General features: G+C 38.5%; 2 protein-coding genes and 1 long non-coding RNA gene across 4 annotated transcripts; 1 reads left to right on the plus strand and 2 right to left on the minus strand.

The window, feature by feature from the left end:
* Nucleotides 1-58,713: 58,713 nt before the first annotated feature.
* On the minus strand, nt 58,714-61,367 carry LOC108640445. The gene is made up of 3 exons (XR_001921180.1): nt 61,229-61,367; nt 59,542-59,657; nt 58,714-58,814 (listed from the first exon to the last, which is right to left on the minus strand). It is a non-coding gene; the product is annotated as an uncharacterized LOC108640445 (long non-coding RNA).
* Nucleotides 61,368-116,412: 55,045 nt separating this feature from the next.
* Nucleotides 116,413-241,531, plus strand: EXOC2 (exocyst complex component 2). 2 transcript variants are annotated; one of them, XM_008927525.4, is made up of 28 exons: nt 116,413-116,585; nt 129,399-129,554; nt 134,049-134,225; nt 135,632-135,758; nt 144,613-144,726; nt 149,178-149,302; nt 159,923-160,003; nt 163,849-163,994; nt 164,092-164,173; nt 164,677-164,779; nt 167,790-167,908; nt 179,457-179,582; nt 183,096-183,220; nt 186,448-186,516; nt 186,785-186,942; nt 190,058-190,179; nt 193,737-193,798; nt 196,438-196,518; nt 197,443-197,502; nt 198,350-198,411; nt 199,078-199,144; nt 201,205-201,321; nt 204,086-204,227; nt 229,678-229,733; nt 232,833-232,955; nt 235,206-235,267; nt 237,082-237,141; nt 239,365-241,531. In XM_008927525.4, the coding sequence occupies exons 2-28, from the start codon at nt 129,437-129,439 to the stop codon at nt 239,456-239,458; spliced, it is 2,778 nt and encodes a 925-aa protein (XP_008925773.1). In that variant the 5' UTR covers nt 116,413-116,585; nt 129,399-129,436; the 3' UTR covers nt 239,459-241,531. The 2 variants fall into 2 exon arrangements, with proteins under 2 accessions (XP_008925773.1, XP_017932369.1); XM_018076880.3 differs by lacking the exon at nt 116,413-116,585 and adding an exon at nt 126,489-126,612.
* A 27,946-nt stretch (nt 241,532-269,477) lies between these two features.
* IRF4 (interferon regulatory factor 4) lies at nt 269,478-282,315 on the minus strand. Its single transcript, XM_018076859.2, has 8 exons — nt 282,081-282,315; nt 281,385-281,571; nt 280,540-280,628; nt 279,837-279,978; nt 277,975-278,082; nt 276,340-276,693; nt 272,340-272,452; nt 269,478-270,376 (listed from the first exon to the last, which is right to left on the minus strand). Exons 1-8 carry the CDS (start codon nt 282,282-282,284, stop codon nt 270,233-270,235), a joined length of 1,341 nt encoding a protein of 446 aa, XP_017932348.1. The 5' UTR covers nt 282,285-282,315; the 3' UTR covers nt 269,478-270,232.
* Nucleotides 282,316-283,112: the final 797 nt, after the last annotated feature.

Below are 283,112 nucleotides of genomic sequence, written 5' to 3' on the forward strand. Positions count from 1 at the left end.
TCTAAGAAATCTGCCTGACTTGTATATTTATGTTGTACTTTTAGCGTAAAACATGTTCTCAGATCTCTAGGACTTTCAACACACAATCTCAAGAGTAGGGCTTCTTAACTCTCAGCCCTTGCAAGGCACAGTGGTGTCAACCAAGTGCACATTATATCCATGGTGGATATGGGATGCACAAGGTGAATACAAAACCAACATTGACCCTGGCTATATATAGGCTTTTCTACTATGTGATCTTTCATCAAATACAGATGGTTTCCTACTCCTGCTGTTAAAGGGATAAAAACTCATGGATATCAGCATATATGGTAGAGCCAGCATAAAGCACACTGGAAAAGGGAAAGTCTGTGTCTGATTTCCATTTTTATGAGAATCTCTGTTCTGTGCTAACAAAAGGCACCATAAACATGGTGCACGAAACTCCAAATATTTGGGTTTAGTAAAAGAGCACAAGAAGCAGCAGCCAGCACAGGGTTATCTAAAAATCATGAAAGATGTGGACAGTGGGAGAAGCTTGCTTTAACACTACTAAAGGAGCTTTTTCAAATGCAGAAAAAAACACCCAACACAAGTGTTCAGAAAAGCCTACAAATAGGTAGTAGAAAGAAATAAAAAACCCAAGAATGGCAGATTAATATTTATCACTCCTCATGCAACCAAGTGTGTTAGTGACTCAGCACCTTTAAGGGGTCACCATTTATTTAAGGACCCATAATTTTAGGTACACATAATTCTAAAGTTCCTGTGTCTGTATTGACGGGAATGCATGCGAGATGCTGGTCTCTAGGAGATGAAGATAAAAACAGATTAAAGTTCCCAACTCTGAGCAGCAGAAGTGGCCCAGGGATGTGTTTTTAGCTCCTGTAGAGGATTAGAATTCCATCACCTGATTCAGGTAATGATAAAATATCCCAATATTTTAGGATATCCAAGAAAACGGCCTTGGGCTTTTTATGCTATATATTCATTAACATGATCTAAAACTCTCAAAAAGTTTAACCTAAACTCCTGGATCAAAGACGCTTTTGCAAACTGCTGTTTCATTGCGCTCAGTGATCCTGAAGACTGACTTCGTGTCTGCCTGGGCAAGCCTTTGCATTGCTAGCTTCAGCCCATCAGACTACTAAATTTCTTAGCAATGGTGGTCCCAAATTATCCCAGATAGTTGGAAAGCATTCAAAAGCAATGGTAACTGTCTAATTATAGTGAATTCCTGATCTGGAGTTTTTGCTAAGGACATCACTTTGTAGTCAACTGTCATGAGGGCATCTGGTTTGTGTAATTTAATAGTTTTGACCATGCCTTTTATAAAAAAATTATTCTGAATAGCCACCAACAAAAAATAATTAATTGATTGAGATTAGGTAATTTATAGTAATTAGTACTAGAGTTCTCAGTTGAGTTCTCAGTCTTCAGAACAATATCCTGCTGATGAATATTCTTTGGGTACTGCCCAAGCACATTTTAAAGCAATTTTGAAACTCCAGGGTTCATAAATAACCAGAATTGTTAATTTTTTGAAGAAAAAAATCATGGTAGAGAGCATGGAAAGGAAAGAACAAACAAAAAGGAAGTGTCTATCTAAGAATTCAGGTGAAAAAAGAGTACATATTAGGCAGAAGACTAGGAAGGAGCAAGAGACTGAAGAGGAATTAAGGGACATAAGAGAAAGGACTGCAGGAAAAAAGGCTGAAATGGAAAATTAATAAGAAAAAAAAGTTCTTCTGTAGTTTGACTTTTGAGAAAACCTTTTTGATGCTGACCATCAGTTAGATTTTTTTGACACATTAATTTTCTGAGCAAAGTGTTTTATTGCGTGTGCAGTCCTAGTAGCAATTGTCTCTGGCATGCTTAGCTCACCTTTCCTTTGTACTTTGGTTGGAATTATTAGCTACCAGTATGCCACTAAAGGAAAGTTCAGCACTGATCAGTAATAAAATCTAACTTGCACTTATATAGAGGAAGGACTAGATAGGCTCATCCACAGCAGCTTCTCTCTGTTACTCTGAATAGATTTACCCTAACAAATATATCTTCTTTTCATATGAACAGTAGTCAAGAAACAGTAACCCTAGTAACTTTTTCTAGCTCAGTGTTTTTTTCCAGTTTACAAAAGTCCCCAACATGTTGAAACACAGAAGAGGTGACTGTACAACAGAGCCCAAGGCTAACCTTTGTATGCAAGTGTTAGCTTAATCATGGAGAGAAAGATTAGGAGAGGAAAAAAATGTAATTGAATGTGTTTTATTCAGTAATTTCATTTTGTTTTTAGAAGAAGGTTTCAGGCAAAAAGATAATGACAGCAATTTATTAAATTTATCCAATGAAATATTTCGGATTGTATTAGTAGACTGAAGTGGTGTTTACATGTGTAGTTTTATGTATAGTTTCCTATGGAGACAAGCTCATTAGGTGAAGATTGCATGTCTCTAGTTACTCTCCACCTAGATGCAGTCTACTGAGATGGGTATTGCAAAAGCACAGGACTTGCATAATTGATAATGTGGGCTGGAATTTCTTCAACAAACTGCCTCTTCTTTGGGGATGACAAACTCTGACACAGCTTGTCAGAGCCTCTTCTCTTGGGGACAGACAAGCTCTGGTTTGTCAAAACCAAAGTAACGTGTGTGAAATCTTCAGATTTGATTTCTTCTTCAAAAAATGTTTCAGAAAATTTCTAATCTTGTCAAAAAGATACTTTAGAATATTCTCAGGAAAAAATGTAATTGTGAATTTAAATTTATCTGTCCCCTACCTAAACCAACCACAAAGCAAAAAATGAAACTGAAATGAGGAAATGCAAATATTTTGAACTGGGGGCAGTGACTTTTTGTGCCCTTTTTTTTTTCCCTTTCCCCTTTGGCTTACCAATTCAGAAAGTTGTTGAGGTTTTTTGTTTCCCAAATTATGAAACAGGATAAATTTTCTTAACTTTCATGATCTTTTAAGAAAACAAAAATGTTTTTTCTGGACTCTAGCAGTCAGGACATGAAACTTGTTTTCCATATGTAGCAATGCAATGTATGTAAAATATGCATGTCTTTCACAACGTAGCCCATTCTGGCATGTGGCCAAAGTGTAGATATCTATCAGAGATGAGCTTGAGAAGAAATAGATGAGGAAATTTTATGCAGTCTCACATTTTCTCTTAGTTTATGTAGGGGTGTTTTCTTTTTATATTTAGTTATTCCTGTATTAACTGAAGGTAGTTACTCATTAGTGGATGGAAAGGAATAATCCTGTTCCCATAAAGGGTTGCACTGCTCTAACCTGTACAGCTATTCAAGGACTTGGCAAACTGGGGCTATCTATGTTTAGATGAACCCCATAAAATTTCTACATTTGCATAGCCAAATACACATGCCAACTGTACTTGCACAATGCCTCACTGCTGTATGCACAGGTAACCTGCAGCAGCAAATGCTCTAGTAAACGGTTTGCTCATGCAACAGCCACTTAGAGACTCTTGAATATTGAAGTTCAGGGTTAGAGCTGGTCCATGAAAGTCTACTGAAGTGCATGTGAAGCCTAGTAAGCAGTTTGCAAGGAACCAGACTGAAGCCCTACGTAGTCTCCCTGGAGTGCAGTGCCCTGGTGGATTGCTGCAGCAGCTCTTTGGAACCTGTACTAAGACCATTCCTTACAATGTACAGTTAAAAATCCAGGATGTTTCCAATTAACTTTGATCTCTGGAAGAACAGGCTGTTGAACGTATGTTATTTCAAGCTGGAATTGCAAATGCAAATTACTGTGAAGACAATAAATGGTTTTGAAGTAGATTGACCAGAAAGTTCATGTTCATATTGCAGAGGTGGCACACATGGTCATTCATGCTGACAGCTCAATGCCATTCTGCATACATGAATATAAAGGGAGGCGATGTCCTTCTCAGCATTCTATTTTTGTGTCCAGAGACACCCAAATATGCATCCTATCACACCTCTACAAGTGCCCTCTACTTGTTTCTTTGGGGTGGAAATCATAGAATGGTTTGAGTTGGAAGGGACCGTAAAGATCGTCTAGTTCCAACCCCTCTGCCACAGATAGGAACACCTTTCACTGGACCAGGTTGCTCAAAGTCCCATCCAGCCAGTCCTGGAACCCTTCCAGGGATGAGACATCCACAGCTTCTGTGGGCAACCTGTTCCAGTGTCTCACCACCCTCATAGTAGAGAATTTCTTCCTATTATCTAATCTAAACCTACACTCTTTCAGTGTAAAGCCATTCCCCTTGTAAAAATCTAGGTGCATAGGCCAGAAGAAAGGTGCAGATGATGGGATGCTCCAAGCAAATCCCCTGGCTCACAGTGTAGGTGCAGACTCAACTAAATCTCATTACCATAGAAATACTTGTCACCTGCTAAGTGGAGATTCTTCTGCTTTGGACCACTAAATATTATTCTTACTATTATTCCAGTTCTGAAGGCTCTTATAGCCTCTCCAATTTCCTTTGTGTCATTGAGTTCTCTCAGTTTTCCCTTTCAGCACTGTATACTGCAATATACCCTTCTACCAGTTCCTTATCTTCCTTATAATTCTGCTAATCCACATCTTCTTTAGTTTAAAACAGCAAGCTCCTGTATGCCACTATATCAGATATCTTGCAAGACTTGACATAAATCTACCACAATTCCAAAGTGAAGAAATCAGTTCTGAGAGAAAGATTAAAACTCGTGGCCCTGTTTTTATCAAGCCAAGCTGTATTTTATGCTATTTTCTGTCTGCTTCCATGTGTTTTCATGCAACAGCAGTCAGACTTACAGGTCTGTAGTGGCTACTGAATTACACCTTTCACCTTTTTTTTTTTTTTTGCTGTACTCCACTCATATGGTTGTGCTTTCACAGAATCACAGAATATGCTGAGTTGGAAGGGACCCAAAAGAATCATTGAGTCCAGCTCTTGGCCCTGCACAGGACCATCCCCAAGAGTCACAGTATATGCCTGAGGGTATCATCCAAACACTTGAACTCTGTCAGGCTTGGTGCCATGACCACTTCCCTGGGGAGCCTGTTCTAGTGCCCAAACACCCTCTACGTGAAGAATCTTTTTCTAATATCCAACCCAAACCTCCCCTGACATAACTTCATCCCATTCCCTTGGTCTTGTCACTGCACACCACAGAGAAAAGATCAGTGCCTGCCCCTCCTCTTCCCCTCACTAGAAAGTTGTAGACTGCAGTGAGGTTTCCCCTCAGTTTCCTCTTCTCCAGGCTGAAAAGACCAAGTTTCTCATACAGCTTGCCCTCAAGGCCCTTCACCAATTTTATTCCCAACATAGATACACAATATGGTAGAGATATTTAAAAGAGGGAAAATCAGTAATAGCTTAAATCCTCAAGGAGTTCTCTATGTAAACTTTCAGAGTATTCAGGAGGAGTTTGTTGTACAAATCCTTTCAGGATCAAGTTTGACATAAGTAGTCTATCAAGCTAGCAACTGCACTGACATGATTTTCAGTGCAATAATAATTCTTTACACAAGTAAAATGGGATGCCACAACACACGGCCACCAGGTCCAGTTGCAAGAAGTCAGCATCCACCCCTTTGAAAATATCAGAAATGCCTGCTAATAGTTAACCAGTATGCATAATTAAAAGCTCTACTGAATGCTTGGCAAAACAGTGGCCGTTCCTCACAAAAAGCTATAAATAGAAGGAATACTGAAAAAAAACCCCAACCCAAAACTACCCAGAGAGTCTTTTCAAATGCCTAATTTTTGTAGGAAGCTTTATTTATTTGAAACAGTAGGATACCAAAGATACCTTATAAAGCTGATTAAACTTCACCATGGGTCATACACCCAGCTGAAGGGTTTTGTTTTTTTCCTCCCAGATCAGTTCATGTGAATATTACCTTGCAATTACAACCCTGGGAATGATCTAGCAATACCTGGGAGCCAAAGATCCCTGCAGCAAGAGTGGAAACAGTAATATCCTCTTCAAGCAGACTTGAGGATCGTTTGGTGAGATGCCAGTTCTCTGGTGGAAAGTACCCACATTTTTCTGGATTAACCTGCATCTCCAACCTCTTCTCTCTTCCTAGCCTCTAGCTCAGCAAACCACTTTCTCCCCAGTCCTCCCTCCACAACATCACCTGTGCCAACACAATTTCTGAGCCTCCTGGGGGAGTGTTTTGGCTGCACTCTCAGGGTCTCAGTGCTTAGCCATGGAGAAAGCAGCTCAGGAGCAACTTTTGGGGAGTGACTGCCATGTTCAGTACTAGCAGGGCACCTTGAGTTCTGCACTGAAGGGGAAAATTGCCTTATGCATGGGAGCAGCACAGAGTCAGTGCCGTGCTCCCAACCCTCCAATGCTGTGATTGCTGACCATTCAAACCCATTCCTGATAGACCAGGTGGCAAGGGACCCATGAAAGTGTTTGATTTCACCTTGTAGAAACCAATGAGACTTCTTCCTTATAACATACTCTTTCATGCCCTCCTGAATACTGTTGAGGACACTGTAGGACAGATTCCTAGAAAAGAGTGGATGCAATTCATGACCTAGCAGAGAAAATAATATTACACGTATTGTTGGCACTAGCCTGGAAAGACATTAGAGAGAGAGGACTCACCGAACAAGACAGTGAGAGCACTGGAAGCTACAAAAGTCTGAAAGAAAAATGGCAAGCACCATTTCTGCTTGAAAACTTGTGATTTTGCTTGCAAACAAAGGGGTGGATGCTGACTTCCTGCAACTGGACCTGGTGGCCATGAGTGTGTTGTGGCATCCCATTTTACTTGCTTTTCCTTAGGGGAATGAGACAGAAATCAAAGCCAAATAAAACAACACTGACGTTGCTTGAACAAACTTGGATCCAGAGAGAGCATGTGGGTTTTGGGTTGTCAGTCTAAGCATGGGCCAAGTGATCTTTTTCTAAACTTTATTGACTTCTTTTTACATGAAAAAATGTATCAAATACAACTATTCCTGTAATATAAAAAATTAATTGAAATACATGACTTATTTTAAGCATGGAGACAGATAACATTCAAGAGAATAAGCCCATAAAGTTCATATTTGCTCCTCTCTGCATCTTCTCTAGACATCTGAATGATATTTTCTGCTCTGTATAATCCCTGAAGTAGCTGTGCTCTGCACTTCTCCTCCCCAGGTTATGTGACTGTAGTGAGCTCTTTTTGTTTGCAAAGACTGCGCAAGCTGATTAGAGAGGTAGGTGTGTGCCCTGTAAGACACCAACAGGGATCTGATCCTTATAGTTCTGTGCAAACCAATACATAACTTCGGGCATTTTGTAGCAAAATACATTTTGTAGTATACGTTGCATTTATGGTCACTTAGCATCTCTTGCTTTACTTAGGGGTATATTCTACTGAGTTCTCGTGTTACTGTATTTATTTGCAGAAACTGTTAACCGTTGCCATTAATACCCTCTGAAAATAATTTGCAGATTTGCCAATTAGGTGGTGAACTTCAGTTTTGTGTTCTGTGTATGAAATACATCATTATAAGGTGCTTTCTTGAAATGTCTTCTCTGAAACATTTCAAACCATGTTTAATCTTGCTCAGAGGTCCAACACTGTAATTTCAAGTTCAGCTTGCAGTTTATAACTCTGCAATCCTTTTTTTGAAGAGCTGCTAACCAATTATTCTCCATCCTATGACTTAAGAGTTGCATATTTGTGCCAAAGCCATAATACTTTGTTCTTCTCTCTGCTAAACAGAATGCTGTTTTTGCAGAGCATTTCTCCAATTTTCCTACAGGCATGCATATTAATAAGAATAAAGTTGTGCCCCTAAATCAGCCTTAACCAAGTCACTTAACAAAGGTCAGACTTGTTTAAAATGTAGTCACAGGAGTCCAAAGAAATGAATAGATGTAGATGGTAAAGAGGAGAGCTGTAATACAAAAGCTAAAATTATGAAGCTGTGAAAACATTAACCCTTGAAATAATGTATACATTATTGTTCTACAAGCAAATATAAAAAAGTGTATTATTTTGCCAATAAACACAATATTAAGTCCTTTTTTGCTAATGATCTGAATAGCCAGAATTAAATAATTTTGAAAATTAAGTGGTTTTTCAAAACAATCAGCATGTATATTTTTATAGAGATGCATACACATATACATTTTCTTTAAGAGTTATGGACCTTTATTCCTCATAAACCTTTATTCAGGTTTGTTCCATAATTTCTATTCCTCACTGTATATGTGTGTAAAAATATACAATCAGTAGTTGGAAAAATATTCAAAGTCCCATTGGGTCCCACAATCATGTCACTTCTCATTACAGAAAGTAACAGTGTATGTGTTTAAAAGTGCTAATGTGATCACCAGAGTGACTATTACAAATCAACCTAATTCAGCTTTTCTTTTTTCAGCATAAAATCTGGGTGTTTATCATATGCATGCCAGTTAAAATCAGTACAGATAATTTCAGTTGTAGGAATTCTTCAGGCACAGGCTCAAGGAAGCTTTGTACATTTTCTTTGCATGTATTTTCTTCTACAATAGACCAGCTACAAAATAATACAATGCACAGAGAATACAAACAGTAATGAGGAATATTAGATTAACTCGGCATGCTAATGAAATCCTTGAGGAAATTCCTCATTTTCCTCTCCCCTATTAATTTTTCAAGTACATCTTCTCATAAACTACCCTGATTGCTTGACTACTGAGATACTATTAATTTCTTCTCTTTCCACAAGAATCCAAGATTTTAAGGGTAGATACAGATAATATTTTTCTGTATGCATGAAACAAGGCATAAAACTGCACAATGTGATTTTTGCTCAGACCCAGACTGACTATTTGAACTGTATCATCTTTTCAGAGAGTAAGTCAGCCCCAGCTGTAATCTGCAAGTGATGGCAAGTCTACTACATCTATGTGCAAGCTGACCTAGAGGTTAGATTCTGATACAAATATCTTCATCCTGAGTTTCAAAATGTAAACTGTCATTGTGCATTTATTTTCCACAGCCTTCTATGTGAAAAAGGTGTTTGCTACTGAAAAACCCAAGTTTTCTTTAAGAGCTTGCTTCAATTTTAGCATTGTCAAACCATTTCCACACTTTCATAACTCCTCAGAATAATATGGTTATTACTTGTGTATAGAATCCATTCATTTGCTTCATTTTAAAGGAAAGAATAAAAGTATTAAAATACTGAGTGATCTTTCCTGCCCCACACAGCCCAGTGTAAATTATCAGTCATGGTTCTGACACCAAATTGTATTCCTATTCTCACGTAGAATCCCCTCTGGATTAAAGTCGTTATTACTTAATTTTGAAGCTCTGAATGCAAGCTCCCTATCAGAGAATATTGTCTTCTAATAGCATCTGAGGTGAGCTCAAGTTATACTCTATGCTGTGATCCTTACTCTGCAAGCCACTGATACGTTTGTGTATTGCAAGATAACTACAATATTCATCTATGTTTGTGAAGGTAAGTCAAAGCAGAGGCTTTAGTAAGAGGCTTTAAAGTAGAAAGTGTTATTAATTAGTTATTAGATTAATAAATTAACTGAGTAGGAAGAATTCTTTAATTCTGCATTGAACTTTTCTTTTAAAATACAGTATGGTTTCCCTACAGCAAAACCATAAGAAAAAAAAAATCAAAATAAATACATGTTAATTACACTCCTGGACCTGCTTACATGTCAAAACTATTTTTTCAGTATTGCTTCATTGTTGAGGGTTAGTGTACTTCACTAGCAAGTGGCAGAACATGTCCTAAGTAGGGATTTTCCATTGCATGCCACAATTACAGACAATTGACATTTGATTATAATAACCAGCAGACTTTCATGAAATAAATGACACCTGAGTAAGCTTCATAACCTTTTGCCTCGCCCTACCCTGGAATGTATCTGTGCTGTGTGAAGGCTAGGAACAGTTGTGGTGATTGCAAACAGAATTATTTGAAGCTGGGAGAACTTGGACGTTTGCTGAGATAGGTTGCATTAGCTAGCTTATACACCATTTGTAATGGCTTTTAGAACTATTTACTTGTGTGTGGTTCTGAGTATGCAAAATGGTGATCTGGTTATAGACTTGCATCCAAAAGTTTCTCTGTTTCCTGAGTCTGATTCAACCACGTCCAGTGTTATACTAGCTCTCTGCTTATGTCAGTGAACACGAAGTGGAGGTGACGCTACCAAATCAAAATCATTTTGTACAGAAGCACAGGAATTGTGCTACTTGTTTTGGTGCCTGTGGTTTGAGCAGCAGCAAGCAAAGCTGTTTGCCTATGCAAACTCATCACTTCGTTATGTAACTGTCTCTTGTAAATTTGCTTGCTTCATGACCACATCCAGCTAAACTACTGAGAGCTCACAAACAGTGTGCCAAGAGAGTTTGGGTTGCAGGTGTCTCTGGCTATGAGTAGTAAGGTGTAAAATTGCAGTGCAGGAAAGATCCATAAAGGTACAGCTTTCAGCAAGCGTGGTGGACTGTATTCCTGTAGACTGAGAGTTTCTGCTTGAAACACCCATCAGCAAACACACTTCTGTCACCTACACGGTGAGTAATGTGAAAGAAAAGTTTTCTTCATTCAAAGAGCAAAAATTAATTACTGAGAAAACAGATCTGTACAATCTTGATGCTGGCTGGAGTGGGACATGCTGCTATCGCGCTATGTATTGAGACTTGTCACCTACATGGTTGCCTCTCAGTACCCTTAAAACTATTCTACCTGTCCATCCTCCTTCACATTCATCCACTCAACTCCTGGATCTTACTTCAGAATCAGAGGCACATCTGGAGTCAAGAAACCATCCTTTAACACTTCTTGTTCTTCTTCCATTCTGCTGGGGAGGAACAAACCCTGACAACTGCAGCAGCCCACTTGACTGATGCATATCTGGATCACGGAGAAAGCATGGGCAGTGTCTGTTAGATGCTTCAGATACTTAATTGTTGCATAGTGTTGAGAACACTTTTACACTGTAACAGGATGATATTTAATATGTTCCTAACAATATCATTGTTTTCAGCCCATTCTCAGTTTTGCTATTTTTTAGCAAAGGTTATTATTGTTCATCTTAAACATAGCAACTAACTTAACAGTTCTGACATCTGAACTTTAGAGAACCCTTAAGAACTCTTAATTGCTTAGCTTAAAAAAAAGTCAAGGCCCAGCACAGAACAGATGTATAGTAATAAACTTATCTCATAATGTCAAATGATTAAACAGTGGATTCTTTTTTACATTTAAATATACAAGACTTTCCATTAAGGGACTTTGTTGACTCTGATAACAGTTTCACAACCATTAAGTTTATTTCTACAGCTATTTGTTAAAAGCCAATAGGGAAAATAATAGAAACTAATTGAAAAGCAAAGCAAACAGAGCAGAGCCTAGAATGTTTCAGTTAATAAGCAATAGAGATTGTATTGATTTCATTTTATAAACAACATTAATCCTCAATAACAATTAAAGTGTAGACAGGTTGCTTGTTTAAGTTATCAGATAAGATGGCCTACTCAGGTATATATCTTGGGTAGTAATTTGAAAAGGATATGAGGATTCAAGAATCTATTGATCTATCCATCATGAGCCTGTGTCATGAGAAATGTCCTTGGCAAGGTGCAGTAGTTCTTAAAACGTCATAGACTGGCAGTGCAAAATTCCTACTGCTGGAAAACTTTGCAAGCCTGAATGAAAATGGTAGAGTTTCAAAACTAGCTTTATGTATTTTCCCAAAATTATAGGGATGACTGAAGTGAGGTGTCACATCTTGTCTGCTCCTAGTTCAAAGACCATGGAAGTGAGTGCTTGTAGCCTTAAAGCAGAATCTGCATCAAGGCTGTGAGAAGCTTTGGTCCTGGGTATCCTCTGCTGGCAGAAAACTGCAAAAGCTGTTCCTGAGACACTTCTGCTCCCAAACCAGGAGCAGAATATAATCCCCCTTCTAGATGGTGGCTTAGAACTCTAAGGAAGGCTGGAAAATAATGATGTGAGTGCAAATCTCTAAAAATACAAAGGAAAGCTTTTGGCGTTTTACACAAAGGATAGCAATGCAATATTCACAGCTCAGGTGTTGACAGGTATTTATTTGCAGTTGCTCTATGACTGTGTGCTAAGTGGTGACTGAATGCTTCTCGAGGTATGTTGGTGTAGCTGCCTCTGGAGATGCTCCTTTTGTTTACCCAATGGTGTAACAGCAGCTGGGAAGAGCAGCAGGGCAGACCCCAGTGTGGCCAGGCTGCCCTCTTTTATTGTAATGGGAAGTCCAGAGATGTAGCTGGACTGCTAACCTGTGCCAAAGACCACACTATCCCATTATGAGTGCTTGTCAGTTCCTATGCAAGCCCGCTGAAACTGGCTGGGCAGATGTGTTGCGTTGTCCTATTACCTTCAGCTGTAGTGCAGACATGAACATGGAGCTGTGCTACTGCAGGTTGATCTGGCTTTGGCTAAGGGCCTCCAGCACAGAGTAGCTGACTTGGTTCTTGTCCTGTGCTTAAGCTGCTTGTGGGTTCATGAATAAGCTGCTCTCTTCATCTCATGGTGTGCAGGACCTGATCCAGTGGCTTGCTATCAAAATGCCTAATTGGTCACAGTCTGCACACAGCTTCATGTGGAAAGGTCACTTAACCTTTGTTAAACCACGTATGTTTAATGCAGGGACCCATGGTACAAAAGTGGATGTTTGGGCTCAGGTTCCTTTTCTGCCACAGGGAACACTGAAATTGTATCTCGTTCTACTGGCAGTGGTACTAGAAGTTGCTCAAAGCCTCATCTAACCTGGCCTGGAACACTTCCAGGGATGGGGCATACACAGCTCTTCTCTGGGTGACTTGTTGCAGTGTCTCATCACCCTCACAGCTTTTCTTCTGCTTAAATTGGGCTGATTTTTAGGGACTAGTTCAACATCCCTTAGATTAAAAGTGAAGGAAATTAAAAGGAAGAAAGAGGAAATTGAATGTGATTCTATGATCTCATGTTAACAACTCACATGGGAGAGAGGATACTTTGATGTCAGTTCCTGTTGTATTAAACACACTGCACAAAAGTGTGAAATAGGCAGTAGAATAAGAACTGACACACTGCTTTCCTCAATCTAGCTGAATGTCCAAGAGCCTACACACTATCTCTGGTGAAGATAATGTCTGCTTGTTCCAAGTAGGGTGGAATAGCTTCCACAGGAAGGAACATTGATCCCAAACTGTCTAATGGGCTCTTCAGGGAATTAATTCAAATTCTTTTATGGTGAGGAGAATGAGTCCATTCCTCTGTGGATATGGGTGAAGTCTCTGGTTCTGAGCCAGGTGGACAAAGCAGGAGTAACCTCCTCTAGCTGTACATTTTGAAAAACAGTGTGCTAATACCTCCAACTGTACCGGAGTCTTTGTGATCAAGCTTATGACTCTGGAGAAGTAAAAGTGAATAGTGCCATGCTAGAAGCTTGTACTTTAACATTCTTTGTTCAAGATAAAATGCATTGCATTATATACAAATCACATTTTAAAATGGAGCAGTATGACAAAGATGTTAAACAGCACCAGTCCCAATGCCAGCCCCTGAGGAACACCACTCATCACTGGTCTCCACTTGGACCAGTGAGCCATTGAAAACAGCTCTTTGAGTGCGACCATCCAACAATTCCTTATCCACTGAGTGGTCCACCTGTCTAATCCATGTCTCTCCAGTTTGGAGACAAGAATATCATGTGGGACAATGTCAAATGCTTTGCACAAGTCCAGGTAGATGATGTCGTCACTCTTCCCTTATCCACCAGCGCTGTAACCCCATTTTAGAAGGCCACCAAATTTGTCAGGCATGATCTGCTCTTAGCAAAACCGTGCTGACTGTCACCAACCACCTCCTTATTTTCTTTGTGCCTTAGCATGGTTTCCAGGTGGATCTGCTCCATGATCTTGCCAGGCACAGAGGTGAGACTGACTGGCCTGCAGTTCCCTGGGTCTTTCTTTTTTCTCTTTCAAAAAGTGATGGTAATATTTTCCATTTTCCAATCAGTGGGAACGTCCCTGGACTGCCAAGTTCTCAAATATGATGGGTAGTGGCTTAGCCACTTCCTTGGCCAGTTCCCTCAGGAACTGTGGATGTGTCTTGACACAAGTCCCATGGACTTATGCACCTTAAGGTTTCTTAGATGGCATCAAACCTTATCTTCTACAGTGAGTATTTTTTCATTCTCCCAGTCCCTGCTTTTGCCTTCTGCAACTTGGGCAGTGTGACTGTATCACTTGCTGGTGAAGACCAAGGTCTTTCCCATATCCTGGGTAACTAGGTCTTCCGTCTTCTTCTGGAGAGGGACCAGATTTTCCCGAGTCTTTCTTTTATCACTGATTTACCTATGGGAGCTTTTCTTGATGACCTTTGATGTCCCTGGACAGATTTGATTTTATCAGAGCTTTAGATTTCCTAACATGATCCTGGACAATTTCTCCGTATTCCTCCCAAGCTACCTCTCCTGCTCTGTAGGACCCTACCTGTTCCACTCTCTGTAGGTGGAAGCATATATATGACTAATTAAATAAAAATATATATCATAATAATAAAAGAAAATTAAAATATCAGAAGAAGAATAGATATGATTAATTAAAGCAATACAGATAGTTGGAAATAAGCGATGATTGAGAGATAAACTAAAAAAATTGAGATAAATGGAAGCATTTATTCCAAGTACATTTCTGTTTATGATATAATTTCTTGGTTTTAGCAGAGGAGACTAGAAAAGATGGCAACAAAAAGGAACTAACAAAACTGCCTGTCTTAGGGGAGAAGCTTGCAGTTGCCTCAGGTAGAAATTTCCTGTTAACTTTTGTAGTCCTTGGAGAGTAGCCGACTGTCATCAATTCCTGGTCAATATTTGAGTAATGCTCTTTGGCAAGTCACACCATTTGCTATTTGCTCGATCAATGTATAATAGCCCAATGACTCAATATTATAAAACTCAATGACCTGTGAAACTTCAACATTTACATTTCTGTTAAAATCTCAAATAGTTCTTTATTAGTGGGAACTCAAGCTAAAATGCCAAACAGATAAGCATGATGACAATTATTAGCTAATTTCTTAGTCATACTGAGACAAATTCTAGTGCTTTTACTAAAACTGAATACTATGAAATGAATGAAACTACTCATTTGGAAAGACAAAACTCATCACACACTTGAGGGATTAGGAGATGCAGAGGTCTGAATCTGTCTTGGGCAACCCATCTGAATGTTTTTGGTTTATTTGTCCTGCTTACTATGGCATGTTGCAGTTGTACCCAAATGGGCATAAAATATTTACTGACTTGTCATGGGAGTTCAGTGTTTCACAGGAACTCTCTGCATGAACCACAATTAGTTATCTATTTGTCAGTGTCTGTGCAGCTTAGCAGGTTTTACAGTGGTAAATATATTATGAGATGAAATCCTGACCCCATTGAAAACAAAGTGAAACTCCCAAGGGACCATATCCCAGTCCTGGTGGGGAACCTTCCATTTACAGCCTCCTGAATTCTGCAGTTACAACCCGTTTCCCATATTCTCAGTGGCTCCTGATTGCACAGGAACAGATCAGAGGCAGAGAGGACTGAGGCTTTTGCTGCTAGGCTGGGTGCTCACGCAGACACCTCGTCTCCATGCAGGAGTGCCAGCCTCTGCAAACACGTTTCTGCTGACTGGGCACTCCCATTATGTTCCCGTGCAAAGTCAAACCTCAAAACTTAAACTGCTGCTGTAGATGACTTACACTGTTTAAGGCTATGTGTTCAACTGTCCTGAAAGCATTAAAAACACTGAAGTGGGCCATGAGGTCTAAAAAACCTATTAGGATCTTGGTCCAGTTAACAGCTCCAGTTAACGGTAGTGAATGGTGTCAGCACTTTAGTCCATTTCAGTGCCAGATCAAATGCGTAAAGTTAAACTAGTTACTGCCAAACAGAGTTTGTAGACACCAGAGAACAGGTGCAACAGAGATGCAAGCAAATATCTGCCTCTCATCTGTTGTAATTCACAACCTCGAAGCTCAGAGACAGGTGTCGTGATATTGTGAATGTCCTGCATCAAACATGGGTGCTGATTGGACCCACTGGCTTGAGTTAGAAAGTTCAGATACATTAATACGTTAGTGTATCAGAGTTACATCCTAGAGTGGTAATTCTGTGTTAATAAAGTAGCTATAGGTGCATTTGGATATTGCCACAGACTGAGATGCTTCTTTTTTTCCTTCTTTCGTTTCCACTTTCCTTCAAGTACAGTGGATTGAGGAATCATCAGCAAGCTAGCTCACAGACATGTTTACCAGAACAACCATTTCAACAAACATTAATTTTTCCTATTAAGAAACTGGCCATCAACCTGTCAAGATTGGATTCAGTTGTGAAGTGAAATTAATAATAAGAAAAAAGAAGCTCTTAATAATAATCTTACCTAATTAACAGTGGGGGCTGGCATAAGAAACATTCTGCTGACCTTTGAGACACAGCACCTGGAAGATTTAAAGAAAGAGAAAGCTAGCAGAAAATGTGAGAGAGAAATGAGAGAAGCACTCTGCTGGCCACACCTGAGTCTCCAGGGCAGGTCAATGGAGCACATGTAGGTACCCAAGTAAGCAGTGCCCACAGCACGTAACGTCCAGGTCAGTGAGCCTCGAATATTGCTCCCACACATTGCTCCCCAAACCTTTGTGGAACGGGTTGATATAGGCAAGGCTTTTCAAATAACACACTAGAGTAAAATACTATCTGGCTGCAGAAAGGAGAAGAAAGATAAGATTTACAACTCTCGCAGTATCTCTGAAGAGCTTTTTGGACAATTTCAGCTGATTCTGACCATATTGGCCATGGTATGGCACCTCTATTCCAGCAGCTCTGTGTGTCCCTCCCTTTGCACAATGGGATCTGTTTACCTTACACTGTATAAACGCTCTGTCAACATATGTGTATATGTAAGTGCAGGTTGTTACACGCACTTACTACTTGAAGCAACTAAGAGCAACTGTTGGGTCACTATTTGCATGAGGAATGTGTGTGGGTTTATCATTATGTAAAAGGTATCAGACACACCTGCTAGAACAAATGAAACATTTCTAGAAAAAACAAACCTGCCTTCTACTGTAGTGAGTATCTGCAGTGTGTTCTCTTGCGTATTACGCCATTTCACCACGTTTGGAACGTCAGTACTGGCTTGGGAAAGTTTGTGCTACCCCATTTCGTGCAGCTCCTGTAACAAATGCTAGGGAAACAAATTAAATCTGAAGCAATGTGAACACAGGCTAATGAGGGAAGCAGGAAAACTAAGGTTATGTCAACATAGTGCAATATTGCACAGAGCCAAAATATTAATATTCCTAAGCAGCACTGTACAGTTGGATGTAGCAACATGAGGTAACTTCTTAAACTACATCCATACCACAGGTGTTTGCTTGTCAGAGCTTGGTGACAATGAAGCTTGGCATTGTCACAGCAGTTCTATCTCACATGGATTTTGCACTGGGTTTGTCCTGCCACATCTTTCTTTCAGATGTTTCAGTGGCTCATGCTTGTTTTTGATGGGAAGTGGCATGTTCAGGCTGCCTGTGAAACCAAGCTCTCTTGTCCAGGGGATGCAAGTGCCCCTGGCTCCCTGCTCCCTCTGAGGACAGCCCTCAGAAGGAGTCCTGCTGAGATCTGGAGCTGCGTCATGCTGCACTGAAGAACGTACCATGCTCTCATTTGCCCTTTTCATATGCGTGAAAGGGTTTTACCCCCATTCTAGGAGAAAAAACATGCTTTGGAGGCTAAAGTTCAGTTAATCCTGCCTACCAAGTATTTATTCTGCTTGCTCTGTAGTAAATGCAGTCTCACCCACAGACTGTGAGGCTGTTGAGCCTTTCACAAAAGCTCTGTTAATTGTGTTATGTTAAATAAAAAAATTGGAACTATCGATCATATATGCATAAAAAGAATGAACAGGGTACTCCACTTGAAAAAGCCAAGCCGTACATCAGGCAAACCACAAATATTGTTAATTATACTAATTATTTGAAGTACACGGACAGGCAACTACATTGACATTGAAATAAGAGTGACTATGAAATAAAAGAATCTGTGAAGCAGTGAATGCCTGTTTAGAGTAAGATGCAATAAGTAGCAATGTGTTCAATATATTAATACAAGAAGTATAAAGAGAGTTCATTACTGCTCAGTGTGTGTTGTTGAGCACTACATTTGCTGTGCATGGATGAAGGAAGGTCTAATAATGAACATAAACATAGTAGGTCGTTTACTCGCAGTGTTTCTCATTGCAAATATAAGAATTAGCTCTGTGTAGCTTTTGTGCATACAGGTCTGAGATCTGTTTTCAGTGTTGTGAGAGAAATACACCCACATAGTCCTGAACCTGTCACAATAATCTCATATTTCTCAGTCAGTGCACTAATGATGTGCCACGTTGTCTTGGTTTATTCATCACTTGCACTACCTAAGCACACTTTGGCTTGTTTTAGTTTTGGTTCCCTGTGTCCCTGGCCCCCCATCTTAAACTGGATTAGTGCTCAGACCTTTGGTGGAGCGAGAAAGACTCGAGTATAGTTTCTCTTTGAACACAGTCATCATTGTAGACATAGTTAATCTGTGCTGTCAAACAACAAGGAGAGTGAAGTAAGTGCCTTTATTCTTCATGTCAGGCTGATAAAAAGCAACAGAAAGGAAAGGTGATGCTACCAAGGTAAAGGAAAGAGTAATGTGCATGCTTACTGTGTGTATATATCCCCTTGCACCTGCACACAAACCATGACATATATTTAGTGAAATCCTGCTTCAGTTTTCCCGGTACATGAATGAATGAATAGACAGGGAAGCAAATAAGCCAAATTAATCTTACAAGTCACTCCATTAAGGGCACCAATTTTGCATTTTTTTTTTTTTGGCCAGTGGGATGATCTCTGAAATAAATTTGTGCTTCTCTTTTATTTATAAAAACCAAGGCCAGGTCTTCCACCTGCTTCAAAGCGTGTCAGTAAACCTGAGGAACTGAATCTTTGCATACCCAAAGTTCTGTATGTTTTATATCATCAAATCTGGCACCCTCCATCACCGCCAACGTGTATCCACATATGAAAAATATTAGTTGAATATCAGTCCTCTTGTCTGACAGTTAGTGTCTTCTGCTCAGGAACTGATTGAAAATACTAATGAAAAATGGAGACAATAGGAAAAATAAACAAGCATGAGAAGAGATATGCAATGCTACAAAAAAACCCCCAAAATTAAAGAGATGAACATAAGGAGAGCTATTCAAGTGATGCTGACAAATCAAGTTCTTCTCATCCCCTGTATATATTACAAAAAGAGGCTACATGATAAAATTAAAAGTATACACTTAAAACCCACAGAATATGTCTTGTTTGCTTACTATGCTTTGGTGGCCTGGCAGATACCTCTTCTACACTAGCACCTAGCTAGGAAAGCAAATTAACTGTTCTTTTGTCTAGTTTCTCGCTCCTCATAACAGGAGATAAAAGGAGCAGGTGCAAACAGCTTAGATAGTCACTGGTGGTGTTCGTGCAGTGTGTTCAGCCACGAGTTCCTACCCATGATGTTGCATTCTCCAGAAATACCACTGATGATGAATAGTATTGCGGAATGTGCAGTGAAGTCTGAAAGAATCACCTTTGATTTGCTAGCCTGTTTAATGTTGACTACATTCAGCCTACATTTCTCTGTAGAAAGAAAGAAAAGTGGGTGGAAAGGCAGAGAAAGGGAATCTTCCCTTCTTCTCCTCTTGGTACAATTGTTTGCATTTTCTGGGAAATGATACAAATAATGAAAAGTAGCTGAGTTCTTTCTTGCTGTCACTCAATAGCATTAAATCCTTTAGGCTTTCAAACAGCCAGGACAACTCCATTATAGTGTTTGTATTTCATTTCTCTAACTTGGATTTTTATGTACAGAGTTCTCAATGGTTAAATGTGTCTCATCATCCATTATCTTAAAATTAAACATATAATCACTGCAGGTTCCCTCTGCACTTAGGAAGGTAGTAATGGGGCTAGGAAGTGCTAATGTAGTAATATCCTCTCTTCAGATTACAAATAGCTTTTTATCTTTGATTATAAATGAATTAAAGGATTATACTGGTGCATCTTTGTGGATGTATAACTAATTTGATGATGGGTTGTTATATTTTTAACTTCTCTGCTTTTCCTATGTATTTTACACTACTTACCACTGGTTCCTCCTTAACAAATATGAGACACTTTCCATTTGGCCATTTTGTTTTCAGCATAATTCGTCTAATTTACTAACAATACGTTAGCTGTAGTTTCTTGTCTATGTATTTTAGTGACCAACTAATGTGGTCAACTTCTCCCATCACATCACTTGATAGAAGGATTTCTTTCTTTGACTCTTCCCATCTTCTCTCCAAATGATACCCTCCTACTATCTCTTGATGGAAACTTCTGTGTCACCACCCGAGGAAATGGAAAATCCCAAGACACGTGTGTGCACACACTCAAGTACTAGAAGTACCTTCTCAAAAAATGCTCTCAGGGACCTATTCCTAATGCAGATCACACAGGCTGAAATCATCCTCTCTTTTAGGCCTAATTACATCCCTTATATAAGTGGAGCCAGCTGGGGTTTTTTCCAGCTTCTTCAATTCCTACAAGGTTACTCTAGCTCGGTGACTATCAGGTTACTGTTGCTAAGGAGTTTACAGCCGTACTCAGAGAGGATAATCTACTATCGAGCATCTCATCTGCATCATCACACATAAATAAACTTGGTTTCTTCAGGACTGCTTTTTTTTTTTCTCACCTTCCGTATCTGACATGCTGCCCTTGAAAGGAGAAAATTACTGGAAGTTACCCAGGATAAGTTCTCAAGAAATTCTCTAATAGCTTAGCTTCAGCAGTGATGGGAGGGATAGAGGTGAGGGACCTTTTCTTCTGGCTGTGAGCCATCACCTGTGTAAAAAACATTCTCGTGGTGTAGGGTATTTAGAGGAAGGAAAGGCATCTCATATTCCAGTTCTTTATTATGCCAGTCATGTTGGAGGACTTCTTTTGAGCTGTGGTAGGAAACCTCTCTTTTTCTATTCAACAGAAAGTGTTTAGACAATTTGAAGAACTCTTGTCTCCCTTCCTCTATTTGAGCTCAAGTCTTCAATTAGGTGTAATTGAAAAAGGTAGAGTAAATGGCAGGTGCCTGCCTCTTTGGAAGGTGTAATTATGACTAGCTTGCAGACTTGGAATTTTGATGACTGAATAAATAAATAAGACAGATGTGTTTGTGTACACACTGACTGCAGTATTGACAGGATGACACAGGGACATTTGTAGCTCTGTAGTCTCTAGAATGAGGGGAAGTGCTTCCACCAACAATTATTTAGAAAATGAGCATTTTCTCTCTCTTTAGGTCTGTCGATTAGGTGAATACCAATAGTGCCTATGAAAGATAATGACATTTGGAGTTGGGACTTACTTATTCATTGATTTGTGCTAGCTGGAGGATTCCCATTCAACATATTCAATATGAGTTCTTATTTTATTTCTACTTCCACTTTATCTTCTTTATGGTCTGAGCATTCTACAGATATTACCTTGAATCTGAATATAAATTGGAATATGTTGCTAAGTAATCCTGTCTCCTAAATTCAAAGGTATTCCACAAAAAATAAATCTGTGCAAAGGACTTCCATCTCCTTTAAAAGCATAGCAATTTTGCTGTGTGGCATTTGTATAAAACATAAAAATAATAATAAAAAAAAGGCCAGGACAAGTATTGTTTGGAATGGAGCAATAGAATATTTGAGTAACCAAGCTCTTCACAAGGTCTTCATGCTTCCTCTGCCATGGCTTGCAGGTGGTGATACTGGGGCAAACAAGGTTTTGCTAACAAACCAGTTGAGAACAAGATGTTATCTATAGCTTAATAAAATATTGGTGCTTCTAAGACATTAGCTATCTTCTCGTCATATATTGTTAACCTGCCTATCATTATTGTATCTGATATCAAAAACTGTTCTCAAAACATTGTTTGGTCAGCAGTCTTCTGGTTTTTTTCATTGTCTTCTGTGTTACAGATTAATGTACTCATGTATTACGTCGTTGTATTCTTTGCACGTAATCACAGCACAGTCACTGTTGAAAATGACTCACCATTTTTGAATTTGCAGAGGCTCTAAGAGAAAACTGTTGTGTATATTCTTAACACATATCTTGAGCTCAGTTCAAGAATAGTGTGTTACTTTAAGATGATTTCTTTTACAGTGTTTTACATAGACTTCAGAAATGGTTTGACTTTTCTAGACCTACTCTGATGCCATGTGGAAGGGGTTCTGCTTTGCTGTGTATTACAATTTTCTTTTCTTCCACTGATATGTAAACTTAAAGAGACGGTATGTTAATTAAAATAGCATGATGATTATAGAAGTTTTGATGGTATATGTAGGGCTGAGGGATCTCAACATAGCGACTGATAACTTTAAGAGTATCTACCTTTCAGTTGGTACTTTTCCTCTGTTGTAAATACAATTTCTCATAAACAGTATGTGAAAAAGTCTATCCAAAGGGTTGTTAGGATTGCCTAAGGAAACAGCTTTTCTCATCTATTTATCCTGCAAAAAAATTCAATTGCCAGGGATATGCTTTTACTGCTCCCTAGGGAAAAAGAAAAAGGAAAAGAAAAGAGAAGAGAAGAGAAGAGAAGAGAAGAGAAGAGAAGAGAAGAGAAGAGAAGAGAAGAGAAGAGAAGAGAAGAGAAGAGAAGAGAAGAGAAGAGAGAGAAGAGAAGAGAAGAGAAGAGAAGAGAAGAGAAGAGAAGAGAAGAGAAGAGAAGAGAAGAGAAGAGAAGAGAAAAGAAAAGAAAAGAAAAGAAAAGAAAAGAAAAGAAAAGAAAAGAAAAGAAAAGAAAAGAAAAGAAAAGAAAAGAAAAGAAAAGAAAAGAAAAGAAAAGAAAGAAAACTGAGTGTAAAATACCTAAGTGAATAAGAGAAAGGGACAGAAACAACTTTAAACAGAGTGTCTCTTCTTATGTTAGACTATTATGGGTTTCTTTAGATTGTGGGTTTCTTTAATTCAGCTATTCCTGATTAGGTCACATTTCTTTTATGTTGCCCCCCTTTATTCTGCTCACTGAAATTGTTTATTTCTGTAGCTGAATATCCATGATGTCGTGTACTCTGGTCCTTCAAATTGAAAATAGTTTCATACTTCTCTTTCCTTCAGTCGAAACAAAAGCTCTCATCTGTGAGACATCTGGGTTCTAATCTCTGTACCCACTAGTGTGGGCTATTTCGTTATGTTTTATAGACCTGCAAAGTCTCATCTGCCTTTACACGCTTGCACAATGTGCATTGTTTGCCCCCAGAAAGCTATTTTGACATATGTCCTGGTCTACCACAGATCTGGTATGATTCCTCAAATTACTTCCTTATACCCTCTGCCATTTTTATACCAAATGTAGAAAGTGCTAAAGTGTATCAATATCACGAGGTTTATTGTTGTGGAATTAGCTCACTTATGCCTCTGTTGCTTTGGTCTTGCTCCTCATATGTATTCTTCTGTCTGTGTTCATTTTAATAAGAGCTTGCTGCTGCATTCTCAATGAATATTATGCAGATCATTGCTGTGGGAGCTTGGTTCAGCTCTTTAGATGATAAAGTAACCACCCATTCAATGTGTTGTGGAATAATAATCCAGGAGATGGGAACATGTGCTTACAGTTTCTGGTACTAATTCTTGATTACAGCCCTCCTCCTACTGAAAGCACTATAGCTAATATACAGCATTAATTTTTTCATAGGAAATGAGGAATGGGTGCATTTAATGAAAATAAATTAATTTACTGGCTAAGGTTATCTTCCTAATTTAACTGGTGCGAAGTAACCCTGGAAAGTTTGTTGCCAGAGGAGCTTTTCCTTATGATATGACTACAGTAGCAAAGTGGCATTTTTATTTGTATCATTTACTTTTTCTCCTGTTTCCTTTCATAAATTAAAAGAAAGCAACTCTCTCAATTTGCAAATAAAGCTGCCTCTGTATCACAAAGGCAATATCACAGTTCTCTTTGTCATTGGTTGTACCCGTTCACAACCCTTGTTGTTACCAGGATGTCAGCTAATCTTGTCATATAACACTGGTCTGAATCAAGAAAAATTATGATGTGGAGATAAAAAGGACTGCAAGGAAGGAGGAAAAGGATATGGTTTCCACAAGCTCTTATTCAATTCACCTATTTAATTTTAAAATTGTTTTTCCTAAGATTAAAAAAAAAAAAAGGTCAACATTGATATTTTTTTTTCACCCCATTTGGTTTGGTTAAGGTGAGGGGAAAAAAAGAAAATAGTTGGAAAGTAAAATTATAAATATTATTTAAAATATAAAGAATTGCGATAAAACAGGCAATGCACATTAATCTATACTGTGGAAGTTACATATGTACACTGTTGTAGGATCTACCCATCTTATACAATTTGTAGAGCTGTGGATGGAGAGGGGAAGCTGCAGGGGAGAGTTCATATGAGAAAGAAAGGAGACAGAAACAAGGTCTCATGCCATGATAGTGCATTGCAGCTGTTGTTCTGATCTGAGAGTCAGAAGTGACTCACTTTCATGAACAATTCTGTATTTTTATGAAATATTTTGAAGAAAAATATTCTTATGTCAAAATATGTTTCAAAAACTAAAGAAAATAAAAGTCACTCTTTGAGTAGCAAGGAAACTTGCGTCTTCTGGGGTTTAAACAGCTGTGAAGAACCAGGCATACGAGCCACAGCTTAAGAAAGGGAGCAAAACTTCAGTTAAAAGATTGCAGTTGGCCTAAAAAAGATATTCTTCTGATCCTTATATGTGGCATGTCTGTTTGCTTTTTAAGTCCATTTTGGGCTGATGTTGTGAACTGTTGTGGATGAGTGGAATGCATGTGTACTACTTGCTTCCCCAATAGATCTGGTCTGTTGCATTCATAACATACATCTGTTCATAGATTCTGTACCCAGAGGTCCAGTTCCTGCCAGCAAAACCCTCTACTAGAGTGTTCATTTCAAATACACATCAAATGCATAAAAATTATTTAAAAGTTAGAAGCATATATACAGAAACTAGTAGTACCTCATCCAGAAGAAGTAAGGAAGTATTAAATAATGAGAAGTCATTATACAGTACATTGGAATGAGGAGTATTTTGAATTTTGCAACATGCACTGCAGTGAATAAGTATGTTTACAAGCTGAATGTGGCTGATATGACATATATGATCATCAGTTTGAATACAATTTGGAACTTTGCCAGTTACACTTTTGATGAAACACTTGATTCTGATGATGTTCTTATGCTGTACAAATATATCTCCTATGATATGATATAAACTATTCATTGCTATAGCTCACATTCCAAGAATGTGTCTCATATTCCAATAATTACTTTAAATCATCATGAGAGTTCTATGTTTCCTTTGGAAGTTGGTGTTCGAGTAGTAATTTTCTCACATGTAATTAAAAAAATATTCTCCTGAAATATTTTTGTCTGTATGGTGCTAGAATTTCTGAAAAAACTTTGCATTTTCAGTGGGAAAAGTATATTAATCTTCCAATTTAAAAAAAAAAAAAAAAGAAGAAAACAAGTGACAGAAATGTTTCAATGAAATTATCAGTGAGAGGGGAAAAAAGTGGGTGGTCACCTCCCCCAAAATACTGAACTGATGTGTCTGTAGCAGATGTATACAAGCAGCATGCCACTAGTCACATTCAGGCACCAAATCACTGGTTTTGTACACAGACTTTTCATGTTTCTGGGCTATTTCTCACTTCACCAGTTAACTGTACCCACTGCTGTATAGTGCTCTGAGTTAATATAATGAGGAGTTGTTTCTTTAAGCAAAATTATTAAATATCTGAAAGTATCATTGATCTCCGATGTAGAGAACATCTTTTATGTCCTTTGATTCCCAGTGATTTTCTGCTTCTAGTACTTCTGGCATACGCATCCGAGCCTTTAAGGGTTATTTGCCCCTGTAAGGATCCTTTTCTGTTTCATGTGATCTGTTGAGTACACACACATATGCTTCAGCTAGTATTAATTCCATAGAATAGGAAAATCACTCTTTGGATGTCTAATAAAGCTGTTCCACCCCGTACCCAATTTCTATATTAAGATATTTTCTAGGGTTGTTGTTCTCTAAGATACTTTGCTGTGTTGCTACTCCAGTTCTTGAAAATCTCTGTCAAGGTGCTTTCTCTCTCTCACAAAGGGCAACACCTGGCACCTCATTGGCAACCAACATGAAGTACTATTTTTCTTTCAATATAGTTTCCCATCTCAGTGTTTCCTCTCAACCTCACAGAAGTCTCAACTGTGGTATTTTCATTGTGCACTCCATTTTATTTCTGGGTTTGTTTTTTATTTTGTTTTACTTTATTTCCTGGAGTATTTTAACAAGTTCCTATGAGTTTTCTCTGCTTCAACCATTGGCATAGCAGAGCACTGCCTTGACAATGTGTCCACAGTCATTTCCTGTTCCAAGTACTGCCGTATCTCATATTATATCGCTGTGCATAACTCTTGCCAAGAAAAAAAGAGTCTCAAATTGATTTTTCACAGAAAAACACAGATATATTTATTTGGTTTGCTACTACAAATATTCTTTCCCTAGGTTGTGACCGGGTGAATTCCAGGCCCATTGAGGCCAATGGAAATCTGTCACTTGGCTTCAGTGGAGACAGGATTTCCACCCAAATTTTTGCATGTTTGGAGAATTAGAACTGACAGTGATTGTTGACAAAAACCCTGGAACAACACAGCACTGTAAAAAAGTAATAATAACAAGATTCCGTCACTTCTGCTACTATCAAATCATGATGTTTTCAGCACTGTGTGAAAGCCATTACAACAACTAAGCCTTATGTTTTTCCTTGGCTTTTTTTTAAATCATTACCTGTTGTTATTTGTGTGATGATAGGATCAGGGAGACCTACCCACAGATAAGAACCTCAGTGTTATATAAAGAGAGAAAGAAAACATAGCCTCCTTCAGGCTTGCCAAATAAGTGCTTAGCAAGGGATGAGGGAACATGGGAAAACACTACAGTTACACTGATCATTATTGTTCATTAGGCTGTGCAGCAGTGCCCTGGGAGCCTCTTCTCAGGTTTTTCTAGATGTGATGGCAGAGGAGAGCTTTAGGAGGCATTTCGAAGAATATAGAGAAGCTCTGTACAGCAATGACAGATATTTCTTTCAAAACATGAAGACAAGAGAAAGATGTGTGAAACACCTAGAAATCTGGTAGGGGAGGCTGGGATTATGAGCTGCTGCCTTTGAGAAGAACAGAGGTGAGAGAAAAGTAAGGCTAGGCAGTGCAGGTAAGCATCTGTGAAGCAGTAAGGGCAGCAACAGCAGGACCAGAGAGGCTGGATAACCTTTCCTCAGGAGAGGAAGCTGTCTCAATTCACCTTTCCTTTCTATTATTGTCCTCAATGTGGCTTCTTAACACTTCTCTCTGCTGTTTCTAGTGTTGACTGTATTCACAATCCAAATCACATAAATATCTGGATGCTTTTCTCCCACCATCAGCAAGTACTTTTGGAATTGGATGCAGCCCAGCTGGAAATAAGATGAGGACAGATTTTCTTGAAAGATTTCTCCTACAGACAGCTTTTGCCTGGGTTGGAGACGTTTCAAAAGAAGTAATTTTTTATTGTATTTCAGCATTTCTTCATCCAGTTAAAGCCAGGAAGTGCAGGGATAATAATTTTAAAAGAGAAAGAGACTGAAACCTAATTCCTAAACTACAGTAACTGACACAATGGATAGGAATGAGGTAAGTAGATTTTTTATTTGAAAAAGTGTAATGGGGGTTTCAGACAATCTATAACATGAATGAAGACTCAAGCAGGCCACTGCTTTGCAACCCATGGCTCATCTTCATTTAATATACATGGCTCCAAAACAGATCCCTGCCCCCAAGTATTTTTAAACTTTAAGGCTGTTTGGAATCTGCATCTGTGTTATATTTACCATATAATGGTAAATATATTGACTTCAGCTCATCTGAAGTCAATTCTAACTAAGAGTACATCAGAATTTGGAGGCACAGAAATACCCTAGAAGGCCGACACAGGAGAGCATCTTCTTGGTGAAACCAGGGCTCAGAGACTACCTGAACTTAGATACAGTTATGCTGCCCTCAGCCACCATGCATATAGTCTAGCCTCTGCCTTTATAACTGCTGAGTGGAACCTGTAGTTCAGTGTAGGTGTCTGAAACATGGATTTTAATCTTGGGGCTTGTACCCCTCTCTGTTTGACTGTCATGAGGTGGATGTCTCTTTCTTTTTCATTTCAAGCTCACTTTCTTCACTTGAATTATGGTACTACATGTCTCTGCTCCTTCAGATTTTGACTTCCTGCCATACTTTTTCTAATCCCTTCCTCTATAAGCACTTCGGTAATGAAAACACTTTATTGGACCCTATATTTTTCTGACAGTGGTGGGAATAGGAGATAAATATTGTTCTTGTGTGTGAACTCGGGTGAGTGTTATCGTGTGTGTTCTTTTGACTGCTAAACCGTATTTCCTGCTGGCTTTGTTACCCACAGCAGTATGTAACTTTCCTTCCTTTGACCAATTCAACTCTTAAAAAAAGGAATCCATTCAGAAAGCAGTTATGGGTTCACAATTTCTAAATTTTCTACTTTCCTTCTTTATCCTTACCTTACTAGTAGATTCTTTAACTTTATGAGAATAAGCAATTACTTATTTGTGCGATCCCACAGATGCTCAACACGCATCTTCAGTTTCCCAATACGAATATTCACGCTCTTTCTGACCACAGCATATTAAGAGTTAAAAAGTGGTGGTTCTGTGCTTCTGCAGCAGCTTGCTTGATATTACCATGGCTAGAACTGGACCAAGAAGAGCTTTTCTGTCCCACAGGTTGGGTTTTAAACCATGGCTTTCATCCCAGTTGCAATCAGTTGGAAATCTTTCCCTTGGCCTGTGGACTTACTTTTCCACTATAACTAACAGGTAGCTAGGAAGATTTTTTCAAGCAAAAGTAACTTTGAACTGAAACTCGTACCTTTATTTAAATACAAACAAAATATTTTTTTGCTCTGGAAACATTTTTGTTAATATTTTCTAAATTATAAAATTTATCTAAACTGCTGGTTTCCTGAAAAAACAAAGCAACAAACTGACCAACAAATGATTTATCTTTGACAAATCAGTGTTTTCTGACTGGGAAAACTGTATGAAGAAATTCCCAAGTGGCTACTTTACAAGCCTATCAGTTTAGAATAGTGACACATTAGAGAGCTGTTTAAAAACCTTTAATTTCACTTCTCAGTCAGTAGTAATACAGGTTTTATTTAAAGCCTGATTCAAAACTTATTGTAGTCAGCCACTCTGCATTTAGTGGACCTCACACCTGAAAAAAACAGTCATTGACAGCTATTAGTAGCTTCATGTGGCATCTCTATGGAGCTCACTGAACTTTCTCAGTTTTCCAAATGTTGAACCTGAAGCATACAAAAGATGGATAGACTTGCTCAAGGACATGCTGTGTGTCAGTAGTGAGATTCTGAACAGTAGCAGCATCTCATCTCTAGACTTTGGCTTTCAGAGTGTAAGACAGAAAATACAGACCAGGACAGTAGTAATTCTCTTAATGTTCAAAGTTTTCATTCATTTATGATTTTTTTTTTTTTGCAACAGTGAGTGCAAATTTAGAAGTGCAAATGGATTAAAAATTCCTGTGCAATGTTTACTACTGCTGCAGTTAGTGGGGAACAACGCAGTTGGACGGTAAAGGACAACTTTGGAGGGAGTAGCATGGCCTTAGGGATCACCCACTGCTCTGAAAGCATTTATAAAAGAACTACTTATTCCCATATGCATTTTCAGCTGGCTGTGCCTGATGTTGACAACAGCTTCAGAGTCATAACCCAGACTCAGAGACTCTGTCTGAGTAGCTTAAGCCTTTAAAGCACAGTTCTCAGTACCATAATTTCTTTTCAATGGAGAAATAGCACTTAAAACTCCAGCAACCCAATAGCTGTAACACAAACTAAAGGCTGTTACACTCTCTCTGTGGGGTCACATCCTGAGCGGTTGTTCCAGCAAGAACATATTTTATGGTCTGAATTTTATCTAGACAAGGCTTTTAAAATTAGATTGGCTCCTACCAAATTTAGTTTGTTATCCTAGACTTTCCTTGAAGGCTGAAATGCATATGCCTGCACTATCAGCCTCACTTAAATTTGCCTTGCCGATCATATGTTTGGTAGGTGGGAAAAAATAAATATAGTGTTTTTTTCAAAATGCTTATCAGACCATTTCGGGCGCAGTAAAGAGTTTACAGTCACTTTGAAGTTAATAAGGTTCCTATCAGTAAAGATATTGATCCCTAATTAACCCTAATTTCAATCCAATGCCTTAAAATTACAGCTGTCTTCCTTCACTGATAGAACTCCTGATGTCTCAAGCCATCAGTTGTCAGTTATGACTGTATTTTCCTGCCAGAACTTGAACTGAAGACTTCCTTGAAAAATTTAAATGTTGTGCTTTTGGAGATACAAACAGTTCAGGGACATATTTAATTCTTCCAGTGCTTCAACTTTTTACATTCTCCCTGCTCCATCAGACCAATGAGCCACAAATTTCCCAATATGTATTTTGTTATCCTAAGCAGTATTTTTATGTCTCCTTTGTCTGTCAGAGGCAGAACTCAACTGAAGCCTCCCTTGATATGTTGCCTCTTTTCACCATAGATGCTGCCCCCCTCCCCCCACCCCTTATACAAACTCTTGTTATTGTCAGTCTAACACCTCTGTGTTTTTTCCAAGGTTTCCTCAAGGCTCAAATCATGTTCTTCCACTGGTTTTCCCATAGTCAAAAAATGCTGCCTCTGTTTGAACTTCATGTCTATTGTAGGTCTAGGCAATCTATACTCTTGCGTGTTCTGATCTCATTCTTGTGTACTGAAATTAACCCAAATGTAGCTTAAGGAAATCCTGTCCTATGAAGTGCTGTATAGCCCCAGACTTGTTGGGCAGGATCATGGTAAGCACTAGCTGGCATAGTGCCACAAGTTACAGGGGCCATCTCTTCCTGAGTTCCAACTTATATGGCCTTACTGCCTTTTACCCCCACTCTTTTGTCATCTATCAGTTTTCTCAGGTAGGTCCATGGGGTTCTCTTAGTTGGGTAAATCTGAGCACATTTTCAAGGTCTGTTTATGTGTCTTCCAGTGTTCTGCCCCAGGATACCCATGAGCCAGGTTCAGTTGCAGACAGGCATTATTTTTTTTTCTTCTATTTGTATTCTCTGTTCAAGAATTGCTGTCTCTCAGATCTCATTTTTCTGCTGGAGTATAACAGGCTTAATATTTTTGCAATGTGATTTTGCTTCTTGATATTTAGATTAATTGAAGACTCTAAAAACCTACCAGCCACTTCAGAACCCACCATTGTCAGAAAGAGATTCTGATTACTTTTTTCCTCTCAGACTCAAACAAGTTTTTATACCTTTTCCTCTTGAGCATAATCTCAGAGAGACTCAGCCCTGGCAGAGCCTCTGGGTGTGCCTTTTTCCTACCAGCAAACTGTCTTCTCTCTTTCATCTATGTAGCACTCAAAGTCCTGTGAACATAGGGTGCTTAAATTGGGACATGGAAGAGATGAGCCCTTTATTCTCTGTCTGGTTCCATCTGGCTGCTTGTAACAGGATTTTGACAGATGCCTAAAGAGACCCTCTTGGAAAACTAAAAGCACAAAGACAAAAGCCCTGGTAGGAACAGGAATGATTTAAGCGCCACTCACTGGAGGAACAGAAATCAGTCCAACCATTGATGGAGTAGAAGTAATTTGGAGATGTCACAAAAACCCCACAGTGGTGAGCCAGGAAGATGTACAGTTAGGTAGGATGTATGGTATTTCGGTTATGACGAAGGCACACTTTAAGAAAATGTATTTAACTGTCTCACTCCCATGACTGCTTCCAGTCCATGTGGGGGACACTCTGTAAGAGGCATCCTTTGAAATTTACTGCAGAAGCCTAAGGCACAGAAGAACAGGAAGGACTGACTTGTTACAGTCCATGGACAGCCCAGTATTTATGTGACCCAGCACTGTGTTGTCTTTGTTGCATCTTTGAGACTCTTTAATCCAATCCACAAAACCCTCACCCTGTAAATCGTGTATCCTGCATAATCCTGAGGCACTGAGTTTTTCTTTGCCTCTTTCCACCTTTGCACTTCTGTTGCTGTGGCTGTTTAACAACAACATGCGAGTTGCTGCTTTGCGTCCCTGCTCCTGAATTTTGGACATGGCTGGCTGCAGCCAGGAGTGCATTATGGAAGAGGCGGAAGGCAGACAAGCAAAAGAGGGCAAAAAAGCACCATAGCTCAGCCCATTGTGTGTGAAAGGGAGATCTAATACACCTAAAGGGACAACCTCTTTTGAACAATCTCTGGGGTAAGAGCAGCAATATGCTAACCATCAGATAAGAGATGCAGCAGTCGGATACCTGCTCCTCCACCAGTGTCAGCCTCCCAGAAGTCACGTGACATCTCCTACTGGAATTTTTGCACATTTGCCCAAAAGAAACTGAAGATGATATGCACAAACTCTGTTGATTACCACAATTAATATAGCCATGACAGCAAACAAAACCTGCTAACAGGCGGGTTGTATTCACAGTCTCCCTGGTTTGGAAGACCAAGAGACTGTGACGATAAGGGCTTGGGGAAAGCAGCTTTAAGGAGTTACTCTTTATGTAACACATCACACAGTTGTTCATTTCTTCACATGCATACACTTCGACATTAACTTCATTGTCATGTGCACACCTGCCTTGCAGGTGTCTTACCCATGTCTAATTTCTAATACCAAAACAGCTCTGGGATTTAGTTCAACACATCACAGTGTAACAGCCAATCATGTCCCTCCTGGAATGGAAAAAGCGAATTGCTACACAAATTCTCCTCTCATTCATTTGCTCTATGCATAGTGCAAAAATCCTACCATTTACATCTCCTGGGGCAGATACTTTTATTTTACTTCATTGATGTGTTTCTAAAAGCCCAGTGTTGAGAACACTATGGCAGGGACAATATTCATGAGGTTCAGGCATGCCCACTGTCTCCCAGAATTTCATGTTGTTCCAGATCTGGAAAGGAATGGGGTGTGACAAGTAGAAAGGCCAGATCTCAAAGAAATAGTAAGTGACAAAAGCCCAAGAATGAACATTTGGGAAAATGATTCATCGATAAGTGTATAAATGCTCTAGGTTTTATTCCTTAGTTTATATAACTATTTCTACGCCATCTGTTAAGTGGTTTGTAATTGGCCAATAAAAATCAGCAGAATGAATATGTTAACCGCCTGCATGAGTCTGGAATATGGGCAGCTTTGGAACCCGAGTAAGAAGTGGATGTAGGTTTCCACAGGATGTTACATTTATTGTGCCACCAGCCTTCCTTGCCTGCAGAGCAAAACACAAACTTTCAATCAAGTTAATGAAGAAATGGCATGATTAAAAGCCTGCTTACTTGTTTTTATTTTTTTTTTTTTGTTACTGAACTTCATTCCTGCTTCTCTTTTAATCTGTTAATTTGATCTGTGTTTTGGTGGAGGATGCACCATACGTGCTCTTCTGACTGTAGGCACCTCATAGGCACTCCAGCTAGCACATGGCAGTCATCTGAATAGGATGTTTAAGACTGAGAGCAGAGTGCTGTGGGGCATGAACAAAGCTTTTCCCTGAGGTTGATGAAAGGCCCACCCTTGGCTTCTGCTGGAACGCTGTAATTCTTCTGGAAAGAAGAGCAAAGAAGATCAAAGGCAAAATAGTGCCAAAGAACAAAACTTGAGAAAGATTCCTCACCCTGCCTAATTATCACATCACACTTTGAGTCAATATGCAAGGTGCTGGTGCCAGGTGTGGAAAAGTCAATTAATAACTTTAAACTAAGCCCAGCATCAGACTCCTGATGAAAAGCTGCGAAGAGCTATGTACAGGTAATAGACCCACTATTTTCATCCCTTGATGAGCTAGTGGTGAAGCATGTATGGTGGAAAATGCCTTTGAGAGACTTTGAGAAACGTGATAAAGTCTAGATAAATTTTAAAAGGTCACTGTTGTTCCTAAAAAGGTAGGGATTGCATTACAAGAGGACAGGGTAAGTACTGCTCATATCATCCAGGCTGGAGTGCTACACTGTAAGTGCTGCAAGAGGAGCAGAAAGGAGTTTGCTTTCTGCTATCCTTGGGTGAACTTTCCAAAGAGAATGTGTTACTTTACCAACACTCCAAAAAGGATTTCAGTTGTGTGCAATAGTCTGATGCTGGTATTCAGCTGGGTTCAAAATTTCAGCTCTGAGCCTATGCTAGGGTTGTGTCCACCAAAAGAGGGCACTTTCTTGGCACTGGATGACTGACTCGAAGAGGAAGGCTATGGCTGAGGAAAGGCTAGGAATGAGGTGTCTTCATTTTGGTGCCTGTCCTTGAAACAAGATGTCTATTGCATCTTTTTAGCATGTGAGTAACCTGTTCCACATACCTTGTAATACCTCCTTGTACCAAACATCAAGCATTTACCATCAATGGCAGGCTTGGTAGACAGAAAGGTGTTCCTCAGTACCTGATGTGTGGTTTGTGGAAAGCAGAATTTCATGACCCATTTTACCACAGATTAAGGACAAAAAAATGCCCAAGTATGTTTTATACATACATTGAGAATAAATATATGGTATTTCTGAAGTTGTTTCTAAGGCACCTTGTTTCAATTTGAGATTTTGCTATAAAATAAACCTTCTTAAAAGCTGCATGTCATTATGTTCTGACTTAAAATTAAAGGAACATTGTAAGTCCTTTTATTTTGCTAATATTCCAAAAATAAATATTTTTACTTATAAAGCTTTTAGGAAAATTCATTCCTGTTTACAGTCCCAGCACATGCACCATGCTGGTTCCAATTCTGTCAGCCAAGCAGCTGTCCTGCCATTAACACTCTTTAGCAGCTGTGTTCTTTCTACTACCTGGGGTCCTGTTAAAAAGCGTTTACAGAGTTTCGTGTGGACAGGTGTCCCTGCAAAAGCCACACCGCCTGCAAAGGAATGCAGTAAGAACAACCTCTCTTCCAGTGCCCTTAGATATTATAGATATTTTATTTCAGTAATAAAAAAGCTAATTATTAAGGTGCTCCACCCACCTACCACTTAGAAAATTAAAACAGGAAGTTGTAGAAGTTGTACCCTTGCAGAAGCGTCCCCTGGCACATCTGCTTCACTTTGTTTCTACAGCACTTTCAAAAATAAACTAGAAAGGTTCTAATGGATGAACTAATCCAGCAATGATATTGTATCTCCCCGGCAGCTGCCTTTTTGTGTAGGCTAATGCAACTGAAGTGTCTTCTTTCGCACTTTAGGTATTTTGAAGACAGACACCACTGAACAGTCAGTCTCAACTATGGAGTCATAAACAGTCCTTTTGTTGGTCAGAGGAGTACATCTAATTCTTTGTCCTATCTAAACACGAAAATATTTTGAGTTACGTTAAAATAAATTCAGTTGCAGGACTGCACCTGACTATAGTCTTGAGAAAAATAACTCAGGTTATACCTCAGCAGTAACTATGAACTAAATGTCAACATTCATAAATGTATTAGTCAGGCCAGCTCACCAAATTTTCAAATGTGTGGGATTTCCAGAAGCAGCATAAAAAGAAGGTACCTGCCAACATTTCCATTCATCAATGATCTAAATTAAGTACCTCAACAAGAGTCATCCCAGTTACAGGCACTGCAGAAATGAGCTTGTTTGCTCACAGTCAGTGTGGCTTGCTAGTGTGCTATTTGCAAGTTCTCCTTTGATACTGGGAAATGGAGTTGTGGGGTTTTTTGTTTGTTACTTAGTATTACTGTAAATCTTGAAAAGCCCACTTACTTCTGCAAGGGTTCTTTGAGAGTCTGAAGGACATGACTAAATCCGTGTTGTAACACCTCTGTTAATGCTTAAGTGCATTATGCATTATGACTTGTATGCTTTGTGGTTGGTGGCTGTCATTGTGAGTGGTCTGGCAGAGGCTACCAGATATGGGCAAACTGGCAGAAAGCCTTCCAGTCAGGATTGGCTACCTGTAATGAGCTAATAATGTTTTCCAATGTCTGAGATAAGAAACACTCTCTGAGGAAAGGTTTTGACCCTACATGGTCCAAGTGCCTTGTGGAAGTCCTTAGGCTAGGCAGGGATCTCTCATGAATAGGAGGGTGATCCATTGTACCTGACAAACAGGAGGACAGATGTGCACATGTTGCCAGAGCCTTTCTGTAGAGGTGGCTGTAGGGCATATTGGTGACATGTCTGCACAAAGCATTGACCTGGAGGCACCTGGGTGAGCTCCCAGCCTGCTGATGTAGACCCCTCTGACCCCAGATGCAGTATGGTTGCACTAGCAGGGCTTGCTCTCAGACTCATCAGCTCTGCTTTGTAGAGCAGTTGTGTGGGAAACAGAAACAGGCCTCTGTCTTGGACCTGAGAGAGGTAAGATCTAGACAAATACAGATGACATTGCTGGAAAAAGTCCCTGGTTTCTGGTCTGTTAGATAAGGGATCAGTAGCAACTTGGTGTTGTCTGGCTAGTCCCCCCCCATATTTTCAACTTTTAGTATTTGAAAAAATCATAATTAACTATATATCTAATTGTCTAGCCCTCTCTGCTGGAAAAAAAAGAAACCAGTGGAGAAGGACAACTTTGGCAATCATCCAGGAATGGAAACTCCCTTCTTATCTGCAGAAGACCACAGGACCACAGAAATCTTGGTTGAAAGCAGCTTCTGGATTTCAGATCTCCACTCTAACTTCACCACCAAAATCCTAAGCTTTACATTATGGTTTAAGAAGATACTATTGTATTTGTGCTGTACAATTTCTTAGCTTCTAGTTTTCTACCTGACAATACCTCTGAGGACTATCTGCTGGTCAGGCCTGTCCTTTTTCTGTCTGCTTTACAGTTTTTCTGTTTGGCTACCTGTTTTTACGCATCTTCCTGGTACATCTGGAGTTGGTACATAGCAAAGCCAATCTGCTGTTTACTGATGGTGGCTACAACAAATGGAACACAGAAATTCAGGGAGAAAGGCAAATATCATCACTTTACTTGCTTACCGAGGTATCTGCAATTGGAAAAGGACACGTGCTGGCATAGCACAAAGCCCCTTGGACTAGTTTCTTCTCCTTCAACTTTACTTTCAGGGTTAAAAATTTTCAATTAAAGAAAAATAAACAAAAGTGCCCAGCATTGCTCTCACAGGCATGACCAAAGGGGTTTAACCAGTAAAGGAAACAGGGCCGAGAGATTATCTCCAACTTCTTTCCTATTAAAACAATTCGTTTCATATATTGCCACAATGCAGCAACTTTATCTGAACTTCCTTTCAACCTCTATAAACATGTCCTTAAAATAAATGCTGTGAATTATAGTCTCTATGTGACATTGGGTAACACTTTTTGAGTAGAAGAAGTAGAACTTGCTTCAAAATGAAGCATTGTATTATCAAATGAAAGAGAACTTAGCTGGAAAATATGCCCAGTGTATAAACCAGCTGTAACCTTAATGTCATTTTTTTTCTGTCTTTTAGTGAGCTTTGTTGCCTAAAACTGTGGTTTGGAACTAACAGTTTCTCTGGGGTAAAGGCTCCATTGAAATAGTTTGAAAAAGTCTATTCAGTAAAACAGGTAAGAAAAACCATATTTTTTTTAATCCATGGTATACTAAAGTGAACTGTAAAATCTGTTAGGGAGTATCCCTTTTTGATACTCAATCTTATTCTTTGGAAGGTGCAATATTTTTTCAGAGTGACAAAAAAAAAGATGGCTTGAGAGACAAAGTGCCTGTTTTAGGCACCCACGCAAAGGAGTGACAAGAATTGGTGCTGTCATTCAGAAAGGACAGCACTGTTTTGTTAGCGCTGGGATTGTCTGCAGGACAGCTCTGTGGGAGACTGTGAAAGAAGTTATAGAAGAGGAAGTTTCATACATGCATGACCCCAAAATTAACAGAGCAAAATAAAATTGTGTATCTAGCCGTTTTATTGCATTAACATTTAGACGTCTTAAGTTTGGAGTCTTATTTGGTTTCTGCTACTATAATGTGAGCATGGGTATACCTGCTGCACTAGCTGGAGAAAAATATCCTGGGGAAATGGTAGGTACAACAGAAGATTTAAGATTTGGGATCAAGGGAAATACTGGCAGGCTTCAGGCCTCTTCCATGGCTTTTGCTCTCCATCGCACGTCTTACTGCCCCCACCTGGCTTCCCTTCCTTTCAAAACTGTTTCAGCACACTCCAGGCAGATTTGGCTGCATGGGGGTAAGCAGGGGTTTAATAGATTTTAAAATTGTTGCCTCAAGGTCTGCAGTCCAATTTCTTGTACCATAAATGGGTATCAACAAATCAATGAAGGTGAGAAAGCACTTTGGCACGTTTCAGGTTGGGAACGAGGGACAGGCCTCCGCCTCTTCCCCCAGCCATGTAGATGTCTGCAGGAAGGCTGTGCTTCTGCACAGTCACTTGTGTTTCCAAACACTGAGGGCTTTTGGGTGCCCTCACTTGACATGCCATTAGACAGCAAATTTCAGGAAGTGGAGTAAGAGCCACTGCTCTTAAAAGACGTTCACAAGGAGGTCTCACACCAAAGGCTCAGAACGGCAAGGAACAACCCTCAGCGTGTGAAAGTCATCCATGTACAGGGATGTAAGGGTACACATAGAAGGATCAGCAAGATTGGCCAAACCCTGTGCCAACAACAAGTTCATCTTATTTCAAAATGAGGACTAGATTGGAGGGGGGACCCAACACCTCCCACCCCCTCCCCCTTCTCTACCTGTGTGTTCTTTTCTTTCCCAAGGGGATTTTATTTCTTCCTTCCCCTGGCACGGCTCTGTGGCAGTTTTACTCTGCCAACAGCAGCAGGCAGCAAATGCATTGTACACCTTGAAACAATTTCTTTTGTGAGACACACTGTGGAACAAATCTGAGCAGCTCAGTTGCTGTCAGTACAAAGGAGCTGGGATTCTGCATACTGCAGGATCTGCCTAAATCCCATTGAGCTAAGCAGGAGATGGTTAAATATCTTCTTAGGATTTGGGGGAAAGCTGTGAAAGACACACAAGAGAATGAAGTCCTAAGGAGTGGGAATTTGGTGGTGAATTCTGAACTCCTGTGTTTTTGTAGTTAAAAAAAGAAATCACTGGAAAACACTGAGGTAAAAGTTGTTGTGGGGTTTTGTTTGTTTGTTTTTTTGTTTTGTTTTTTTTTTTTTGGTTGGTTGGTTTGGGGTTTTATTCTTTTTTCTTTCAATTGTACTCATTTTGAATACATCCAGGTTTAGGACGGGTAACTTCTGCCCCAGGAAAGCCAGGTGTTCAGAGGAATAATTAGATCTTCAGAATCAGTTAGGAAAGCTCAGATGGCTGCTCTGGATTGTCACCCCTCACTCAAAGGACAATTTAGTTGGTGACAGCAGTCTGGACCAACTACAAGACCTGAATTTTTCTGTGCAGTGAAGTTTGCATTTGGACATGAACAAACATGAAGGAAACAAGTTGAAGTAACTCACAGGTTTTGCCTTTGTTATTGCACAGGGCTTCGGCATGCAGTTACAGTTGGTAGAGAGGAGGAAGAGGCTATTGGCATGATGCAAATCCTACAAATAATAGGAAAACTTACAGGACAAAGGACATGAACTGAAGCATGAAAATTCAAATCTAGAATTCTTGAATATAAGCTGAGTAGAACAAGGTAGGAGTGATGTCATCTTCGACAGCCACCTAAATGTCTTCCATACAATATTTAAGTGTTAAAAGTGCTGTCAAGATATTTGTCCCAAATTCCCTATAGAAGGAAACATTGTGATTATGCAACACCACAGCCTTGCCTTTCAAAAGCATTGAAACAGTGTTGTTACTGTGCTATTACACAGCTGCCTTTTCTGTCTCCCCATCATAACCGATCTCCTAACCTGCCAGGCATTCCCCCTGGAAAATGATGGCACCTTCATGCTGGTGCTTACCTGGAGAGGCTTATTCTAATTTTTTGCTTATCTCCCAGAGTAGGGTGATCAGACATGCCATTTGAAAGATGTATTGGGGTTTCTAAGCCTCATGAAATAAAGCAGAGGTTAACCCAGGCAACCATCAGGCTGTAGTTGAAAATTGGCCTGCCTTCAGAGGATAAAAGAGCAGTGGGAGGGTCTCTTTAGGCAAACACAGCTATCTAGTGAATTGTTAAAAAAAAACCTTGATCTTCAGGATGCAGAAAGAAGGAGCTTTCTGATCTTGGAGAAGGTTGGTAAACAGGAGGTTGACAGCCAAACGTTGGTGCCCCCCACATAGAGGGAATGGGGACTGTGTAGTGTGGATGTGTTCCAGTTGGAGGAGAACATTGCTATGAGGAGATGCTCTTGGGTCAGGTGAAGACAGAGGGATTCTTGCAAACCAGATAGGTAAGTCAGCTCCTCAGAGCTGGATTTCAAATAAAACCGGGGCTGGTTCATTATTGTGGGGTGGAACCAGGAATTTCCATGGCTTTGATCAAAATCCTACAAAAGTAATGGTTGTGGAGATGGCTTGCTTTGAAGTTTTGAATTTGAATTTTGAAAGAATCCAGAATGCAAACTAGAATAGGCTGAAATTTGTTTCAATAAAAACATTTTGTGAAATAAATAAATAAAAAACCAATCTATGAATTCTCATAGAAACATGTTTCAAAGTTGACAGAAAATGTACATCGTGTTTGAAATCATCTTGATTAAAAGATGGTAGCATTCATAAAATGAAACAGTGATAATATTTTTACTAAAGAGTAGATTGAATTTTATGCAGTATGTTTGCCCTCTTTTTTTAACTTCAGCAGAAAGAATATAATACAGACTCTCTTGTGTCCCTGATAATACAGTGGTGTAAGGAGCAACATTAATAATTTTCTTCCTATTTTCCAACTTGCAAAAATAATGAAAAAGATAAATAAGATCTCATTTATTCCCTGAACCTTCCTTTGGGAAAATCTTTCAACCTTCCATTTTTTTCTTCCTTAAAAATTCCTATGAGCAAAAATTCTAACTTGATATTCATCTCTAGTACAAATGAAACATAAAATCACTTTGTACAAATACTGGTGATCAGAGACTGCTGACCTCAGCCCTGCTCTGTTCCTTCTAGGTATTACTGTAACTGTGGTTATTGAGGAGGTAGGAGAAATATTTTAGTGGAACTCCAGATGTGGGTTGTGTCTGTGTATGTGTGTACATGCAAACATACATATATATATATATATATATACACATATATATATACACATATATATATACACATATATATATATGTACTATATACTAGATATATGTGTGTGTGTGTATACACATACATATATAAAGTACATGGGTTTGTATTTTTGAGATTATTGGGAACTCATATCAAGACACTGACATTTGATTGCATCCTGTGAGAAGAATGGTTTATACATAGCTGAAGAACAGAGTCACTATTTAGGCTGTAAAATATTCTGTTTTGCACCACTTTCATCTTGATAGACATTAATGTAACTTTCTTTTGCCAAGCTGAAGATAAACTGTTTGTCTTGCAGTCTCATTCCAAAATAGAGAAATTACTTAAATGCCTCACCCGTAAAAGGAACAGTATGTGATGAAATGGAATATGCCTGAACTTATATTTAATTTTGCTGACAAATGTCTTTTGAGTGACTGGCTGTTCTTCAGCTTCTTTTCCAGTCCTTTATTTTTACGAGGTTTTTTTAAAAATACTGATCTTTCCACAAAGTGGTGACACAATGTCATCTCAAGATTCGAATTGGTCAGAACATGTTTGATGAAATATATTTAAACTAAAATATGCTGCCTCTTGGTCGCCAAAACATTTTGCAGAGGTGCTGGTGTTGATGAATGAGGAGTTTTCTGTATCCCAGGTTGAGGTCTCTGGTTATGTATGTTCTGAAAACCTGATTGAAAACTTGATCTCTCTAATTCAGAAATAGATGTTTCAACACAATTCCACACCCTTCCATTTGAAAAGTTTTTGTTTTCATTTCAGGACCATATGAAAAAATTGGAAAGCCTGCACAGTTTTGGAATGGACTTATTCCACTGTCACCAGCCAGCTCTGCTTGACACCTTCTCTCCCACAAATGACTGAGCCAGATTTCCAGAAAAGGATGCAGGTCTACAGCTGTAGTTTTTTTCCTCAGAAGTCACCTGTCATCTCACTGTAGCTTGAGCTTCCACAGACTTTTATTTTTTTCCACTGAGTCAGTCTATGGGCTGTCAGAGCAGACCACAAGCACACACGTAGAGCTGTGACTTGACTGGTTGGCTCGGGGTTGCTGCTGCAGCCATTCTTGTTGGTTTCAGCAGTGTGGCCACTGCGGGCATATTTTTTAAACAAACAAACAAACAGTTTATAAATCTTTGACTTCACATTCCTGCACAAGGGTAACTTAATTGAAACCCACACCTGGTTGAACAAGCTTAGGCTGTACCAAAGAAAGCCTCTGTACCTGTTTCATTTGAAACCTATGGAGGGAAGATAGTTCGTTAAGTCTGTGGTTTATAGAAATGTCTCTGATGTGGAGTTAAACTTTTTATGTTTTGAACTCTTGTTTTGTTAAATGAGTGCAATGTTAGTTGTACAGCCTGAATTTTAATGACCTGTTTCTTGATTTAAAAGATGGAGCTACATCTTCAGTCTTTGAGTCCATGGTTAGAGATTAGGCAGGTAAGTTAAAAGCCTGACTAACTTCCCTATTTAGATTTTGGTTCTTGCAGTATATGCTGAACTTTACAAGTCATGTTTTCACACACTGAACTCTCAGGCCATTTCCCAACATACCTTGACTTTAGTGTAAAACCTGAAATATCTTATCAGAAATATTTTTTCTTTGGATTCCCTGGAAGTCCTGGATTTGACCTGCAGAAAAATACTTCTTTTTTCTTTTTTTCCCCCCCATATTAAGGCATCCTTTGAAATTGTGAGTAGTTTTGAAAAGTGTCTCTCCTGTTAGTCAAAATAGTACCAGCAAATGCTATGTTCTTTTTTGAAAAGCAGTAGACACTTCTATCAAACTTTTCTTCCACAGAGGACCTTGTGTCGCCATTCTCAAAAATACACAAGGGGTGAATTCTTCAAGAGGTCATAACCTGCCAGCCATATCAGGAATCAAATGTAAATACTGCTTGAGAAGGTGGCCTTTGGAGAATGAAGCATTGGTGCCTGTCTGACAGGCTGTGGGCTCCTGATCCCTCAGACCATTTGTGAAAATGGGACTTAGGGTGACTGAAGCACCATAGGAAAATGAGCTGCAGAATTTGGGAGGTTCCTTTCATAGACCTTTGGAAGGTGCATCCTTGGGGATGGTTTGACAGTGTTAGCTGTAAAATTGAGTTTGGCAAACTGTGCTTTAGCTATTTTAAACTACCTAATACGCATGCTCCACAGCTGGTGGGCAGGAATCAAAGAGGAACTTATAGGGGATGTCACTGAGATGAATGCGGTACATTAAGGGGAAAACATCCAACTCCACCTTCTCAAAGTAGGAATTTATCATTGTGCCTAACTGTTACAGTGGGTGGTCTCTGTACTACTAATATGATGTAGCTGCTAGAAAGGTATTTCCATCCCTCCTAATTTTGTAGTGTTTACTTACCCTTGCTGTGACACTGCTATTGACACTGAAGCTGTAATTATAACCAATAATTCAGTAATCCTGATGATATATTGCAACAAATTGACCAACAATTACAAAGGAAACGGTATTGTGGCAGTCACTGGGGACTGCCTGGCATAAGGCAACTTTAATTAGAGATGACTAATACCTTATCCAGCCTCCAGGGTGCAGAGGATGTTGAGTGCTAAATGCTAACATTTCTATGAATTTACATGATGTTAGGAAATGTCAGTTTGCTAATTGTTCAAATAAAGGAATTTCCTTTTGCAAAAATAGACTAGTTTATTGAAGAATCATTTCAGCTGCTGTTACTTTAGCTGAAATCAGCCGCATCCTGAGTTGCCAAGATCAATCAGTTCTGAAAGGAGAAGAGGAAGTGCTTGCAGAAATGCCTGGCTCCTCTACAGGCACTAAGTTGAAATGTCTTCTTCCTGTATTCAGAAAATATTTTAAAATTCAAAATATGTATGTAGCAATTAAAGTTAGTTATAAAAAAAAACCTATGTACGTGAACTGGAGAGGAAAACTACCACTCTCCATTTCAACCTCTGGAAGAATGATTTTTCTGGTTTTGATAAAATGTGTGGCATGTGTCACTGTTTTTTTTCAATATAATAGTGAGAGACAACATGACAAGCTCTTGAGATTCATAGGATCTTTAAACTGCAAATTAGCAAAAGACATTCTGTATAGTCTGTGCCCAACCTCAAAGTATATATACATTTGCTTTAGAAAATGTGCAGTTTCCACAAGTGGAAATCACAGTTTGCAACAAACACCATAGGAAAAATCATCAGATCCCTACCTGTCTGTTATGTGAAGGGCTGCCATTCTAGGTATCACTGTGCTTTCCTCCACAGCAGCCCTGATACACACAATACCATAATCCCTTTCTTCCTTTTAAATTGCTTTCCCATACACAGCTCTACTGCAAAACCAGCCCCTCTGTAGTGGCTTCAGGGCAGTGGAAGAAATGCATTCAATTACATACACAAATATAACCAAGAAAAGTTAAAATGGGTTCAACTTCTCTGATACCTTTCTTATCTTGCTTGTTTTCTAAGCTTTGGAACAGGAGCCTTGTTTAAACATAAGTTAGCATAACACCCTAATTTTAAATATGGACCTGTAGGCAGCAGTATAACATAAGTGTTAATGCAATAACTTTGACTGCAGACCTTAGCTGAACCGTAGAGCCGTGGTGGTTCTGCAGTACAAATACAGTCACTCAGGGGTGATCCTTTGCTTGGATAAAATGCTTCCTTTCAAAAGTAATGATAGTGTTTGAATTAATTAAGTTATAACTGAAGTTTTTCCATGATGCTATCTTAAAACAATAACCTAGCAGTGGTACCCACAGTCTAATCAAAATCAGGCTTTGTGGTTTGAGGTGATACACAAACACTTCTGTAGACCTGAGGTAAAAAATGTGGAGCATTTCTAAGGGAATTAAGAACCTCAAATCACCTTCTAAAGTAATCTTGCTCCTTAGGAACAGCTTTGCCAAAGTCTTTATGCATTGCTCCTTTCAACAGTAGCAAAGGGTAAATGATAAATAGAGAGCTGCAAATCATAGGTACAGATTTCAGCAAGCCTGACGTACCAGTGCACGTCTGCAGCTATTCACACCTATGTACTTTTAGAAACCTGAGCTTAGATACCTCCCTCATTTTTAAAAATGAGAATTAATACCACAAAGCCCAAGCACGAACAGAGAAATGTGAGCCAGAGTACCTTTAGAAAACAATTTTCAAAGGTGTATTTTTCCCTCAGGTTGTAAATAAGCTGCCTGGGAGAGTTTATTGTATGAGATTAGTTACAGAAGTAACTTGATTCTAACAGGCATCTGTGTGTCTGGTTAGCTGGCATGTTGTTTAGAAAAGCAGTAGTTAGGTTCCTAAGCCACTGTTGAAAATTATCTTTAGAGTTGCCCTGAAGCACCTGTACTCTACCTGGGAAAGGAATGCACAAAGGAACAGAGCTGCTAAAAGCAAATACTTATAACAAAATGGATCTTTTTATGTTAAAAGCAATAGTACTTGTGTAGTGTGCCTTCAAAATGTTAGAAGCATCTCTGTCTGAAGCAGTCCTGTGAAGTGAACAGAAAGCAGAAGGAAAGCTCCTTAAAGGCTCAGTCTCACTTTGAGCTTTCACTGGTAGAAGTTGGTTTTGACCGGTGTCTTGTATAAATTAATTTAATGTCACTTGTGCTGAAAAGACATGTTGTCTCTTCATCTTATTGCTCACATACACTTTTCTTTGTGTACCAGAGAGACAAGAAAGCATCCATTAAATCACAGAATTTAAAAAAAGAGGCAGAAAGGACTCCCTCCTGCCACCACTCTTCAGCCACAGGAGTTTCTGTAGGTGCTGTCTTGCTTCTCCCTCTCAGCTTCCCAGCACTGTCCTACAGTTCAGACCATCCCTAGCACAACTGGGTTGAGGGGAGATTTAATTATGCTGGCGGAATTGGGAAGAGGGCTTGAGCATGGTTACGGTGTAAGATATAATTGAGAGATTTTTTTTACTGTGTCTGAACCAAGCTTGAGTTAATCCTGAAGGTAATTTGAGATCAAAAGCACAGAGACTGTTTGAAATCTTATCTGAATCAGACTGCCAGATCATTTAAGGCAAATGTTAAGTAAGATCACTTCAATTTCCCCAATCAGTCAATCTTAGTAACTGAGATTGCACTATTCAGTTCAGGGCCTGAACTACTACTGTTAGGATCGGGGACTAAATGGAGTAAATTAACTGGCATGTATTTCTTAATGCTGTAGCTGGGCATCTGGTCCATATCTGGACCACACCATGGTACAGCTGTACACTGGGTTGACAAGTCTGGGGCTATTGTCTCCAACATCCAAAGGGCTCAGAGTCGGGGTTTGATTTTTGACCCACTGTCAGTTTGGACACAAAAAAAAATTCTCAGCTTTCTCAGGGTGTTGCCTTTCTGAATAGACTTATACCATTAGATAGAAAAATACCATAACACTCTGTGTGATAGTTGAGGGGCAATAGGGGATGATCACTGCAATATGAGATAACTATTTAAAAAGTTTTAACTGAACCTACAGTACGCTCAAGTTCTGGCTGAAATCCTGAAAAATCACCTCATTTAAAAATGTATATGAGGAGATTGGCTTTGTTTCATCTGCAGTGGTTTGTGTTAGGAGGTAGATAGTTCAATATCAGTTTATATGCACAGAATTTTGAAGAGCTTTAACCTAGCACATTTTTTAATGTTTTGGGGTTTGTTTGTTTTCATGATTGGCTTTGGCTTGTGGTTTCCATGGTTTAGAGTTCTGGTTGGGCAACTGGAACTCAAAACTGGAACTGTAGAGCCAAGTTTCTGGCCTCTGCTTTCTGGTGCCTGCCCCAAGTAATGGCCCTGGGTACATCCCTACCTCTCTTCCCAGATTTTAAAATGGCTATCAAAGTGCTTGTCTGTCTTAAAATACAAGTTGAAGCCTCTGACTAACTACAGAAGTAAAAAGGGCTTTTACTTCTCCCCCTGGTGTTAAGTTGTTTAGGACATGTAACTCTTATGTACATATTTCTTTTGGTTATTCCCTCTCTTTCTTGGATTAGGAAGAAAGTATAAAGTTGTTTCAGAAAAAAATGTTCATTTCAGAAAAAAAATTTGGTCACTCTGAGTTACGAATTTTCAGCTCTCAAAAATACAAACGCGTGGTTCATCCTGAAACCAGGTATAGGTATCTTCTTTCTCCTTCCTATAAATGCAGCTATTTCTGTCCTTGCAGGGAGGATTATATATGCATTTTAAAAGAGAATGTGGGTCCAGCTCTGAGAGTTTCTTTGTGTGGCTCTGTGGAGGTACCTCAGCCCTTTCTGCAGAGCCTGCTTTTGCAGGAGCCCTAAGCAGGCTGGTGGGTTTATAATGTACCCAATTGGAGGCTCAAAGTAAGGCCACCAGATTCCTCAGGTGGAGTCTGAATGCAGATATAAAGGGCTGAGGCCCCAGTCCACCAATCACCTTGCTTGTAAAAGAGGCTGGAGGAATCAATAACATGTAATTTACAGCACAGCAGTAATAGTGCAATTTTATAGTGGCTTTCAGTTATAGCCTTAAAATTGATTTCTTTACCTTCTATGTATTAAATATGCATAACACTTGCTGGGAGCAAGCCAAATGATGCGCATTAGATCCCAGGACATCAGACAAGGTCCAGTGTAATGTTGCCACCCATTTTTTTTGGGTGCCTATGGTATATGGTAAAGCTAAATGGCTCAAATATGCTTATTTCTCTTTCCACATATACTTCACAAGTTGACAAGGCATAGCTGTTAATATTATTAGCAAATTGTTATTTATAAAAAAAGAAGGCAGATTCTATGGTAAACATAATAAACATCTGATGGTGATTTGAGAAGAGATTGGTATTTGAAGTCATTGCGATAGGTCAATAACGCTTCTCCTAAAACTACCTACAAAATCCCCTCCCTCTTCTGCCCCAAGGCCTAAAAAGAAATCTTTCCTTTTCCCTTTGATACCCTGACACTTTTTCTCCGGAGAGCTTTAGTAGGAAACAGTGCTTAAGATTCCAGGGAAAAGTTCTTATCTATTGCCTCAAACTAGAGCTTTTACCTGCTTAACACCTGTAGTTTGATTGATAACACTTTACAAGATGTGATAAAGACACTTAATGCCATTAGCAATATTCACACACTAATCTTTGCTCAGAGTTACAGGTTCAGTCATTACTCATAGCAGTTTCTATTTTCAACTGCAAGCCAATTTATCGTGGTGTACAAACTTCGCTTAGGACACACAGTCCCAGTATGAATATGACCAAGCACATTCTTGTTTCATGATTAGATCTGTATGAAAATCAGGAGGCAGTGCCTCCAGTTGCTTTATATTGTGAAGTGGCTGTGGACAAACCTGTTGCTGTGACAACATGAGAGAGTAGTTGGGAGATTTAAGCCCAGGCTCAGCATGAAAAAAAATCTTATTTCTATCTATGAGACTCTTCTCAGATCTGATGTACAGCCTGGTGAGATCCTACACGTCTACACACCAACCTTCAGACACTTTTGGGATATGACAGATATTTTAGTAATAGCACAATCCTGTACTTTGTTCTGCGGTTTTCTTAGTTCATAGCCCCAAATTTTGGAATGCCATAGTGGCTCAGAGATCCTGGTTTTTCCCTCATCTAGCTTCTTGTGTGGTTACTGTTTGTTTTCACAAAATGAGTGTATGCTGCTCTGTAGCGTTCTAAATTAGTTCTCCTAGATGCCAGGTAAAATGTCAGATATTCAAACTAATAAAAAAAAACCAAAGAAAAAAAAAAAAGAAAATCAGACAGATGGATCATCTTAATGTCCTCTGGGGCTGTACAGTCATACCAGTGGGAAAAGAAAATTTCAGCATGGTGGGTCTGGGAGAGAGGGATAGGTCAACCCTATAGGACATCCAGAAGTTGAGTGCTATTACTTGGACTACTGGTGTTTAAGGACAGTCCTGCCAGATGCGACTTAATAGCATTTTACAAGTACCAACCTATGAAACTAGGTAAGGAAGGATCAGTTTCAGGTCCTCTGAGTGTGCCAGGCTTGTCTTTATTTTGATCTCCTTCCAAAGCAGCACTGCTGTCTCTACCTCCATAGTGTCAAATCCCACCCTCAGAAAAATCTTTTCAACCACACTGGGTGTCTGTGGATGGAAACATCACTCTGATCAGCTTCTGGGTCAAGTTATTAACGAAACAAGTGTTCCTACTCATTCCAGGTGAAATGGCATGTTCCAGCAGGCTGGAGCTCTGTCCATGGAAGCAGGCAGAGGTCTCCTTCCCATCACTCTTTTACATCACAGTTTCTCCAGTGGGACACAAGGACAGACAATGTTTGTAAAGCTCTTCCTCACCACTCGTTATGTAAGGAAGTGTTTCAAATTTTTTTTTTGGTGTGCGATATTTTTAAATAATAACATCAATGATCTTCGTAAATGACAGAAAGTGATGCCTTAAATACCTGTTCAAAAAGCAACTGTATTATGATCTCCTCAGCAGGACAGTTGTGCTTTTTAATTGTTCACTTCCATTGCAGAGAGTTGCTAATTAAAGATGCCATGTAGGCCCACACAGGAAGGAAAGAATTTCACAAAATATCCTGTTTCCCACCCGTCGGATGGGAATAGAGGGGGGGAGAGAGAATGAATCAAAGGATGAGCAGAAGAATATAAAGTTAAAGCTGCAATAGTGACAATAAGGGTTTGTTCTTTTCCACAGGAGTCTGTCCCAAGAAAGGATTCCTGATGGGACATTTCCTGTTCACATTGCTGTCTTTCTCATGAGAATCCACTCTCAGACCCTATGCCTCCTTGTGGACTCTGACACATGATGGTATCCAACTGGACCCTGACTGAGCAAAATAAGGAAAAGTCAATGACATGAGACAGTACTGGTGGTGATGGAGTCTGAGGCATAATCCACAGCCAATACTCATGTTACAAGAACTGCAACAAGAACAAAAAATACCTATGTGATTGCTTGTGATACTCCAAATAAAAATAAGACAACAGATCTCAAGAATGCAAAGACACTTCAAGAGATTTACTCCATTTTGGTTAATGCATGTTAAATTATACCTATGGGGTCTTGTTCCTATGAAAAGATTTATTGAGAAGTGTTAAGCATATCTCACACTTATCAAGAATGCTTAGGAATAATCAAGATATACTGAATATTCTGTGTAGTTGCCCTCGGAAAACTGTTCCGCCAGTGGCGCTTTTGGTTTAAACTCCTACTGCTATCCACCTTGAGTGAAGAACCCTCTATAAGAGGGTTTGAGAAAGGAATATGTGCTAAGTAGATATGGTAAGGATGCTGTCCAGCTGTGTGGTGGCATGCTGTGCCTATGTACTAGGACCTCTTATTGAGAAACTGGAAGCTTTGGAAACCTGAGATCTGCTGAATCCTGCCATTACTGATTCACACATTCTGGGCTTTGAAATCTCTGCCTTTAACTTGGTAACTCTCATAGATTTACAGAAACCTATTCAGACAACACTTGACCTTATGGAAAATATTCACGATTACTTTTTTTAAACTGTTGGTTAGGCTTTGATAAAAGGAAGGCAAAACCCCCAAACCAAACTTATCAACCAGGTGCCTCACTCCAAGTTTCAGAAGTTCAGTAGACACCAAGACTTGGAAGACATAATTTTGGCATAAAACCATTATGGAAAGCGTGTGAGGCAGAAATAAGAGAGAAATTTGATAGGTCTGACATTGTTAATGTTTTACATTAAACACAAAAAGATATCTCCAAAATCTAAGAAAGATAGATTTCCTTACTCAACAGGACTCAATTAGTCCTAGAGAAATAATCTATTAACCACTGAGAAAATTAAAAAAAAAAATACTTTTTCCCCTCAAGCAAAAGGACCATTTTTTGAAAGTACCTTTTATTCCTGGTAAGATGGCAGAAACTTTAAAGGGAATTGATAAGAGAAGGGCAATGCTATCCTTTAGACTAAGGAGTCTGGTGCTCTTGTCCAGTGATGGCAATGTCTGCCTGGCTGTGTGCGGTCACTGAAATCTGTTAGTGGCGCATCAATAATAAATACAAAGCCAGAGTCCTGTTCTGACAGGGAGCACAGTCTGTGTTGCTCTGGAGAAAGCCTGAGAGACAATCTTGGAATGTTTCTTGTGAAATTAAATGGTATGTTTGAATTCCTGCTTCCGTTAAACTGATACTTTATTCCTCTACATTTCATGAAGGGGCTTATGTATTACTAATCTTAGTTGATCCTATTATGGGATAATTAATGCAGATGGTGGAAAACTGTGAGAGGCTGGATTTTCAAAAACATCATCACATACTGGGGTTTCCAGTTTTGTCCCTAATGACCTTGTCCAGAAAGCTGTGGCATTCACAGGTGTGAAGACTTGGTCATGCACTTTTACAACAAGTGTGCATTTGCTTCTTTTTTAGGCCGCTAGTGGTCCATTTGGAAGAACTTAGTAATGGTTAGAGAATACAAATTTTCTTCGGAATACAAAAATGAAAATAATCAAAGGCAATGTAGAACATAAACTTTTACAATATTCTGTGGATCTGAGGTGATTCAACATACTCATTGCACAAGGCAGCAACACAGTTTAGCTAGTTTAAATACATTTAAATGATCTCTATTGCATCTTAAAGAACAATCACAGGAATACTAACAGTTTGGCTGAAAATCAATAGAGCTAGCTCAGTAATTCTTCTTCTAGAATTACTCTCCTACCACTGTTGTTCAGGAATAACAGTAGAAGAGCTGTCCTGTGATAACACTCCTTGGAGACAAACCTGCCAGTGGACAGATGAATATTATCATCGGATAAAACTAAGGGAATATCATACAGTTCCTTATCATATCTGTGAATTGTTCATCAAGATTATCTCAGAATGGAAGAGAAGTTGTGAGAAGTGAGACCAAGCATTACTAAAGGGAAGTCCAAGGGATTCTGTGCTTCACAGAGACAGCAGAAAAAATTCACACTTATGCTCTTGTATTTGATAATTTTCAGTTCCAAATCCTACTTGGGAAATCTGGTTTAATTTTTGGTAGGGTTTTTTTTTTCCCTTTCCTCTTGACCAGTGGTTACTTTTTACCTGAAATCACTGTTTATATCATTCAGTAGTTTATCACCAAGAACACCTGTGTGGAAAGTAAAGGTGATAAGGAAATTTTCAATATATCACTGTTTTCTATTAGCAAGGTGTGAGCACATATAGAAGTCGCTATCTGTCTCCTATTTAAGTAAGATAAGGGAATTACAAAATGGGGTGTGTTCTACCAATGGTTAATATGTAAAATTCCACCTGAAGAGATAAACACTAGGAAACTGTAAATTAAATATGGACACAATGTCTCAAAAATGTTCACTAGGGAATTTTATCATGTATTTTTGTTCTAGACCAAATCTTGTATTATTTTCTTCTTTCTATAAAACTTGTTAATGGCCATACCACAGTGAGGTATTCAGTTACATCCCCCCTGGGAATTATGTTTGGGCAGCTTCTGGTTTTTATACTGGATTAGCGCTTGCAAGGATGTATGGTAGGATACAAATTTAGAGAGAGTCCTAAGTATAATAGAGTGGTTTTGGCCAAACCTTGAGGGATTGTACTGAGTTAATGTGAGGCTTCATCTTCATAACTTCAGTGTAAGTAGAGTGGAAAGGGGACTTGCCCTTTGAAAATACTCGTTTGAAAACATCCTGAGCTGAGGATGACACAACCAAGGGAAAGGATGGAGTTTTAAATAAAATTCATACTATTTACTTCAGCATATGGTCTCATCTGCATCTTAATTCAGGCAGAGACATCTCTCAATAATCAGATCGTAAAAACCTGTCATGTATTTTCAAAACTTTTTCTTTCCCTCACAGATAAAAAGTGCCTAAATAGCACTGAATTCAGTAGTCTAAACTCTTTTGTGCATCTGTGCATTCCCTTCTTATTTCTGGGTTCCCTGATAGAATACCAATGCTACTATGCTTCTCACTTCTTTTAGACTGAAAGCTTCTAAACTACTCTTGCCCTGTGCATATTACTGTGATAATGTTAGATTGATCTGCTTCACCCAAACTGATGTATATGGGTGCCTGTAGTCTACCCTTCACACACAGCTGAAAAGTATAGAAACACTGTTGTCTAGCCTGAGGCATTCTCCTACCTCCATATTTAGTATGTAAATATGTAGTCTGGCTTTTCGATCTGTTGAATGCCTAGAGCATCTTACCTCTCTTTGAAGAGTTGGTTTTGCTTATCTTATTTTCTCGAAACTTCTCAAAAAATCTGCTTTTCTTCTGCATGCAAGACAAGAATTCTTAATGGCGTGATGCAGCATGCTAGTCCATCCCTAGCTGGGCTAGGAAAACCTTGCCAGTCTTGATCTGCATTAGTCAAGATTTATCACTTTAACTATGCTTCTTGACAGATACTATACAGAAATAGTGTTTCCTGTGACATAAGATAACCAAGGGACTTTTGTCTAGCTCAGAGATCTTGACTGCTTCACTGATCAGCCCTATGCTGAAAAACCCCTGTCATCCTGCTGCATTTTAGGGTTCTTCTCACAGCTCCCTTTGTAAGTTACTGTCTTCTGGTAGAAAAACACACAAGTCTCCCTGGGTGAGCTTAGCTTTCCCTGCCCATGTCAGGCAGCCTACATTACTAGCAGCTGGTTTGCTGTATGAAAGGACTTAAGTGTTGCTTCCATTGAACTGAAAAGAGTGGACTTGGCGAGCTCATTGGCTTAATGAGGTCTGCAAACTGTCTTTGAATCCAAGACTCCCATGATGGTAATTGTTAGCACTTTTCAACATGGCAGTCTTTATATGGGGTAAAATTTTCAAAAGTGCTTAAGTGAAGGTCAATAAGACCTAGCTATTAAAATAAATAAATAAATAAACCCCAGACCCATAATTAACAGATGTTTGTGGTCCTGCAATAAGTGAAACTATTTTAACAGCACTTTGGTAGAAACCAAATGCTGAAATAACCCTTTGGTTAAAAGGCAGCATAACTGTGTAGCCTGATGGGAAGGGCTCCCTCACTGAGAATAAGCAGCCCCTGGGTTTAGGGAATGGCTTACTATACAGACAAACCAAAACAGGACCAAAAGGAGGGTGTTTGGAAGAGCTTTCACTTGCAGGGCTGTACCTTAGGGGAGCACCTTGTCTGCAGCAGGATAACCTGCTACTTTGGAGGCATCTGGTTCAGGCAGGGACACCTCACCTCATTTTCCTGTGAGTTGCTCCCATGCCTGGGGCAGCACAAAACAGGCAACATGGAGGAAAGCTGCACAGCAGGCAAGCTGCATGTAAAGTCACAGCCTAGTTGTCCCCCTTAAGCTGAGGGATGGTGAGTGGCATCTCCAGGGAAGGGAGATAGCCATTTCAAAGACCTCAGGAAACAAAAAAAATTTATCTTTTGCCTATTGGCTACTGAATAAGAAGGGGGAGAACACCCCTTCTTGCTTTAGGAAATCTAGCCTTTTAATTTCCTTTGCTTTTACTATATGTGTCCAAAAACGAAGTGTTTCATTTTGGGGGTCAGAAGGAGCTTTTCAATGCACATAAGGTTTCCTCTTTTTTTGTTTCATGGAAAAAAAAATTAAGAGGAGGAAAGAGAGGAGAGTTCCACCAGTTTAACGCAAGCTTCCAAAAGATTTTGAATTCAGCAATCACAGTGAAAATAAATGCTATTATTCATGCAGCCCTACTCACTTTGCACACAGAAGCAGTGAAATGATACACAACTACAGGTATTTCATTTTAAGGCATTAATTTACAAGTGAAGTAGCAAGATTAAGCATGGGTGTATATTTTGTATTCAGGACCTGGGTTTGTAGGCACATATGATGGGCATAGATGATGGAAACTGAGCATAAATCCCACTTAGATTTGAGTTCTCCCCTCCGATAATGCCAGCAGCTTGTGCAGTATATCTGATTGCTACTTGCTTTAATAGTAATAACCTGGAGTAGGTTGGAATGAAAGCTTTTCATAATAAACCTCAACTCTACTGAGCTGACTAACTTTGACCCGAGTATTAGACTGTTTTCTACTGCAGGCTGCAGAGGTATGGTGTAAAACGAGAGAAGCATTTGCCTCTAGGTTGAGCAAATGAAACCTAACTTATGGCAACAAGAACTTTGGAGGCTAACTGGCTATCTCATATATCCTTCTATATGTAAATGAAAATCATATGTAAAATATTATTAATAAAACAACTGTCACCTTTGGTTATTTTGAGCCTGGACTCTGCCAAATGCAAATACAATAAAAAATTTTAGAGAGAAAACTGGGTAAGCCAGTCCAAAATCTGGTTTTGGTTTTTTTTTAATAGAGATGCCAAGACTGTTTGATCAGCATGGGAGAGCAATTTGTTGACTCACAAGCCTAGCTCTCTCTGATTACTGCTTACATAGCACTTTGGAAAGGTTGGCCAAATACCTTCAAGTCAAGTACCTTGTTATTATGAACATGAGTGCCAGTAACAAAGAAAAAATACCCTATATGTCACTGAATAATAAATCATGGAGGCAAATAAATGGCTTTTCTAAGAAATGCTCTATTTACATTTTGTCACGTGACATGGCTTTGCTTATGCTCACGGTCGTGATAACACTTAAAAGAATTCTTCCTTTTCAGTGCAGCATCTTGGCATCAATCATCTTAGTGCAACTGCATATTCTGGGATCTGTTTGCAATCAGGCAAATGAAGCAATGAGGGAGATTTAGCGGTAAGACCAATTTTTAGTTTAAGTGATGAAGCTGTATAGGTAAACATAGCTGGCCTTATTCAACAGTCATAAACTACCTCCCTCACACAAGCCTTTGGCATAATTACTCATGCAGAACAGGTATTCATCCTTTCTAAGCACCACATAAATGAGGCCATGGTAAAGTTATGTAAAGGAAATATGTATCCAATCTGATAAGAAGTCCCTAATAATTGTTGGTATTTTCCATAATATTAGTTTAGGGCTAGAGCCACAAAAAAAGGTTTAGGCATGTAAGCTGCCTCATAGGCATTTGCAGCCAATATTTAGATCCTCAAAACCCCTGTTCAGCTACTGCCTAACCCTGGAGGCGTCTGAAGTCTGCAAGTGCCTATGTTCCTGCCAGTAAAATTCCTGAGGTGCCCAAAGGTCTGCTCCTGGGCATGCCTGGGACTGCCTCTGCTTTCCCTTTCTTCTTTTTTTTTTTTCCCTTCCCTTCCTGAGCTCAGTAGGTAGATACCCAGCTCATGCTTAAGCCCTGATGGCATCCACAAATGACAGCTTTCACAAATGTCCTTTGAGAAGCCTCAGTCATTGGAAATAAAGATTTAACCTCAGTCTAACCCCTCTGTGGTGGCAGGATACCCAGCGTCAGGTCCTTCTTCTGCCAGATAGGGGACATACCCCCTTATTGCTGTACTCCAAGCAGAAGGCAAGGATGGTTATCTAGTCTAGGACATCATGAGGGTTTCCCCCGATGAGGCTGATGCTCTTTCGCAGGATGTAGACCTGTCTCTCCTAGCTGTGTGAGGGACATCCCTGGAGCTCTGCCCCAGCTGGCAAGTGTCCCTTTGCCCTGCTGTCCAGCCAGCTGTGCTGTTTCCCTGCCCCAGGTTAACACCCTGGGGTGCCAGGCACAGTGCCACCTTCAGCAGGGAGGGCCTGGGAGCACTGCAGCTTTGCTTGCCTCTGGCCTGGTGATTCAGTCATTTGGCAGGAGGCTCAGACTGTGCATCCATGGATAGCCAAAACATCATGATGCTTCCCTGCTGCCAAATGTGGAGGCCCTTTCTCCCTCACCCCATGGTCACGAGCCCCGCCCTCTCTTGTGGCAGTTCTGGCATCACTGCCCTCTGTTGAGGCAGTTCAACTTCCTAAAATGCCAGAAAGATTCCACCACCATCCCCCCCACCACCACCCCCGACACCCTTGGCAGGTATAGCTTTTTGCAGGTTTAGTGAATTATGTCATCCTATGAAGGGATCCAGCCACCCCCAGAGCTGTCTGGGAGAAAGCATTGTGAGCAGCCCTGCTGGTGGTGATGAGCTGTTACCAGCTCCAGCAAAGACTTTCTTCACGCATCCCAGAAAACTAACTAGGAAGCCTAACTCTTTTTCTTTCTTTTTCACAGAAATTCAGCGGCTGATCTGCAAAATCAGCCTTTGGCCATCTTGCACAGGAGATGACAGTCACAAGAAGTGGCTAATGTAGGTACCCTACACCAAAGGAAAGTGCAGGCCAACATGAAGCAGCTACTTTCTTGCCTATAAGAATACTTTTTCTAGTGTCTCTTTAAGTGTCTTCAGGTGAATCATATGAAAGCAGGTGTGGAAATGTGCTTCAGAGTAATATGAATCATGTGAATGGGATGGTGGCATTTACCCCTTCCTGCTTTTCATTCTGTCAAATGAAACCTTGAAGATCAAGAATATAGTGAATGCCAAATGTAGCAGGTAAGAGACCCAGCAGAAGGAAAGTTGGATAACAAGTCAGAACATAGCTGGGGCTGGGAGGGAGAAGCAAGAATCTATGGCCCTCCTGATGCTTCCTGGATTTAATACCCTGCTGCTTCATGGTAAGTGGCCACCTCCACTTCTTTAGTTAAAAAAAGCTAGACAATCTCACAGAAGTTTTATTTGTGTCCTTCCTATAGGGATTTTAGGTAGGAGAGCTTAGTATGGACCTTAGCTAGCCTGGTCAGGTATAGCTGGGCACCAGCATTTAACATTCCCAGATGGAGTGCAAATGTCTTGCTGACTTAGGCATGGAGCTGTGATTTACCTTTCTCAAATTACCAGGACTCTTTGGAGGCAATTTGTTGTGCATAGGTAGGTGGCTGCATAATTTCAAACCTGTTACTGATCCATCTTTTATTCTGGTGAAAAAACAGCAGGAGAAATATTTTCTGTGGCCATCCAGATATGGAAGAATTGTGTACACACACATACTTGCCTGTATAGTTTCTAGTTCTCAGATGTATTCCTTGACTATGGTTGAATCCACATCTTTCCAACAGATAACCTATGCTACATACTTGATACTAGGCTATGTTTGGACCAGAGGGTGATCACCAGAACAAGCTCCCAAGGGAAATGGTCACAGAACCAAGCCTGCCAGAGTTCAAGAAGCATTTGGACAATGCTCTCAGGCACATGGTGTGATTTTTGGGTGTCCTTTGCAGGGCCAGGAGCTGGACTTCCATGATCCACAGGTGTCCCTTCCAACTCAGGATATTCTACGATTCTAAGCAGCTGAGGCAATTGGCTGGCATGGCTGATAAGGTTAAAGTTAGAGAGTAGTGCTAAATGCACATGATGCAAGTTTAAGAAGGACAGGATTTGCACTTCACACCTGCTGGTGGTTCATTTGTTTAATGCTAGCTCAACTATGTGATGTGTCTGATTTGGCCTCAAAAATAAATATTTAATTTCTCTGACTTTTCAATCTGTGGTCACTTCACATAAGTATCATGTGTCTTAATAGATCTGCTACAGAATGGAAGAATAATGCACCCAGCTCCTTTTCTATCTCATGTATGCTTACCTTAAGATTTTCTGACAATGTTAGGTGCTGTACAGCCTCTTCTATGTATCTGTGAGTTCTTACAGCTTCAAAGACAGTCCTAAACACCTGAGGGGTTCTTCCTGGTGATACAGAATTGTAAAGTGTCATTAACAAGCAGTGTGTTATGTCCAATGAGAAAACAAGGAAAATGTTTTGCTGCTCCTTCCAACTTCTACCATATGGTGGACTTAAAATGCCTGGGTTGCTTTTGCTTTGCTTTCTCCATATCTCACCCAATTTCAAGCATGGCATAAGCCATGTTTTTTCTCAATCAAAGAATTAACTGCAGGGTAAATAAATAGTGTTGGCAGCTTCTGTGTCTTACAACAGCTTGAATTTGAGACATGTATTATAGGAGGTCTCTGGTGTTCCTGCTTTCTCCCCTGCTCTCAGTTCCGCTACTTGGTCTGTGAGAAAATGTGTTCTCCTGGTAGTGCCATATTAGAAAGGAGGGGTGAGTGTTTCCTGTCTAGTGGAGCTATCATCAAGTTTCAGTCCAAATAAAGCTGAAAGGGTCTGCAGATTGGGAGGCTTTTCTGGTGAGATTTGCTCTGTACATTTGTTTTTATAGTACTATAGTTGCCAATCAAAGAAGCTAGCAAGTCACTGCTTAATCCAATGCAGACTAAACAGCAAGGGGACTGGCTATGGGAATTTGCTTACAAAGAGATTTCCTGTTCTGTTTGGAGGTCAGTCCCAATAAAAATAAGATAGTAGAGGGATTTACTTGGTCCCTCAGCATATAAGTGTAGAAGTGATAATCCCAGATTAGTATGTGAAGAACACGGGCAGGAATCTGCAACATACCCACAGAGAGACTTTTTCTCTGTTGCATTAAGGGGGAAAGCCTTTCAAACTCACAATCTATGCCTTAGTTTTGTCTTGGTTGTCTTAGTTTTCAGACCATGACAAGGCTGTAGATCCTAGAAAGACAAATCATGTCAGGTTATTCTTTTGCAATCATACTGGCAAGTTTCTCTGGTAGCAACGAGCTAAACTGTTAGCATGTTTTACAACCTCATTTTCTTCTAGTTGTCTTGAATTTTTGTGTAAATGAGGTAGTCACTCAAACAAAAATCCAACCTCTAGGCATAATTTTAGAGATTAGTTAGAATATCAAATTGCTTCATCTGATGCAATCACACTTTTCCAATTGGGAAGAATAGAGAAGGTTTTCATTTGTTTTGCCTTGGGGAACTCCAGAATGTGTTTTATGGAATCACACCACTATATTATTATAATAGAAGCTGATGTTAAGAGTCACAAACATAGGGCACTCCTGAGCATCAGTGGCCAGTGCATGAAGAAGCACAACCTGGGAACCTTCTCCATGAGGCAGGGACAGTCTGTTCCTTCCATTATCCTCTGAAGAAGTAGAAATGAAGCTGCTTTTCCAAAGGGGTTTCAATGAACATCCTCTTCCTTCCTATAGTTCATAATACAAGTTCTGCAAGAACAGCTTCAAGGATGGTCAGATTACATAAATCAGTTTTACTTGAAAAGTCCTCTCATTAACGAGTCTCAATTTGCATGCAAGTAAGCTGGTGCACTGGGAGGGGCTGTTGCTATTGAACAGTTAATGAGTGATACAGTTGTTTGGCTTATTACTCACTCACAAGCCTTCTCATTCCCTCTGAGGAAGGGAGTGCAGATGAGCTTTCCCACTGCCCACTCCCTGTTGTGAGTATGCGTAGCCCGGGCAGCAACAGCATGGGAGAGATCGAAATAAAGGGCTGGACCAAGGGGAGAGCTGCAGTTCTTGGTGAATGGATATGTTAGTACCCAGAGTTACTCCTGGTTAGGAGTTAACATAGAGGAAGGAATTCACAACAGTAAAGTCATAAGGGCCATAATTACAGCCACTGCCCTATCATTTCCCCTTTTACCCCCTCCTTTTATTTAGAACCAAATGTGCCAGCAAGCAGTTTTATATTGCTAGAGTTCAGCTGACCCTACGTCACAGGTGAACCATTCCTTTTAAATGTGCTACAGGCATGAGCATGACTCCTGCTATTCCAGTCTGTTTCTGGCTGCTCTCTGTCCTTTGTGTTATGAAGCCCCATGAATTTTTCTTGTTTTCAGTAGTGTTTGTTTGGCCCTGTTCCTCTGCATATCCCTCTCCTAGCAGATTATCTATATTCATTCTTAACATATATCCTAGAAATTTTCTCCTACCTTTCTGGATAACTTTTGGTTGTGAAGCTAACAGATTCATCCTGACATTTGCCAGGGTTTTGTTCCCTTGTATGTCTATTTGCTTTCAGAAGTATACAGACACCTGTTTTTAACTCTCATGCATTTCCAGTCTTCACATCCATGTATCAACATGGAAATGCTAATGAAGTTGAAAATCTATAGTTTAGTTCTTAAGATACAGACTTTTCAGCAAATCTAGCTTACTGTGGTAAATGCATTTTTGCCTGTTGGGACACTAAAATTCCTTTCATATTTTGAGATCCTTTCCATATTTCAAGATTCATCTATTTTGACTTACATGGTCTGGAGTTGAGATTGTGAGGATTCTCTTTTTGGGGTGAGGTGTATGGAGTTTATGGCAGATCATTTCTTTTCCAAATATGTGTTTGATTCTTTTTTGCAACCCTGGACAAAATCTTTGTGTGTACTTGCATGTACATCCAGCTGTTGAGCACATGACCTATATTTTATTGCACTCACTATTTCTGTGAATCTCCTGGTGTAATGTCAAGTCATGAGATACTTGTGTTGCACTCATCTGCAATTTGTCTTCATAGTGACATTGATGGCAAAGCCAAACAAGCAACAAGAGAAGGCATCCTAGACAATGGGGTCTGTGCTGCATTTCTTTAATTGGTAAATTAAACTTGATATAAAACTTTGCTCATATCAATTATCTTTGCCTGTATACATTGACTTGGTCAGTAACATCTATTTGTTTTACTAAATCTTCCATTTCTTTATTTGGATATGAAATATAGTGCTTCACAGTTCTGGGTGTTAATTGTCTAAATCAATCTCTTCTTATGACGTTGGACTGTTTGGCACCTGTTGAAAGCATACTGCAGATTTCATAGTCTTAGGCATCCTCACTTTGGGTTTCCTCATATGAGAACAATTATAGTTTTAGTCAAATACAAAATGCTGTCATGTGGAAAGAGCTGTGATATCAATATTGACTGCTGGTGGCGAATCTAACTCTACTAACTCAGATTTGTTAGTGTTTTCTATTTGAAATTACTGCATTTATGCTTTGTGCACTACCTTTTTCCTATTAGTTTCTTCAGTGCTTCCTGAGTTGTTCAGTACTTTTTTTTGAAGTTAGAGCTTCAACTTTGCCATATGTCAGCTAGGGCAGTTTCTCAGTTCCTCTATAAACTTAGATCCTGGAAAGCTGCATCGAATTTCCGTCTGCAGCACAGGTTGGCTAATCTGGTTGGTAGCAATTCTGCTCAGGGAATTCCACACTCTCTGGTAGATACTGTTGTTTGGCAATGTTTTTCTTCCAATTATGACACAAGGCATCAGCCCCAGTTCCACCAGCCTTCATAAATTCTGAAAGGGATCGAATAAAGGTCTTATACACCTTTGACTTTCTCAGTGACTTTCTGTAGGTGGATACAGAATGTGGATGTGAACTTGTCAATTTGTTGGTTTCATGATAAAAATGTTGCTTTGGGGAACTGTGTTCGATAGTTATCTTGGCACAACTGATTACCAATTTGCTGTTGGTAGTTTCTTTGCTTTGGAAATTATAAGCAATACTGTTTATTTGGAAGACAACCAACTATGACTCCCAAAATATGTATTCCTCACTGCTCCTAGCTTGGTCACTAGCCTCCTAAGACAGATTATCTTTTTACATCTCCCTGCCCCCATGAGTCCTGGTGGGGCTTCCAGGGAAGGCTGTGGACTGTCTGAGGATGCTGAGCCTCCACCTAGAACACCTTGAAGCCCAAGAGAAGGTAAAAATCCTGATTTCAACCCAGAGACATGGCTTGGACCTCCACCTAACCCTGAGCTGAGGAACAGAGGCACCACCACATCCGCTTTTTCCACAGGTGGGGAAGGCAAACACAAAGAGTTTGCGAGGCACCTGCCCCACCCATAAGGGTGAGGGAAGGTTTCTGAGGGGGTATGTGAGGGTCACTCTGGCTCCTAGCAGAGGTCAGTCCTAGCCAATTCTTTGAAGAAAAAGCTGGCAGAGGTGCACAACCCCTCCCCAGGTACAGTGCTGTCTCCCTAAGTGCCATGCACCTTGCTACCCAGCACCAGTGTTCTTTGCTCTAGCCCTCTTTCTTTCCTCTTCTCCTGTATGAAAGTGTGCACATTAAATGGGCTACCTTTGTTTATTTCACCCTCACTACACAGTTGAACTTTGTCTTAAGTAAAATACAGTTCTATGCAAACTAACAATAAAACTGCAACCTCTGTACTCAATTTTTCCCTAAATGGCACAGTCTCTAGGTATTTACAGAATTCATGGTGGTTTATTCCATAAAGAATGTTTTTACTTTCAATATTTTGTGTGCTTGAAGTAGCAAAATATTTCATGTGATATTTGGAAGCAACAGTAGCTATGCAGTCTTTTTTAAAAAAACCTCTTTTGACAATCTCCATAAGCTTTCTAATATATTTACTTTGAAATTATTTTGGATTCACTACATGTTTCCTACAAGTTAAAGCTGATACAAATCACGTGTTGTATTAAGTACTTGATCTTCTCCCAAAAAATTCAGTTACTTTTTTCTTAATGACCTGTCCAAACAATGAATTAGTTTCTTCATTATCTGTATAACAAATACCAGCCACAACATTTTTTTTCTTTTGAAGTGCTTCCTTAAAAAAAGCTTACATCTCACTCAGAGGAAACTTTTTAAACTAGTAAACATCTGCATGTATCTAGGGAGTTTTTAAAGATTGTATTATTATCACTATTGTAAATTTAGTAATATGCAGAACCAGAAACCTCACTAAAACTCTGAAATTAAGGAAATATTAAAACCAGCACATTCAGCTACATGTAATTTTTCATAATTCCCTGAAATACATTATTTTAAAAAGTGTTTAAAATTATGACCATGGCTGCTAAAGAATGTTAGTGAATGCCCATATCAAAAGTTTCATTCTTCTGATCAGAATTTTAGTTACACAGGAAAATAGTGAATGTGAATTCTCTGATTATTTTCAGTCTTCCAAAGTGGGAAGACTCCATAATAGCACAATGTATGTTTTAAATATTACCTGTTGTCTGAGTATTAAATAAATGTGCCACAGCATCAGTCTCATAATGCCATAAGATGTCTGTTGACAAAGGAATATTTTGTGATGTATTGTGATGATGATGCAAATGAGAAATAGGAGTTAACGAGGTATGGATGTTATCCCAGAACAAAATAGGATGCTAAAGGGCAACAGATTTTGGAACAGCTATCCTGTGACACACAGTAGTGAAACGACAGTGGGTTTTTTTCTGGTTTAGGTCAAGACAGTTTCAAAAGTTTCCTACTGTATTGTCAGAATATATTCTGACACTTCCCTCTTGATGGACTTTGTATGTGGGTAATCCCTGATCATGCCAAAATGTTCTGAGACCTGCATTATCTTCCACATGGGAAGGGACAGTGAAAAAATTGTCTCTCAAATTTTAAAAGGGCGCAGTTAAAGGTATATAAAATAACAAGAGTTAGAAAAAATTTAAATCTAGTGCTCCTGTTTGGTCATTCACAACATGAGCATTAAAGAACAATTCACAGGCAAGAAAGGCAAGAAGTTTGAACTGCTAGAAGACTTTGCATTGTTCTTATAAATAAAATACAGAAATTATATTTTGAAAATACAGCCCTAATAGAGATAATCTTACCATTGAACTGTGAGACAGAGCAGTTAGTGTGCTCAGAGCTGGTCACACCACTTAAAAGCAAAATATATGGGTTGGGTAAGTTATGAGTCAGACATTATTTGTTGAGCTGCTTGGATGGTGGAAAAGGGCTTTGGCAACAATGTCTTTGAAGAAAGCCACTTGATCATTATGGATAAACGTGCTGGAGGGAGGGGCTGTTCCACCAGTAGGTAGAACTGGGGAGAAGGGGATGTGTGAGGCTCACCTCAACAGCCCCTCATCAACTGGGGCAGTCTGGGATGGGAAACAGGCTAAAGGACAGCATATCCCACTAGTTGCTGTGTCTGTATGCCTCCACCAGCTTGTAACTTGGCAGGATATGCCCAAACTGCATCAAGGGGCAACACAAGCATTCATGGTCCCAGAAACCCTCACCAAACATGGCACTGAGACTGCCCAAAGAGGCCAGTCTGGCTCATGACGTAGGTTGTAGGCTGTTAGAAAGTTTCTCTAAGAAATTACAGATCATTGAGGTAGAAAGAGGGAACAGTTCTGCCTGCAGCAGCTTGTTCTGACTTCATAAGTCTTCAGATCCTCTTTCTTCCCACTCAGCAATCAGAATTGAAGAGGTGTGTCTGCATACCCCTAACAGGCTGTATTGTGATGGAATTTCCCAGAAGGTGTATTTTGCAACATTTATGACTTTACTTTTTCCATGGGAGGAGCTCAGGGAGTCCAGAATTTGGAGTCCCAGAAAATTTGAAGGTCAAGCCACTCCAGGCAGACAAGAAGGAAGGTAGGCAGGAGGTGCTACCTAGTCCCCATTCAGGAGGAAATTATGTTGTGCCTCTTTTCACCTCCCTTCAGTTTAGGGGGGATAAAACTGTTGAATGATACCTTAGACTTGTCAAAAAAACCCCAAAACAAAACAAAACAAAAAAAATGGACAGAACAAACTTATTTATAAATGACTAGAATAAAAGATATTTCTGAACTAATATAAAAGCTATAATAGTAGCCAAATACATACTTTTTACCAATTTATTTGCAAACCACAATGAAGTGTATCACGTCTGTTTTAAAGGTTATATTTTTTCAATATAATAGTTCTTATTCATTTTTATGCTGAAAAGATATATTATGAATGGAACAAAGGACTACTACCATTATATTTTAACAGCACTAAGTGTAATTCACCTCTGACTTATTTTAAGAAGTTTCTGCCTTTCTATTTCCTTACAGGTGTTATTCATTGTAAGGAATTACACCTAATTTTAGGGAATAACTGTGTATTTAACCACAACATACAGAAATTTTTTGTGAAATTCTTCCTTTGTTTACAGTGGCATAACTCCTACTAACCTCAGTTAACGTGAAAAAAATCAAGACTTATTTTAGAACTCATATCTGGATTTAGCATCTAAGTTTAGTTTGGTGAAAATCCTAACTTTTTTTTATTTTAAGAATTTATTTTGAACCTACTGCTTTTGATTGGAGCAATGAGTTTAAACACCTTTCAAAACTGTGAACCAGTGTGATATGCTTTAAGTCATACAGTTAGAATTAACCCTGAGGGTGGCCCTGGGTCATTTCCCCATTTTGGTCTCTCCCCACCTGAGCTCTCAAACTTTCTGCCTAAAGTTTAAATACTAATTGGTGACTATGCAGGTATTTTCATGCTAATGAGGTATAACAACAAAGTAAATGGCTTTTTTTTGCGAGACACTACTGGCTCACCTGGTATTCAAAAAAGAAATAAAGTCTGAAAGTAACAAGATAGAGATATATACATATAAAATAGGATAACAGAAAGTGCACCTTCTCTCCCCCTTCCTCAACAGATAAAAGGCTGCTCCATATATGAACACAAAAGCTGAGAGCATCCTAACTACAGCATTTGTGGAAAGCAAATTACAATCTGTTTAATTTTATCCCTGATAACAAATACCATTTTAATGTTGAAACTGCTAGCACTTCCTTTTTTATCATATTATTCTTTACCTCATGAAACACTCTCACCCCCTTCTCCAATCTCTGTAGGAAGGATTATCACCTGCATTTACAGGTAGAGAAATTGTGACAGAAGCCATGCCAGAGCAGGGCAGGAAAATGCTAGGAAAGTGTCCTAGCTGGGCAGCCCCTTTCCTTCTTCTCACCCCAGAGCACATGGCCTCCTTTATACACAATTAGTTGTGTCTTCCTTAGAGATGGGCTGTAATCATAAAAAGGTGGCTGAAAAAGCCAAGTTTGCATTCTATAAATGGTTTCTTGACCTTTATCACAACTCACAGTTCTTGTGGGTGTGGTAAAACTCCTTTAATCATTTGGCCTTTGTTTCTGTTGCTAAACAAAATTGATCCAGGGAGTGTGTTTGAGCATCTGTGCTGTCTAACTTTGAGTACATTGCCTGGTTGTTTTGACCTGCGCTGAGTGGTGCTCTCTAAGGCAAGACCTAGTCCTGGCACAGGGAAAGCAGGGAGCAGAAATCACTTTCAATATGGAATAGAGATAGTACTGGAACAAATTCAGATGCCTCTTGCCAAGACAGACCTTTGAGGTTCAGTAGACTTTGCACTCTCCAACATGTGTGTCCTCATAAAACATTGCATCAGACTCACATGATGAAAATACCATTCTGGTCGGCTTGCACTTTATTTAAGGAATACTGGACTGAAAAAAACACACTAAAATTGTACCTATGTCTTCAGGTCACCATTGCACGGTGTAAAGGATGAAGGTTAGGGTGGTAGAAAGGACCAAGGCTACTGTAGATGTAGTCAGACCAGCCTCCAGGCCAGGAATACTCCCTGGACTTGATTTATTTAGCAGTCTTTACTAGCACTAGAATCCAGAACAAATAAATTTTTCCTACTCTAAAGTTTTACTTTTAATTTACTGTTTGCTAATCCTTATCTGGTTTTTTTTAGACTTTTAAAATCCCTCTGCATCATTCCAGCAGACCTTTGTAGAAATCCGGGGGGAAATGAACCAGAGTTAATGTAAAACAACAATTAATTTCTCTTTCTTTTCAACCATGCAATATAATTTTTGTCAGTTTATTTATTAAATTATTACAATACTTTATTCAATATTAAATAGTTAATATTTTTCAAATATTGAAGTAATAACAGTCAATGTCTTCTGAGCTGGGATGATAAAATATTCAAAGTATTTTTAAATTTTTCTCTCTTTTTTTTCTGGTATTGCCAAAGTGTCTTTAAGATCTCAGTTCAAAAATATATTCACACTTCAGGAAAGCCTATAACAATTTCACTCTGTTAACATGTAATTTAGGAATATCAATCTTTTTTCATCATTCAGGTAAAGTAAAGCTGTCATGCCATTGATTTATAGGTTCCAATGAATGCATGTCATCTTACAGAAAACTAGGAGTGTTGCAGATCTGAGGTTTCCTCCTATTACTCAGAATGCATCTTGAGAAAAGCTGTTTCTGTGCTTATGGAATAGCTGCTGTTTCCAAGATCAGAGATGTTCATCTTCACCTTCTACCAAAAAGCAGAATTGCATCCAGCATGTAAATCTACCAGCATCTTAGTCTGGTAGTATATTCATAAATACTGAAAAGCACATGCACAGGCTTGGTACTTATTGGAACCAATGAGTTACTCATGTGCATCTGAGGGTAATTGAGATGCTTTTCTGCAAGTTTGTTATTGGGGATTAAACTGTGTCTTCCACTCCACTGCTATATCAGAAATACAGGTTTGAATATTCCATCTTTTCATGCCCCCAATATGTGGTTAATGAAGCTTTAGAGTGAGCTGCAGATAAATGCTGAGGACCTCATAGACCTAGACCCAAAGAAATGCTAAAAGCTGCCTGAACCAGCTGATTCGGGTTATACTTTGAGGTTTGGCATTCTCATAAAGGATGTTTCATGAAAAGAAAGAAACTGGAAAGAAATTGGAGATGTTTGGGAAGCCTAAAATATACTTAATTCTACTGCAACAATTTATAAGGAAGTAAGTGAAAGTCTGGTTCATACCACCAAAGATTCCAATTCCCCAGAATTCAGTCTTTAAATTCATTTGAAATCATGGGAAGTCAGTTACATTTGAGACAAACCTGACTGAGCTGAATCTGTGCATAAATCTCATTTGGTTTTATTACTTCTAGTTGTTTGAGTTTGAAGGATTTTTTTAAATTTCTTTTGTCATTTCTATTAATTACTGTTTAAAAAAAACCCAAACAAACCCCACACATCAGTTCAAAAAAGCACAACAGAAGATCTTTTTACTCTAAATTGATTCCATGCTGATGTCCTTGATATAGCGGAACATGTTTAAGTCAAGATTGCTAAATTACATTAAGGATTGAAATAACTCTGTAATTCTACAACACAGTTTAACAACTGTGAAATATATGAATCAAAAAGATTTTATTTTTCTGTCAGAAAATGTGCAGGACAATTAATTTCTTTCATGGACAGAGAGCAATTTTGTAATGAGAAGTGAAATGGCAAACTATTTCTCATTTTGTTTTTTTTTTCTTTTAAATATGAACATTAAAGAAGAGCAGGTAGAAAACATCTTCTACATGTTCCAAAAAATCTTACCACGTCATCTGGCACAGTAGGTGTGTTCTTTGTTGATGGACTTTTTGAATGGGTCAATACCAAATATTATAAAGGTGGCACGTTGAAAAAAGAAAAGAAAGAGTGTTAAGGCTCTTTACAATCTGTAATTCAGAAGTTCTTTCCTTTGTAGCTTTATTTCAAGACAAACATAAATATTTTTATAACAGTGCAATTACTCACTGCGCAGTCTTACACTCTCTATTTCTACCGCAAGTTATTATATTTCCTACAAAAATTGTGGAGTGAAATCCTAGGGTTGGTGTTTTGCAGGAAAGCACTTCGGTTGATCATAGTGTTGCCTTCTGGCCATGTTATCAAAGGCTTGAAAAGTTTCAGCTCGACAAACACAACCTAGGACATTTCTCTAAGATGGCCTTTTTGTAAATGGCAAATTTATTTACATGTAGGGAAGGTGCTAGGTTAGATTGGGGGCCATTTTCTGATTTCAGCGTTTTCGTCTGCTATGATAGACTTCTACATTAAGCCCAGATGTTATGTAGTAGATTTAATACAAATAAAATAAATGTTTCAACTTGCCCAGTATTGGATTCCCTTAGCTCTGTGCAGATGCCTTGGCATAAGGAGCAAAACCCATTTTGTGAAACGTGGTCAAAATGAATGGGATTTTCAGAGGGTAAAATTATGTTTAGCTTTATTCTAGTGAGTCTGAAGCCATCAGACTCCCATCAGCTTCAGTGGAAGCAGAATAATTAGGTCAACAGAGAGGGTTTCTGAGGGACTAACCTTAAGGCAGTAGCTGTATTCTGTAACAGGCCTAACCTTTCTACCTTTGGTGAGAACTGGCAGTTGCCTCTCAGCTGCTTATTTTGTGGGATGTTCTGTGGTACTTCAAAACAGAAAGTGCTATACCAAGTCCATTGCTTTGCTTATGTTGTTTTTTAAAAAGAACCTGTGGAATAATGTGAACAAAGCTTTTCCTGAAACCATTGCCCAATTATATGGTTTGTTATACTCCATGCCCTCATTCATCTTGGTGCCTGCATCGTCCTGTTGTTGTGTGTCTGGACCCCTTGAAAGTGTTTGAAAACAGTAAAAAAAGCAATATTTGTTTGTGTTGCCTTCAAACATAACCCCAGTCAATGGAGGGGATAGGTGAGCACCAAGGCGAGCTGCTTGATTGATATGTATATTCAGTTTCCTATGAAGGAGTGTGGGTTATTAAGCCTGTGCTGGAATTCAAACATCATGAGGTTCTAGTGCGAACATCACTCCTGAATAGCAGGAGTGCTATACCCCCATTTAAGAGAATTCTTCATTCCCAGAAAGCAAAGCAAAAGTACATATACTACCTTCCATCCTCATCAATAAAGTTCTCAAAATTAGGGCTACATCTGAATAAAACTATTCCTCAGTGTTTGTGTTAGGTTCACTCCACACAAGTAGGGCAGCTCCTTTCACTCCCTCAGTAGAGGTTAGCGTTTTGAAAGCCGAAGGCTATTAGGAGTTCTGGTTATATGCAACTGGTTTGTGTGATGTCTACTTGTACAGTACATGGCTACAGAGTGAGCCAACTGCACCTTGCCCAGAATGTTTTCCAAGCGCACATTATGGAGGCCAAAGCAGTTTTGCGTTAAAAAGAGAAAGCTAATCTACTTTATAGAGCCCATTATACACCATAATTTAAAGCTGCTCTCAATTCAGATTCTAACAATTTGAAAACTTGACAAATGTTGTGTAGAAACCATCTGAGGGGCTGAAATGCGTCAAGGTCTAGAGTCACAACTTGGAAAACTTGTTACCCTTTTTTTACAATTCTAATATATTTGAATGTCTCTGAAGGGGACTATTTTAAATTTCTTTTTCTTGCTACTCAAGCTTTCCTTGAAACTTATGAGTCAGAAGAGTAATTCTGAAGAGTCTGGAAATGTAATCATAAGATCTGGAAGAATAGCCACATAAAACATGTTGCTAGCTTAAATGAGACATGAGACAGAAATTTTCAATGTGCCAGTTTGATAAAAATGTTGAAATAATGAATGGAAACTATTACTGGTTTTTAAACAATAACTATTTTTAATTTTTATTAGAGCCTATGTCTCTCTAGTTGCAGCTACCAACGAGGATGCATTGAAGGTCTACCAGGTCCAAGGCTGCGCAGGTGCTATATGCATCCTATGTGGTAGTCTGTAGTCTAACTTTAGCATTTAAGACATCTGCTTTAAGACAGCTGCTGACTGTCTAAATATTCATGGCATATATCTTAGTCAGTACTCTAGTGATATTTACCTGTTTCCTGTTTAAGGTACTAACCTTATCATTGTTAGGGTTATGCTTGTTTTAATTTCAGCTCTCAAATAATAAAGACTCAGGCTACTTGAATTAATACAAACTGTCTTGGGTAAAGTTTAAATAAAAACCTGACTTTTTTTCCTACCATCACACAGTCTTTATTTGTTTATTTACTTTTACATAGACCCCTATTTTGTTTAAGTTAATACAAAATCAAATTGTTGCAGGGCAGACAACTTGCTGCCCCATTCTTGTGCTGCAGAACTCCCTGCAGTGGCACATGCAAGCTCGGGTTTTCCATTTTAACAGCAGCTGGGCCGACAACTACATTGTATGGTGTGAACTTCGCTCTGGCTGACTACACCTGAACAGGGCAGAGGCTCTTTTCTTCTGCCTCTTCCCTTCTCCACAGCAAATCTGTGCTTGTTAGTTGTTGATATAAGCGGTCGCATGCTGTGCCATAATGTCCCACGTGTAAAAAAGCATTGGAAATGCCACCAGAGCATAGTTCTCTCCTGTTGCTGTTAATAATGCTACTCATCTATTTATCAGCGTTGCAGATAGCTATTCAAAGCGCAAAATCAGAGGAGAAGAGGGCATTTTGCTATTGTTTAAGTTTGTCTGGGTTCATATGGTTCCAGTGGTCTTTGCAACATCATTCAGGAACTGAGACTGGGACACTACGTATGGTACTGTACCCACCTTGGAGACGTGGGCTCCACCTTCTGGGAGCTCAACTTGGGCATCCACCACCGAAGTACTGTGAGATGCACTTGGCATTAGACACCTCCAATTCCCAGCAAAGCACTTCAGCATGTGGTGAGGTACTTGGGTGAACAGGGAAGGAATATGAAGATTTTAGATGGGGTTATGGACTTTTTTGAAAAGTTGTTGTTTTCTATATACTTTGTCTGTTCAGTTGGAGCCTGAGAGACTTTTAGAGCTGCTGAGCACTCCTTGCAGAAAAATTCAATAAGAGCAGCAAACACAGAATGCTTTAAAAATCAGACCTTTTCAAGAAAACAGAAAAAAAGAGTTGGTATTTATGGAAGCTTCTGTCTTTAATGTATAAAACAGAAACAGAAACTGGGAATAAGAAATCTAGCAAACTCCACTCCTGGCGTAACAACATAGTATCTCTCATTTCAATCAGGCACAAAAAAGCACGAGAGGATACAAATTTCCTTAAAGCTGACCTAGGAGAGCAAGTGACTTATCACCATATTCAGGGAAAGTGAATTTGAAGGAGCTTCCATGAGCTGAGTCATCCTTTGGACTTAGGGCCTGCTGAGCTCAGGGAAAGTCTTACTGACTCTCACCAGGTCAAATTCTCCTCCTAGTAATGTTAATGGGAGTTTTGCCTTGATGTAACTGGAAGTAGGTTCAGACACAGACTTATCACCTATAGGAGAAATCCCCCCTGCACATATACATCATACTATAAATACAATATAAATATTAGTGAGTGGTTTAATTTCAGTATATGTTTCCCAGCTCTCAAACAACAGTCTCATAATAAAAAATCTTAATAAGAGACATATGTTTTTGTAAATATATAAATAACATGCTTAAGTTATTCTTCAGTTGTGTTGTAAGATTTGTCCTTTCTAGCACCCTGACTTTCCAGGAATGTTTCTCAATTAATTGAAAAGAAGGGTGGGGTACAGTCCCAAAAACCTTTTGTCCCCCATATCCCAGTGTTTTCCAGCATTTTAGTGGCAATCATGGGCCCCAGATGTTGAGCTGTACTGGGTATATTTCCCCAACAAGAACATCTGGCTGCCTGACAGAGCCTGGCAGAGACTTAACTGACAGCTGTTAAGTCCCTTGGAGTTGCTTCATGCTCCAGTAGCAGCATGGCTTTCCTGTCTGGCTGAATGACCATGCTCACATGGATGCTGCATACCTTTGATCCTCATAGTTTAGCTCTTGGTCATTTTCTGGTTGGCTGTAGAACCGCAGATCTCTTATTGGGAATCTTGGGCAGCAATTATAATGCAAGAAACACGCCAGTAACTACATATATGCTGGAGTGTCTCCTCTGTTAGAGACCCATGCATCAGCCCTACTGATGGTGTCTTTAAACACTGCCAAATTCCTTTCCTAACATCCAGATTGTCTAGACAGAGAGGCACAACTCCTTAACCCAGCCCTGGGTAGCCACAGAGGCAGGGTCTCTTTGTTGGGATGATGGGAAGCAAAGGTCAGTCTGAAACAGGACTTGTCTCAGAACACAGCTAGGAGCACTGACAGCAGCACAGGAAGGGAGGGAAGCAAGGCAGCAGCTTTTTTTGAAAATATACACGCACACGTGTATGTATCTTTATATTTGTGTATGCATGCATTGCTATCATCTAACTGTGCACTTCTCTGGCCTCCTGAAAGCTTCGGGTCAGCTGAGCTGTTGCCTTGAGCAAAAAAGAAAGTGGAACTGGCTGAAATTTTCCACTTCAGACCTCAACTGGATTTTTTTATCTTTGAAAGTTTCAGAGGTGTGTTTTGTCACACAGCAACTTCTCTTTCCTCACCATCTCCTTTTTGCAACAAGCTGTAACAAGAGGGGAATAGTACAGGGAACAGGAGCAGTTCTGGATGTAGAAGAAAGAGTTAACATAGCTGAGATCTGAGAGGGAAGGTGTAAGGGAGTTGGAAGCACAGCAACGTGGATAAGAGCCAACGGAGTTCTCCAGTAGAAGAAAAATCTCATAATTTTTGCCAGTAACGACTGACGTGTCTTGTACTGTGTTTGAGAATAGAGGCACATACCAGGCAGCAGATAGGACGTGCTCTACCCTCGCAGTACTGCTGTGACCAAGCAGTTAAAATAAGAAAAACAAACTTTCTTCTTCAACTGTTCAGCTGCCTCTGAACCCTGTTACAAACCCTGTGCACAGCAGCCTTGTTGAAATCTTACTCTGACACAAGTTTCTACTCTGGCTCCAGTCCTTCAAAATACAAAGTCTGCTTAATTTTATTTGAAAAGTTCCTCAATTTTGAGCAATTTCTTATGCAAACGATTCCCAATAAAATCTTGAAACTTCCCATGAAACATATCCTTCTAAAAGTATTCTGGTCATGTCCCTTGCCTTTGATGGAAATAGGCTATGTCTGTATAAAAAATAGCAGTCTGATTGGGAACATATTTGAGTCGACCCACTTTCTGGTATTAATCGGCACAACTCCATTGAACTGGCTTAGCCTCTTCTAGGAAAATACAACCTAGAACTTGGTTCCTCAACATTGCTACTAGAATCAAAGATTTATAGCAATGCTCCAAGGATATTAGAGAAGTTGAGTAGTGTTTCAAAGTCTTGCCTGCTAGAACGTGAGATGCCCACATTTTCTGCAGGAGTCAAGAAACATGGAGGAGTCAAGAACCTTCTTCTGGAAATTTGGAAGAAGTTATTCACTGCCTTTACTTCAATACATGTGTAGCACATAAACATCCACACACATACATATATGCCACATGGTGAATGGCTGTTGGAAAAAGTCTGAATTTGCAAATATTACAGTGACCTGAATGTAACTTTTACGAGTGATGTCGACCCACTCTTTAATCTACTTAGTGTTGTTAGCTTCATATTTATGCCCAGTCTTGGCAGGTCAGTGCCTGATTCATCTAACCCTATCTTTACTTTGGCAATTGCTACGTTGATAGGATTATGGCTATGAATTTTTTCCAATCTTCTGTGTGTTGAGAAATTCTGGATATGGCATGGTGTGACTTAAGCTTAGATCACAACCGTCGATCCTGGGGAAGAGGCAGAAACCTTTCTAAAGTACAGCCATTTTATGAGCACTTACAAAGACAGAACTTAATAGTCTGGAGGTCACCTTTTGTTGTCTCCAACAGTGAAGTAAATAGCTCTACAACAACTACATGACTGGTTTTCTAGTTGAGACAGAATAAAGCTATAACTGCATTTTAGATAGATATGATATTACTTCATCCTGTACAAACAAGCTGTATAGTGGAGCAATGTTCTATTCAGAATAAGTAGTCATTATAACTGAGAACAGGAAAAAAAGTTAAATGTGGAAAAGTTCATTGTATTGCAAATGTCTTATAATATTTACAGTGCTGTTGTATTTTAAAAGAAGAACAGTTTGTATCACAGCAGGAGGGAATATATAAATGTTCTAAATTATGGTAAAATGAGCAGGTGAATTGTTTTTTCCAAATGCAAGCAATTCTAGAGCTGGTTAGAAAATCAGAAAAAAAAATATTTTTTGGTTGCACTTGATCTATTTTTTCAATTTGCTTGATTATAATAGGCATTATTTGTATCATTTTCTTACTTCTTCTCATAAAAAATTGTCAGGAAAGGAATCCCTCCTCAAAAACAATTATTTATTTAAGCAAAAAAGTATATGTGGGAGTATGTTTAATAGCTTATATTTTTTTTCCATGAAAAATAAAAAGAGCTTAATATTAATTAAAATAGTCTGATTATTAAGATGCACTAATTATTATGACAGACACTGGCCCTGGTTCAGGAAAGTGTTTAAATACATTCTGGTTTATTTTTTTCAGTCTCAGGGACTTTCCTAGGTTCTAGTGTACATGCATAAGCATTCTTCCCAATTTTAGGTCCTCTCCTTGAATTAATGTTGGCAAGCTCTTGTCTCCATATGCAAAGAAACCCAAGGTTTTAATGCGGTTTCAGTTACCATACACAATTCCTTATTCTGATTCTGCAACTCCTCACTCATGGAATAAAAGACCGAGATATTTTCCTATTATGCAAAGTTGCACGTTTAACTCACTGTTGTTTTAACCCCCCTGGAAGCTTGAGACTGAAGTCTGTTTCCTTGCTGCTGCAGAAGCTTTTCTTTTCTATTGTGTGTGTGTCCTGGGTTGTTATTGTAGGGTTGTGATCTTGGGGTGTTTGGCTAGCTGTGTTTCTTTTCTAGTTTTAGTTCAGTAAAGCATTTGATCTGAAACAAAGTGAGCTATATGTGAACTGAATTTTAAAAAAGTGCAAATTTGGCACCTGGTACCACTATATCCATAATTTCTGGATAACTTTTTTGACCCACTATATCCATAGTTTCTGGATAAATTTTTGGAAATAGAGTCACATTCCCCATACAATCAATTTGCTGGCTGGTGGGATTGTTTTGCCCAAAGGAGCAGCCTGAAATACCTCTCCCGCGGGAGTATGGAGATTAAAAAGTAAACCTCGCCGTGCTCTCCGTATCAGGTTGCAGTCACGCTGAGCACAAACTGGATACACTCAACTCCTTAAATGCTGCATAAACACGGAGGGAATAAAAAGGACGCGTCAATGCTCCGTGCGCGTAACAGCCTGAGAGATAACCTGTCGGAAACGTTTACCAGATTTTCAGGTCTGACGGATGGTTTATCCCAGCCATTCCCGAGCGGGGCAGCCGCACGGCGCCCCTCACCCTCACCTACAATTTGGGGAGGTCTCGGCTGACCCCTGGTGGCTGCCGGGCCGCCCCCCGCCCCTCCTGCCCTCCACTCACTCCCTGCGTCTGCTCTGGGGATCGATTTCCACTTTCCCTCTCCATCCTCTGAAGCAAAATATTAGATCTCAGGCTCCCCTTTCACGAAAGCCGACTTAGAATCCTTGCGCAGCTTTTAGTTGTCTTGATGGATTTTTTTTAATTTTTTTTTTGGGAAGGGACGGTGTTATATTTTACAAGAAGTTTCTACATATGCAAAGAAAAAATATTTACAGTTTAAAAGAAACTAGTGTCTCCAAACTGCTGCAGAGAAGGTAGCAACATAATGACATGTCCGCTCTTAAGAATTCCTTTTCCCTAAACTCTATCATCACCTTCTTTCAGGTTTTCTGTGAAAAACGAGAGCAAATATGCATATTTTTTTGCCTTTCAGCACACCTAACCTTTTTGACTATCCAAAACAAAAGCTTTTCGGATTTCCAACAGGTATTGAGTTTATTTTTGTAAGAACACAAAAGAAACTCTGTCACTGTAAATTTTTCAAAAGAAACTGATTTTTGAGAAGTTGAAATCACTGCAAGTTCCTTGAATCAGACAGACACTTAGTGCCCAGAAAAAGGAGGAGGCAGAGCAGCAGTTTAAAGGAAGGAAGAAGAAATAAGAAAAGAAGAGCGGAAATGTTGAAAGAAGTGAGATTATTAAAACACCTTGATACCAAGAGTTATACTACAGATGTATTCTTAGCAATCCTAAAGAAAGGATCTTATTCTGTCTTTTTGGAGGGTGAATGAGGGGAGTTTGGAGGGGTTTTTTCTCATGAGTAAGTCAGGAATGAATGGCATTACTCTGGGTGTTATATAGAGTTGATATTATACAAGTGCTTCCAGATCCAGTCATGCTTTGATACATGGGAGTTGAACACATCTTATGTATGTATAACACTTGGTTTTAGTCTCACATACACTAACTTCAGTTAGTGCCATCTGACTTACATGATGTATGTATAAATGAAAGAAAAATTAATTAGGTTTTCGTTTGGTTTTGATTTTAATATAGAAAATCTGTAGAACTAAACTGAAGCCAGTGGAATAATGGTGGACTTGCATTTATGTGTCCTGCAAAAAGCATCTCCCCATTTATTTATTTTTTTTAATTTCCATTCAGGATTGTGAAGATACATACAGTACATGTAAGGAAGCCTTTCTCATTCGAATTAGCAGCACCAATTTGTTATGTCGCAGTCTCCTTCTGCTTTTTAAGGGACTTGGTAAAAAGGAAATCCCACAATCTTGTCACAAATATAAATATAAGTAATATTCCTACTGGATTCATGATCAAAGACCAGTGCAGTTGTATTCTCACAGTCTCATTTCTCCTTTCAATGTATTCCAAGCTCTTTTCCTTTTTTTTTTTCCCATCTGAAAGTGTTGTATATTTTTCATGAGACCTTTCTGACCAATTCCCACTAAATCAGAAGGGTGAACATATCTGGCTATGTTACAGCCTTCTCCTAGTGGGCCATTTGCAAATTTTTTGCATTTTTCATATGAAACTTCCAGCTATGTTAAAACTGCAGTGCCAAAGTTACCCAATATCCATGCTGTTTCCACATTGCTACAGTTGCTTGTCTGACAGAGAAGCCATTACAGCAAAGCAGCAATGGGCTGAAGAGTGATCCAGAGCCATGCTTTCCCAGCCCATGTAAGCCCAAATCAGGTTTCCACCCCTTTACTGATGCCCCTGGAAAGCTTAAAGCATATGGTATATGTTCCTGTTCTTGCGTGCTCTCCCATTCCCTGGCCAAGATGCTCTTTGTCTATACTCTGCAAGTACCAATGTCAGGTACAGCGGGATAGTAGACTCTAGAGTGAGACTACCAGCCTTTGAAAGAAGGAGAATCTGGATTGTGTATATATACCCACAGAGCTCTAAAACTGTCCAAAAAAAAGCAGTCAAAGCACAAAGCAGAGTTAGGGGTTTTGATGCAGTTGTTTTGCCTTTTCAGTCATTCTTTGTGCCATCTCACCAGCTGTCTTCATACCATGTGCCTCTGCAGTAATGAAGTCAACCTGAAGTGTTACCTAGATGTAATCCAGAATTCGGCACGAAACTGTTTAAATTACTAAATTAGGAAAGCCTTTATATTGGCTGTTATACTATTATTTATTTTTTTTTACTATTTGCTTAAGAGATGGAGGCAGAGTTTCTGTCCCTGCAAGTTGTGGATCTTCATTGTCTTCTTGTGGTATAATTCGCGCTGAATAAGGATGAAACTGAGACCCTTTGGGTTTACCTCTGCCAGGTCTCCAAGATGGTGAGTTTAAGCTTGGTCCCTGTAAACTGAGTAGGCTCTTATTTCAGACATCACTTGTGGAACACCGCACTCACATTGCAGAGATATAAAGAATATCTTTGGGCACTAAAAATTCTAGTTTTATGGCCTCTTCCTGTCTTTTGAATTTTGAAGAATTATAATCTTGATTTGTGTTGCTATGAATTGATTTTTCTTTATAAGGTGAGCTAAAATCTACAAGTACTGCCTGTCATTAGGCTGTAGACTGAATGATACAGCTGTAAATACCCTGCCATTTCACACCTTAAACAAGTTCAAAGCTGCATTAGCAGTATAGTTGAGTGGTAGATGATGTGGCTGCACACAAGATGACCTTCAGATCCTTGTTAGATTTTACCAGAAATCAGATCTGATGAAGCTATGGAGTGACGAACAGAACAAAAGATGACACAGTTCTCTCTGCTCTTTGTTTTAACCAAGTCTTCAAATAGCTCAACTGTTTTTTCTTCTTTGCTCTTGTAAGCAGCAAAAGTGTTTTGGATCTTTTAAAAAAAATCTAATTCAGCCATTATTAGGTGAGAATCCATGTGGTAGAGTATGAAGAAGGTCAGCCTTGGCTGACTGATTACCTCCTGGCCTTAAATTTGTGTGCTGCTAGTGATCCCTGATGGTGTGTTAATGAATAAAGTTAATAGAATTTTTAATAAAAGATACAACCAGTGGATCCAAATCCACCACTATTTTAAAATATGAAATAGATACTTACCTTATAAAGCTAGAAAGTGTTTCCTTGGTAGCCATGGCAATTTACAGGTGTTAAATTAGCCACTGCTGCCTAGTTTCCTGATGCAACAGAATTATTTTGAGACTTACTATGAAAAAATTAATAAAACCCTGCACTGTAAAGAGAATAAAGTTCAAATAAGAATAGAGAGTGCAAAGTTATGTCTGTATTCCTATGAAATTTCATAAAATGATATTTTACACTGCGTAATACAACCTGCTGCTTCAAGTGAAATGAGGAACCTTAGTTGGATGTTTTCATTAAATGCAAAGTATTTGTAGATACTGGTGGCAATTAGGTGTTTCAAATGCAGTCATCAGTTTGGAACTGAACATATAAAATGGCATTTTAATAAAAAATACAGTCACCTTGGTACCTGAATCTACCCTTATTGTATTGTATGGCAGACACTCTATGCATTAGACTGCAGTCACAGGTTAACAAGAAGGGAAATTTCAAGGCATAGAATTAGGGAAACAGGGAAGTTTTTCCATTATTGAATGAATGCAATAAAGACAGAGCAAAATTTACAAGGAAAAATTTAATAAAATATTGACTATAAAGGCTACAACATTCTATGTCTGCTCCACAGCTTATATCCAAAACTGCGTGTTCAAAAGTCCATGCAAATTGGACTTAATTTACTTTGCTTCTTTTTCCTTCTTCAGGAATATGAAGTGAGCACAATAATTTTCCTTTATTTTATCTATAAATGGTTTCCTGTATAGGAGCTTATTAAAAAGGAGGCAAGGTTAGGCTGTCCAGGATGTTAGAATGATTATGTCTTGGCAGCACCAGAAGAGGCTGAGTCCAAGGACCTGATTGTTTGTTAGCGTCTCGCCAACACCATGGGTTCCCCTAATCAGGCCAAGAAACATATGGACAGTGACAAGTGGACCCTTTTCCAGCTTTATTTTTGTCGTTGCTGCCAACTGACAGGTTTTGGTGTGAAATTAATCTTTGGCTGTGTAGAGAGCAATTGGAATCGCCATACACAGCTCTGGCAGGGATCCCCAATCTTCTGTATAAAAAAAAGTTACTTTCACTGCAAATATTTCTATTGTGAAACAAAAGAAGAAAAAGGAACGTTTCTAAGGGAGGCCATGCCTTCTGTCTTTTTTCCCAGGAAGAGCTCCTAAGATGCAGAGGACATAAAGGGCTGCTCTACAGACAGTTTTTAAGAACATAAAGATCCAATCCACAGACACAAGTTAAATTAGTTTTATATCACATCTCTCAGACCCATAATAAATTTAGCCAGATATAGTTTACTGGTTCCTATGGTATTATTTTCCTATTACATTGCATGACTCTTATCAGCGTGACTTGGACTGGAACTGGTTGTGGAGAACCAAGTTTGCCAGCTCCTATCTGAGCACTGAAACACTCTTCAATGTGCAGCTGTCGTGGAGTCTTGACTTCAGACACTCTTAGCAGGGAATACGTCAGCACAAATAACCTGTCAATTACACTCCTGTAGACACTTAAACCCCAAATGTCTGTAAACAGCAAATATGTATACACTTCTTGAGCACCTGAGAGAATACATGTAAAGAGCAAAAAGATCCATCCAAATTGTTCCAGAGAGGTCTGGACAATATTCTTATTGAAGATTCACCCTGGCCTACAAATTTTCCCATGATCACAGTTTTCTGGAGAACTGGCATATCGAGGGGACATGCACCTAGTTCATACCATCACAGGAAGAAACTTGCCAACTCAAGAGGGATAATATGTTAGGGGTGGTGACAGCACTTTGTCTTCCATGGGCAGAGGTTTCAATGTCTTATTCCACAGTAAGGAAGTTAAAGGAATTTTTTGACCCAAGGGAGATGCTCTGTATGAAGTGTTTTGTACAGTTTTGCTTCTGCAGTTTATGGATGAATGGGGGAACTATGGCAAGGAGAAAGTATATTACTTAAGTGTAGAATGGTCCGACTGCTTCTGAACCTTATCTGCTGTTTCCCTGCATCCTCGTTATCCTACAACACATGGTGGTCCACAGTGAGTTTGCCTGTATCCTCAGCCACTAGACAAAGTGACTTTTATTTACTTTAAAACCTGTGGTGTTGGTGTGCCAGCATTGTCAGTGAGTCAGGCAGTGATTAAACACAGAAGTATTTTTCCCTACATTTATGAAACATAAAGATATTTGTTTTGATTCCATCACTGTCACCTCATTAGGCACCAGGAAAGTTAGGTTATACATTGAATCAGTTTTGCACTTGGTTTTGTTTACTTTTCATAAATTAACATGGTAATTTCACTGTAATAAAATTCTTCGTTTACACAAAGATATCAAAAGGTATCGTCCATTATTCTCCTTAATGTTACAGCTTTAGAATGTGCCATGAAAAGCTCTGTTTATATTGCAGCTGGATGAAGCACTTACCACAGAATGTCACATCCCAGATATGCTCTGCTGCTCTGCAGCAAAGAAACGCCAAATAATGAAGGGGGGGGGAATAACCTCACACAACCCTCACTCCCCCAAAAAAATCATCTCCTCCATTAAAATGTCTCTCATCTCACTGAAGTACTTATCCTAAACTCTTTCCATTTACATTCCTATTTCTTAACCTGCCTAACAGGTAGAAATGAGGTACACTCCTACAGGCATGAGAAGGCTGAGTCCTACTACCTGTAGTGGTCACAAGGGCCATTCACAGTCATTAGAGCAAGAACCATCCACAGTGAAGGCAGCACAGAATGTGGACAGACTGTGCACTTTTATCATTGCAAATAACTGATTCTTTACCATCAAAGGCATAAAATGCCCTTCAGTCCCACTGTGCCTTAGCAGATTTTGGATTCTGAGTGCCCTTCCCTACTGATCCAAAGTGCTTTTGTTCCCTGAAGAGAAAACGTTTTGTACTGCCTCTAATTTCTGATGCTGCTTGTTTGGTAACATGTTATTTCTTTCTGCTATGTAGATAGTACTGGAATTGCAGGCTATAAACAAAATTATCTAGCTTACTCACTTCCCACATGTGGAAGTGAGGTATTGGGAGGAAAACAAAACTTAGCTTAAGCTTCTGTTTCTTCTTTTCTCTCGCTTTCTTCTTTTAAGACTGTTTATGTTTGCATGACCTGCAGGGCAACTGGAAGTGCACTAGCTGATCTAGCAAGACACAAAACCTCCACGATTATATGTGCTGTATTTCTGCCTCCTCTGAACTTTTTGGTGAAAAAAGAAAAGCAGTCAGAGAAAGGAAGGGATTTGATGGGTTAAAAAATCACTACTGTGCTTTATATCAGATAACATTCTGGCCTGTATTTGCACCAGTGTCAGCTGGTTTCATTGAATGGAGAACACACAGCAGATGAGATCTGGCCATGCTTCGCCACGGTGTACAACAAAAGCACCCGTAAGAGATTTTCTTCTGTGTGGTGAGCCCATCATGATTTTTAGTCAAGTGTTCCTTACTGGGTATTAAATAGGACTTTCAACATTGATACTTTAAAAAATAGGAGGCATATTTTGAAAGTACATTTTTACGGACAGTTCATGATGTCTTTTGAGAAGTTTTATGAGCATGTATGGAACATATACTGTTAGGAATATGTTAAAAATCTTGCAGCTTTAATTTTTAGGATTAAAGAAATAAGCATTTAGAAATAGGCTAATAATTAAACCTTTCATCTAAACGATACAAAAATCTTGTATCTTTTGGATGACATGACAGCAAAGAGTAATTTTTATTAAATTTAATATTATCACCCATTCAAGATAATGGGCAGTTCATCAACTGTGTTCTGGAAATCAGCAACTTCTAGAAAGATTTATCACACTGTTTTCAACATGTGGTTTGTAGAGCACTGGATGTACATCAATTACATGCTGACAGTCTTCTCCCAACACACAGGATTGTAGTGGCTGTAATGCAGGATGGATCTAATGGTAGATAGAAGGGGGTACAGTAGGTGTGGTGGGCTGACCTAACTCCTGCAGAGGAGGTTATCATTGCAACCACTGCAGCCCTGGTCACAGTGCAGGCAAGGGCTTGAACTGCAAAAGGGAAGGGTAATCGCCGCAAACACATCCAAGATCTTCAGCCAAGGAAAAACACAGAGCAAGAAGTATTGGGATACTAGGGAGTAACTGTACCCAGGGAAAACTCTCAGCACAGGAAAGGGGTTAGTGGTTTGGCAACATCCCTTTGTGGAAGGAGCCTTCCTACTCCATGGGTCGTGTCCCCAGGCTGGCCAGAGGCACATTAGCAGGTGGCTGGGGCTTTCCTCCTCCACCCAGATGGTCCCTTGATGCTCTCCGACTTCCTGAGAGACTCCTCTTGCCATGAGGGTTTTTTGTTGGACTTGATCCCATATCCACACAGTTTATGGAAAGATTCCTACTCAGGTCAACTGCTTTGCTTTGAGTCATTGCACGGAGGCACTCTTGAATTTCGGGAGTTCAGAGTGGGGTCCTGAGCCTCTGTGTGTGTGTCAAGAGAGGCAAGGAGGACAGTGACAGGCACAGCAATGCCTGTGAAGGGCCAGAGTTGCTTGAAGTCGTTCTTTACCTTCCCCCTCCTGCATTTTACATATTTTTATGGAAAACACATTTGTAATGTATTCGATTGCATCTATGCAGTGGAGAATTAGATTGGCATGAAGGTAAACAACTGGCAAATTATTCATAACTCAAAATTTCCCCCATGTCTCTTTGTTCCAAAACTTCAGAAATTAGAGACTGCTCACCAGATGTTAAAGAAGAAATTACTAATTTAACTGCTAAACTGCTAAAAGGCTCACTCTGGTAATATTTTCTTGCAGAAAATGTCTGTGTCTTGTTAAATGTTTATTGAATACTGTAATTATATTACATTTGCTGTTAAACGATATTGACATTTTTGAATAAGAGTGGGTTTTTTGTGCATGTGTGTTTTTTGGTCTTTTTTTAATCCAGGCAGGATCTATAACATGAACATCTGGTTGCAACCTAATGTGTGGCATTGAAACAAAAAAAACTTCCCCACCCTCAAAGAAAAAAGCATTCTGCCAATGTTTTTCTCCATGTATTATTTTTTCAAAGTAGCTCCGGCTTTTGTAGCACCAGCTATGATTAAGTACCAGGACTTTCTCACTATCAGCAAATGTTTAAAAGCAAGTAACCAGCAAAGCTTTAGCAAGTTGATGGTTGGTGAAATAAGGATATATTTAGCAATGAAACAGCTGTTTCTTGAGCAATAACCCAGCTGTTTGGCTTTGAGAATACCTGTTAGAGTTATTAATCATATTAAAAAGTAGAAAAAACCCTGTACTGGAATGTATGAAACAGACGTTTTAAAGTCCTTTTTTTTTTTTTTTTAAAGGTGGCTTTGTCAGTATAAGGAGTGTAAGGGAAAAAAATTGGGAGTGGAGTTTGGAATATTTTAGAAGTATACGGGTATTAAAATAGATGCACTTAATATTCCTGCCAGCTGCCAATCAAGTTTCTTATCATCATTTAGAGGACTATGCTCTTGTAAAACTCTTGCAAAATGCTTTCTATCATAGTATTTTCTCTATTCATTCCCTCCTCTAACTACTTCTGTCAAATTACTGGGAATGGTTCAGCTGTGATGTTGGCTAACTCTACCACTCAGCGTACATTTAATTTTTCCCATTTCCTACTGGGTAATGGAAGACAGAAATTTGGCTCCCTTTGGCCTTTGGACCTATCCATAACTTAAAGAATGTGATTTCTACTGGAGGCTAGAGTAAGAAATACGTATAAAATTCTACCATCTAACGGGAATGTTAAAGACAGACTTTCTTCCATAGGGTTCCCCTGTAATGCAGTAGATTTAATCAAGAGAACCAGTAAGTTACAGTATGCTTGGGCTGAACAGATGTGAGACACAACTCAAGTATTTAAATTGAAACTTGTGCTATTCATAAAGGTGTTACTGGCTGGGAACATCTTCAAAAGTAAAAGTTCCCTTCTATGTAGATAGGACCCTGTCCTGGCTGCTGTATATGCATAAAAAGTAATTCTGGTGGCTCCATTGTTATTCCAGGTGGTTCTACACTGCACAGCTGGAACTACTGCAAGAAAGGCCTATGTATGTACAAAGCACATGCTCTTTGGACAGTGCATTAATTCACTACAAAGTGGACAGATACATTTCTTTTGGCTAGGTTTTTGGATTTTCTGACTTAGGATATTTGAGTTTTCTTTTGCTATATGTCTCTTTAAAGAATAAGTAAATAGAATAAAACTCATATATTTTAAACATCTCAGACATGAGCTACTTTTTTCAGCTGGAACTGAATGTAGAAACATTTTTGAAGCAGAATGCGATATTTCAACCTGTTAAAATGACACATTTTATCTAGAGGAATCTGGATGGGAGAAAAAAGACAATATTTTTAAATTATACTTTTTTATTTATATCATCACTTTTTATAAAACCACCCATGCGAACAGAAATGTATCTGTCAGCAATGAAAATAGCTCAGACTTCCATCAAAGAATCAATTCATGCATTGAAGGCTACATGGACTATCATAGCTAAAATCTGCTCCGATTTATCGTGGTTTACATTTTTTGTATTAGAGTAATCTGCCTGTTGTACTGGAGAACGACTTGAGGGTCTGGCACCATTTCCTCCCAGACTCATGTGATACGGGATGAATGTGCGCCCTTTTGGCCTGGGGCTGGATATATTCCCTTCCTTCACTGGGTATACCTTTCTCCCTGCAATCCTGTGACTTTGCCAGACTTGAGAAGGTTCTGAAAAGGAGGCAATTAATTAGGCGAGCACATCATGAACCCTTTTATGGCACCCCCAGCACTAACCTGCTAATGGCACCACGACATCCAGAAAATAAATCACTTCAGCAGCTAAGCAAATGATAAAAATGTATTTGGACTCAGTAAATATTACGTCAAGTTATCATATCCACATACGTGCAAACACCTCTCAGAAAAACAAATCAGCACTAATACCAAGATAATTTTACATATCAATGAAATCATTCCTAGCTTGCAAAAGGTATTTTTGTTTTCAGATTCTCCATTTCCCCCAGAACACCACCATGACGTAGCTTGCATATGTATTTTCACTGCAGTGGTTTCTTGCACTCGCATTGCAGGTGACCAAATGCCCACATTAATTTCAGGTATGTGGATGGGCGAAGATTTAAGCCTGATTCTTAAGTTCCAGATGTCAAAGAGTTGTCATTTATTCTGTAGTGATATCTACAAACTGTCACCACTTAAAGCTAGCATAAAAGACCCAGAGAAAAGGATTCCAAAGAAAAGACAGCATCCAGTGAAGACTGAAGTTTGTCTCAATAGCTCACTGTGTTGCTCCAAAAATCCCCTTTCAGGGTTGCATGTTTTCATCTGAACCTGTGGGCTCCTGTGGCAGAGAAGTGAATGGGGCAGATGAGCTTTCCCAGCAGTTATCAGATGCCCTGGCAGGCTCAGTGTGAGTCTCCTGCTGGCTTCTGGAAAAGGCATCAGCCTCAGAAATAGCAAAATTTTTCTTGAGGTACCACGAATAGCAACAGGCCTGACATGTTGGTTGGTTGCAGATTTTTTTTCTCTCTTAAGGGAAAATTAAATGCTGTGTATAATTTACCACTGTATAGTGTGTTTCCACAACTTTAAACAGGGCATGGGAAGATAAATGGCTTGGAAAGATGCCATGCCTTTCTCTGCAGGTAAGTGTCCATCAGCACTGATGCCGCACAATGTTTTTCCTGGGTTGATAGTGGAATGTAAAATGTAGTTTGTAAACTGAAATTTGTGATGTTGGGGACTTACTTGGGAGGTTTTGACAGGTACCTAGGATTGAATCATCTTCATAATAAAAATAGTTTCTGAGCTACTGCAAACCTTTGTGGTTTATTCACCAGGGAATTAGACTACTAAGTTCCTAGAGACTTTCATCTCATGCCTTCAGTTGGGCAAAAGAGAGGTGTGAAGGGGCAGGCCTGAAGAATAATCATGCTGACTGGATGCTCAGCGGTGATATGTCAGTTAGTAAGCTACGAAGCACACCACAAAACACTGCTGCCTTAGGTTTCTATCCTCTGCATTTCATATAACTGATAGGAACACTGCTGTCTGTGAAAGGTTTAATTGGATTGAAACTGGCCTGGGAGTTATTGGGAAAGAGGGAAGAAGGTCTGACCAGACAGATAGCTCGTCCCAGAAGTTTCATTTCTTTAGGATGTATCACTGAAAATACTGCTCTAATTTTGGTGACGTATGGCAAGCACATATGTGTTAGGTATAACTTATACAAATCCATAATTTCTTGATGGATTTTTATCTTGAAAAGATCCCAGGTAAATTATCTTCATATAAGTTGTATTATAATAGTATTATAATATTATCATTGTTAAACATAACAACTACTGTATTATAATTGCATTTATATCTTATAAGTTATAATTATATTCATAGATACACACATATGTGCACACTATAGATTTTACAGAAAGACAAGCAGAAAACTCTTGCTAATATTATCTATCTAAAAAGGTTTAAAGAAAAACAAAGGAAAAAAAGAGGTTAATTGCCTAAATGAGAAAAAAAATTGTTGTTTGTTGTTTCTGAGGGGGCAAACTCCCTGGGGCAAATGTAGATGTCCGGTTTTTTGTGGAGATGATATGGTGTGAACTTTTAAAAAAATTCTTAAGAACTTTTTAACCAGGTCAATTGTTGCTGACCGGCTATCCTATGAGCCAAAGTATTAAGACATTTGCCAGGATGTGAAACAAATCTGACCAACAGCCTTCCCAAGTTCCTAAAGGAGTCCTTCCCAAGGGCTGTTCACTCTTTCCCATCCACTGTGTGGAAAACCACAGGCATATATTTCCATTTCAATGCGTCTGTTTGCTTCTCATGGGATGGACCCCAGAACCAGAGGGGAGTGTCTGTTCCTATCTCCTGTCCTGAAGCTGGATACTCTGCAATTGTCTGCAATTGTGACAAACGCTAAAACAATGTTAAAAGATATTGTTATAATGAATATTTTCATAATCTGTAAAATGTCATCTTTTCTGAAGGTAGGCATTCCAGAAAATTAGCACTATATTAATCCATGAGAAAATTTTGATATTATTAAGTTCTCTGTAGTTTTAGCCCTTTGTTGTCCATGTATTTCCAGGTTGGCATGTCATTTTGCAGAACTTTATATATTCGTGCAGTGATTTCTAATGCACAGCATTTGCTACTACCTTCTTTTTCACTGGTACTGGCCCATTGAGAGCACTGTTTCTATTGCCTGCCTGGATTAGTGTCCTTGTGAAATACTTGCGATCACATCTCTGTTAATCACACTATAATGGGACCAGAATAGTTTCCAAAAGGTGTGCATTTATTTTTAAAAGACTGTACTTTAGCAGCATTTATTAAATCTCTGCATCCTCATCCAAATTCTAACAATATTTTAATAGTGTTCCTATTTATTTATTTATTTCTACAGAGCAAGGATACAAAGTCAGGCTTGAGGACACAAAGCTTTGTTTTATATATAGTTACTAAGTGCAGCTGAATCCAAGGGAAAATATACTAGAAAGCAGAAGGAGCCAACTGTTAGGAGCTTTTTGTGCTTGGATAGTTTTTATTCAGATATGTTTTTCTTTTCATGAAGAATTCAAACATGCTTGCTTGAGCAATGCCATCTGCAGGCTTTACAAAGACAGTGATTTTGTTCTTTCAGGTCTCGTCTCTTCAAAGACTTAAATCTACCCTGAATGACACACTTTGAGTTTGGTCTCATTGATTTAAACAGTGCTACTTACCAGTCAAGGTGGAAAGCAGTGAGGTTGCAGTGAAAAGCCAGTTTGCCATCCTTTGCCAACAAATGCATTACACAAATACAATGTGCCATACAAATGTGCACTGACCACCAAGATGTCTGTCTGCCTCCTACCTACCCATTGCTGGTGTAAAAGTCCTGTCAATAGAAGCCTGTCATGCATGACATTCAGAGAAGAGAAAAAAAAAAAGAGTCCTGTTCCCTAGTCTCTGGGGACAGCAATTCCCAAACTTCTTCAGAATCAGGAATCATAAATGGGGACTCCTCTTGGACAGCGCAGATGACAGACAGGTTTCATGCCTCTTTCTCCCAGTAAGCTTGTGCAAGGATTGTAACTTCGTAGTTCAGCTCTTTCCACAGTTTATCTTGATGCAGTTGAGGATGTTTCATTCTTTTTACCTGAAGAGTGATTGCATGTTCTAAATCTTGTCTATTTTTTCAATTATTTTAGTTCCAATGAAAGACAGTACTTCTCTCCACACATCTGGCCTTGGTTAGACCCTTAGACCATCATAGCTAAAACATTACTTATAAAAAATAATGCATCTAAAAATAACATGTCCTTTTAAAAAAAATAAAAATTATCAAGTGTAAGTGAAATGTCAACATTTTTATAATCTATGAGTACCATGAGCAAAAGCAGGATGTAGAAATGCTGGTGGTCTGATCCCTAATTGATTTAAAAGGCAATAAAGATAGACTGTTTCTTTTAAGACGCTGCAGTCACTTTCTTTTCCTAACTCATAATCTCCACTCTGCTCTACTCAGCACTAATCTCTCATTGCACTGATAGTTCTGCATGGGTCTAACTCCTTGAAGAAGCCCTTATAAGGCTTTGTATCTCCCAAACAGCTTTCTCTTAGTACCTGCTTGTTTTTGGAAGAGACTTTTTTTCATGTTGTGCAATCAAAACCAATTCCTCCTCTTAGCACTCTCAGCCATTACGTCTGTGAGCTGAAAGGCATGCATGACGTATTATTAACTGTGTTAACATTGTAGGCTTAGAAGGAGCAAATGATACACAGTCCTTGAAGTCAACAGAAGGACCACCGGAAGTCCAATGTTTATCCATTTTCAGTTGTTTCATACGCACTGGGACAGAGGCAAGTTTGCATCTGAAATGAAATGCAGTACACAGAATAGGTATAAACCAGTCATGTAATGACAAAATGTGCGTGGAAACAACTCTTCCAGCGACCAAAGCTAACCATGGAAGAATGTCCTGCTAAAAGTCCACATGTAAAATGTTTGGAATAAGGGTAGCTGTCTCCAGCACTGTAACATTTGCTGGAAAGGCAAAAGCAATTCAGTGTTTCTTGTCCATGGTGGAAGTAACTAGATGTTGGTAGAGCTTTAGGATGTTTCTCTGAGGAACATGAGAGCTTCCATGAGAGCTCTAAGACAAGAAATTTTTTGAAGGTATTGAAATAAGGTCAGTAAAGAAATTGATCTCTGAAACTGTCTCTGGTTTGGATGCAGCAGGTGTAAACAAAACCTACAAGAGTAAATGAGATGTCTCTTGCTTGGGCTAGGTTTATACTGTAATTGAATGCAGGAAAAATCCCTCACTCTGCACCATTTGCAGCAAATGAATTCAAACAGGACAGAATTTTGTCCAGGAAGAACTCTCTTGTAACTTTATTACTCCATACCTATATACAGACTCTCTACCAACCCTGGGTCTGAGCTGTCCAGCCAGGCAGATGTTTCTTTATCTCCCCACATACCACACACCCTCATGTGACTGCTTCCAGCCACAGAGAACAATCATGCTTCAAGCGGCTTTCCAGCTTGACCTCGTGATTCTTTTCACACACACACTAATCTTAGCTCTGGTTAGCTCAGGACCACAATATTTTTGCTTTAGTATTTTCTTCTTCTTATCATCCAGGTGGCTGATGTTGTCCATCCAGCCGCTCCTACAAGTGAAGTACTGACAAATAATGTAAGGATAGAATTTAAAAAAAAAAATCTGTCTTTCTTGATTTAGGAACTTCAGGCATGAGCACTAAATCTGACCTAACATTAGCCCTGCCCCTGAAGGTTTAAATCATTCTGTGATTCTAAATATGATCTTTTTACACCAAAGTGTCTTTTGCTGGTGAATTATAAAAATTTCCATCATGAGGGATATCTAAATAATGAGGGATTGCTTTTGTTCAGCAGTCTATAGGGTGGTGGCCTGTGGACTGGTTTAATCAAAATTTATTTTGCTATTTTGTTGTGTGTGCTCCCTATTGCAGTGTTTTTTTAAGTCTTGCAACCAAGCCAATTTCTTTCTGCAGCTTTGCATCTCCTTTTTTTCTCTTGTTCCTTTTACTACGTATTTTATATGCATACACAAAATGAGCATCCTTTACAATTCTTTATTACTAACATTATCTACACATAGTCAGCTCTTCACCACTATAGTCATTAGAAAGCTAATACTAAGCCTCATTTCTTTCTTTCAAGGCTTGGAAGGACATATAAATCATTGCCATGGGAGCTTGTAAAGACAATATTAAGCCAGCATTAGCCTGATGTAAATATTTCATGACTGAGCTATTAGCCCTCAAACCATTATGCTTACTGCTTATTTTCTAGTATTGCAAAGCTATTTTCACTAAAATATATGGAAAGCTATAGAGTGCCTTTAACCTGATATTGTAATGCCTTCAGGCTCTTACGTGGGAGAGTGGTCTCATGGTTACAGCATGGGGCAAGAAGACCTTTCTTCATTCCCCACCCTCAGACAGACTTTCTGCAGGACTTCAGACAAGTCATGAGAGCAGGTGGAGCTGAATGAACAGTGGAAAAAGTTGATTAGAGTTCAGTATGCACAAACCTGCAAGGTCACAACTGAGTGAGGCAAAATTTTCCCTGCCTGGGCCACATACTCTTCTTGCCTTAAAGTATTGGGATATACTTTGTTGCTTCTAAATATTATTTTTAACTATTTCATAGTTATATCACTATAGTAAATGAATGTTTTCTAGATTGCACTGTGTAGGGAGCTTTCTATGAACTTCTGTAGATAACTGCATGTGCCTTTTCCTCGTCTTCCTACCCCCTCCCTTCTTCTATTCAGGTTATCCAGGAAGCTCTCAAGAATCAAATCAAATTAGTAATTCACCATTGACAAAATGAGCTGTATTGTTATCAGATATTAACATAATTATTCATTGCTATTGCTCACATAAATATTTACATGGTCTTTTTTCTGCAATGCTTTTATAAATCTCCAAATGAGGTTGATTCCTTCTGCTGAGAGATTTAATTGCTCATATGTGTTTTCCATGGAATGATGAAAGCCAGCTAGAATTACTGCTGAGTGAACTACAGCAATCCAGGATTATGATCAATGGAAGTAGTGAATGACCAGTGACTGATGTAAGCAAAACATTACAGAGTATGAAGCACCTATAATTAGAGGGACATGATATTTCAATTGAAATTTGACATGTCCCATGTCAAACATGGGACAAATACGATACTTGTCTTTTACTCCTGAAAGCTTTTGAGCGAGAAATTAGTTAATTACAAAATGGCGCGTGGTTCTTACACAGCGAGCTAACTCACCCATTGCGTGACTTCAGCAGAACAGGTCTCACGTACATCAGGACTGAATTAAGCAAGTGAGAGCTAAAACATTGGGAAACGTTCCTTTGGAGCTTGAGCTGACCCTGGATACACAAAGTGCTGCCATCCCATTACAAAATTTTAGTCTTTTATTTCATCTTCTCATATCTGCTAGGCTCCTGTCTGAAATACCTCAGGAAACATTACTCTGGGATCAGGTTGTTGCCGGGAAATTCCTTATCTGACTACTTTAATTTGAATCGATAGCTCATTTTTTTATTTGTTTGCCCCATAGAATATATGGCTCCCAGACTACAGGGTGTTATGTCAGGCTATGTCAGGAGGCAGCTGGAAAGCTTACCTCTAAGGATACTACTTAGAGAGCTGGTGATTGTACTTAAAAGGATGCGACCCATATACAGGAAATCATGGAGATAAAGTAACCCTGTTTTTCTAGTAAAACTCATTTCTAGTGAAATCTAAGAGTTTCTGAGGCATAACTCAAAGCTGAGTGTGGTCAAGAAGAGGTTAAAACAGAACATCATTTCTGGAGGAGAAACCAAGCATGTCAAAGTAGTTCGCTTTAATTAGAGGAGATGGAAAGTGGACAGAATATTGGTTTTTGAAGGCAAGACATAGGGGGTGCAGATCTTTACCTCCTGTACAAAGAAGTATGTATAATCAGAGTACTGGTGGCATACAGTGGACCTTAGGTGCAACTCAGTCCTCATTTCCTGAGATTCTTTTGACACCACTGAAGTCTATTAAAGACAATCCTCTCTGGCAGTATTTCAAGAGAGAAGGGATATTATGAAATGCAGCAAGAGAAGAGAAAAATAAATGATCATCAGTAATGTCCTTTTAACATTGTGTGTGTAGAGGGGGAGCATGAGCATGTGCACAAATTTAAGTAACCTGGATTTAAACTGATTTTTAAATTAAATGCTGTCAGATGCACAAAATTAATAGAAAAAAAATGTTTCTATTCTGCATTGCCCACATTTGCATAAACTTGGCTGGTAACAACTGTAAGTAAAGAAATATATGTGAAAAACAATGCATATTGTTGCTGCTTCTTTAGGAGAAATAACTGGTAACCAGTTGTGGTGTTTCATACAGGGTTTGTTACATCTCTTTTTCTTTGCCTCTCTAAAGGGAAATAGATCAGGGCCAACACACTGTATATATTAGCAAGTTAACATACAGGGCTATACTTGCACTTTATTGTAAATGTTTTTGGTACTTCTTCTAAGTCTGTATTTACCTTGGGTATTTTCTTAGTTCACACATGTGAAATAACAGCTGGGACTTGCCAAAATATAGCAGTCAAGTGCTGTACATGTAGTAGCTTTAAAACTAACACAGGTGTCCTAGATCCCTTATGCAGAATAAACAGAAGCACACGATCAAGAGTGTGTCTAACTTTTCTCTTCTGGAAATGACGTGTCTTGAAATACTTGATCTGACCATTGCTCTGGTCTCTCAAGAAGGAAGCATCACATGGGTGAAATGCTTTTGATTTCTACAAACAAATACACTGTCTTTTTTTTTTTTAGTATAAATTAGTATCATTTCTTGACTGTATCTATTTCCACCTTTTTTCCTTTTTTTTTCTAAAGGAAAGGCAAGTACATTTAATGAGCTCAGTTCATTCCTGGGTCACACCAAGAGCAGAAGGACAAGACCTCCACTGCTGGAAAGACCACCCAGAGAGCTGGAAGCTGCACTTGCCCAGGAGGGTGGTAAGACAAGAAGGTCCCAGCAGTTTTCTTCCAGAGCCCAAGCCATGAGCACCAGCAGCCTCACCAGTAGAAGCTCAGGGGCCCTGGCCACGCAGAAGGTGCCTGTTTCTTTTCATTGTGAGTACACCTCATTTCCTTTGTGCTGGCAAGACTGCCTGTGAACAAAACAATACCACTGTGAGCTGCTCAGTTTTTTCATACTGGCTTTTTCTTTTGTTTTTGTTTCCATGATTTTCCATTGCACTCCTCTTTCTATATCTGAAAGAGAAATAAAATAGAATATAGCAATGGAAGCTCCTATACACAGAGGAGGAACTCGCCATGGGAGTGCCCAGCTATAGCTAACTGAGATTGCATAAATATTCAAGAATCTCACTGATAATGCACAGCAGTAATGGAGATTAGGGACAAAATTCAAGCAATTCTGTTCTCGGATCAGTTTTGGCCTCACAAAGATGATATACATAAATGTCATATGCCTGTGAGGACACCAGTGCCATCTTGTTGCCTGCATAACTGATTGGAAGTAGATAAACAAGCCTAGGCACATACAAGAAAGAATAGCAGCATGTTACTTCTCCCAAAGCGGTACTGCTTTGCAAAGATGACATTCAGAGTAGCATCCAAAGTACTGTAAGTGAAGACATTGACTTGACAAGTTCACTCAAGAGGAAGTTGCATTTTGCATAGTAATTCCATTGACCTACACTTTCTCATGGAAGTATGTGATTTATGCTGTCTGTAAGGATAGAAATTAAGCAGTCAGAAAAGAACCATCAATTCTCTGGAATTGGTGTACTCAGTTTAATAACCTGTGAAACTGGACAGAGGCTTCCAATACTAAAAATATAATTAATTTTGACAAATGCATTTGCATTATTAGTTCTAGTATGCAAGATCCTATGGAAATATCTGGGGCTTTGCTGTCATAAAAGTAAAAGCTAGAAATTTATTTCTAATTACACCATGAAAATGTTTTCCATAAAGAGGATAAAAGAATTACCTTCAAAAGAGTTATTTGTGTAAATGTCCAATGCCAAAAGACTTGTTTTCACTGCAGGGCTAATCCAAACTAAACTTCAGATGTCATCCATACCTACACTGGGTCTCTGTGCTTGAAAGGCTGTCTGCTTTTTCCAGCAGTATCAGTTGATCTGATGAAAGATATTGCTTCTCCTCAGAGCTTACCTTGCTGTTTTTGTAGATATCATAAATCTTACCGAACCGAGTGTTTCGTCCTGACCTTTATGTAGAGGTAAAAGTGTCTTGGATTCAGAACTAGATTCCTACATACTTTTCTTGTAGATAATGTGATACATTAGGTTTTCCACATTGTGCCTGGCCAGGACAGGATTATCATGGCATTAATTGATTGCAGGAGGATCAAGTAAGTGGATTAGAGCTGCTTCACAACCAGGAAAGTTGATGATCCTGAAGGTAAACTCCCTCACTTGGGGACATGAGATGAAGAAAGAAAGATTTAATGAACTGCTCTGAGAAATAGGAAAAACCAGTTTATGTCCTTGTTTCACAGTATATTACAGTTATCTCTTGGGATAACTATATTTTAATACAATGCCAACTTTCTTTTTAATGTGATCCTTGAAACTTCTTTTAAGGCACCTAAAATGTCATGGCTTTTTCCTTCATCAATCAAAACATATTTTTTTTTAACCGCAGGATGTTTGTTCAGTGGAGCTCGCTGTTTTTCTTTCATTGATTTTCTTTTTAACATGTAGTTGTTGAAAACTTAATTTTGAGTTTAATCAGCTTTGTTCAAGATGCATTGCTGTTCCAAGTAGAATTTCTGGTATGTTTTCTGCAGTCCAGTGTAAGGGATGTAAGGCATGATGGATGGTGTTTGTAATGAAAAGCTGAATGAATACAGGAATTCCCGAAGCTGCTCTCTTGTTCTGAAAAGAGAAATCCATTTCTTTATTACTTCATGATAAGGAATTTACAGCAATGAGGTGTTGGAAAAAAATTGCATCTGAAAAATAAATTCTTCTTCAGATTTAGTAGTAAGATGAGTTTTGTGGGTTTCGTCCTTTATATAAAATCTTGTGAATATAAAAACATTGAAAATGTTAGGGGAGTGAGTGTGTTCCCATTTTGATTTTATAGTCATTTATTAACCTTTTCATGTAAAATTGGCACTTCTTCCCCTGGAAAATTATGCTCCTATCTGTATTAGTGTTGCTTACCCAATGTTACTGGCAAGTTCTGGTTATTCCTACTTTTTGTTCCTGCCTAGGAAGGCCCACAGAGTCCTCTAATGCCTGACAGATTAATTTACTACCTTAGAAAACTGCATATAGTAATCCAAATGCATGGTGCTAAGTTTTCAGCAAGGTAAGAATGTATTATTGCCAACAGTTAATTACCCAAAATTCAGCAATTTGGGGCTTTTCTATTATTCTCAGATGGGAAAAAAAATTACCAGCTTGTCCTACATCAGGGTCCAGGGAAATGTGTTCTATGGGCAGAAGGGTTCTGTGTTGTGACAAACAGTATCTTTCAACACCACATCCATTTGCATGATTAATTTAAATACTGCAGTTGTCTGCCCAGTGACTTAATTAGCATGGTATGAAATTAGCATGAAAACTGCAAGTCCCTGCTGTAAAACAACTCAAAAATATGATCTCTTCTGCAAGCCCATTATAATGTAGCCTAAATTCTCAGCCAGTGTGAACCTGCATAGCCCCCCATTCCAGATGTGGCTTTGCACCAACTCAGAATCTTGCCCAAATAACTTTACTTTTCCTCTCCTAATAGTGCTGCACAGTAAAGAAGTGATAACAGCTTTACATATAGGCAAAACGTCAGGTCTCAGAGGTCCTGGAGCAGAACAAACAGCCTTACAAAGAGTTCAAAGCTGGAGAAGTCAAAGCACACTCATCCAACAGTATAATCCTGAAACTACAGTGACAAATAAGATAGTTAACTAACAGCTTCATTCCAAATTGCTGAGTGCAGACAGATTTGGCCTCTGTACCTGCAGATTAAGTTGTTAGCTAATATGATTATCTTGCTGATAACACAGAAATCTCCCAGGGAACAAGTTGTGCCTGAGCCACCTCTTAAACCCTGACAGGTTCCCCCAACATACCTCTCCCCTCACATCCACACTTTCCTCCCCCTTTGACTTTCCTGGTCCTCATTGCCTGTGAGGGGCAGGGATACATGAACTCTCCATCATATATGACGGAGTATCATGAAGAGCTGGGAGCTTCCCAGGGGATGGCACTAGTGGCATGCTAGAGGAGCTCCTGACAACTGTCACTGATTTCGGAAGGGTTCAGTATTACTCTCCAAGAAACAGATCTCTAACCCTTATGGCTGTAGAGAAAAATGTTAAATCTGAATTCCCAACAGCTCAGAAAACAAAGGATAAAAGAAAGGAACTCCATTTTTTAAGTCAAAGATCCTTTTATTTTACTTTCTTGCTTTCTCTCCAGTTGCAACTGAACCCCAGGGCTGCTGCTCTCTGAGCAAGAGGCAGCAGTTTGGGCCAGCAAGGGAAACTGGAGTGAATTGGCCTCTCTTTTCTCTCCTTTTTTCTCTGTGTATCCCACACCTGCAGGCAAGGTACAGAGCAAGAGGCCCTCTGCCACCACATCCAGGGTGTCAGAGCAGAGGACTGGAGGAGGTCATTGTGGAGGTGTGCACACCAGCATGATGGGGACCATATGAATGTGGCTGTAAGGTCTCAGCTGTGTGTCTTCAGACATGAGAACATGCTGCTTCCCAGAGGCACTTTTGTCCATGGGTAAGTAACCCCAATGCCCACTTTCAAAAGAGGCTTTCAGACGTACCCCCAAAAAGGAAAAAGGAAGTTTTGAAAGGTGAGATCTGAGGAGAGGAAGTGACTCATGGCGTCAAAGAGAGATGGGCAGGGAGTGACAGCTGGCCAAGGCACCAGAAGTGATCCCCAACTGTGCTGAGTCGTGGGAATGGGGGCAAGGAAGGAGCCTAAGGCTGGGGAAGCTGAGTTTCAGGAACAGCTACAGTCCTACACTTGCCTCCTGGGCATAGGATTTTTAATGCATCCCACCACAGCCTGCTCCCAGGCTTACTGGAGTGCCTGGTTGACTGTGTGTGTGGTTTGGACGTGAATCCAGATGCTGTCCCAGACAGCAGAGCCCTGGCAGGCCCCATGGGGTGGCAGCCACCATGCGGATAGCGCAGCCCCCTGGCATGACCACCCTGCTTTCCCTATCTGCGAGAGCACACCATCACCCACTGCAGCACTCGAGACCTGCTTGCAGCCCTTCCAGCAATGGTCCAAGGGGAGGAAGGGCATCTGCAATTTGGGTGAAGAACAAGAGATTTTTGCCCCCATTTTATATTTTGCAAATAGCTATCTTTTGTGACTTTAAAGCAGTAAGAGCAGATATAGACGGGGTTTTATGTGGTTTCATGAGAGTTGTGACATGAGAGTGATGTTTGGTGGTTTTGCTCTGGTCCTTTGCAGAACTTTGTCAGGGTGGACTTGTATCCAGTGATGGGATACTTTTTTACCTGATGGAGGCATGAGCACTTTTCCTGTGCCCTCTTCTGCACCTTGTAATCTGTTCACGCTCTGGTAGAATGAGTTTTCTCTCCTAATGAGGAAGCTCTAACAGTCACGACTTTATGAACACTAAACGAGGAATTTCCTGGCTTTCAAACAATTTCCCCCCTTAATGATGGTGTTCTAATAATATCCTCTTTTTTTTAATTAACTGATCTCTACTTGATCCCTCATGTGCAGAGTAGTCAAATAATAAACTGGCTGCAATTCTGTGCTGTGTCTCCTAGAAAGGAAGTGAGCTTGAGATAACATGATGTTACCTTTTGTTCCTTTTATTTATTTATTATTTAAATATCTTTAATGAATTATCCTGTGGACCAAGTAAGGTAGATCAGATAGAGTGCTCATTTTGACTGTTGAATTAGACCATTTTTTTGTTGAGATCAGTAGTGTTACAGAACTCATAGCTGTAGTCGAGATGTGCATTGCAGGAATATTACCAGTCAAAGTTTTACTGGTTTTTACTTTTTGGCATTGACTGGTCTATTTGTAATGTGTGTGTAAAGAGAACTGCATATTAGTCAAGCACTTCAGGCATCATGAAAACCTGGAAAATAACTATTTCTTCCATTGCTGAGGTCACAGAAGTGGAATTAAAACAAATGGCAAGAGTTTGCTGTAAAAGCTGAAAATATTGCTCTACAATTATATGTTAAAAAGCTGTAGGTAATTATGTTCTGTGTGCACCTCCAGAACCAGAGATAAAGCTTGGTTTGAAAAATGTTGCAATTAAGACCTATGACAATTCATCAAGGAGAAGATGTATGCAGTATCACAGAATCATAGAATGGTTTGATTTGGAAGGGACCTCAAAGATCTAGTCTCAACATTGCTTCCATGGACAGGGACACCTTCCACTAGATCAGGTTGCTCAAAGCTGTTTTTTCTTCTATGCCCAGAAAAAAAGGAGTCTGTTGTAGAATCTTTCCTGAGAGTAATAAACGTTAAGAATTAGTTCTTGTGTAGATGAGCAAACGGAGTTCATCCAATCTTCATTAATTTTACTTGGTTGTTCAAAGAAACACTGGGTTTGTGTGTCAGGTCCTGCTATTGGAACTTTTGTCCGTCTTCCTCTTAGGTTTTTCTGCACACTTTGAGCTTTTAATTCTTTTCCCATAGCTATTAAACTAGGACTTGCATCCTGAATATATTGATCTGGAAAGGGCAAACGAATTATATGCCATTTGCTTTATCATCATGCCAAACTTCTTGGGCTTTTTCTAGGATCTACTTTTGTTTTAGTTAGACTCTATTGAACATTTTTGAAGAACCTTCATATAAGGTAACTGTAACAAGAAATTGTGACTTACACTTGACATTTTTAGCCTTCTCTCGTAAAAGTGGTCTGGTAAGTCCATACACTTCCTTATTTATTTTGTTTTCTAGCCAAGGTAACACTTAATTAGATCAGTGACCAGCTGATGGAGAGCCAAATCAGTAGCAAGTCATGCAGTATATCAGTCCAGGTTTTGGAATGTTTCTCTGTGACAATCACACAATCAGTGCTTCATGACACTGTGCTCCTCACTCTTTTATCCAAAGAATCATCTTTTTCCCAGTGATTACCTTAGCCATCAGCACTTATAAAGGCGTAAACACTGGCAACCATGTGAAGCAGCCCATGTTGTAAATAACTTCACTTATGGTCTGTGCACCCAATAGTGTTATGCTGATTCAGAAGCAGAGCTCAAAAGTATGTTCCTAAATGATAATGTAATATATGCTCTATGGCTATCTACATCATTTCATCCTCACCACTGATGTGTATATTTTGGCATGCTCAAACTATTATGAGTTGTATTAATAATTGTCAAGACCAAATTTAAAAGACTCTTCCAATATAATTCTATGTGATTCAAGCATCACTATGTAGAACTTTTGCATCTGTGTGGATCTTGGTGAATGAGCAATTAGTGTTTTTCTTTGAAACACAAAAGACAGCCTAATTCTTACTCCATTTTCTTCATTGGTGACCCCAACAAGCTTTTTCTTATGTTTATGAGAGGTTTGGGGCTCCCTCTGGTGGTTTTGAAAAACCAGAAAACTTGAACAGAACATAAATCAAAACCACGATAGTTTTGTGCACAAGAATGTATCTTTTGCAGAAGGCTGCATGCCTAATTCCTCTTCTGTCTGTTACCACCCTTATTTTTAAGCTGAGCTAGTTCTTTTATAGAAGTCTTTTACTGTGGTGATGTATCTGGAGAGAGGAGAAACACACAGTGATATGTCAGAGAGCAATGAGGTAGGTTATTCTGCTAAGGGGCTTTGCTTTCATTAACGGCTTCATGAACAAGACCTGCATGTGTCTGTTAGTTTTTCACCTCCTTCTTCTACTAGTTTTTCAGCTCCTGCATTGGCTTTGAAATTAATCCATAGCCATTTACAGTGGGAAAATATTGTTAAATTATTTTATTCCTTGTAGCTACCGTGAGAATTAGGGATAACATAAATGGGGAGTCAAACCCCACTTTTAAACAGTCATTTTCTCAATGTAGTGTTTATGCCTGGAGGCTGAAAGTGAAACAAAAAAAATAAAACACTGACCTCAACAACAGGTTTCTCATTCTCCCCAGGCTCACATACATGGATATGCCTTTTGCTGGTGAAAAGCAAACTTGTATAGGAATATTCCACATTAATTCACAGCTAATTACAAACATACAGAACATGCAAGGTGAAAACTGCTTCTGATCGTGTTCTGCTTCTGCTGAAGTCAGCACTGGTTTGCAGGCAATCTGACAATGGGCTAGAATTTCAGTGCAGATGTATGCACGGGGACTGAAGCCCAAACTCTGAAGCTGGGATGCTTGGCTGCTGGTTGTGAATCTGCTGCGTGACTGCTGCAGGAGCACTTGGGCAGCCAGGTGACTGCCAGAGCCCAGGAATGTCTCTGGGACAGTCCCCTTACCTTTTACTATGTACATTTTCCCTTCTTTTTCTCCCAGAGCAATCGTATGATGGTCTGGAGGGGAAAGTAGGAAACTACCTTTGATCACCAGGAGTCCAGAGGCATTGTAGTTAAATTTCCTATAGTTTTTCCTGTCTTCCTAAGGAGAAAAGCTTTTCTTTCCTCTTTTTTTTCCCAGTGCTAGTAGGGAAGGAAAGAAGGAAAGAAGAATTAGAATTGAGAAAGAGTTTTACATGGGCAAAGATGTTGTTTACCTCTGAATTACTGTAAATTTTTGGTTGATCAACTTGATCCTTCTGTCCCTTTTGATTAAAATTCAGGAAAAAAAATCATTTGCATTAAAATAACATGACTTCCACCTTTTTTATTTTGATTGTATTAAGCAGACATTATTGGATAATTTGGTCACTGGCCATAGGAAATTGCCATTTAAGTTAATATTAGAGTCAAATTCTGAGTCAGAAGAAGGCTCCAAATCAGCCTGTGTCATGTAAAAGGGATGAGAAAAATCCTGGTCCCATGTCAAAAATGGCAATAGTCTCATTTGGTTCCATGGAACCAGGATTTTTACCCAAATGACTTAAAGTCTTGTTCAAATTTATGTATATATATAATTAATTATATTTCTGAAATCAGCTGGTAGATTTCATCAGGTGACCACTGCTTCTAAAGGTGTTACAGGTCTTATTTACCTATTACAATGAGGAAACATGTGAGAGATTTATTTATTTATTTTTATTAATAACAACTTCTATTCCCTTTTTATTCCACTTTTATTAATAACAACTATTATTAAGGAATTTGCTGTCCTGAGTGCCAGCAAAGGACTCATTCCTGTAAGGTGCTCAACACTCTGTTTCCCATCCAGCAAGGCACTTAGGCATGTCCTTAATCTTAAACATGGGTCTAATCCCCAGGACTTCACCAAATAGAAGCTAACAACCTTAGTACCCTGCAGATGTGACCCCCAAACCTCCTCTTCATTGCAGAGCTTCCATAGTTTTGTTATAGTAATATGGTAAGAATTAAACCAATGGCATTTAAGGTATTGTTTTAAAAATACTGCACAAAGATAATACATGCTATATCATACAGTAGATCGGTTTTCAAACCAGGAAAACGAAGCTTTCTGCAAGCTTGAGCTCCTTTGTTTTTTTGTACAAAGGGGAACACTCTTGCAGCATCTTACGTGGTTTTGATTATAGCATTTGTGATTCTTTAAATATTTATTCTTCAGCAGTTAAGAAACTTGGTGAAGGGGAACTTTATAAACATTTATCATGGATCAAGTGTTCACATGGAAAAGAAATGAGGCACTTTCTTCCTATAGGGAAGAAGTACCTTTTCATAAAATCTGTGGCCTCAGTTCAGCAGAGCACCTTGATCCAGGACAATGATTGAGTATATACCCAGCCTTACAAACCCATTTCCGTAAAGGTTGTCTACACTCCCAAAAATGCCTAAGTGCTGCCGTGAATTGGTGCCATTCCAGTTAGCTGCCCATGGATCACTTTAGCAATATTACATATGCCATTCAGCATTCACAGCATGCAGCTCTCCAGAAGACAGATGAGTAAACGCTCCCTTCATCACCTGAAAGATTTGTTTGCTTTGGGGTGATTGGCAGTGGTGTCATGTGAAACACCACTGGGAAAATTCCATTTGATTGAATAATTATCACATATGACCAAAAAATGTACCATTATGTGTGAACACAAATTAAAACTCCCCAAATTCCCTTCACTTCCTTGCTCTATTAATTTCTCTTTTATAGGCAAGTGACACGATTATTGACTTTAAACTAAAAAGGTTCCAGGGGAGGTATGGGTACTCAAAACTTAAAATACTCTGTGCTGATTAAATTTTTTACACAGATTATTTAAAACAGCTTCCCTGAAAAGAAGTGGAAAGTGCATCACTCAATGGACCCCAAGTAGTTTTCAGCAAATTCAATCCCACAGAACCTTTCCTAGGGAGAAGCTGGAACTGAAAGGGGATTGTTTCTGCCTCCTACTGCAAATAATTAGGGTCTCTTTTTGTGGCCCAGTTTTTCCAGGCTCCATCTAGGCACAATTCTCAGTGACTTTAGTGCAATTAGGAGTATTAAAAAGACTTGCAGGATGGCTTCCAGTTCTCCGAACAGTGAGAGACAATGAAAATGGTGTGTACCTCATAAATAAATATGATTGACCAGTACAGGCACAGCCTGTGGTTTAAATGGGTACCCGGGGTCAGGGCAGTTGGGCACCACTGGCCGCTTGCTGTGACATGTGATCATGCTTACTCCAGTAGTATTCTAAAAACAGGATGGAAAATATCATGAAAATGTGATTGAAAAAGCAATTCCTGCTGATATTAAGATGGATAAACAGAAAAATCAAGGCCCTGCAGATGCTGGTGGAAAACCCATCATCTCTTCCCCACTTCCACTCGTGGATGCACATGCTTTTTGTGCTCCTCTCCCAGCTACCCTCTATAAAGACAGCCGAGGTAGTACATGAGTCTGGCTTAGGGTCTTCAGCAATGCTGCAGTGCCACCCTCAGCTGACACTTGCAACATCAGTTGGATAGAACAGAATAGGAGGACATTTGTAGGGAAAGGTTGGCTGGTCTTTCTCACTAAGTTTCTTTCCTTTATTAATTTTGTTCCTGTTTTAGGCAAGGATGAAGGTCTGGTACAGCACCTTCTGTCATCAATGGAGCCCCCTTGTGATTGTTAGTTTTTTATTTTCTGAAGTGCTTTGTCCAACTAAGTCGTCAGATATCTTCCAAGTACCACTTTGTCTACAAAGGCTTCCCTGTGCTAAAGGAAAAGTGTTTCATTCCTGATACTGTGTGTGTCTGCTTGATTGGGCAATATTTCTGTATTCTGGGCAGATTTACTCTGAAAGTGGCATCACTTCACTTTGGTCGGTATCTTTTGCTGGGATTAATCCGAACAAACTTGACCTGTTGAAATGTAATGTTTCTCATGCTAGTTTCCCAAACTAGTGAGGCCGTTGCTATTTCAGGTGGCTTAAAAATATGTGCACAGTTTGTACTTTGAATGTTTAATAAGCTTAAAACATGAAATATATAATGCAGTTTGAACTTTCAAGTGTTATTTCATCACCAAAAAAGCAAAGTCTTGAGGCTCAGCAATTGCCTTTGTCAGAATGTAAATTCCAGCATGTAATACCCAGGCTGTATGTTTCAGGAAATCAGTATTAACCTATTAGTATGCAGTTTTCCTTGGAGAAAAGCCATCTTCACACTGAGCCTGTATTCCTGCTTCAAACCTTCCTGTCACTGTTCCGTATCCACGACCCAGCCTAAGGCTGCCTTTGACGGTTCTCCAGCCATTTCCTGCATACTGCACTAGCACTAATTGAAAATTTGGGTGGCCTTGCTTATTTATTTTCCTGGAATGTAGTGGGTTATATTTTCATGGCACTTTCTCAGCAGTGCAACGTTTCAATTTCAAAACCACTGCAATATGAGGAACAGTACCCCCCAAAATTAAAAAAATAACAATAAAAAGCAGCATATCTTTGATTAATTTTTACAGTAGTTCTTTTGTGAAAATATATAATGGAAAAAGAATTCAGTGTTGCTTTTGTCTCTGAAGATCAGAGGCAAGAGAAGCTATTTAAATACATGTACAAGATGATCACATACAGACACAATGAGGCATGAAACTTTAAATGCACAGATGCCATGGAAATGAAAAGATAATATAAAGTGTATTCTTTGCAAGACTTACAGAGTTCAATAGCTACATAATGTGTGTGGAAGGAAGAGAGAAGCAGCCCCTCCATCACTTCCTAGGAAAATTCCAACTATGTCTGGATGTGCCATTGGCACTAGCGTCGTGCTTTGCCTCCCTGGATTTCTGCAGGAATGTAATTCCGCAGCAGACAGGGTTAGTATGTCACCGTTAGCTCCGTGCTTGGAGGTGCACGTGCTTGGGCGTGAGTATCTGTGGTAGATTTCAAGTTTTGATTAAAACATTTCACCGATTCCTTGACAAAATTTCAAACTTACATAATTTTTTTCTCTTCTTGCCTAATTATTTTGGTTTATAGCAGTTTTTATTGTGCACGTAAAAATTAAAGGTTGGCACAAACCTGTTTACTTTTTATCTAATACACTAAGGGCAACTATTGAAGTCTTTTGGGAATCATGTTTTGTTCCCCAGAATGAAGGCATAAGGAAGTGTTTAGCAATAAATATACAATTATGATGCTGATCTGTATCTCAGAAATTATTTGGAGGAAGAGTGAACTGAAGATAGATTCTTTTTTACCTACAGGCACACACCTTTAAGATTCCACAACTGTTTGAATTTATAGATGTTTCAGAATGGAGATAAAACTGGATGTTGAAAGGAAAAGAAGTTTTAAAAAAAGAAAATGTCTGCTCCAATTTCTGAGTTTTCAGGATGCCATTTTGGGGTTTTATCTATAACTCTGATATTTGAAGACTTTTTATTGGAGCACCAAACATTTTTTGTAATTGAGTAAAGTAACAAAATAAGCAGTGTGTGGGTTTTTGTTTGGTTGGTTTGTTATGGAGTTTTATTGTGGGTTTTTTGTTGTTTGAGGGTTTTTGTTGTTTCAGGGTTTTGTTTGGTTTTGTTGTTGGTTTTGGGTTTTTTTTTTTAACAGAGACATTCTCAAATGAAAATGTCAGCCCTAGCATTCCTCCACATTTCCATTTCCTTCTTTGCAAAGTCTAGATCTCTCCAGTGGGGAAGCTCAGATTTTAAGTGGACCTCTCCAGCCTGTTCCAAATCCTAGTGAGAAGCTTCACATTTCCCAGTGAGAAGTTAAAAAGTGCCCCACGCTAAGGGTAGAGTAGTGATTGATCAAAGTATCTGACATGTGCATATTGTGCCTTGTTACAATTAACAGTGAATTCTGGTTCAGGATATGATACATTCCCTGAAGTGAAAGGCTGAGAGAACTGGGATTGTTCAGCCTGGAAAAGAGAACACTTCAGGGTGATCTAACTTCAGTCTTCCACTACCTGAAGGGAACTTACAGGGGCAAGACTATTTACAAGAGCATGTACTGACAGAACAAGGAGAAATGGGTTCAAATTGAAAGAGACTAGGTGTAGATTAGATATTAGGAAAAAATTTTTTATTGTGAGGGTGGTGAGGTGCTGGAAGAAGTTGCCAAGGAAGTTGTGGATGCCCCATATCTGAAAGTGTTCAAGGTCAGGCTGAATGAGGCTTTGAGTAACCTGGTATAGTTGAAGGTGTCCTTGCCCATGGCAGGAGAGTTGGAACTAGATGATCTTCAAGGTCCCCTTCCAAGCCAAACAATTTTATGATTCTATGATTCTATTAGGTGTAATACAAGTGAGTAAACGAGCACTTCCCTTTATACTTATGGCTGGTTAATTTTGCCTTGTAAATGAGAACAGTAACCTACTGGGAAAGATGGGTTAAAATGGAAGAAGACAGTGCTCCCCCAGCTGCATATCTCTGCCATGAGGGTTTCTCTACCTTGTTGAGGATACAGTCACACCATCAGCTTGGCATTTGGCACAACAGAGACACAGCATGGAATGGGAGGACCCTTGTGGTATGCACAAGGGGTGCTTTTAAAAGTGGGTTTACTGCACATAGAGGAAATTCTTGTCGTATAATTCCTGGAGCACAAATTTAAAATAAGGCACCTTATGAACTTGCTAGTACATCCTGCCTCTTAAGGAAGGACTGACTACAGCTCCAAGAATAGCATTGTTCCTGTAGGTGCTTTAGCCACTTCTTAAAGGCTTCCAGTGAATGAAATACAGTTGATTTCGTAAACAACCTATACCAATACTTTGCTGTCATCAGTGTTAAGAGTTCTTCCTAATGCACTTTGCTATAGTGTCTTGTATCCATCATCCTGTCCCTCCCAGATATGGAAAACTGACTCTTAACCACTGCTGTGGGACTTTTATCAGGCCTTCAGAAGTGTGTGAATATTGCCCACAAGCTGGATTGGATGTGCAAAACACTATTATTATTATTATTAATAATAATAAAGTAGAAACAGGACAGAATTATAAATATAATTATAAATCCACTCAGATATTGACCATATTTTAAAACATGTGTCTCAAAGTAGGTTCTGCAAGTGTGTCTGATGGTCATTTGGTTCTTTTGAAAAAACAGCCCTGAAATCCGTAATGTGTTTGAGAAATTTTACTGTTATTGTCGGTCATGCCACTGCAATAGGCCAAGTCACGCAAATAAAGTGAGTCAGGGTCTCAGCTATGAGCAGAACAGGACTGGGGACTGTATAAGGCTGAGTCCAACAGGCTACTTAATGTGCATGCCTAATTTTAAGTATTTGAGTTCAGTACTTTTGGTAAAGTGAATAATAGACCTGAAAGTGTTTTCAAGTTAATGGGAACTCATAAGTGCTTTCTTGGATCATAGCCCAGGAGCTCAGCACATTGCAGGGCTAAATACAGATTTTACAGTCTAAATTTAGGCCCCTATGTTTTAAAACACTGACCAACATTCTTCTTAGAAATTTCTGTGGAAATTGCTGTAGTTCTGAAGTCAAGGCCAAACACCTCTTAGAATTCTGCATCTAAGAATAAATGTCACTAAGAAGCATTAAAGACTAGGACTGTAGTTCATTAAATCAAATATTGTCATGTGTTTGACAGGTTTCAGACTAAGCTGCATGATCTGGTACCTCTGACTGTACATTTAAGGCATAGATCAAGATTCACATTTTAATGTTAATTGCTTGTCTGATATATGAAAATAATTTTATCTCTAAAAGGAGCTTCATAATTATATCTATCTGATGTAAAATGTAACCTCTTGCTAACAGCATACAGCTGTGATACTAATTTGAATGTAAATTATCTAAAAAGTTAAGTTTTGAAAGAACAATTATACTTGGGCCCAGGCTGCATAGTGTATCTAACTGATTTTTGCCATTCTCATTCTCTTTTCCCCAGCCCTATTTTGTAATTTTTCCTGTATTTTTCACCATAGGAGAATTAGAGATCAGGAGGTTGGGAGGAAGAAGAGAGGAAAGAAGAAAGAGACAGATAGGGAATCCTATGAAGACAGAAAAAAAAAACAAACAAGAAGGGATTTAGTAATAGATGGAATCTTTATTTGTAATATTAAACACAAAAATTCCCATATCATTTCCTTTAAAATAAATATGGTTGTGCAGAGACACCAAATTGGGAAAGTGAGGAAAACAACTTGGTTCCATCAAAATAGGTCCAACTGACAACTGAATAATAGTTCTTTGTTACTCTAGTTGATTTTCACTAGGACACATTGGGAAGTGCTGGCTGCTACCAGAGCTGAGATATGGTCACTTCCAGTAGAGGGGAACTGGGGTGCTCAGGCAGCAATGAACTGTTCCACAGGTACAGTTCAATTCAGAACAGGAGATCTGATCTCTGCCCTCTGTCAACATGATATCAGGAGTCTGAAAAAATATCTGATGAAAAGCTTTTCCCTCCTTATTCCCTAAAGTATTGAAATTAAAGCAGTTGTGCCAGACTTTGTTCTTGCGGAAAAGTGGAACAGAATCTCATGCAGAATTTGAGGGACAAAACCTGTCAAATAATCTTTGAAATGGGGTATTTTTTTTTCCTTTGAGAAAGAAATGCGGAAAAATTTTATGTTGGTTCAGATTTCAACTTCACCCCATCTATTGTTTTAAAATACACACAATGGATAAAGGGTGGTCCCGAGAAGTATTTAAACTGTGGCAACTTACTAGTGACACCGTTGACAGAGCTATGGTATATAACATTCAGTATTTTTAGCTGCACAAAGTAATTTAGTAATTTTTTCATTGGTGCTGTTTAGAGAAACAATGCCTCTGGGTCAGTAGTGCACAGATTCCTTGGATAGGCCTTGAAAGGGAAGAATTAGGGTGGTGTTAGCCAAGAAAGCAAAGGAGTGAGAGAATTTTGTGTACTGTTGGAAATGGTTTAAAGTGCAAAGACTGTATTTTTTGTTTGATGTGGAAAAAGTGACTGTACGAGTTCTGGAAGAAAACTCAAAATACTATGTGAATTAATTGATGTTGTTTCTCTTGAATCATACCAGAAATCATCTGGGGGAAAACACTGATCAGTAAGTTGTTTCTTTCTCTCTCGCCTGTCAGCAAAGATAAATATATTTCACTTCATAATGAAAGTTTCTGGCTTAAACTCCTGGATAATGGTCAAAATGCTGCCAAGGTCAAAGAACTTATTTCTGTACCAATCTATTAAAAAAAGAAATAGAACTGTATGATTTATGTAGGTCAGTTCCTGGATGTTGGTTTGACAACACAGATCCAGGTGATTTCCAATTTAGGAGGACACAGAAAGTAGCTGGTCTTGGGAGCAAAATACAACACAGGAAATCTGCTTGGCAATTGAAATATTTGTATGAATTTTTCATAAAATCTATGGCAACTGCTAGAAGCCAACATCTACAGGAATGTTCCATTGATGGATCAAGAAAATAAGAGGAAGTGGGACCAATGAGGTGAAGAAAAGTTGTGCAGTGATTATAGATTTGTTAGAGCAGACAAGGAAGGGTTGGGCTTCTTGGCTCTGCTCTTGGTTTGACTGCCTTGGAAAGCTACTGATCTCCAGTTAAAAAGTCATGTATCTTCATTTTAGTAAAGCTTTTGGCAATGTTTCTTACAAAGGAGCAAAGACAATATGATCCAGATTGAAAATCCCATGGTGTCAGAAAAGGCAAGGCTGAGGAAGGGTTAGCAAAATGGGGCCACTATTAAATGGAGAGATGTAGAGATGTATTGAAAGAGATTTCTCAAGGGTCTATTCTGTATATGTTACTTTTTATAAAACATCCCAAGAACAGAATAGAGACTAAGCTTGTTACATTTACAGAGGAGGACATGAAGAAGAGAGGAAATGAAAGTGTGTTAGAGAACAGAATAAGAATTCAGAGGGAATTTGTCAAGCTGGTGATGGGGGTTTTTAAGAAAAACACAAAAGATGGTATTCAAAAGATGGTATTCAATAGGTGCAATAGACATAGCATTATCAGTTCCCCCGATACAGGAAGGGGAAAAGTAAACAGGATTACAGTTGCATAGAAAAAATGTAGAGTGAATCACAGGCTAAGCACAAGTCATCTTTGTTAAGCTGTTGTAAAAAGGAAAATGCCATACGAGTGGGGTAGAAACAGGAAAACAGCCTGTAAAATAGGAAATGCAATTATTTTGCTCTGCTAACCCATGGTACTGCTTCAATTTTAGTGCTTTTTTTCAAATGTTTTTCACCTGGATCATGCTTGGCTTGGGGAACTACACTTCCAAAATGACATTAGGTGCCTGCAGAATAGTGCAGTGGAGATCAAGCTTGATTATAAGTCCAGAAAACATTAAATATCAGGATAGTAAGAGGACTGTTTGGAATAATGAAGAAAAGAAGATACAGGGCCTTTAAATATGGTAAAGACTGCGATATGGAGGAAGCAAAGAGTCTGTTCTCTGGGCCAGCAAAGACAGACCTTTCACTAATGGACTGAAATTGCAGTAGAGGTTATGTTCAAAGTATACATTAGAAAAAAAGGCCTTTAGTGATAAGGGTAGAGAAACACTGGGAAAGATTGCCTGAGGAGATGGCAAAAGCACCATACTGGGAAGCCTGTAAGAACAAGATTGAAAAAACAATTATGTTACAACAAAAGAGTAGTTGATCCTGTCTTAGAGCAAGGGAAAGTACCAGAAAGGGTGATTTCTTAAGGTCATTTTCAACCTTATGCATCTTAGCTTTTTTTCTGTTCCTTAGATTTCCCTGGTTATAATATTCACCTCACAAATTCAAACAGAAGTAGGGAGAGGTCTGGTTTGGATGTCAAAATGTAAAAAAAAAATAGGCAATAGCTGTAAGCTTGAAGGCATTCACAAAAGAGAACAGTTCTGGCAAGGCAGTTATACAGTGCAGAATCAAAATTAATCCATACAGTTTGTCAAGAGAAGGTGAAGGAGCAAATCTGCTGCATTTTACAAACATCTTCAAAAGGGAGATATTTCTGTTAACAAGAAGCAGGCTTGCAATGGACAGATGCTGCAGCTAGATGAATTTACCTTTTCAAACAACATTTACATTTCTATCAGTTATTTTTTACACGTTAAGGTAGCGTGGTACGTGTTAGGGTAACCACTGAGAAATCTTCAAAAGTGCAGTGATGGACTTGCCATTTCTCCAGCTCTTTAAAGTAAAACGAAGATGTCTTTCTAAGAAACAACTACAGAAAGACCTAGGTGTGGGAATGGCTGGAGGAAATTCTACAGCTTTCAATATTCAGGTTAGACAAGATGATCATAATAATCTCTCTGGCTTTTAAATCTGTTTACTCAACTTTGTAGAGAGATGTAATGTTTACAGATCACTGTCAAATCTGCATAAATGGATTAGAAAAAGGCATGAATGAGCAATTACTCTTGTGACCTCTGTGAAGTATAACTCTTACTATTTACCAGGTCATTATATTACAAATTGTCACTTCTTTCCTCAGTTTTAACTGCATAGATTAATCTCTTCAACAGCACCTGGAGTTCCAGGGAGTAATGTATTTATATTAGCAGCATTATATATGACAGCAAATATATACTATATATTATGGTATATACATCATAAGTTATATATATGCGACACATATATATATTATACACATATATATATATATTATACATATATATAATATATATTATACATATATATATATATATATATATATCACATATATATATATATTATACATATATATATATATATATATATATATTTTAACCGCACTAGTTTTCCTCCTTTTGTTCTAAAGAGATATGTGGGGTGGTGTTTCTTTTCTCCAGTGGGGCACATCTGCAGCCAGTCACTGTCAGCTTTGTTCTGGAGTCACTGAAGGGGTAGGTGATGGTCACTACACATCAGCTGGTAAAACCACCCACAGCAGATTCAACAAAGTGCACCACACAGGAAGATCTTCATTGACAGTATTATGCAGGGCCCCTGCAGATCATAAGATTCCAGGATACTGGTCTTGGAAATAGGAGGATTTGCCTGTGTGGATGTCTGTGATGAAACTACATATGGCATTTATAAGGTTTCTGTTGTTGCAGAGTTTAGCCTGGTTGTGCTGTTCTGACAGATTCCCCAGGGCCACAATCTGGATAAAAGGCTGCTGAGCAGCCTTTTAGAAACAGCAGTTTAAAACCTCTAAAAGGGGAGACTAGGTGACATTTGCAGAAGCAAAAGGCCTCGCGGCTTTTCCTCGCCTGGAGGAGTTGCGTCTTCTCAAGTTCAGGCTCCCTCTTCTTAATCACCTCTTTAGGGTCTTTGCACTTACGGCAGAAGTGAATATGCAGTCAAATCCACAACCAAATTTCAGTCTGGCACTGAAGTTTGTCACTTGAACAGAATCTAAATTCATAGTTGTTTATTACAAAACCTTGTGGTTACACAGTTCCCTTTGTGGACTCCCACTGCAGTCAATGGACTTTATGGGCACAGGTATCTACTCTCAGATATTCAGGGGGCATTGGGCATGACTGAGACCCACATATGTGCTGCACTATGTGGGCCCTTCTGCAGCAATCAAACCTTTCAAAGAGTGGTTTTATTTGGTGCATCCAAATAAAAATTCAAACAAGCTGTCATGGAGAAAAAGCATAATTTTGAAATGGGTGGCAAATAGTTACACTGTGTTTTTAATGTGATGCTAACTTTTCTTGGAGAACTGAGGAGCTCATTTTCTGCATTGGATATTAGAAGAAAACTGCAGAGTCACTGGTTACAACTTTGGAGATAATTAGAGAAAAAATAGGTACCGTCTGATTTGTTTTTCCCTAGAAAGATGCTGTGTAATGTTTTAGAAAGCCTAGAGGAAAGAGTCAGAAAAGTGTTGTTTATTCATGTGATGAAATATTACAGACTACTAATTTAACCTGAGTGGGTATAGCATACAAAAAAAGTGAGAAAAATTGTGTTTCTTGGCCTTAATGCTTTTTATAGTGCTTAAGTTCTTTACTGTTTGATGAAAGGTAATTTGTTTTCCCACTACAGTTCTGGTTTGGGTTGGATTTGGCAAAACTGAGGAATGGATTCTTCAGTGTTTTTTACTTCTCATTGCTTTTCCTCTCCTTCCCAGTAAGATTTTGTCCGAACTTGGCTCTTGCAACCGAATATCAAGCAATACTAGCAAAAAGCGAAAAAGCAGATCTTTTGACCCTTTCCATAAGGAAAAGAACACGTGTTCAGAGGCCCCCCAGACAGACAGCAGGTTTGTTAAGAAACATTTTTACTATTTCACAGGAAAAGGAGGAAGGATTTGCCTTACTGGGCGCTGGCAGCACTGCCCGCTTGCTTGTGCCTGCGCCTTTCTCTGCCACCCTTCCTTCTGCCACCCACAGCAGTAGCACCCCCAGGCCCTCCCCTCACAGAATCACAGAACATTTAGGGATGGAAGGGACCTTTCGAGATCACCTAGTCCAACCCCCTGCCAAGGCAGGGTCACCTACAGCAGGTGACACAGCAACATATCCAGGTGGGCTTGGAGTGTCTCTGGAGAGGGAGACTCCACGACCTCCCTGGGCAGCCCCAGGGGTGCCCACGCTGCTTCTGGGTGAGTTTCTGCCCGCAGGGACAGTGCTAGGGGGTGGTTTTATTATCATTTATTGTCGTTGTTCACAGAATCACAGAACATCCTGAGTTGGAAGGGACCCATCCACAAGGATCACCCAAGTCCATCTCTTCACCCTGCTCAGTACATTACCAAGAATCACACCATGTGCTTAAGAGTGTTGTCCAAATGCTTCTCGAGCTCTGGCAGGTTGGTCCTGTGACCACTTCCCTGGGGAACCTGTTCCAGTGCCCAATCACCTTCTGGAATGAAGAACCATTTTCTAATATCCAACCTAAACCTCCCCTGACACAACTTCAGGCTATTCCCCCGGGGTCCTGCTGTCGTTGTCCCTAGCTGTTGTCAACGCTGTTGACACAACTTCAGGCTATTCCCCCGGGGTCCTGCTGTCGTTGTCCCTAGCTGTTGTCAACGCTGTTATTATCATGCTTTTATTTTTTCCTGTTGCTCCTCATCCACGAAGGGACCAACCCCAGAACTCCCGACGCCTCTAGAACACCCCGCTCGAAGGCAGGAGGGAGAAAAGGAGGTACAGCACGAGAGAGCGCGGGGGCCAGCGGGGAGTGGGGCGGGATTTCTGAGGAGATGAGGCCTCCAGGGGGCGGGATTTGGAGGCTTCCAAGGGGCGCGGAAGGCGCCCCCCCGATCGGGAGCGCTCCCCGACTGTGGCCGCCCGGGGCTGCGGGCGTGCTCGGTGGGCGGCGGTTGGTGCCTGACGCGCCGGCGCGCGGCGGAGTGACCGGCCCGCCCCGGCCCCGCCCCGCCCCCCCGCCCCGCGCCTGCGGGGGGGCTCCCATCCTACCCACCACTTTCGCGGGGGCCCCCCTTGTCTCTCCCCATTCGCCTCTCTCTGCTTCCGGGGCGGGGTGAGCGCCGCGTTCCCCGCCCGGCTCCGGGGGGGGACGGAGCTGTCCGGCCGGTGGCTCTTGGGGGTGCGGGGCCCGTCGCTGGTCCCGGCGTTACCCGCTCCCCGCCAGCAGCTTTCCCGTGCTCCCTCAACCGCCCTGGCAGGAGGCCGGGGACAGTAACGGGGCGGGGAAATTCCCGTCACTGCCACCCCCCGCGCCACACGCGCCGCGGGTGCCACCGCGCTGCAAGGGCGGGCCGGCTTCAGGGCCCGGGCTTTGCCCTGTCTCATGGTTCAGCTGGTGGGGCCTGGGGGCGCCCCTGCCGGAACTGGGGTCCGGGCTGAGGCTCTCTGAAGTCAAGAAATCCATTAGGTTGAAAAAGACCTCAGAGATCATCGAGGCCAACCTCTCCGAGATGGTCGAGTTCACACCAGTGAACCGTGGGTGTGCTGGATGAGGGAGTAGGGGAAACGGGGGGCAGGGAGAGGTGAGGTCTGACCTCTGAAAAGCTGGTTATTTGCAGGACTGATTGGGTTTTAATTTTTTTTTATTTTTTTTTTTTTATTTCGCATTTAGTGGTACTGTCAAGTTTCAGACACAACTCCCCAAAAACGAGTGGGTACTTAGGCGAGTGCAGTAGGAAAGTACCAGGGTAAGAAATATGAAAGGAATCGAAATAACATATACATGTTGAGAGATGGTTGTTTTCATTCAGATCTATCTGGAAGTGTTATACTTTTCTGTGACTTAATTTTTTTTTTTTTACTTCCTTCCCAGTTCTATATTTTTCTCTCATTTGCCTTGCAGTCCAGAAGGGTCCATGAGCTGGATGGCCAAATGTCTTTCCTCCTTGCTTCTATATCCTAATTAGGAACCTGAAAATGATCTCTTAGCAAGGGGTAGATATGTGAAATTTGGGATGATCTTGTTTCCAAAAGGGATTTTTTCATTTTCAACATAGTCTTCCTTCTTACACTGTCAGCCTTTCCTCGATTTTTTTGTCCTCCTCTTTTTCTTTATTTCTTGCAGTTTGCTTGCTTGTTGTGGGTTAACAGCTTCTAGCCATAGGCTCAAAAGTTTTAATCAAAAGCCAGTGAAATAGTGATTTCTGCGCATTTCATTACTATAAACTTTGTTTTGTTTTTGCTTTTGCCGAAGTTGTCAAAACAGTTAAAGGCTTGCAAATAAACAAACTTATGGCTTAGGAAAACAGGTCTGTTTTCTTCCTTTACCTTTTGCTCAGCTGAAGAAGGAAAGCTCTGTAATTCTTGCTTCCCTATTTTGATAGCATCTTATCACAGCTTGCACTGACCCAGCAAGAAGCAGCAAAAGGCATGTCCTGCTGCTGATTTCTTTCCCATGGATAGCTTAGTTTACAGTTTTTGTGATTTATGCCCACTTCTTGGACAACAATGTTTTTACTAAGATGGGATTTCTGTTGTCTGAAACATCACTTAAAACAGATGCAGTTATTTTCATCATACTGGTATGACTTAACTCAGTGAAACTTATTTTAAGTTGTAATGGTAAGAAGGTTTTCTCTATGGAAAACATAACTTTTTTAGGACGTGTCAGAGGTGAAACTATTCAATTAAAATCATGTTATCCATCAAACTTATGCTGGATTTTTTTCAAACAAAATCTAAAGTTGTCTTGTGTTTTTATGGCCTTTGTTCAATAAATTACAATATTTTTACAGACTTGATAGTTGTGGGTTTTTTAATCCTATAATTGCTTTATCGTATTTTGGAGCTGAATAGCGGTCCAAGGTAATGAATACTTCAAATGAGTTCTGAAAAAACCCAACCATGTAAAGTTCTAAATCATGAACATTAAAAAAAAAATTAAAAAAATAAGTCTTTAAAGTAAATTATTTTTCACCTTGCCCTTGGAGCAGTGGATATTGTTATGTGAAGAAACTGTTTCGTCTTCAGTACAAAAGGTATTGTTCACTAAGTGTTTTTGAATCTGCAGTATTCAGATTTTCTTTTTAATTGTAGGATTTCTTGTGAGTATGAGCGAGGGTTTTTTTGCTAGTTGTTGAGAAGATTTGAGGGGAAAACAGGCATTAAAATATGTAATCCACCAATTGTTTTCCTGAGGTCCTATTAGAAAGAAACTCTATCCACTGATAGTCCTTTCTTTATTATGCTGCTCTTCCCAGAGAAGCTGGACTAAAGCAAAATAAGTAGGTTGACTAAAGAGGCAGAGGCAGTGGCAGTGACCTCTTTTAGTGATGAAAACTTCTAGGTACATTATGTTAAACCATACTTAATCAATTTCTTTCAATGTACTGGTACATTTAGCTGTAAATTCAGTAAGTCTTAAGCACTGTACTTAAAACAAAACATCAGTTTTGAGTTATTTTAATTCTGTTTATTTTGTGCTTTTCGGCTTTCCTACTTCATTAAAAAAAAAAAAACCCAGCCAAAACCGAAAAATAATATGAAAAGAAAGAAGTCGTTATCTCAATAGGATGGTGACAGAAGACTGAATATAAACGATGTTCTTAAAAACACGAATTTTGACAGCTATGGAAAGTCTCCGTAAAATAATCTACAGTTAGAGCTTTGTACTCCAGGACAAAAGCCTCTGAAGCACAGAGGGAGACTACCTGCATGTACTATAAATACCCGTAGATCACTATTTACTTAAGCAAACAGGCAGAGAAAACTTTGCACAGGAGAAATAAGTAGTGCTTCATTTTACAATCATGGACTGAAAAATAGTACTCAGAAGACTGTACCTGTTACAGTGACTTTATTTTCTATGTGAGTTTTTCAGACAGAGTGAAATCTACTGCTCTACTTAAAAGTAAGCTTGAAGGTTCAAAATATGAAAACTGCTAAATTACTATCTTTTAGTAGAAGTCAGATGTTAGCTCTTCAGCTTAACTTTGACCTTCTGTCTTGGACCACCTACATTCTGTAAATCTGGGCTGTGCAACATTGTCTTTCAAATTGCTTTTCCCAGGGGAGAAATATGGTGTTTGGTAATGGAGGGAATCTTGTTTGTAAAGGTGCTTGGAGGATGAGGGATGATTAGACAGCACATGTATAGCGGTCATGTCGGATTGATGTTTCATCTTCTGCGCTGAACATAAAAGCAAAGGTCTGTGTGTACAGCTTGCATAGTATGAGTTCAAAAATCTAGCTGATTAAAACTTTTGTAGCTTACCTTGGAAATTATTTTCAGGAATTTCACTCAGCGTTTCAGTTCCAAAGCGGTTGGATTTTTCTCTCTGTCAAAAGTTAGAGGAGAAGGGAAAGGCAGGAGAGAGAAACTCATTTTTGTGATCTCCTGGGTGGGGGGGGGAAACCTAACAAACCTGAAGCATGCAGTTTTCCCAGAAACTGAGTAATGAGAGAAATGCCTGAAAATAACTATTCATTGTGATCGCCATGTTACGGGCATTGCATAGGGAAAGGTAAACTACGTATTTAGTATTTTAAACAACACCAAACCAAACACTTCTCCTCCCTCCTATGGAGAAATTCTTCGGAATGGTACTTTGTATGTTGTTTTGGAAGCATTTACTGCTTTTTCTCCCAAAATAAATTGGGCTGTGTAGTCTTTTTTTATCAACAGAGGTTGTTATTCTGCAGACAGTATGTTCAGCATTTTCATTAGAAAATAGTGTGATTGCATCTGGTGATGAGTGTGAAAGCCTGTGTTTCCTTTTTAATTTTGTTTGCTTTGTTTTTAAGGAAAACAAAATTTCTGAGACACCAAGTCCTTAATGGATCTGGTTTTCACTTGACCTTAAGGGAACTGCAGATTCCCAGATTTCTAGTTTAATTCTCAAAGGCGGACCTTAGGCTATATTGTGCAGAAACCAGTGGGGTCTCTGGCAGTGTAAAAGTGTCTTTGGATCAGATTACAATATAAGTCAGGGGTTTTTAGGTATATTTAGACTTGTATTTTTTTTCTTTGACTTTGTGGATAACTGAAAAGTAATGTACCCTGTATTTTGAAGTTCGTAAAAAAAGCCTGTATTAATTAAAGATTTAGGCTTATGCTGAGCAAAAATTCCTTTTTAAATGCCTGCTTTTATATTGAGGACAAACTAAATTGATTTTTTTGACATATTCATAAAATGTCTAAATTAAAAAAGCAATTACTTTCAGTTTTATATGTAAGAATTCTGTGAGTCTTGTGACATTTCGAATCTCGCTGTGGTTTTAACAGGTGTACCCTGCTTTTTGCAATTGCACATTGGATATTTGGAAAAAAATTAAGAAGATGTGTATATAGCCAATGAGTTCTCTTATGTTTCCTTTTCATTAGCAGAGAAGGCTCAGGAACTTCTGTTTCTCAAAAGACAGCTTCACTGCTCTAAAAGCATGATAACTTCATACAGAAGGGATTTCAGATGCGTGAGTGGAAATGAAGACTTAGAGTATGTAAGGCAACAGCAGGCTTTTGTTAGAAAAATACCTGTGCACACAGTCTGTCAGGGCAAGACTCGAATGTGTGTTTGACCATGTGAACTGAGAAACATTCTGTAGTGTATGGCTTGAGTACTTCTCTGAGCAGAGGCCAGAAAGAGGTGTTTAGGAGAGAAAATGAATCATACAGGAATCTCAGTAACACAAGTGCACATCTCATCTTTTAAATACTTTTGAAAAAAAAGGAACTGCCAAAAAAGTCCCATGGCAATGTTAAATTTAGTGTTGCAGTCCTACCTATAAGCACCCAAGTTAAAACTTCAACCATATGAACTGTGTAATTACGGTGGTTATATAGTGTTTTTATAAAGAATATTGTGTGTAGTTATAGGGCTTAGAAAAAAATCTGTGATGTCTTGTTTCTTTTCTCTAGAAAAAAAAATTTTCATCCCTTTGGGATTTATTTAGTTTATTTTTCTGAACTTCTGGATCTTTCTGAATGCATTTGAATAAACATATTTGAAAGTTTTTGATGCTTGAAGTATTGTTTTCAAATTTCTGCCTGTGAATAGCAGAAGATTGAGGGATGATGAGGGTATTAAGATTCTTTACCATTTTCCTATTAACTGTAATGATGTACAGAAAATTATGAATAACTTTAGAACAAGAGAGGAATGAATGGCTTAACTGGAGGACAATAATGATAATGACTTCTGGATGAAGCAAACTTTGCTGAATGTTGGAGGTAGAAGCAGATGTAGGAAGATGTGCATTGTGAGAATTTAGAAAGTAATGGGAGATTTATGACCGTCTGTGATATGGTTTTGTATAAAGCTGAGTTGACTTTTTTTACATATATGTTTATATATACATGTTTAGGGCTTTTCTTCAAAACATTGCTGGATTATAGTGATGTGTCACGTAATAAATACAGAAGCTTTTACCCAAGGAGATGAATTAATTTCTGGGGATTTGTAATATAATTTATAATGGAAGTAGAGGAAATTTTGGGGAGAAACATCTGTGTTCAGACTTCCTTTAATTATATTTTCTTCTATGCTATTGCCTGTTTCTAGCCAATTCAGTATGACCAAACAGATGTTCAGAAAACTTCAATTGGTTTGACTTGAGTGTTGGTAATGAATAGGTGCTGTAACATTGAATATACCAGCAAAAGTGTTCATTCAAGAACTGGTATAAAGCAGCATGTTGACATAATTAATAAATTGGGGGAATAATTTATTTTCACTGTGAAGTTAAGGAACTTTAAAGCTAACTTTTTTGATAATGTATTTGATAAGGTGAAATATTTTTTTTGAATTTTTTTCTTGAGGCTTTCCCAAACAAAAACATTTTAATCCAAGTTTATAGGGCTGTTTGGGTTATTGTAGTATTGATGGGTTTGTTTAATAGTGGCACTTGGAGATTGTCATTGTCACTTAGGTAAAAAAATTCTGAACTGAAGTGAAAATGTGATTGTGGTTCTGGGCTGCCCAGACTGTGTATATATTAAATTAAATTTCTGTGCTGGTGAGTTTGATGGAGGAGGTATGTGTGTTCGTGGTAGAAGAGCAGGGGGAAGGAAATCTTTTTTTAAAGTAGACTAACTAAAATAGATTTTATAAGTCTTCAAACATTTTATTCAGCTTTTTCTCTTTGAACAGGTGATATAATTGGCAGATGAAATGATCTTCTGAACTAAAAGAAACAAAGAAACCCCCCCATTTTAAAAGTCTCTGTTCATCTGTATTATAGGTTATTGTTCCTTTTAATCTATTTTTAGTGGTTTGCTATTTTTACTTCTTGCTGATGAGTTACGAACTCAGTGTTCTATGTTGGCTCATTAACTTCCTTCAGGTTGTTTACGGTGTATGATACTAATGAACAAAATTTCATTTTACAATGGAATGTTTTGTTTTGATGTCATAGGGGCATTTGTGTGGTTGATTGTTCTTTGTGGGGAGTATCTCCCCTCTCCAAATAAATAAATATCTCAAAACTCCTGATGTAAACATAGATCAATATATAGGTATGTTGTACATTGTAACTGACAGGGTGCTGTCGTTTAATATGTACAAGGAACCATGGATTTATGCTAGTCTACATTTTTTTTTTGACATGTGATAGATAGAAGGTTAATTGATGTTAAATGGATGCTTTGTTAGCCCTTCATCAGCTACTAAACTAGTACAGGAGGAGTGCAAATCATTACTACAAAAGGCCAAGACCAGTATGTTTTCTTAGTGAGGTTTATAGGTCCTTTTTTATCCCTCCCTTCTTTCCCTCCTTCCCAACCACACAAAACATAACCAGCTGTAATGGTAGGAGGAGAGAGCAAGCGGCTTTTCTAAACACACACACACTCTCGCACTCCGGCCCCCCTCCTTCCCTCCTCATACCTCAGCAGAGTGACAGCTTCTAGATGTTGCGTGCGAGTGAGTTCAGCTGGTGCTGTGTGGTCTGGGTGTGTGGTCTCCAGCTCAACCGAGAGGCTGCTAACAGGGTGGATGAGAGAGAGCAACACTGTTTACTTTAATTTATTTCGGATGCCGGAACTGTGCCCGGAGTTTCTCCTGAGCCGGGTTCCACCGTGAGCGGTGTCAATCCCTCGCAGCTGCAGCCCAGGCTGAACTCCTCTGCCAGGGCTCTCGCAGCATCTTTTAATCCCTTGTGACTCAGAAATGTTAATGGCATCGCTGAGTGCTGTGATTATTTTGCTTTCACTCTGTCAAGATACATCCCCACGAAGATGTACCTGGCTGGGTTATGGAAAGCAGGACCTCTGAGATACCGAGGAAATACTCGAGTATGGCTATTGTGAAAGCAAAACTGCTGTGCTCATTGCTTGGCTACCCTAAAACTAAAATCTCTAGTACACACTTTGTGGCTGGTAGGGAAATTCAGGAGCCCTTTCAAAAAGCAAAGGGTATCATATTATGTTATTTAATACTGCAAGTATTTTCTTTTTTCGTCATTTGCCCTTTCTGTCGCAAAACTCGCACATCCTCCCAAATTGAAAGGGATTTTTGGCGTGTAGAGTTGTCCTGTAAGTTAACATGTTTGTCAGTGTTAATATTGGCTTGAATCAACACGCCGGATATGACAGGGCAAGACAAATGAGCCTTTGTTTTTTCTGTGTGACAGTGAAATTACCCACTTTTTTATGTTTGTTCATCTTTTCATTATAAGTAGCTTAGTGGTGTTTTGAAGAATTTCTTTCCCCCTAAATGTAAGATTCGTGAGCACTTCTTGTTTAAATTGACAAGTCTTTTATTATTTAAATAAACATGCATAGATTCTTAATATCACTTGGAATTTCAGCATTGTTTAGCTTATTCACTTCCCAGTCTTTTCTGGCAGGCTTGCAGGAATGGACCTTATATTATTAATGCAGTGTTGAAGGCTGTGGAAATTCTAGGGCACTGAAGATCTCCAGAGGGGTTAATAAATGTCAGTTATTTTCACAGTGCTGCTTTTTGGATGCTTTTAATTCTTGGTTTATGTAGATTGTCTGTCTGAATTTATGTTGTTGGGAAGATAAAGCACAGAAAAGGTTGCAGTAGTGTTTTTCTTCAGTTTGTAATGGTTTTGAGTACAAACATATAGGAAACATTTTGCATTGTCATCCTTCTTGGGGTCATTTGCCGTGTCCCGTCACTGACTCTGTCATAGTGTGTTGTTCTCAGGGGACTCTCCAGGTTTTCTAATGAGAACAGATTATTAGATTTACTTATTAGAAGCACAAGTTTGTGTAGTTTAAGGTGAAAAGGCCGTCACCTATGTACTGGACTCTGAGTATTTATTGCTTGTTTAAAAAGGCATTTCACAGATCTTTTAGTTTGGAAATTATTTAATGCTGTAATGTTAGTGTGATAAGAGGAACTCACCTATTGGTTTTCTTTTAAAAGTAAATAGCAACACCTGAGGCATACTGTGATTTGCACTTGGGTGATGCTTTGCTGTTCCTGCCTCAAAATTTTTTATATTGTATAGTTACATATATGTGACTGAGAACAAATAGTTGCTATGTGAAGACTTGCATGCTTGCTTGTAGCTTAGACTTCCTCAATGATGAGAAATTGGCTTCTACTTCCATCCCTTCTTGACAGCTTTGATTCCATTTGCTAGATGACTGTGGCGCTTGCTTTGACCTTGAGTCTGCCTTCCTCTGAGAGAATCTTTTAGGTTCAGTGTCTGTGACAAAGTACTACTGAAAACTTAGCTGAATTTCCAGTCACTGGAACCATCTTTGGTTTAGAAGTCAGAAACTCCATTTTAAAACAATTCAACTGCTACTTTTCCCTAGAATTTCCCTGGTGAAATTTGTAAGGTGGCACCATATTGTTACTCACCTTCCAAAGTTCCATGCCTTCATGATGTTTGTAGTTTTTCTTTGGAATTTGAACTTACAGCCAGTGTAATAAGCGTCAATCCTGAATTTTTGTTTTTCATTTATTTAGTATTCTGGTGATCCTTCCAGAATGGTGATGATGATGATGATCTTCTCTGTTCGCCATTGAAAGTTGAATGTGGAAATTTCAAAACTCTTCTTTTAAACCAACTTTAAACTGAAGGCTTACAAAAGTCAAAAAACCAACTAAACTTGTGCTTTCACTTATATTGGACTGTGTTTCATTGCTTCATTATTTGTTTTTAAAGGGGCTTTTCTTAGGATAAAGAGGGAAGGTGTCCTCTCTTTAGCAAGCTTGGAATGCTTACAATTGTCTGAATATTTTTTTTTTACCAAACCTTTGTGAGAGGACAGTTTATTTAAGAAGCTCATGTAAAGACAAAAATTATGTTTGTGAAAGGCATTTTTCAAGATGGCCTTGTAGTAGGTGGTCTTTGCGGAGGCTTTCTAACTCTTTGCACATTCGTAGCAAGAATTATGACAGAATAACAGAATAATATGGACAAGATCATGGGAGCAGTCAAACAGATGCCATCCATGTTAAACTGTTGGGGAGATACTGTGAGGAAATGAAGTCTAAAAAAGAAAAGAATGGGGTGGAAAAATGAGGGAAAGAGACCTTGGTGAGGGAGGAAAAAAGAGGGAAAGAGACCTTGGTTAGAGTAGAAGAAGATTGTCCACTGCAAAAAAATGTCTTGTTGACGCTTCTTCAGTGAGCCTGACTCCTCAGAGGAAATAGCTTGTAGAGAAAACTGTCTATGCAATCTCCCCTAGTCAGGAAGAGGGCTACTTTTTTCTAATATTATTTTATGCATAATATATATTTGTAAAAATAGATTTTATGTTTTAGGACAACATATAGAATTGCAACAAAAGCTTGTAATTACGTGGTTGTGTTGTTTTATGAAATGAAAAAGTAATTGGTGGAGTTTTTTTTTTTAGCTTTGCTTTAAATATTTTTAAACAAATTTAGAAACTTGCTTTCAGGACACAGTAGTAGTACACTGGCTAGACTTCCCAATAGACAGTTCAGTCATTTTGGCTATTGACATGTTTGTCATAAGGAGAAGAAATATTCTAAATGAATTGAAGGCTCCCCTGCATTTGTTTGATATTTATGATAATGACATATTCCAAAGATTTCCTTTACTTACTCTTTGAAATAAATGAAAGCAATTGCTGTTTGAAAATAATAATAATAATAATAATAATGATAATAATAATAATAGAACATCTCAGTGCTATAGTGCTTTTGTAATGTGTTGAGATTTACTGTGGTATTCTCATTCCAGTGAGGTATTTTAAAGCAATTCTGCAGTAAGCATGGAAATACTTTGGAAGAAATATTAGATCTCAGGAGGCTCAGCATTTTTATTACATTTATTTAGCTCATCATGAAGGGGGATCTAGTGCCAATTTCTGAAATCCAGAACAATATGTTGTAATATTACTTTTGAGTTTTGGTATTGAAACAAGCCAATTACCTGTGTGCTTAGGTATTTTGAAAGAGACAATAGCTGCAATGCAAGGGAACTATAATGTTTTGGGGGGAGGGGAGTCAACCAAATAATACCACAGTAACTCCTATTTTACTTGTTTTCCTCGAGGTTTCTTCCTCTGCATATTACTTGAAGTTCCTGGAGATGGCTTTTTTACATCTCTATTACTGATTATTATTCTATGTAAATCTTTACCAAAAAAATTGCTCAAAAGTAAAATAGATGTTTTATGTTGATCTACTGATATCTAGACAGATGCTGCTTCCTGCAGAAGGTGATTAGGTGTGCATGTGAGGACACAGCACCACTGTTCCTTTGCTGCTGTTGTGCATCTTCAAACTCTGCTGAGAATCTGTGAGAAAAGCTCAGAAAACTACATAGGTAAGATTATGAGGAATAGATGGAGTTTGTTCTCCTCCCTCTTAATAAAATGAGACACTTTATTCTTCTCTAACATCCTCTTTGCACAGGACTCCAGAAGAAACTTCAAATGCAGAAAGTTCTGAGCTTCTGTGCATGTGCATCTTGTATAGGAGTAAACAAGACAGGAGGAATGTTGACAGAAGATGGGGTCTCGAATTTTCACCTGTGGCAAGGAAGTGGATCAGTAGTATTGTAGATGGGCTACTTGGATAAGGCAGCTTGGAGTAGGGAACGGGGAGGTAAAGAAGAGGAATTACCAAGGTGTCTGGATTTGAAAGGAGAATGGAATAGTACCACCCCTCTCCCTCCCTGCTTTAACTTATGGATAAAAAGTCAGATGGAGAATCAACAGGATAGGGGCACGAAGCAGTGTGTCTGCAAGACTAGAACCTGACCTCAGTTTTGAAGTGAGGCAGAGATTGTCTCTGTGCTAGGAGGGCGAAAAGCCAGTGCTGGGAAAGAAATAGGAGTAGGGCACAAGCACGGAGCACAGCTTTCTCTTCCGTAGCTGGATAAGACTGTCAACTGATCTCTTTGTAATCTGCTGATACAGTCCTCTCCTTCAGTGCTGTTCTACCCACAATGTTATAAACTGCATGTGTTGACTACTGGCTTCTCTAGTCTCATGTTGGATTCATGTGAAATGAATGTTTTCTACATATAAGACAATAAGTTATACAATACTGTATAACTTAATTCCTTTTTCATCCATTTGTAGTTTGCAAAAAAACCCAGAGAAACTAATGCTTTATTAAACACAGAATGTAGTTTGTAATGTTATGAAGGCAACCAGTCAAGAAATATGAGGTTTGCTACTTGAAAATAGAAAACCAAACCAGCCCTACATCGTGTATGTTATCATGGGCTCTTACCAGACTTCCTTCGTGTACTGGACCTGGCTGACATACTGCAACTTACTATGTTCTTGCTTGTTTCACGTGAATTTGCGTATCTTTTTAATTGCACGCTTCAAAGGTAGTCTTAAAAGTTCTCTGAAGGTATTAATAGTTCTGTTATGTTCAGAATATCTAGATGCCTTTTCTATATTGATGAATTTGTCTTCAAAAATAGGTTAGGCATGATAGCACTCTTTTTGTAAATATGTGAAACTGAAAAACACATTTCAGATCAGATGTAATTATAGAATTGAGGTCGTTATTTAGGACCTCAATATTTCAGATCATTGTGCAGTATTCCCTGTATTCAGAGTGCATTTCACACTGACTTCAGATGTGGCTGTGGATTCTGAAGTTGCATCAGAAAAAAAATGTACAGTTTTGTTATAAGTGACCTGCGATGCACCCATGGTATAGACAGACAGAGACAGGATGCTGTTCTGGTGGCATTACTTGATTACTTTCTCTGTGAGATCCTCCTGCTGATTCCTACCTTTTCAATTTCCATCTTCATTTTCAGTGTGCATTCCAATTTTGGAATGTGAAGAAAGAAACCAGTCTGTGGGAGCTTCTTTGATTCACACGTCAGATCTAGCTAGTAACACTGAAAAATTTGGGGAGGTTGTATAGAAGCATGGTGTATGTTGGTACAATGAATTTATTTTTTATATGCAGAAGCAGCTGAAACAAATATGTCTTACTCAATTCTAGTATTTGCTGACTGTGGATACTTGGAAACTGCAACTGTGCTGCAGTTTATTGTTAGGGATGATTTACAGAGTTTCTAGGTTTCATGGAATTGACCGTTTGCAAGTAAAAATAGAAAATACATCTCGATTCAAAATAGCAATAAGAGAAACCTTTTGAGGCTTGGCTTATATTCCAGTTTTTTACCAACCTGAACTTTTAAAATTGTTTACACTAAAGTGTTCTATGTGTGTAACTGGGGTTTTGGAATACTGATGGTATTTGGTAAGTGTTGTAAAAATGGAGAAGTTAGTGGAAGCTAACATACTTCAGATTATACTCATCACCTTCTTGTAGCTGCTTTATAGCTGCAGAGCTGCACAAAGGAAGCTGCTAATAAGCTATAGGAATTTGTGATGAATTGCGTGGTAAACTAAATGTAGGCAGAATAATGTGTTCCATATTGGTGTTTGTATGACAGAGCCAATTAAACTGGTTTGAGTTGACTCCTAATTTCAGGTGCAAAGGAATAGTCTTATGGAAATGGTTTTTCAGTGATTTTATGTACATTTTTGTTGACCTGTTGGGATATTACTTGTTTTGTTGGTGATCTGTGCTAGTGTAATGTCTGTAAGTCATGTTTTAATTTTCTCAGTTTATGTAAATGTTGATGCTTTATGCAAATAAGTACTGGGGACTTCTTCACATGGAACTGTATAGGCCAGTATGTCTAATTTTGATGGAGAAATTATCCAAATAGTCTATTACTTAGCTTAGCTTAGCAATTCTAATCTTTTTAAGGAATATAATACTTTCAAATAGAGATTTGAATAGATTCATTTGAATTCTGACATAAGTAATTTGGAGTGTGTATAGAGTTTCATTAAGAATTTTGAAATGTTTCATATTTTTCTGAATATACTTTTTCTTTGTAGTTCAGAACTAGAGCTATATTTAATTTATAAAAAAGGAAATGCAAAGAGGGTGTAGTTATTTTTATTGTTTTATAACTATGTGGCAGAAGAAGGCTTTGAGAGTGGTGTTCCATATTCACATTTATGTTTCTCTACCATTTTAGAAGAAGAGATTGAAAAGTTTTTAATAACTTTTTTTACGTAATATAACTATTGGTCTTTTAATTTATTATTTTTTGCTGAACAGATAAAACCAACTCAGATTTCAGTAACTGAATAGACATCATGTCTCGAGCACGGCAGCCCCCACTTGTAACTGGCATCTCTCCCAATGAAGGCATCTCATGGACAAAAGTGACAATAAGAGGAGAAAATTTGGGGACTGGGCCTACAGACCTCATAGGTGAGTTGAAAAGAAACCTTTTGATACTGAAGAATGTAACATTTTGGATATGATTAAAGATAATTTTTTTTGCATGGTAGAATCTGTGTTGGATGGTAGGAGAAATGTCCTTTACACAAATAATGTGCTTGAATCCAGAAATTCAAGGGTGCTGCCCAGTGTGTAAGTAATCAAACTTGCTAGATGAACCTTGAACCTGACTCAACATCCTGTTCTGAGCATGAACACTAAGAGTGAATGCTTATTGGAGTGTACTAGAAGAGGGTGGATGTAATGAGATGGACCTTTGTTACTTTCCCAGGCATTGAGAATCTCTACATGAAAACTTTCCTACCAGAAGTGTTTTCAATATATTGAGAAAGTCACTATAGGGTTGCTATTCCTTGAATTAGTGTAAAGTCAGTTTGTGCATCTGCAACAGATATGACAAAGCTATTCAGTGATTTAGCTACACATTATTTGAAGAACCATTTCCATTGCTGTTTTGATTTTAACATGTTAACTTCATTATTGCAAGAGGGAGCAAGATGTTTTCTCTATTTCTCCTGACAATACAGAGTTTGTTCATTACTGCCTCATTTCCAGCTGAAAAATCTTGGCTTATTTAAATTTTCTGCATGTATCTTTGGCCCTTCTTGTTGCTCTTTGGTGAATCTCTCTTGGTTTCAATACCATCATCTTGTGTACATGATGTGTTCAGGATATGAAAGCACTGTGGCATAACACTGTACTTTCACTTTTGTTTTGTATTTCTTTCATAGGCTTCTGTTTTCCATATAACTTCCACTAAGTATCAAACTAATGTTTTTTGTTGTTCTGCCTACTATATGCTTGAGGGTTAGAAGTCAATTTGAGCCTGTCATCTGTGAATTTAAGGTTTTGCCTGTGTGCATCATGTCTTTGTTTATTGAATTTTAGCTGTTGTATAGCATCTACATTATAGTGCATCCACTCAGTCTCATAAGTTCTATTCCAGGGTTTTTTTGGTAATATCATCAGCAAACTTTATAACCTTTTTATCTTGTAATTTATGAATATAGTGAACATAAGTGATCCCAGCATATATGCTGTGGAAACTTTCCTCAGTCAAAACACACCCTTTACCATAACCCTTATCTTTATCATAACCCTGTGTCTGTCTTAATGAGCTGTTTACCCATTTGAAGTTCATATCCTATAGCTGCTTAATTTTCATAAGTCTTTCAAGAAGGACTTTGTAAAATCTTCTTGAAATCCAAATTAACTATAACTACTGGAATTTCCCCTATTTCTTTTGTAAGTTATGCATATGTGTACTTTAGTAGTCATGTTAGAGACAATTTGTCTAATTTGTTGTGGAATCATGACTCCTCTGAAGTCCATTGGAATTTTGTTTGGCTTTGCTAGAAAAAATATTTCGTTTCATGACTGTAAATGAAGATTCACAAATTCCATTCATGGCCACCACAATGAGCTTTATGGCCAAGCATAAGCTAGTACAGTTTTCCACTTCACTTCAGTTTGCTGTCTCTCAAAAAAGGAAGTAGTATTTTCCTGAGCTGCTAGATGAAGTTGCGGTACACTAATGATTCTTTATTGAGAAATCTCCAAATAACTGATGATGTTTGAGGTGAGCATATTTCTTGTGTATTCAGTAACCTCATTGTTGTGATTTTCTAGAAATTATCAGTGCTAGGTTCTTGGAAGGAGGACGTCTCCTGAACAGTATTACAGCTGATCAACTTCTTATATTTCCTGTATTTCCTTCAGAGTAATGATAGGAACACATAGTTGCTAATAATTTTATGCTTTGAGGTAAAGATGGATTGCCTTATTTTTTTCACGAGCTCAATTGTCAGCTTTCTCCAATAAGTGACTAAGGTCCAAGACATGTAAAGATTTCTTTTAATGGTTAAATTAAGCATGTGAATATTCCCTGTAACTCGAGTGGAAATACTTGCAAAAGTGAGGCTTTGTAGGCATGGGAGTTAACAGAGTTTGAGTGAGATTTTTATAAAGTTTATAAAGTTTGAGATGTGTTAGAGTAAAATGAAAAGCAAGAAACTTTTTTTCTATATATAAACAGAGTATCTCATATTAGAAGAACATGCTTTTTGTTTCATTTAAGAGAATGCCTTCTAATAATCTCTTTGTATCTTTATTTGTGACTCTATGGGTCATGGTACAAAAAATAAAATCCAAGAGATTGCTGTAACATTTGTGTTTTCAAGGTTTAGTTTGTCTTTTAAGACATTTGCAGCTGTGTTTTGCAGGCATTGTAAAATTGTCCATATATAAGCTTAACCAAAATTGGAAAGTGTCAATAAGAGAATTACTTATGCCCATTTATTGAAAGGCACATGAAAGCTAGAACCCAAGTACAATGTTCTCAAAGGTGTTTGTACCATGCAACAGGTTCAAATTCAGTTTTATTTAAAGGGAAGTTTTTTCTTTTTGGAGAAAGAAATGTTATACCTGTACTATCAAAACTTCTCCCCCAATATCTCTTTATTTGCTCTAGAAATTGTGCCATTACTATATTTAGTATGGTATATAAAATGTTAATAGAGACTTAACTTTCTGTTGCATTTTTTAGGTACAGGTGAATGTTTCCCGCCATTTCAGAAGTGTTGGATCTTGCGGTCTTGTTCTCTTGAGAGCTTTTGGAACTTCCAATGAATAGAAAATAATTGATTCAAGGATCTTCTAAGCAACTGATCAAAAATTTGCTGTAGCTTAGTTCTTGATTTACTTAATCTGAGCATGACTTCAGACTTTTGAAATTCTAGGGTCAAAACCTCTTTATGAATGGTTTGGGCAAAGTCTTCTAGTTAGTCTTGTTCCCTACCACAATCTTTTTGCCTTTAGAGAAGATACTAGCATAAAACCAGAAAAGATCTAATAATATAACATAAGGTTCAAACCCATGCATCATAAATATATGGTTTTTTCCTTCCCCTGTGAAAACTAAAACCTGACTGGTTAAAATTTTGCAAATAAACAACCAAAATATTTTTTCATGTTAAGGCTTCTTTTTGTGTATCTGTATCTGATTTCGCACCACTCCCCCCACTTTATTCAGGCATCTTTTAAGTAACAAATCTGCTGTCCTTGCTCAAGTAAAATTAATTTCAGTTGTAATAAGATTCAATGCCTTTTGGGTTTTTATTTTTTGGATTTCACTTTCAAAATAGTTTTTGGCAGTGAATAAGACATTTTTATGTCTGACAACCATGAAAACTGCCAAATTTGTCTGCTGTGTCATGTCAGAGGCTTAAGTTGTGAGAAAAAGTAAGTGTGAAGCTTTGGTACTGAGCCACATATGCTGACCCTTTTCTGTCTCTAAGTATTTTTTAAATTGGTCAGAGCTTTCTAGAAATTAAAAACAAAACCCAAGCCAACAGAGAGAAACTGCTGTGCTTGACTAATTTGTACTCCAGTACAGCCAACACTCTAGTACAGCCTTGAGCTTTTGGACATAAGGCAAAATGTTCCTAGGTAGGGGTGTTATTTAAGATGAACTTAATGAAGGTGTTCTCCAAATCAGTACTATAGAAATTAGAATCTTGCCGGTTTTTCAGGACAGCAAAACTCCAGTTAGGAATATGGAAATTGTTGTTCTAGATCTCAGAAAATGATCAATCTATTTCAGCAAACAGAGTCCTGTTCTGACCAGATTGATTGGTTGGATTGACCAGACTGATTTGACATAAAATCTCAGGAAGCCTTGGATCTTATATTAAGGCATACCTTGACTTTTAAGTGTTTAAGAGGTGTTTTTAAACACTAAAACTTGATAAGTTTTAGTATACCACAGTCTCTACCTATGAGAAAAGACTTTGATGTATTTCATAGTTTGTCATTTTTGGTTCTGTTGTGAGAGAGTATAGAAGAGGGAATAGATGAATACTACCCAATTATTCTATCATATAACCAGGCAGTTTATTCATCAGAATCAGTCTTGCATCATGGATTTTGTACAGAAGAGATTGGGGCAGAATATTTGTCAATACTACTTTGACCAAAGAACCATTCTGTGTCCACAGAAGTACTATTAAATAAGTAAGGCTGAAGAAACATTGTTCATTGTGAATATGTTGCAGTGTCTTTTTTTTTTTTTTTTGCAAAGTCATGTAGACTGAACTTATGAAACATTTGTTGCAAGCAGTTCTGATGGAAGTTTCACAGAAACACAATACTGAACCACAGTTCTCTAGTGTACTATATGAAGTAAAAGTCACAGTAACCCACAACTGGTAGAAGAGATTGAAATAAGTTCCAAGGAGTGCTGTGTGTGTCTCATGAAGCGTCACTGGGACAAAAGACCTGAAGTCACCTAGGGAATATCTGAAAAAATTATTTGTGACACCTTGGCTGTAATTGAGTGTAGGGGGCTAGTGAAGAGTCATATATTTATGTAAATACATGAAACATCATAAATGTATTTGCATTACAGAATTTCAAAAGGCACTTCTATTCACAGTAGAGTATTTCTTTTTTTTTTCTTTTTCCTAGGTTTAACAATCTGTGGACACAACTGTCTGCTAACTGCTGAATGGATGTCTGCCAGTAAAATTGTGTGTCGAGTTGGACAGGCTAAAAATGACAAGGGAGACATTATTGTTACTACAAAGTCTGGTGGCAAAGGAACTTCAACTGTTTCCTTCAAACTGCTTAAACCTGAGAAAATAGGTATATTTCTTGTTCAAATCCACATCTATTTTCTTTGCTAAACAAATATATGACTGTCTCTTTATATAAAATGTGTGTTTGAAATGGATCTGCCTCAGGATGATTTTCTGTTGTCTAGAAAACAGAGTATGTCAATAAAATGTCCAAATATATGTAGAGATAAAGTCACGGTATATGTAAATTAATCCTTTCTCAAAATCCTGATAAAACCCTCAATGACTAATGAAAAGTAACCCTTCATTTTTCTGCAAGGAGTAGCACTAAACTTCTAAATTTTAAAAATTTAATGACAGATCCAGTAATTACTCTTAAGTAGTGTACTAGATACATTCAAAATATAAACCAGCTCATGAACTTTACACCTAAATCCTGAGCTGACAGTTAATCATTTAAAGAAAGTTGAGTCATCAGTGCCGTTTCTTATTTGTAATTCAAACCATCCTGCAAGACGGGAAGTCTTAAGTATTTTTCCTCAGATGCTTAACCACTGAAATGGTGTTGCCAAGCAGTCTAGGACCTCTACTTAATCTAGAATCCAGTCTAAATACCCTCTGGATTGGAAATGTTTCTTTCAGGACCTCTCATTGATGAAGTTGGATAGTTATCTTTTCTAAGGCAGGAGTTCCCACAAGAATTATTTTAGGCTTTTATTCTCAGTAGTTTAGTGACAAATAACACATAATTTCTCCCAAGCTGCACTAAGATCTTAATAATAGAAAGGTGAATCAAGTGGAAATGTTACACAATGAAGCTTTTGGTGATGGGAGAGGAGAATTTATACTTTAAAAAACAGGTAAGTGTGGGGATTGAGTTAATTTCTGCTGTTGAGTATATGATGCGTATGTTAAAGGAGGGCAAGACCAAGAGTGTGGCTGGCTTCATTTTCAACTGAGGTTCAAGACCTCTTGTACCTCACCTTTATGCTTTGTCTGTGCTAAGGCTTTGGAAACAAAGTCAATTCTGTGTCCTTTGAGTCATCTATCTTGACCTGTGGCCAAAGTTCACTTATGTACTCACCTTTTGGATAATGCATGGCACCAAAACGCTAAAGTATGCAAATAAGAAGACTTCCAGATAAGAGATGGTTTTGAAAGTAGTAAATGACAAGAACAGACACCAAAAGACCTGCAGGAATGAAAATACTAATAACTGTGATCAGGAAAATGCTCCTGTGCAGTCTGCAAGAGGATAATGTTTGGTGCTCAGCCATGAATACCTTTTCAGCAACTGTAATAAAATAATTTAGCATAATTGCATCCAGGTTGTTTTGCCATGTATCTTCCAATATATTACCTAGGCATGCATTTTATATTTATCAGGATTTTTGAAATTAATTCAGTATGTTAGAGGTTGATGGTGCTGGACCGCCCTTGTTGTTTTAAGGATCTGCACTTTGTTTTCTCTAGGTATCTTGGATCAGTCTGCTGTCTGGGTGGATGAAATGAACTATTATGACATGCGCACTGACAGGAACAAAGGGATTCCCCCCTTGTCCCTACGTCCAGCTAATCCTCTTGGTATTGAGATAGACAAGTGAGTACCAAATACCTTTAATCCACTTTTTTAGTGGTTTTCTCTATATGTGCCTTTGTGAATTCCAGAAAAGTTTAATGCTTTACAGGGCAGGGAAAGGTTTAAAAATGCATACATCTATTAGCTGTTGGTATGCTGTTTTGAACTGAAAGGAGTTGTTAGTGCACACAGTATCCTGCTTCATAATCCTCTATTTTGAATCATCAATTAGAGCTGTAGATAATCTAAAAGACTGATATACTGAACCCCAGTGATGTTTAGATTTTAAGGATTGGTAAATAACCCGAGGCTTCAGATTTATACATTGTAGTTATGGCATACCTACTGTTGCATTTGAGTTTCACGGGGCTTTTAAGGATGTTTAGATTGCTATCTGTTGCTAAAATTGTACTGTAAAATGTGATTTATTATGCCACATCAGCTAGTTTATTTTACTGTAATATTAATACTGTTTTCCAACCCACAGTCTTCTTTACTTTTGTTCTTAAGTATGGTGGAATTTATGTCATTTGTGTTCTAAAATAGAAACTTTATATTGAATGAAAATGGAATTAGGGGGGGTTAAATGGGACACTCTTAGGGCTCCAAGTATGTCTGACTCCTAGAAATAGCATTAGGAATAATATTTCTTTTGATCAAGATACCAGCTCTACCAAAACCACAGGTTATTTTAAATTAAACTATTACTAAGGTCTCATCTGCAGAATACTCTGTTTGTGGGCGGTAGTGTGTTGAAGAAAATCTGCAGTGTCCGTTGTTACCTTGTTCTGATGGGAAAGCTGCACTTTGCCAAAATCTGTGTGATTTCCAGTGGACCCATCTTTACCTTCCAACCTCTGGCTATGCATTTCTCTTCTAGTTTGAATATGTATATTTCTTTCTTTTCAAGCTACTAACCCACTTTTTTTCAACAACCTGAAGATTTTGTCTCTTTCTTACTATTTTTTCTCTAGCCTCTGATATAACTTAGGTATTTGTTTCATATTCTTCAGTTTTCCAAACTCTGATAAAATATGGACCTTAGGACTTTGGACAATATTCCGACATCTTACTAGAAGATTTCCTGTCACTCCTTAACTCTCCCTGCCTTGTCTGTAAATTAAAAACCCCATAATAATGCTTTTTTACCACAATGCTGCACTGACAATAAGCAGTGAGTGGTTTGTTAGCTGATGCTCTTGAGTTGCAGCTTTTGCTGTTGGTATGGTTGCTCACTGCTCTGTAACAACTCTCTGGAATCCTTTATTCTAGCTTTATCTTCTTGCATTTGACCATATTCTTCTGTTTGTTGCTTCCTTGACAAGTCTGTCTTCTCAGTCCAGATGACAGTCTTTCTTCCTAATGTTTTTACCAAATATTTATAAAAAATTATTGGTGATAAATCCTTTAAATCCTGTTAAAAAGGTGATGTGGGCCTTAGTGAAACTTTACCTACAAATGTTCTCAGATTTACTTCTCCATGGATTTGTTTAGTTTTTGGGTTTTTTTCTGTAGTTAGTTCCTTAATCCATGTGATGTATTCTATTGCATATAAGTTTTAATCAATCTTATAGTAGCAAGTCTTCTTTAAAAAGATGATATATTAATTTTGTCAGGTTACTTTTTCAATGAAGCACTTAATCTCAAAACTCATATAATATATTCTCAAACATTGTCAGAAGCAGTTGTGACTGGCTGACATGAAAACTATTTTTCTCTACTTTAATCCTATACTCCTCAAACAACATCTTTTTCGATATTTTATCTGGGATTTAAGTAAAGATAACTTGTTCTTTTAATTGGGAGTGACTGGGATTTCAGTGTACAAAAGGTTTGAACTGTGAGTTAAGGGAAATAGATAATTAGGGGTCTAACAAGTTCTATTAATAATTACAAAACTGCCTCTAGATATATTGTAGGAGTAACGTGTTTGCTCAAAATATGCACTGGAATTCTCTTTTTGTATTCAAATGTTGCAAGGATGCAAAGAAAGAACTATGGATATAGACTCATCCTCCTGACTTTTTTTTGCATAGTCAAGATATTTTAAACATTATATGTACACACAATGTGCAGGCCATCATCTTTCAGCCTGCAGGTTTGACAAGTTGTAAGTATACATAATTTCTGTCGGATAATTTCTTCATATTTTCCAAAACTTAATTGCAGTTCTTGTGTCATGCAACTAAGAATTTCACTTGCTAAATAAAAAAATAATTTAAATCGTAATGCAATGTGAACTTGCTGATTATTAAAGTCACAAATGTATTCGTAAAAGAGTGTTCACAAGCATTTGTTCTCCTGCCTTCCTAGCAGTTGTTCATTCATCTTTTAAAACACAGAACTGATCCAATCAGATAAGGGTTTTTTGGCATTGCTGTAACTTAGTGCCTGTTGTGTGTGTGCTATGAGGTATTTATTTCCCACCAACAGATAGGTATTTAAAATATTTAATCTTTGAGTTCTGTTTTTTTAATTTGCAGAATGAGAGAAAAAACTCATACAAAACTTTAGTGTTCTATCCCCATCTTTACGCTCACTTTAAGTGCAATGCAGGGCTATGCCACCTTTCTCTTCCTGGCTGTGGTGTTACACAGATGTTACCAGGAACCCTTAAACAACCATAGAATCACAGATGGGAAAATCTCCAATGTCATGGAGTCCAGCCTTTGATTGATCACTGTCTCATCAACTGAACCATTTCACTAAGTTCCGTGTCCAGTTGTTTTTTGCACACTTCCAGTGTTCAAGACTTCCACCACCTTCCTAACCAGTCCATTCCAATGCCTGATCACCCTTTCAGTGAAGAAGTTTTTCCCAATGTCCAACCTGAACCTCCCCTGCTGCAGCTTGACACCATTTCCTCTTGTCCTATCACTAGTTTCCTGGGAAAAGAGTCCAACCTCTGCCTCAGTACAACCTCCTTTCAGATAGTTGTAGAGAGTGATAAGGTCTCCCCCGAGTCTTTCCTCCAGCTGAACAACCCCAACTCCTTTGTCTGCTTCTCCTATGACTTGCTCTCCAGACCCTTCACCAGCTTCATTGCCCTTCTCTGGACATACATCTTTTAAAACACATCTCAATGTCTTTCTTGTAGTTAGGGGCCCAAAACTGAACACAGTACTTGAGGCGTGGCCTCACCAGTGCCGAGTACAGAGGGACAATCACTTCCCTGATCCTGCTGGCCACACAGTTTCTGATACAGGCCATGATGCCATTGACCTTCTTGGCCACCTGGGCACTCTACTGGCTCATGTTCAGCAGCTGTTGACCAACATCCCTAAGTCCTTTTCTGCCAGGCAGCTTTCCACCCGGTCTTCCCCAAATCTGTAACATTGCATGGGATAGTTGTGACTCAAGTGCAGGACTTGGCACTTGGCCTTGTTGAACCTCATACTATTGGCCTTGATCCATCGATTCAGCCTGTCCAGATCCTACTGTAGAGCCTTTCTACCCTCCAGCAGATCAACACTCCCACGCAGCTTGGTGTCATCTGCAAACTTACTGAGGGTGCACTCAATCCCCTCATCCAGATAATTGATAAAGATATTAAGCAGGACTGGCCCCAATACTGAGCCTTGGGGAACCCCACTAATGACCATCTGATAACTGGAGGTAACTCCATTTACCACCTCTCTCTGGGCCCAACCAGCCAACCAACCAGTTTTTAATTTAGTGAAGGCTGCACATATTCAAGTCGAGGGCTGCTAGCTTTTCCGGGAGAGGTCTTAAATAAGGAAGGAAGAAAAAGAGTGCACAGTTATCGTCTCAGCCTGAGAAATGTGGAACTTGGTATGAAAATGCAGACCTAAACAGTGATGTGGCAGTACATGGGTTGGTTTTCGTAGTTTAGAGTTGTTGGTAGGTTATGTCCTACCAACATAGGATCGTTCAGAATTTTCAACAATTCTGGGAGAGAATATGTGATGCCTGTGTCCTAAAGATAATGGTTGAAATCTGGTGGTGGAAAATTTAGATCTACATAACGTTTATGGATTAATTGCTTGTTCCAATGTACTGCATACTTTCCCCTCTTGCACGACAAGTCCTTGTTTAGTCAAGGGTTCCCTGACTCTTCTAACTACTCTGTCAGACTAAGAAAATCCATTTTCTGCAAAGCTGTAATAGCAGTCAGATCTGTGGTGGTTAGAAAATTTTTAAATAGTGTTTGTTGTTTTGCATGTAGCAGAGGTCACTATGGTGGATCCATCTCGTAGATGAAAGCAAACGCTGACATGCTAAGTACATTCCACATCTGTATCCACCCACTCAATACAGATGCTTCCCTCTTCCCACGCCAGTTTCCAAAACAGTTCATCTGGGAGAAGGAAACAGATGATCTTACGCTGCCACCTAATGGTAAACATCAGCTTGCTACCATGACATAGGAAAAGACTTTCTGGAGACTGAGATGTTTATTTATTTTTAAAGGGCTTGTGTGGAAGTGCTGTAAAGTTCATCGTTGAATGTGATGGGCTTGTGGAAACTTGAACAGAGTGATGCATGCAGAAAAATTGTGAAAGCTGTAGAAGAGAGTTGCAGTATATATTCCTAGCTTTATGACATTAAAACATAAAGTAGCACTTAACTGCTTATTAAGCTGATGCATCACTTGCAGCCACCAGCCTAAAAGCTCTTAGTAGACTTCTCTTACCACATTCTGTCAGTTGTCAAATATGATTGCCACTTTCTTTTTATATTTCTAATGAACCTAGTACTACTAGGTAGGAATTGCCAGAGCATATCCTTGTCTTGTTGCTGTTGGAGAGACCTGTGTTAACACCTTCTGATTTGTTGTGTTTAGTCTACAACAGTGTCCCTTATACTGGTCTTCTTGCACGCATTATTAACACAGTACAGCTGATACAAAGTCAGCTTCAAGGAGTCTGACTGGTACCAGACAGAGGGGGGAGTGTACAACAGCTCTAGCTGGAGCTTGTTTATGCTGGTCGCTATTCAGAATCTGTTTATTTAAAGTTAGTTACTCCTTTTGACCTGTCAACTCCTGTGGAATTGAGGTTCAAGTTACCTTTTGGTGGCCGTATTCTGTTTTCGGATCTACCTTTAATCTGCAAATATTGTCACACATGCTGAAAAGCACACTATGAGATTCTGAAATTCTAGAAGTGAAATAATTTGTACAGAAAAATTACAACTTGCTGAACTGTGTTCGTAGTCAGGCTCTGTTCATTAGTATCCATTGCATCCTCTTGCTCTTACTTGATTGTGACTGCTTGGAGGCTGTGATTTACCCATGGAGATTTCAACTAATCTTAAATCTCTGGAGAATATAAATGATCTCTACGTGCACAAGTTCTGTAAAAGCCAATATATGCTGTGTTTAGTAGGTTTATTGACTGTCAAGCTATACAGAACATGAAGTTTTGGGTAGTAGAAGAATGGGCTCGTGCAGCACAAGTGAATTGTTTGTATGCTATGTGTTTTGAATCCAAAGTAGATGTGCATGACCTTTACATGGAAGCAAGGACCACTACGTTAATGCTATATGACTGCATTAGATGTACACAAAATTGGTTTGAGGGAAGTGGAAGTGTATAGTGGCTTGAAACCAAATGTAGTTTTATTATACTTCTCATTAGTATCACCAGTATGCAAAACCTCATTTTCTTTCATATTTGAAATTGTTGCTGAGGGATGAATAAGACTATTTTAAAATGTTGACTATAGGTCTAATACGAGATCTGATTCTGTTTTAGATAAAATAGTGTGCCTAGCAGAAAGTACTACTATATAAATCCAATACGTGTACCTTTCCTGAAATTGTAAAGGTAGCAAAGTACTCAGAGTTGTCAAGGATTGCAAACTTCACTCTTTTTTGGTGGTTTTATGGATTCAGTTTGTGGCTCCCAGTTTCTTTTACATGATTACTCTTTAATAATGATGAAGTATCCAGAGTTGCTTCCTGAAGGGATTCTTGTATAATGAGCAAATCAACAGAAAAATGATCAATAGTTTAATTGCATGTCAGCATGGTGTAAGCTTTTGTTACTAGTTCATCTTCACCCTGTCATTCTGAAAAGAGTAAAATAGAAATACTTTCTCAAGTCACATATGGGCTTGTTTATGAGTAAACAGTAAGCAAGTTTTCATGAAAACAACTTCCAAAAACTGACTTATTTAATTTACTACTGGAAGTTAATGAAACAAACTTGTGTGTATGTGGAGTCAACCAGTCTCTTTTTAGATGCATCTGGCCAGACATTCTAGAAATACGGTTGCTTTCAGTTTGAGCATTTTAGCGAGCAGTTTGTTGTGAAGACAGCTGTAGCAAGTCATTCCAAGCTCCCCATATCTGTTAGTGGAAAATCTACTGGTAAAATTTATGATAAAAATAAGGATACTATACCATGGAGTATAACGTATTGTTAACATACCTCACACATTCACATTCATGTTTCTACTCTGTTGTGACTATGTCTGAAATATGTCTGCACAGATAAAAGCGTTGTTAATTTATGGTTCTACACAAATGCATCTGCTGGAAGAAAGCTCCTAATAACTTTTCAAGACAGTCAAACATCAAATTGCAAAAATCCCTTCGTTAATATACCGTTGCCTTTGGGCAAGATTCATTTGCAGGAATCGATTACGTGTCTAACTTGGTCTTTCTCAAGATAAATATATATATAAATATATATATATAAATAGGGCGGTTTTTTCCCCTAGGAATTGTATAGTTCACATCTTATAAATTTGCAATAATAAGTAGCATTTGGTAATGGTATATTTGAATGTGTGTGCTTTTTGTCTTATATCAATTTCTTTTGGTTTCTGGGAACATACATGGAAGTTCTGAAAAACATGAGCAAAATTCTGCTTCTGTATTGAGTGCATCCCCTTTAAGTAGAGCTTGCACAGAATGTCTGAGTCTCTTCTCAGATAATTCAGATTTATTTTCTTGCTTTTGTTTTTTTAGCATTAAAAACTGTAGTTTTCCAAAAAGATGCTACCATATGTGGATCTAATATAAATACTTTTATGTACAGCTGTACCTTGTATCACATATGAAGTACTATCCTTGAAGGTCATGTGCCTGCTGGGCACTTTTGACTAATTTGAGTGAAAAATAAGATATCTTAAATTTTATTCAAATGAAGAATAAATTGAAACTTTCTTCTCCTTCTTACATAAATCAGCATTTTCTGCTTACTGTCATTCATGAAATTTAAAGTCATTGGAAATACTCAATCATGCTACTTAAGTTTTTAAGTTTTGTTTTAACATTATCACTATTTCATTGAACACAGAGAAATGTTGAGACCCTCATTTTTAGTTGCTACATTTGTTTCTCACACTATTTCCCCTGTATCTCTACTTTTCATATCTGTCATCACTTTTCCTTGCATCTCATTAGATTTTTTTTTTCTGGTTTTTAAAAAGTGTTGTTTCATGCCCCTGCTGTAATCAGGTGCTACTGATGAAAGACTTCTGTGCCATGTCATTATGTACGTAATTCCTTTGTACCTGCTTGTGCTAATGGCCATTTCGATATGAAAAGAAACTTCCAGAAAACAGCTTTTCCTCTATATAATTGCACTTTTTATTGTGCCTGCCTTTAGATTTGTTTCACTTAATCTGCTGTTTGCTTTTTGTAATAGAAACGATTTTAACTATCTTGAAACATGTTTAGATTACAGAAAAACTTAAACTAATAAATTACTACTTTCGTGTCCATATAAATAGCTTTTCATACGTGTTAAACGTAATTCTAATAACTGACTCTGGGTTCCTGCTGCCACCAAGTTTTCTCTCAAATGCAAAGTGTGACATATTCCCCTTTGCATACAGTATGCTTTGCATAGCAAAGTTCACCTAACTTGTGAGCATCAGAGAGGGATTTTATTGACTTTTGAGTTAAATGTTGTGATCTAAAAATGACACAGTGAATTTTTAGAATAGATAAGAATATTTCAGTTGGAAGGGACATAAGTCCATCTAGTCCAACTGACTGACCAGTTCAGGGCTGACCAAAAGTAAACTTGTTTGCCACAATTAGTTTCTGAAGATGGGGTGCAGCTGGTGGTAAAGAATAAAGGGGGGAGCGCACCTAGTGATGTATTGCCAGTGCATGGTGGAATGAATATGGCCAAGTGCTGAGTGTGTGTCTGGACTGAGGGATGAAGATTGTCATGTTCTCATCAAAAACTGCTTTAAATATTTTTATTACATAGTCTTAAAATAACTGGAATACATGTTCCATATGAGTATCGTAGAAACTCTTGGTAGTTTTAAAAATGCTGGTGTAGAGAATCTGTTTTCACAAGGAATCGGCTCGCATGTTTCGTTATGCATTTGTAAGACAATAAAAACTAACAAAACATGCTGGCTGTCACTTGGGATATGCCTGTTTTTCTTGTGTTTTGTGTACTATGAAGAGACAGATCAGTGTGTTCTGTTTTGCAAGATAATTATTTTAACTCAGGATTTATTTCAGTGTTTGTGTATAGTGGAGATATGTTCTGTCTCCCTTCATGTTTCTCTGACTTCTGCTGTACAGGGATCAATAGACAATGATGGTGTGAGATCACTTGCAAGCTCTTAACCTGTTGATACCCTGCCATTTTAAAGTTAAAATAGAAGCATTTTGTACAGAGCACATTTCTGTCATATGTGTAATGGTAAAATCAAAATGGTAAAATTCATTTTACTTAGATTAGATTTCAGTCTTTCCTCGTCACGCTACATGTGTCTGTAATAGCAGATTTAATTTCATGGTGAGATACAAGTTTATATTTCCATCTTACAGGAAAATGATTTGGGTCTTATGTTTTTGTTGAGTTTTTTTATGTGACTTTTAATTGTAAACTGTTCACAAGACTATGGCTCAGTGAAGAAATGAATATTCATTTTTCAGGGGCAGATTTCCTCAAAAAGATTTGGAGTCACTGTTTCCTGGGATGAGTGCTGATTTCACAAGTGAAAACTTTTCTGCTGCCTGGTACCTGATTGAGAATCACTCAACAACAAGGTTTGTTGCTATCATATAAGTAATTGCTTTAAATGCAGGTCAGTTGATGGTATTTCATTATACAGTATTGTGTCATTGGTGGTTTGCGTTTACAGTAATAGACCTGTAGTCACTACTGTCTCTGCTCGACTACAGACTTGAATCAACCGATTTGTTCAATGTGCTTCTGAAAAAAACTTCATTTTGAACACCACCTAATTTGTGGTGGGGTTTTTATCCCCCACGCCAGCCCCCCATGTCAGATGGAAGCTATCTTTCTTCAGACAAAAGCCCTTTATGAATCAAGAAGTTAGGCACCTAGCCTAGAGTGGAAACTCCAGGTGTTAAGTCATGACTAGAGGCACCGAGTAAGGGCACTTGAACAGATGACTAAAATTGTTACTAATATCAATTAGTGTTTAGTTAAAAGGTAACACTTGTGGAAAATGCTAAAGTAATGAGTGTTGGACAAGTGAGTAGGAACTTTGAAGTAAATCCCTTAAAATCTTGACCATTAAATCTTAATTTTTAAATATAGTTCATAATATGTACTTACATGAATGCATTACATAAATATATTTTTGCATATCTAACTGAGTTTGGAAACTTTGATCTGCTGGTGTTTGGACAATACTGGAAGACATTTTTAATAGAGAGGATGAGCCTTTTTTGTGAGTTTTTTCTTTTTTAGCTGGGTATTCTGATTAGCATTTTAAAAGGAAATACCACTTTTCAAATTTATTTAACATACTTTTTTTCTATCTAATGGTAGATAGACCGTTATCTGTCTGGGATGAGGGAGATGTTTGGCTTTAGGAGCTCCAAAAATAACCATTAGTCTACTTGGGAAATAATTGAATTTCCTCTCAAAATGATGGCACATTGAAGGGCTAGAACAACAACTAGAGAACATTATTACGTAGTATGCATGTAGTGACAGCATCTTTTGAAATCAAGTAACTAAGAGGAGTGATTAAAAATTTATTCTATCTGTCAGAATCTGATAACTTCAGGGATCACCAAGTTTTTAAAAAAGCTGAGGGAATAATAAAGTGAGAAAGAACTGAGAGTGAGAACACATTTGATGTAGTTGTTCTTTCAAAAATTCTTTACATTTGACACTTGGACTGTTGCCATTTTGTTGCTCATTCATGTGGGCACCAGTGACACTGCCAGGAGAGATGTAGAACAGATCAAGAGCAGTTGCAGAGCCCTGGGGACAAAAGTGAAGAGCACATGAGCTGTTGAAGGGGAAAGCTTCGGGTAATAGGGGATGAATCCTGTAGATTCACAGATGGCTGTACCACTGGTTTCAAAGGCAGCCTTTTTTTACTGCTGTAGCCAGATCCATGACCAAAGAGCAAAGCCTGCTAGTGAGAAATGGGTTTCATTTGAAAAAGTGGGACAGGAGCATCTTTACCAGTGGGTTTGCACTTTGGTGGCAAAGACTTCAAATTCAGAATATCAGGGGATGCTGATAACTGCTTGCAATTAAATGAAAGGGTCAGAGTGCTACCTGTGTGGTTCAGTGATGGCATTGAGAGTGCTGTTGGTAGTTACAAAACCAGTTGGAAGCATCTAACCTCAAGTGTCTTTACACACTCACATGCTGCCCAGGAAACAAGTATGAGGAGACGAAGCTCCACAGGTGGGATTAGACAAACATATCACATATAAACTAGGATAGCTCATGTGCCTGTTATTCTATGGTGGATGGGAAGAGGCCACCTGAGAAAGATACCCAGGAAAGAGCATAGGGACTTCACCTTCATGTGAAGGAACAACTTCAATAAATACTTAGTCCCTCTTATGGAGCAGGATGGTTGAGAGCTTGTTTGGGAGGCTGGAAGGGGTGACATTACAGTGGGATAAGGAAATGAACAGAAGTTTTCCTTAAGCAACTTGAGGAAGTTTCCAGAGAGAAGACCTTATTTTTTGTAGAAGACTTTAAGGTCCCTTATATTTATAAGAGGGGAAGCAATCCTAGAGGCTTGTGGAGAGTTCTGGGAATGACTTCTAACTTAGCTGTTAAATGGGCAGTCAGGGGTGCTACTTTCCTAAATCTGATTCTGAAGGCAAGGCAGGGGGTGTGATAACCAGTGACAGCCTTGGCTGTAGCAATTGTGAGATAGTGAACTACAAGACTCAAAGAGGTGTGAGGAAGGCAACAGCAGAGTACACACCTGGGATTGGACAACAGCCATACAAAATAAAATCCAGTGTTAGTAACATGCCATTAAATACCAGTTGACTGTCTAGTGCAAATCATCTTCTGGGGTGTATCAGCAAGAATGTGTTAGGTAAGATATGGGAGTAATTATTCTGTTTGGCATTATTAAAACTGCAGTTGAAATGGTCTGCTCAGCTATGGCCACTGCTTTAAGAAAGATATGAGCTGAGCCACAGATCCAAGAGTATATAAATGTTGGTGGCTATACAGCTTGAATGAGTTAGGTGCTTTTAGAAAAGAAAAGAAAAATCTAAGACTTTGTCTAGTATCAGCTTAAGTGCTTCATCTTTCTCGCTGAAAAAAAAGTTTCATCAATTTGTGTCTTTGCATGTCAACAGTTTCAAGTCATGGTCCCATCGGTCCAGTGGAATAGAAAGTGTTAATTTTTGCTGTTAAATGAAGCAAATGGTTTTTTTGCATATTAATTCAGTTTATATTGATTTATAAAATCCAAGTCTTAGTGTTGAAGGTGCAAAAGGTGTGTGAAACTCAACTGGAATAAATGCTCAAAGGGTACAGTCATATTTTGAATCTAATTATAAGTATATTTTTAAACAAAGAAGCAGCAAAAATGTTTTGGTTGGTGTTTTTCTCTTCCCACTTCAAAATGCGTAATCTTAAAAATATTCTGGAGTTGTATAAATATCTGTCCTATATAATTTGTGCTGTTTTTCTGGAAACACAGCAATGGTTTAGTTCTTGTCCTCTGTATAACCTCAGGTATTGGGAGTGCTAAATGTGTGGTGCACTGATGTTTTGTTAGCTTATGTCTATTTTTTCCTTGAAGAACATTCTTTTTGAGAAATCAATATAACATCTTTTTTATTATGTTTTTTTTTACTCCTGGCAATATCCTGACAAATATAAATGAACTATTTAGACATATTGTTAGATCATCAGATAACATGGAACAGTGCTTAAGAGGAGAACTGTACATATTTTTGTTAGTTTGAAAGTGCTGCTGGTAAGTACTTTTTGTAAGCTCAAGTAGACCAATCCAGCTATTGAGTAATGTGATTTCTGTCCAGCAGATGGAAACAGGAAATAAGGCATAATATTGTGACATCAACAGTATAAAAAGAAAAATGCTTCTAGGTGCACCAGTGTGCTTTGTCTCCCAGCAGGTGGTGATAGGTTTCTTGCTGCTTGGGCTAAACTTTGGTTTGTTCTCTTAATGGTCTTTTTCTACCAACTCTTTTTAAAATGGGCACAGTATTGGTGGAATTGTCTTTTGTTGTAATTTCCTACTTCATTGTTTCCCTCTCCTCACTGAGGTATAGTGTAGTTTTTTGTTTGATTCTTTTGTATTAGAGAGAGGAGTTTGACCTGCAGGTAGGTGGAAAGACCTTAGGGATGAAAATCATGTGCTACATTTGTATTTTTGAGCTTGTTCATGATGGTGTTTTTATAGTAAATCCAGTAGTATAACTACTGAGATCACATTCATCATCAAAACCAAAAAAAATTATATGCAAATAATGAAATTTTCTTCATGACATAAGACTTCTCAAATAATTGCAGTTACTTGCAAAAAATGAAAATGTGATATGAAATGTAAAGTGGTAAGAATCGAGAAATATTAGGAAACTAAGGTAAAAAGAAGGCTGCCAAACGAACAGTGATGATGAATTGCAATTAATATCCCCCTATGAAGTGTCCTTCAAAAATATTTCAGAAAACTACATGCAAAAACTATACTTTCATAAAGTGGGAATGGGTTTAGCTTTTCTTTATTTCTGCACTAATGTTGCATTCAATTCTGAACTGTATGTTCAAACCAACATAAAAATATTGAATGAACCAAAAAAGTGAAAAAAGGTTGTGCACTAAGCTGCAGAGTTAAACAGATGTCGTTATTAAAGAGGCTTCTAACATCTCAGTAGATAATCTAGTGTACTAAATTTAGTGAATTATAGTCACCTATTTAATACAGTACAGACAGTTCATTAAGAGCAATATTGCATGTGTAGAAGAAACTTATTGACTAATTTGTATTATAAAGAGATCTCTTCCATCACAAGTGATAGGAGCCCTCCATTTAGGATTGAAACTAAAAAAACAAGATTTGTGGACTAACAATAAACTGTCATTATTTAAAAGCACACTCGTTAGCAATCACTTCATCCGTAATAGTTGTTCTGAAAGTTACTGGTTTTATTTTCCAAGTAGTTTGTTCTGTTTATTCATTAGCTGACCTTATTTGTTGTTTGAATGTCATGGAGGTTTTCTTGTTTGTTTTCAGTTTTGATCAGCTCAAAACGGCTGTTGTGAATTTGAAGAAACAAGCCAATAAGAAAAATGAGGGGAGTCTAGCTTATGTGAAAGGAGGTCTCAGCACATTTTTTGAAGCACAAGATGCGCTGTCAGGTAAAGATGCTTTGCACTTACTAAATACAGTATTAAAGGAAAGACTATGTGCATGTATGGTTACGTTTCATATTAAGAATATAGTTTTCCTTTATACTCTATGCTAAACGTGTTAATGAGCCCAAAATCTGTGTTGTGTTACTGGAACTGGCTAGCTGATTGTTGTGGTATATTTGCAAAAGATGACATCAAATGATTCTTACAGGAATTGAAGGCATTTGATGAAACTGCTTAGACTACAAATGCAGGAAAGAGAATAAATATTAAACTGGAGATAATATAGATAATATATAAGATGACTTGAAAACTGTAGCAACAGAAAAACTAGATTTTATGATACCTTATCCAATAGTCAGATGGTAATATTTATATGAATATTAAGTTCACTCTTACTTTGGGGAATCAAACAACCTTTATATTATGCTTACCATTGGGAAAATGAGGTTATCTTAGTTGCCATTTCAATATTTATATTTATTTTATGCACACACGCACACTTTTAAAGCATAAAGTGTCTCTCTGGTAAGAGCTCATTGTGGGCTTCTGTAGTCCAATCTAGTTAGGCTGGATAAGAAAGCAACAGTGTCCAGTAAACCATCCCTAATAGGTTTGTCATTTGCTGATTATCTCTCCTGGTCACTGATCCTGTGTTACAGGTATCATGGAGTAAGAAAGCTTATATCTAGGTATAGCCTCAGCCAAGCTAGCACTTTGGTTGGCTTTAGAAACACTGCTTTGGAGAAAAAGTAGTGCTGACAGACATCTGTGTTACCTTGTAAGTTTAATTTTTGGGTCAGCAAATTCTTACTAGGATTTACAGAAAGCTAAGGCAAACCTTAAATGTGAGGTTTCAGAAAGCCTGAACACAACTATTAAAGTATAGGCTTTTTGCCTTTTGTGGTGGTTTGGGCTAGGCCTTCCTTGGTGACCAGTTTGTAACCAAGGAAGGGTCCAGATTTACCCAGTATTCCCTACGATTTTTACGTAAGCTGGGCTATAAGAAGAAAGGAGGAGAGGCTTTCGTTCTCTTTCCTTCCAGCGGCTTGGAGCTGCAGGTTCCCTGCTGTTGAGTCTGCCGTGTTGGGGAGCGAGGCCTGGTTGGGCCTTGTCGACCTTGGGAGACAGAGGTTGCCGGCAATCGTTCCGGAGTGACCCTCGGTTGTCCCAGGAGAGTAGTGAGCTATTTCTTTGCTAACTCTTTTAGTGGATAGATATTGGGCTGCTAATTGGGAATATTATATATATATAATATTTTGGTTTTGTTCCTTTTCCCTTCCCCCTTCCCTTTCCCTTTTTTTTTTAATTATATATAAGTGTAAATATATTTATATATCTCACTTTGGTTGTCTCTCTCTCGTTTCGGGTTTTCTTTCATTTTTTTCTCCCTCTTCTCCCTGAGGTTTGAGGGGGGGGGAACTCTGGTGGTAAGGTTTGGAGACTTGGCAGGGAGCCAGCTTCAAACCATATCACCTTTGAAGACTGATTTTCTGATAAATGAAGAGGTCTGAGAGCACGTAGAAACTTAAAAAATATTAATAAAATAAAGATAGGGAAAGCAAATTTATTTATTTCGTTAACTACTATATTATCAATTTTAAAAAAAATTATAATAGTTATATATTGTTTTGCATCTTTTATCTTTATCTGTGTTATTTTTACCTGAAATTGGAGTTTATTGGTGCAGTCCTTTAGCTAAATTATGAATTTAAAATTTGGGATGACTCAAGTGGTCCTTGGTGCCACTTTTTGTCTAACCAAAATGGCTTGGTTTTGTCTTCCCCTCGGTGATTCCCCCTTAAGTGCTCAAAAGGAAGCAGACTTGTAGCTTGTGCTGTTATACAGTGAACTAAATTGGTACAACAAATGACTAGTCTTGATGCTGTTGTAAAAGAAAATTAGAGACTTAAAGTCTTAATCTCTTATAAAATTCAAAACTGTAACACTGGAGTTCAAGTGACTTATCAATACACTACTTAGTTTTTAAATTCTGAAACCAAATTCTTAATGAGCATGGAGTACAGGTCATAACTGCCTTCTGTAACATTTTAATGCACATTTCTCTGTTGAAATTTCATATTAAATGCATGTGCCAAAGTGGTTTTGCTTCTTTTCAGTCAAAAAAAACACCCTTATTGCATATGAATTTCAGCTGGAAAAATTGCATAACTTTTTAAAGACTTAAACTTGTGGTAGATACAGTCAACTGTTAAGTTGGATGTGGAGAGGATTCCAGTAGAAGCAAGCAAAAGGGGTGCCTTTGATGCCATCATCCAACCCTTCTGCCAGATGTCAAAGCTTTCTCCAGAACATTTGATCACTGCAGTTTTCTCAAATGAAAGAGGACAAGAATTAAGCATAAGCATTATTAGCATTGTTCTAGAGAAACAGCTCAGATGCAAATTTTAAAAAAACCTCAGCAACAACAAAACCACCAAACTAAAAAACCCAAACAAACAAAACAAATTCTTCAGCATGCAGTTATAAATTCAAGCTTTTTAACAGAAGAACATTAAATTAAAAATCCAGTTATACTGTGGCTAGACAGTGTTTGTACACATAATGGCACTTTCCTGCCCTTACACATGTAAGGGTGAATTTGTGTGTCTTACTTTCTCCTTTAAAAAGGCACATACAATACAATATTTTTGAAATGCATTTTGACAAAACTATATGAGGAATAGTTGATATTTGAAAGATTGTTTCAGCACAAACTCTTAGGGATGTAGCCATTGTTCTGCAAAATTAATATTTGAGGCAGAGCATACAACTGTCACAGATGAAAAGGGAATCAAAGGAAAATCATTATTAAATGTATTTATTCTGCCTTCCAATATGATTTAAATTTTCTGAGCTCATTTTGGTTTGGATTTTTTTTTTAACTTACTTCCTTTGGGAAGATTTCTAATATCTAATTTATTTTCTAAAGATATGTTTTTCTTGAGGGCAAAAACTCAGTCTCTCAATTTTCCTCTTCACATATCTTTGAACACATCTTCTAACCCCAATGGTTATGCTTTATAAGCTGCAGATCTGTTCCATTGTTGTTACAGAATGGAGCTATCTGTAGGCAGTTATTTCTCGTAGGTTTCCCTAAATTAGTACAGGATGTTACTTTTTGTAGGAGGATCCCTTTAGGAGGTATAACACTTGCTTTACCAAGTACTTCATATTCATATATTTGCAGAGGTTTTATACATGCTTTTTTTAACTCATACACATTTAACAAGGTTATTTTCAAATATATTACCTTGATCTAGGAAACCCTGAATTACTGATTATTGTGCAGCTTTTATTTGGGACCCAGTCAGATCAGTTTGATCTTAAGCTTGCTATCAGACTGTATTACACATTTAAATGAGTATTAATATTTTCACAAATAAGCAATGGAAACCATAAAAAGCAGTCCTAAGATGTTTATTGTATTTTGTGATTTAGAAAGTGTTTACTAAGAAAATAGGAGCTCAAATAGGCCAGAACCCTTGCTTGTTTGGTTAAATTTCTGGGAAAATAGAATTGTCTTATCAGATCCTCATGTCTCTCTGCCTGTTAGCTTGGCTGACAGTTTGACAGTGACTCTGCTGCAGAGATGATGTTCAACAGGAAGTTTGTTTCATCAGCTGAAGGGAGCTGTAAACTGAGCTGAGGGGAACAGGGCTCACCTCAACTTGACCCACTTGTCAGCGTCGTGGAGTTCAGCTGATTTATTTCCTGTAATCCTAATTGCAACCTAGAAAGTGGCATTCCTGAAAGGTTGGCTGTTTATATGTTTGTAGTTAAGACATAATTTATTGTCATGAGCAAGTCATATCCCACACAGAGGTCTTTGGAAAGTTGGCAAATTAATTTTCTTTGAATATACCTTTTCAGAAATGCTCTTTGCTCTTAGACCGTGGTTTCTTCTCATTTAAGTGAAAGGAAAAAAGTTGGGAAATGACTACTGCAGTCGTTCACTTAAGCAAAAACGTGCAAGTATGACAGTTGTACTGGCAAGTAAAGTTGTCTTTGAAACGTGAATATCTTGAACAAGCTTGAGGTTTAGATTTGACTCTCTAGTTTGCCATGGCAACAGTTCTTGTGCAACTACAACTGCAAACACATTTTACACGATTTTCAGGAAAAAAGCACTACTGGCTATTACAGCGCTGTTCCTTTTTTCCCCTTCCCAGTCCTGTTCAGATGTGTGGCCTATGGGAATACCTGCATGATGGTCAACTTGGACTATAGTTGGCCTTTTTTCTACTACTTTACTTAATACATAAGCTAGGATAATGTTTAGCTGAAATGATCCTATATCTGGTCAATGCCTGGGTTTTTGATTTGTTCTTTTTTTTCTTCCTGTAGAGTATTTTCACTTCATCCCCTAAGGCTCATTCTAAGATGAGCACGTTAATGATCCAGGATCAGATTCAGTCTGAATTAGCCTATGCTGTTGCCATTATGCCTGTTAAATTAATTTTCTCTGAAACTAAAACAAAAGAAATCACCTATTAAATTCTGAGTCAGAGTGGGAAGTTGAGAAGCTAAAAACTGAGGCTTGTCTGTCATATAAATGTCCCTTTGCTTCTGACTGTTGAGGAGATTTGTCATGTTTGAATTTAAAGGGAGTATATAGAGCCAATTTTTCATTAGTGATTCTATTTGCAAACTATAGACTGATGACTAGTTTTGAAGTGGTTTCCTTTTGTCCAATTAGATGTCGGTAGCACAGCATGGGTATGGTATACCAGGTTTTGCTGTTGTCACGTAGCTGTTTTGTAACAAATCTAATTCACACTTTTGCCTTACTTCACTCTCGTATATATTTTCCCAGATATTAAGAATTTTTATTAAACATATGGATTTGGGTAAATCAAATTTAAAGATATGATTACTACCTAATGTTACACAGCTGACTTGAAATATCTAGAATAGCTCTCTGTCCTCTGTGTGGTGTGCGTCTGTTAATGTTGTCTTTCTCATCCCACTTCAAGTGACGGAATATTGTCTTTGCAGGGTAAGACCAGTCTAGCTACTAGAGCTAGTAAATTTAAATATAGTCATTCATAGAGGTTAAGAAAGAACAGGGCCATGGAAACAAGCTTGCAAGGGTAAACTAAGATGCTGCATGTGTCAGCCATGTATCTAAGAGCATATCAGTCACTTCAGAATAGCAGTTCCAATGCATGTATGTGCCTTGCAGTACATGCAAGTTAGATTATTTCAGATTAAGAATTAAGATCATGCCTCCAAGTAGTCTTGAACTAGTATCTGATGTGCTCTCAACTCACTGTCTAGCTTTCTGAGAGGATGTTCCTGTCTGAAGACTTGAGTTAGCTTTGTGCTACACTTACACTTTCTGCTGTCTGAGAAGGATAAGCACTATCATTGCTTCATATTTTGTCCTTACATTTATAGGCCTACTCATGTATGCACAATGAAAAAATAGGCATGCTAAATTAAATTGTTTGTTGAAAACTTACATTCTGATCTTGCAGCACTAGATAACAAGGGGGGGTATTGAAATGAGGAATGTATTCTGGGAGAGAGATGACCTGCCAAAGGAGCGCCAGTAAAGTGTGTAAATGGTGGTAGGTAGTTTGGTCTTGGGCGAGTGCTTCCTTTTCATGCAAGGCCTATGATCAATTTCTGTAGCAAACCAATTTTTATTTTAATGCAACTCTATAAGAGCAAAAATTATGTGATCTTGGTTGATAAAAGGCTCAAACTAGCCTTTCATGCAGGTTCTAGCATGACATTGTCTAGGAGGTGTTTTTTGTCTCAAGCAAGAGATGATCTGACTTGAAAACGTGAAACAGCGGGAGTTGTCACAGTCCATAGTGAAAATTTTGTGCCCAGGCTTATACCTGCTTTTATGCTGACTGCTCATATATCTTCTTTGAAATCAGTAATTGTTTTAGAGATGAGAGCTAATTACTAGAGGAATTTTTCAAAATGGATGCAGTTATGGCAGCTTATAGCTACTATGTAGTTGTCATATTTTATGAAATTGTGTTTTTCAGGTAAGTTAACTTTTTTGTTTGCATTTGAAAAATAGTAAAGCATCAAAAAGAAGGAAAATATGTTTTGAAATTGAAATTTTCAAATAGGTAGTGCTGCAATTGATTGCAAATGTGCAAAAAGTTCCCTATAATTATATTTGAGCCAGACTTAACCTGCAAGCCATAACACTGGCTTAATTGCATGATACGTTGTTCCATTTTGATTTCCATATCACTTTTTAAATGCATGCAACATTTAAAAGCTGCTTTTATTTCTACCATCAGCTTTCACAGATTCAGGACGTTAGCACTGTGTCAGTAAAAAGAGAATATCATTTTGAAGTGTTCTGGTAAAGGCATGGGTCCAGCCCAGAATTTTTAGTGGATCCATAGGCAGAATAATAAACCCTATTTTCCTGTCTATTTCTGAGACGTTTGCCTAGAAATATCAGACTTGCTTAAATATAAACCCATGTGAGAACAAGTTATCAGACCTCACAGTGTTGTTAGACTAAAAGTTTTGGTCTCTTATTTTCATAAAACCTCCCCTCCTAGCACCGTGCTTTAATTGCCTTAAATTAGCATCTTAAGTCTGTCCATTTTCTTTGATTTTTGCCACTGTGTTGAGTAAGCAAGCTTGAAGAAGTAAATGTTAGAGAAACAAAACACATAAAGACAATTAAGGACAATACTACATTTACTTCATTTTTTTGTAATTTTTGCTTGGATTAATAATATTTACCAAAACAAAACCAAGTTTGCCATGCCAGTGCAAAAATATCTAGAAATCTCAGAAAACTGGAGGGATGACCAAACCAAACTAAACTTAGCACTACTGACTAGGGGCCATGGGAAAACTTTTTTTTTTTTTTTTAAGGTTTTGATAGTGTAATGTATTAAGAGCTCTGTTCATGGCGTGCTGTCTTTATATATTGCTATGCATTCCTGTTGAATCTATTCAGAGTTTTTACCCTACATAGGGGGGTACTGTCCTCATCAATAACTTTCTTACATCTTGTTCAAGTTATGGAAAAATCACTGATCTTTTAATAGAGGAAAACAAAGGTATTTTTGTTCCAAAGGCACTGAGCATGAATCCTGGCAGCATGTTAACATGTGTTCTTCGTTCCTCCATTACTGTGCTTTGGTGCCAGGTTCTTGACAATTACTGTATCAGATCTTCAGAAATACTTTGCTGAGTCGGTCTTTCACTTTTTGTATTTTTTTCCCTCCTGTTTTCTGCATCTGACTAAAAGGATGTGATTTATTTCAGGTGCTTTTTTCTTTAACGACATTTCTTTGGAAATGGATAAGCTTTTCAGATATATCAAATGCCATCTTTTTTTCATCAGATAATGATGAAAACTTGCTTCTATGTTGCTTTGAGCTGAGTTAGGCTGAGAAAGTTTGGAGAATACCTATACTCTTGGGGCCTATCTCGAAATATGTTTTAAAAATGTCTAATGAGTAAATCAGGAACGAAATTTGCAAGTCAAAAGCTGCATGAACCTGGCGAGTATGGTTTAATTTGTTAGATTTATGGTTGCCATAAATCTAAAAAAAACCCCATATCCTTCCTTAGATTCAATAAAATTGTTTTCAACACAAGTAGCAATGAATTAATTGCAGTTAATTTTACTGCAGTGCCTGTATTATGGCTTATTTGCCATATTCTGGTGTATTTAGTCACAGCTTAGAGATTGTGAGCTCTGAACTTAGTCTCTTTACTGTTATTAGTTAGTACCTCACTGCAGCTTTTAATGCCTTTAAATATTGGGAAACTTGAACATATATTGACAAAGATGATACAAAATGCAGTTAATTTTCTGGCCCTAGACTTAACCTTTCCTCATTTGTATTTATTGCTTCTTACAGTATTGCTCCTCAAAAATGAGGAACAGATTCTCCTAGGTTTGCAACTGCTCTTCCAACTTGTATAGTTTGTGTCAGGTAAATCCAGGGTAACTGGCAATTCAAGAAAAAAAACCATCCATCCTTTACTTCAAGGCCTCAAAGACCTGAAATTTTCTCCTTGCTCTTCTTACTGCAGCCAGTGATGAGTGGAGGGTACGAAGCTGCATTTGAAGGTAATCATAAGTACTGGATACCGTGAGGAGAATTAGACTGGCTTTCCACTTGCCCTTGGCCATGTGCTTTTTTTTCCTCTTCCTTTATACTGCAGTGCTGCAATTGGAGCAAGCTTTAGACAAACTTGCAGATCAGTAAAGAAACGTTTCTTCCTCAGTGAGTTAGTTTTCCCCCAAATCATCTCACTACAGCTGCCCTGCAGCTGTGTGATTGCTAGATGGAGCAAAAGGAAGCATGTGGGTGCAGGAGTACAGGGGTTGTCCCAAACGTATCATTCTACTGTTAGATGGTTTTACTACTCTAAGAAGAAAAAAAAACTTAAATGTCTCTAGATTCTTTCCAACCAGATTAGGTCTACAGATATTTTTCTTGACTCCATACAGTTTTGCTTGTCTAAGCTTCTAACTCAAAGACTTTTTGTCTGGTCCCCATAGAAGGAACATACACGTAGCTTTTTAAAAATCATTTGATGCATACAAAGTAATCGTAGACTTTCTGATAAAACATAACATTTTTTGCTCTGAAAACTTAAGACTTTTTTATAACTCAGCTTAGGAATACAATGAATGCACTATTGCTAAATCTGTTTATTATGAGTAAAAATAACTTCAATACACAAAGTAGCACATTAACATGTAGAAGGAAATACAACAAATTTATTGTGTGTAGACAGAGTAACTTAGGTAGGTCTAGACCTTTACCATTTGTCCTAAATTAGAGTTATTTTTTTCCCCTCTGATGACTCTCAGAACAAAAATAATGAGTTGCTCTTGCATTTTCAAGAAAGCAAGACTTCCTGGAATTTTTTGTGTAGGATCAAGAGATTTAAGGGTCAACTTCAGATGTTTGAGAATAATGTAATTTTCTCTTTTTTTTTTTTTTTTTAATCACATACTCCCATTCCTCACCTATTTTTCCCATCCCCCCCAGTGAAAATTCCGCCTTTGATAGAGTCTGGAGAATATCAAGGGCCATCATGTTTTGGAATAACCACTTGCTGTAGGACTGAGGCCACAGGGCTGCCTTTACTAAAGGTGGTTTCTGTCCTTGTTCACTTGTTCTTAATTTGCGTCTACATGGCAAGGGCATGTAGGGATGGCACTGTAGGGGAAATCAGTTGGCAGTGGTGTCTCTAAGCTTTTTATGTGAAATTTAAGGTGATATTTGAGAGTAGTTCAAGTACCACTTGGTGGATTGAATTCCAGGTATCTCTTACAGCACATTATCTATAGTCATAGAGTGCATCTTCTAGTGTTGTTTCATCTTAAAAGAATCCAGTTGAGGAGCTCAGGCTGCTCAACAATGCAAACCAGAGCAAGATAAGCTGGAGCAATTGGGAGACTGGTTTCAAAACTGTATTTGTGTTTTGAACTAAAATATATAATTATTTGCTTCCTTCAAAGCACTGGATATTGCTCTTTTCAAGGATAGCTTAGCTTCACTCCATCCTACTGAGAACCAGCAGAAAGCAGTAGGAGGTTTTTAAGCCTCAAATTTATCTACAGCAATGGGAGCTGATGGCTATTTGATAGAGCAAATTTTACAAATGTTAACAGATTAAAAATTTTAAAGGAAAATCATATTTTTAAATAATTGTTTTATATATGCTCCATATATACAGGGATACTACCTAAAAAACACTCTGGATACTGGTTTGGATCAGTTGTATTGAACAGAGAAGAAGAGGGGAGGAAGGCTGTAAGAGAGGGGAAGTAGAAGAAAGGACTACCTACCCTGCATTTACTGTTCATATTTTCAGAGTAATATAGTATTATCAGGTTGTGCTGATAAATTTCCCCCCGTCCTGAAAAAGAAATTATAATAAAGGAACAAATTAATGCTGATACTATGCATTTTCGCATCCATTAGTAATACCACAAAGAAGTAATAATTGGGGATTTTATCATTTTAGGACAGGAGAAAAATAGCATCTTAAAATACAGCATCTTCCCTTCTGTTTTCATGTTGTTTTGAGCAAGAGTATCAGTGTTTCTGTGTAATGGTTAATGCTTCAAGAAACTCTTAAATTGTGTGTTTTGAGAGTGCCTTTTTATAGATGAAAACAAGTGAAGTGAGCATGTTCTAGCAGATCATTTTGGGATCATCCAAATTCCCCATGACTGTATTTCTGCCCTTTTAATTGTTGGTAATCTCTTTTTGGTAAGATCAGTGATTTAGAAAGCAAAGTATTTTCTGCTTAAATGATACCTACTTTTCAAAATACTAATTTGTATTAGTACTACCAGATAGCTAATTTAGATAATAATAGCTAGTAGATTATTCTGTCCACATGGTTTTGTTTTCCTTAAGCATTACTGTCTTGTTCAAGATGATACAGGAAGTCTATGTCAAAGTAATGGTTAAAATTCTGCAATGTCTGGCTCTTAGCCCTTCATAGTCTCTGCTGCTATGAAGCATGTTTGTATTTTTGCAAGTCTAAAAAGAAAAATAACGCTTTATTTTTAATTTTAAAAATGTTTAGAAGTGTCACTTTGACGTAATGTATTCCCACCTATTAAAATGTTCTGCATTTTAACTAGACACTTTATTCCAGCAATCCATCAAAAACTGGAAGCAGATGGAACGGAAAAAGTAGAAGGATCCATGACGCAAAAACTGGAGAATGTACTGAACAGTAAGTTTTGTCCTTCCAGCAGCAACTATTTATGGATTTTGGACTTTCTAACAAGCTTTAATATATTCCTAGGGATATGGTAGAAAGTAGAAAACAGTACAACCTCTTGTGCCCTGTTTGATAGTATGGTTTTATGGTGTGATAATACACCTTTTGAAGTAAGTAGCAGCTCTTCCCATGACTTTTGTCGGTGTTTGTGATAACAGAATAAATATCAAAGTAAAGACATGATAAATCATTTAACTTTGGTGGTATCTCAATTTTGAGTGGACAAAGGAAACAGAGGAACTATATGGATAGACAGAACTGTAGAAGGATGAGCAGAGCTAAATACCAGGATTGTAAAAAGTTCGAGTAAAAGCAGAAAAAAACCCAAATATAAGCTGTTTGCAATAACAAGGTCTATTAACAGGATCATTTCCACTTAAAGTGTTGGCATTTAGACTATTTGGCATAAGCATTCTTTCTAGAAACCTTGAAAAGCTATCAGTACTTTCTTTTCTGTTTTTCTGTGTTAGCTCTAAGGTTGCATTGAGAGAGATGGCTTGAATTTGCTGCAGTTCGGCATGTGTTTCATCAGATCAAAAAAGTTACTTTTTTTTTTTTTCATTCTGGGACTTCTGCCAAGATAATTTTACTTTGTTTCATTGTGATTTTTTTCACAGAGGAAGGGATGTTTCCCTTAGTGCTGTATCAATAAGCAGGAATGACATGCAGATAGCTGACTCAGTGTTGGAAAGTCTGAGTGTGTTTTATGAAATCAAGAAAGTGACATGGAAGTTCACTGTTTTTCTTGTCTTGTGTGAAGAAAGCAGTGACTGTATGTGTGTCTGTGTGGGGAGCACAAAGAAAGCAGAGGGTTTTGTGAACAGCTCTAGCTCGTTTCAGTAGAGATTCATTAATGCTCACAATAAAGGTATAGTTTGAACATTGTTATTGCCTCATCTTGTTTTCTGGAATAAAAAAAACAAACCCACCAAAAATTTTAAAAATTGCCAAAAAAATCACAAAAAAATGTCACACCACTATATAAAGACTGTAACGTGTGTCTGTGTGTGCAAGATATTTGGTACATCTACGTTAGAAGTAAGAAGCACGTGCTGAAATTTTCCAGTACAATTCTCAGTGCTCTGTATTTATGCCATGTCATGCACCAAGCACAGATTCCTTGGAGAGCACTTTCCCTCGTACAAAATTGTGTGAAAGATTTTAAATAAAAAAGCAAAAACATTGGTTTGTGATCTTTTCCTATATACACTAATATAAGACAAATTTACCTAGAATGTATAATTACTGTTTCATTCGATAAATGGTGGCTGAATTCCGTATGTAGACAATGCAGACTGTATTTCAAGCTGGATCTGTAGAGGAACTTGTGCCAGACACTTCAGAGTGTTTTTAAGTTTGGCTCTGCTATGAAAAGAATTGGCTGCTTTTCCTCATGATACTTTGCAAGTCATGATGGGTGGGAGGCAGGGAAGTAGGAATACAAGGATTTAAAAAGAGTAAATAACATTATGCAAAGTAGTTTGGGATCAAAGCTTTGTTTCTTGTCTGACCATTGAAAAGCTTCCATAATCCATGCGTAACAGGGCCTGCTTTCAAACATGACTTCAATTCTTTAGTCAAATTTTACATTTTATGGGCTATAGGTGCATGTTTGGGGAGACACTTGGTGTTGTGTGAGCTTGGTTACAAACTCCTAAAAATAAGGATGTTTTCCACAGCATCTGAGTGTATGTTAAGAGGGTGCCAAATTATTGAACTGAAATGACATGGGGTAGTAGAAGCACGGTTTGGTGTTATAGGTGGAATTATAAATGTTTGGAGTTTTTGCAAAATTTAATTGCTAAAGAAGCTGTTAAATATATGTTATTTAAAACATATGGTGTCCTATAATGAATTTAATGAAGAATTGCACATTAAAGGAGGTCAGTCAAATTTCATTATGTGATGTTTTTGTCAGGCTCTGTGACAGACACTGTTGGATAACTAGAGATTTATTTTGAAGTAAAAAATTCATGCACTGTAGATGAATCATTTGTTCTGAAAACATAGTTGGTCAATATAAGAGCTGGAACTTTGTCCATGGGTTGTTTAGGTTTAGATTGTTCATCAGTAATCAAGAGATAAAGATTGTTAATGTTGAAGGGATGAGGAGGGAAGAAATTTTACAATATTTTAATTCTAAAAACATAGACTTGCATGAAGTATTGAATTTCATTAAGACATTAGTAGGTAATTTGATGTATTTCGATTTCTTTGTAAAACAGAAAAAGTGCCATTAGGAAAAAAAAAGTAAAATCATTTACCTGAATCAAGGATTTATACAGCAAAGTAATTCATAAAGACATGAAGATAGAAATCACTGTGCTTTTCCTGCAGTTGTCAATTACCTTTTTAAGAGGTTTGCATTGAATTTTTTTTAAAAAAACAAACCAACAACTTTTTGAATATAACTTCATTTCTCAGATACAGTACATTGCTTCTGGGTTGTTAAAAGAAAGCACGAGAAACATATGAATTCAGACAAAGCAAATGTTAACTTACTGGAAGGATTTACAAAACAAGCATTTTTTTATAACCTTGAGAAAAATCATACTTTACCAGTGGTCTGTATTTAAATGTCCAGCTAGCTGTTTTCATTGTGCATTTCTCCTTAATGGATTAAAGTGCATACTGAATAGTATGCAGTAGAAATAGCTGTCCTGACAAAACTTTTTTTACATCAAGGCTTCAAAATTTCAACAAAGTTTAAACATTATTTAGATATAACAATTATTTTACAAAGACTACTTTTAACATGAGCGGGCCACCCACAGTGTTGACTAGAGAAAATGGCATGCAAGCCACCCAGTGAGACTGATGTAATTTTTTTCATCTTTGCTTAAAGTATAGTCACTAGACCAGATAATGTAGAAACTTCTACATGCAACGATCAAAAAGGCTAAAACAGTTCCACTTTTGTTTTTGTTTTTTTTTGGTTAATTAAAAGTAAGTCACAAGTTGAAAAATGCAAATATTCACATGCGATGAAAATCTTCTCTACCATAAATGTAATTTTATTATTCTGTGTTAGAAAATAATCTCCATTAGAAAATGGAATGCTTTTTAGTTTGGATAGAAAAGGTTTTAGGGCTATATTTAATGAATTTATTGAAGAGTATCTGCAGATAGTAGAGACTTAAATGCATGAAATTGTTGAGCAAGGCTTGATCCTGTGTGTAATGAAGCCAGTAAGACTTTTAATGCAATGCGAAGGCAATTCTGTTACAGTGACCAGCTACTTAGACTTTTTTCAGCCATGACACTGTCCTTATCTTAATCGTTGGTACTTCTTAGAGACTCACTTAAATATCAAATATTGCTAATAATTTTTAAGACTTGATTTGAAAACACGGAAAAATTATTTACAAAACCTGGTCATAGCTTTTAAAGCTATGATAGTTAATATCATAATTGAATTATATTTTTTTTAAAAATAAAACTTTCTAATACTTTTTCCATATTCTGAGATGCATAATTTGGTTGTAAAATGTACATCTGGAGCCAAAGCAAACTATAAAATATCTGCAGCAAAAGCTAAGCATTTGAAATAGGAAAGAGTGATTGTTTTTAATTGCACAGGGGTCTTACCACATTAAAATGCTAAGTGGTTCCCTTTGAAATAGTATTTCAGCAGTTGTAAAATGTTAACACAGTTAAACAAAAAAGTATGAAAATCAGCAATAATTACTCATTTACTCTAAAAAACTTGAATAACTCATTAAAATGAAGAAAATCTGTTCGTGATTTCAACTGATTACTTACTCTACTTTCTCTTATTGTCATCCTTTTTGAAATAGGAGCCAGTAACACAGCAGATACCTTATTTCAAGAAGTGCTGGGTCGCAAGGACAAAGCTGATTCAACGAGAAACGCGCTTAATGTTCTTCAGCGTTTTAAATTTCTTTTCAATCTTCCCTTAAATATTGAAAGAAATATCCAGAAGGTATAATCCTTTAAAAATAATTTTCTATTTGCTGAAAGGAATCTGTTGAATTTAGTCTTTTTCTTGACAAATATAAATTCTTGGTTTTGTTTTTAAGGGCGATTATGATGTGGTTATTAATGACTATGAAAAAGCCAAGTCCCTCTTTGGAAAGACAGAGGTTCAAGTATTCAAAAAATGTAAGATATGTGCTCTGTTATTTAATGGGTTTGGTGGTTTTTTTTAACTTATAGGCTAAAAAGCACATAGTAGACTAAAGAGCTTTATGTGGATTTGATATGAATTTCTATCCATACAAATTATGGATTTATAGGAACCATTTACACAGTATTTCTGGCAAGTATTCTGAGTGAGTTGTATATCCCACAACATGAAATCACAGCCAATTTAATTTATTTATTCAGGCTTGGTATTACTGGACATAAAAGATGTACAGTAATTAAAATGTGACTTTGGGTATCTCTCACTGGCATATTGTTGAAAGACTTGAAAGTCTAATTTTCTGGGTTTTGTAGGACTGTCATGTACAAAATGTTCAGATGTGGCTTGTTATTATAAAATGAATTATATTGATTTCCACGTTAACTCCAGAAGTGTCTGATATCCTATGAAAATAATGTAATTTTCAGTTCATAGCCCTGCTGAAGGACACATTGGTTTTGTTTCTGCTCCCTACTCCTAGATTACGCAGAAGTTGAAACCAGAATTGAAGCTTTACGAGAACTTTTGTTGGATAAGCTGCTTGAAACTCCATCAACATTGCATGATCAGAAACGTTATATAAGGTAATCATTTGACTGGTGCCTTCATCAGACATATGGTGTTAGATGTGTATTTAAATGTTTCCTAAATATGTTAGTGAGTAGTTTTACTGTGGTTTAAATACTGATTTTAAAGCTGTAAGTAGAGTATTTTGAGATTTTATGATTATATAAACAATGGCAATGGAATGTTACTTTTTTACTGAATGACTGAAAAACAGTTCTTGAATGAGAACAATGAAGCATAATTGAGTTTTGAATTTAATTTTTTTTAAATCTTTAAGGCATGTTTAGATTCTGTTGCTTTCTCTAAAGCATCATATTTGCAAGCTATGTTTGAAATGATTACTTGCAGTTCGCATGCCTCAAAATAGATTCCTTATTTATTTTTCTTACACTTTAGCTTGGCTGGTGTTGAAATGGAATCATCCTGAGTCAGATAACAGGGAGATTTTAATCCAGACTGTCATTCGAATTTGGCTCTTTTACTGCTCAGGCTAAATAATGAAGTTACTTCATATTTCATGAACATGAACTGGTTCCCCAGTTTTCATTAACATTTCTAGATTTTCTGTTTTTCACAAAACTGATATCAAAGTGTCTTGTAGGGATACTGAGACAAGTTGGACGAACCTCCTGCTGGTAGATGTGAATCTTATGGTGCCTGGTGCCAAACTTTAGAGTGCTCTGAAACATCTGATGGCTTTATTTAGAAAGCTTTTGAGGCATGGATGCTGCTAGGGCTCCTAGTGTGTCTTGACAACTTCACTGCTTTTTTCAGTTACCTTAAAAGATGTGGACTAAATGTGCTTTGTGGGAAGCATTTGTAAAATTCTGGCGCTTGCACGAGGTCTTCAATGTTTTGTGTGCACACCAGGCCCAGTCACATAGGACCAAGTGCAGTGTTGGTATCTTAGGTCCCTTTATGTTATGTGAGTTTGAGTACAATGACCTGTGTGCATTTATGTAGAGTGCTTCTCATGCTTTTGCATACTTTATAAATATTGCCTATTTATTGGAATTGTGTTTTGAGATGAATAGTTAAGCATTTTCTGTCTATGAATAAGTCACTGCTATTTCCTTTCTCTGTCAGTCTTGAAAAGTATAAAGAGCAACTGCTTTATCTAAGCCATTTTTACCTTTTCTAAGGATTCTTTGAAAGAATCGTAGTTGTACATGTGGCTGATTCTAGTTGGATTTTGTTCGGGTTTTTTTTTTTTTTTTTTGGTTGGTTGGAGGTTTTTTTGTTTCTTGATTGGGTTTGTGGTGCATTTAGTTTTTGGGTTGGTTGCTTTTTAGTTTTTTGCTAGCCCCTTACCTTGAAGTATTGAATCTTTAAAAGCATCCTGGTCTACATTAAAATAGACTGTGTTAATGTAACTACCAAATGTATTCCACATGTAGAACAATATAATGAGAGAGAGCAGGGAGTGAACAAATGTGGAATAATTTAGTTCTAATAAATTGACAGAATCCCAGCCTACAAAATGATTAAATTAGTTTCACTACTGTAGATATGCTAAGGTGGCTATACTAGTGTAAATTTTCTGGAGGCAGGGTGTGAAATAAGTTTTCTTCAGAGCACTTCAGCTAAAAGGAAATTAACAAAATCCTAATTTTAAAATTGTTTGGATAAACCCTGCTATTTTTGTGATGTTTTTTCTTCCTTGATACATTTGTTTTGTATGTCTCTGAAGTCTAAGGCTGAGCAAGACCTGAAATACTGTGATTTTTCTCCCTCAGATATTCAATGTTTATAATTAAGCTTCAGTTCATGTTTTCCTCTCATTGTCTTATGGTATTTACATTGTTAATTATTTTATACGGTCCAGGAATAGTTTACCATAGCACTTAACAGCCAAGTAGGTATATTTCTTTCAAGACCAGTGATAATTTTGTTATTTTATTTGGTGCCTAAGAGAAGACTGAAGTCCCTTTAGCATTGACGAAGGACTTGAGCTCATAATCAATAAATGTCACCCTGTCAGAATGGTTAGTTGTGTAATTTTCTCATCCATCCAACCAATCCTACTTTGACAGTTTATTTTTTGTTCAAGCACTGCAGACAGTTGGCAAAGACAGAATTTTGCAACACAGTCATAATTAACGTTAGGTATTATTGTAGTAATACAGCTTTTGTGAGGGAGTAAAACATTCCCGGCACTGCTTGAGGTAATATATCAGTATACTTCATGTTAAGCTTCTTGAATTTTTTTAATCTGCTCTGCATCTCATTAATGCAGAATATAATGGAATGCCTTAAATAGTAGAGCAGCTACATCTATTTTTGAAAGTACTATTTTGAAAGTACTGTTGTTAGATAGTCTTGAATGCTACACATTAGACTATATTCCTTCAGTGTTCTCTTTGAAACCGCAGCAGCTGACTTCTAATACTCCTCTCTCCCTAAAGACAGATGGTGTTTTGCTTCTGCAAATTAGAAGCTCCAATCCTTTTCGTAATCTCTCCCCCCTCCTCTTTTTTTCAGACCATGTGCATGCATAAAAACACCAGACCAAAACAAACAAAAAAAGCTAACCCAGTAGTTCGGGTTACATTTGCTTGTTGCATGTATGTGCTAAAATTAATGACCTGCCAGAAATTAATTCTTTCTCTAATTACTTGTTAAGATTGCATGATGATACAATCAGAACATATACAGTAGGAAGAAAAATACCATATTTTATGTGCTTGAGATGTCATCACTGGTTCCAAGTGAAATATGAAACACTAAACTGCAACCTTGCAGATAGTTTGGTTTCCCACATACTTTACTCGAGGCACAACTGAAAATGCATATTAATATGATATTAACAATATATGGTTTTGTTTATTTCTATAAGGTTTTTTGGTGGAATTTTGCCTCATTAAATGAGGAAGGGAGAATGCAGTGGGTATGAGCACATCTTAACAGCTGTTCTTGAATTTTTAAAATTATGTAGAAAAAAATATTTCTTAGTACGTCTTAGGTCTATTTTAATGAGGCCTTCAGTGTGTTAAGTCAGAGCTGTGATTTTTGGACTGGGTTTTACAGATATCTTTCTGATCTTCATGCGCCTGGGGACCCAGCTTGGCAGTGCATTGGTGCTCAACATCAGTGGATTCTGCAGCTCATGCACAACTGTAAGGAGAGCTATGTTAAAGAACAAAAAGGCAAGGACACATTTTTATTTTAAATATATATATATCTATTTGACATTTAGGACTTTGGCATTGCCTTTTATTTGACAAGTACAGATGATATTTGGGTTTTTTCCCATCAATTTTGATAGCTTCCTACAAAGTTGAATGCTGACTTGTATTTTTTCTTTATTCTATTATAAAACCAAAACAGCAGTTGGAGTTTTCTTTTTGTTTGACTTATAACTTCTAAGCTTTTTACATGGAAAAAACATTAAATTTCAATCATTTATCTGTAGTTTACTGTCCTCTGGAAATATTTCTTTGAGGTCACATGAAGTTTGGATTGTTCTCTGAATCTGCCAGTTAGATTTCTTTGTCATAAGACATGCTGTTGGTAAATAGATACACAGGAAATTCGGGCACAGTGGAATAATGTGTCATTTCTTGATATGCTGTGAATGATAATATGGTATTCTCTTGTTCTTTGTGTGCAGTTTCAAAATTCAGGTTACAGTGTTTGGGCACAGATCTGTGAGCTCGACAAATGGGATATTTAGACAATGTTATGTTAAGACCAATATGAGTACATAGTCATGTCTTTGCCAGCATTGCTCCTCAAAGTAGGTACTGCTTTCAGGTATGGCAGCAACTTAACTACAAGTTAACATTAGCATATATGTTAACAAAAGAGACAAAAGAGAATAGGTGTAAGGCTGTTGGCCTGACCTATCTGTAGTAAAATCTGAAAATTGGATTTTCAAGTTAGAAAATTAGAAGCAGTGCCTTGTTTCTCAAGAAGTCTTACAGAATTTGCTGCTAGTTCTGAAATGATTAGGCATATTGGAATCTGGCGTCCCTTGGCTTATAGGTAACTCCCACATACAGTGTTAGTACATGCATATCCCAAACCAAATAAGGTGTTTTATTCTCAGAAACCGCAAAAATTTTACTGATTTGGAGCTGCAGCAGAAATGTGCTGTAAAATTGCTGCAGGAGGCTTGAACTCCATCACAGAGGTTGTGACATTAGGTATAGAGTTCACAGGGTGCATCACATATGACAGCAACATCAGTAAGTTTTAGCTTAAAAGTGTGCACTGGCTATCTTTGTTCCATTACACGGTGTGAAGTGCAGTGGAACCAACTGGAATACCAAATTGTTTTCCTGGCCTCTCAGTCAAAATTCAGAACGTTTGCAGAACCTCCCTGTCTTCTCTCCTCATCAAAACCCTGAGACACCACCACCAGCCTCAAGATACAGTTAGCAGGAGCAAAAAAACAGCCATGTTTAATAATTCTAAGTTTTCTCCTCTTGCTTGCAAATTGTTGTATAGGCATCTCTCAGCTTCTTAGTTAGAAAAATAAGGACATGAAGATACTTAGTGCTCGAGACTTTTGTTTTGGTAGTCTATATAATTTTGATATGCAGGCTCCAGTGAATGAGTGGAAAACATGTGTAAATTCCTAGATTTATCTTGAAAAATCTCAGCCTTTTTGGTATTTTTCTTGCAACAAATCTGCTTACCTCAGCCTTACTTTCAAAGGGGCTATTATGTTAGCAGCTTTGTTTGGCTCACAAAAGAGGGAATTTAAAAAACTTGAATGCCCAGTAAATGCATGTATCAATAAGTTAGTATTTTATGCATGTATGAAAGAAATGCTAATATGACTTTTATTAAAAAGTTCATCAACTTTCAATAGCTTTCTTCCAGCCTTCTATGTGGTCCTTATTGATTGTAGGTTTTTGTACAGATTTTAAAATTCTCAATCTTAGTTGATTTAACTTCTCACTTAGTACCTAGTAGGACAAAGGAAAGTTGCTAAGCTTGATTTTTCCTTTCCATAGATCTTTAATTTTGGCATACACCAGATGGGAGATGGAAAAAAGAAAACTCAGAAAGATTGGTTTTGACTGCCAAGTAGAACAATGCTGATTGTGATCAGAGACATGGAATGTATTTTAATCTACTTTAACAGATGTATACTTCTCAAACAGGAAAAGTGTGGGGTTTTATTCATGGATATCAATTTTGTTATGCAAGACTTTGGGGCATATAATCAATTTCAACAAGTCACAAATGTTATTTATATGTTCATAAATTCATAGACTCTTTTTGAGAGAAAATATTAATTAATTTTCAAACACTTAATTCCTCCACTTAATACCGGCTTCCTAAAAAGATTTTTTTTTTTTGTATATCAAGCATTTGAAGGAAGAGGTGAGTCATAAAGCTGATTCTCCAATGAGAAGGACATTAAATTTTTTTCTAGGTTTCCCTTTTTGACAGGGTAATGAAAATGGTTTCTAGCAGATGGCAGTCTTCATATTGCATATGCTGGAATAAGCAGACAGCAATTATAGATCCACCTTGAGCATACCAACTATTTCTGGCTATTCTTACCTTAGTTCTTCTGCCAACTGAATGTATGCATTCAAATCGCCTAAATCAAAACTTTTCAGCGTAGTAAACTTAAACCTCAGTAGCAGATTGTATCCATTTTTGCATTTGTGCACAATTTTTCAGCTTTCAACTGAGCTTGTGCCAAAGCATTTTGCTGCTATTTTATTAGGTTTCAAACAGAACTGTGCTTTGAGTCACTACACATGAATTTTACTACTTGAAGTGCATTTGGAATTAGACAAGAGTCTCTTGCTATTTCTTACCTGGATAAGTTGTGGGGTTTGTTTTTTTTATTTTTTGAAAACCATTAGGCATTCTGGACAGGATCTTTGTAGCTGATTGTCAAATAGTAAATATTCTCTAAAGAATTTATTTGCTGGCCATGATGTGTTCAGGAAGGAGAGGTTAAGTTTGAGATTATTTTATCGCAATCCTAAGTGAATTCTGAGGAGAATGTACTCCAAATTTAGTCAGTAATATGATAAGCCAACAGTGTATTCTGTGGGACAGAATCGTTCCAGTTGTCTCTGCATAGCTAGAAGGCTGACTCATTCATTAGTCATCTCAATTGAAATAATTTCATTTTCTTATACAGAAATAGCATCTTCTCCTATCTTCTGTAAGAGATTTGGTGACATATCATCTCATCCAGACCAATACTCATGGTAGTCAGGAAAAATCCCCAATACTGACAAGAATTAAATCTAGTTTTCTATATCCTCTGTGGGATCTTCATCTAATAATTGTCCTCTTATTAATAGCTGCACTTTCAAGGGTGTCCTAGTTGAAGGAGAAGAGTGAGCTAATTTAGATGCTGTTGGAAGGAGCTATCAGAAAATTGTGTATTAGAGATGTATTTAAATAAATGTTTGGTTTGGGTTTATATCTATTTTTCATCTGAGTGTGTGAATCCTTCGGTCTCAGTAGTACTATAACATGAAAAGTTTTTTTAAAAAACAAACCTCTGTGCTTGGATATTACTAGAGATTAATTCCACTTTGTATAAATACTCAGCAGTTGTAATGATGTCCTGAAAGTACAAAGTATCATAGTGCCATAACATAGAACAATCTCTGATGGAACCGGAAAGAAGAAACTGTGGCAAGTTCACAGAGCTGTAATGATCCTGGAGTTCTCTTTCAGAATTTTTTTCAGGGATTAGCAGAAGTCTTGCATGTTTCAAATGCTGCCTGTTTTCAGTTAATCCCACTTGTGTTAATACTATTTCTAAAAACTGAAAGGGTATATCAAGCTGTGCCAAGCTTTGTCAAATAATTTGGCAGTGTGACTTAAAAAGCTGACAACTACCAACAGCAAATTATTCAATTGGATCTTTCCTTTGATTTTAATAGACATTTATTAATCATAATAGATGCAGTAATCTGATCATTAGTTAATTGGCTGCATTTATTTCTGTGACTACAAGTAGGATGGGGGATTCTCTCAAGTCCTGTGTGTGATGTACTTTACAGCAGTGCTTTGGAGTCTGTTATTTCTCTTGAGGAATAGCTCTGTATGCATGTGAACATACTGTTTCCCCTCAGTCTAAACAACCCTGTTGGTTTGCTGATTAGTCTTGCATTATGTAGGTTAACATTTCGTTATGTGCTAAGATGTGGCTGTTGTTACTCACCCATTGTTGCCTTTAGCCTATCTATTTCTTGTTCCCTGTAGCCATAGCAGACCTTCCTCAATTATGAGGTAAAAAAGTACAGGCAGATGATGTTCATATTATGTGAAACTGTTTGAATCCAAGCCCACGGGTTTTAAGGAGTGAGTGAAAATGCAGATATGACAGCAGATCAGAATTTCTCCTGCTCTGAAGCATGAGTAGCCAAGACAAAGAGACCAAATAGCATAGCCAAAGTCAGTAAAAGCGTGAGGCAGTACAAGGTATACCCAAATCATAAAGCTCCCATGCTCCTCTCCTTATATTAAGCCACTCTCCTGCTTCTCTGGTGGTCAGATTCTTCCATTAAAGGTGCAGCTGTAGATATGGGACCCATGTGCAACTGACTGGAGCTCTAGGTCTGCTGATGTAAATATGTAGGTTTGTTACATTAAGTAAAAAACTTAAAAAGTTAATCTGCCTTACTCATTGAATAGAAAGTTGTGCTTTTTTATTGTGTTTTATGAAGTTATTTCCTGAAGCATAGATGAATTCCTTTTATGAATCTGGTCACATCCTGCTGGTTTTGTCCCCTGGAAGGACCTGAAGTAGGTAAATAGAGATTGCTGCAGTTACTTAGTATGTAGATATGTTAGAGAGAAGGAGATGCTTGAGACTGAATAGACTGGAAAAAGAGCATTTTTTCAGGCCGTGAATATTAAGTTAACAGAGAAGAGCATATGTTCACTCAAAACAGTACTTATTAAATCTCTAATAAGAGATATTTGAATTATAAACTGAATTGTATGTTAGTATTTTTTATGCCTTGTATTGGCTAAAGTCTGAATTGCTGCTTCTGAACTTTAAACTTATGATTTGTGGGAGTCTAGGGACTTTTAAGTCTGGTACCTGGATACTAAATGGCTTCCTTCAATTAAGATTTTACATATTCGTAATTTTTAACTTTATTTTGCAATTCCTCTATCATTAGGACATAATTGTAGTTTTTCACTGTGGTTTATGCTTCCCAGACTGACTTGTTTGAGTGCAGGAAACATGCAGAATATAATGACGTAAAATGACATGAAAATAAATGTAAATAAATGAGGTTTAGTTTAAAATTTGCCTGGGGTACTGGGCAGATAGCCAAAATGAGTTAAGCAACGGAATTCTTAATGTGAGTATCAGGGATACAAGCTATGGAAGTTAAGCCTGTTTTCTGTGTGGCCAGTGGTTGTTTGCTTAGACTTTAATAGTGGCTTAGTAGGTTTCATGATCCTTTGAACTAAAATGGATGAGGATTCCCATCCAGTTTTCATCAAACTGGCTGAGAAAGCCTTCGTTTCCTAACAGGTTGTTGCAAACTTTAGGTCACACTTTTACAAATTCATATTAAAACAACTTTTGCCAATACCTTTGATGGTAATTCTTTCAGTGACCTAAATCTGTGAGGTAGGTACCATGTAATGGTGTTGCAAATAAGCTACCTGTTAATACCCATTAGAAACTAAAACTGTAAATGAAAAGACTGATATGGTTGTGGTGTGATCTTTTTGCTGCCTTTTGGGTTGCAAAATATTCAACCTATTAAAGTTCCGAAAATGAAGCCAGCTTTCCAAACAGGAATATGCTAGTTCAGTCACTGTGATTTTTATTTGCTTTTTAGTTCTTATTGCTGGAAAAAAGTATTATTTTTGCAGAGCTGAGTACGATGCACAGCTCTCCAGATATTGTAAAAAACTATGCAGGGTTTTTCTGTGCCAGAGTAGCAGCAGCTGTACGTAGTGTGAAGGAGATAAATGTATGCTTAAACCATGTTGCTCTTTCTTCTGTGCCACACTGAGATTCTATTCACCTTGCAATGAATGATCCATCTTTGTTAGATCAGACAGGCCAGCAAGGCTTGTGTCAAAAGGGCCTTTTCAATTTGTTATCCTAGCAGCTGGTTCTCTTCCATTGCCTTTGCTTACTGTACATCTGGAAGAAGAATTCTTGCAGCTGGGAGCCATTTCATGTCTAAACCACATCCCCTGTCCATAGCAGAAATACCCTTTTGACAGCAGATGTCAAGCAAACCCTTAATGGGTTATTAATTAAAAAAAAAAAAGAGAGAGAGAATAAAAATTGATCAATGCAAAAATTAACAGTGGAATCATTTTCCTCTTTTACCACCCATATTTGTAACTTTAGTGCTATTTAGAAATTTTAGTAGAAGCTGACTTGATTAGTAGTGCAGGGGGCATTCGTATTTTATATATTATTTTAAATAATACTTAAGTATTATAAAGACAGTAAATACTGTGATTAAAAAGCAGCACAGGTAGCTTACAATCAAAATTTAAAAGATTAGTATTACTGAACATAAAGTGAAACTCTTCTTATCTTCTGAAGGTAAAGTGAAACTCTTCAGTGGCCAGAATTTTACTTTTATGTCCACCCTAGCCTTTTAAGTCCTTATTTGGGCAATTAAGTTGAAGTGAGTTGTTTTGAAAGGTGCTGATGATTTTTATGTCCGCTGGAGCTAGTGCTAGTAAAATGACATAATTTTTATTTATGTGCTAAACTTGAAGTATTTGGCTCTTGCTTCAGTATTTTTTGGCCTGAAGGACAGACAGTAAGCCTTATCCTTAGGCTGTTAAATACTTAGAACACCACTAGGATGGATATGCCCAATTACCCTTTTTGTGGTAAACTGGAAAACAGTTTCATTGTAAATATGTTTTCTATAATGAAGACTAGCCTTAAGATTTAAAAAAAAGCATCAATTTTTAAATGTATTCCAAAAACATATTTTGTGTGCATCAATTTTAATCTTCTACACCCATGTCTTTTTCTTTTTAGAAAAACAACCCATTTTCTTTTTGATCTCTTAGAAGTGTCAAATCCCTATAAAATGTAATGTTAGAAAGAAAAAGTACTCAAGAAAAAGAATAAAATGCAGTCATTCATCTGTTGAGCAGGTTAATTTTTCAGTAATTTCTCCTGCTTGCCTAATTTCTTGCCTAGACAAATTGAAATGCTCAATGTGGTGTCCTTGAAAGGAATCTTATCCTGGTTGTGTCGGTGCAGGCTCCAGGCACTGTGTGTTTGGTCAGCAAGCAACAGTGGGTGGTCAGGCTGTAGCACAGGACAAGGGCCCGCTGTGCACAGGAAAAAATGTTCAAAGGTGTTTAAGGCTGGTAAGGAAGTCTGCCGCCCTTCAGAGAGTCCGGAGGCTATAGATCAGCCTTCCCTCACTATTGTAGCCTGTGAGAAAATTCACTATAAGATACATAATGGATGAGAAAATACAGTAACTGTATTCACCTGGTTGCACATCTGTAGGGTCTTTTTTTTTAGTTTGATATTTCTCATATATATGGTGTATATGAACAAGTCTGTGTAATGACAAATGTTTGAATTACCATGGAAAATCTCACTGAAAAATCATTTAACCTAAGGTTGGTCACTTGTTAACAAATTTTCTTTGTCACTTCAGAAAGTACTGGCACTATATTATCCCCTGATCACTAGCAGCTTTTGTAAAAAGCTTTACTGAATGTCACATAATTATGCACTGGAGTGGCAGAATTGCAGAGTGGCTGAGGTGGGTTACAGAAGGGATTCAAGAGGCGTGTGACTCCCACGAGAAAAACTTCCACCTGCCAGACTGCAAGGGGAAAAAAAACAGGCAGAGTTGTGGAGCGTCAGATATTGCAAAACAATTTTTATTCTCAGTTTAGTAATAGTTAAACAATATGAAAATGAAGCAGCTTTTAAAAGTTTATATCATTGACTGGTTTGCGTATCATGGAAAAATTTATTTTAGGCAAATTTCATGTTAGTCATCTTTTTAATGGAGGTTGTAACAGCTGCATGCAAAGAGCATGCAGGTAACATTCCAGAAAATGGTGTCAAGGTTTGTACATGAGCTATAGGTGCTGTAGGAACAGTAGAACCCTCTAGTAACTCCAGTACTGATAAGCCTGCAATTAGGAGTCAGCACAGGTGACTTTTGATTTATAGAAAACGAAAACACAAATTAGATAAATAACATCAAAAAGAATTGTGCTTTTTTTTTTGTTCTCTAGATCCTTATTTTGGTGAGATCTTACTGTGCTAGAACAGAAGAGATGTGAACAAAACTGCTGAAATATTTTTATTTCACGCAGTGTCTGAATGTACACATTCAAAATACCTGTACAAAAAGTTGAAAACCTGTACTTTTTTAAAAAAAAAAATAAAAAATTAAGGCAGTTTTAAGCTCCTTAAAATTTTGTATTTGATCTTCTTGTGAATGTACAGTTTTAAATGTAATAAGGCATTAATTATACTTATGGTTTGTGATGACTGTTTGGTAGAAGAAGAAAATGTAGTACATTTATTTTTCCTGTGTTTCCTTGGTTAAATATATACTTGGCACTGGAGTCACTGACATATACACTCCATGTAGATGCTGTATTTTGGAAAAAATTACTTTTGTAACTTCAAAGATGCAGTGTATTATTTAAAAGTAGAGATCTACCAGGAATACTTTGTTCATGCTGTTTATACTTCTTAAAACCTTTTAGCACAGTAAAAAGTTAATTTCTTGAAACTGTAGATTGTTGCTGTCCTATATTCAGGATCTAGGAATGTAAAAATAGTACACAAATCACATAGTGAATGGGCAGTAAATTACTATTTGGTTAGTTTATTTAGGTTTATAAATATTATTGTCTACAGTCCCTACTACTGTTAATTCATTGTATTACATTATGCTGCTAAATTTAAGCTGCTGGCTCCAGAGAGGGAACAAGTTGGGATAGAAGAAAAATTGTTTGTAAGTTAACTCTCACTTTTTTTACAAGATTTATGCATTGATGTGCAGTCTTTAAGCGCTATCTTCTGGTAGGGTGAAAGCAAGATCAGCTTCGCTAATGTAGTCCAGATGTTTATTAGTCCTGAGGGTATAAGAGCTGTTGTAGTTCCCTGCTGCTGTGTTGTACTTGCTTGTAATGCTAGACAACCAATTAAGAAATTAGTTCATGTTAAACTTTCTTTTCCTGGTACGCCTGCAAACTGATGATGTGGTTTTTCTGGTGGAACAAGAAAAGTGTTCTTTACATGTTTTCTGTTACTGGTGAATACATAAATCATTTGGACTGCAAGGGGTTAGTGTATCAGCAGCAATATAGAATTTTCAAGTTTTCACATACCTTGAGCAAATGGTTTTAATTGAACTAATTCGTATTAAGATATTTTGGTAAGTGTGTCTGTTTTTCTTAATTCTGAGGTTTAATTGGCACTGTCATTTTTAGAGACCATCTGTTTACAAGACATTCCTCATATTATCAAGATGTCTGAAAGCTGAGAACTTAAATTCTATGCAGAGAGATTAACTTTTTTGTTATAATTTTTGTGAAAATAACATTGCTATACTCTTTATTTGTTTTTGTTGTTGTTTGTTTGGGGTTTTTTATAATGTATGTTTTAAATAGCAATGCCTGTGACAATTCTGACTTGGTCTTCTTGGCATACTTTCTCCCCTCCCACCCCCCAAATAAAATGCGGATATGTTGAATCTCAGTCAAATGCTCTTGGAAGCCCATGAACTATGAGAGACACTGAATTTCTGAGGGTCTTCTACAATTTTCTTTTTATTCTGTGTAGGATTTCTATAAGATATTGAATGTGTGGGTTTTTTACTCTGGAAAGGAATCAAGTTGATTTGGTTTTACTTCATTCTGTAAGGTTGCTGGATTGTTTTCATGGATGTCAATTACTGCAAAACTTTAGTTTTTTAATTTCTCATTAGTTTGTATTTTTAGTTCTTTTAAAAGGAAAAGTCTTTCCACAAATTCTTGTTAAAACTCACTGTAGATCTTATCTGTGGTGACAGTGGAAAATACACTTGAATCACTGCAGTGGATTCTGTGTTCTGAAAACTCATCAGTTTTAAAGATATCATAAATATGAGTTGTGTTTAATAAGTGGTGCAGGAGTTAGAGTCATTAGAATCATAACACAGCCTAAAGATAAAAAGGATGGGTTCACCAAGTCAGTTAATTGTGTCAATCACAATTGTGAACAATGTAGCAAATTGGATCTATTTACTTAGGTGTCTTATAGTATGAACAGTAATAAAAAGAATGGAGGAACCAACAGTTATCTTGGTAATGACAATGCCACGGAGAAAGGCCACAGGACATTTCTTTAAAGGCCTTTGTAGGAGGAAGAACTTCTTTCAAAATGAACTAAAACCCAATACTGTCACCTATTGGAAGTTTGTGATAAGTTTCACAATACTTAGTATTGCTCTTTAAGACCCAGCTGTTGAAGTAAAATGACTAGGTATATCTTTTCAGCCATGCTAGTCTGACACCAGCATAAATTTAAAATAAATGTGCTTTGAGACCTTTTTACTTTGTGTTACTCTTGAATCTGAGTATTGCAGTGTTACAGCTGGTGCTCTTCCTCTGTGGCCTTCCTATTATTTTAAATGAATGTAGGTATCGCTGGAAAAGATCAACAATATAAACTCAAATGCTAAGATTCTCACTACAAAATTTAGTGTGAATTTTCAGAGTAGTTTCATCTCAATATAAGAGAGGATTTTTTTGCCATGAGAACAATCAATCACTGAAGTAACCTCCCCAAGGACGTTTTAGAGTTCCCATCACTGGAGGTTTTTCAAGATGAAATTGCACAGGGTGCTAGATAATCTCACCTTGGTTCCCTTTCCCATGAAAGGTTAGACCAGATGATCTTCTGAGATTATTTACAACCTGGACTGTTGTATAATTCTGTGAATTGTGATCAATTTAAATTTAGTTGTTACAGCTCAGTTGGGCAATGCTGAAATAATTTTTGATGGATAATTTCAGAAATGTATCTATTGTGAGAAATGCATAAAGCAGCATTATTCTTATGTGGTTGTTTTTCCAAAATGCATGTTAGACTCCAAGTATCCACCTCCATCAGATTAAATCATTGCTTAGGGCTTGCAAGTAGTGACCTACATATGGAGAGGCACCCAAAGAAAAAAAAATTGTTTGATACACTGGAAAATATTTTATGGGTTTGTAGATAAGTAAGGGGTGCTTTACAGACACATGCAAACATACAGTGCCATTAGTTCATCTGCTTCATGATGGATGGATTCTTTATACTTGAACTCCGTAGAGGTCAAACAGCTAAATAAGAGTTGAACACTCTGCCTTTAACTGCTTCAACTGGACACACAAGAAACTTTTGCTGTTGAAAAGTGTATTTAGAACATACACCAGAAAAAAAGCATGGGCTGTGTCACTAAATGCATAAATACATATTTATCCATAACTTTCATCAGCTAATTAAAAACACAGAAACATACAGACCAAAGAATGGTATTTTCCACATGGTACTTTTGGTTTTGGCTTTGCTACAGGAATCAGTAGTAGTATTATTGAACTGTGTTAATATATGTGAACAGTCAAGATTAAGAATGTTTTTGTAAGATAACTTTTGCATCAGTAAATTAAATTAGAATTCCACATGCAACATGCAATTTCATGTCAACTAATATGCAAAATTATTCTAACTTCTGGGTTTTTTTCCCCTGTCTCTAGGCAATTCATTGCTCCACAGCCCCATGTTAGACCTGGAAAGTGATGTCCGTCCACCACCAATTGGCCATCTCAGTCAAACTGCTTCACTGAAAAGGGGCAGCAGCTTTCAGTCTGGCCGTGATGATGGTAGGCATCTGTTTTATTTGAAAAATCAAAGTTGCAACCCCAGTGTCCAGTGTATGGTGTAGCCAAAAAAAACACAGAAAAACCCAGAAACCCTGTGTGTTTGTTTTAGTTTGTTACCAAATACAAGTCTTTCTTCTCGTATGTTACTGTTGCTTACTAAAGGGGTCCTCTGTGTTTTTTGCAAGCAAAGAGCAATTCGTAGTCAAAATTTGCTTCTTGAAATGTAGTTAAAATAATAAAAGTCTTTCTTCTACAAAACCAGAATTATTTTTTTTTATGCATAGCCACCTATGGCCTACTACCTTTTGCTAGTTTTATACCTTTTGCATGTTTGCTAAGATGGTTCTCCTTGCATTTGCACCTTATGTGACTTCACATATCTGGCTCTCCAATTATCCAGACCCAGAAAGGGAAACAAAGTGTGTGACTAAGCTCAAGCAATCTGTCTGTCCACAACCATCTGAGTCCTTATGTGTCTTAAGTGTCCTCAACACCCTTTCCAAACAACTTCATCTCAGGAGTCTTTCAATGGTGACATCACAGGAGACAGAAAACATGTTTTTCACAGAATAGATAATTTCTTACTGAAGTACTGTTTTACAGAAAGCAAGTTTTTATGAAGAAATTTCTGGGTTTGGTCTGCTTTGATGTTACTCCTCTCCCCGTTCTGTCAACTTCCTTGAAAAAACATCTATAAATATGGTTGTGGGAGTTCCTTCCAAAAAGAGGAATGAAGGGAAAGGAATCTTTCAAGAACGTAGAATGAAGAATAATAAGAATTCTACATTCTTGTGCTGCCATGCACATACAAGACAATTATATTGTCACAGTTTGTGGTTGAATGATTGTCTTTCAAAAAGTGAATTACACAGACTCTTCAATGAAAATATACTTGTATACTGAATAATTACACTACTGTCTTACTGTTACCCTTGTCATTTCTCATCCCAAAGCCTCAAATGAAGTTGATTAACAAGTCTTACAAAGCAAAACAGTAAATTATTGGTTGTTTTTGAATACCGTCCACTAACAATATGCGTGCCACGCTTAATGTAGCAAACAAATCCAAAATCCAGTTTATTTTTAACTTGTTTGAATTCTCTTGCAAGAGCAGAGACTTGTATGGCAGGAAATTCTGCTTCAATCAGTTACCTTTGCTTTTAGAGTATTAGTTATGGATCTATTATCTCTTACAAACTGGTAAAGGTAAGTTTTCGGCAAGTTTTGTGTATTCTGTAGCCACCAGTTTAAACGAAGATTCAAAGGAAAACTGTAAGGATTGGAGCACTATAATAATTCACCCCAAAGACCCTACAGTTAGAATGATTTACCTCCAAGTTGAGTTCCTTGGTGCTTAGGTGCACATGACTGATGCATGCGAAGGAGCAGTTGGAAGCTCTGCCATCCTTGCTCTTCTCTGAGTGCAGAGACAAAGAAAACCAACCAATACCTATGCAAGAGCTGCCATTCCAAATGTGCCATGATGTGCTCTGGTTTTGGGTCGCTTGTGGATCTTTTTTTTTTTAGTAGATTTGAGGAATGGCATCTCTGGACTGTTTTGGTGTGTTTGGGTTTTTTTGTCCAATGTGTTTGACAGTGGTTGTCCAAGAGATTGTTAGAAGAAATTACTATGAATTCAAAACTGCAGCATGGATGTAACATTCAGCTCTTGCTTGAGCATATGTTCATGAGAATTTGTAAACAACAGACAATAGCTCTAGTTTCATCTTTAGGTTGTTATAGCAGAGATTATAATAGAATAAATGGAATTAAAGTAAATTTTTGCTTTAATATAGATTGGAGCTTTCTCTAGCAGCAAAGTAAAAAATCCTGAATTTCTGGCCAGAACCTTTTGTTATGATGTGCAATAGCTTATCCTAGGAAGTATCTGCTTTCTGTAGGCTTGGGACTAAGCCTAAAGTGTGCTTCCTGGAGGAGAAAAGAATTTCAAAGATGCAATAAATCTTGCCACTATGTTTCCAGTTACAATCAGACATCCCTGGTTCCTTGGGTTAGCTTTTGGCTTTTGGCAAAGGTGAAATGGTTTCTTGAAGGAATAGAAATTTTTTGGTTAGAACTTGGGATTTGTAGACATTACAGAGCCTCTGCTGCTATAGGAGTGTTGGCACAGCTTCCTGACATAGGCACAGCTTATGTTAATAATAGTATTTCTTGCACTGGGTCTAGACTAGTTCTCTGACAGTCATAAACCAAGCTGGCGAAAGTATCTTATCTGCGTCCACACCACGAGCTCTTCTAGTTGAACTTTGAAGTGTTCATGCTTCCTAAACAGATGCATCTCAATCAGCACAGTTGCACTTGAGTTATGTCAGAGCCTCTTTCCAAATTTTGGGCTTCATTGTGATACTATTTTCAAATGCTAATCCAGATTGCCTTAATTTTTTGGCCATGAGAAAAAGTAATATTTTGGGTAGTGCAGACATTTATTTCTCCGCTGAAAAAATGGACCAGTATTTGACCTGCATCTTGACAAATGGATGCTGCTGAAGGCATGATGTACTTAAAGGAGCTTCAAGACTGTCTACCAACACAATAAAATAGTGAGGCTCTAGTGAAGCCTGCTAGTTATGTAATGTGGAGCTATTTTTGCCTAACTGGTGAATTCCTGTTCTCTGTAGGCAGTATTCTCCAGCAAAGTAAATACAAAAATGCTATTTCATGCAACATTTTTCTGCACTTCCACAGAGTTATGTAGGATAATACCACATTTTTAAATTTATCATTTGTAGAAGACCCGAGTTTATACACAAAAAAGCCTCACACCAATAAACATGGCATTTTAAAGTGTTTTTATTTTGTTTTGTGGGGGTTTGGGCTGTTTTGGTGGTTTTTTTTTTTAAATCTGTGATTTCTTTCTCCAGGTGTTCTAAAGTAGATTCTAATTCTTGAGGTGAAATACAAGTCTCTTATCACTGTTATGCTGATAGCCTATTTTGTTAAATGATTGTAATCACAGATAGTTATAGAAGAATATTTCACAAAGTTTACTTTATTTTTTTATGTATGTGTATATTAGTGCTTTTCTTCTGCCACTGTTCAGCTTTCTCTTTACCCTCTTTCCCCCCACAATCTCCATTTACCCCATTGGAAAAGAAATTGGGAAAAGTTACCTGTTGCCAACATTTCATTTGAAACTTTTCTAATATCTTGATTGCTTTCATGTAACCTTACTTTTTAGAATGGTTTGAAGGCAAAAGACTGAATGGATTGTTAGGTTGATTGCCTTAGACACCCCTGCAAAGAACCCATTCTATATATACTGTCACAGTGCTAAAATATTGTAAGCATGTGAGAAGAGACGAAAGAGCTTGTATGTATACAAATTTTGTACACATATATGCACTAGGCTTTAAATTTTTTCCTTTCTATCTGAAAAGTTTTATATATACTCTATAGTCACATGTAATACAAAGCAGCAGCAAGCTAAAAACACATTGTTATTATTTGTAAAATTTTTAATGTTGCTTTTTACATCTCCTCTCCCCTTTTTAGCTTGGCGATACAAAGCTCCTCAGCAAGTTATATTTGTTGAGAAGTTGACAAAACTCGTTGTAAGTCAGCTGCCCAACTTCTGGAAGCTCTGGATTTCTTACGTGAATGGAAGTTTATTCAGTGAGGTATGGACTCTTCTATATAAATGAGTTTTAAGTAACAAAGGTCTGTAATAATTATGTTTGAAGTATTATATTTCACTGGAAGAAGACAATTTAATAAGAGGTTTTTATTTTTATTTTTAAAAGAATGTAGGCATACAGTGGAATTACTACAAATTCTGATGGTGGGGGTTGTATGAGTGTGTCTTTGTGTTTGTCTGTGTTCTAGTTGCTGGACTCTATATCTCTGTACTGTCACCTCTTACTCATAGCTGGCCCTTCATTGGTGATCTGAAGAAATAGCACATTGCATGAAAGATAGAGATTCGTAAAAGACAGAGTCATACAGAAAAATATTGTTTCCTTTCTTTGGAAAAGGAGTACTCATTTCTTGAGTTTTAAGTGTTTGGAAGTGAGGGTAACTTGGAGACCAGGGTTGCAAAATGACCAAGGCCCAGAGTAGTATTCACAGACACACTAGAGAGAGTCCAGTTTGGAAGTGCAGTCAGCTGCAATCACCTGTGCTTCTAGTCTTTCTTGCTCCGGTTATCTGGTTGTTCTAAATCATGTAAATATAATCTTGATAATCCAAGAAGCAGGGGAAAAACAAAAGTAGTGATTCATGACACATGCCATTTTTATATACACACTATTTCAGTTCTTAAATCATTGTGCATACAGTATTCTACTACAAACAGAACTGCAGCCATAATATCTACTATTCTTTGCAGCTTTAGTAGAAAATGAAACAAAAGCCTTGGAAAAAGGACATTTGGAAGCTTATGTTCTCGTTTTCCATTTCTTTAACTAAAGAATTAACGTATCAAGCATTCATTCTATTTAATGCCACTATTTATAGCCCTTTATATGAACACATTTTACAGTGCGTTATAGCTCCAGTGAAATCGATTCTATTTGTGATCCTCATTTTACATGATAAAAGAAAGATACAGCATTTACACCTAATGTTCAGTGAAGGAAGTAGAATCAAGAATAAACCTTAGTACTGTTGACTTTCACAAAAATAATTTCGTAAGGGAAGTGACAACCTTTTTATTTGACAGACAATTGAAAACCGAACTTTACAAATTCACCTGTTAAGTTCCTGTGATTTTTTTTTTCTGTGTACAGTGAAAAATAAAGCAATTTCTAGAAAAACAGACTTGAACTGTAAACAAGGCTGAGAAATTCTGCTTATGAAAATGACTACAAGTGGAAAATGTAGTGATCTTATGTCATGCCTGAACAAAACATTGTTTCAATGTACTAAAAAAAACAAGAGAGGTAGTTTTCCTCTTCTTAGGGCCAAATTCTGAGCTGCTGAGAAATGAATCCACATACATTTGATTTCTTCTGCTCCCGTGGTCCTTACAGAAGCCCCACAAGTTCTTGGGGAGAGAGAAGGGATCGTATCCTTCATTCCTCCTTTGTGTTCTGCGTGCCACAGTCAATTAAGGATGAGTGAGACAAGGGGTGGCATAAACTAGGAGACTTCTAGAACACCTAATACTATCTGTGATCACCTTGCATTCAAGACTGAAAATTTGTATGTTTTTCTATCAGAAATAGTAGAGATTTTAATTGTCCATGAAGAAATTTCTTTTACTACATTGCTTGCTATTTATTCAGGAAGCGAGGTGATTGCTACTTTTTTTTTTTCAGAAGCATCCTGTGAAAAATGGCATAGAGGATTATTTCAGTTAGCTTATTCAAGTCTTCAAGACATTTTAAAAATACAGGAAAAATCTCCATATATCAATTTCAAGATGTATCTTCTCTTGTTCAGTTTGTAGGGTTTTTTTGGGGGGGAATTGTTCTTTTTACTTTTGAAAGGTTAAAAATGACTTAAAATATTGTCAGTTAAAAATTTATGTGGTATTTCAGCAGTTTGAAAAGTTGAGTTCTTTGAATCACTCTTAGGTGAAATCACATATGTGAGGAGTAACCGTTGATCTTACCACAAGATAGTTTTGGTCTGTCTGTGCAGGAAAGGTTTAAGATTGGTCTTCAGCAAAACCACTAAGGAAAAAAGAAGATATCAAAGATCTATGAATTGTTCTGTTAAATCCAGCTGTAAAAGACTGTGAATTTTAAGTTGCGATCTGAGGTTTCAAGGAATACAGCTTATTTTCTTTTTAAAGCTTTAGATGAAAGAATTGGGAATTATATGCAGCAATAACTTGAATGTTGTTCTCCTTGTCTGAAACCATATAATTCAGAGCTTAAAAGTACAATATTTTCATAGCTATGTATTTTCCAAAACTGTTAAATAGTTTTATTTTTCTCTAATTTTTGTTCACTTCAAATTATTTATTTTACCTTAAAAATCTTAAGTACTTTAATTTAGAGGGATTTTGAAAAATATAGCATTTCAAATTAATTACTTGAAAGCAAGCTGATTCCCTTTGAGAACACTCTTGTCATGTTGTTGCACTTCTTGTCCAGTAGATGTTGCTGTACAAGCATAAACCAGGAGATTTTCTAACTAAAATTCCACAGTATCTGCACTTAACCTGGTATTTGAAATAACTTTGTCAGTGTAATTTACTGTGTGCTCAGTAGATTCCACAGAAGGCTAGAACTACAAACCGGAAGACTACTAGTCAAAGCATGTTTTGTTTCAAGTGTAACTTTCATGCAAAGTGTACTCAGATTCTTCTGTTTTCAGAGGACTGACAGTGAAGATGTCACTTATTTTGCAGAGACTCTTTTACAAGTAATTGAATTATTTAAAGAGAATTTTCCACAAAATACTGTTCCTAAAACCAAACAAACCCCCCCTCAACCCTCTCCCTCACATCCTGCAATTCCAAATTACCCTCATTCCAAAAATTATCTCGTACTTGACATTGATGTCTTTCTCTAGTCAGCTTCCATGCTGAAAAAATAGAGGTTTTTTTATATAAACCTAATGCACAATTGGACTATACATTCTTTAGTTCTCTCTAGCACTGTGGTGACAAAATTTTGACCTCAAGAAGTTTGTATTTAGCTATTCTTATGCTTGTCTCTGACTTTGTCTTAAGTACACATTGTTCCTTAGAGTTAAACATTAGCTTTCTGACCTACAGTAAGTAGAGTTTATTGAGATATATGTAGTCTTTGCTTATTGAAATGCCATGGGTTAGTTTTTATAATTGCATCATAAACTCATCAGTTTTCACTTCTTCACTTCGAAACCCCCTTTTTCAGAATTATTTGAACAGTGGTTATAAGAGACTTACACTTTTCAATTTTCTCATTTTCACAAGACTGCTGAAAAATCTGGCCAAATGGAGAGATCAAAGAAAAACGCTAGGCAAAGACAAAATGATTTCAAGGTAAGTAGTTGGGCAGATGTGGCAGGGAGAGCCTTACTTTCTTTCAGTTGTCCTTCATAGCAAGGTACTTTAGTGTCACCACCTTGAAAATCAGATTTCTTTAATCATTTGTGTGCCTTTATGCCTCCTTCTCCTATACTCTCTACCATGTGTAATCACCTGTAAATCACGCGTTCATAGCTCTTATGTATAGCAAGTACATGTCTGCTTAAGCATATTGGTAGAGCTTTTTCCTTGATTTTTTTTTCTTTCCCATCTTCTGATGCAGAAAATGATTCAGGAAGTGATGCACTCTCTGGTAAAACTTATCCGTGGAGCCTTGCTTCCATTCAGCCTCAGAGAAGGAGAATTAAGACAGTATGGTGGCTGGGAGATGAAATCTGAACTTTCTGGCCAGTGGCTAACGCATGTCATCCAAACTGTAAGGTAAATGAATCAGTGGACCTACAAAAACATGCTATTCCTGGAATACGTGTGTTTTGAGACAAAACGTTTTGTTCATTGCGTTAAATACCCTGAGTTGTGAGAATGTTAACATTTTCAAAAATAGGATTGCAAAAAAATTTCTTATGGCAAATTTAGGATTCTGTGTACAAGTGTAATTACTGATGTCTCATGATCATACCAAGGTTGTGGCTTTGATCCGTGTATGGGCCATTCACTTAAGAGTTGGACTGAATGATCTTTGAGAGTCCATTCCAACTCAGAATAATCTGTGACATCTTCTATGATATAGCTTTATTACATAACAGTATATTCATTTTTTCCCCTTAGTGTCTGGTGAAAAAGTTGGAGTAAAATATTTGCCTGGCACAGCATAGACACTCAATGAACGAAACAGGATTTGATTCTTTAGGGTAGAAAGCAATTATTTGCTTCATTTGCTACATCTTCCCATCTTTGCAAAAATGGTTGAAAATATCATGCTTCTGACTACTGTATCATTCTTAGATCATAATTTACCATTACAGTTGTTTGATGGAAGGTGATATTCCTGCTTATAATGTCATTCTGCTTATCATTATATTTGTTTATAAAATTAGTAATATGCATCTCATTAATTAGAAATATCGCACTAATATGCAGAATTTGCTTCCATTTGTCTAAGGGGGCTACAAGAACTGTCATTATCTTTTGTAAACTTGAGTAATATCTGCATATGATACTGTGCTTTTTATGTAGAGTTTTCAAAGCAGGTAACAAGCAAAGCACAGATGAAGAAAGGGGTATAGCCACTTATAGATATACTTAGTGCAGATGGACCTAACAGTGATATATACTTGTTGTTAAGTCTGTTTAACACTTTCTCAAAGTCTGTTGTCACATTATCTGTACTGTACTCATTTAGAAAAAAAAATTCCATGTGAAATTTGTTATTCTGACTAAGTTTTATGGAAAGCTTCTGATTTAACAAGGAACTGACTTGATATTTGATGAAAAGATATAAAGGGCAGTGTTGCCCCTTTATGAGAAGCAATCCAGTTTCACTCAAATTATAAAATTCTAGAATTTAGCACTTGCACATCTGTAATATTGGCTTGGAAATGTAACCAACAGATTCTCTAAAGGTTAGTTGTGCTTTTGCCATCTGAGATAAGATCCATGCTGAGGTTATAGGGTATATGAAGGCTCTCTTTCAGAGAATCTCCTTTTGCTTTCCGGGCACTGCCCTGGTAATGAACAACTGAACTGAGAGCTGGGGAAATCCTCTTCTCCCTCCCACTCTTTTCCCCACCTCATGTTCTTACTGATGCCTGTGATGGCACTTTAGTAAAGTGAACTAGACTTTACTGCAAAGCAATCAAAAGTAGAGAAGAAAAGGGGGCAGTCTGGAGAAGAGAAATTAAATATACCATTATAGGGTGATGACCAGGTCAGAAGTTTATGCAAGTGTTGCAAGTACTTTTATTTTCAAGCCCCCATGCTTTGACAATCTGATAAATTCTTGTGGCTCGCACCAGTGATGAAGGTGGGCTGTTCCCAAGAAAAATCTACACAATGCATAAAACCTCTGTTTGTTGCAAAGTTATGTAATAGCTTGTCTTATTTTCATGGTTTGTAACTTAAAGTCATGATGAAGCACATAATAGAATTTTACTCTTTTATGTCATCTCACAAATGATTTACTGTTTTCTGCTTGTATTTAAGAATGATAAAACTCACAATGTTATATAACAAGGAGTTGTCATTATATCTGTGTTATCTTTATTTTTTTGGTCATATGCATGTATCACACAGCTTAAAGTGGGGTGGTAGCACAGTCTTTCTGTTGTACCCTATTCTGTCTTAACCCAGTATAAACAGGTTCCAGATCACATGGACTATGTGATCAAGTGAGCCATTGTTGGCAACACTTTTGCCTTACTATAAAAATATAAAAGGTATGTGTGTGTTAGGGTGAATTATATGAGGAAAAAGATGATCTTAGGCATATGACAGCTGTGTGCTCCTTAAGAAATGGAATCAACTCTAAAGTACAGGACTTCTGTTCAGTCTAAAGTAGCTTGAATTTCTCACAGATGGATCTTTACATTCTGTGTATCCTGGCTGGCTGAGATAGTACACATCGTTTTAATCTGCTAATTCAGTAGTTGTGCTGAGCGGAGAGCAGTCTGATTAATATTGGGGTTTTGATGGTTTATGCCCAACACCAGGAGTATGGAACTGGAGCCTACAGGTGGATGGTTGGAAATGTTCCACTTGCTTGCTTGTGCCTTCGTATTCCTCCTCTTTGGCAGTTTCTATTACCTGTGCTTTGCTCGGTGTTAGGAGTAGGGCAAACAACGTCTGCCTTTGAATTGCTCAAATATCCAGGAGTTGGATAAAAGTGCTTAACCTCACTTTGTGCCTCTGAGTCTTAGCACAACTTCAGCCTTTTATTAGAAAGCTGAAATGCTATTTCTTGCAAGCAGTTGCTATTTCTAAAAGGAAAAAACAGAAAATAATGTCTCCATTCTCACCTATAGTAGCAGATGATTTGTACCTGGTCAGAGTTGGAAGCAAAACAGTGAATGAATTCACTCTGCACATGATGTAATAGCTATATTTTGTCTCCTTAAATGTCTATACTCTTAGCGATCTGATGCATAGCCACAGCACCATTTATGACAGCTTAATCACTTCTACTTTTGCCATGCAGGTAAAAAATATCTCAAAAACCATGTTGTGGATCTTGTGTTTGATCTAGGCATTAACCTAAAAACAGCAAAAAAAAACTACTTCTGCTCCAAAAGGATTATTCTTGGGTCATAGGACAAGAGATGGATGCAGAAGGGCAAGCGGTGAAACAAGAAGAGAGTAGAAGTTGGCCTGTTGCTGTGATGACATTATTGTAATGCTAGAGAAAATTAAATCTTCATTTGCAGTTGTTTGAATTAAGTAAAAAATCGATCTTCTCAGAATGGTGTAATTAGTTTTCAAAGATACACTGAGGATGGAGCTATTATATTTACATACACAGAAAATCTCTAAAAAATTTAATGTAGTTATATCAGCTTTAAAAACCCTGCACATTTATACTTCTATTTTTATTTGCTTTCAGGCTTAGTTCTGAGAGTCTTACTGCACTCGAGATACCCAATGATATGCTTCAGATCATCCAAGATCTTATTTTGGACCTTCGTGTACGTTGCATTATAGTGACCTTACAACACACAGCAGAAGGTAATAGAAGGCTGCAAGTCTCTTTGCTTACTGTCATTCTTTTTTGTCTTTGATTAGGCCAAATCACATTCTGAAAAATAACCGTCTTTGTTACATATATTGTAGTGGCAGTGGACTCCTCTGAGTTCTGTAATATCTCACAAGAGTTACTCAAATATTTCATTTTTCTGCCATAAATAGAAGTCTTTTCCTCTCTTGGTCTGATGAATAGAGTAGGTTAGACTTGTTTCCTTTGGGTTGAGACAGTTCTACAGTGCAAGTGATTTATCTCATAATGCAGTTTTTCCATATTAGAAATATAATTTTTTTTTTTTCCAGTTTTTCTATAACGTGAAGAATTAAATGAGCAGTGACCCACTCTCAAGGACAAAAAAAACCCCAATCCACAGCCCTTTATGAAGTATTTTAGTTGTGTGTTTTCCAACGCTTTTTACTAACATTGTAGTCCCCAGGGCTTCCTGCTGTGTACACAATTTTACCGTAAATGTCTGGATAGTGAAGGCCAGTAACACATTGTCTAAATCTCATGTGACTCTATGCCATCAGAGACCATTCATCTTGCCATCTTGTATTCAACTCTGAAACTTAAATTTGGATTAAATAAATCTTTCAGAAATAAATGTCTCTCTTAAAATAAGGACAGATTGATCTACTGATTCACTTAGCGGGGTTTTGGTTGTTTTTTTTCCAAAAGACTAATCACTCTCAATGCTAAAAAATTTGGGGCTTTTTTAATCTTACAATTTAATCACTTTTTAATCTTTAACATATGATGATTTTTTAGGCTGACATGATGCAAAGAGTTTTACTCAAAGTTTAAATGTGCCAAGCATAGGTGGCTATATTAAGCAAATTTTTAAACTTGTGGTGACGAGAAATCATTAGGCCTCTGTAGTTTATTTGATATAGTACTGATATGAATTGTATTCTTGGCTCTTAATTGTCTTGTTAAACCCTATTTCACTATTAACATTATTTTTCTCTATTAATATTAAGCTAGCTAGCCAAACAAGTACATATGTTGTCTTACCTCCGTAAAACTCTGTTTGAAAAGTATTACCACTATTTCAGATTTCACTTAAACGATGAGAAAATCTGTTTTGCCTATTTTTTTCTTAGCACAATTGAGGTCAATTGTTTGTTTTTTCGTCATAGAGGGTGAAAAAGATTTTTTTTTTTAATTGTGACATGAGGATGGTCTTATTCCACTGTCTGTGATTCCTCAGATGTCCTACTGTTTCAAAGGAAGGAAGTATCTAGCTATGAACTGATTTGCTGACAGTTTTGAGCTTACCAAATCTCTGAGCTATCTATGTAGCACAGTCCAGAGAGCTCCAATATGTGATAAATGATGGAAAAAGTCTGCTGTCTTACTAGTTTTGCCTGCTTGTTGCATCATGGCAGTAGCCCAGCTCTTGGTTTGGATGCAGAGTTTCTGCTCTGTTATGTTCTGACTCCTGGCCACACACATTCTGTGTAGGAAAAAATCTTGTGGTAGTCTGTACCTTAGATTTTTATAAAAGCGCATTTACAAGTCTATATGTGAATGATTCTCTATTTGATCTGAACATCTTTATTCATACTTTTCTGTCTTGAATCAAAAGAAATGGATCTCTAAGTTGGCAGTGTGTTTTATTGGTTGGATAGCCATAACAGCAACCTTCCTTGACTGCAGCTTCCATCCACTATCAGTAAAGCTTATGTATTTGCTATAGCATCAAACAGGAGAAAAGATGCCTGCATGTATTATGACTCTCATTCTACACTGCTGCACTGCACACCTTGTCCATGGACCCTTTTTTTTGTTGTTCTTTGCCAACTAAAGCAAAATTTTAACTGCTAGATGTATTTAGATAATGGAGGCTTTTTTCTGCATGCAACCAGGTTAATTTGGCCCTTGGAAAAACTATTATTAGGGAATGAGTGAAAGAACAAGTAATGGGTATTTTCAGTGTTCTCATGGAGCTATGTAAATGTATCTCAGATGTAGCTATCTGTAATACATAAGTCAAAAAAGCTCCTCCTGGACTTGAATTTTGCCTCTCTAATATCTCCAAAACATGAGATGCATAAGGTGCTGATATCAAGGTTAATCTCATCTCTCTCTGCATGTTATAAGTTGGTAAAGGCATTCACATGTAGTTACAATTCAGATGTAGTTAAAATATTCAATAGAGCACTTCAGCCCACGCACAGGGTTTTCTTGTCTTAGGATAAACACCATGTATACATGCTGGCCCTGAGAGGCAGTCTGTATTCTTTCCCTCCCATATGTGATCGCTGCTCATAAAGGTCATGAAAGACAAATTATGTGAATGCCAGAGTAGACAGGGGATTTACATGAATGTATTTGACTGGAATTTGGTGAACAGTGAAATATGAGAAAGAAATTTGGGGGAGGTTATATTTGTATTAGCTAAGAAGAGAATGCAAAAGTGAACAGCCAAAGAAACATGTAAAGGCTGACCAGTACAATCTAAACCCTTACAAGAATATCAGTTGAATTAAGAGGTTTACCAAGTAGGAAAATGAACAGAGTAATTATTCTGCACAACTCCTTAATGCTTTTTATCCTTACTGAGCCTATACTTCATGAGATACAGAACTGCAGAGTATGACGCTATGACCAAGCTTCTTAAGTTAGCTGATTAAACCACCTAGATAGTGAAAATACCTTTCAGTGTGAATTAGTTATCCTCTTTTCTTGTATTTTAAGGAGAGATGGTAATTCACTGAAATTTTTGCTCATTTAAAAGGGAGTTTGATAATGTGCAGACAGTTCTGATGAGCAGTTTGTGTGGGGGAAAACTGTATGTCAAAGCCCAACAAACTGCACACAGTTCATCTTTGTTCTGTTTACAATGTATAATGCACATGTCCATATAACAGTTGTGTTTATAGCCCATGAGCTTTGGATTCACATCCCTACTTAGCTCCTGTTAGCTTTAGTAAGCCAATAGAAGTTGACACCTTCTGAGTAGTGGAAGAGTGCTATTTGCATACACCTTCATGTATTTTTTTAAGAAAGTCTTGTGTCATGGATCCTTGACCCTGAGTGGGGACCTTGTGCCTCTTTTATAGTTCTGAATATGAATTATATGCTGTCCTTTCTGTCTTTGCTGAAAGGCTAGGCAGTTGTTCTTTCATTTTTAATTAACAGTTGGAATATAATAGACTAGAGACTTGGGTTCTTAAATGCAGTATTTTATGTTATGATTAAAAATTTACAAAATAAAAACAAACTCAAAGCCTTCACAATATTGCTTTAATTTTAAGCTTTCCAGTAAACAATGTGCTGCATGTAACTCTTGCCATGTATCATAGATGTGTTTCTCTGTGTGGTGTCACCAGCATACCATGTATGAGTTCCATTCTGAGTCATTTGAGAGTGTTGAAAGCTTTGAAGCTTTTAGTGCTATTTGCTCGTATGCCTAGTCATTGCAGTCCCAATGTCTGTGGTTTATCTTTTCAAGTTCAAGGAGTTTTTAATAATAAAAATGAATACCTTCTCTCCCCACACCCCCATCCCCCCTTTCCCCTCTTACTCTGTCTTACAGATATAAAGAGATTAGCTGAAAAGGAAGACTGGGTTGTTGACAATGAAGGTTTGACATCGTTGGTGGGTATACTTGGTGTCTGGTAGGCACTTTGCTGGATTCTTTTTTTTATGTGTAACAAAACTGGTTTCTATATTGTCCAAAAATCAAGTAACTTTGGACTTTTTCTATATGTGTGCATACTGGTGTCTATAGTTTTATAAAAATATGAAAATATAACAAGATAATTTTTTAAAAATTGTATGAATGGTTACAATGTCTTTACAGCAATCTTAACAGGTGTCATCACAAACACAAATTTATTTGTTGCTCTTTTTTCCAAACTTTTTGTTTATACTTTTTATGTGTAGCAACTTTTTGTGTGAAGTAACTTTAAGTGATAATAGGTCTACTAGACAGCACTGTTTTTGAAGGTGCAAAACAAAAAAACCCCCATCATAAATAAAAGTTTTGCAAATTTGTGCTGTATATTAAGAGAAAAATATAAATAAGAATTTGACATCCAGATACCATACCATGGCTTTCTGCCTTAAATAGGGTTATTTAAATGTGTCAGTGTAATTACTGCTGACCTCTAGCATGCTTTTGCTGAGATAAACAATAATAACTTCCATTGTTAAACATCTTATTTTAGGGATGGTTTACTAAAGTAAAAAGTCATATTTGAGGTCACAAGTTCAGTTCACATCAAAATGCTTTATAACTTAGTAGGCACATTACCATGGAATTGGTCTGTAGCTAAATAAATAGGTCACTTATATGTTATAATGAGAAATTGAACTGAAAAGCAACTAATTTAGGAGATTGCCTACATGCAAACAAGCAATGACTTGAAACCAAATTCAGATAAATTAGTGAGATACTTTCTGGAAATAAACAGTAATGAGTAATGCCTAAAACACAGCAAGCACGTTGTAGGTGTGACTTAAAAACAATCTGCGAAAGCAGAAAAGGCCTGTGGGAGGGGGAGTTGCTTTGTGTATATTATCTAAGAGAATGCTCCACAGACTTTTTTAGTTCTTCTTATTTGCTTCTATAAATATGTGTTAGAAGTTGAGTAGGAGGGCAATAAGCAGTCACAATATACATATTGTAGGAAGGAGTGTTGTTGGGCAATTGTAGTACTATAACCAGGTTTACAGCTTCTGATCTCAATTTCAGTTGCCGCAGACTTGGGCAAGTCCCTTAAGTTTTCTGTTTTTCACTATATTCATCTGTAAAATAGAGGCAGGGGAAAGGGGCTTCCACAAAAGTGTTGTTTCCTTATGCTCGTGCTGTATCCTAACTTATCTTTATTAAGAAACTGCTTAAGTCTTTTTTGTGTTTAGAAATTGCCTATTAATTCCTTGTATACTGCACTGCCTAGATGCCTTTTGAGGTCTTGGCTGAGACATGCCAGATTTTAGTGGTGGAAGTTGACTGTGTTTTTTCGTGGAAAGGTTATTTGTCTACTAGAGTTCATTGTGGTAATATTATAGCAAAAACTAGCAAAAATTGAGCATTATGAAAAAGGGCCAGGCAGTCTCTTTAGGGACATCTTAGGCTGGAGAGTGAAATTGTGTTTTAAGTTTGCAGGAAATACGGGTTGATAACCACTTTAACATTTATATTCCAGGTAAAAGATACAGTGAAACACAGAACTAGCCTTTCTTAGCTTCATAATATCCAAAGTAGCAAGTATCTGAAAAACTTTCCTCTCCTGAGGTGTGATGTTTTATTGTGTGGAAGCAAAAACCCAAAAGCAGCACTTTACTGCTGGCCTTTTTCTTTTAAGGAATCGAAAAATAATAAATATAGATTTTCTTACTGGCTTTTTTCATGATTGTAATTTTACCATGCGGGCATCAGTTTCACAATCCACCTCCACCATTTACAGAAATAAAAGTTACTCCTAAGCCAGTTGGTGACATGCCATAAACTATCTACTGAATGAAAAGCAAGTTTATGTGGCTTATAAACTTTTTTGTTCACTTTTACCCAAATCCACTAGGATGATGTCTTTCTTTTCTGGAACAGTGTCTGCTTCATGTTGCCTTGCACAACAGCCTCATGCCTAATACCAGCAGCTTTAAAAAAATAAAGTGTGAGTTACCAGGGAAGAGAGAAAGACAAGGAAAAAATGACTAATGACTCTCCTGTGAACTTGTTTGCACTTTCAGAATGATATTGATATATGTATCAAGATACTTACACTTGAGGTTTGGAAACCTGAAGGTAAAAGAAGCCCCCCAAACCAGTGGGGGTTTTGTCTTTCATGTGAAAGCGATTTCAGTCCGATTTTCTTAGAAACCTTTTGCAGGAATAGAATGCAGAAATATCTGATATCCTAGGTGAAATTCTATTCCAACTTGGATCAATGAGGACAGGAGGAAGTGTGTCACAGGTATCTGTAATGCTGCCACAAACAGCTATGAAAATCTTTCATGACCCTTTTGTAAGAGGCTGTTTGGTGTAAAAGTCTCTCATTCGTATAAAAAAATGTACATTCATCTATGGTAATAATTCTGTAGATAACTTATGTACAAAAGTGCATTAGTACAAAAGGATCCTCTGGCAATATACAAATTGTGATCCTCCTCCCCCCCTTATTTGGGATAAGTTGGAAATAAAAAGCTTACTGTATACTTTGGAAGTTTTTATATATTTGTGGGGTATATACTTAAGATGCTTGTCTAAAGCTAACAACTCATTTGACTTTCAGCCATCCCAGTTTGAACAGTGCATTATTCATTCCTTGCAATCTCTTAAAACTGTGCTGGACTGCAAACCTGGAGAGGCCAGTGTAAGTTTTGATTTATGCTTTTATTTTGTTCTTGTTCTGAAACCAATTAATTTACGTAAAAAGAACTTTCAGAGAGTGATTCAGGGGTAAAACTTTCCTCTTTATTTTTTTTCCATGTGCACCCTCTTCACTTCTGCCAGATTTTAGAATTCTGCTTGTGCTTCCTTAGTTAGAGCTAATTGGTGCGCAGGGCAGGTTGAACCTGTATTTAAATCTTTAAAGTTGTTCTTTTGAAAAATAAATGCTACTCATGTAAGTTTCAGATAGCAGTAGATGTTACTTTACATCTGAAAAAAAAAAGGAAGGGAGAGGCCATTCCTAGGAGTTACTCTTCACTCAGTGTTGCATCCAAACTATTTGCAGAACTTGAACTCAGCTTTCTGTCCCCATCCACTCAGTACTTTGAGGCCCTGGTTTATTGTGATACTGATGTTTTCTTTCAGGTTTCAGCATTCTAGGGGAGTTTAACACTTTTCCAAACTCCCTTGGGCCCCTCTGTATAGATATGGTTTCTCTCTCCTCCATTATTTTAATCTTTATGGCTAGCTTGTCTAATTTCTTAATGAAGATTTTTCAGAAGGATCTGCAGTGAATTCACTTGCGTGATGAATCCTTCTTTATTCGGATGCAAAGATCTTTGAATATCCTGGGAGTTTTTGCTCCATCCTGGAGCTTTTTGCTCCGTTAGCCAACAATGATACGTATCACATGTACTAGGACTTCCTTCCTTTTGGTGTGTTATCTCCTCATGCTTATCAAACTATTTATTGGGACTTGTATTTTCTCTCCCATTTTTAGGATGGGAAAACACTGTGTCCCAGCAGCCATTCCTCTAATTGTGTCATCTCTTTAGGGATGGATTACTCAGGCCTTCCTTGAGAATAAGGAAGCTGTTCTACTGAAATAATATGCTTGCATCCTCAGGTTTTCCAGCAGCAGAAGACACAGGAGGATGTGTGCCAGCTAAGCATTGGGATCATGCAGGTAACTGGAGCGCTTTGAAGTATGAAATAGTGAACACAAGTCACCATCCAAAATGTGTACTTTGTACCTTACCTACCTCCCAGAAGCTAGCTTGAGTTGATGACTGTATTATTCCTCTGGTACACTCTGGGATACTGAGAAATATTGACTTTAAAAGTATGTAGAGCTTACTAGCTAAATCTGATGAAGCCAAATCCTCAGAGGATAAGAGACATATTCAAGTATTTTGCTGATTGTGATTGTTCAAGATTTTACTGGCAATTGACACTTACTGAGCTGATGCCATCTAACATCTATATACTGCAGTAAAAAGAACAATGCCGATTTTCATCAGCTGAAGATGTAGCTTTTAATTTTTCTATCAGAGACCAATATTCTTTGTAACAAAATCCGATTTTTTTTAAAGCTATTTAAATGGCATTCTTTGGATTTTTATAGTCTCCTCAAATAAGAAATCCTAAGCCAAAGCAAAGAATGAATTTTAGTGAGGCTTCTGCAATTTTTCCTTGGGATCCAGTGTTCAGATTGAACACGACAACTATTACCAGTGCTTCCTTTGCAAATCAGCAGATTATCACTGTATCATTTTAGACATGCACGATGAAAATGACTTATCAGTATTAAAAATTACCGTGTTTTACTACAAGTAAACTATGATACCTACAAAGTAGAAAATATGCATTCAAAAGTTATAACTGAAATTTTACTGTGTTTATGTAAGGTTTAAGACAAAGAAAGGTGATGATGATTGTTCTGCTTCTATTGCCTGTAGTAAAAATGAATTTAAGATTTATTTTTTTTTTTCAGTTTTGGCAGAAAATGTAGATCTTCCTTTATTGTTTCCTAGGTCTTTATAGACTGTTTGGAACAACTGAGCACCAAACCTGATGGCGACATAGATACATCACAGTAAGTAAAAAGAAATAAGATTTAGGTGTAGTATTCTAAAATTGTGGGTGCAAGTCTTACATTTCAGTGGGGCTGTGGCTTTATCCCTTCTCTAGTTCATATTTCTTGTGAACACTTTTGCCTCTGAATAGTAATGCTTTGAAATAAGAGCATATACTTTTTATGCCAAACAGTTGGGTGACATCATGTAATAAATATTGTAGAAGAAAATTAATATGATATTACCTATACAATGTTATTCAGTGACACACAAAACAAGTCAGAGTAGCCTGAGTTTCCAAGAGCTAAAAGCTTTCATTTGTGAAAAGCCAGAGACTTGGCAAATATTGCAATATGCATTAGGAAATGGCAAATTAACTCTGTTTTTAATGCAATTTATTTTTTCTTCCTATATGAATGATTGTTGGATGGATAGGTGTAAAAACAAAACAGAATCTGTGGCAAAACAGAAATTATAGAAAGAAAAGTAAAATGCTTTAAGAAGGAAACGTCTGTAGCTAGAATAGCACTGTCAGTCCACCAAGCTCCTGCAAGGCTTTGTGGGCATCTTGGAAAAACTGTACAACATGGGCTGCTTTGTTGTCTGTGTGAGGGGCTTTGAAACAAGATTCCATGTATCAAATAGTCAAAAGCACTTACTACTCACTTTTTAAACATTATTCCTAGTCTTTCAGTTGATGTTTCATCTCCAGATTTGTTTGGAAGCATTCATGAAGACTCAAGTCTTTCTTCAGTAAGTTTGGCTTCTGTTTCTAAAAGCTGATGTGAAAATATTTTTCAAAGTTACAGGAATGTGGTTCTTTTTTATCATTGCAATATCGTAAGAATTGTTTATATTGTTTTCCTTTTTTATAGAGAACAATTTTGTGTTCTAGAGGTGTTTCCTAGATACATAAGCATGAGATAATATAAGGATATAGGGCTTAAATATAAGGCTTTTATTAAAAGCACTGCTTTTTGTGGTATCTTAGTATACTGTCTTAAGGTAACTAATGAAGATGATTTCTGAAAGCAGGTCCTCCTCAGAAACTAAAATGGCATCACAGAAATCAGTGAAAAAAGCACTGGTGTTATGTCAGCTGAAGATCTGACATTTGATTTTTTTACCTTGTTTTAAATTAGAACCAGTCTGATTATTAGTTACTTTTTAAAACCCATTAAGATACAGAAAATCAGTAATGTAGTTTTCCCCAGAAAATTTACTTGAAGTATTGATTATTTGTTTGACTTGTTTGGTTTTGGTTTTTTAGGAAATCGGAAAAAAGGTTTTTTATATTCTTGACACTTTGGTCAATGTACTTTCAGCAGCTTATAAAAAAAACATAGTTTTTTACCTGCAAATAGTACTACCTTACCTGCAAAAACTACTGCTTGAGGTAATGAGAACCTCTTGTGAAGTTAATATTCCTTAGTACAGGTTTTAAATGTTGTCAGAAGCCCAGCTTTGCCTCATTTACAAGAGCAGTAAGCATTTCTGCTGCAATAAAAGAATCACAGATTGCCAAATTGGGGCAAGTTTCTGTATTGCAGATGTTAATAATTATTACAAATTAGAATATCTAGAAATTATTAAAAATTTTTAGATATTCTTTATATCATTATTAACTTTGTCAACAATTAACGTAAAAATCTAACTTTTTGGGACTGGAACTTTCTGCCATATGTCATAGGTATGAACATTTAAATAAAAAAGAAGAAATCAACAATTTCAGACAATGTTTGGCTTCCATTGTATCATTATTTTTTTTTATAGAAATCACAGAACATTTTGTTTTTCTGGAATAAAAACAGAGAAAGTGAATGATCAGAGTAAGATTGGTCACTGTATTTTTTAAATTCTCATTTTTTTAACAATCTATATACTAACCGATTATAACTTAAAGTAGTGGGCAACTGCACATCTCAAAACTAGTCATCATATTACCAAAATACAGAACTGTCAGGAGTCCTGGGTCTGAAAACAAATACCATTTTTAATCATATCAGTGCTGTTATTATGACTTCATTGTCAAATAATTTTGTTTTCAAAATATTTTCTTGGTTGACTTTTAACTTCCATCTGAGGTAGAAAAATGTTTTGCCAATGGAAGAAGGAGAAGGGAAGAGGGAATACCCAATCTATTTAAATAGTGGTTCTGTCTTGTTTAGTTCTTTGGAAACTACACCTTGTTACATCAAGGTCAGGGAAAGGCAACTGTGGTACCTCAACTCCAGAATGTATTTGTTTCCCTCATAATCAAAAAAAAATCATTGAAGAACAGAGAGAAGTTATAACCACGTAGAATTTTTTCAAAGGACTGAAATTGTATTTTATTTGTCTGAACCTTCTAGTATTTTAGAGTGGGTGTGCATTCGTTCAGTACCTGTTTTACTTCCCCTGCTTTAGCCAGCTTTGTGTAAAAGTGAAGATGATAGTCAGTTGATTTTAGGATGGTCATAATTGTTACCATATTTCTTGAAACATAGTAAAATCCAGAAACAGCTTCCTGGAAGGCTGTCCAAACCCAATTTTCGTTAAGTCTTAACTGCGATTCTCTATTAGTCACAACTATTCCAAAGAATGCTCCGGATCCTGTAAGAAAAAGCATGAATGTTCAGTCATCATACCTGATACTCACTCAGTTCTCAGTGGTTTATTGACAAAAGTATTTGTAAACGCCACCTTATTTATGAGCATATTTATCATACACAGAGAGCCAATAAAATACTCTCTATATGTTTACAGTATTGCTTATACTGATATTTCTTTTTTCTAATTATTATACTTTTTCTTCTCTTAAAACAAATTTTTAGGAACAGAGGCTTTTAATTGCACTCAGTAACTGCCGTTACCTGGAACGTCATACCTTCCTAAATATAGCTGAACATTTTGAGAAACATGGCTTTCAAGGTGTTGATAAAATAACTCAAGTAAGTGAGAACACTGGAATAATCACCAGATTTCTGTTTGGTTTACTTTCTGTGCAAAGTAGATGCAAGTATCAAATAGCCAAAAGGACTCTTAGGTGAGCCTTCCACAAATGAGGAGGACTCCAAGCATCAGTGGGACACAACAACAAGCGTATGGCTGTATGTGTTCATACAAGGCTTAAATAGCTGGTATAGAAAATGTGACCTCTTCCTCAGGACTTGTGTGTTCAATGGCAAAGCTTATCAGATTTCTTAGTAGAGCTGTTTAATGTCACTGTGTTCTCTCAATGCAGAGAGTAAAAGATTGTTATCTCAGAAATACTCTTGATAAATTATTTCATCTGGCAGTATGCGTTACTGATAGCTGTTGTTCATAAACTAGTTCATGGGTTTTTTGTTGTGTTGGGGGGGGGTTGTTGTTTTTTCTTTTTCAAAGAACGAAAATGTCAAAGTGGGTGGCAGTAGCTGTCTCATTTTCCTGCCTTTTTGTAAAGATTAATCATTTCTTATGAGAAATGTTGTGACTTAATCCTTAGGACCATAAAGCTAGTTTATTTCCAGAAATATTAGTTGATGGGAAGTAAAATGTTATCTTTTCCAGTACAGAGTACAATATTTCACTCAAACTGATTGTTCTACTATGTAGTACGTCCTTAGTCCCATAATGCCTGAATGTTGTTTGAATTTCTATGGCTGAAGTAATTTTGAATAGCATTTAAATGGGATTGCTAAGATTTGTATGTTTAGTACAATATAGAAAATTACTCTGGATATTGCCATTTTTTGCTACTGGGAGTTGAGCTAAGTACAGTTAGTGTTGTCTTTATAAGCAACTAAGACATCTGTCATGTATGTATTCAACACCCTGCCTTGTACAGCCACATCAGAGTAATGCCACTAAAAGTTTGGTAGGTTTATAAACTACCAAATTCGAATGTTAAAGTGGCAAATTGATTTCAAGTCTGCGTTAACCCTTTGAAAGCACTGACTAGTGCAATACTGCATATATGGGACACATCAATTGGTAATGCTAGCTGGGAGGATTTGGATAATTAGATAGTCATCTTAAGAGGGAAATTTTTGAGCCCTTCATTAATTTTAAAAGGATAGAAACTCACAGATGTTTAGAGGAGTGGGTTGATTGTTTCGGTTTTTTGTTCTGTCACCTAAACTTCTGTACGTTTTTAAATTTATTTAAATGTTAGATAAAAAGAAATGTAATAAAAAATTGCCAATTTTTTTTTAAACAGAACTAGTTTTTATCTGAGGAGACTGAAATAAAACTATTCTCTCAGCTTTATAAATTGAATTTTAAAGTGAATTTTCTAGTGTGTTTTGGTATAAGACTATCTGTTCTTTGGTTGGGCATTTTTTAAAGTTGCCTTTGTTAGTAGGGAAATCATTACTATCTAATATTCTGAAAATACAGAAATTATAAAATGGTAGCTAAGAACATTTCCTTACATTCTGCATGGTTATTTCCATTTTTTATTTAGTGTTCCAAACACAAAATTATATAAAACAACCAAACTTTACACTGTGCTTTAGCACGTGCTATCGTGGCACATACTTATGGTATTCACCTGTAATTATATTTTATTTCTACATAACTCTTGTAAGTACTTTTCTGTGGGGATTCTTTAACTCAACTTTTTATCATCAGTTTAGTCAATTAGAAAGGAATGTTAAGGTGTTGATATTCCTCTTTTCTTTCTTGTCTGAATTCCCAGTCTGATCTAGAGATGTACCTTCTTCCTTGTGTTTAAACCCCTTCACTTCTGGAAATTATAATTTATATGTATTTTATTTGTGTGTGCTTTTTCCACTAATTGTTGAGGAAAAAGAAAACTAGTTTAAAATCTTTACTTTGATATTGCTTAAGCTCTTCTTATAAAGGTAAATACATTTAAGTCGAAGTCACACATGATATTTTCATCTTAATTTTCATTTTCATTTCATTTTATTTTCATTTAACATCCATTTAACATCCATGGAATTGCTGTAGAAGCTATAATTACAGGGGGTACCTATGTTTAATATGAAGTCTTGTATAATATTTGAAGTTGTTCAGTTACAAGGAACAAGCTATGCATATCCCTTTAGCTTTCAGTGTGGCTAAGTTGTGTGAATCACTAAAAAAAAGCACGGAGAGCTGTTAAAGAGAAAAATTCTGCAAATGTTGGTGAGCTGCAGCTTATGCTTCTGCTCCAGAGATGCATTCAAGTAGAGAGGGAAAGTCAGTATGTTCAGTTTTAGAAGGCAGAGGCTCCTAAATAAATCATGTATTTTTTGAATACAGAGTGGATAGTGAGAAATTGTAAAATTACAATTGATAGATATAAAGTATCGTACAAAAGTCTTCATGTGTCATGATAGAGATTATTATGGGCATATTTTAAAGCACAGACAAAATTCAGTTGTTTACTTTGCAAGATAAAGACCTCCTGACATGCAGGGGGAAGAAATCATGCCAGTAGAGAATTAGCAAATGATCTGCCTGCTTCCTTAGACTTTTCACAAAAATGTCTGTTGCTGAGTACAATCCGAAAAAAAAATTAATCTAGGTAGGATGGACAGATAATATAGAAGTTCTTAGGCTTTTATATATGTAATTATGAATTGAAATGTCAGTAATTGCTACTTTTTACTGAAAATTAAAGAAGCCATGAGGAAATTTTTTGGACATGTGATTTAATTCTTGTAGTTAATGACTATTTATTATGTTCTTTCTCTTTCTTTTTTATCTTTTTTTTTTCATTTTTAGGTTAGTATGGAGTCCTTGAAAGAGCTGGATCAAAGACTGTTTGAAATGTACATTGAATTCAAGGCAGATCCAATAGTAGGGTCATTAGAACCTGGCATTTATGCAGGATATTTTGATTGGAAAGATTGTCTTGTTCCAACAGGTAAATATCTGCTTATTAAACTATGAAATTATTTTAACAGTGATTGATAGGAGCTAAAATATACTATACAATTAAAAACTTTTTTCTAAATCTATGTTTTTAACTTTTGACAAGTTTTCATTATAAGTTCTTTCTCACAGACTTTACTTAATTCTTAAAGCATTTTTCAAATACCCGCAAATTATTAAAGCTGCTTTCATTATTGATAATCTCTTTAATACTTGTTTTTTGTGATTATTTTGCTTCATTGCTTATATATAATAGAAAAAAATTATAAAAGTCATCTTTGCTATTTTCTTATAAAATTCACTGAGGTAGTTTGGGATTTTTTCCAACAGAATCTGACTACATTGGTAATAGATGTAATTACAGTACTGAAATAAAAAAAATTATGAGAAAATGCATATTGTAATAGTAGTTCAGCAAAGAATGTTAAACCATCGAAGGGCAGGCACTGTATTTAAAATTACTGAGATGTTAGTCATTATCTAGGTGCTTTAAGAGCTTCTGTTTTAAGGAAGCATAATATAAATTAACCTTTTTTCACAGTGGTGCATACTGTGCACACACTTTGAATATGTAATTTGTCGTATCTAAATCACTTATCACATTAATGCGTGGTTAATACCAAGTAGAAATTAGTTGCAGTGACATAGAACATGGCATTTTGAAGGTGAACTTCTCTTAATCAATTTGCACTTTCTTGTTTTGATTTTTTAATGGAGTTATGTGTGGCAGGCTTAGTAGAAATTCTGCGGTACTTAAAAGTTGGACACTCAGGTAATTATAAGAAGCACACTGGTAACTGCGAATCAAGAACTGCAGTGCTTGCTTGCTTAAAAGCACAAGAATCTTAGGGTTTATTACTTTAGAGAAAAGTGTCTCTTCTATCTCATTACTACTTTTATGCTCAGAATATGTGCTGTATATTCTGTGCTGTATATATATATATGTGCTTGTATTTCTGCAACATATAGCAGAAATAACTGAGATATTAATCTTGCACATTCAAATTTGTATCTGAATAATACATAACTTCTCATCATACTTGAAGTATGTTTTTGCTTGGCATGTTTGGATTCCCACCAGCTAACCAAGACAAAAAAAGTTGTGTCAGCTTTTTATATGCTCCTTTCTTGATCTAGCACATTGCGATCTACTTATGAGGTTCACGTTGCCTTTAAGATTATTTTGTAGTATTTTTTTCTTTAAAGGTAATATTAAATTTCTAATAGAGGTTGGTCTTAGCCTGCTTGTGGTCCTATTTATTGTTGCTTTTACATACTTCCTCTCCAACTTTTTGGCAAAAATCAAAGTGAAGACGACGTATATCAGAGACTCCTTTAGGATTACATATCACAGTGTTGGCCAATTTGAAGTAGTAGAAAAGTTGTCTGGGGTTTTTTTTCGTTAATCCCCAAGCTAGACACATTAAAAAGGAACATTATAGTCACTTCTGTGCTTTACCATCTTGATGAACTACCTTTCTTATTAATAACTTCTGACAAATGTACCCTGTTGACTATTGGTATAAAAAAGTGTCATGGTTTAACATCATCCAGCAACTAAGAACCACACAGTTGCTCACTCACTTCTCCCCTATCCTGGGGGGATGGGAGAGAAAATCAGAAGAGTAAAAGTGAAAAAACTTGTGTGTTGAGATAAGAAGAGTTTAATAACTGCAATAAAATAATAATAATAAATTTTAATGATAAGGAAAGTAACAAAAAGATAAATAAACCCCAAGGGAAAAAAAAAACCAAGGAAAAAAACAAGTGATCCAAATTAAAAACAGTCACTCACCACCACCTGACCAATGTGCAGCCTGTTCCAAGCAGCAGCACTGGGCCAGCTTTCCCCCTAGTTTATATACTGAGCATGACATCATGTGACATCATATAGTTGGAATATCCCTTTGGCCAGTCAGGGGCAGCTTCCCAGCTGTGTTCCTTCCCAGATTCTTGTGAAGCCCCAGCTCACTCATTGGCAGGGCAGCATGAGAAGCTGAAAAATCCTTGACTGAGTGTAATCAGTGTGTTATTAACATCGTTCTCATAGTAAATATAGCAATATACCAGCTACTAGGAAGAAAATTAACTCTCCCCCAGCCAAAACCAGGGCAAAGAGTAGCTTTGAGAACCTTCATTTGTCTGTTCATTGATCCTGGAAATATTTGATACTCTGAAGATAAATATGGTAAGTGATTAGTAAGTAACCTCTTGGACAAGATAGAGGAACTTCATTATTGAAATGGACTGGGGGGAAAAAAAATCTCTTTGTGGAGCATATGAGAATCTGACTTTTTTCCATATTCAATCAAAAAAGAAAAATATCACCCAGCAGGCATATAATAGATTTTTTTTCCCAATAAACTAGTATTCACAAACAATTTTAAATTGTACAGTAAGATTTTAGTTGATAAAATATGCCCATACATAATCTAAATGATGCAGTTAGTACTACAGTAGACACGCTGTCTTTTTATTTTCCTCTTGGAAAAACCCCAAGCAAACAAATTACAGTCGATCTCAATACAACATGAAAAAGGCCTACTTTTTAAAACTGAAATAGCATACATATGACTGGGAGTGGATCACACTGAGTCAAACACACCATTCACTCAAGGATTTGTTAAAGATTGACACATCGATTTTTTGAGGAAAAAATATTTGTGTATTAGAAGTTATTGTCTCTTTTTTGGTAATCCTTATGACTGCAAAATTTAAAGATTTTATTTTATTAATTTGCCCAGTTTAGATCTTGACTTTTGTAGCTTTAATTTTAAAAAGGTAAAAAATGTTGATGGCATTGGCAAGGCAAACTATTTAGGCCTCATCACTTGTGTTCTGAGTGGTGCTATCAGTGATGTGTAGTGTTGCATAACTGAAGGTACTCCATGTTTCTTACTGGGAGGACATAATAGTTTGGCATGAAGTTTTTTTTACGTGCTGTTTCTGTATTAGCTTTCAGATAGTACTAATGATAGTAAAAAGGCAAATTTTGACAAAAACAGTTCTCTTTTTTTTGAAGGGAAAGAAAAGGCCAAAGACATCAATTTGTCTGTATTTAAAAGGTTAGGTAAAAGGCAAATAATTTCCCTGATGCAGTCTGAAACTTTCAAGTATTCCATCTGGCAAGTGAAAATTTGACCAGAGCAGGTCATGTTGGTGCCATGATTTATCTTTTGCAAAGGACATTTTTGAAAATGTGAGTATGAAAATACTTATGAATTGGTTAGGAATAACATTAAGAATTTTCTGATGCTGAGTTTCCCATGTTGCTAGTCCAGTCCAGAACTTCAAGACTACAGCTGTTTCTGAAGAGTTCTCTGCAGAGAACACCTGATCTGGACTATTAGGTAGATAATGCTTTAGGTAGATGGAATTGTTCATGGGAATAATATATGGACTTGACGAGCAAGGTAAAAACATAACTTGGGGTAGGATTTAGATATAAAATTACATAGAATTAATCCATTTTTATTCAGAAATGTAAATGAATTTCAAGGTATTATTCAAACAACAGACAGACTTGAATTGCAAATAAAAGGACAGAGAGGTCTGTTACTAGGTAAGTGAGCATACCAGAAGCTGCCGTGTAATTGAAGAAATTCCCTCGGTTTTGCCCTTTTGTCCACTAAGGATAACAGCCTATTAATACTACTGATCACTTCCTTTGCACAGCTTACAGAAGTTATGTATGCATTACTATATAGCTAGAGTAACACTACAGGTAATGCTACAAGCTATGTATAGGCAAGTCCACTGAGTAACATTTAGGCAATAGCCTAAATGTTTTGCCTTGCCAGTGCTATCAGCGTTGTTTCTTTTTTTAGAATCACGGCTATAAAAGTCATATAAATTTACTCTACAGAAATTACCTGTATTTATTGCCAGTTCTGTTCTTGAGCCAAGTAGACCCCTGCAGTAAGAGAATTTTCTGGTTTCCATTCTCATTGTTTTCTTGCTTTCTTTTCCATATCAGTAAAAAATTATGTACAAACTAAAACTACACAATCATGTATAATTCAATCTTTTAATAATAACATTTTTTTCTCACATGAGTACATTTGACTTGCTTCATGAAATGTCAGCTCTTCCAGAGATACGACTGGGTTTTGTATTAAGTAGAATTGGTACAGGCAAAAATCTACCCTTTAGCTTTTACAAAATTTGAGAAGTGAGTGAAGTATAAACTAGGAGGGGAAAAAAGGTGGAGGCAAGTTTCTGTCTGCAGTGTTTGCTATGTCGTGTTAATACTTTTCCTAAGCATTTTTGTCTTTAAAATGCCTTCTTTGACTCCTGTCAGTTTGAACATTCAGGGTTAGTTTGACTAGCTAAAGTCTTGTAAGGTATAGAATATTCAGAAAAATCTTGATACTCTATTTATTATGGGCATCTTTACAGGCATCTGTCCATAAGTACTGAACACAACACTTCCTTGCTTCATAAAATTCATGGGGAAAATAGACAAATGAGAACCGTATTAAACAAACAGTTCAGAAGGAGAATTTAGAATTAAGAAGCTTTCCTTTTGAACAAGCTTTGAAAAATACATGATATTCAAGTCTCATACCATGTCAGTGTGGAAGAAGCATATACCTTGCTCACGTAGGCAATTGTCCTGCAATTATCAGTGATTTCCTTATACATATGCTTTTTGTTACAGTTTTAAACATAAAAAAGGATAAATGGTTTGCATGGGACAAAGTTTCATTTAGCCTATGTGCTAAAACTTTTATTGTTTAATTTTCCAACATGCATGTTCTTTTCAATATGAAAGTTCTGAATATCAGAAAGAACTTATGCACAAAGTAATTTTACATTTGGCCCTTTATTTTGATCTGAGGTGTGACTGCTGGAGTTAGAAGGCAGTTTTATTAACTTAATTAGATTTATTGTTAATAAACAACTCATTTAAATTTTCATTTTAATTTCAATGTAGACTTCAGAGTCTTTACAATAAAGACTTCAGTTTTAACATACAGCAACAATTAAATGTAGTTTGGTTCTTTTTTGTTGTTTGAAACATTGTTCTAATTTATTCTACAGTATTAACAAAATTAAAAGAGGTGAAAGGAACAATAGGAAACAATAGTGTTAATCAGTTGCCACATATAGGTTTGGATTATTTTTTGTGTATACTGATCAATCTGATAGTTCAGTGTACAAGTTGGGGTTTTTTGTTCCTGTTCATTCTCCTCTTTTTTGGTAGTAAGTTGTGTTTTGTTGTGGGTATTTTAATTCTATTTTAGAATGCGTGTGTTACATCTTAGTCTCGTGACAAAATTAGGCTTTGTGATCTTTTCTGAATTGCAAGCCTACAGTCTTTTGGACAGTGAATGAGGTGGTTGTGTTACTCTGAAAATGGATAGAAAAGATTTCTGTGTATTGAAGTTTGTGCTATACAAGCAGAAGTAGTTGCATGTGAGCATTCGGTCTTATATATATTATATATATACAGATTATTGATGTGAGCTTTTGCATGCAAATGTCAAATTACTCTTCATAATGGGGCAAGTTTTATTATATTTAGTACATAAATTTGAGACTGTAGTAAGTGTGGATTTGTTTACCACACAAAAAGTTGATGTTCATTTATTTTTCTGAGGAATTCAGATATGGTGATCTCTCTTCATAACTTACTTTTAAATGCTGGCTGCTGTTTAGTCTGATCAGCATTCACAGCATACAGCATGTATGTTTTGTGTTTCACTAGTGTTGGCAGATATGGGGAGGTTGTAGTACTTAAAATTTCACATTTCTTTGAAAGTTTTAGGTCATTTCACACTTTCAGCTGAAAGTTGATTGTTTGTGGGTTTTAGATATTCATTCCATACTTGGCATAAATTGAATGTAGTAGAGTTAAATCTGAATTTCTTCTTCTTTGGCATGTTAAGGGAACATCGTTTGAAACATTTCAAATGTATCAAATGCTGCTACTACCATAAAGGATTAAGTGCGTAAGATCTGCTAAATCAGGTTTGTTACACTTGTCACATCTCTTATCTGTTATTTGTCTAATTTAAAAATCTAGTAAAAAACTTCTAATGGCAATAGCCTTATGAAAAGGTACTCAGCAGTTAAAAATGAAATATTAAAAGGCATATTTAATTTGTAGTTATGCAGCGACATACTTGTCAACCCTAACTTTTCTTCTTTTGTTTAATGTGGGGCACCAGCACCCTGCTTACATGAAAGATGACAAGTACATTTACATCTTAAAAACGTTTGGATATAGTACAAATCTCTTTCATTTTATTCCTTTTTTTTTTTTTTTTAGAAATAGGCAAATACTTTTTGACTGAAATGTGCAAAACAGTTTTGTTTGAAATCTCTGTAACCCTTTAGATTTCTACTAACAGTTCAAATGGATGGCTTCAAAATTATCTTACTAGAGGTAGACGATTTGGAACTCAGTCCACCAACTATTGATGTACTGTGTTTAGGAATTGTCTGTCTTTTTATGCCAAATTCTAGTATTTTGGTGCAGGAAAATAATGTGCATGTATGTGAACAGGAAGAAAACAATGATGTATTGCATATGACGTTAAAGGAAAAACAGTGTTCTACACTGGCAAATGAATTTGGTAAAGGACTTGTCAGTGTGGGGAGTTTATTACAAAATGCCAGAAGTATTCTTATACACAGTACTCTTTAAATACTCCAGTTAAAATACATTGTTTTTCATTCAAGCTAACTGCAATTGCAACATACATTAGTAAATTGATAATTTGTCATTCTAGTAAGGAAATATTAACTATATAACAATAATATTTTTGTTAGGATGAACTGAATTCAACATCCTTAAATGACCTGTTCAATCAGCAAGTAAAAAACCATGTGTTACATGACTACAGTTCTTGCATTTGGTTTACTTCACACAGTAGAATCATACAAAAATTTCAAAGTGAGGGGCCATCATATAGTAACCTTTCAGTTAATTTTGTAAAAAAATTAGTTTGCTGCTTGAAATATAAGCAAAAATTTCACTGCAGGTTTCAAAATACCTTCATTTGTGTAATTTCATTTTAACCTCAGATTTTTCTTCAATTTCACTTTCAGACATTAAGGTTTTATTACATTTCCCACTTCTGAAAGCATTTGAGTTGTTGTATATTGGTGTCTTAATTATAAGTTTTAAGGATCATTCTAGCTGGTGAAATGGACTGGACATCATACCGTCTCTGTCCTTGGGAAAAGTTGCAACAAATGTGAACGGGAGAAGGAACTGGCCCTCCAGCTTCCTGTAGTTTCTGCCACCAGGTTATCTTTAATTTCTGACTATTACAGAAATCCCAGTAGAAACCATCCCAGAGAGACATTGCATTTTCCAGTTCCTACCTGCCACATATTGAGTTGCACTTGAATGTAGACTTTATTAGATATTTTCTTGAGCTTCTCCACACTTCTTGTATGCAAGATTTTCTGCTGCTAATTTTGGTTCTAGTTTTTGTTGGCTGATCTCAGAGGACTCTAGACTTCAGATGTGCAAGCATGCAGTAGGAGTTCATCTGCAACTTAACTTTTTTATTGCTTATGATTCCTCTTGCTTTGCACGTCTACCTTCATCCACAGTTCTGTTTTATAGCATTTTCTGCTATTAAGCCTACTAGTAGTTGTTTACTAGACTGCCATCCATCTCTCTCCCAGGTTCTCTTTGGCTTTACCTGTCAAACTTCTTCCTGTGATAGCTTGTGGCATTTCTGTCTATGCTTTGCTAAAGACTATTAAGCTTCAGAAACATTTTATCTTCAGTATTTTTTCATTAAAAGTTGGAAAACGTGCATCCTTCTCAAACTACAAAATTAAGCGGTCAGCAAATTTGAAAATTGCCTGTTAAAGCAGTGTTTATTTTAAAAAGGGAAATAATCTTAAAAGTTTCAAGACCTAAAACAGACTTCATTTATATTGCTCGAGGGATGGAAACAACATGAGTACAAAAGCCTTGTATCTCTGAAGTCTTGCTGTGTTTCGTTGGTCAGACTGCATCCTAGTCTTGTTGTAGCTTGAGAATTGTCTACTCATGTACATTTTCTAACTGATGGTTAGAAAATACCTAATTTCTAATACCTAATCATCTCTAATACCTAAAGGAGATGATAATTATTGCAACTTCAGAGGATTTACTTATCAGCAATGTCTGACAACTGAGAAGTCTCTTCTGTTGTCTAGCCAGTTGTAGGAAGTTGGGTCATATTGTCTCCAGTTTGGCATTTCAAAGGCCAGTTTGTTCTTTACCTGGGATACTTGTCATCAGTTCAGCATTTTCTAATTCATGCAGTGTTAGTTCATGGTCTGTCTGGGTAGACATGTGTTCATGTCAACAACCTTTTTTTTTTTAGTTTGGTTTTGTTTTTTTTTACAAGGAGACCTGCATTTTTTTTAACTCCTCAAGCACACTCTTTGAGAAACACTTAAGATCTTTTAATATTATTTAGTATTTTTATGACTGCCTTTGATAATAGGATCTGATTTCTGCATTACTCAAAACAGAAAATTAACTGGGGATTGGAATCAATGATAATGCATAGAGGAGAAAGGGTAAGCATTGTTTTTTCCCCTGTTATAGCACCTCTTATTACAAGCATGAATGAGGGTATATACACACAAATTTTGTACTGCCTCAAACTCCTTCAATTAAACACATACAAAGTTGTGTCATCAAATACCCAGTGCTTGTTGGCATAGTTAATGCTTTCATGTTTACTTTGCATTTGATAGGCACAAATGGCATCTTAATGTTTCCTGTCTGGTTTACTCATTATTTTGGGTGCCCCAATGTTATGGAATGATGCAGGAAAGAGTTTTGGATCACTGGCCTGTTGGGTTTGCAGCTTGGGTAAGGGAGTAGAAATGAATGGATGGAAGTGCGAGAGAGGAAGAACTCAGTGGGATTGGTTCAGATGGGTTTGAAAGCCAGAACTGAAGACCAGTGGTAACATCATAGGCCAAAAAGCTTGAAACACTGAGTCAATAGTCATTACTACTATTTGCTTTATTTGATTACTAATTGTATTATAAGCCAAAATAAATTAAAACCTTGGTTGTGAATGAGGGGTTTGAGTAGGCTTAGTTTCAGACTGCTCCTTCAATTGTTACCCTTAGAAACAAGATTTTTATTATCTCGATAATCCTCAAGGTAGTTTCTGCGACAGTCTTTAACAAACTGAGGTGTAATGAAACAAGTGGAGTAGGGAAAGTAAGTCATATGAAAAGTAAAATTACCTGTAGTCCCAAACTTGTATCAGGTCTGTTCCGAAGTCCTTAGGCCTTTTTGCTTGCATTTATTCTCCTCTTACAAAGATTTGTTTTCACAGGTGTGCTAATTGTAAATGCTTTTCTATTTCTCTCGGAATATCAAGTTAGTAGTGGTATCTGTTAACAGATCTTGAGACTGCTCTCTTCTTGTACTCAGAAGTGTTTTAAAGTCCCTTTGGCAATCTTTAGCCAGTTTCCACAGGCATTCTGCTTGCACTGCTGTTGAGTGGCTGTCAATAAGTGTATGGATCTTGGCTTTCTGTATTGATGGAACTAATTTTTTACTATGCAGCATTTGTCTGCTGACAGATTGTGTTTTCAGGATTAGCTCTTTTTTATTTTATATTTGAATGCATATGCTCTCCTGGAACAGTTGCATTTTTAGTACTGTTTTGGCTAATGCATACAATTGCATTTCCTGTTTTGAGGTTGTCAGTGCTGCAAATAAGATCCCATGGAAAGCAAGGCATCCATTTTAAAAGTTGATTTCAAAGCAAACTGATATGCTGTAGAAACCGAGGAACTTTATACTGGGCAAGAGTTTATTAGCTCATACTGGGGTCGTCATCACAGTTTCTGAAGACAGTTGTGCATGGGAGCACTGTGAGGTCAAGAAGCATTTACAGGTCATAATTAATATTTGGGAAACTTTGTTGTTGTTACCTATTCATAGGTGAATGTGGCTCTCTTAAGGTTGATCTGTAGTAGACGTTTGTCTGCTACTGTTTAATGTAGCTAAATTATAATCCTCTAGCTCAAATTATAAAGGGCCAGAGATTTGTGTGTGATATTTAGATGGACAGTCCCAAATTAAAATCATGTTCTTGGTCTGAACAAACTCACCTCTATCAAAATTACCAGACTTTTTGGTGCATGGAGCTGCCTGTATGTTTCCTATAATTCACACTCTTGTGCTTAGAGAATGGTTCTGTCTTATTAGCCTTGAGCATATAGGTACTGGTTGGAAACAATCCATAACAGTGAGTGTTCTCACCTTAAAAAGGCTCTTAATGTCTTGTGGTGGAGATACTTCAAGGGCCATACAAAATACAGCATTATAGTACCTCCTGTGCAGATGCAAAGAATCATCTTAAAACATCTGGAATTTGCCCCAGACAACTCAACAAGGGAGATCCAAAAACCTCGACGCCCTTATTGAACCCACTGGTCAGTTCACATTCTTGATTGTGGTTTAAAGTGTTGCGTAAGAGATTTATGGTCGAGCATAAAACAGTACTGATTTCAAGATGAAAGAGTAGTAAAAACTATTTATTTTCTTTACCCTGAATGTACGCTGTCATTTCTAACATTTTAAAAACATCAATGAAAATGCAGTCTTCAAGATGTAGCTTGCCACAGGACTGACAGCGGAATCCTACTAGCTGAGTGGGAAAGTAGCTGTCTCCTTAGTACTTCAGTAACACTGGACAGACCGGGGGAAGGGGAGGGTTAAGTTAAAAATTTTAGTGTAACAAAAAGCCTCAGCTTTCTATACAAAATTCAGCCTGGAGCGTATTTTCTCCATAGCCAAGTTATCAAGCCCTTTAACTCTTACATTTTAAGTGGGAAAATACAATCAATTTCTAACAGTACAGCAGATTCATTGTAATAAAAAGCATTTCATTAGCTTAAACTTTCTTTAGCAATTTAAATTTAATGAAACACTTAAACTTATTGATGTGTGGATGAAATTATAGTGTTGGACTTGTTCGGCAGTTGAAGTAATTAAAAATTATTAAAAGCCTTTACTTTGAACTGTGAAAAATTTTAAGCTTTACAGTTATTGTGGGTCACTCCTGAGTCAAGATAGCTTCCAAATGTTGATTTTGGGCTAAACAGTTTTTAAGGATCTATTGTTCAGGTCATGCAAAGACATTCTTGATTTTAAATCCATGCCCTTTTCAAAATGCTGTAGGGATTGAGCGAAGCTTGGAAGTGAAAAATGATGAAATAGTAGCACTGGAAGTCAGTGCAAGTTCTAACCTTCACTCTAATAAATAGAATTAATATGTGGTCTCACTGAATACCGTATGTGTCTTGCAAAAATTTTCTCTCATTTTTTTCTAGGAGAGTAAAACAGTAAGGTGTGGGGGGTGTTGTTGTGCTTTGGTTGTTGGGTTTTGGTTGGGTGGTTTTTATGTTGGATTTTTGGGTTGTTTTCTTTTGTACTGCAGTAACATGTCTAAAAGGTGCTGTTACTTGGTTCCAACTCACTAGGTATTTAAACAGATAGATAAAATTATTCATGAAATTGAATTTATGACATTTTTTTCCATAAATTTAAGGTATGCTCTTGATATGCTAATCTACATGCATTTAAGTGCAGTAGATGTTACAGTTTTAGATACGTACATTGGTAGAAATAAGGACTGTCTGAAAGTCAAAATGATGACTGCCTCTTCAAGGTCATTCCAAGTTGCCAAGTCTAGAGAAGAAAAATATAAACAATAACTAGATTTTACTGTATAATTCAAATTTGAGAATTTGGTGAAATGAAGCAGAGAACAGCCTCCTACTATGTCTTCCAAAGAATCTACTGGATCTGTAACCAAGGTCCCTTTCTGTGGTCAGTTTTTTCCCATGACTCGATAGTTCCACTGTACCTATAAAATACTGCTACTTGTTAGTATTTGCTTGTAAGTTACTACCCTGGCTTTGATTTGGTTGCCGATTTGCTGAATTTAATTACTAAGGACAAATAAAAATCCCATATACACAAATGATACACAAAGCAATTTGGAAGAAAAAGTGTAAAAATATTAAGAATCAGTTCTGTTGTTTCTTTCGGTGTGCTGGCTGCTTGCATTTTTTCAAGTTAGAAACATTCACAGATCTTTGCAGAATCAGGTTCCAAAAGTATTAGGCTTTTTATATTATGCATGTGCTACATGCTTGTTGTCATTCTATATTCATATAAGCCAGTAGAAATAGCAACTTTAAACCATTAATGCTACTAACAAAACTCTACTGTAAAAACCATGAAAACTGTGTATCTTAATGCTACTTGTAATCTTTTTCTCAAAGCACTACTTTTGAATTTTCTTACTTAAAAAAAAACGTAAAAGGTCCATACTCTACTTCCTCTTGTCATGTTTGCCTTTTACTTACCCAAGTATATCTGTCTTAAGTCACTGTAATAAGTGCATGATGTGTTTCATTGGTGACTGAGATTTTTCCCATAGCTTGAAGGTTAGAGAGACACAGACCAAAACCGGACACTAAAATTATTAGTGTCTGTAGTGTTCCAAGTACTTTATTTGTGAAATTAGTCTCTTTTGGATAGGTTGACTTCAGTTTTCTCTTTTCTTATAATAATAATATTTGAGTGACAACCAAAGTAAATTCATAAACATAGTATATCTCTAAGCCCATTCTTCGTGTATGAAATTGCTGTCATTTTGCATTTGACAGGCTATTATTACAGTACCAGTGACTTCAGGAATTATGAGAAGAACATACAGTTTCCTGAGTGAGTCTGTGTTTTGAAAGGTTTTAATAATTTTAGGTTTTATAAAATCCTGAAAGGACACCTTCATGGTGCCTTAAAAATGATGTGTTTGAAAGAAATAAATTAATGTTCTTGCAGACCATGCTTGGTTTGTGTTAATGAAAGGAAATACTTCTTGAGATTTTTGGATTCAGCTGTTCTCAGTTTTGATAGAGATGTTGATTTTTAGTATACCTTACAATTAAAAAAGTTACTTGCTTTTCCCATCGAATCGGTCATCCTGTATCTTTATGATGCATATAGCTACGCTCTTTTACCTGTGAAACACATCTTTTTAAACTGACATTTCTTGCCATTACATAAATCCTCTTGTATGGGGATATCTGGGGGGAATATGACAGTTAGTCTGTGTTGCTGACTGTGATCTCCACTGACACCACTGGACGTGTGACCACACTTCTGTAAAATGAGAGAGGTGTCTGGGAGTGGCAAAGACAACCAAATATGATGAGTTATCACACTCAGGCTTTTGGAAGCCTCTGTCAGAGTTGTCAAGGGTTACAACTGGTTTCTTTTTTCTTAAGAGGCTCACTGGTGAAGAATTTGGAAATAAATAACAAACAGATTACAGTACTGGAAACAAGATGAGTACCAGGCTTCAGAAGAATGTTGGTACTAGTTTTATAAGATGATGATGATGCTCTTCAGTTGTCCACCACCCACCAACTGGTCTGTTGCACAGTTTCTCAATTTTTCTCCAGAAACTGAAAAAAAAAAAATTGAGAGCTTTTAAACAGCAGAGCAGTTTCTTGGTCAGCATGGTCTCATTTAATGAGAAAACTGTTGATGCATGTGGCTTTCTGAAAATATGTCCAATATACATCAAATATTTATATAAAGTAAGTATATTACACTAAGTAGTCTGTTTCCTCTTAAATACAATATTGTGTCTTGCCTTCGTGTTTCTCTTACTCGCAGACTTTAAGAACTTAAGAATGTTCTGTGCCCAGAAAAGAGCTGTTAAGTTCCCATTCTGCCACGTTTCCTGGATGCATACTGAAGGATCACAGTATTGTATTACAAACTGCTAAAATTGGTGAGAACCTGGTCATATGAGGGACATGAGCCCTGTTTTCATCACCTTACATGTTGACTATTAACAGTTTCTGCTTTTTCAAAAGAAAATCCTTCAGCATTAAAATTATTCTTGTAGTGGAAATCTAATGGTAATAGAACTTACGTACATAATGCTGTGACTATTATGTGCTGAAACTTAAGGAGGCAGAGGAAGGGAATTTGTTAAAAATTTTTCTTGTGGGAAGCGAAGCAGCATCCTACAGCTAATGGATTGGTGGTAGAAAAAGTTTGGGTAATACTGAGTCATCCTTAGATGTATTAATTTTCATGTCAGGAAGGAGGGTTTGTTACATCGAAGAGTCTCACACATAAATTTCTTTCTTCAGAACCTATTTTTTTCCACTCAGGAAGAAAAATGGGTTTGGTTTGGATGTTATGTTGGGTTAAATGGCTTTTCTTATGCAATTTTTTTTTCATCTATCTCAAACCACCTACTTCAATATCTGATAGTTGTAATTAATTTATACGCTTGGGTTTCCCCTTGAGTCAAACTTACAGCCACTTTAATTCAACCAAAGCTGAAGTAGAAACGGTAGGATACTTTTAAGTGATACTAAATCTGTAGGGCAGTACACTGTTGGCTGTGAAGTGTTTGTATTCTTGTTCTGTCACAAGGCTGAGTTTATGGGTTACAAGCACACATCGGTGGGCCAGCTGCATGTAGAATACTGTGTAATGGCTGTAACTCTGCCAGACAATGTTGTTAGTGCTTAAATGACAACAATAAAAAGACAAGTTTCTGTGGGTCCTGTGTCTCAAATACTGGGCTCAGTTAAGGGTCATTGATGCATTTGTTTACAATTGATGATTTGGGTGAGCTGATAACTCTGCATGCTTAGATGAAGTGGCTGTAAGCTCTGAAGTATGTATGTACTTTTTTTTATGTTAATGTGTTAGGGATTTGGGGTTAAATGTTGTTCAGATTCTTATGTTTGTTTTTCTTTCATAATTTACCTTTCTTGTTACCAAATTAATGGGTTGAAATTTGGCTGATTCTGCAATAATATGAGTAATTTGAGAGTCTTTATGGTTCAATTCTAAGGATGGTATGCAGCATCCTTTGCTCTCATGACCTTCAGGTCCAGATTGGTAAAATGCCCTTTATGCTTTGTTATTGTGTTTGATGGAAGAAATGAAAGTAAATCCATCTCTTAACAACCCCCCAAACCAAGAACATGTGTACCTATCAGACTGGCCTTCAGCTGCCTGCACCTCTTTTAAGTATTTAATGCTAGCAAACATCTCTCCTTCCCAAGTGAAGCACTGTTGAGCTTCACATTTCCTGTTGTAGTCTTTTGCCATTACAGATTTTGCTCCTTTTCTTCTTGATAATAAAGCAAATTGTATTCTATCCAGGAAGCAGTGGGGTTTAGTGTGTGTGTTAAGGAACAGAAAGCAGCAATATTGCATAGACCTATTCAACTATCCATCAGATCATTCTGTGGTTTGAATGGAGTAGCAGAAAGTTCAGAACACCCTCAGCAGCTTCTATTTTAAAGATATCTGAGTTTGGCCTATGCAAAAAGGCACAGAACTAGTATTATTCGCTTGTTATTTCCCTCTTGTATATTGAAGTTCATGCATAGACAAAGGTATTAATCACAGTACTGGCAGTCTTTAGAGATGTTGCTCCTCCAAGGCAGCTGAAATACAGGAACTTTCAGGTTCTTTGAACATCGTGATGTAATTTCTATTGCTTGAATTAGAATAGCTCAAAAACTTAAGGCTTGAAAGCCTTCATTTTTGATATTTTTAGAAGGTAGTTTTGGGGCTACTAATGTCAGGTTCTTCAAATGACATTCACTGTGTTAGATCAACATAGTGTCATGGCTGAAAATAAATGCAAGGCAACTAATTCAAAGATGTAGTGCTCTGGCCTTCAGATCTCAAAATATTTAGGAAGGTTCTGATTCTCAACAGTCAGCCTCTGTCCTGCCTTGTTTCAGAACTGTGCTTTGTAGAAGCACTTTCCCACGCTGATTGCCAGTAAGTTTGTTAAATTTCAATTATTGATAGGTATTTTTTAGGTTACTATTAGTTCCTGGGATGACTTCTCAGATTCCTAAGGCACTGTATATTTATAATTACCGTGAGCTATGCAGATAAGAATTTCAAGAAAACATTCATCTGATTCACAGTTTAATTAGTATGGAGCTAGTAAGAACAATAGATTTATCAAAAGGTCTTCAGTTTTACCGAGAAAGACCTGCTAATGAACTATTTATAGCACACTTATATCTATTTTTATCTGTAGTCTAAGGACTGACTTAGGACAAATGGGTTAAAAAACAGGAAATGTGGTTAAATAAGTGGGTAATCTCTCCAGAGAGTTTCCAGTTTGCCTACACGTTCACATTTTCTTCTTAATGTACTTTCAAAACAACATTAAGTACAGTACCTTGAAATCCATCTCCGTTTAAAGGAGGAATGTTTCCAGCAATAGCAGGAAGTGGCCAAGTGAGAAATTTTACATTCTTGGTTAAATTCAAATGAGGTTCTGGAGTCCCTATTTTTAAGTGGGTTTTTCCACTTTAATAACAATAGAGCAGTTGTATGACATTTAAGCTGGCTCAGGTGTATCATATGCATCCATAACAATCTGTGAATGCACAATGTAATTGTGTCTTTTGTTCTAGACTGGTTTTAAATAATTACTTTCCTCCAACTTTCCCTTTTCTTGCACATAGGACTGTATTTATTTGTTAATATGCCATGCACATATTTTTAAGAATATGTAATATAATCATGTATGAATGTTGTAAAAATAGCGTTATTAATCAGATTGCATAAATCTTACTTTGAAGGAAGGAATTTACTAAACATGATAATGGCCATTTAATTTTCTCAAAGGTGGTGTCTGTATTTCCTTGGGTAAAACAGAATCAATAAGTAAACAAAAGCCATTATTTGCACTTCTTATTATTTGCTTTTTGACAGCTACTCATTATTAGCTTTTTTAAATCTATTTCAAAATTATTTGTGAGTCAAAATGAGGAGCGAATATAATAAATAAATAAAGTCGCTTAAGTGGTGGTAAAGGTTGTTACCTGGTGGAGCTCCTCTATTTTTAGAGCTACTGCCAGATATAAGGGTTCTACTTTTAGCATCCTACAAACAGTTTTCAAAAAATGTTTTTATTCAGGGCAAACAACAAAGCATGACAACAAATACATTTTTAGTAATTAGGAAGAAACAAACAGGCTTGTCTAGCTGCCTTAATTTAGAAAACAGGCCACTGGTACTACTTTTATCTGAAGCTGATTTCCTATCAACTGTCTTTGAAGGGAGAAACCTGTGTGCTGTTGTAAAGAGTAGAGGTGAGCTGCTTTGTTATGTCCATGGGGAAATTCCAAATCACATCTCTACTTTTTTTTATATATTTTTTTTAACATCTACGGGGTGTCATGTTAGATGATATCACTGTGTGGGTGGGGACGCTTCAGTAAAATAGCATGACATACCCATGTACTAGTGCTGTAGTTCATGAAAGGCTCATGTCTGCAAACAAGTTAGGTTTCTGTCAGTTCCACAGTTAGAGGACTATCTTGAAAGTTATAGGCTTCTTGGCAATAAAAGACTACTTTTCTAAATTAGGTACTGTTTTTACTATAGTAATTGCAAATAGTAGCTAGCTTTTAAAATAATTTTCCGGAAACATTAAATAATTTAGGGCATTTTCTAATGTGGCAAATACAGTTTGTTGTTCTGGAAACATACAAAATTAAACAGACTGTCAGTCACATTAAACTTTCCCTGATTATAAATGTTAAATTTCTGAATAGTTTTGGGGGCCAACACCTTTATTCAAATACATTTAATGTTGCCTCAGGCATGCTGTTGGTCCTCGTGGTTAGCAGGCATCACCCTTTTTCTTGTCATCCTGGATGCTTAATTCTAAATCCAAATTGTATATTTTTTTTCAAATCCAAGTTAAGTGCTTTGAAAAAATCAAGTAGTAAGTTTATTTAAAATAGCTTCACAATATCAACATAATTGAAACTGGTTTCTGCTATACATAGTTCACGGTTCAGTAGCCAAGCCTCTGAAATGTTTTGTATGTGAAGAACATTTTATGTCATGTTTATTTGGAATGCTACATCCTAAAAATAAAAATATTGTGGTGTTCATTTGAATTTTCACTTTTAGTCTGTGCTGCCTCTAGTTCATTTCTTGGGATAAGGTAGTTGGTAGAGCTTGGCCATGCATTGGAGGTGTCAGGCAGTCACCCATAAGTACAGGAAGCCTAGAGCTATTCTGTAGATTTCTTAAATTAAAATTTTTGAACCAAGATGTGTCTGTACAGATAACGTTTTTTTCAATTCTTCTAGTAGCTTCTGCATGGAGACAGTGCTGAACTGCTCTGATGACCTGATGTGACCTCAGTGTTTTACTCTGTAGTACCTCTTCCCCCTCCTACCCATTCTGCCTTACCTGTTTATATTTTTAGTTTTCAGAAAGAGATTACTTGATTTTAGACTGAAGTTGGCGTTTAGGTAAGATTGAAAAGTGAAATTCTGTGGTGTGTGTTGGGCAGCTTGGTTTGTCAGGAGGCGTCCATCTAAGCTTGAAATTCCTGAGTAGACTGCACAGGGCAGGACAGTGCTCACTTGGTGTGTTGTAGAGCACAGTCTGCCTTTTCAAGAGCTGCAAACATACAAATAGTCATCTGCCATCCCACAAGGTATCCTGCAAGGCCGTAGTACTGCTTTGGTAACCGGATTTGCAAGGAGGAAAAAAATATTGTGACCATAAGGAGGAAAAAAAAAATGTTTTGACCGCACTGGAAATTGTGCTGGGATACTTGTAGTTAAATCAGGTATTAAATACTGCTATTGCAGCTGCAGTGCAACCAGAACCTAGAGGAAACTTAACAGTTAAAATCAGACTGTTTAAAAGAGTTACATGGCTTTGTGGATACCATTCATTAGTTTCTTTTTTAATGTGCACTACACAGCACTGATTAACGACTTGCAGTAGTTATGTGCAGCTTTTTTTTTCCAGCAGTTTCATATAGCAGATTAAAAACTTACAGAAGAGCTGCAGGAACTTAACTGACACAGTTCAGAACACTTTTTATGTGACTTGCTGTAATGTTTGGTATGATATATCTGAAGCTTGGAGATTAGCATTTCCAGTATTGATTCAGTTAAATGTTACAATAGGGTGTAATGTAACTGTAAAGAATATATATAAAAAAATTTTAAAAAACAGTGCCTTCCTTAGAAAAGAGCAGATTAAATACTTTTTTTCCATTTGTCCTCCTCTAAATTTACTATCAACATAGCAAATGAAATGTCCAGGAGCAGGCAAGTATCAGTATTCTGCAGCTGGGTATGAAAAATACTAATATCTTTAAATCACCAAGTCCTATTTGCTATTATTTTTTCAGGGAAGTTTTTATTAAAAAATAATCAGGAAAAAAAAGATGTTTCAGACTGGTTGACTATTACTGGCATAACCCGCCAAACAGAACAATAAATTGTAAAAAATATCTCATGCAATTGGATGCATTTTAAAATTTAAAATTTCAGACTCCCAGGCATCAGTTTTCCTAGTTCTACCAAGTCATGTTCAAGCCTCAAGGCCAACAAATTTAGTACTCTCGTTTCAGAACGTTGGTACCACCAGCAGCAGTTGCTTGCCCAGTTAAGCACTGACCCCCTACAGAGGCCAGAATGCTCTCTGTTGTTCCCTAAATTGGTGGCTCTGTGCCTACTCAACATTCATTTCTGTTTCAGTCCCTCAGAGGTTAGGTTTCTAATAAGTCAGTCAACTCAGTCTTGAAACAGGACTGGTAGGTTGGTCAATATATTAAGAACCATTCAGCCTTCTTTGCTTTATTAAAAAAAAAAAATTGAGTGACGGCTGTTGAACTGTAAAACTTCTTGTGGATGGCTTTTCGCTCCTCCAGACAAGAGCAGTAGCTTTTAATAGTCTTATCCGATTTTTATTTGACTGAATTTGCCTCAGAACTTTTTTCTTTTCTTTTGACCCTTCATAGCCTCTCATCCTCATTTCTGGCTTACTACCAGTAAGCAGAGGTACCTGCTGACATCACCTGCTTTTTCTAAACAGTTATGTGCATGTCTTCCCCTCCTCCCTTTTGCACGGCATGTAAGCTGAAGGACTTGTTCAGTGAGAGACAGCAGCAAGGTTACCTTTCCAGTTGTATGTCTCAAATGAGGTTCCAGTCTCACAAGAGTTAAAGTGCATCAAGCCAAGGCTGCCTGGGTTGAAGTTTCCTGTGTGTTTCAGTTGTCCTAGCTGAACTTCAGCTCATTCTTTGAACTCTTGTGTCTGCAGAAGGCTTAAAAATGTTTGAATTTCATATCATCTATCAAGTTACTGTAGAAGGATTGGAAACATTCGAAGACCTGTGTTAGCTAATGGCACAGAAAAAGCAGCCCGATGAGTTCAGTTTTACTGTGTGTGCAGCCTTTGCTCTATTTGTGCATGCAACTTTTTGTAGCCTGTCTGTGTTTTAGAATTACACATGTGGGATTGGAGTTCCTGCTCTTGCATGCTTATTCAGTCACTTTGGAAGTTTCATAGTATAACACTGTCATATAAGTACTTGGGGGAAACATATCTCTGAGAACTATAAGTGGGACAACTGGTAGTACTACACTATCTGAATATCTCCTGAATGACTCCTGTATTGGCAAGCTAAAAGCTTGATTTCTGTTACTCCTCAGAACCACAAATCTTTTTTCCCTTCTGCTTTTCCCATAGTTCACAACAGTCATCCCTGCTACAGCTTTACACTGTTGCTAAAATTGCATGTAAATGTTGACTATCTGACACATTTCAGTTGTAAAAAAAAAAATAAAATTAATAGGTGATATAAACTGGAGATTATTGGACAATTTAGTTAGGTGTTCTCCAGTAAAAAGTACAGTGGAGGGTCCAAAATTGGAAGATGTTATTTTAAAGCTTCTATCAGCCATTGTGATAGTTGATGGCTGAAATTGTCCTTCATTTTTATGTCTTAAGTCTTCCCATCCATTTTTCTTTAGAGCAGTACTGGGGCTTTGTTAGTGACAGCTAGAATTCCAGCAAGTCAGTCTTTGGTATACAGAATAGAGTGGGAGTGGAACGCATTTATGCTATAACAGAATAACAACATTTTCCTCAGAGAAATTGCATGGGCTTGTTGAGACTTTCTTTAACACATTTCTGTCAGAAGCTATGGAAAGGCATTGTGTTTGTGCTTCAATATGCTAAATAAGAGGTATTTTAGACTTAAGAATGTTATGTTTCACTTGATTAGCCTAATAGTTGCAACCTACAGTTATATGGTGCATTAGCTTTCAGTGCCATATAATAGGACTGGCAGCATGGAGTCCCAAAAACTGTAGTTGCGTGGGCTGCTGAACAGTTGTAGAGAAAGATGCACAAAAATTCTATTCTAGACAGAATTTTTTCATTTTGAAACGAATTTCACAACAAATTCACAGTTGGATGCCACTGCTTGTATTTCCAGTGAATTATACTCCAGAAGAGTAATACTTTGCTTCAACAAAGCCTGCCTCAAACAGTGCAGTGATATAAATCAGAAATTGGATATTTTTTAATTGTAATTTTTCAAAATATAGTACAGTTATTAACTATGCCTGCAGGTCCTGACACTCAGATATGTTTGGCTTTGTCTCCACATCCAAAAATTAAAATCCTTCACAAATAAGACAAAAAGAAGGGCTGGGGTGAAATCCCATTTTTACTTATGTTCTATTCATGGTAGAAAACTGACTCCCTGCAGCAATGGTTGTCACAAACCCACATATTTCATAGCATAGTTAGAACAAACCTGTTACACAGTGACCTACGATTTCCTGTCTAAATTTACTGATGGTCAGTTCATTTATATCTTCCATTCTTTCTTGTGCTGTATTGTTCTTTGGCTTAGACAGTGCTCCATTCTTTCCCTGTCTGGTTCCATTACCTGGCATTTTTGGAGTGCACTTGCATCTTCTTTCCATCTTTGGTTTGTTTTGCTTACCAAGACAAGGTCTTTCAGGTTAGTACATGCTGCAGCTAAGGCAGCTACAGTTTCATCCACATGGACTGTCTCTAAGCTGCTTAGCTTTGCACAATTTGTGCTGAATTATCTGCTCTTAAATCGCAAACCCTGTTTAAGAAACTGAGGAAATATGCGTGCTGGTGATGAGCCCCCTGATCGTACAGTCATGGTGTGACTGAATCTGCTATGAAAGGTCAGGAACACCTAATTAGTACTACTGGGATTGCAAGAAATAATCTCCTTTAAGCTCTCAGTTCACCCATTTGTCCTTGTGTGCAGTGCAAGGATGGAAGAAAAAATATGTCTGCTTATGCCCTTTCACTGAGGTTTAAGTTAATAATGTTATCATACAGCTGGGATAGGCTAGCAATATGCAATACTAACCTCCTCTCACTTTGTTTTCACCATAGGTTCTATCTCAATTCCATTTAGCCTGAGCTCATTCATTCTGAGCTCTTCAGTTAGAAAACATAAGTAACCATTTCATCTTAACTGTGCACCACCAGGCAATGGTGTTCAACCACTGGAGCCAATGTTGCTGACATTAGTATTTCATGCTTTCGGAAGTTGACGGGCCTTGGTTACGGCAACTTAGTGACTAACTCTTTAAGAAGTATGTTGTGGAAGGTTTCCCCAGACATAGTTGACAGGCAACTTTTAACACAGTCAAACATTGTTTAATTTAGGTTCTCACAGCAGCAGACAGAATTAGCAGCTCCTGTCCTGAGCCAAGTTGCATGAATGCATGAGAAGAGGCATGCTACCTTGGGATTTTAGGTGGGATGGGTGGGAAATGAGCATTCTTCCTCAGAACCACATCACCCTCTTACACAACCCACCCACTTCAGTCTTTTTCCATTCCAGCTTTTCACTCACCTCCTTGATAACACTTTTTCCCAGCTCAGTCTGCTGGCTGCCTCTCTGCAGGAGACACGTGTGCCCTCTCTGACATAGCAGGCCACTCTCTGTATTTCCCTTATGGCTCCCCAGCATAGCAGGGTTTGAGTGAGATGCCTTACTGGGAAACAGTCAGTTGGGACAAAGAGATGCTGCTTAGTTCACAAATGAAATTGTGATTGACTAAGGAACATGCCATGGCAGTGCTCAGGGATTCGTACAGAAGGGACACAATCAAAATCTTAATCTTGTGTGGCATTTGTGCAAAAGTAAAATCACTGTTTCCACATGAAAGATCCTACTGTCACAACGTGAGGCTGGTAGGCAGCCAAAAGCTGAATACCGCATAGGTTTGCAGACCAAAAGCAACACTTTGCACACTGAGGTTAACTGAAAACCAGCTCCCGAATTCACCCTCTACCTCTTGATGTGATTTGCATACCACCGTTTGGTGTCTGGTCAAGTCGTATTTGCTTCTGGAATGTGATACAAATTTTACCCTCTGTGACATGAAGCCTGCAGAGGATTTAAACTGTGGCAGAGTGAAGTAAAATAAGGATAACAGTAGCAGAGGAAAAAAGGAGTGTTGCATTTCCACATATACTTGTGATCTTTTGGTGTGATTCAAGTATTGGTGTGTAACATCCTTGCTTTGTTTTGCAAGGTTACAGGGCAGAGGAAAAAAGTCCATTTCATAAAAATTCTGGTATTGCTTTATTCCTCCCTCACTTTCTTGCAGTAAAAAGATAAAAAGAAATTTTAAGTTTTCAACCTGCTATACTTGTTGCTGGGTTAATTTAAATGGAAAAAAAATTATTGAGATTTTTCAAGGAAAAGAATAAAGATAGTGAGAAAAGGCACTAGAGATGTTTTGGAACGGATGGGGAAAGGCCTGAATTTTTCGTTACCTTTTTCGTTTATTTGCTCCTCTTCCAGAGTGAAAGTAGAACATTTATTCTAAAAAGGTCTTAATTCTTTTGTGTGTTCAGAGACCAAACTGCTTTTAGTGAGAGCAGTAAAGTTGTCTTTGACGTTTGCCTCTTCACTATGAGCTTTTGAAACAGACACTGCCTTGATACACAGACCTGGGTGCAGAGCTCAGCTACGCCCTGACTGCACGTTGAAACAAGAGCCACTGTTCAACATTTCTCCCTGCACTTTCCCCCAAGCACCATTGCTTCCAGATCCATAATGCCCTCCAGGAAGTACCATCTAAACTAGCTCCCAGGCTGCATCACATTGCATGTCAGAGATGCAAGTAATGAAAGTGTTTGTACCTCATGCAAGAGGGTCCTGTTGTCCTTGTGTCCTACTCTTATAAAATGTTTGTCCGTAATTGTCTAAGTAAGAAAGAAAAAGTGTCACCTTTTTAGATCTTGAGGCAAGTTGTAGGACCAGTGGTTAAAAAAATGAGCATGACTGAGGTGGCAGTTGTGAGACAATACTCTGTTCTCCCACAGAATAACTCATTTTGATGATCTCTGGAAACTCCTTTTAAGCTGTTTTTCATAGCAGGATTAAGTTGCTGCATCGGTGTTATCTGAGGAAAGGTGGAGCAAGTAAGATGAACTGATTAAAGGTTCACTTTGTAATTTTTGTAGCAGCAGACTTAATCACACTGTGATCTCTGAGTTGTGTGGTCTCAACAGTCTATGTCCATGATTCTGATATTTTACTGCTGATTGAATATATTGAAGGGAGTGATGGAGTCATTGCACTTTCTCTGATTCATGCTAGAGTAATCCAAATCAGAAGTTGAGGTCATGTGGATCACTGTCCCTTTCTCATTGCTTTGTTTGCACTTCCAGCATTTATACGTACTTTAATGAGTTTAATACTTTCTAATTTTCCTTTACCTACAAAGTGAAGTAGCCAGAAAAACAAATGAGGCAACTTCAGACTTTTTCCTACTCTAGAACTTAGACAACTGGAGTACAGGTCTGGAAAGTTACTCCAGAATTACAGCAGCATAGAGCGATTAAGAGCCTGTCCTAACTAAAGCACACCCTACTAGATGTTGTTCTGTTTGGAATTTACTTTTCAGTATAAATTGATAAGCATTTCGTATGCTTGGCAAATAAAATGCTTATTTGACTTCTCCACACTCCCCAAAAGGAAATTTCTACTAAGGCATGACATATCCTATAAACTGCCATGAGTAATATCTTCTGAACCACTTTCAGAGAAACAAGAGTCTTTGCTATTTCTGTCTATAATTATAATTTACAGATAGAGAAGGTGATAAAGTAGTGAGATCTTACTGAAGACTGTTATACAAACAAAATCTCTTGTCTTTTCTGTTCTTTAGAATTTACTAATCTGTCGCATGGTATATGTATTCTAGCAACACATAAAACAAATAAAAACAAAAAAAAATATTTTTTAACAATGCTAAGTTTTTATTAAATTGCAATTTCGGTGAACTTCACTTGCCAGAGAAGAATACTGAAACAGGAACCTACTGGGTTTTTTAACCTTTTACTGTAAGGAAATGTGCCTTTCTCCATTTGATTTGAAAAAGGAAATAGACTGGTGGTGTGGCTATGGAACTTTCTCTTTCTGCCTCTGATTGCAAAAGTGGTAGTAAAAAAATGAAAATAAAAAGTACAGTATTGAACAGTAGACTGTTATGGTGTTGTTGAGACAACAGAATGAAAGTAATCAATTCTTTTGTTTGTTTTGTTTCAGGTGTCAGAAACTATTTGAAAGAAGCATTAGTGAATATCATTGCTGTGCATGCAGAGGTGAGGAAAAACTTCAGATTGTTTCATGCTTACATTAATTTGATTTCAACATACTTTTCATGGTAAATGCTGACTTTCACCAGGGTTTTTCACCCTTCTATTGGAGTGTCTTCATTATAAGTAAAAGTGTTTTGGATTAGGTTTAGCTAAACAATGCAACTGCTAACTTTTTTACGAGCAGGAGGAGATGAACAGTTCCTGTTTATCCTCACTAACACTCCATTACACCTTTTTGTTTCCATTACCTGATAAAGAGGAAAGCCAAATTCTAGAGCTAATTCTTCCCTTTTCATGCAGATAATATATAGATATATAGATAGTTATGATGCTCACTTTCTCTGATTAACTTTATTTTCCACAACATATGTGAATGAACTTACATTTCACCTTGAAAGAAACGTTCAACACATGCCACTCAGAGTGAAAAGCCAATATATGTCAGTCTTGTACATATGATGAAAATAAGAAACCTAAAACCAGAAAGTTTTATAGTGTCTGTACAGCTCAAATAGTGTTTGAAATACTTAGGTAGGTAACGGCTTAGGATAGGGAATGCATATTAAAATATTATTTTTAATATAATAAGCTTGGAGGAGCTGCAGTTATTTAGCCTTCTGTGATAATATGCAGGTATTTTCTATGGTCCTTTAAATTAGAGCCTGTGTTTTACATACTCCTTCCTTCTAATCATCAGGAGTGTTACCAGATTACTGTTGCTCCTGGTAAAACCATTGGTAGTAATATCACTCTTGCCTTTTAAAAGGTATAGCTGCCCTACCTTTTCTGTGTGATTAAAATCTGATGAGATTCATTTGAGGCTTTTGCTTATTTTATTTCTTCCTAAATTACAAGGATTTAAATAAATTAAAATATTTTCAGAAACTTCAAATAGGACACAGTATTTTTGATACAATTTCATTGTTAAATATAGCAGAAGCACTTTCACAGAAGTATCTCTGCTTTTACAAAATGCTTCCAAATGAAAGAATAAGCAACACCAAAAATATATTTCAACATGACACTCATTTTTGATGTTGTTTTTCAATGTAGTGGAAATTAATTAAAATGAAAATTAGAGGTTTTGTTTAAAAAAATTCAAAGGCATTAGTGATTTACTGAGCTAATCTTGTAAACGTACATACTTGTTAAAATGCTGCAGCAGAAAAGTGCACTGCCTTGCTCTCTTCATTGAGACTGATAGTGATTCTGGCCCAAATAGAATTGCTTCATAGATTTCTAGATGTGAAATATTACAGAAATACGAAAACATGTGTCAAGATGAAACTCCCATTTCCACTGGTGAAAATCTGTAAGCTGGGTCAGGTTTAAGTTTAGTTAGTAAAGCTACAAGTTTCTGTAGTTTGAAACAGCAAAAATTAACCATCAGATGAACAGTGCGGATGGACTGAAGCAGAAAGAAAATTGTTTCTTTACTTTTGAATTTAAATTTAGCTGAAATCAAAATAAGGGCTCCTTAGTGCAAATTTGTGATGATTCACCCATGCTGAGAATTATTTTTCCTGGATTCTGTAAAGTAACTTAAAGAGTGCTCATTGGGGACGTAAATATTATCTTCTCAGTAGATCTTTGGGCACATTCCTGGTCAGTTTGTGTTGAATTGCTCAGCAATATTTGGTGCTGAATAAGATAACCCCCTTCCAGATCATTACTGGTTGTTTTTTTTTTTCTTACTGTACAGCTAAGTATGTCACTTATGTAACTGTTTTGATCCAAAAAAGTGAAAACAGCCTGTGTGTTGGAATTAGCACTGGTAACACCTGATAGGTGACATATATTTGGTCTTTGTACTTGACCTATGGTACAGACCTGCCTTTTGGAACAGACAACCTTATGGGATCCAATCCCTGATACATTATCGAATCCCTAAAAACTGAGTAGGAATCTTGCTTTCTTTTTTTTTTCCCATTAATTTATTTTTACACACCTGTATTAATATCTTCTGTCAATTACATTTCCTTGTCAGACATGAGATCTAGACTTTGCATAAAGCAAAGGTATTTTAGTAACAAAATCATTCTACTGCTTAATTCTTTTGACCACTTTAAAGCAAAAATCAGGAAAGTGTTTCAAAACTTCATGCAGTTCATTTTCCTTCTTGCACTCATCTTCAACTCCTTGTGTCATCTCCTCTCCCAGCCCTGTGAAGTTTTAGTGCAGTTTTGTCTTCACCTTTTAGTTTTGATGGAAGTTTGGTCTGTCTAACTTATAATCTCACTTCCTCCTATATTCCAGCCCCTTGGCCTGCATTTTCCTCAATTCTGTGCAGAAAAATCATACCGTTTTTTTTTCATTCACCAACAATTTCTCGCTTCCTTAAAGTTCCCTTAAAGAAAGAATGGTTTCTTCATGCTTTCCATCAGACGTAGATTTAATATTTACTTCTGTGTTGCAGTTGCTATTCTGAACCTTAAGTGGAGGCTCCAAGTACCACTTAAAAAAGTTGTACAAATAAGCAGTTAGAAAGATGGTCTTGATCTGTGGGAAAACCAGTAAGGTATACCATTTTTGTCAGGGATCCAATAAATGGTGACAGTGGCAGAATCTAGATAAAAATCCATTGACACCATCATACTCTTAAAGCCTTTAAAATGCTTTTGTCTTCTGCAGAGCATGAAGACATTTGAGAGACATTGTCAAAAATAAAGGAGTCTAGAAGAAAGAGCAAAATATATGGGTAAAAGTGGCTGAATGTGTAATTGTGTCAGCCAGTCACACAGCCCTGAATTAAAGGTGCTATTTACAAGACAACAGTCTATGTACAACCATCCTGACTACCTGCATCCATCAGCCAAAAGCACATATTTTGAAGTCTAGCCGCTTTTTGGCATTGCAAGAAGGTGGTTGTTGTCACATATCACAGAGCTAACTTTGCTATTAACAGAAGGGATTAGTCAAAGTGCAGGGCAAGAATCAGACGACATCCTTCATATTCCAGTTGCTTTTGAATTTTTTTTGTCCGTTGATAAAAATGGAGGTGTCCTTTCAGTCAAAGTGTTTAATGTTTATTATTGAAATGTTACTATAGAAAATATTTCTGTTAATGTATTGTGCTTACAGTTCTTCTTTCTTAATAATTAGGTGTTTACCATTTCCAAAGACTTAGTTCCTCGAGTAATGTCAAGGGTTGTAGAAGCAGTCTCTGAGGAACTGAGCCGACTGATGCAGTGTGTTTCATCCTTCAGCAAAAATGGAGCTTTACAGGTACCTGAATACTTTGTACTGTCAAACATCTGAATCTAGAAAACTGAGAATAACAGACAGAGGTATAATCTGTGTATTTGTTTGATTTATTGTAGCAGTGAAAGCAAGGAGATAAAAAGGATTAGTATACAACCTCTTTCAGATTTATGGATAAATACCCTTTGGGATACTGGTTCTTGTGTTTGGTTTTATTTCAGTGTTGTCTTTGTGTCAGACAGCACAAAAGGCTTACCTGTATCCTATGAGATAAAAAGTATCATAATGATATCTGTTTGAAATGTCATTAAATACTGTCTTTGGCCTGACATAAAAAAATTACTTTAAAAGAAAAAATAATTTTGTGATATTTTGAGGTTTAAAAGTCTTGAAAATATGTAGTAGGATTTTGTGAGTCTTTGCAGAACTAGTCACTTGTCTGTTACACTATTTCTATATTAGGAGTAGCATGGGTAGAACTGATTCTCTTACTCTGCTTTCTTCATTTACAACTGGATTGGTAGATGTACTTGCTATTGGATAGGTTTTAAGGAACCCTAAGAAAAAAAACTCTTTTAGAAAAGTCTCTTTGAGTCAGTGATTGCTATGACTGTAACAGAAGAAGAGCAAACTCCCTGTTTTCATTGCACATGGCAGCATTCTTGCATTATGATAGGAAAATAATTAATCAGTTGCAGGCCTCATTTTCCAGTTGCTGGTAGTAATGGCACTGGACAGAGAATTAATGTAGTAAGATCACAGCCAAATAAGATTGACTCCCTATTTAAAACCAAATCAGTGAATAGCAACAAAGATACCCATATATCCCTTCTGTTTGACTAAACAACCCACTGTATGGACTTGTTGCCTAAACCCATAATTGAAAGGATTTTCTCTCCTTACTGTAAATTGGTCACTCATGGTCATTTTCTGTTCCTCTAAACATAGAAAATCCTATCTGGCAGGCAGCAGCAGTGTGAGAGTGATCTGAGCCTCATCAGGCTGATGAAAAAATACTCATTCAGGTCTCACTCTGTACTCCCACATCCCATGGCCAACAGTTTTGCAGGGTTCGCCCTTCCACCAGGTTTATTTAGGCTGTGGTACTTGAGAATGTGGCACTTCCCTGTGGTACTGCTATCTCCTAAAATGTAGAAAAGACTCCAGAATCTTATGTGTAGGAAAGCCCAAAAATCTTGAGCTTGGAGCAGTATACAAAAAGAGGTGAAATATTCTGTGGTGAGAAAAGCACTTCTTATGAGTATAAAATTGGTGGGTGGCTATGTCGTATTTTGTTCTGGCTCTAAAAAAGCATAAATCTTAGCTGGCTTCCTACTTGGGGGAGAGATGAGGGAAATACCTAGAAAGCCAAAGCCTTTCATTAGAACTGGAATTAGATGTGTGTGTTGCGTTTTTGAAAGTTTTGTTTTGGCAGATTAATGTCATATTAGTTGTGTCTAAGTGCAGATCAGTTACTGTAATGTCTAACTGGATTAAACTTTATGATGAACAAGAACAGAATGTGAATTTTGATGAAGTTCACTTTATATTTTTAATGAAATTGCTTAATGATCATTTGCGGAATGTTTCTACTTCATTTAAAAGTTGTGATGATAATGATTGCTTTTCAAAGACTAAAGGATATATGAAATTTGTTTAATATTGGAGTTTGTTCTCCACCATCAATACCTAGACACAGTAACAGTGCAGGGGTAAAATCCTCAAGCTTTTGTGCACATCAGGTGACAGATGAGAAACAGAGTACAATCATTCTACTTCCTCATCTGGTGGAAAAAAATAAATTCAACAGAAGAACCAAGAATAAAATGTGTATTGACAGGGTTTTGTACTCTTGTATTTCCTTCCTCCCTGGCCAAGCAGTTCTGTGAGAAGTTAAGCTCACGGTATTTAATTACCACCAAAAAAAAAAAATTAAGGTTGCATCCTTCTATCTCTCTATCACAGTACAGAAAAGATGGAACAGAACTGAAGATTTATTACTGTTACTGGGAGACAAACCAGTGTTTTAGACTGCTACGTAGTGACCATGCAAACAGTTTGACTTGAATCAAAAGTATGACATTGTTTCTTTATAGCAGTCTCCTGACATAGCAGTGTGGCAACGAAAAATACAGGAAATAAACTGTTAAAAGCCAAGGCTGCTTGCAACTCCAGCGTGCAATAGTATTTGCCTCTCAAAAATGTGGGATACTGGTATACACTTGATGAAAGGACATTATGTCATCTTTTGAATATTTGTATTTCTCTCTTTAGGCGAAACTTGAAATCTGTGCATTGAGAGATACCGTGGCCATATACCTAACACCTGAAAGCAAGTAAGATGTGCTGTAATGTCTTTTTTCCATACATAATTGAATCCTTGGTAAACATGCAAAACCACATAAATTAAGAATTTTACTTCAAATAGAATATGTGATCTAGGCAAATATATGAAAAACAGATGACTAGCAAGGTTTTATCAGTTCAAAGAAAATATTAGATTTTTGTTGTTTTTTACTTGAATTTTTAGACAGTATTTGCCACTCAAAAAAGAAAAAGTAAAACTTCTTAACAGCAATACAGCTGCTGAAGATAATTATGCTAAAGCAAGACAGAAGCAGATGTTGCTGAGTTTTATCCATTATTTCACAGCAATCTCATAAACCATACAACAAATAACCTGCTAGATACATCAGAGAGGTTACAGAACCAGACACTGGCAGATACCCCTTATAGGGATATGGAGAATTAGGGCTCTCCATGAGCTTATATAATACCCTACTCCTTCTCCACACACCTAATCAGGGAAAGAAAATTCAACTTCAAACTGTCTCTTAGAATCAAAGCCTTCAAAAGGCTTTCGACCTATTTATCATATCTCATTGAGGTGCAAGACCAAAGATGAATAGTGTGGGACATTAATATAAAGGGAGAATGAAAAGCATGAGCAGCATCAGTAACTGATGCAGTCAAGGCATGTAAAAACAGGCTAAGATAGCTGTCAGAAGTTTTGATTGATCAAAATTTCTGGGTGATTATGTTGGGAATTGGATATGGACAGATCCACTCAGTATTTTATTTACCTACACTTCTTTTAGGATTAGCATTATATGTCTCTGCAGATGGAAATTTAGTCATCTTACCTAATCAACAGTTTGTAGGAGACATCGCAGGGCTTGAGGGCCTAAGGTGTCTTCCTAGTGTCACAGATAGTGTCCTATGGTGTCACTGCATTCCATTTCAAAATCCTGAGTGTCTGGTGGTGGTGAAGGCCTCTGGAAGAAAACTGCTTGGCACTGGCTCAGATTGGATAAAATGAAAATTATGTTGTCTCTAATCATCATGGGGCAAAGCATAGTGAACCATGAAAGCTGGAGCTTCATTGAGACCTTTATATTCCTGGACTTGTCACTAGTAGTAGTTGCCACAAGTCACCATACTAATTTTTGCTGAAAAGATTGTACCTGTGTGCAGGTCCTGCATCATTCCCTGCACTCCTATTCCACATCTGTTTCCCAGAGGGAGGTGGGAACCCCATATTTGGAGTTGCTCAAAATTTGACTGGAAAATGCCCCACAGAAACCTACTCTAACCTTGAAATTAGCCCTACTTTAAGAGCAGAGTTGGACCTGAAGATCTCCAGATGTTCCTTCCTTCCAACCTAAATTATTCTATAATCTACATTACCTCAATGCAAACCTACTGTAATTCTCTTTGTGGGCACCCTTCTGTAAGGGAGAATGCCATGACCTCTCTACTGAGCACAGAAAGCCAAAATCAATGTTTTATCTGTTCTTCATGCACTTGATGGCCACTTAGTTTGAGGCAGAGGGCAGGCTGGCAACTATCTGTTAATTCTTTAAGAGCCCAGGATGTGAAGCACAGTCTTAAACCAGCTACTGGTTTAACATTTCCTGTTGATGTATGGTGTACATCACATTAGGAATGTAAAGAGACCTGCTTGAATGCATGCTACTTTATGTTCAGTTTGCACATGCATATTAGGTCTCAGGTAAATATTTTGTCAATTTATTGAAAAAAAAAAAAAGAAGGGATGAAATACAGCATCTCTTCATAGGATTTATAGGGAGAAACTGTGAATGCTGAAACTCGTACCGGTGGAATCTGAGCATTTTTGTTTTCCTTGTAGATCAAGCTTTAAGCAAGCTTTGGAAGCCTTGCCTCAGCTCTCAAGTGGGACTGACAGAAAGTGAGTACAATCACACCTTCTTGTCTCCTTTTCAGTCTCTGGAGCCATTGCTCTTTACTCTTATAAGACAACTTTGTTATAAGAGGGTTAACTTTCACTGTATTTGACCCTTCTGAATTACAGAGCAGAAGCCTCTTTGGACAGAGTTAAGAATAAGCTAAGTCCTTGTTTATGACCTATTAAATTACACAGAAGAGCCAATGGCTTTGTGACATATCCTGCTTGACCATCCTAGTCTTATCAGTTCAATGTAGCTTTGTATTCGTCTTGTAATTTCAGTCTATTTTAGCCTTTCTTGTTAATCTTATACTTTCTGTGAGGTCCATTGTATTGTCTTACTGAATTTAGCTGCAATAAAAAAATGGCCAAGAACAAAGTCCAGGCCTTTGCCAGCTGATACATGGGGAACTCTCAAAACTGACCTGTTTCATTTTAAAAACAAATAAGGGCCTCTGGTTCTTTCTTAACATCAGGAGGAGGAATTTTGGGTTCTTCCTTCTCCACCATGACCATCTCTGACAACCAAGCTGCTTTGCTGCATCCAACCTAGCATTTGGTAGTCTGTTTTACAAGCATAGCTGAAAAAATAGTATGGTAAAACTAGGACATATTTGTAATGAGTATAGTAGTGTAAGTATAGATGGTTTGAATTTGAGGTTGGTTTTGTTGTACCTTCCTGCACCAAATCAGTTTTCACTTAACAGTCAGAATTTAGAATATTTTGTATAAAGAGACGGTTTGTGCAGCCCATGGTCTGTGGGCTGGACCTTCTTCCAGATGTCCTCTGTCTGTTTATTCAAACCTACTCTTTGCTAGCCACAACAAGTCTCAAGATATCTCTCTTTCTTACTTAGCTTTTGTGCTTTGTTGAAGTTAGAAATCAGTTTTGAGTAGGGAGAGTTCTTTCAACCCGGACTTTCCAAAACACCTGTAGAATTATTTTTCTCACTTAGTCACAAGCATCTGAGCTTCATGAGACAAATGAGAATCAAGAACTGCACCATTTTTACATCTGCCTCAGAGTTCTGAGCCCTAGACAGTGCAAAACTTGTTCTGTTTCCCAGGTCATTACATGACAATTGTCATTGTTCTAGGCAGCTCATTGTAATCTACATGTATTTGTGTAAAATAACACATTTGTGCACTGATTGAGAGCTGTTCATGTCTGTTCACTCGCAGTCATTATTATGATGCTAAATGATGAATGTGGACATTGTCATTTTCCAGAGGACCTGCTGAGGAAGGAGATACTGATTTTTGTGGTTTAAATCGTTGTTCCTGGGCTAGCTTGGACTTTTTTAACACACAGTGTAATTTTTTTCTGTTACTGGCTGTTCAGTAATCACAGCTTAGGTGATACATGTTTGCCCTATATAGCTTGTTTTTGAAATAGGGCAGAAAGTTAAGAGATCACATTATTCCCTAGAATACAGAGAAAATAAAACACACAGCCAGAACTGTAAAACATCTTAATGCATCTCCATTCTTACCATAAATATTTTCTACAACAGACCCAACAATACCATTGCTCCTACACTTCTAGTTTGTGGATTATAATAAATATTATCTACTGCATCAAGTAACTTCTTGACAGCTCTATAGATGTAAATGAACCATTGTTATTCTCCAAAATGAACTTGTACATAGTTTATCAGTAAGGGACAAAAACACATGTTTGCCAGTGAATTAATGTTTCTCCTAGAACATCCATCCTACCATCTCTGATCTTTCAGCCATGATTCTTGAGAGAAATCTACAAAATACCTTCTAAAGACAAGGTTTAGAATTGAAATTCAGAATTCAACTGCACAAGAAAAGCCAGAACCTTGCTAAGGGATATTGGATGGTAAATAGCCTGGCAGTTTCTGGATTTTCCTTACAAAAGTATCTTATGACACTCTCTAATAGTCCTTTTGCCAGTGTGTTTTACAAATATGTTTCTCTGAAGATGATGATCTTCAGCTGGAAGAAAAGCCATATAAAGGGCAATTTTATCATCTGGATAAAATCTCTGTGTCTAAGTCCTCCTCTGGCCACAGATGACCCTGACACGCTTGGTATACTTCTAAGTATCTATACTCTTCAGATATTTTAACAGATCCAATTTTAAGCCTTTTATTTAAGCAGACAATGTATTTGAAATCACAGAGAGAATAGCCAAAACTTTTGGTAATTGTTCTCTTTACAGAATCTCCCAAAGCTGTAACTATTTTCCTTTTATAGATTACTAGAAGAGTTACTAAACAAGTTCAAAAGCAGCATGCACTTGCAGCTGACCTGTTTTCAAGCTTCGTCATCAGCCATGATGAAAACATAGACAACACAATGCAGACAAATGTGCTTAAACGTCACTCATTTTTTACTGCACTACTTCAATTCCTTTGAAGACTCCAAAGAAAACAAAACCAGTTTGGCTGAAAAATCAATTGAGATACAACTCTTTCAGTAATGGTATGGGGTGTCCTGCTGAGTGAAACTTTTGTTCATTTGTACTTCAATTAAATGGTTTTCTGTCTACTGTATTTCATTCTGTAGAGGGAATTAAGTTGGTTTTGTTTACATATATTTGTTCATGAAGAAATATTCATTGGTGTTCTGCAGTCTCAGTTTCATTTGTTAAAAATACCTTGAAATGTATTTTTAGCAAATGCCACCTTAAATTTGAGTATTACTCATGTTGTTCAGTGTATCAATCTGTTAATTTCTAGATGTAGACTAATACTGAAGTGACTGGAATGCTCAACTTCTATAAAGTGTTGAGAAGTATTTAATAAGCGTTGCCCCATAGAGCTGACTAATAACTGTCCAGATACCACATTAAGTACACTGCTTCTTTTGCATTTAAAAGGGTTCACTTTTCTGTTTTTCTGTTATCATCTATGGTTTTTAGTGTTTGTAAGTCTGATTTCTTGGGGGACTTTTATTTTCTTGCTTCTTTGCTAGTTAAACATGTCACTGCCTCTCATGTTTGTTTCTCCCTTCTACTGAAATATTGATGATAACCTTCACATTTGAAGTAAGCTCTACTTTCCTTGGCAATTAATAGAAAAGCGCTCCGAGTCTATACAATTAGTAGAAAAAATGTTCAAGTAAAATATTCTTTGGTATTAAGGAGTAGAATAGTTAATAGCCTTTCACATAGTAAGGTGGTTAATAGCCTTTCACATAGTAAGGTGGATCATAAGATGTCATTTGTTTTGCTTCTTCCTTCTTACTCTTCTTGTTTTTTCTTGTTCTTACAGGCTTACTACCACTGTCTCTCTCCTGTTAGTCATTCCTCTTTTCTTCTTTTACCACCAGTTACCAAATTTGTATGGAGGAAAATAGGGATTCAGGAGAAAATAATTTTTTTGCCATTGTTTTGGGGGTAACGAGTAGGGTTAATTTTATAACTGAAATCATGGCTTGGAAGTAAATAATGCAGTAATAATATATTCTTTCAGTATTTACAGTCATTTTGAGTAAGATGTTTCAGAAGCAGTGCATAGTTTTCAAACGATTTTTTAATGTCAGCTGTTTTCTTTTGCCAGTTCAATTGTTGCCACTTCAATTACATGCTTTAGAAATACAGCATACAGTTCCTGTAATATGAGATATTGGAGAAAGTTTGATGTACATGTAGTTACTCCTTAAAAAACCTTTGTAAGAGCATGTTGAATGGGAGTTAGAAGCTTCATTATATGTCATTATCATTTAGCACCTGGAGCAATGTTGTTTTGTTAAATGTTGTCCATTCTAAGCTGGTTATAGTCTCAGTTGCTGGTATTAACTGAAATAGTCATCGAGTTAGCTCATTCTGTAAAAGATTTCACTTCAGAATAATAAAATATTAAGAAATATGGTCATAAGCTCTTCTTTAATTCCTCGCTTACCAAGACAGGTGATGTCTTTGAAATTTGCCAGTCTACAATTTCTACATTCGTATCAGACGTTCTAAATATTGAAAACATATTCTGTCATCTGTACTGAACTAACATATATTCAGGCATCTCTTCATGGTAATATCATTCTCTTACTCATCTTTTATGACAACAGCTTGTTCTTGTCTTTAAAACCTGAAATCAAACTTTTGTTCCATTGCCTCTCTGAAGTAACTTATTCTTCAGAACATCTCATTGACAGCAAACAAGAATAAATGTGTAAGCGATCAAAATATTCCTTGAATTCTACCTGATATGAAATAAATGTTCACAGTCAAGTCAGAGCACCGTATTTCAATAAATTCACTTGGTGGATTAAGGAAGTCAGTGAACATCATGCTGCAACAGGATGGATTGGAATCCCTCTGTGTGGAAGGAGAGTTGGGACTGCTGAGACTTCGTAACCAGCAGGCTGCAGTTCCTCTGAAAAGAAGATTACAAAAATCATGAAGTGGTCAGTGTGGGTTTTGAAAAAAAAAAAAAAAAAAGCCTGTTAAAAGGTACAATTAGGTTTAAAAAATGTTATCGAAAGTGGAAAAAGATGGGGAGACCACATGAAAATATAGTCAGTTACAGCTTGTAGAGAAGAGAGGCAGCAAGGAAATCAAAGTAACAGAAGTGAAAGGCTACGACATTTAAAGCAAGGTGAATGCTGAAAACAGTACAAGAGAAAATTAATTATTACATGACCTTTGAACCTCTAGAAAAATCTAAAATCAATACAAATTGGAAAAAATATTGTCATTAAAATAAAAACCTAGAGCTTTATTTCTCATATAAGAGAAGGATTAAGGAAGTAGTAAGGCTGTGAAACATATCTTACTAAAAGCAGGTAAAGACTTATGGGAAAATTTAACAATAATATGCTGTGTTCAGATATTCAGCCACTGGAGATGTTGAGACATTCTCCTATTACTGTATTTTGACATTTATTTTGAATAGTCATGAGTAGTTCAAGAGGTAGGCAAAGAGGAAATAAAAACCAAATGCTGCATCAATGTAATTGGGGAACAACACTGAAAAAATATTTAAATCCCCCAAGAAAGTGACAGGAAAAAATGGGGAAAAATCATTATTTATCTGTGTGTTAATGAAATATATCAACAATGAAACAATGAAGCATGAAGACATCCTGCTCCTTCTCACTAACAGAATGTTTTTTCAATTGATATTCTTTAGAAAATGTGTATGAAATGTGCTCAGTGTCAAAGTTAATTGTGCTCATTGACACATTGACAAAGTTAATTGTGCTTTGACAATGTGCTCATTGTCAAAGTTAAACACCTTCCTGTAGCTTTTTAAAAGCCACTAGCAGGACTATGGTTCTTTTTATATTATTAAACTATGTTTCATACCTGTGATGAATTCCAAGGATAAGAACAGACACGAGATGACTTGAGGATCGAGCAAGTTGTATTCTGTGTGCTAATCCCCTTGCATCTTCCTCTAGTTGCATGAAAAGAACCAGGACTCTGACCAGTTTAGTTTCAGTGTATGGCAGCAGAGATTAAAATAAGAAATCCATGCTGGAGAGTTTTGCTTTGCAGGGGCACTTTTGGCTGCACGATAATGTGTGACTGGTGCCATAGGTCCAGTCTCTCAACATTTGCCAAAGCTATTGCATCTCCCTGAAGAGAGTATTTTATTGTGAAGGTGAGATTTGTTTTTGTTTTCTACCCAGGCAGATTTTTGCCATCCAGAACTAAGGAAACACTTCTGAAGTAACAGCATGTTTCCTTGCTCTATTGGTAAGCAGTGAGATGCAGATAGAATAGGACCCTAAAAACTAGATGTAATACTGTACAGAGCATGAGGCTGGAAAAAAAAAAGGTAAACATAATTATAGCTTATTCTGATTCTATTTTAGTTAAAAATATTCTTATATATGTTCAGAAAAAAACAAAGGAACCAAGAATAAGAATTGATTGTTGATATAAAGGAAGGTGTAATGGCAAATAATGTTTAAAAAAAATCACAACAGAAGAATTTCATGGAGCTCTTTGACTGCTGAGCCTACTAAAAGACATGCAGAAAGTCCCTTACTTGCAAAAGCCTAACACTTAGCTGTGCAAAGCCCTAGGAAATGTATCATAAAGTTATTCATATATTCAACTCCTTTTTAAAATTGAATGTACCAAAATTCAACTCCTCCTTAACATTGAATGTACTGATAAGACATTCTCTGTTTCTAATCCAAGAGAAGGTAGAAGATAGCAGTTTCCTAGATACAATTTTTGCCTTGTGAAGAAGGAAACATCAAGAATCTTTTGCCATGGTTACACACAATCTTGAGAGACAGTGCTACACACGGGATTTATGCTTTCAAACCTGCTGCCAGATGGTATTTAAGTCCACTCCAGCCAACATTGTTGGACATGTCCAGCTAAAATACTCTTGAAACACTGTGTTTTTCCTGAGGATATTAAATAATATGATATTGATTGTACCAGTGGATGCAAATACTGATCTTTGTGTCCAAGCAGGTGTCTGTACTCATAGCAATGAGGGGGTTTACATGTTCTACACACCATAAACGTAACTGCTATTTTGTTTTTTCATTCAATAATATCTATAAAAGTTAGAAGGAAAAGATCCTTAACCTTATCAGAACACGTTGAAACTGAAAATTGGATGCAGTGCTACTGCTGAAGCCAGAGATTCAGCATTCATATCTGGATCTTTAACACTGTCAAGCTTTGGCTCTCTGGATCAAATTAATCAGGTGCATCTTATCTAGGGACAGAAAGAGGGACCCCTGAGGGTACATAGCATCTGCAATCTGTTTGTGGTTGTTAGGAATTGCATGGCACTTAAAATTTTAGCATCAGTCAGGAGTTACTAATAGAGTCTGAGTACTGTCAAAACAGGCAACAGCATATGCATTATTTAACTACTAAGACACAAATATGATTTGAATTAGTTAGCTTCCACTAGGCTGAAATATTTGGGAATTCGTTAAATTCGATGATAGACTTCAAATAGAACTTTGGCCTTTTGGCATTTCTGGTCTAGCCTTCTAACTGTAGGAGTTCTGGGTGACTACCCTCATCTGAAAATAAAAATAATTGTAACTTGTAAATTCATTTAAAAGATTTTTAGGAGAGAATCTGGTGTGTTTACAGTTCAAGGATGAAAAAATAAATAACAAAAAATCCTGCTTGAACTTTGTCCTTAGTTATATTCCAGCCTGTCTGTATAGTGATAAAGCAATGGTTCAATTTACCTGCTATGTCCTCATTAGCAGTTCTTCTATTCTTCTGTGTCAAATGTTAGTATGAAGTGTGCATACATTAGGTTGGTTGTAGTTAGGACTGCTTCTGCAGTGTTAACACAGGTCACTGTTTCTTTCAGCATTCTTAAAGCCATGAAAAAAGCTGGATGGTTAATTATAGGCAAAATTAATTTTGCACAAGCTGTGTTACGTGTTAAGGGTATTTTGGCTTCATGTGGTTGACAACCTGTTTTCTGACTTTGCATCACTTACTAGAGTTTTTTTGGCATGAAATCAAAGGGAAAACTGGGAGTAACAGGGAACACAGTTTTCATAAGGGAACACAACAGCCATTTCTGTCTTCACCTTTTTAAAGTTCTGTTTTTATATAATGCTGACAAGGGTTAAAAAGGAGATTTGGGCAATTCAGCTCCATTTCTCTTGTGCTGTTTGAGCTACAGAGCTCTAAACGCTTGTCTTTAATAAAGGTATTAAGAGAGCATGTCCAAAATGGTTTATTTATTTCAGAACAAGGTGTTTATCATGTAAATTATATACTCCTTTCAGTATTACTGGACAACCTAAGGGGGCTTTCCTTCGGAGAGTCATCAATTAAATCTTGAAGTTCTTCAAAATAATGCATCTTGATGAGTAACTTAAATGACAGAGTTTGCAACATTTATCGCTGCATGGAACGGCAAAGGAAGTGCTGCTTTTGGAGTAGCAGCACTAACAGATCTGCTGTGGGAATTTGGGGGGATCAAATGGCAGGACGGGGGGGGCTTCTGTATTGCACCTAATTACTTCTAGTCTGAACATCCAAGAAGACATCTGTGTTCCTTTTCTCTCATACCCTCACTATTTAAAAGTTTGTAGTAGGTTTTGTACAACTCGTGCAAGCAACCCTCCTTGAGACCATGACCAAGTAAAGGAAGTTTTCAGCCAAATTCCTTTTGAATTGGAACATTTAAACAACTTGAGGGAAAAGGAGTAAGACAATGGAAAGTTGAATCCAGCCTTATTTGTAACAGATGCTATTAACACATGCTTAGTTTTATAAGCCTATTCTGGCACCCTTTTGCCTCTTTCTTCTGAAATAACTTTAATAGTAAAAGTTCATTGCCAGTCCCAAGCAAAAGCACACAAATAAAATGGGCTGATAGTCTCAATATAGCTCATGAAAAATGCATTAAATACAAGGTAAGTATTCAGAATTATCTTTTCCTTCATTCCTGAAATGGGTTTGGGGCTGCAGGTAGAGGAAAGGAGAACTTAGCTTTATGCTTCTGGGCCTCGATGACATCTGTGTGGTGAAATTACTGCAGTTCTGGTGTGACTGCAGATAACCAAGGGGCTTGGTGTAGACTAAACCTGAAGCCCGGTATACCTAGTTATTTCTAAATATACATTGATATAGAAACAACCACAAGAGTCTTCATTTTGTTGGCAGGGGGTTTCATGCTGCAGTACTAATGCAGCAAAATTTTTGTGGCCACAGATTCTGCTTCAACCAAGTGGAGCACATGCCTCGCTTTTCTTGGTTCATAAGCAGATTTTTTAGCACAGAATGTCAAATCAGATAATTTATAAAGTAAAATTAGCAAAATGAGACAGTCTTTCTCACTGCTCATTACTCATTTTTTCTGATAAATTTCACTCATTTAACTAGATTGTACTTCTGCTCACAGAGGGGCTTCCCGTTCCAGCTTATCTTTTTAGATATTCAGTAGATAATTAAAATTCAAAATGTTAACAGTACTGCTTATTTTTAGAACCTGACATAAATATGGGTAGACATAGGTTTAAAAATAAATGAAGAGAGACTAGAGAGCTCTGAACCATTGGGGTTAAAAATGTTGGTAGACACCTGTTGTAACTCTCTTTACTAGAGCATGTGTAGGAAAGGGAATCTCCATCACTGTCTCCTCAGACATCTCCATCCACCCATGCTGGGGAGCAGAAGGTGATACCTTGGTGCAGAAGGTGAGATGATTGTTTATAATAATTGAAAATGCTACAAAGCTGAATGAAACAAACCCCAGCAAAATTTTCTGTCTCACAAGGATAAAATCTGTTCTACATTTTGAAATTTCTAAAATCAGCAGCACAACTGGGCTAGTTCTGGTACCATCTCTGAGGAAGACATTTCTCACAGGCATGTCTTACCTTTGTGCTGCAGCATTGCCCAGGTTGACCTTTGTGGACTATTATTTAAGTGTTGAGTCACATGGGAAAACTGATTTCTAGCTCCTGTAGTCAGTGACAGCTTTACAAACCCAGGTGGTTCATGGATTAGCTCATGAGCAAAATATACAGTTTTTCTTATGGTCCCTTATATGTGAATGTTGAATCACTTTATAAGCGTTGATAAACTCTGCTCCCTTGGAACCCTGTGTGCCCGCACAATACGTTCTCTGTGTATGTGGTTTTCTCTGCCTGAGAGTACTCGTTACACAGACACACATGAATTCTGTAAATCCATACTTCAGTCCAGCCTTCTGAATGTAATTGGGGACCCATTTCATAGCACATCAGAACTTGTGTATGTACTTTTCCAGTACAAATCCCATCATTTTATACATCCAGCTTCTCAAGCAGATTTTTACATTTAGGATGGGATGTAGGCAAAAAGCAGCAGTTGAAGAGCAGCTGTGCCACATGGCACCTCCTTGCCTGTGCCTGCAGTTCCTCAACGTGGTGGACATGTGCCTGGTTCCCATAGTGTTGGTGGGGGGAGATGGGGCTGTGCCTTCCTGATGCTACCCGTAGTTGAGTGCTGATGATGAGCTACAGGCTGCCGCCTGAAACATAACTGCAGCCCTAGAGCTGAACAGCTCTGGTGCCCTCCTACAAGCCAGGGTCTCCACATAGATGCCACAGTGTGGGTCTTCAAGACAAAACTGTGGGTAGAGTATATGTGCAGGAAGAAGACCTCTAGTTTTGTGTCCTCTCTTGCCTTTTGCAGCTGTGTCATAGCTTCTCTGCTGTAGGTTGTGCTATGGAGGGAGTCCCGATTCCCATGGTTTAAGCTGTGCAGGAAGGAATTGGTGGGCAAGAAGCTCCAGCAGTGTGCACTTGCAGACCAGAAAGCCAGCTGCATCTTGGGCTTCATCGAAAGCAGCATGGCCAGCAGGTTGAGGGAGATGATTCTACCCCTCTGCTGTGCTCTCATGTGACCCCACCTAGAGTACTGTGTCCAGCTGTGGAGTCCACAATATACGAAATGTTGGAGCAAATTCAGAGGAGGGCCACAAGGATGATCAGAGGGCTCCTCTGAGAGCACCTCTCCTTTGAAGACAGAGTGAGAGTTGGGGTTGTTCAGCCTGGAGAAGAAAAGACTCCGGGAAGATCCTATAGCGCCTTCCAGCACCTAAAGGGCGCCTGCAAGAGAGCTGGAGAGGGACTTTTTACCAAGGGCGTGTATTGACAGGACAAGGGGAAATGGCTCTAAACTAAAAGAAGGTAGGTTTAGATGAGATATTGGGAAGAAATTCTTTACTGTGAGGGTGGTGAGACACTGAAACAGGTTGCCCAGAAAGGTTTTAGATGTTTCAAGTGTTCAAGGCCAGGTTGGATGGGGCTTTGACCAATCTGGTCTAGTGGAAGGTGTCCCTGCCCATGGCATGGGGGTTGGGACTCGATGATCTTTAAGGTCCAAACTATTCTGTGATTTTATGAATGAGTCTATGAATTTAAGATTTCTTTGATCAGAATAAAGGAGCAGAGTGGTGTTTCATTGCCTAAAGTGAGAACTGAGGACAGGTAAAGACTGACATTTCAGTTTTGAAGACTGATGAAGTGTTGTGGCTAAGGACTGTTTAAAGACAAGCTTATGTCTTCTTGTGACTTCTCCTAACAACTCGTGTAGATGCTTCTTCGTGCAGCTTATATGCTTTTGAGACACCTTGCTAAGGTGCTTTTCTTACAATGTTCAGAATGGATTCTGCTGCAGGACTGAGGCATTGCAAAGCTGGAAACAACACTTCAACTCATGGCTCTGAGTAGTGTGAGACTGCTGTATCACCATCCTGGGCCAGCTTTCCACCTTTGCCTCGTATTGATCATCAGTTGCATCAGATCACTGAGCAAATGGTTATGAAACACAAGAGCTGCCACAAGGAAGAGGGTAAGGGCAAGGAACATGTGGTCTAGAGCTGGATGGGTCAAGAGGAGCCCTGCTTGTGGTGAGACAAAGTGCCCAAGGCTCCCCTCCTGACATGAGATCAGCCTTGGTGCCTCCCTTATGATCATATGCATTAATGCAAGAGCAGAGACATGAACCTGAAAATCTTTCTTGAGCAAAGTCATGGTATGTCTGGTTGGCTCATACGTGGCAAGCCATGCTTGATATTACAGTGAAGGCAGCATTGCTCTCACTCAACTGCCACGCTCACATGCAATCCATGAGCATACTGAAAACTCAATTTACAAATCAAGCATAGCTTCTAGTAGCACTCTGAGCCTTTGATCTCTGATTCCTAATGCATTTTGCAGGAACAAGCACCAGAACTTGTGAAAACCAACAGACACCGCCCATCAGCTTTGACAGTCCCAAAATCATATACCTGGCATTAGCTATAGCAGAGTTGTCCCATCAGGTATGCCACTATCTCCCCAGGAGATGCAGGGCAAGAATGTGGCTCACCCCCAGCAGCCAGTGAGTCAGTGCCCATGGCAGGGTTGGAAGTGAGATACTCAAAGCCCTGGGCCTCTGCTCTACCCAGCAGACCGCACCCTCCAAGGTTTCCTGCCTGCGGTGAATTGTGTCAAGTTTTATCTGCAAGACAGGTTTAAAAGGAAAAAAAGAAAGAAAGAAAAAAAAAGCCCCCAAAAACAAGCAAACAAACAAACAAACAAAAAAGACCAACCCAGTACTCATGAATGAAAAACTACCCAGTCTGCAAAAGCTTTCTCAGCCTTTTGAGGAGCAGCATGTCACTTAAATAACCAAAGAAATACTGTGGGTTTCCTCTCTGTCTTAAGTTTGACTAGCTAGCTTTTACCAATGATAGCGAGTGATAAACACTCACAGGCAAAAAGGGTTCCACCTTTCTGGGGAGCCTTTTTATCAGGTTGACCACTTCGGGTTGAACAACTCACAGATTTTGGTCTAAGCTTGGCAGCTCCATTGTGCTACAGAAATGAGGGGCTGGTCAAACACACACACCCTGCCCCCCATATATGCCTTTATTTAAGAAAAGCAAAACTAATACAATACTAGGGCTGTAATAATCAGTCTTGTACATGGTATGGTCAACATGACTGACCACATGGTGGTAAACACTCATCTATAAATAGATGTTTGAGGCTTGCTGGGAGGTGTTATCAGTATTCATAATACCACATTCTCTTCAACAGAGTGCTTTTCCCATCAGACGGGTCCAAGATGAAGTGTATTTGCAAGATCAGTCTGGTTGCTTTACCAATGTTGTTCTTTTTTTTTTTCTTTCAACTTATACAAATATGAGTGAATCTCACTAAATGACTCCCCTTTGAAAGTGGCCGATGGCCAATTTGCCATTGAGCGTCCTTCCTGTGCTTTTATCATGCTGCAGAGAGCAAGGAGGAAAACAAAGACACACTGGGCTGGTGGAGCATCACCTGAAGTGATTTGCCACACCACAAAATGTTGGGCTTTTTGGAATAATGCTCCCAGTTTATTTCTTTCTATTCTTCATCTTGCTTTTTTTGGTGTTTTTTTTTCCCACTTCCCATGTCTGCATTTTGTTTGGGTTTTTATCTACTCAGTTCACCATGTTCCACTGAAACCCAGTTGCTGTCATTTTGTCAGACTTTTGGGACTGGTTGGTCCTTTTGGGTTTTGTGCTTCATGTGTTTTACTTGCTCTTTTATTAGGAAGGGGGTTTTTATGTATTTGATTTATTGGAGGGGGGGCATTATTGAGGAGAATTTTACAATGACAAAATTTATTTTTTTTTAAATTTTCACTTTTCACCAATACATTATTTCAATCTTAGCTTCAGTGTAAGAAAGGTTTTCTGTCTGGCAAAACGGAATCTGTTTTACACAATCTGTTATATGACATTTGAAATTGTGCCATTTTGACCCTGGGAAAGAAGAGGATGTGTGGTGAGTACAACACTAACCGGAGATAGATGGGGGTGAACAAAGACTCAGTCTCCTTCAGACCTGTCCCTTAGTAGATCTACCCCTGCTCACAGACACAAACATGGGTCCTTTTGCTTTTATGTTTGTCTCACAAGACAAAAACTCAAGCTAGGACTGCTCTAAAAAAGCATGATGCCTGCCTGAGAGTGAGGAGGAGTAAGTGCTCCAGCTTTATGGGACATCGTCTGTCCTTTCTGCCTAGCTGGTGAAGTATTCCACTTCAGCCTCCCTGCAGCTCCTACAACCTGCCCAAAATTGCATCAAGATGGTTTTTCCTCAGCTCTACTGCTGTGCTTTTCCCATCAGCCTTATAGACAAGGGCTAAGGGGTTAACTTACCAGGCTTTTAATTTTTCTGAGCTATTGCCTCAGCAATGCCTTGTGGCAGTGAGTCCACAGGTTAACATTAGAGAGAGTGAAGAGCTACAAGTTTTTCCTTCTCTGCTTGTGTGCCATTTAGACTATTATCCTAACAGTTTATCATATACAGTTGCATTGCTTTTTCCTCAGGAGGGAGAGTTTTGGTGCTCACTGTATTATTGAGGACCTCTGAGCACACTGAGGTGCTGCCATTCCCATGTCGGAACCTTCCCTCATAAGTATTGGCTGTTCCTAGGTACAGTCACAGCGGCCTTGGCCCATGGTCTCCAGTACATGCTCAATGTCTCCTCATGCTGTCACTTGCCCATGGGGGCTGTGCTGGTCAGGCTGCATTTCTGGAGACACTTGTGCTTTCTCATTCGAGGGAATGGGAGTCCTTACTGTTTCTCACCCTTCCCAGTGGCAGTCCAGGCAGCAGCAATTAAGGGGAAAAGAGGGACTAGTGCACAAAGGTAGGTCATTAAAGAGAAAGAGAGAGCATAAAGACCTGGAGGAAAGTCACAGAGATGAGTCAGAAAGCATAAGGAAAAATGAGTTGTGCAGGTCATACCTGGTTAGCAGTCCAGGGACACCTTTTCCCCGCCACTTTGGGGAAACAGGATGCTTTGGTGCCCAAGTGGGGTGGGTGATGCTGTCCAGGCAGCCAAGTCTTTCCCTGGGATGTCATCAAAAGGGTGCACTGGCTGGGATTATATCCCTGTGGTATGACACAGAGGCAACCCTCCTGCAGCCTGTGCCTCCCCAGGTGTCCCACAGGCCCCAAGGAGAAGCAAAGGTACATGGGGTTTAATTCTGAATGTAAAGGCAGGCAACAAAGAGAGTGACAAGCCTTTTTGTGGGGCTACCCAAAATCTCCTCAGTTGCCCCACTGAACTCTGCCTGGCCAAGATGACCAGGACAGTATGGTTACTTGTCACCCCCCAGCAAGTTCAGAAGTAAGGATGAAAGGCTCACGAACACATTTCATGGAAGCCAACTCAGAATAAAAGGTAGCCCTTAATTTCAGGAAACCGCATTTTTCATTTGTAAAACACTTTCATTCAGAAAAAGAGGAGGTGAGGGGAGAAGAAAAGCAGAGTGCTGCTTCTTCCCAACCATAGCAATTACACCTGCACAGCAGCTTACAGTCTTTGAAAAATGTAAAAATGGGGCACAAGAAAATCCAGCAGTTCCCTCATGCTTCCTAATTATGGTTGCTTGTAATGGAAGGCAAAAATATCCCAGGTTGGAGTCTGCTGCAGTATGTTTTCTCTGCCTGGAAATTTTAAGTGGTTGCTGATCATTTAGCTGGAAGAAATATGCTCTTTACCCCCACTTCCATGCTTCAAGAAGCTCGGTGACCTTTTCCTCATGTCCTCAGGCTTTGGAGAAATGAAATGTGGCAGGATTTTGGCTGGTGTGGCAGGAATGTGCCACTTGCCTGTGAAAAACTTCCATCCAAATTTTGCCAAGTTATAAGCCTCTGAAGAGATAAATCATCTTGCTCACAAGCATTCACTAAAGCTGGACAGCTAAAAAAAGTCCTCCCTAGCTTTTATTCCAGACTCAGGTCTCCCTGGGAGTTCTCTGAGGTCTGCACCTGAGCTCCCCTGCATGAAACTTAGCGTTGCAGCTCTGGGGAGGATGGGTCTTGGGTTCTCGTCCAGGAGGAAGGTCCCACCACTGCAAGCCCAGATGGTGCTGGCGGCATCAGCCTGAGCTGCTACTGCCAGAGCAGAAGGAGCTGGAGGAGAGAGCAGACATGGCTTGGGGTGAGATGAGGGATGAAGGATGGAGGGAGAAATTTTACCTTAGAGCTGGTTGTGATGGGAAAGGGAAGCAGTGAAGGAGCAAGGGCCTGGAGCACGTCACGACATACTGGATGAGGACTAATCAGAAGTATGGCAACTTGGAGTACCTCTAGGAGCCGTAGCAGCAGGCTGCAGCCAAAAAGGGTCCAATAAAATGGAACTCCGTCTCTTTGCATAAGTTTGCTCTCCCTTCCCTTTCTGTCTCCTCAAGCTAAGGGAACTACATACTCAGGCACACAAACACTGCACAGACAAGTCAAATGCTGATATTCTTTAACTTTTGCCCATGTGGCCTTCATAATTTTCTCCTCTGTGTCAATAGTACTGTAAGTGAACTGCAAAAAAAAGAATAAAACCCAAAGCAAATAAGCAATCTGAAACTTCTGTGATAAAGAGACTTCCTATGAGAGTTCAAGGCAAGGCATTTTCATCAACAGGCTTTGTAAATAACTGGGCTTGTAAATGATGAGTGGTTTTGTAAATAAAGTATTGACTTCCTGACAAGCCAAATACCTACCACTTTAGACAGAACCACAGTGGGGACCAGCATCTCTGAATCACAGGCCAAGAGGCCTCTCTAAATTCTGAGACCTATGCCAAAACCATCCCTTATCTCTACTCTTTTTTCCAAGCTTGCTAAAGAAACACTTTCATTCTTCAACTCCTTTAACCTCCTTTTGCACCCACAGAGGTACCTACCTCAGTGAGATGAGATGATGAGTAATCACTCTTGTCCAGAATTCTGGCATTTTTCTTCTTAATTAGGATAATGGATGCAATTGCTCATGAAAATAGGTTATTGGGGTTTGGGGTTGGTTGATTTTACTTTTGATAGGTCTGTTTTCATCACCTGGTCTTCTCTGTGGGCTCGTCTCTCCAAGGCATGGTGGAGAAACCTCCCTCTTAAGGTTCTGAAGGGATGCAAGGGAACTTAACATCAGTTCCCAGCTTAGCTGCCGGTTTTCCCTCGTGATCCTTAGCAAGTCCATTCAAAAGCATCTTTTGAGGTAACCATCAGCCTACACCTGCCTCTCACTGCTGCCACACAACCACCAGGCACCATCCCAGCATCATTCCAGCCAGCACCTTGGAATCCATGGGAAAGTCACAGGTAAATTGACGCCACAAGCTCCCCACCAACACATCTCTATGTTGAGACCTCAACTGTCAATGCAGAGCTGGAAAAGCATCCTGCTGGACCTGCCTGCAGCTATTTGTGTGCCTGATCCTTCATTTTTCAGATGCCTGTGAGTGTGGACAGTCAAGGAGCAGCATTAAGGCCAGTTCCTGGAAATGTTCCCTTCACCACCAGCTAGGACAGCACTACCCTGGCAAGGACAATATCTGAGACTGTGCGTTCACAGTGGGGAGTTGTGGGACCTTCCTGGGGCTGGGCACCTGGAGGGCTGATTACAGCAGCCCTAAGTACCTGGGAAGATGCACGTCTGGTGCTTAAGACTGCAAAGGGGTCCATGGCGTGGTTTCCAGGTCTCCTAGGCATATGAATCCATTCAAAAAATGCTGTCCATGTGCTAAGTTTTTTATTTTTTTTACTTATCAAAACCTTCTTATTTTTATTATCAACCCTTTCATTGTATAGTTTTTTTTCAAAGGCTGGGGTAGAGGAGGGATCTAGTTAGTAATGCTTCCATTCTCCTGCCACTTGCCCCATTGATTTAGACAGGAAGCTTCTGAGGACAAGTAACGTCCCTTATTAGATGCTACTGCAGCTGTCAAGCTCATTTTGGTTTGGTGTCTAGGCAGTAAAGCAGAGGAGAGCATTAGTAAAAATTGAGCACCCAAATGCCTGAAAGTTCTTGTTTGATGGTCACAGGAGCTGCAATCAGAGTTTTTCAAGGGTTTGTGTTGGGTTTGGGTTTTTTTGGGCCTGTTTTGTTTTTGATTCCGACATGAAGATGACCTGATTTGTGTGTGTCTGTCTGCATATGTGTGCCCTGCTTCTATTAATCAAAGTAGGAAACTTCAGACAGGATGTACTGTTTTTTCAGAAGTTGCTCTGTTACTGCTGGAAAAAAGAAAGATCAGGTCTATTGTTTTAAGTGACCAGTATGAAAAGATGTCCCTTGCTTTTAAATTCCCTGATTCTGAGTAGGGCAGCCTCAGTGTTTAAAAAGAGACATTTCTATTTATCTCTTCTTATAACCATGTGAGCCAAAGACATGTCTATGTGAATCTTTTCTAGGAAAATACCTCAGACTGCTTCAGTGATCTCTCTTCTGCTGTTATGAATCTCTGCTTATGTTGCCATAGCTTTGTAAAAATACCAAGAGAGAAAGAAACTGGCCCCCCACTTATGTGTTTTCTGAATTGCTGTCATAAACAGAGGCCTTGATTTATCAGTTTGGGAATCCTTGAAGTGAAAACAGGACCAGCTTACATCATCATGTCATATGCTGGGAAAGGGCAACAGGAATGCTGCAGCTCCTTGAGACATTAGGTTGATGGGTCAGGGGATCTTCTGAGTTTCAGACAAACTGAAAGCAGCCTATTGCCACCTCCAGCATCAAGGTGCCTGAAGGTAAGGTCAAACCACTATTGCTCTCTTTCCTTCCCTTTGAGCACAAGTTTCGAAGTAACATGCTTCTTGGAGATGGCATTGGGCACTTCCCTTCAAAAGACTGGAGGAATAATACAAGTGTTCTGCACTGTCCTGCATTGCAGGGAAACAAACCACTTAGTTTTGCAGCTTGGCTATGTTTCTTAAAAAAAATGAGGAAAAAAATAAAAGAAAGAAGAAAAACAGCAACAGGAAGGAAAACACTAAAGAAAATGCTCTTGGTCTATCCCTGGGGAAAAAGAAGAGCCCCAGTTTCATTTAAGGTGACATTAGCCCCACACAGCCCCTAACAGCTATCTGGTGGATGAAGTCTGCTCCCTGACACAACCCCTGCAGAGGGAACTCCCACATCCAACAGCAAACCAGCAGCTCCAGCTTGGCCAGGAGCACTCAGTTGTCCCTACACTCCCCCACACGCACATGCTTCTGAGCTGCGATTCATACAGTAACTGCTAAAGTAAAATCAGGAGAAATGGGTACTATATATAAAAGAGCTGGAGTAAAGGCAAGTGGCACCTCAATTCTGCTTCTGAGTAAGTCTTCTGTTTTTAGAAGAAGCCAAGCACTGCACACACAGCCCCTGAGCCGACTCAGCCCTGCTGTGCAGACCAACCCTGGCCTACTGCAGGGCTGATAGGAGCCCCAGCTTGCAAGGCACAAGTTTTCCCCCAGCCCCTGCCTCATCGCCCAGAAACACACTGCAGCTTAATCACGCAGGACCAACCCTTGCTCCTGGGGGGGCATACCCTCTGCTGGGCTTCCCTCTGGACACCTACAAGGCACAGCCCTGGAGAACCAGGCAGCAGGGATACTGCCTGCCAGTGGACCAAGAGCCAAACCCCAAAATCTCTGCTCTTGGCAGGGATAAAGGGGTGTCCTCTGCACCAGTGAGCCTCTTCTCCATTGAGTTAAAGCCTGCCTTGCTCGGCCCCGGCTGCCACCTCCAGGGACAGAGGTGTCTGGGCATCACAACGTCTCTGCTGACTCAACTGCACCTGTGCCTGGCACAGGTGTCCACACCAGAGCAGGCAGGTGACTGGGGAGACTGGACTGGGCCAGGACCCACCCCCGATTTCAAATTTCCTTACTGGTGCGATGTACTTTTGAATGATGTCTCTTCAATTTTATTTTATTTTATTTTATTTTTTATTTATTTATTTTATTTTTTCTTGTTTGTTGGAGGCTATTTTCCCCAAGAAAAATCTTAATGAAATTTTGCTTTCCTCCCATCCCTCACTGAATTAAAAAAAAAAAAACAAAACAAGCAAACAAACAAAAGCCCAAACCCCAAATGTCACAAAACCCACTGCTTCTTCTGCAAAACGGAATTTTTATTGTCCAGCAGCCCCAACTTATTGACAGGCGGAGGCAAAGCAGACAGACCTGTGACGGCAGTAGGGAAAGAAAAAAAGCAAACAAGAATGAAAAAACACAAACATTCCCACTTGGGATGCAGCTCAATTCCCAAGGTGCTGCTGCTGTGAGCATGGCTCGGGCTGCAGAGCCGTGAGGTGGGTGTGGGGCCAAGGACTTACGCATCACTCAGGACAACAGTTTTCCACATTCCGTAGGGCCAGAGAGGGGTTTAACCCGGGGTAGGGCCATGCAAATCCCAGGGAGCTTGTTTTGCTGTTTGTCAAAGCCAACCAGCACAGGCAGTAACAATGTAGCTGCTGAAAAAAATGAACACTAGGAAGCCACCTTGCCTGCCTCCTCAGCCAGTGCTGCTGAATTAGAAGGAGGCAGAAGCAGTGAGAATAAAAGAGCAGTGAGGCTGGAGGGAAAGGAGAGCAGGAGCTAACCCCATTCAAAATGGGTAAGAGAAAACAACAAATTAAAAAAAAAATCACTAGTGTGAAGTTCCTGATGCCAACCACAGAACAAAGGAAACTGCCCTTTTATGTAAGTAAATGTGGTCAAGTAAATGCTGTCTCTGTATGGCTGGCTAACAAGAGCTATAAGGGTTTTATCTAGAGGTGAAGCATCCTGGTCCCTCCCAGCAGCGCCCAGCTCATGCAATCCCTGTTACTGAGCAGCAGGAGCTGCCCTTCCCAGGCTCAACTGGAAATGGAAACCATTTCAGACAACCAAAACATTGAATACCATCAACTGTGGGCATGGTTTGAGAACACGGGACTTCAGAGCCCTGGAACAGCTGGAGCTATCCAGTACAGCCATGTGCACCACATGGCCATGCTCTTGTTAACTTTGCTTTGGGCACATCCTTGGGTTATGATGTTGGGGGCGGGGGATGGGTAATATCCTCAAGAGATTTGGACACTCATTTAGTGGTATTAAGGCATCTCTGATCTCACAGGAGACTCTCTTCCTCTCCTCTCACTGTTTTCCCAGGGATGTCCCTGTGGCTGGTGCTAGAGAATGTTGAAGGACACACAGGCTTTGTCTTCCCAGACAGCCAGCATGGCCAGGATGGTTGTGCTCTACAGTATGCCAGCAAGTGTATGCTAGTGCTTTATGCATTGTAACGTGCTATAGCGATACCAGTTCTTGACTGCATTCATTATATTCACCCTGCCACCCTATCCTAGTCCTCGTAGTGTGGCACCATGAAGAGCTCCCAGCTGGACCTCTTGGTTCATGGCGCTCTGTGATAGAGAAATGCCCACTCACTGTGCTAAAGAGCCGGTAGTCTAATTTGACCTGAGATAAGACAAAAAAAATCACCAAAACCAGCATGGGAAGATGAGGATGGGCAGAGGGGAAGCCAGAGGTAGTGCCAGTTCAAGCCTGAGCTTTCCCAGATTTACGCCACTCTGTACATATTTGAAATGACAGAGGTGAGTCCAGAGCATATCCCCTCTGTTTAAATTGCCAAAATACATTAGCTGGTGTTGGAGGGGACAAATCTACATATTTATTTTATTTTTGCTGTTATGAATTTGAGGAGAAGTAAGACCTATTAGAAGGCTGAGCCTGACCTACACCGAGGAGTTTGGTACCGGTCAGGGGTAGCAGATTTCAGACTAGAATGAAATCTAAGCCGTAAGTAGGAGTGCAGTGCTGCAAAGGAATCCCTGCTCCAGTGCGAGAGGTGTCACATACTTTTCAGCTTGTGCCTTATCGAATACAGCCAAATTTCTGTGCTGAGAAGCACCTGCCTCCTCCTCTGCACATATGTACTCAGCTCTCTGCAGATTTGTGACAGAGGCAGCTACAGCCCAAACTGCCCTATGTGCTGCTTCCCAGAGCTCCAAGGGGTGAGGGACCTGCTACCCACTATTTTCTGTACCCTCACTGCTGCAGGTAGTGATGAGGAAGGCTCAGTCTTCATGCTGTTGTCTGGTGCTGCCTCCCATGCACATCACCCTCCTTTCCATTGCCTCTTGCTGTCACATAACCCCATGCATCATCCAACCATGCTCTTGCCAAACCAAAGGTACCAGCCAGGATTCCTCCAGGCTTATGAAGGAGGTGGCCAGCGCTTCCAGAAGAGAATCTTGCCAGGAATCCAAAACACATCTGTGATGGGCAAGAGCTGCCATCCCTGCTTACTGCCACCCTCCCACAAGGGGTGGATAGAGCCCAGGAACTGGCCCTCTCTGGGCTGTACCTTAGATCTATCTCTCTCTCAAGATGCTGACTGAAAGATTACACCAGTGAAAGGCTGGAATTAATTACTTATTGGCAATTTTGTTTTAAAATTAATTTCAATAAAGAAATATTTTCTCTTTATGCAAAGTCATCTTTCAGAAGGGAATTAACATTCTATAACCTGTCCTATAGGATGAAGCACCCAGAACAAGTACAGGTGGCCTTTTTATGAGGGAATAATGAGGGAAAGATGAACACAGGCAGAGACAGAGGAAGGTGCTATTAGACTCTTTTGGGTTACTATGCCTACTACAGCCATCAGACAGAATCTGATTCACTTCTGGAAACAACTCTGGCCCAACACCGCAGCCAGACTGCTGAGCCCATGGCCGCAACGTGGGCCTACAACTGGTGCAAGTATGAAGTGAATCAGCCACGCCATGGGCAGACTTTTTCTAGGTACGAGACTCCAGCTGACAGCAGGCGGTGGGAGTCCGACTGCCACAGAGAGAGAGAGAGAGCGAAAGCAGCTCAGCACTCCCAGCAGACAAACCACCATCTCCAGCCTGCTTGATGCGAAGTGATATTTTTTTTTCTGTTTCACCCACAGTGACTTTGAGTACCTGCCACTCACACAAAAGGGCGCTTTGCAGGCAAGCTCAGGGTGCTGCCTGTGTGTCGCGGCAATTCGAAATCGTTCCCATGGAGGCCCCTCATCTATTCTTGTAAAGGAACGAATTCAAGTAAATTCTGACTCTATATTCCCACCTTTGCTTGACAAACAGAACAGGGAAATGCCATTAACACGCAAGCCTTCCTCAAACCACCTTGTTTTTGCTAGTCACTCACTGCCAGTCACAATGGAAACAACACCACTTCCTCCCACATGCTGTCAGTGCCTAGACTGCAGCTATTCGCTTTTAATTGAATTAGGCAGCCCATTGCTTTTTTGTTATCCTATACAAAGCAGCCATGTTCTGCAAACACCTTGCCGGAGTGACTAAATCAGACAGTGAGATAATTATTTCCACCGCATCAGTTACTTTGGTTCTGAATTGGCCATCAAAACACAGGCAGATGTCCTCAGCAGTTAGGTAACATCACAGAACCACTCCCAAATTACTGAAGTCATCTCTGGTTTTTAAAAAACCAGACTTTACTGTTTGGAGTGACATCTCAGCCCAAAAAGTCAGTGGAATCAGTTTCGGACCTCTATCCCAGCCCTGCCCTACTCTAGCTTGTTAGGCTGTGTTTCACCAACACCTCAGTTTCCACTCAAATAATACTTATTCTGTTGTTGTAACTGCTGTCATTAACACAATTGAACACAGCTCACAATAGTCCTTAGAGAGAAAAGAAAACCTTTGCTTTAATCATCAGCATAAGAAGTGATAAATGGCACATTTGCTTTGTGTACTTATCTTAAAACTCACCTGCTTCCAGTACATTTAAAAGCAAATCTAAATGACTTCTCACAAATAAGTACAGGATTGTTTCAGGGGTGGATGGATGGCCTTGGGAAGCCCTTACTCTGGACCTACCCTAGACCTTTATCTGCTCCTTATCAAGCCTCACCAGATGTTTCCCACACACACTGGGGACAGGTTAACTTCCCGCTTGCCAGGCAGAAGACCTTGCCCCATGTTTGTACAGGACCCAAAACACAGGGGCTGTGAGCTTGAAGAGGTTTTACAGGCATTGCCATCAGCATGAATCCTTCTCATCAGGTAGATGATTTTTGCCTGGTACATTTAACCTCTCCCCTCCACCCATGGGATAGAGAGGAGCAGTGGTTCCCCCAGACCAGCTCCAGAATGACTGCAAGGGGCTCACAGGAAGATGGAGACACCGGATGTGCAGGGTTGGCTGCATGCTCCTGGAAAGGGAAGGACCATTTCTACTGGACTGTCTGGTTCAGAGTAATCCCATGCATTCTGGGCAGCTGTGCTTCCCTGCATCCATGCAGCTCACAGCAATGCCTTCTGCTTGGAGCATGGTCATGGCATTGCCAGTCAAAGGAGCTGGACTTTGCAGAAAAGAAGTGTTGACTAGCAATGGCAGCTGGTACTTTTGCATCGTTGGCAACAAAATTAATGGTTAATTGAACTATTCACTACTTAAAATCAGCCTTCTTGGTCCATTAAACCCTTGGCAGTCATGACAAGATTCCCTGGTGGACTGCGCAGGAATTGCTGTCTTTGTTCCAAAAGTAATACTCTTCACTTTCTACCTCCAAACATGAAGCTGGAGATGGCTGGGCCAGAGCAGGAGCATGTGGGCGTCTGTGGGGAGATGCTTACCTGAAGCCAAGGAAGCTTTGCTTGACTTTGTTGAGGAACTGAGGAAATATTCAACATCCCACTTTCACTAAGGCTTCACCGCATCAGGACCACTTGTTAACTTTCACACCTCTTAAAACATTCTTCAGGCTATGCTCTGCTCCTTATCTGATCTCTGGCCTCTCAGTTCCTTCTCTATGGTCACCTTTGTCTCTCCCCCAGCATCATCTTCTTGTCTCTCCACCTGGCCTTGCCGTGACCTCGGCTGTATCATTGGCTGTGGTTTTGCTGCTTTTTTCAGCCTCCCCTTGTCTCTCTGCACAAAGTTCCTTCAGGACCACTCCAACAGCTTTGAGTCTCCTGATTTTCTCTGTAGCACTGAGTTCATTCTGGCTCACTCTATTCCAGCTCATGAAGTGCTTTTTCCCATTCTCTAAGTAAGGATGAAAACCTCCTGGCAAGGCCCTCCAATAACCCTTTCCTCCAGCTCCTCTAGACCTAGACACACATGCAACATTGATTCCTCTAAACACAACCAGGTCCTTACTTCTGACCATCACCATCCTCCATTCTCTTCCTCTTTCCTGACCTCCTTTACTCCTGCTTGCCAGAGCACCAGTGTCTGCAACATCCCTCTTGCTGTGCCTTCTGCTCCTTTTCTCCCTCCAAGCTCTTCTTCAAGCATTCTCCCCTATTCCAAGTACAACTCCCTACATTGTATTCCTCAAACCCTTCCTTGCCCTCCACTTAGCAACCCCACTATCACCTTCCTTCATGGCCAAGGCCCCACTGCTGCCCCCTGGGGAGCTCTTTCACCGCCTTTCACTCCCTGTTCCCTCCCCCTCCCTCCCCTGGGATGGTCGCCAGGTGTGCTCCTGGCCCATTCCCTTGTGGTATCCCTCTCTCAACTCTCACAGAGCTCTTCCAGACCCTATCACAACTCCTATTCCCCCAACCCCATAACTGACTTTCCCTGTGCAGCCACAAGCATCAGCTCATACCTGTCCACCTCTTTTTCCAGTCAATTTTAACTTCTCTTCCTTTTTTTTTTTTTTAGGGTGTGTGGGGGAGAGCTGCCTTTATGCATTATTTTTTTTATTTTTTTTTCATGCCTTTCCTGCTCCCCAAGTCTGCACGTGCTGCCTTATTTCTGAGAAATAGCTGACTTCTCCTCCTGGTCAAAACCCACTTCTCCACCCCAGACCCCAACCCTTCCCTTGTGAGAGGCAAAGCTAATTCACCTTAGTAACACATACTAAATGGCCCTAATGATCACCAGCTATACCTGGCAATTGAACTGTCCTCAACCTACTGTCCTCCTCCACACCTGCTCCTTGCATCCACTGGGATCCGTGCCTGCAGCCACCCTCCTCCACCTCTTCCCTCCAAAGATGGAGAGTTTTCCAGGGGAAGACACAGTTTGGCTGGAATGATAAAGAGCAGTGCTGATAATCCTTGCATCCTGCCAGACTAATTTCAGTACTAGCCCATCCACAGGGGTGTGCCAGAGGGGCTGGAAGGAGAGGCTGCACATGAGCACTCAAGTTCCCCTGCCCAAAGGCTGGCAGCCAGGGGAAGTGGTTGTGGGTGCCAAGAGCTACAGACTTCGTCCTGGGAACATCAAGCATGTGGAAGGAGGAAAAATGGGCTTATTGAGCCCTTGGAGCGTGTGGCTTGTTTTCCATAAGACCTTGCAGGTAAGATGGAGTTTTGGAGCAGCAGAATTAGCTGGCCATGTCCTACAGTGCAGTCTCTGGGGTTTAATTAGGTATAAGACATCGATGGACACTCCTGCCCAGGAGGAGTCTAAAAAATTAAGTGCCTAATATGTGTTGAGAGCCTGCAGCATATGCAGATTTGCACTTGATCTTTCTGCATCTCCTATCCCCCGCCCAATATTTTCATAAAACTTCTAGTGAATCATTAGCATCTCACTCACATGGGAATGGACCTTGACAGTTGTGTAAAACATCATTAAAGAGAGGTGAGGGTGGCTTGCTAGCTGCACACACACACTCTGTATGCAAAACCTTCATACATTACTTAATGGTTCTGGCTTTGTTACAAATTTTTCAAAGGAAAAAGTAATCAACCTTCATAATAAAAAAATGAAGCCGTGTCAAATAACCTTGCCAAATAAAACCACCTAGCAGGCTGCAGGATGGTAAGCAGCATGGTAAATCATGCTTCAACTTCCTGCATTTATCTTCTCTGTATGTCCCTGAGTGCTGAAGCACCCCCCACTACTGCCTTCCAGAAATGAACTCACTCATTTCCAGAAAACGCCACACTGTCCCCTCCCTGTGGCAGAGACCCCAGATGCCAGGGGTGCCTTTGGCTTTTCTATGGGCACAGGTGCCCCCACGGCACAGATCTAGACCACGAGACACGGGTCAGATCCCTGGAGAATGGCAGCACATGGATATGCGTGCCGGGGAGCCAGGACAGGCTGGTCGTGTTTGGCGGCTGTGTCACCTCTGTAGTGGATGGTGGAGGTTCGGCAGGGTCTCTCAGCAGACGCCAACCTATCACAGCTCCAGGCCGATCTCAAACTTCCTTTTTGTGGTTTATGTCGCCTCGATTTATTCATTTCCTTGTAAATTACAGATAGACATCGATGCTTGCTATATTTAGACAGTGTCTGTAACTGTGTGGGGATTGTAGGTAAGCCATTTTATTTGTAAAGTGATGGTTTTAAAGGAAAGTGAGACTTCAGAGTCACCCTTCAGTCTGGGGCTGTCTGCAGGTATGGGTGACCTGCATCCACACCCAGTGACAACAGGCAAACTCACTCCCCAGCCCACAGTCCCTGGGACACAGACAGCTCCCAGCTCTTCCACCTTCCTGCCACCACCACCAAAAAGGCTTGTCTGGCTCTCTCCCAGCAGCTGCACAAAGCTCAGCAACCATGCAGACTAATTAGTTTAAATAATAAAATTTTTAATATGGTGCAATTAAAACTTCCAGGATTCAGTTATATCAAGGGTGGGAGAAGCTCTGGAAGAAAAAATTGCATTTGGTTTAAAAAGAAAAAAAAAAAGAATTTGCACTCTTCCCATGCAAACATCTGTCATTTATTTCACCATTTCCTTTTGGAAAGTCCATGTCTGGCAATGGTACATAGGATGGTCATCCATGTTAAAAACCACACAGCAGCCACTTCTCTGGATGAAGGGTCACCAAACAGTTTGGGAAAAGATGAGGTAAAGGGTGAGGACAGCAAGAACTCTTCAGAACCAGTCTGGGTTTTTTAGCTGTGTTGTGAAAACCCCCTCGCTCTAAACAGCTCTGACCTTTCCTATTTCTTGGAGATTGACGTCTCTACAGTAGATACATGATGAGGTCATTCACCCTGTTTTCAAAGTCTTTCTCTCTCACTACTCCTTGCATGGGTTTTTAGTGTGGGAGGGGACAGTCATGAAGAGGGCTAAACCTCTTGATCATGTGTGAAAAAAGGAAATGAAAATGAGCTATTGGAGATGAAACAAGACCTGACCCATAACTTCAGTTTCCGAGGATATAAAAGTCATGAAACCCAGAAGTTTGAAAGGAAAAAAGTAGGACATCTAGCTCGAAAAGCAATTTTATATGAGGTTAGATGCTCTGTGCTAGAAATTGGAAATCCTCAGCCTTTGTTTTTATGAGAGAATTATGAATGGCTGTGACAGGAGTGTGAGAAAAAATTGATTCAATCACCTCTGAGAAAAAGTATGTGGTGGCTCAGACTGAGAGAAGCTGCACACCAGCTTCCTATGGGAAAGCCTAGCATAAATGATTGCCATGATTATATTTTGCTGGGCAGTTCATGGTTTTGAGGGTGAGAATCACAACTGGCAAGACGCAAGGACGTCCTACTCACAATTATAGGAATTGTGGTGTTGTCTAGAGGCTGACCTTCGAAGGTCATGCCCCATCATGCTTGACACTGTGTAAATAGTAAGAGGCACTATCTGCCTTTAGATCTTGTGGTCAATGTAGAGGAAAACTGAGAGAGGACCCAAGAGAGAGCCAAAAGGTGGCTAGACCAACAACAAGGTATTTAGCAATGCACATTACTAGGTAGGTGTAACCACCAGGAAAAAAGGAAATTTCTTCATGGCCATGTGCCAAGGCCAGTGCTTATATTATCTCAGGAGGAGAAGACATAAGACTATATGAGATAAACAGTCCCTGATATATAAGTAGGACTTACCCATGAACAGAGACAGGCTAACGTATTTTGAAGACAAACAGCAGAAGTGCTTGAACCTGAAAGTGTCTGACAACTGCCTGTGATGTGCTGGCCATTCCCAGCTGAGAGAGAGAACCTGGATCTTGCAGAACTGAAGAAATCAGGGCTTTCCTCTAGCTGTGTGATCCAGATTTAAACATCGGCTCTTTACAAAGAAAGTTAGAAGGAGAAAGATGAAAAACACAATGAGGATGCAATGAAATATGCTTCATGCACATGGTGATGTACACATTGCACTAGCACTGATATAGCTGAAAGAGCTTGGAAAGCATATTTCAGGGAAGATGCAAGTATCTGCTCTAACCTCACCAGGTTCATGTGGACATTCACCGAACTTCATCTGGTAGTTTTGTTAATACTACACAGACATCATTTCTGCTTGCCCAGGAAAGGGATTAAAAGCTGAGATGAGCAGACAAGACAACCAGACCCTGTAAGTTTTTGGATTTCAGACATTTCTAGAGCAAGAATTCAGAAGCTGGTCTTCAAACCAAAAGAGAGTGAGCCCAAGGGTCAAAGATGAAAGCACTTCCCAGGTATATGGAGGGCACACATTAGCTGTAGTTTATGAAGTCACCTGAATCTGTCTGTTCTCTTAGCTTAAAAGACAATTTTTTTTCATAATTCATGATCTGTCTTTTGAGGGGAGCAGGAAATGATAGCTGAAGCCTGGGAGACTGATTTGAGAGAAGTGCCCAGCACACAGTCCCAGGTTTGGCCTCAGCTGGCAGCACTGTAAACTGGAGTGGCAGAGGCTGCCAGCTGCCTGCAGAGACATGCATGGGAGCCATGCTGTGTGGAAACAATAAAAATACATTTGCAAAATGAAGTCCTGTGTTTCATTGCCATTGTTTACCAGGGCATGAAGCTACTCCTGTCTAAGAGCTGAAAACCTGGACTAGGCTCTACCCATTCTTGACAATTGGCTTTTTGTGGAACATCACCCTATGCAGAGCCACTCAGACATCAGCTTTCCAGTCAGTTTGCCAGTGCCAACTGGAAAAACAAATCCAAGCACAGAACCAAGGTGTTTGGCCTCTTTTTCAGTTTCCACTTGAGCACAGGCAAATGCTTTTTCCTCTTGCCGATTGCCAAAAGGGCAATGACAACCCATCCAATCAGCATGTTCATAAGTTATTCAATGTCTCTAGTTCAAAGAGTCTTATTCTGAGACACCTAAGTTAGCTCGTCCTTGACTGTCATTTCAGCACGGTCAAGGCACTGAGCATTCTGCAGACATTTGGTCAGTTAGTTCCTAGAGCTCAGCAGTGGTTGTGGGTTGCAGTGGATGTAACCACTCTGTTGAGATGCAAACAGTATGTTCTTACCTGACTACACACTTGAAAGTTAAGTGCTTGAATGAGCTACACACCAGCTACCTCCTACCTATCCTGAGTCACAGGGACCTGTCAACTTCTCTTCAGAGCAGACCAAACTCACAAGCACTCAATTACAAATAAATAACTCTTAGCCTCCTACTAGTCAGATCAGAGTTCAGATAAAAACCACTGTGGCAATCTTTAACATCTTGCCATCCAGGTTCATTTAAATTTGAGATACAGTTTAGCCTGGGAAAAGAGATATGTTTTCAAACTACTGGGCTTTATTGGTGAGTACTCTTTCTCTCTGCCCTCCCCTCCCCCTTACCCCTTCTGTACAAGTATACACAGACAGTGATCTAAGAGTTTGCAAGAGAAAATGCTTTACTTTTTCCTGAAAGCCCTCTGCTGAAGGTGGTGTTTCCCCGCCTCCATGCTGCTGACAAACGCTGATGTAAACACCGTGCATATGCCTGTCTAAAAGGCCACAGGGTTTTTCACGTGAATCCTGTGTTTTTTCCACAAACCCCATTACGTTGTATTTCAGCTTAAAATATAACTCCTTGTTTCTGATTAACCCACAAGGCTAATACAGTCTACAGCAGTAGGAAGAACTACTCAGCAGAACCAAATTTTGAATATAGGTGCTTCTCTGGCATAGAAAAAACCCTTTCAACAAACAGTTGTAGCTGTGGCCGTATTAAAATCAGAAAAACCAATACTGACACAAATATCGTTTGAAAAAAAACCCCAAACTGTTATGCCTTTGGTGTTGACAGGAGTAAAACATGTCATTTACAATGCCACCGAAATCATAACAGGAAGGAAGTAGACCTCAGAAACTATAAACAGAATTTAACAGAGGTAGGAAGTACTTCAAATGCTTTCACATAGTGAGTGACTGTAAAAAAGATACTAAACAGAGAAAATGTTTCCAGGTTTTCTTCTTGTTTGCTTTTTCTTTCCTCCCCACTTTAGGTATCTGTAGTTATTTTGAACAGCAAGAAATGGTGACAAAAGTAAATGCAGCTTTAAAGTCCCCATGTGCAAAATAATTTATGGTACAAATCAACAGATTGATTTTCCTTCCACTCTTCCCTCGGCACCATCCCTCCAAGAGAAATATCTCAATCTCTTTGCTCAGTTAAAATAAGCCTTTCACCGGCATCTCTCTGCGTTCAAACTATGCAAGTTGTGTTTGGCCAGAACTTAGATGGTGCTCTTCTCCTTCCCTCTTCACAGCTACTGGCTTAAAATTATGCTACTTCAAGGAAAATAGTTAAAAGCTCATTCCAAAGCAAAAAATAATAATGCGCCTTGATAGTCAATAGGGGTCTCCACAAAAAGAGAAAATGGCCCCCATCCTCCATTTTCACACACTTCACAAATCTCGTAACTGTATTTCACACCTTGCTTGCTCTGTAAGTTCCTGCACCCAAGGACCCCTCTCAGGACCCTGATTTCCAGTAAAGAGGGGCTTCCTGGTGAATTCACTCCTGTTCAAAACTTTACCATTTTAGTTCACTCTATCATCCTCCTTTTCACCCTTTCCTACCTTTACTCACTTGAAAGTACTCCAGAAATTATAGCAACCAGCAACAACCACCTCCAGCTGCCAGCCCAGCCAATGGCAGTCAGAGGTCCCCACATGCTGGGCTGGGCAGGGGGGCACTAGTTTGGTCCCCAGCCCCAGACGTCCTGGAGGGGCAGGGGCAGAACATTCAGGTACGTGGCAGCACCAGATCCCTGGCTAGAGGGCTCTGCTGCATTGTCCATGGGCCTAGAGACCAACAGCCAAAGGGTAACCTACCTATTTTCCCCTTTTCTACTACCTGTGGCTAATATCGCAGACATTTCTGTAAGCAAAAACACTTACCTTTTGACCTTTCTCTGCACTTTTGGCTTAGAACAGAGTTCCCCATAGACAGCCAGCAGCGCTGCCCAGGTTCATAGTGCAGAACCACGCACGTTATATCTGTCCCACTACTGAAAACAACACATACAAATCGAGTTGGTAGGGAAATAGAACTTTATTCTAAGACATGAGCTGAAGCAATGAGCATATGAAGCAATGACCACTAGAAAAAAATTGAAAAAAACACATCAAATATTTGTATTGTACCAGTTAAATTTGAACACAAATGTCCCTTTCTGTAAAATGTATGCACAGGACAAAAGCATATGCGAAGCTCTGAAGGTCTCCTAGAGCATTGCTTTTGATGTCTAATAAAGAGGTGTCCCCTATGGAAATCCTTAAGCCAGGAAAAAACCCTTCAAGTAACAAAGTTGAAATGATCTGTTGATTCTGCTTGGCACTGTGGAGAAGGAGGGGGATAATATATCCCAGAAGAGTATGCATCTTTAAGATGTATAAATTCAATGTCCCTAGAACACAAGTCTGCTGCCAGATCAAGTACCATTTTTTCTTCCTCATTTAGGAAGTCAAGTGAAGTATGTCTGTTAAGCATAAGGGGATCACATTCTGGATTTAAAGCTGCAAAGAGTACAAGGTCTGCTCGCCAATGAGGAAATGTCATTGACACACATACCCAACAGATCTCTTCTCTTTGTCTTTATAATGGCATCCTATCACTAAAGGTTGAACATTGCATCGAATTCTACAAATGCTGAAGTAAGTGTTTCCTTGACTGTCTTAATACAGGAGGTCAAATGCTGCTCTCCTTGAGCTCTCCCTTCACAGTCATTTCAGTACCACTGGAAAAAAGCTGCAAGTGCACACAAAGAGCAGAGGTGGCTCTGTGTAAGTCAGAGGCAGTGGTTATTTTAACCTGGCTCATGCATGTGACATCAAAAAAGGGGTAGCTGGACCATTTCTGTGCTATTTGCAAGGTCTGCCAACTTCATTCTAATGCATATATACATAAATATACATATGTATAATGCATAGTAGCTTTCAATTATAAGAAAAATGTAATTGATTCTTAAACCTGCTCTTTGGGACTCTAGAATTTTAGTGGTTAATCCACTAAATTCACAGGTAATATGAGTTGAACGGTCACTTTTCTTAACACAGTACCATAAATGCATCACCTCAGAAATTGTTATCATGGAGGCCAATCCAAGAAAAACAATGGCAACAAAAAAATTCATTGTCAGGACAAATGTCAGTCAGGCATTAAAAAAATATGTCTCTGAAGAATTGCATTGTTTTCAAAAAATACACTGAAATATTCTATACAAGAATATAGACATCACACTTACGAATCTAAATTTATAACCACTAACATGTATTAGCTGTTCTCAATAAACATCTACATTTACTACCCATCTACAGTAGCTACAGTTTCAAATTGGGAACACCACAAATTTATGTACTTTCCCTGAGATCAGTAATCCAAAATAAATAGCCCTGCAAAGGTAACAGTGTAAACTCTGGATTGATGTCTTCGGTAAGTATCAATCCACAAAATCCAAGAAGAACATTAAGCAAACGTAAACAGCAATCATTTTGTCAGTTTTGAATTATTCTCAGCAACAGTGGAACTCTATGTGAGACAGAGCATCCAAATGTCGAAGACACGTCATTTTTATTGTACAATATAGTTGTCCTAGTTCACTTTCCTATCACTGAACCCCTGAACATATCCAGCTGTGATGTGGATCTCCAAATCGTGACCCAGATCTGCTCCTCCACTCTGCACAATCTTTACAGTGCCTTTAAAGACACTCTTTCTGAGGATCTTATTCTTGAATAGAGGAATGACGAATAGATCTGTGATAATCCTCTGGACTAGTCACAAGTTCTGGTAAATCATAGCCTCTCAGCAGATGTCCACTGTTTTGTTGAGCAAAGTAATACAGCTGCCTGGCAAACATTGGTTCAACCTTAAGAACAGACAAAATGTTAATCAGACATGTGACAAAACCTCATGCTCCTCATCTTGATTATTTATGGTAGTTTTAAGTTGAAAACAAGGCCGGACAAAACAGTTCTGCTTACCAGAATGGGAAAACTATTTCAGTGGTCTCACTAATCTCTATTTTAAGATAGGTCTTGCCTAGCCTAGCCCAGCTCTGCTGCCGAGTGCCTTACTACCTGCACACACTTCCTTACCTCCACAGCCTTCATTTAGATGGGCATGTACCAGTGACACAGATGACGCATAAAAAATTGCAGTCCCTTAGCCAGCCCCAGGGTGTGAGTGGTGCCCACAAGACACACATGTCCATGGCTCCCTGAGGTGTTTAAATACATATGCAATATGTCAAAAGTCTTGTCTGCATTGGAAAGTACTTTGAGGACTTAACTTGAAATGCTGGAGCCCTCAGGTAGACTGAGATACATGGCCAAATGACTGTTTGAAATTAGACTTCAACCTAACACCAAGATTTCTCTTGTTTCTCTTCATTCAAGCTCTGATGAGGAATCTGCTCAACCATCAAGTGGGATTTGTATGATTTAACACTGCCTTCACTTGTGCCTCTTCAGAAATCACCATTCCCCCTCAGGGCTTTGGGCTCTGACTGCAAATACTTAAGCTGTACACTGAGAACTAATACCTGAAGCTCTCCTTACTCTCAGGGGGCAGATAGGCTGGATGACACTTCTCCACAACCCTCTTCTGCTGGTCAGCCAGTCCTTCCACATTAAGAATGGGCACCATTTGGAAGGAAAACTATGCCATAGGGGAGATGGAAAGTCAGCAGGGCAGGTGAGCTAGACAGCTCCCATGACATGTTTGGTGGGATGGTGAAGCCCCATGAGCCCACGGGCCGGGACAGTCTAAGAGGTTGAGCAGGCTGAGCAATTGGTAAGGGGGAAGCAAAGCTCTAGAAAGAGCAGGAGATAGAGGCTCATAGAGAAGATGCCAGGACAGGAGATGGCTAAGAGGGCTGGTGAGAGGAAGGAGGGGTGGAAAGCTGGAAAGCCAAAACAGGAATGAAAAGAGTTTAGGGAGAATCAGGGACAAGCAGCTATCTCTAACCAGCCATTGCACAGGTCAGGATGGAATTTGTGAGCTTCCCAACTTCCATCCCAGAGAACTGCTAGGCAGCAGTGTGGCACCATGAAAGCCATGCAACTAAGGGAAGGCCACAGCTTATGATAAAAGTCTGACTATTGAAGGGGCTACTACACTGTCCCTCTTCTGCTGCTACTGAAGAGGCTTTCGAAAAAATTAAGAGAGACACTGGTTTTCTCCCCAAGGATGCAATAAGCTAAGCCTTGCCACTACTGTGTGCATTATCACCTCTCTTGTGGTTTTATGGGCCGATACAGCCAATTCAGAAAGTACCTGGTCTCAGTCTCCGTCATCACCCTCTCTCAGAGAGCATCCCGAAACACTAGCTTTGAGTGTGTGTGAACTGTGGTCAGTCAGCCCATGAGTTTGCCAGCTACCTGAACCTTGAAGCTGCACAGGCTGCATCTCATTAAGGGCTGAGGTCCCTGAGATGCAGGCTGGGATTCTGGAGCACCTTCAGGTGCAGTGGATGAAAAAGCACCATGTCCTGCACTGGCCAGGCAGTGCACCGAGCTGCGCAACTGGTCTGGTGATAACAACACAGCCCATCAGTTCCAGGGTGCATTTCAGCTTTAGGTATTGATGGGATTTGCAACAGATCACAAATGACACACTCTACAGAGAGGGAAAATGAGGTGCTCTGCCCTACTGAGGGCTACTGGTCAGTCCTTGGCAGATCTGGGGATTAAACCTTGCTGTGGATGGTGCCAGATTTTCAAAAATTTATTACCTCCCTCAAAACATACATGACGTTCAAAAGCCTGACTGGCAGAATCATATCCTTGAAGAAGTATGTTTCTTTTAGGTAAGACAGAAATCCTACTTACATGGGCTGTAATTAGTTTCCTCTGCCTCTGTGGATCTGGAAATTCCTCCCCAAAGCAAAGAGCAACCTGGTATCTCGGCAGTGGACGTCCATGGTGAGCAAAGGCTTGTAGCTCTGGAAAGAGAGAAAGTACTGTGTTGTGGAATAATCATGGCAGGAAGGTAAGCACCATTCAGCTGCTCGTTCACTCCTGCCCCAGGCATGGGGGAGAAAAACAGAATGGCAAAAGTAAAAAAAATTGTGCCTTGAGATAAAGACAGTTTAATGGGTAAAAAGAAGAATAAGAAAAAAAAACACAAAACAAAGAAAAATGGGTGATGGAAAAAGCAGTTGCTCACAACCAGCAGACCGATGCTCAGCCATTCCCCAAGCAACAACAACCTCTGGCAAATTCCCCCATGCTCTGTTTTACTGCAGAAAACAAGGTCATATGGTATGGAATATCCTTCAACTTGGGTCAGCTATCCTGGCTGTGACCCTTCCCAGACTCTTGTCCACCCCAGACTGCATGCTGTGAGGACAGAGTGAGAAATAGAGAAAACCTTGACATTGCACTTGCACCGTTCAACACTAGCTACAACATCCCTGTGCTATCAGCACTGTTTTGGTCACAAATCCAACCCATAACACCACATGGACCTCTATGAAGAAAATTAACTGTATTCCAGCCAAAACCAATATAAGCTGGTAAGACAGGCTTTGTGAATGACCCTTGGAACACAATGGGAAAAGATAAAGTAACTTCAGGGGAGGACGAGAGAGGTCAGGAAAACAACAAGAAGTAAAAAGAAGACTGATTTTGGAGACTTTCCCACAGATCAGGGGGAGCTAGTTACAACACCGTAATTTTTCTGTTTGTTTTGTCTCACAATTAATTTCATATGCACAAACCTTCCAGTTAGTACTTCTATTGGACCTCAACAGCAGAACCCCTGGAGCAGTAGCTGGGAACCAACAGCAGGACTGAAACCAATGGCTTAGTAGAGCCAGAGACTCAAAGTACTGCCAGGCATGAAATTCAGGCACAGCTAAACAGTCACGGAGCCACTGCCACCACTGTGTCTACTGGAGGACACGGAGGTAACAAAAGGTAACAACTGTATTTAAGCCATGTACCGAGCCAGCAAAAGAGCCTGTGTCTTCTGTGCTCCTGCACTCTCTTCACTAACTCATAACCTTGTGCAAAGTGAAGTGGTCAAATTATATTATTATTCCAATAGTCAGTGTCCCCTATGAAAGACGGTGGGGGAGGCCTTTATAAGGTACTTGCACTCAGAAGAAAATCACCAATGTTGTGGACCAAACATTGTGTTTTAGACGCTGCATTTCCATCCACTAAAGAGAAAATTCCACCTAAAGCAATATCCTTGCTAAACTCTGTGTTAAGTGCTGTACTTCTAGATAGCTGACTGGTAAAGATTTCGTTTTAATTTATAACCCTCATCATGCTTTATGGGAAATTAATATTAAACCCAATGTATTATAAAGAAGCACCCTCCCTGCTACAGAGGGAAGGGAGAGTCTTTGAACTTAACATGACGGACGCATCTTTTCCCAAAATACACCCCTGCCACTTCTACTCTAACTGTGAGCTTTTCAGGACAAGGGTGTGAATTCAGTGGCTACCATAATAGCACCCCAACCCTGGCTTGGACTACTGGTGTTATTAGTAGGGTCAGTTATACGAGTAAAACAATGGGCATCTCACTTGAAACATGGAATAAAGCATAGTTTTCCCCAAAGTCTCCCCAGAATTCCTGAAAAGTGCTATGAACTTTCTGGGGGTATGCCAAGAGAGAAGAGCTATTTTCCCTGGGACCCTGCTTCCCTCTGTGCTGCCACAGGACAGAAAAGGAAGATCCACCCAAGACTAGTCCAACCACACTGCTAATAGGGAATTTCTTTCACCTTCCTCTTTCCTGTTTTATGTGGCCTCAGCAACTCTCCAAATCCTGAATACCTGTGGGAGTGACCACAGCATGGACCTGGAGAAGAAAGCCCATTCCCACCACCAGGATAATCATGGCTTGAGGTCATCCCCACACTTCTCTAAAATTCTCCACTCACTCTGTCTCCCTTTCCAGGCCCAAGTGCATCCTCCAACACCAAAGGGCTCCCCATGTGACTCCCCAAACCTTTCCCATCTCCTGATATTCCAGCTCCATCCACCTCTCCTTCCGCCAAGCCAACCCTTCTCTGGTTGCCACCCTCACACTCCAAGTTCTCTTCCTCTGTCCTCCTACTCTCCAAGCAGCCCAATTTCTGCATTTATGATGCATTTATCTCTCTCCCCAGAGATCATTCCCCTGGTTTCTCATTTATTGTCATTTCAGCTTTCTCAGCAGTAGAGGCTTCTCAACTCAGCTCCAGTGCAGCTTGCATCACAGGGTCCAGCTCCTCAATGGTTTCTTAAGAGCTGCAGTCCATAGCAGTTCTGCATCTGTCCCTTTCTCTGCTGTTCAAGATTCTCTCTTCTGGCAGAGATCTCCTGCCTCTCTTCTCAAGGGAAATCCAGCTTCCTAAGGTGGGGGAATCCCTAAGCTTGCTTGCAGTCTGGGACCTCAGCACATTCAATTAACATGCAGATGTGATACGCCCATGGCAAGTCACTTACAAACCCATCCGAGCATCATCACATGCAAAAACTCACTTTGCACACACCACAGACTGTAACTTCAACCACACGCTTGGGTTTGCACAGGCACTGGTGCATAAGTAATTTAGGAGGGGTAAAAAATAACTATTGTTTGAGCTTCTCTCTGGGGTTAGGTGTCTAAAAAGAGATGTCCTGTCAACCGTTTGGAAGAACCCAGAGTACATCTAAAAAACCACCTGAAGAAAAGGGAAAGGGATTTCCAAAACCATCATCGGGGCAGAATTATACATCTTTAAATTAGCATGTGATTGAAGCCCAAGCCAATACCCTGACCTCAAATTCCCCTTTCTAACTGTCAATTCTCACATTCATCTAAGATTTCTCTCTTTAAATGCATTTTCTCTTGATGGTTTTTCTAGGACCATGCATCAACTCTGGAACATAAAGTATGCTAAAGTTGCTGGTTTAGGTTTAGTTTGTTGTTGTTTTTTTTTTTAATTTTGCAAGGCATTATTCCCCTTAGAGTGTCATGCTGGTGCTGATGCTCTGTTCTAGTAAGGAAACACACCAAATCACGGCCACGCAATTCACCTCTAAGTGATGCCAGAAATGTCAAAAAAGGGCCAATGTGTATTCCTACTGCCTAAGCTGTCCTCTGGGACAATTACCATCTCCCACCAGTTTCTCTGGGTGGACAGCTCTCCTCTCTAACTGCTCAGGTGTGCTGGGAAGCAGAGTTGAGGCTTTGCCCCTTCCCTTTGTGGACTGGAAGGAAAAGGCACTGTCCTAAAGCATACCCTTCCCCCCTCTGTACTGCCCTGTTCAAAATCAGACATTTCCACAGAGCTCTGGCAAGGTAATGCATCTCCTTGCTCAGCATATTAGGCAATCCCAAAATTTCAGAGCTTCTGAAATCCTTTTTACCTCCAAGATATCTTTTAAACACTGGCACAGACTGAAAAGAAGGCTTTCTACTGAAATTTGTATGCCCTGAGCAAGACCTTGCTCTGAGTCAAGTTGAGAGCAGTGCAAGTGCAGATTACAGACCTATCCAGGACTTAGACTAGCAGATCCAAGATCAGGATCCACTTGGCCATGTCACTCAATCTAAGGAAAGACTATTTTGTTAGGTTGCTCCTTATGCTTCTTATAGAAATGTGGGAATTGGGTGTCACCAGCCAAGCATCAGTTCACTCCTGCTGGTCTGTTCAGGGGCATTGAATGTGCACACAGCGCAGAAATTAACAAGACTATTCAGAAGTCAACCACCTCTTGACTGCACTTGCCCAGAAGAATTAAGGGGTAATTCATAAGGTAGCATGAAAAGAGCACTCCTGTAAAGCTGATGTGAACAGCGACCAGGTGACATCTCCAGAAACAATATCAAAGCCATAGTGGGAATTACCTGCTAAAAACTGCTGAGTATCAAAGAGCTTGCATGTTTGGTCCCGCTCCAGCTTGTTGGGTCGGTCACTGCAGAGTGCCAGAGGCCCATCCCAGTAGATCCTGCTTTGGCAAAGTCTCTTAGCGTAGAGGCCATCAGGTGCCATCCACAGTATTACTCCTCGTTCCAGGTGGTTCAGTAGTTTTTCTATATTCTTCCTCTGGCCATTATCCTCTGGATAAGGGAAGATAACTTGGTCCAGGCTGCTGACCTCATAACTTTGGCCATGGGATATCCTACAACCTTCAGGACTAGAAGTTGTCACCTCCTTTACCAGTATTTCACGGTAATATAAGCAGATGTGGAGTCGGCAGTCTACAAGGAGAAACAAACAAACAAACAAACGAGAATTACTGAGGTACATTAGGATGGATGTTTTATGCTTCAGATCTGTACTAAGGCCCAGAGACAAGTTTGCATGAGATTTCTGAGCCTGGTGGTCAGCACCACCCAGAAGTTCACATTAACAAAAAAAAAATATAAAGAATATAAATACTGAGACTTGTTGTGCATGATAGCATTAATGCTCTCTCATTGTATTAAAAGGGCTACTGACATGTGGGAATTTGGTAGGAACTAAAATCCCACAAACTTCACATTTCCGTTTAAAAGGAAAAAACTGCACACAAAAAGTTGATGTTTGTCACATTTTCCAAGTTCACAATTAAACCCACCAGCTCAGTACACTTCCTCAGATTTAATAAGGAAGTAGCTACATTTCCTCCCAGATTTTGCATAAAAGAGGCTTCTGCACAGGGGACCTGCAAACTTGCACTCAGCTGCCTGAAGAGACTGCTGGCTCCAGCTCCAGCAGGGCTGTACCCAAAATCCCCAGCCTTACTTTCAAATGGCCATTTGGTCAACTTGGCTGACTCCTAAGAATTCACATAGCACCGAAAATATATAATAATATAATATATATTATATATATACACACGTGTGTGTGTGTACAATGTATTTTATATATACACACAAACACACGCATATATATATACATTCAGGTGAACAATCCTGCTCAAGAAACCTGCCAAGCACCACATTACAGGTTTATCCACTATTCCCACACCTTTTTCCCAGTTCCCCAGCATCTGGACATCTGCAAATCTGGTTGAAATTACTTCCCTTTTATTTCCTGAATATCTTTTTTTTCCACCTGCAATAATGAAGCAGAACAAAGCCAGATGGCAACAGCAGGAGCACAATCAAGCACCCATTTTTGTAACACCAATTTTTGTGGGGGCTCCTCTCAGATGAAAAACTGAGCCTTAAGTCACTGACCCCCCAAAATTTCCAAACGCCCCTGGGAAGGCCTGATTTGGTGTCTCACCAAAGCAACCCAGCATTAATATTGTGAGCCAGTGAAGCACTTCCATTAATTTGAACAACCTTCACCACTTGGAGCTGGGGCTAGAGGTGCTTAAGTACCCTGGAAAACAGAGGCTTATCACCATACACCAAATTCATGGATTAAAGAAGTTTCTTTTTTTTTTTTCCTTCTTTTTTCCTTTCATCAGAAAGGAGAGATGGTTCCTAGACAAGTCAAGCTGAAAGTCGCTTGTCAAGTTCCCCAGGAAGCCTGGGGGTTACAGACCTTACCTGACAGGGCGAGGGCTTCACCAGACCTTATGCTTGGCTCAATCGGGATGCCAGGAGTCTGGGACTCAGGAGGAGCACAAGCATAAAAGGTTCCTGTCACCTGACAACCTGTTTTCACAAACAAAAGTCAGTGACAGCGGCCTAAATCCTGAAAGAAAAGCTAGGGCAGAGATCACAGCAATGCAAAAGTGAGTTTTTCTGGGCCCCAACAGGAACTCTCTCTCCTTCCCCGTCTTCTGAAAAAGGTCCTATTTCCCAATTTTTCCAGGTATGCCAACTCTACCAATCACTCCAGATGTTACTTGGACTGTGTTTGTATTTGGGTCTGCATGAAATATTTCAGCATTACCTCTAGTCCTTTTCCTTACCTAACATGTATTAGAGAAATAGTTTATATTGTTAACTAGACTAGTGCTCTTATAAGTCACCTGTATAAAACAATCCATTTCGTATAAGGAATTTTACTAGGGATGGGTATAACAATAAAGCTGGGATTAACACTGTTTAAATGTAGATAAAGAAAAACGTGCAGCAGAAGATTACTGGGGTTTTATTACCAGGACTCCCATCAGATGTTCCAATAGATGCCTTTCTCTAAGTGCATTATAACATGGGCAAGTGATGTTTTTCCTTGTTTCATTATGTCAATAAAAGTCTCTGGAGGATGATGCAAGTGAATTGCAGACAAGTACCCGCTACCTTTCCCAGTGGCAGAACCCAGCACCATCAGGAGCTGAAGCGATGTGGATAAGAAACACCCACATCTCCTAACGTGCTTTAGAGCCCAATGAGAAACCCAATACCAGCCACTACCAACTGCCTCCAAATTCAGCAAAGCATCCAAGCATGTTTAACCGCTGCAGAGGATGTACTTCAGGGCAGAGTTCATTATGCTTGCTACACTGATTTCTTTATTAGCAAATAGCTCAACTAAAAGCAAAGGATTCTGCCTAATAATTCCAATATACTGCCAGCAAAAGTTGTAGTGCACTGAGAATTTACTTTTTAACAGATCTAAAATTTTCTCTGCGCCAAAACCTCTAGAGAGCTGTCCTCTGAAAAAGTAGCACCTACTCTAAGAAGTCCTTTTTTGCTTTCCATCCTTTCCTGCCCTTCTGAACCAGCTGCTTCTCCTCACAAAGCAAATGCCTGCATTCTCAGGTGAGTTATCCTAGAGGGGTCTACAGCACATGGTTCACTTTCTGTTATGTTTTATTCCCTGCAGGCTTCAGCATTGCCAATTTTCACAATTCAGGCTTTTTCCTAAGGATGCAGAGCTTGAAAAGCCATGATTATGTTAGGTTCTGGTACTGTGAGATCTTCAGGGAAGGGAACGCTCCTTTATTCTTCTTCTGCTGTGCCAGCCCCAAGAGAGTCTCAATCTATGACAAGTTGTCCCACTGCTGCAGCACTAAAATAAAGTAATAATTCCAGCTTTCTTCTCAGTAGAATAATGCCAGTCTAACCAACAAGGCTGGAGGGAAAACCTCAGTGACATGTGCCTCAAAAAGTCCGAAATCAGAAAGAAAAGCTAAAGAACATATGTTCCCATTTGGGTACTTCTGTGGGAGTTGGTTGCCTTCTTTATTGCTCAAGGCTTTTAAGACAGCTGAGGACTTTGGGGGCTGATTTCTAGCAATTCAGAGGACTGTGTAGCCCACACCTTACACATAGGATGGCAGGAAATGCAAGAGCCCAGACAAAGGCTCTTGCCACGGACCTGTGCCTCTCTTAAGGGAACTCAACACTCCTCTCTGTCCGCTTCTGTGAATTCCAATCAAAGCCACAAGGAATAAACCTGAAAACTGAGGTTCCTCTAGGTGACCAACCTCAGCAAGCAATCCTAAACAGGGGTGTCTTACCATTTTCACAGCCGGGCCCTTGCCAGTGATGACTGCGAGCTGGGAAAGGGACGCTAGCGCACTGGTAGGGAATGTCGGGATGCGGCTGCTCCGGGGCAAACTCCCTCCAGTTCCGTTCATGGGGTACCATGTAGTTCGGTACCTATTCAATTTAATGAGATTTTTTTTTAGTAGGCAGCTGTCAAAACTAATGCTGTGCTTTGCATCAGCTTTCATATCTAAGCTCCTTGATTTTCTCTGCCAAAGCTCATGGAGGTCTAAGCTTTGCCCAGGCTACACGAATGGCATTTTGCCACCACCACCAATGAGGCTTTCAAATGAGTTTCCCACCACTGGTGTAAATAATAAGTGGAGTGGAATAACAAAAGGCAGTCAAAGCACTGCTGGTAAATGTCTGCTTGAAAGAGCAAGGCTTCATTGGGTGCTTACATTCTGGCATCAACAGAATGGCAGTGCACTAGTATCTATCGTCCAACAGAAAAGAGCCATTACTCCGGGATAAACAACACCAAGGGAAATCAATTGCCCTGTGGCCTCATCTGACATTAGAAAAGTTGCTTCTCAATTTCTCAGTTTCCATAATAAAGTTTCTTCACAGAGAGAACTAGAGATCCCCACCAGCAAGGACAGACATAGCACATAGCACAGAAATTATGTTGCTCAATGCAGAAGTACCAAGCAAAACACTTAACTAATGCCATACCTGGGATGGTAGTGCAGTGTAAGGAGACGTTATTGGAAAGGGATGGTTCATCATTAATGGCTGCTCCTCCATACTGATCTGCTTTGCACCTATGTTCACCAGAGGGATGAAAATAAATTATGTCAACCACATCTGAAGAAACCTGAAATCAGCACACTGAAGACAAATCCATACAACCTGCCATTGAACAAACAAAGGACCAAAATGCCTTTGGGACCAGTTTCCCAGTGCCCTCTTGCAGGCAGTCTGTCCCATTGGGTTCCCCACGGAACAGTGCTGCCCAGCCATACCTAGTGCACAATGATGCCAAGCCTTTGCATCCTACAAGCCCTGCCTGGCACCAAGGACTTCCTGGAGAGCAGACAGTGCCCCTGCCTCTGCCCTGGAGGCTGCAGGTTGGGCATCCCTCTCTTCCAGCTCTTCTCCCTGCACTAGTTACTGATTGTCTGCCTCAAAACACTCTTCCCTGTATTCAGAACCTAGATCCTACATGCAATTTTTATTTTTTTTTTGCCTGTCCCTTGAGCTGCCTGCTTGGCTCTCATTACACAGAACTGGCAGGGAGGCTCCAGCTAAAAGAGTAATTCCTTCAGTGATGTGCAGGGTGCCTGTCTGCATCTTCTTGCAAGGGCTCCCTTTCAGTGCTCTGACTTAAATGCCAGCAGTCCTCCTGTAGACGCAGGCTCTAAAGTCATCAGAACAAGCTGCACTTGAGCCCTCATTTTGGCTCCTTAAAAGACTTAAAAAGTCTGCAGGGCCATTCCAGAAAAGCACACTTCAGTCCTCATATGTTTGCAATGAGACATATTCACACTCTGTTACACAGGGAATTTGAGATGCTTTACCTTTTTTAGCTCCTTCTGGCACTATTCTGTACACTTTATAGGGATCTGAGATGTCCAGCTGGCTTCTCTCCACCAATTCTTCAAAGTCGTTGCTCTTGTTCAAAGCACACCTTAATCTTGTCTTCCAGGTAGGGGGATCTGGTTTATCAATGCCCTCTCTGAACTTTCCTTTAAAAAGAGCCCAAGCCTGGAAACATTTCAGATAATCAAAAGAGCAAGAAAAAGAAAAAAAAAAAAGAAAGAAAGAAAAAAAAAAGAAAAGAAAAAAAGGAAAATCAACTACAAAGTACAATGCTTGAAACAGCCTATATGTGTGTGCTTATATGTGCATGAATTTACTCCCTATAGGTTTAGCCTAAAAAAAACCCAGTATGGTAAGGTAGGAAAAACAGTTTAGCAGGTGCAAGAAAGGGGAGAAAACAATCCAAGACGAATGTGGAAAAAGATGTGCTGCAGTCTCACCAGCACTTAACTCCACACAGAGAAGCGCAAAAGGGGGGTCTGTCCCACAAATACAGGGGACACCAGGGCACAGTCAGGGCCACCAGCCAGGCAGCTGGCAGCAGCAGCCAATCAGCAGAACCAGCCTACAGAAGAGGGTGTCAAGGACAGGATGGTGAGGGGCATCGCAGAGCCTCCAGGCATCCCTCTTGCCCCGTCTATGTTCCACAGTCCCAACCCCAGGCCGAGCCTTACCTTAAAGAGGGCAGCATCCTCCTCACGGTTGTAGTCCTGTTTGCCAGCATGCTTCCAGGGGATGCGGAAGATGCTCTTCTCATCGTTCTCCCACACCAGCCCGGGGTACTTGCCACTGTCTATCTGGTCGATCAGCCACTGGCGGAGTTTCCCGTTGCCACAGCTCACTGAGTTCATCCCGCACTCGCCCGGCTCCAAGTTCATGCCACTTGTGTCAGAGGTTGGGTGGGAGTTTTTGGGGTGCCCCACCGAGCTGACCTCTTTTTGGGGTGCCCCACCAAGATGTCCAAGCACCAGCTCTCTAGGGGGGCTGTGAAGAGGGAAGAAAAGGGCAGGATGGGAGAGAGGAAATCCCACAGGTCAAGTGCTGTGCAAAGTCCTCACCAGCAGTCCCTAGTCCCTGATGCCACACATACCACACCAAACAGCAGCTACAGCATGCAGGGGGGCCCTGGGGGGCCAGGGAAACATGGTACAGAGCCTCAGGAAACTGGGCACAGCCCCCCACAGCTCTCCCCAGGCACTGCTCCCACCGCAGACTTTGACAGACTTCCCCCTGTCCCGACATTGTTTTGCATGAGTATACATCAGTTTGAAATTTTCATTGCAAGTGACTTAAGGCACAAAACCCCTTGTCCTGATCACAGTTCAACTGGGGGGTTACTTTCCAACCAAAAGAGGAAAAAATTGCATAAAAATGTATTTGCAAATGACAGTGCACATATGTGACATTAGACACATGCACACAATTTGGAGGGCTCCACATGCAGTTATGATTTATATGGCATCTATCTATAACATCAAAGTAGTTTTCACAAGTTCCCTTAAGCAAGACACAGTTGAACACATGATGTCCTATACATATCTACCCCTCCAACTGCTCCCAGCACTCATACATAGCAACATTCAAATCTATACATCACATATACCTAAAATTGGAAAGATGGCAACCCACGGAGCCTGGCATAAGGGCACTGTCCCCAGTGACGTGGGAGCTTGCAGCCCACGACGGAGAGGTGCACACAAGCACAG

Source organism: Manacus vitellinus, unplaced genomic scaffold, assembly GCF_001715985.3.
Source record: "Manacus vitellinus isolate BGI_N305 unplaced genomic scaffold, ASM171598v3 scaffold_33_pilon, whole genome shotgun sequence".
Taxonomy (NCBI): Eukaryota; Metazoa; Chordata; class Aves; order Passeriformes; family Pipridae; genus Manacus; species Manacus vitellinus.

Coding starts and splice junctions, on each gene's coding strand:
- IRF4 (XM_018076859.2), bottom strand. CDS start 282,284: ATGAACTTGGAGCCGGGCGAGTGCGGGATGAACTCAGTGAGCTGTGGC. Junction 281,572..282,080: donor AGGATGCTGCCCTCTTTAAG/GTAAGGCTCGGC, acceptor AAATGTTTCCAG/GCTTGGGCTCTTTTTAAAGG. Junction 278,083..279,836: donor AGGGCCCGGCTGTGAAAATG/GTAAGACACCCC, acceptor TTGTGAAAACAG/GTTGTCAGGTGACAGGAACC.
- EXOC2 (XM_008927525.4), top strand. CDS start 129,437: ATGTCTCGAGCACGGCAGCCCCCACTTGTAACTGGCATCTCTCCCAAT. Junction 179,583..183,095: donor TCAGTCTGGCCGTGATGATG/GTAGGCATCTGT, acceptor TCCCCTTTTTAG/CTTGGCGATACAAAGCTCCT. Junction 197,503..198,349: donor TAAGCATTGGGATCATGCAG/GTAACTGGAGCG, acceptor ATTGTTTCCTAG/GTCTTTATAGACTGTTTGGA.